The 243,793-nt window shown below is 47.6% G+C and overlaps 1 protein-coding gene and 1 long non-coding RNA gene across 11 annotated transcripts; one reads left to right on the top strand and one right to left on the bottom strand.

Moving 5' to 3' along the window:
* Positions 1 to 2,289: 2,289 nt before the first annotated feature.
* FAM135B (family with sequence similarity 135 member B) lies at positions 2,290 to 231,244 on the top strand. Of its 10 annotated transcripts, XM_072949760.1 has the most exons (21): positions 70,715 to 70,857; positions 71,045 to 71,171; positions 85,235 to 85,330; positions 120,734 to 120,813; positions 150,787 to 150,926; positions 154,195 to 154,265; positions 159,315 to 159,488; positions 162,742 to 162,868; positions 194,956 to 195,109; positions 197,158 to 197,207; positions 204,004 to 204,159; positions 204,932 to 205,005; positions 211,725 to 211,879; positions 215,725 to 217,738; positions 219,639 to 219,805; positions 224,041 to 224,132; positions 224,855 to 224,952; positions 225,982 to 226,133; positions 228,627 to 228,737; positions 230,284 to 230,397; positions 230,744 to 231,244. In XM_072949760.1, exons 3-21 carry the CDS (start codon positions 85,254 to 85,256, stop codon positions 230,947 to 230,949), a joined length of 4,212 nt encoding a protein of 1,403 aa, XP_072805861.1. In that variant the 5' UTR covers positions 70,715 to 70,857; positions 71,045 to 71,171; positions 85,235 to 85,253; the 3' UTR covers positions 230,950 to 231,244. The 10 variants fall into 10 exon arrangements, 9 of the variants coding, with proteins under 9 accessions (XP_072805862.1, XP_006211220.2, XP_072805860.1 ...); XM_072949761.1 differs by lacking the exons at positions 70,715 to 70,857; positions 71,045 to 71,171 and adding an exon at positions 2,290 to 2,371; XM_006211158.4 differs by lacking the exons at positions 70,715 to 70,857; positions 71,045 to 71,171 and adding an exon at positions 3,272 to 3,388.
* Positions 52,989 to 59,767, bottom strand: LOC140689178 (uncharacterized). The gene is made up of 2 exons (XR_012064065.1): positions 59,447 to 59,767; positions 52,989 to 53,271 (listed from the first exon to the last, which is right to left on the bottom strand). It is a non-coding gene; the product is annotated as an uncharacterized lncRNA (long non-coding RNA).
* Positions 231,245 to 243,793: the final 12,549 nt, after the last annotated feature.

Here is a 243,793-nt window from a genome sequence, read left to right as displayed (position 1 = left end):
TACAAAATAGATAAACAGCTCATACAATGTAATATTAAAAAAAAGAAGAAACTGGATTAAAATGAGCAGAAGACATGAATAGACATTTCTCCAAGGAAGACATACAGACGGGTAACTGGCATAAGAAAAGACAGTTGCTGCTTCTTACCACAGGATGTCACCATCGAAAACCTGCCGTCTGCAACAAAGTGATAAAAATGCTGGTCCACTTGGCTGTGATTCTTCACTCATTTTGAAGGGGCTTGAGCCTCTGTGGTCCTGTGAGAGAGGGTGACCTCACCCTCCCAGGCCCAAACTCAGCCAGGAGCACCCCACGCGTAGCTGTATCTCTCAGCGCTCAGCTCTACCATGTGAGGTGTCACCTTCCAACTGCATTAGAGCCCTGGGGCTGGATGGGGCTCTGCAGCTCTCCCAGAACCAAGGTCCTCCTGTCCTATCTGCAGCTGCTCACCTCAAAACATAAAGCGAAGATGACACCCATTTCTCTAGACACCATCACTCACAGCCTCCTGATGAAGGACTTTACAAAAATATCTCCCATGGGGCCCCTGCTATTGACAACCTTGAGAGCTGTTTACCTGGTGACATTGGCCAAAGCTTGTATTTAGTGAATGTGTGGGCGATGAGGGGGACACTGAGGAGGCGGAGAGGCCAGAAGCTTTGGATGATGTTGGGTTTCTGGCTGGTGTGATATGATGGATGGCGGGTCATTCCCTGGGAGGGAGGGTAACAGTGGAGGGTGGAGGGTCATCTGTGCTTTTCGGTTGGTCCCACTGGGCGGTGGCAAGGGCTTTCTGCAGCCCCCTGGCTGTTTAGAGCCTTACCCTGTCGGGCTGAGAATGCACCAGTTTGGTGCAGGGCTCCCAGTGCCTGTCCACAGGAGGGCACTGGGTGAGGGAACTTCCGGGCCCAGAGGATATCACTCCAGCTGCATGATTTTTGGGTGTCATGTTGGCCACTGCGGACCAGGGGCTGTTGTCCGGGGAAGGAGCCCTGGGTCCTGACGCATGACCACGTGTACACAGCTCTGCTGGCGCTGGTGCTCCTGGCGGGGCCTCAGTTCCTGTCTCCCTCCTCTCTCCTCACCTCTAGCTCACGAGCAGAGCAGGGACTGAAGATGAAGGCTTCACAGAAACGTCGTAATCCTCTTCTGCCACATAAGGAATTGGGGATGGGTGCGAAGAGTAGGTCTTGGAACACATTCATGTGGGACAAGCTGCATCTTACATTAAAGGTTATCTCAAGATTCATTAAGAATCTAGTCATGGATGTTAAACATGATATGGGTAAAGTGCATATATTTTATATACGTATATATGTCACACACACACACACAGGTGTGTGCGATTTATTTTGACTCAATACTCACAAAGTTTTATAAACGTGTGTTGAAAATCTCGTTCCTACTCAGATTTTATCCCCCCAGTTCTCCACCCAACTCCACCCCCATAGCGAATGTCCACTTCTACCAAGCTCCTTACACAGCCTTCCCGTATATTTTATGCCAAAATAATCAAATACAAATATACACTGGTGTCTCCCCCCCTCTTTTTTCCACAAGAGTTACATTGAACTCTATTCTGCGCTTTGCTCTTTCACTTCACAATAGATTCTGGGGCTCTTTTATCCCAGCAATGGAAACCCATCCCAGTACGAGCGAACCCTGTGCTCTGGGCACATTTGCACTGCTGAGGACTCAGAGGAAATGGTGGGGACTTGCATTGCTTTTCACAAACAAGTTTGCAGAAAAATGGAGTGTTAATAGCAAACGAGCTGGTCATGTGATTTTGACCACATTGTAAGAAACAAAATTGTGAAAGAAAGGCACACCATTTCTCTGTGGAGAAATAACTATCGATTTATTTGCCATTCACCAGACATTGACAGAGAACATGCACCGTCCAAGGCTTGGCTGGGTGCGGCGGGGCGGGCAAGCAAGGTGGAAGGACCTGGCCTTCCTCTGCCCTGGCCAGGCTGCAGCAACACCCTCCTCCTGATCCTCCTGGCAGCCTTAACGCCCTCTTTACCCATGAGACAGCCTGAGACCTGGGACCAGGACCCTTTGCTGCAGTGCCTGCACCTGGACAAACAGCATCCCATCAATAGATACAAAGAAACTATAAGAGACTAAAAATAACTGCATACATGCGCAGTGGGAGCAAATTATGTACAGTAAGATACAAAAAGAACAAAACCCCAATTGCCACGTCTGAAATGCTCCCTGCATACAACAGGGTGGGCCGACCTGCCTAAGCCGCCCATCTGGCCCCACCCCTGGACCTGACCCCACTCTCACCCCATTTAAGAGACCAGCTTACACATCTCTGAACCCTCAATGTCCAGCATGAAGTAGGGGACCAGCAAATGACGAGTGAGTTGGTTGGTTGACAGCTACTGCTGTTTAGAAGGTAGCGAATGCTCAGGGCTTTAACCTTTTCTCAGGCATCTAATGGGTTGCCCCGGGGCCCCTCTTCAAAGTCCACCACTATTCCCTCCCCTCCCGGGCCCCAGGCACCCATCCCCCTTCCCTGGGGGTCTGGAGAGAACCTTTTTTATTTCCCCTGCGTCCCAGTCTTCCAATTCGGGAGGGCATCTCCCGACGTGGAGACTGAGCATGCTCGCGGCCAGGCCGGGCTGGCGAGGGCGGGTGGGCGTCGGGTCCGGCTGCTTGCGCCCCCCACCGGCCGGGCGGGCGAGCGGGCGGAGTTTGGCTCCCGGGCGGCGGGCCCGGCCCCCAGGCTCCGAGCGCCGACTCGCCGCGGAGAGGGCCGAGGCTGGGGGAGCGGGCGCCGCGCCGCCCCGCCGGACGCGCAGCCTCTGGGCGGCGCGCAGGGCTGCGGGGAGCCGGGCCAGCCGGCGGCGGCAGGGCGGGCTCTCCGGGCCGCGAGGGCGCGCTGCGCGCGGCGCCGGGCTCTGGCCGCGTCCCGGCGAGCGAAGGAGAGGAGCAAGGGCGCGGAGGTGAGCGGAGCCCGGCGGGCGCGAGCCGAGGGGCGCGAGCGCAGGCACCCGCTCCTTTCTCTTCTGCCTCGGCGGCGGCGAGTCCTTTCACCGTGTTTGCAACCTTGCCTCCCGCCCGGTTCACTGGGGCTGCCCGGAGGCCGCGGCCGGGCAGCTGTTGCGCCGAGAGGGGGCAGCTGCGGAGTTCTATAACCATAGCAACCGCATCAGCACCACGGCAGCGGCGGCGGCGAGGGCAGCATCCTCTCGCTCCTCCTCCAGGCAGCCTTGCTGCGGGGACCCGAGACCCAGCTCGCAGGTGCTCGGACTCGGCGGGCCGCTTACTGCCGCCGCAAGTGTTGGCGGCCGGAGAACGCGAAAACTGCAGAGCGAGAGCCCCAGGAGCGGTGACCCAGGAGGCGAGAGAGGGGAGCCCTGCAGTGGGAGACAGGTAGGTGAGAGCTCTCCAGGGTCGGCAGCTGCAAAACTCTCCTCTGTGGCAGTGACGTTTCTGGAAGCGTGGTTGCTAGTTGGATGGCTTTCTATTACTTAACAGGGATTCCGCCGCGATTCCGCCGTGAAATGTAGTTTATCTCTTTCTGTCTCCCCCAGTCCCTTGTCCTCTAGTCTCAAGACACATCTGGGCACGTCTTGAGAGGGCAAGAGGGGAAATCTGATGTGATTGGTGGGGAGGTGCTGGGTTAATGATAACGAGGTGGTCCCTGCAGAAGTCCCAAATGGAGGCTGAGGGGGCACATCCAGACCCTTGCCGAGCAAGTCCTCTGAGCCCGTGAACCCCAGGCAGGTTGGGGAAAAGACCAGGTTGGGGTGAAAGGAGCAGTGGTGGCGAATCTCTGTGATCCAGGCTGACCCAAGGATCTGTTCTCTCTGTGGCTTGGCTGGGGACAGGGTTGGGGGGCACTGCAGCTCAAGTGTGACGTGGAAAGGGACCAGAGCACACCAGGTCTTGCTTTTGTAAGGTCAGCTTCAAACCCAGCAACTGGAGGGGAAATTTAGACGAAGGGAGTAGAAACTATTACCATTTTGGGATGCAGAGGTATCCCTGGAGTTTATCCTGTTGATTGCCTTTGGCTGAAAGGGGTGGAGTGAGGGTAGATATGGAATTATAAACCAACAGTTAGAAAATCTCCCCTCTTTTTACCTTCTCACTTCAGGCCAGTCCCCCCCAACTATTGCTAGCAAAACAAGACTTCCATGAAGTATAAAACAGCCTTTGTCCCCTTGGCCGAAGGGGACGCTAGCCATTGAAAAACTACCCCACTTCGAAAGAGCTAGAGGATTCTGCTTCCATTCTCTGTTTGAACCAAGGAGGCATTGTTTTCCATCAGGTTCCTGATTATAAGCGATGTGTCAGAGCTGAGAGGCACCGGCGCTATTCCCACAGAGTGATGGGCCGTTAACCTCATCTGCAGGCCAGAGAGAGGGGCAGAGGTTTGGGCATGACTTCAAACCCAGCTCTGCAAGGGCCAGGGCCCCTGAAGACCATAGAGGAGGGAGATAAAGTTAGGTGAACAATTTGGGTCTAAAGGCTCTTGCCTATGGGTATGTGGGTCTGGGTAATTTTCAAGATGGGCCATTGACTTTGATAGGCTTTTGCTTTATACCCTGGCCTCGGGGGACAGAGATAAGTCCCAGTTACAAGGCCATGTTCTTTAATTGGGCTTTTAATTTATGCTGTAGTTATGTTGCCCAAGGGGATGTGATTTGACCAGCATTTCATTTGGGATTTGGGTCATAATGAGGATGATATTACTGTATTCTGGGCAGATAGTAAGGTGTAGAGAAAAGAGGACACAGTTTGAGAGTCAGGAAACATGGATGTGAACTCTGACTTCATCATTCACTTGCTGTGTGACCTTGAGCTCCTGCACCTCTCTGAGACTCCTTTCTCCCGTCTGTAGAATGGGGATGCTAACGATTCTTGCAGCTTGACAGCCTCTTGTGACAATTGAGTAGCATGTTGGAGAGGATGGATGGCAAAGGACTTCTCCAAACCTAATGTCTTGGGCAAATAAAAGGAATTATCATTGTTTTATAGAGAAACTCTCTTCCTCCGGTCAGCAAAGCATTAAACAGACATCAGCTATGAGAAGGGAGTAGAAATATTGGTCAATGACTCACAGCTTAAGCACTGTAGTCTGGTCCAAGATACACTCAAGCAAATATGAAGGGGGCTTTGTCGGGGAAAGCACAGCATGTCACCCTTATTTACAAATGTTGAAGGTCAAGGGCTTTGGCATCAAATGCAGTGCTTATCTAGTTTGGGAACACTGAGGTCTGCTCGTGCAGAGTTGGACTAAGCGTTTAGTTTACAGTGTAAACAGGGATTTGCACACAGTGGGGACTCATTTAAATGTTGGTTAGATGGAGACGTTAGATACATTGTGAGCTCCTTTGGGCAAAATTCACCTTTATCCAGCTGTGCTCTGTAATGCCGAGTGTTTACCAAATGTTTGTCCAATTTTGACTAAATGCTTACAGCTTGATGGAATGGCTGGGCTGTCTTATACTAATCCCTCCTCTTTTCTACCCCTGTTTTTGCTCATATTCTCTCTGCCTGGAGTGAGCATTGCTCACTTCCTTTTCCCCTTCATGACCCAATTCAAATGCCCCTTCCTCCAGGAAGCCTTCCTGGGCTCTCCCCTGTGCTCTGGCAGTACTTTGAACCTGCTCTGGGACAGCCTGTGCTGTGTCATGTTGTTCTTGCTTGCACCCATGCCTGCTTTCTCTCTAGATGTCATGCTTCCTGAAGGCAGGAGCCTGGCCCTTCCTCCCACAAGTGAGGCTCTGCTTGTAGCTTAGCCACGATGGGTGATTATTGATCACGTGCATGAGCTGTACCTGTGACATGACCACCTGCACAGGAAGAGGCTGACACGAAGGCTGGCCTCACTGCCTTCCCCGTCTCAGAATGTGCAGGAAGCCTGAAGGATGCTTGCTGGGTTGTTGTGCATTATTTAGGGTCAACCCACTGAAGCAGAGTGAAGGAGAACAGAAACACATACTTTGCCTTAAAAATGCTCATTTTTTTTCAAGTGGGTACTTTAGAATAACTGTAATCTAGTGTTGAATGGCCTTCAATAGCATTGGCTGGCAACAGCTGAAGGAGAATTTTAACCTGAAAGTGTATTTCTCTCCCTTCAATTTCTTTCCTTGATTTCAGCTCCAGTGTAATGGAAAAGCCCATAGATCGGATCAAGAAAGCTTAGATTTGAATCCTGGTTCTAGGTGGACCAGGAGCTAGGATGCTTGGTCTCCTTGTGCCTCAGTTTTCTCATCTGTAAAATGTGGACGGTAACACCTGTCTCACAGAGATGCCAAGTACCTGGAGTGCGTGAAAAGCTATGCAGTAAAAGCAATTCCTAAATATAAAATAACTTACCCCATCAATGATTTCTTTCAGTTTTTTTTTTTGTCCTAGAAAATGAGCAAAACCTCTATGTCTGATTACACAGCATCAGAGGACGTGCTGGAAATCCTGGCTCGTTACCCTCTTACGAGCTTGGTGTGACCTTCAGTAAATCATTTTGCCCCCCTGCCCCCAGCCATTTGCCTTATCTGCATTCCATTATAATGACAGCTACTTTTCAAGATGGGCTGGGAAGGCATACATTAAGATAAGTGTCGTTCTGGCACATAATATGTGATATCTGTAATTTCCAAATGACAGATATAATTGCCAAAAATAGAAGGTTCTAACTTTTTTTTTGGAAATGTCCCAAAATGCATTGTTTCTGTCTATCCCCCCGTTTCACTTACCTTTTAGAGGGGGTCGGGGTGGAGAGAGAGTGAGGGAGGAACTACTAAGAAGAAGATAGTGGGACTATGAAAATGAACGTGTGTATGTGTACGTGTGACTGGGGCCTTGGGCTGCACACCAGAAATTGACACTGTAACTGATTGTACTTCAATTAAAAAAAAAGAAGTTAGTGGTAGTTTACAGAACCCTCTTTTCATGTGAGATACCATGAAAAAGTAGAATAAGCTAAAGGTTCAGACTGAGTCCTCTAGCTCCGAACCCAGCTGGCCACAGGACTGTAGACCTGACCTCCTCCCCTTTCTGGGCCTCTATTTCTTAATCTGAAAATAGCCTGGGTGATTTCAATGGCCCCATCTTTCTCTGTTTTCAGTGCTTCTGTCCACTAATTAATGCTTCTCCTCACCAAGGTTACCTCTGTGGACCTCAGGATGTCCTTTTGGTCAAAACTCACCACTTGTCCAAACCTTAGATTTTAACGCCCCTCCCCCATCCTCACCACCATGTTTCTCCTCTTTTAGAATGTCCCCAGTTTACAAGGTTAGAGTCCCTAATATAATCCTGGGACGTAGGGAGGTGTTGAATACACCATGCCTCCTCTCCTTGTTCCCACTTCATTTCTTATCTGACCTCAGGCAAGGCTTGGTCCATCCTGGAAGATCTCCATTCAAAATACGAGAAACTGTATGAAGTCCTGTCTTACCTGCTAGAGCTGGAGGGGATTCATGGTCATCTCTAATAATCTTCCCAGACCCTGGGCGCTCAGCAACGTCCAGTGTTTCTGTTCAAACATGAATCATTTCTAGATGGCTGCACACTGATCGCAGGAGCAATTCCTGGGGGAGGGTTTAGCATCGCTGGAAACTGGCTCTGTGAACCAGGGCTCTTTCCTGCGGCCCTCCACCTGTGATGTAAATGGAGAGGCCCTGTGTGTGCCCAGTATAGGAATTCTGAATCAGTAGCCTGTCGTGGGTCACTCATCACGCCAGATCCTGGGGGTCAACAAGCAAGGAGCCTGCCCTGTATAACTGGGGGCTCAGACTTGCAGACAGAAGAATGAACCAGGTAATCAATGCAGGGTTCCAGAGAGCAAAGAGAAGGGGCATTTGACACATTTCCTAGGAGGGTCTGTCCAGGAAGGCTTCACAGAAGAGAGTGAGCCTGAAGGAAATCTGCAGGCGTTTCTGTGTGGCCAAGGGGCGCTCAGCAGCAGGAAGTAACATGAAAGCCTGGAGGCAGGAGGTAGCAAAGGAGTGTGGTCCAAGGCTGGACCACGAGGGGTGAAGTGGGGTCTGTGGAGGCTGAGAAGGTAAATAGGGGCCACATCTTTGGGAGTCTTCTGAGCCAGACTAAGGAGCATGCCTTCTCACCTGAAGATCTTGGGAACCATGGAAAAGTTCAGAGTCGGGCAGACCACTTGACCCAGCTTCAGAGGAGATGCTGGATTTGAAAAGAAGGATCAAGTAAGAAATACGATGGCCTCCTAGGAGACTTTGCAGATAAGAGCCTTGAATTCAGGAATGAGAGTTGGGATGTAGAGAAGTGATGGGCAGGAAGCAGTAAGAGAAGGAATACTAAGGAGGGAGAATGGAGGAGGGTCAGATGAGTGAACAGACTATCATTTCCCAGAAAAATATCAGTGGAACACTCTAGGGATTTTGACCATGAAGGTAGGTCAGGAGGAGGGAAGGGATGCGGGTGACACCCAGGGGTTTCTTTCCATCTTTCCCACGATCACTCTGGTTTAAGCACCTTCACCCCTCACCTGGATGAATGTGCTAGGCTCTTAATGGACATCCCTGCCTCTGTCTCTGCTCCCCCAGTATCCTCTACACAAGGAAGCTAGAGTGATCTTTGTAAAACTGAAGCCGGGTGTGATGAGATCACTTAGGATCTACTCTCTTAGCAAATTGGAGTATATAATACAATTGTTACCTGCAGTCACCAGTGCGTGCATTAGGTCTCCAGAATGTGTTCATCTTGCGTAGCTGAAACTTTGTACCCTTGACTAGCATGTTTCCATTTGCCCGTCCCCCAGCCTCTGGCAATCACCATGCTGCTCCCTGCTTCTCTGAGTTGGACTCTCTTACACTCCACATTTGAGTGGGATCATACAGTGTTTGAGTTGCTGTGTCTGGCTTCTGTTACCTAGCATTCCAGCCTCCAGGTCCGTTTGTATCGTCAAAGGTGACAGGATATCCTAATTTTTTTTTAAAAGACCGAGTAGCAGTCCATTCTATGACTGCACCGCATTGCCTTATTCACTCATCCGCAGACGGGCACTCGGGTTGTTGCTGTACCGTGGCTACCGTGAATATGCGGCCGTGAACATGGCCTTGCAGGTATCTCTTTGAGAGCCTGATTTCACTTCTTTTGGACGCACACCCAGAGACGGGATTGCTGAGTCATATGGTAGTTCTATTTAAAATTTTTTTAGAAGCCTTCATGCTGTTTTCCATAATGGCTGTACTGATTTCCCTTCCCACCAACAGTGTGCCTCGTTCCCTTTCCTCCACATCTTCACCAACACTTTTTCTTTTTTTTTTATTGCTGTTGAGTTGTATGAGTTCTTTACATATTTTGGGTATTAACTCCTTATCAGGCAGATGGTTTCCAAATATTTTCTCCTTTTGTGTGGGTTGCTTTTTCACTCGGGGTGGTTTCCTGTGCTATGCAGAGCCTTCTAGTTTGACGTAGACCCACTTGTTTATTTTCACTTTTGTTGCCTGTGCTTTTGGTGTCATATCCAAAAAGTCACTGCCAAGGCTGATGTCAAAGAGCTTTTTCCCTGTGTATCCTTCCAGGAGGTTTTTGGTTTCAGATATTAAGTCCTTCCTTTTCCATTTTGAGTTGATTTTTGTGTGGGGGTGAGAGAAGAGCTCCGTTTTACACATTTGTATTCAGATACTCAGTTTTGCCAACACCATTTACTGAAGAGACTATCCTTTCCTCATTGTGTGTTCTTGACACCCTTGTCAAAGATGAGTTGACTGTACATGAGTGAGTTTATTTCTGTCCCATCGGTCTGTGCATGTGTTTTTATCCCAGTACCATACCGTTTTAATGACTGTAGGTTGGTCATAGAATTTGAAATCAGAAAATGTGTTGCCTCCAGCTTTGCTCAGCAGTGGGAGGACTTTGAAGTGGGAAGGACAGACACACATACACGTTTTGGATTCTGGCTGCAGTGGAGAGGATGCAATAGGAGAAGCATAAAATCTTGATGGGAAGCTATTGCAGGAAACCCAGGGTATGTGGAGGCAGTGGTGGGCCCAGCCAAGGTTAAGGTAATAGGGATGAAGAAAGGAGGAGAAACTTGAGAATGATCAAGGCAGTTGAATGTTGGGAAGTGGGGGTGACTCAACAGACAGTATCTAGAAGTGGAGGCATATCAAGGATGCCCCAGCTTCACACATTGGCCTGATGGCTTGGTGTCGCTGCTGTTCACTGGCCAGGGGACACAGATTTTGAGGGGGGGAACACTGACTTCTCTTTTGGGTAAGTAGATTTTTTTAGGTCTCTGGGGAAATCCATGTACATCTTAGGCAATATGAGATCTCAGTCAAGCTCAGAAAGGTGTTTTTGGCTGAATATGAAGACAGAGAATCCTCAGCGCATAGGTGCCCACTGGGAGCACGGAGGTAGCGGTGACCACTCAAGGGAAGCATCTAGAATGAAGACATAAAAATGTTCTTTTAGACTCACAAGGTCAATAGCACTGCCCATTCAACCCATTCAAAAAATAAAACAGAATAGACAAAGCACACGCTCTATAGCATCCTCTTTCTTTAAGGGCTTTTTACTTTGTTTCCAGTGCTGGCTAGGAAAGTCACCCCCTGATGTTTCCGTGACTTCCCCCCTCCATCCAAGTCTTCTCTTTACGGAGGTCTCCCTGGACCACCCATCAAACAGCCCCTTCTGGTCTCCAGCCTCGGAGCTTGCTTTATTTTTCTCCATAGCATTCATCACTATCTATCTGAATATGATTACAGATCTATTTGTTTACTTAAAAAATGATTTCTCTCCTTTGCAAGATGATAAGCTCCATGGGGCAGGGGCTTGGTCACGTTTACAGCTGCACCAAATACTTACAGAATCCCCTGACGCTCTGGGAGCCCTCAGCCAGTATTTATCAAAGCACATGGAGAAGAATTCGTACCAGGAATCCTCAGTAACGGAGCAACGCTTTTCCCACTGAAGAACCGATAGCCACAGCCCTGTGTAGGCACCACTTAGAGCTCCAGGCCAGCGGGTGGGCGTCCTGTTCAGGGACACCCTGAGCCATGCACCTGCCCCCGGAGCGGCCTGCCCTTCCTGTCTCCTCAGCCAGCCCGGACGCGTATCTTTCAAGTTTCAGTTGAAATTTGAAAAAAAAAAAAAGAAAAGAAAATTTCCTCCCAGGACTAGGGGCTGAGGTGGACGCCTTCCGCCGCCGTGCTCTGGTGAATGCAGAGCTGGGTGTTTGGCCCCTTAACTGGGAAACAGCTCTGCTTGAGACCAGTAAGTATGAGACGTAAGTGCAGCTCCCCCACTGCTCTGCTTAATCCAGAAAGAAAAGCAGCGTGTTCTTGGACAATTGTTCTTAACCTTAATTATGTCAAGGATCACTTTGAGCAGCTGATGGAATCTACAGTCATGTTCTCAGAAAAAAAGAAGTTAATAACTGTAACTGACGGGTTCTGTGTCCCGTGAAGTGCGCCCCTGGACCCCCGCTCAGGATGCGTGTCCTTGGAGAGGGATGGGCTGCCCTGAGCCTGCGACCATCCCTGCATCAGCGTCACACGGTCATGTATTCTCTGGTGGAAGCTGAGATGGCAGGTGCCCAGGTTATCCACGAGGCCACTCTCACGTAAATGCAGGAGCACCGTCTAGGGTGAGACACCATTTAGATGAGGCAGACCTGGGTTTGAATCCCGGTTCTGCCTAGACTGACCAGCTTGTCTCTCTTTTCCCCCTGCGACGGTTCCGGTTTGAGAAGGAAGTCTTGCAGCCAGGACCCCCCTCAGTCCCAGGCAGACCAGGCTAGTCCGTTCCCTTCATCCTGACGCTTACTAGCCAAGTGACCCCGGACAGCTGCTTGGCCTCGGTGGAGTGGTCCTACCTGTTTCCTGTCTCAGGTCCTGAGATGTGGACCTACATCTTCCATCCTGAGAGGCAGAACCTGAAAATGCTCTGGTCCAGGCGATTGATTGATGGGGTGCTCTTGGTGGAAACCTCAGAGGGAGCGAGGAAAGCAGAAGCGGACAGGGAAGAAGGTGGGCATAGGTGCAGGTGCAGCCTCCTCTGCCCTTCGCCCCGTCACACAGGGACCAGGATCCAGGAAGTCAGGGACGGGCACAGCAGCCTGCAGAGGGGAGCAGGGTGAAGCACCAGCAGCGCCCACTGCATTCTAATGGAAATTTCCACTTATTTCCACCAGACCCCCCCAAATCTTCCTCTAAGACAAACCAGTTTCCCCACAGCTGCTTCTCGGGGGCTCACGACATCCAACCATACACCCCTCTGATCCTCTTAGAATGTCTGTGCCCTAAAGGAATCATGAAAACATACTCTAAAAAGATCGCCTTAAACTTTGTAATGTTGGTACCCAAGGAGCCCTGCTGTAGACCCCCTTCCGCAGTTAGCCACGTCTCCTGGTCATCACTGGTCCAGGAGCATGGTGGTGGGATGCCAGCTACACTGGTACCTCCCAGCCCGATCATCCACGTGCTGGTCTTCTGCTCACACACTACTGCCCAGTCACTGGTCATCCTGGCACCTGGGGCTTACTTCCCTCACCACCTTGAGTCCTGCCATTATCTTTGATGCCTTCCAAGTCCAGCTCAATGAGCCCTAGAGCAGCTTGGCCCTCACCCTCTCAGCTTGGATAGCTTTTCCTCGACTTCACTCAGCCACAGTCATTCCTGCCCCATGCTTGTTATACGTACCAAATTACCTGTTGAACCCAGCCTCTGTCCTAGCTTGCTTGCTAGGTTTTTCCACTCATGCTCTTCTTTGACTTCGTGGAAATCTCTGGCCAGTGATCTGTCCTCTTTTCATTCATTAACCCTCCTTTTCTCCTTATTCCCCGTGGGGTCTGTGGTGTGCAGTTTCAGCAACACTCTTGATAAGCTCGTCATCATCTCAGCTTCTCTCTAGGCAACTGTGTGTTACTTTACCTGTATTGATCTCGGTTTCCTTGACTCTAAAACAATGGTCAGAGGCAACCCATAAGAAAATTTTAATGAAAATTAAATGCAAAAAAAATAGAAACAAACCAAATCCAACATAATCTATTATGATACTTGACACACACTCGGTGATTAATCAGTGTTTATTCTGATTAAAGACTCATCTGTGTACTTTAAGATCAACGAAGAGGATGGTGTGATTGACATTCCACCGTGAAAACGGGAGAACCTGAATGAGACTCTTCCTTGAGTGGAACCTCTCTGTGGGGTGGACCAAGGGGTATCCATTAGGCAGGACCTTTGGATCCTGAGTGAAGGAACTCGGCGATGTTCAGCCCTTAGGGGTCTTTGAGAGCATCAAGGCATACCAGCGCTAAGCAATAACTTACGTTTGGAAGTGTGACAATGAATCATCAAGGAAGAACTAAATTATGGTCTGTAAACTCTGCTGAAACAAGGCATGGGAGAATCATTTCTAAAATGAGTTATATCGGAAATTGCTGAGATTGAATATAAAAGTATCGGTATTGAAAGGATTTAGTATAAATTATCTGGAAAATTAATTTCTGGGTGCACATCATCATAGCTGGGGTATTCCTGCAGGGAAGGAGTGGATGATGGAACCATGGTTTCTGTGAAGCCTTATTGGTTTAAAATCAGAATATAAAATGCACTGAAGAATAAATTGCCTTTTTTAGTTTGCTGAAAGGAAATGTTTAAAGATAAGATTATCTTTGGAATCTGGCACCCAAGGTAGAATTCATCAAGCTCGGTATTTGAAATGTGCTGACTCGTGTTAGCCTTTTGGGAGAATCAAATGAATATTAATATAATTGCTTCTGAGTAACACAATGAGATTCCCTCGGTTTTTTCTTTTCCCTTTCTTTCCAAAACCACGTGTAAACAGGGGACAGAAAATGATCATAAATCACTGAATTAGGGAGTCGTGCAGATGAGAGGGAAGGGACGTGCTTTCTCAGTACCTACTATGTGCTGATGCTGTAGTAGTTTTATTCAGTCTTCACGCAGGAACTGTCTTTAAAGCTGTGGCGACGCAGGCACAGGGAGGGGAAATAATTTGCTCACAGTCGCACAGATACCCAGGCGGATGCCTGAACCTGACCCTCAGATTAGTCTAATCCCAGAGTTTATTCCTCCTCAGCCATCCTGTAGGTGTCCCTTGTAAAGGGCACCTAAAACTCAGCTGTAGATTATTTTTAAAATGACCCCCCCCCCAAAAAAAAGCCCTCAAAAACTCTTATTTGGTCAAAAACATTTAGCTTTTAAGCACTAAGCTGTTCAAATTTGGGAAATGTGATTAAGCTTCTGTTTTTGACTTAGAATATAAAGAGGGTTAGGGCAGGATTTATCTGATGACCCTTAATACCAGGTCTGCTTCTCAAATCTTTTGAATCTAGATTATGCATGACAAACTGCATGTGTTTACTTGCAAAGATGATTTATGGAATTAGGGGCCTGCTTAGGTTAACAAAAGAAAGAAAGAAGGAAAGAAGGAAGGAAAGGAAAAAAGAAATCAGGGCGGTGTGTGTGTCCCCCTGGTTGTTCAGGTAAAAGCAGTTGAAATTTTAAGTGTTTACTTTCCCACTTTGAACTTCATGGGCTGTCTCAAACCACAATGAAAGAAAGTACATGGACTAAAACTGCAAAACTGTCTCTTCTTTGTGTGGTTTAATTGCATGCCCCCCTGGGTGTTTGCATTTGAAGGTCCGTGATGAATGTATGTGTCAAAACTTCTGGGATGCTAATGTAATCTTCGTGTACATCTGAGCATAAAATCAGTATGTTCCTTGGAGATGCATCTCGTTTTAGTTAAAACTGAGGCCAAATTGGTGCCCAGCGGCATATGATGTGAGTTACGGCAGGAGTGAAGTGCTTGGTGCTTGAAGTTTCCTTTGCAGGAAATCTTGGGGTCCTGATTATGGCTGCCAGAGAGACGGGGAGTGAGGTGTCCCCAAAGAGGGGGTGGTGGATCCATTTGTAATTTTAGCACAATGTGTTATTTCCCCTTCCAGATACACCCCCCAGCCCCCCGCCCTCCCCCCGCCCCACACCGCACACCCTGCCGCACCTGCATCTGGGCAACTTCACCAATTCCGATTCACCCTTAGTTGTGAGGCCTTGATTCCTGGCGCTGGTTCTAGAGTGGTTCCGTGGAGTAGCCGCGAGAGGGCACTTGTGCAGACAGACGCTGGCTTGGATGGGACAGACACAGGAGCAAGGATTTGCAGTTACTACTATATATAAAGTAGATAAACAGCGAGGTCCTATTGTGGAGCACAGGGAACTACGTTCAGTAGCTTGTAATGACCTGTAATGAAAAAGAATCTGAAAAAGAATATATATGTAGTATAACTGGATCACTGTGCTGTGCACCAGAGACTAACACAGCATTGTAAATCAACCATACTTCAATAAAGCGCAAAAATAATAGAATGGAGGGGCTGCCATTAAAATTGGAGCACGGGGTCACCCAGGTATAGAGTCGCAGAGCCAGGTGGGCTGTGTGGAAGCAAGCCCCGAGGGGCTGGACTCCCACGGCTGTTCCCACAGCCAGTCTAAACGCTGGCCCCTCAGCAGAATGGAGAAAGCACCATTTCTGTCCCCAGAACCTGCCCTGCTGGTGTTTGCTCATGCCCACTCCCCGCCTGACCTACGAGAAAACTGATCTAGCCTCAATGTCCATCAACAGATGATCCGATAAAGAAGTTGTGGTGTGTGTATACAATGGAACGCCATTCAGCCACAAAAAGTAACGAAATAATGCCATTTGCAGCAACTAGGATGGACCTAGAGATGATCATACTAAGTGAAGTCAGTCAGACAGAGAAAGAAATACCATGTAATGTCACTTGTGTGTGGAATCTCAAAAAATGACAAAAACAAACTTATTTACAAAACAGAAAGAGATTCACAGACATAGAAAACAAACTATGGTTACCACAGGGGAAAGGGGATAAATTAGGAGTTTGGGATTAGCAGATACAAACTACTATATATAAACCAGATAAATAGCAAGATCCTACGGTATAGCACAGGGAACTACATTCAATATCTTATGAGAACTTATAATGAAAAAGAATAGGAAAAGGAATATATATATATATATTTATATATTTATATTTATATTTGTATAACCGAATCTCTGTGCTGTACACCAGAAACTAACACAAATCATAAATCAACTATACTGCAATAAAAACAAAAACAAAACCGAAACCAAACGAAAAAACTGATCTGAAGATTGCAAGGAAAGCATTTGGGTTCAGAAAGTCCTGGCCCTCTTCCAGCTTTGCCACTCACTAGCTCTGATTTGGAAAACTTACCACCAAATCTGTTCCTTCATCTGTGAATCAGAGGTAGCAACACCACTTTTCTCACAGGTGGCCTGGACTGTTAAATGACCTGCTGCCACATGCACAGGACTTAGACAAATGCATGACACAAAGCAAAAGGACTGAGAATGAATAACTACTTTATTAGTAAAAGGAGTTTAATGTCAAGTACGTGTGATCTGCCGAGCATCATGCTAAATGCTGGGACCCTGTGGAGAGCAAGACAGCCTTGGCCCTTCTCTCCTGGGATTTGCATCTTCCCAGTGGGCAGAGGAGGGAGAGGCCGGACACAGCAGGCAGTAAGTCGTTTCTTTCCTTCCGTCCTCCAGACGGGGCACTTAAACGCTCCCTCGTTCGTTCATGCACGCATGCGTTCACGTGTTTCATCAACAAATGCGTGAACACTGTCCCTGCACCAGTCAGTCCTCGTGGATTGTTCTTGTGGAACCGCCACGGCAGTTTTGGAGATGAAAGCATTCTTTCCAGTCCATTTTCACAAACTAAGATTCTGAAGCTCAGAGAGTCAGGTAACTTGCCCAAAATTACGCAGATGATCAGACTCAGCACCCAAATTCCAACTTAGGGTCCTCTGATTCCAAAGCTCTTTCCCGAGGGTAAGTTATAAAACAGGTGCAGGAAGAGTGCTCCCAGAGCAGCGTTAATGGGGAGAAGCTGACTTGCTTCTCCTGGGCTCACTTTCCTCGTTTTTAAAATAAGAAAGGATGAAGAAGTAATTCCTGGTGTTCTTTCTGCTGAACTTTCTTCCACTTAGAAATAATTTCAGATTTCCTTTGAATTGTCCCTTCTCTGAGCCTCTACTGTTTTTTTCCCCTTATGCTTTTCATATATGCTTCTTTTATTTTTTTTCCTTTTAGTAGAGGCATTTGCATACATAATTTTTCTTCCCTATTAGACTGTGGGCAATTTGAAGATGGAATCTATGTCACAGTCTGTAGGTATATACTAAATACTTATAATTGCTCCAGTAGGATTTTCTTGTTTAACTTAGTGCAACGACCCACGGAAATAGGGTAGTCCCACTACATCCAAGTGCAGATGCTTTGGAACTAGTTGGATCAGAATGACAAGCTCTGAGATTCCCTTGGAGTCACCAGCACAGGCTGAGAGCTGCTCACCAAGCCAGGCTCCCCAGGGCTGAGCACGGGTTGTGAACGGCCACTCACTTCTCTCCAGCCCTCACCTGTCCAGAGAGCCCTGGGGGAAGTTACACAGAAAGATGAAAATTTCAGAAATGGTTGATCCAGAGCTACACTCCCGCGGACAGCCAGTTCCAACGGACAGCCGCATTATTTAGCCTTGTTTTTGATGAGCCCAGTCCTGCCAACACAATTCATTCCACCAAGAACCTACCTCCTCGGAAAGTTCCTGCCCCAGGGTTGCACTGTGCCCGGAAACAGACTGTCTTAAGCAGGCATGGAGTCTGCCTGGCGGGGTCAGCCCCAGAGGCTAACCATCAGGAGCTATTTTGGTGGGAAAATTAGGCACCTGGGGGTAACACCAGAATTTTGTTATTATTTTAGGCTGGGACTTCAGAGTGCTTTATAATTTAGAATCAAGAGTAAAAGACCTGGATTTCGTTTTTTTTAAGAGCTACTTAAAAAAAATTGAGGTATAATTGATTTACAGTATTGTGTTAGTTTCTGGTGGACAGCATAGTGATTTGGTTACACATGTATGTGCCTTTTCATTATGAGTTATTGCAAAACATTGAGTATATAGTTCCCTGTGCGATGCAGTAGGACCATGTTGTTTCATTTTATTTCTGCATCCAGGAAGTACTGTGGAGCACTTACCTAGAGCCACGTCCACTGCTGAGGATACAAAAATACAATCATTAGCATCATTAGCATCCCAGTGACTAATATTTATTGAACTTATTTAGCAGGCTTTCCTGTGAGCACTTTTTATGCATTATCGTATTTAATATGTAAGTGCTCAACTCCCAGGATGCCAGTAGCATTTTACTCTGCACACATCCAAGGATGGGACACTGGTTAGAACACAGTACACTGTCCCTTGAAGTTGTGTTATATTGTAGCCCTAGGGTTATCTCAATTATATTTATCTCTATGTATTATTTTAATAAACAATTTAGAGAGGAAAAGGTCACAGCTACAGTAGGGAGAGGCAGTGGAGTTAGAGGCATCCTTACGCATGTGCTGAATGCCTGGTAACGTGAGCTCACTGCTCTCCAGGTTTCAAGTTATGAAGGAAGAGGCAGATGTTTAAACCAATAATTAGAAAGCAATTCATTCATGGCTGTAGCAAAAACAGCCACGAGGGCTCTCTGGAAGTTCCAGGAACGGAGGAACTATGGAATCAAGGAAGGCTTCCCAGAAGAGGTGATGTGCCCCCCCAGGCTTGCTAGGCCAGTTTTACTTCTCCAGGTGAAGCTGGTGGGGAGCAGTCGTTCTAAGTCAGAACATGTGCAAAGACAAGGACCTGTAGGAAAATGGGGTTTTGGGGAACTTGCTGAGAGACCAGTTAGGATGACTGGGACTCAGAGAGCATGTGGGGTGAGGAGGTGGTGGGAGGTGGGAGTGATGAGGTATCCAGGGATGGAGAACGGTTTCACGGCAGTGGGTTGAGAGTTAATCCTGTTGGAGAATGGGTCTCACATAGTTGTGTGTCAGCTGAAACTGGGGCTAGCTGTGGCAGTAGAAGCCTAACGAGAGTAGGTTGTCCAGATGGAGTTTTATTTCTCTCTGGTGGTGATGGGTCTGGCTTCTGCTGCTGGGTGTGGGACGTCATCACGATGGCGGGCGCCCCGGGCTCCCTGCTCCACCGTCTAGCGCGCGGCTTGCTTTCTCGGATTCCTGGTCGTGGGGTCTTTCCCCGACCATCAGGCGTTGTGTCCGTACTTCCGATGTATGGGAAGCAGGAAGAATGAACAGTGAAGGACTTACGTCCACCAAGTTGATCTCTATTGTTAAAAAAAATGATTGCTTTCTCATAATCCCATCCAATACACGTTCCCTAATATCTCCCTGTCCTGAAGGAGGTCTCATGACCACTACTGAGCTAAAGAATGGTCTGAAGACGTGCCTATTGTGGTAGGTGGCAGTGCCAGAGAAAGTCTGTGTTCCATGGAGAGAGAAAGGGGAGATGTTTTTTGGATAAGAAACCGAAACTGCCTGCCCTTGTGAGTGACATGGCCAGCCTATGTTTCCAAAAACGGCTTTGACAACCATGAAGTGGCAGACCTTGCAACCATGACCGTCAAGCAGGACTCTGAGTGAGAAAGCAGGTCAATAAACAGGTGATGATAATACAGAGTGAGGGAGATTAGTGGTGATGGGGAGTCAAATGAAGGAGGGCTTTGCCTGGCTTGGGGCATGGTCTGGGGAGGGGTCCCAGAGGAGGTGACTGTGGGGCAGAACTGAAGGAAGAACCCGGGTAGGAGGCAAAGAAGTAAGGACACACAAGGCAGCTGGGAGGAAAGAGATCACGTGATACTTGCTGGCAAATGTAAATAATGCTTTTCTTTCAGCGTAGGGCGGAAGGATGTGAAACTTGAAAGGAAGGCAAGGACCAACCAGAGTGTCTTCTTCATCTCACCCAGGCACTCAGATTCACGGGACAGCCACAGGCTACGTTTGGTACCGGCCTTCACAGAAACCACAGGTGTTCCCCTCGGCAGGAGCACTTGCGGGAGCCATTCAGCAGAAAGCTTGGGTGCAAAGAGGAACAACCCACTTTGGCTGATGGAGGTTCCACCCTGGCTGGAGAACCTCATGCCTTCCCGGAGCTGTTTATCTCTTGTAACAACTCCATAGGCATTGCTTCTAAGACCCCTGAAAGCATATGCTCCGTACAGGAGTCTTGAAATTCAGGGAAGTCCCAAACAAGGCACCCTCATCAAACATCCATAGTTCTCCCAGTCCAGAGATAATCTCCCCAACATGAGTCATTTTGCAATAAGTGGTGGTGTTTAGTGATACAGTTCACACACACAAAACATCATTATCTGTTTCCAGGGAAACAGGTTTATCCAGTGGTCAGATTCTTAATGTAGAAAGGGAAAGACATTTGCTAACTCTTTGCCCAGAGCCCTTTAATTTGTGAGCTACTGGAAAGACCGGAAGGGTTTTTTGAAAGTGGATACCTTGATCAGATTTCCTATTGAAAAGCCCTTCTAGGCTCTGTGGTGGATTGATCAGATAGAGCCACGATGAGTCCATGTGACTAGATAGGAGGCTATTTTTTGGTGGTTTATTTTTAATAGACTTTAGTTTTTTAGAGCAGTTGTAGGTTCACAGAAAAATTGAGTGGTGGGTGCAGAGTTCCCATATGTTACCCGCCCCCCCCATACAACCTCCCCCACTGTCAACATCCTTTACTACAGTGGTACCTCTGTTGCAATTGATAAACCTACACTGACACATCATTATCACTGAAAGTCCGTAATTTTACATCAAGGTTCACTCTTGGCATTGTGCATTCTGTGGGTTTGGAGAAATTTGTAATGACATGTATCAAATTTATTATGACATGACAAAACCATCTTACTATCATGAAGAGTAGTTCCACTGCCCCGATCTTCTGCGCTCTGTCTATCCATCTCTCACATATTCTTGGCAACCTCTGACCTTTTTACTGTTTCTGTAGTTTTGACTTCTCCTGTGTGTCATGCAGTTGGAATCACACAGTATGTAGCCTTCTCAGACTGGCTTAGTAATACGCTTTTAAGTTTCCTCCATGTCTTTTGATGACTTGATAGCACTTTTTTAGTGCTGAATAATATTCCATTGTCTGGATGTACCATACTTTATGAATTTTTTCACCTACTGAAGGACATCTTGGTTGATTATAAGTTTTGGTAATTATGAGTAAAGCAGCTAAAAACATCAGTGTGTAGGTTTTTGTGGGGGCATAAATTTTCAGCTCATTGGGTAAATACCAAGGAGCAGGGTTGCTGGATTGTATGCCAAGAGTATGTAGAGTTTCCTGAAATACTGCCAAAGTGTCTTCCAAAGTGGCTGTAGCAGTCTGCAGTCCCACCAGAATGATGAGAGTTCCTGTTGCTCCACATCCCCAACATCCTTTGGTGGTGCTGGTATTTTGTTTTCTGGGTAAGAAGTGATGGTGTCTGAACTAAGGCTGGTGCAGTCGGGATGGAGCAAGCAAATTCTAGAACTATTGTAGATTTCAGATTGACAGATCTTGGTGATGGATTGGCTTTGGGTGGTAAGGCAGCACGTTGAATCTTGGCTGACTCTGGGCTTCTAGTCCGGGTGACAGGATAAATAGTAATGCTGCTTGGAAACACAGAAGAAGAAAGGACCAAGACGAGTTTTCAGAGCTGCAATATGGTGTCTGGTTATGAGATATCCACAGAGTCTGTGGATGCTGGGAGAGATCTGAGTTGGAGATAGAAATACCAGTGTTACTGGCATGAAGACTGTAGTTGAATTCATGAGATTTGATTTGACTCCCCAGTTAGAGCATTTTGGATTCTTTCCCTTAGAAAGATAAAAGAAAAGGGCAGGAGAAAGAATTGTGGATGATGTGGGAACCAGCTTCAAAGGGGTCAGGAGAGAAAGGAGAGCTTGCAACAGACCACACAGCATCTTGCAGGAAGTTTGGAGCCTGAAAGAGCCGAACTGAATTACCCAGTTTCTGGCTGCCTGTTGTGTTAGGAAACAAGTTATGACTTCAAAAGGTTTTTTTTTTTTTTTTGGCTAATCTGGAAGCAAAAAGAGCAAATGTTACACAGTTTGGTAACAGCACAAGATGGTACCAGGTCTTGTCCCAAAGCGGGCATGTAAATTATTTTATTCATTTACTGCTGACAACTGTTTCTTATCACTTACTGTGGGATGGGTACTACTTAACACACTGGAAGGAGAGAGCAAACACACCAGACCCAGTCCTCAGTCTCCAGAGCCTCAGGTCTAGTGGCGGGAGTCAAACAATACGTAAGTTAAAGGAAAGAGAATGTGACAGGAAGTAATGCAGCAAAATGGAAGGTGAGAGGGCCGGCGGGGAGGCGCCGCTTTAGCTCGTGTGCTCAGCGCCGCTCTCCGGGATGAGGACATCTGAACGAAGACCCCCGTGAAGCAAGGGGCAGACTGTGTGCCTGTGGGAAGGACATTCCATGTGAAGGAATGAAGCCAGGGATGCTCAGGACCGCCTCTTCTGTGCTTCACCCAGAATCCCAGTGAACGTGCATCATTTCTAGCAGGAACAGGATAGGAATAAAGCTCACCTAAGCAGAGGGGGCAGGGATGGAGTCCCCACTGTACTTACCCCTTGACCTTTTCTCCTTTGTCCCTGTGGCCATGTGAGCAAGGTAATATGATTATGCACATTTAGCAGGAGAGAAGTTGAGGCTCAGAGAATGTATACTTTGCCCAAGACCACACAGTTAATGAACGAGAGACCCGAAATGTTACTTGGAGTCTGTCTGGCTTCGAAGTCCTCACTCCTCGGTCAGCCATCCGTATCATCCTGCACAGACAGCCCCAGCACAACGTCCACTGTGTATTCCATGGGGCAGTTTTCACCTCTCTCTGCCCTGGAAAGAAGGAACCAGGGCTGTCTTTGTTTTCTGTTGACTGGCTGACTTTTTAAAATGGTTTTGCCATCCTCAGATGGAATCACTGAATCTATTTAAAGTTTTACCCAAGTTGATAAAGTCAAACAAAACAGGAAATATGGATCTTTGTGTAATGTGCATAACAGGTCCATCCCATGGCACCCTTGGCAGTGTTGTGATCCCCAGGGATAGCTTGCGTTTGATGGAGCTCATTGTGTTTATAGTTTTATGCACATTTACACAGTGCTCAGACTGAATTAAAACAAGAAACGTGCAATCGAATAGAAAGGTTCTTAATCTTTCTCTCCTTATATTGGTACGTCGAAAAGGAATAACCCCAAAATAACTACCACTTGGTCAACAATTCTGTTCTTGTTCGTTTTTGCTGTCGTTTCGTAATGGCTCTGAAGATGGCTGATCCCCTGGTTGCGTGCTGTGAATTACCAGGGCATCATTCTCACTGGCAGCCGACAGCTGCCTTCAGTATCCAAAGAGTCTTTGGGAAATCGGTTTAAAAGATGTTAGGCTGAATCTGGTCGGAACAATGACTTTTCCTCCTTAGAGTGTGATTCCCATTTCAAGAATGACCACCTCTTAGCATTTAGGAAGGAAATGGTTATAAGAGTGTAGACCTCTCCGGGGTGTATATGTCCGTCGGGAATGTGGGGTCTGTGGTGGAAAGGAGCAGGACAGAAGCCTGGAGGATCAGCAGGGACTTTACCCTAGAGGGCGTGGAAGGCACGCCGAGCATGCTGTGCCTTGTTCTGTGTTCCTCACAGACACTTGAAAGATTTATAAGCAAAGAATGACATGAAAAGGGTTTAGAATATTTTTACAGATTGTTCAGTGGCAATGAGGGTGTGACTATAGGTTGAGTCAGGCTGGATGCATAGTAAGTACTTTTTAATTCTTTTTTTATAGTTTCCATTTTAAAATTAATATTTTTTAATTGAAGCAGAGTTGATCTACCATGTTGTGTTAGTTTCTGGTGTACAGCATAGTGATTCAGTCATATATACACATACCCTTTTTCATATTCTTTTTCATTATAGGCTATTAACAAGGTGTTGAATGTAGTTCCCTGTGCTGTACAGTAGAACTTTGTTGTTTATCTGTTTTATACATAGTTGATTGTATCTGCTAATCCCAGACTCCTAATTTATCTCTCCCCAAGTACTTTTTATTCCTAACGCTTAGTTTCAGATTCTCCTACCAGATGTTTCTGTCTCTCATTATTAATCCAAAGCCGTAAGTAGTCAGGAGACAAGCTGATCCCGTGATCAGTCTTAGGTGGAACAAAAGGTGAAAACATTTCAAGAAGAATTTAATTAATTTCAGTTTATTCTCATTTTTCCAAAATGTGATAATTTGTATTAACAGCTGTGCTTCTGACTAGAATCCCTGATGCCTATGTGCTCTGTGCTGGACTCACAGAGTCTCATGTCCTCTGGGTAGAAGGTGCACCCCACCCCGAGCTGTGGTCCGTTTGAAATTCCCAAAATGCAGATGGGGCGCTGCACCCCCCACCTTCCGCTGGGAACCCCTCGCAGGCTCTCAGGTGCCATTGAGCATGAACGCGGGCTTCAGTATGGCCTGTGCTTACGACAGTCTTTCCACCTCCCGAGCCCACATTGTCCCTTACCCTCTGCCCTTTATTTACCCAAGGCGGTGGTTTCCCCAGTGAGAGGCACACATGCCAGGGAATGCTTAAGAGAGTTCATGGGACCCCAGACAGAAAATGCTAGAAATTTTATTTATATTGGTTTTGTAATTATACAGTAAGAAATTGGGCTTTTGAATGGTCAGTATTCTGCGTGGTATTGGTACCCTCCCCTGTGCACATGTCAGGTGACAACCTGCAGGGTGAGTGTCCTGAGGGAGGGAGGGACGGACCCTAACAAGGCAGATGGGAGGAGTGTTTTTACTTGTCCTTTCACACTCAGTTTATTGTGACTGTCATTTATGGGGCCCAGTTATGTACATTTGTGGGTTACTGTATTCAGTTTTAATTAAACTGCCCTTGCAAAATGGACAGGTGACTTTAAAATATTCCCCCAAGGAAACCTCAGGGTGAAGACAATGTTGATCATTCAAATATGAATGAAAATCAAATAGAAGCTTTCTGTCTGGGGTCCAACCACAAGGTAAAAAAAATAGTTGACCTAATTAAATAATACATTGAAAATATTATCAAGAAGACCCTTCAAAATAGCAGTTGGCACTTACCACACCTCCAGTGAGCTCTGCCCTCTAGGCATACTGAGTCCTGAAACATTAGTGAGTGCATAAACACCAAGTGTGCATGGAATACGATATCCATGTGTGTGCTGCTGTGCGTGTGGACAGTCCTTGTTATCTGCTGGTCATGAACGTTCTGGAATATTTAGGAAGCACTGCATGAAAGCTGCATGTTTCCTCTTGCCTTAGGGCCTCTGCCTGAGGTACACCGGCTTTTTCCTATTTATATCTTTCTGATTTCAGCTCAAATATTGAATATCACTTGTGACAATTATCCTTCTGTTGCATTATTTATTTCTGTAGTGATTTCAGTAGCCTGCCTGCTCCAAGTGGAAGAGAACATGTCTGCTTTTGCAAACCGCTGAAACTGCAGCCCCTGGTGTGTGCCACCCCGTCCTAGGTGTTGAATTAATAACTGAAGGTGTCAGTGAACTCCTGTCAGGGGCTGTGCTGGGTGCCTTGCCGCAATTACTGTATTTTCTCAATTAATGCTGCCACTTGCAGAAGATGCGTGGAACTCTTTGTTAGAGACTGTCACCCAAGCCAGTGGATGCAAATCCTGCCCCTTCTTCCTCCAGTGCTATTAGGTAGCATTAGCATGAAGATTCAGAGAGATTATATCTGCCCAGTCTAACCCTGGGGTTTCCCTTCCGTGACATCGTGCCTCCAGGCACGGGAAGCTACCTGGTTAACTGGGGAGCCTCACACTTGAAGTTCTAGGGCAGAGGGCTCTGCATCCGCCTCTTGGTGTCAGGATGAGTCCACTGTCCGTTTGTAATGGGTAACACTTGTCTTCCGACTTACCTCCCTAAGATGTGAAGGGTCATGTAGAATCGCCTTCTCAGGGTGCCCAATTGGTACCCAGGTTTTGTATTAAATTAGCTGCCACCTAAGCTACTTGGGTCTGTTCTGAAAAGTGCCTAGTTACTAAATTGCCCTGTAAAAATGTCCTTGTCTTGCCTTTCCCATGTCTATTCATTGCCAGTTCCTTTTACCCTTTTATCACGGAGTTCCTTAATTGTAAGAACTTGGTAATTTTTTGTTTTCCTTGTCTCTTACTGACATGGGAAAACAATTCTAATTTAAATGAAAAAGTATGTATATTTAAATTTTAAAAAAGTTTGGATGTTTAAGAGGAGACTTTCTTGTTAAAGCTGGCTGAATCGAAAGCGAGTGGTGATACACGCAGGAGCAATGAAATGCCTGGTATTTAATGGGAAAGCTTAAATATTGCATGTAAACTTCAACACCCTGTTCACAAAGAGACAGGAAAAGTAAGAGGAGGAGGAGAATGGAGAAAATAATGGAAGCAAGGTCGTAATGAAATCAGTTCCTTTGCGATTGGGAGAAGTTTGTAGAACATTTCGTGTCAGTAAACTGTACAAGCTTTCTTCTGTCCATGGACACTGAGTCATCAAAAGCTAAAGGCTGATGAGTCACAAGGTACAATAAAGTTATTTCTCTCATTTGATCTCCTTGACACATGTAAATAAAACTGTTAGAAGAATGGAAGTCTTCCATTAGTAGGGAAGAAAAGAAAAAAGGGCTTTCAAATACAAACTGCCTTGGAGTTTTGACACATGTCAGGTTCTGTAAATTCCATAGGGATTCTGTATCACAAAAATTTTATTATGAAAATTTTCAGTCATCCAGAAAAAAATGAAGAAAGGCACAGTGATTACCTACATTTCCTACACCTAGATTTGGCAGTTGTTAACATACTGGAATACTTCCTTTACCTGCATATGAATATATGCATTTTTTCCTAAAGCACTTGGAAAGAAACTACAGATTTCAAGACAAAACAACTCAAATACTTCAGCATGCTTTACGCAGGAAAAATATTCTTCAGTGTGACTTGAATGACATCATCACGCTGAAGAAAATTAACACAGTTCCATGATGCCATTCCACGCATACTCCGCATTCATAATTTCCCAGTTCATAAAAGGCGCCTGTAGCTCTTTTCTGGATGTACCATTTTGCATTCCCACTAGGAGCGAAGGATAGTTCCTGTTGCTCCACACCGTCACCAGCATTTCGTGTCGTCTGTGTTCTCTGGTGTAATAGGGGTATAGTGGTGTCTCATGGTGGTTTCAATTTGTATGTGATACGGTTTCATGTGCTTATTTACCATTCGTATATTTTCTTTGGTGTGTTACCTGTTAAGCTCTTTGTCCGATTTTTAAATTAGGTTGCGTGTGTTCTTATTATTGAGTTTTAAGAGTTCTTTGTATGTTTTGGATATAAATCCTTTATCAGATGTGTCTTTTGCAGATATGTTCTCCTAGTCTGTGGCTTGTCTTTTCAGTCTCTTGACATGGTCTTTCACAGAGCAGAAGTTTTTTCATTTTAATGAAGACCTGCGTATCAGCGCTTCCTTTCATGGCTCGTGCCTGTGGGGCTGTATCTAAAAGGTCATCACCAAACCCAAGGTCACCTGGATTTTCTTCTATGTTGTCATCTAGGAGTTTCATAGTTTCGTATTTTACATCTATGTCTGTGATCAGTTTTGAGTTAATTTCCCCCCAAGTTTATCAAGTGAGATGTTAGCTATCGTTTCTCTCTTTTTTTTTTGTTTGTTTTTGTAGTTTTTTTTTGTCAAGTTGAGAAAATTCCTCTCTATCTTTAGTTTATGGAGGGATTTTTTTTTTATCATGAATGGGTGTTGAATTTTGTCAAATGCTTTTCCTGCATCTAAAAATACATTCATGTGACTTTTCTTCTTTAGCCTGGTGATATAATGGGTTACATTAATTGACTTTTTTAATGTTGAATCAACCTTGCATACCTGGATGAATCCAGGTTCATTGTGGTGTATAGTTCTTCTTATACGTTGTTGGACTTAATTTGCTAATACGTGTTGAGGATTTTTGCATCTATGTTGTGATTTTCTCTTGTTGTAATGGCTTCATTGGTTTTGGTTTTATAGTAAAGTGGGCTTCATGGAATGAATTAAGAAGTGTTCCATCTATTTCTAGCTTCTGAAAGATATTGTAGGAAACTGGTATAATTTCTTCCTTACATGTTTGTTAGAATTCGCCAGTGAACCCACCGGGCATGCTGCTTTCTGTATTGAAAGGTTATTAATTATCGATTCAGTTTCTTCCGTAGATAAAGGCCTATTCAGATCATCTGTTTCATCTTGTGTGTGTTTTGGAAGATCGTGTCTTTCAGAGAATTGGTTCATTTAATCTAAGTTATCAAATTTGTGGCAAGGAGTTGTTGACAGGAGTCCTTTATTATCCTTTTTGTGTCCATGGGATCTGTAGTGATGTCCCTGCTGTCATTTCTCTTAGTAATTTGCGCCCTTTTTCCTTTTTTTCTCAGTTACTCTGGCTAGAGGCTTATTGATTTTAATGATCTTTTCAGAGAATCAGCTTTTGGTTCCATTGATTTTTCTCTAATGATTTCTTGTTTTCAAATTTAATGATTTCACTTTATATAAGTTGTTTTTTAAGTGGACAGGTGAGAGGGTAAGTCTTGTCTTTTATTTCTCCTGACTAAGAGTCTGAAGAGAGCTGCGTTTCTATGAGGTGATGTATGTCTATGAAATTCTCTTGGGGATCAATGGAATATTTTATTGATATGGACTCTAAATTTATAACTTTCAAAAATCTCTCTATTTCCATGATTATGACACTTCACCTTTTGCCTGTGTAATCTTCAGCCATGTCTTATCAATACTTCCTAGGTTTTTAATTACAAAAATTTTTTTTAGAATTAAACATGTAACCAAACAGCTTACTTCCGATGTGCATTCAAACCAGACTGAAGAGGTTTTGTCTACTTCAGTCTCTCTTCCTCTTTGTCTTAAACTGCATTTCAGCTAATATTAGTATATTTAGTTTCTCCATTTTCCACTTATTTATTTTAAATAAAGCAGGAAAATATAATAAAGCTCCCAAATGGATCTGCAAATAAATATGGTTTTGATACACAGACGGTTGTTTTATGGAAAGTGAACAAATAGGACGGGTAGGCAGAGATGACCAGCGATGCTTGGCATTTAGTTGCTGGGTGAAGGTCTAAATTTGAAATAAGGAAAATGGTGTAAGATTAGCAGAGTAAAAGTTGAGGTCTCATAAGACAACGGATGTGTGCTAGAAATAGCCTAGCTGGTATTTTGGTTAAAGAATTAAGTCTTAAGTAGACTGGCTGTTGGAAAAAGAAAAATCACACGCACACATGTGCACACACACACGCCAGTTAAAGAGTTAGTTACAACGCTGAGGGATTGACATGCCTCACTGACACCAGCAAGCTCTACGCCACGTTGTCAGAGCCTGACCCTTCATGGCTATGTGATAGGTCCAGCGCAGGCCCTCCCGTTTCTCTTCTCAACCTTCTACTCACAACAGTGACTGAGAGGACAGGCCAGGTGCGCCATAAAAATTCCCACGTGCGGGAGTTGCCTATTTTCTCATAATGTCATCAACCTTGCTTCTCTGCCTCCTGTATTTCAGAAACACTGGAAGTCAGGTCTGAGGCAGTACCGTCAAGGCCAGCGTTGTGTGATGATGACAGTGCTCTGTGTGCCTCGTCCCGTGTGGCAACCACTGACCACAGATGTTCACTGGGCACTTGAAATGTGGCTGGTGGAACTAAGGCCATGAGTTTTTACTTGTATTTAATTAATTTAAATTTAGTTAATCACATGTGCCTGGTCCTGTGATGTTAGATACCACAGGTCTAGGGGCTTGATAAATTCTGGTTACATATTTCAGCAGTAATGCCTTAGGAATACTTTAAACATGTTCTGCAGTTTTAGAGGGTTTTGTTCTGTTCATCCTTGGGTGAACACTAGGGTTAAGCTGATCAGCCACTGATGTGAGGCAGTGAGGCAGGCTGTGTTTTTCAGTTCCTTCTGCAGGTTGACAGCATAAGCCGGATGGAATCTTCCAGTCAATATTTGGGGAAGACAAGGATTACATAGAAATTTAGTGACCGAAGACTTTGCCTTGGTCTTTTGTTTTATTTTGGAGTTCGCCTTTTGAGTGAGGAGATAGGTTTTTGGAAAACAGCCAGGAAGAATGCTCTTTAACCACCTTCAGCGCTGGGATCTGCTTCCGTTTGTCACATTCTGTCACACCTCCTTAATACTTATTCCATGTGAAAACAGGCAGCGTTTCACTGGTGACACAGCTTCCTGATCCTGAATCATCAAAGTGAGGCTTATATAAATTTGCCACACCGTCCTTAATAAGGAAGGAAAAAACGCAACAACAGGGATTGATGCAAAAATGACGTTCTCTCGTCTCCTGAACGAGATACAAAGTCAGTTAAACAGAACATCCCCACCTCACCTACCGTGAACGAGGAGCTTTAAAAATAGAAAGGTCTCCTAACCCAGGCTGGCGGCATGGGCGTCGATAGGTGAATCTGCTGCTGCCTCTTATCCTGTAAGGCGTAATTTCATTCTTGTTTTAGTTTTTACGTTCAGTTGGTCAGCCATTATTTCTCGAGCAAACACAAGTGAACAACTTCTAGTACCAGACACTGGCTCTTCCACGTAGGCGTCACCCAGGGGGCGTCCGGTGGCTCCGTCCGCGCTCTGGCTCTCGCGCAGACGCTGGACTCACCTGCCCGGCTGATCGCACTGCCCTTTGCTGTGTGCCAGTTCCTATTCTCGTCTGTTCGTGGTGAGCGTACTTCACTCGCAGCCTAGGACTGACCTAATTCCCACTCCTGACCGAGATTCTGACCCACTCTCTTTAACTGGGTCGCAGTGCAGCTCCCTGGCTTGCTTTGACTTGTCATAGTTTCAGTGCTAGAGAAGAGGTGTCAAGAGCAGGCACCGGTCCGTCTCCTGGACTTGGAGGCGCTGCATTTCTGCTGGCCAGGGCAACACGAGGGCTGCGCAGGGGGCCGGCTGCCAGGCCAGGCTCCGGTGCGGGCAGAGAGGCTTTGGTTGTTTGCAGAGCTGGGCTCCTGGAGTTTCCACCGGCTGCACGTGGCTTCGTTAAGTGAAGAGTGGGCTGGACAGAGGCACAGGGCTCGAGGGGCGACACCCACCCGAGCCCCGAAGAGTGGAGATTGCATTTGCTGGTGCTTAGACCAGACTCCTGAGCATGAAAGAGGAGTTCAGAGATGCAGCTCAGCAGAAAAAGAACGAGGTCCCGAGTGAAGAGAGCAGGGCATCTGGCATTGGATGGCCTTCAGTTCCTCCTGTCACCCGCCCCTCACTTCCCATGTGATCTTAAGGCAGAGTCTTTGACCTTGTGTAACTCCAGTTATTGCACCCGTAAATTGGAGATACAGTTAACCCCTCACAGGAAGGTGAAGATTACATGAGAGGATGTGTGTGGGGCCAGGCACAGAGCCGGAGTTTCACAAGCATCCCCTGGGAAAGGACCGTGAAGGTGGTTGACAGGCGGCGTGCGGGTGTCAAACACCTGATGGCCACACCTTCAGGAAGCGCAGCTCCCTTCCTTCCCCACGTCAGGACTCCCCACATGGCACCCCAGTGTTCACTTGGAAGGTGGGAGGCCTGGCTCGGTTTGTGCCTCCTTCTCCCGCATTCCACTTGACAGTTTGTCTCTGAAACTGCAGCCTCTAATTTTCTTAATTGCAAAATTGCCCTCAAGCCTATGATTCCAGATTGTTGCTGTTTCCTTATTAATTGTTCTTTAAACAATGCGTACAGGCAACAGTTTTCCCCCGACTTCCAAATGTATTTTCCCTCAGGAGCTACAGTGTTGTAATGGGGCTGGGTGAATGCTAAGCGCTCAGTTCAGGAAGAGACGGTTCCTGTCATTTTAACTGCCGTATCCCAGGGCCTAGAATGGGGTGGGAGGCAACCCAGGCACTTAATGCAGTGGTACAGAATGTTTGGATGCGTTTTCCATGAGAATATGCTCTGACTTGTTTTTCTAGCGTTCTGGGCAGCGGGCCCACTGCCATCCAGCCCCAGGGATCTCTGTTGGGGTGATGGCAGAATATCCTGAAATCCTTCCATTCTGTGTTTTTCCATCTCAGAACTGCAGTCCTGCAAACCTCCTGTCTCCCTTCCCTCCTTTCTCAGAGCGTTGCCCTCATCCTGAATTCTAAGGCTAACTCTTTATGTTTAGACTACACTGGGAGGGGCCCTTGCCCGTCCCTGAGGCCAGAGAGCTCAGAGATGTAAATGGGACTGTTGGTCCACGGGGTGCATCCTGTACCCTGTGTAGGGGGCAGTCTGTTGAGAAGTCCTTCTCTGAAGGTCTGGGTCTGAGCGGGGCCTATTTGATGTCATACTGGGAACTAAACACAGCAGGCCAAGGAGGTGGCCGCTCCCATCTCGGGAGGGAGTAGGAACCTCTCCTGCGCTTCCTGTCCTCGCTTCCACTCAGCTGCTCTTTGCTTGGTGACATCTTACCCATCTTACTGTCTTTCACTCTGTACTGCAACATTCTTGACATCGAGGATGGTGCCCACCTTATGTCTTCATTTACATTATCTAGTGATGCCTGGCACATGGTTTTGATGGTCAAATAGTACGTGATGAAGGCATGAGTGAATACAGCCGTGTGAGCTCTCTCGGTCTCCTTGTCTGTAAAAGTAGGTGGTGAGTACTTACTTCGTATAATTTTTGAGCAGGTTAAATGAGATCATACAATTTAAGGGTCTACAAATTAAATGAGATGATACAATTTAAGGGTCTAGCATAAAACTTGCTATTTTTAATTGCCCAATAAATGCTGATTATTGTTATTGTTAAAATCTCCCCTCAAAGAGTTGCTCCACCAATCTTAAAATCTTAACGTCTCCTTCCACGGGACTCTTCTCAGAACTGCGTGGGCTCAACACTCTAGTCCCCTGCCCCCAGATTTCCCTCGGTTGGGCTCCATCTCCGATTACCATCCTATGTCTCCTTCTCTTTGTTAACTCGCTCCTGGAGAGAGGTGCCCACGCCTGCCGCTTCCTCTCTCTCCTGATGCGCCTCCAGGAAGGCGGCTTGGTTCAAGGACCCCGGTGTTTTAGAGCCCCTGCTGTGTCCGTGCAGGACCGGTGTCGGGGGAACCTCGCCCCTGGATCCTCACCGCCACTTCCTGCGTAGGCCCTGAGGCACAGACTCCGTCTCCAGGAGCTGGTGGAACTGGGATTCTGTGCTTCCCCCATTTCACTTGGGCTTCCTAACTTGTGATCACGGATCTTTGCTCTGTCTGAGAATCCCTGCACCGCCTTCCCTCTTATAATCCTCTTTCATCCTCCTTGAGTCCCCTAAACAACTGTCGCCCCGTTTTCTAGCTCCTGGCTGGCCCGCCTCTCCTCTCTCACCATCCTTACCCCGTGGGTTCTGCCTTGAATCCTGATTGTTTGGTTGTTGGCCTTTTCACTTCCATTAGATTTTTAAATTTTTTTAAATTTATTTTTTTATTGAAGTGGAGTTGCTTTACAGTGTTGGGCTAGTTTCTTTCATTATAGGCCATCACAGGGCACTGAATGCAGGTCCCTGTGCTGTGCAGGAGAACCTGTTCATTTTATATATACTAGTTTGCATCTGCTAAGCCCGGACTCCCCGTTTATCCCCCCACCCTTTCCCCTTTGGTAACCCTGTTTCTTTTCTATGACTGTGAGTTTCTGTGTTGTAAGTTCATTTGTGTCACTTTTTAAAAAGATTCCACCTGTAAGTGATTTCATATGATATTTATCTTTCTCTGGCTTACTTCACTTAGAATGACACCTCCAAGTCCATCCATGTTGCTGCAAATGGCATAATTTCATTCTTTTTCATGGCTGAGTGGTATTCCATTGTGTGTGTGTATATATATATATATATATATATACACACACACATATATAAATATATATATACACACACACATATATAAATATATAAATATATATATATATATAATACCACATCTTTATCCAGTCATCTGTTGATGGACATTTAGGTTGCTTCCATGTCTTGGCTGTTGTAAATAATGGTGCTAGGAACATTCACTCCCATTAGATTTTAAGGAATTGGAAGGTAGTGACCCCCTCTTTTCTTTTTCTCTTTCCTCCGCCTGCTTAGCAACAGAACCCGGTGAGGCACTTACTCACCCCGTGCTTTGACCACACATGCAGGAGCAGAGCCTTCCTCTTCGGACTCTCAGTCTTCGACTTTGTTTTTTAACACAGAAGTGGTGCTTGTGGGCTTGGTCACAATTTATTGTCATTTCTTACTCTCTCAGTTATTCAAAAAATGTGTTGTAAATGGTCTACCAGTTGTCTACTAGTAATTTTTGGCTGGGTATGTAGAGCAGACTTCAGATCCTGACCACCTGGAACCACTGGAGAGGCTGTCGGTGAAACCCTCAGGCAGGCTGGGCTGGGTAGTGGCTCTGCCCAATCTGGGCCCACATCCAGATGTGCCCTGGATCTCCCCGACCTGTGTCAGCATCTTGACCCACCTTGCTTCTTCAAATCTCATGCTGGTCCTTGCTAGTGGATAACTACGCAGCATTTTCTAGGGAAAGTCACTAACTTATTTGTTAAAAGGCACCAACTCCCTGTTTTTCAAATGAAGTTGAATTAAAACCTTCCTGTAAAGCAGGTGGACAGAGGACAGAGCTGCTGGGGTTGCGTCACGAGTCGCCTCACTCAGTTGCCCTGGGTTTGACGCCGCCCACCTCTCCCCTGCGTCTCGGGGCCGCATTCTAGGCCCCACGGGCTCTCGGGAGGAGGACTAGAACCTCCCGGCTCTGTGGTTCTTCCCCGCCTCTCACTGCAAATATGTACCTAACAGTAAAACGGCCTCCTCTGGAGATGACTTAGATAAAAGCAGAACACTGGGGCCTTAATCCCCGCCCTCTTGAATCCTTGAAAGATCTTGCTCTACCAAATCGGCAAGCATTCTGCAAAGCTATAAAACCACGAATAAACGCAAAGGGAAGTAGAACAAACATGTTGTCCCCAAATGGCCTTTGGTATATGAGAAAGTAGGGGTCAGCAGAAAGGGGAGGAAAATAATTGTAGTAGTACATATATATATATATATATATATATATATATATATACATGTATTTTTCTTTGTTTCTGGAAATATTTGCATTGTATGGATATAGTTTATTGTTTCAATTATTGTGATTATTTGTATCTATCCAGCCAACCATGGAGAAGTAACTCAGCTGGCCGTGAAGGTGACTCAGGTTTCTGTGAGGAAACCAGCAGCTCTGTAAAGCTGTGTCATTTGAGCAGGATGATGGCCACATGACTCATGTTGCTCTAGGTGGGTGGCTATTAGCAACTCTCTCCCACCCTGGTGGCTGAATGCGATGGAGAGAAGCTCATTGGTTTTGAGTATGTGCGGGTTTTGGGAAGACTCAGGGAACAATGTCATTGTCGCCGTGACTTGCAGACAGTGTCAGGCTGGGACTTGGATGCCAGCACTGTCACAGTTGGGTGTGAGGTCCTGGACTGACTTAGATTTTTGAGGTCTGAGTTTTGTCTTTTGTTAAGTACCCCACTCATTTCATAGGCTTCTCATGAGGAGTCAGTGAGAACTGTGAATAGGTGGGGTGTTTGTTAATGTTTTGTTTACATCTCTTAACAGGAGTTCATGTTCCGTGGACTCCAAGAGCGAGTCAGTGTCAGTGCTGAGGCCCTCTGTAACTGATTTATCTGGTAATTCCTTGTAGGTATACACTGTCTTTAATGTGTCACACTACTGCTCAGAACTTTTCTTTGGTTCCTCATTGTAAAAAGTGAAAATCTTCAAAGTGAAATGGACGTTTTCTGATATTTGATTTCATTTCCTTTTTAAAAACAAATGAGGATTGATTCTCCAGAGAGTGAGTGTTCCTTGGAGAACAAGCACCTGTCCCCTGCATCTGGGCACTTGCTGGTTCATGGTGAGTGCCTAATACCCTGTAGATCTGAGCTGCCTTGCAGTGTCAGGCAGATTCCTGTCAGCTCTAAGTAACAGTACACTAGACCAAAGGTGGTGGCTTCAACTGTTGTTTAATTAACAAGCCTGGAGGTGATCAGTTCCTGACTTTTTTTTTCTTCATACTTATAAAAAGGGATCAACTCTCTGTTTTTCAAAGAAAGTTCTTTGCCATCCTTAGCTATGGTCTTGTTGCCTCATGTCACAACATGATGACCAAGGCTCCAGCCATCACATCTGTGTTCAAGGAAGAAGGAATGGGAAGGGCATCCCCAAGCATTCACCTCCCTTGTTTGTCCCTTTATGACAACAAAAACTCTTTCCAGAAGCCTCACAGAATACATTCCCTTTTATCTCATTAGCCAAAGTGGGGTCGCCTGGCTATTTAAACTAGAGGTTAAATCTGGGGAGGTGATGCTCTGTCTTCCTCTCCCTAGCCTTTATAGGCGGGTCAGGTGCCTATGGAGAAGACTGGGAGTGAATTGCTCTTGGGTGAGACAGTCAGTAGCATCTGCCATGCTGGGGTGAACTGGCTCCCAGACTTGTACTGTGTCTTTTTTCCCCTTCACTTCCAGAAGTGGGTGTGTCTCACCCTGGAGACGTGTCTCCTGGACTCAGAAGTCAGGCTTCCAGGGCGGTGGGCATCTTGGGCATCGCAGCGTGGCTCTGGGTTTCGTTCTCGTGGGCTTTAAAGCCACGTAGTCCACACAGTCGTCCACGTGGGCCCCGCTGCTCACTGCTGTGCACCTCTCAACGAAGTGTGTCCCTGACCTGTGAAGTTTCTGTGATGCCTTTGCCTCGTAGAGTGGCCGTGGGGAGTCACTGTGATAAGGAATGGAAGGTGCTTAGCTCAGGGTCCCACTCATGTGAGTGCTTCAACTTCGGTAAAGCCGAGGAACGATGGTTAACACTCCCAGGGTGCTTACTAAGAGCCCAGTCCCATCCAGAGTGTTTTTGCGACTGTTAAAGCAGCTAGTCCTCATAACAGACTCAGGAGGAAGGCTCCTCTGTGACATTCATTTTACAGCCAAGGGAACTGAGCACAGACATGAAGTAATGCCCTCGGGTCACCTGGGATTCAAATCAACCAGCGCAGTCCCGACCCAGCGCCCATTCTGCTCACAAAGTTAAAGAGACTCCTAGACTTCTGCAGGGAACCTTCTTACCTCTTCAGTTCCCATTGATCTCGGTTGGAAGAGGAGGCAGGAATACCTGAGCTCTCGGAATATAAATGCTTTGACTGCAGGATGCTGGGAAGCCCTCTGTGGCGGTGTCAGGCCCTACTGAGTTGGGATTTGCATCCGAGTCTGTGCAGAACTGAGGTTCAGGGTGCAGTTATCTCTGAAGAGGACGGAGACTGACCGTGCATCACTGTCCTCCACGTTTAAGTTCTGTATTTGCACACCCTGTGGCCCCCACGATCACTCTGGTCCTTGAGGAGATTGTTGATAAGGCGTTAAAGATCTCTGTGGTCGTCGATAATCTGAAAGCAGCCCTCTCTGGCTGCAGACTGGGCAAGAGGTTGGGAGGATTTTTTGAAGAGCCTTTTCAACTTTCTGATTTCATGACCTTGTGTTTCTGGGGGTTTACAACACTCCCTGACACTGAAGCCTTCCTTCCAGATCCCCACTGCTCTTTTGCCTTTATCTGACTTCTCCCCCTTGCAGCATTTTGGGAGAGGCAGTTCTGGAACAATACCAACCAGTTCCCTCCATGCCCGCAGGAAACGGGCTTTGGGAGCCCTGCTGCTGTTAATGACGAAACAGCTGTAAGTCCTGGAATGTCTTTTCTTTGATTGTTCAGTTACCACTTCTGCTGAGTCGCCGTCATTCTTCACCACAGAATTTCACAGCCACTGTGGTCATCACTTTCCCCCATTCCCTGTGCTCTGGGCAGACTTTTTTGGGGGTGGGGGTGGGTGGCTGTGTGAATTCAGAAGCCGTGACTTCGTTTATTTTGCTGGGCTTCTCTGGGTAAGGAATTCCCACACCCGGGCACTGTGTGGCCACCGGCACACGCTGGCAATTTTGCAAGTCAGCTATCCCACACGTCATTTTCCCTCTGCTTAAATTAGTCCTGTGCTGGCAGAAAATGCATCATCTGCCACTCTCTGTGAACTCAGTGTAACTCGAAAGACAGCAGAGAATGAAGCGAGCCCAAGAGCGGCGTCAGCACACAGCTTCTGTAAACGGCTAGACAGACGGTGAACCTTTTGGCTTGGGTCTCAGGCCACGTGCCTCTGTCACAGCTGGTCAGCACTGCTCCTGGAGTGGGAAAGCAGCCCTGGTTGGTATGGAAGTGAACGGCTGTGACTGTGTTCCAATAAAGCTTTATTTAAACAGACAGGCTGTGGGCATGAGATTCTCTGGGCACGTCTACTCACTCCCTTTTCCAGGAAATCCTTTCCAGAGTCTACTCCCCATAGTGACCTTTAACCATTATATCTTGAACCATAATCCTTTCATCTGGCTTACATAAGATTCTCCCATCATGCCTCAGAGCCCCGTCTTTTAATTGGTCATTTAGATTCCGGTCAGAGTGCATTCACTTTTTTTAAATTTGTTTTCTTGTTGAAGTAGAGTTGATATATAATATTATATAAGCTACGAGTGTACAATATAGTGATTCACAATTTTTAAAGGTTATACTTCATTTATACTTATAAAATATATGCTGTATTTCCCATGTAGTCCAGTATATCCTTATAGCTTATTTTATACCTAATCGTTTATACCTCTTAACCCCCTACCTCTGTGTTGCCCCTCTGCCTTCCCACTGGTAACCACTCATTTGTTCTCTGGATCTGAGTCTACTTCTTTTCTTGCTATTTTACTAATTTGTTGTATTTTTTAGATTCTATATATAAGTAATATCGTATGATACTTGTCTTTCTCTGTCTGACTTATTTCATGTAGAATAATGCTCTCTAGGTCCATCCATGTTGCCAAAAATGGCAAAAAATCCTTCTTTTTTAAGGCTGGGTAGTATTCCACTGTGTGTGTATGTGTGTGTGTATATATACATAGCATCTTCTTTATCCAGTCATCTGTTGATGTACGCTTAGGTACTTCCATATTCTGGCTATTGTAAATAACACTGCTATGAACTGTGGGGGGTGTGTATCTTTTTGAATTAGTGTTTTTATGTTTTCCGGACATATACCCAGGAGTGGAATTGCTGGGTCACATGGTAGTTCTATTTTTAGTTTTGAGAAACCAGAGTGCATTCATTTTTGAGTCTGTTCCTTTAGTCACTCAGTACATATTGAGCTCCTGCCATGTGAGGGGCTGCCATTGCGCCATTTTGTTTAGCGAGGAAACCTATAATGCGTAAGCCATTTTACGCTCATAGGAATATATAATTTATATGTAAAGTTGATGATTGTCTTAAATATTTTAAAGCAGAGAGATCCGTATAAAAGGAAATATGAATGTCAAATCCCTGCTCAGAACCCCCCAGCGCCCCCACCCCCCACCGTGCCATCAACTTCGCACAGACAGTAATCTCCTGGGACACTGGAAACACCGGAGCTGTTCACTGCCCTTCTTCCAAGTTGACTTGTTGAGCCTTGTTTATTACTTTGCTAGGCCTACCGTGACAAAATGCCACAGATCAGGTGGCTTAAATCACAGACATTTGTTTTCTCACAGTCTTGGAGGCTGAAGGTCCAAAATTAAGGTGTCAGCAGGGTTGGTATCTTCTGAGACCCCTCTCTGTAGCTTGCAGAGGGCTGCCTCCTCCCTGGGTCCTCAGAGTCTCTCCTCTGTGGGCCTTTGTCCCAGTATCTCTTGGCCGGCAGACTTGTTCTTAAAAGGACATGAGCCACATTGGATTAAGGCCCGCTCTAATGGCCGCATTTTAACGTAATCACCTCTTGGAAGGCCCCATCTCCAAATACAGTCACATTCTGAAGTCCTGGAGGTTGGGGCTTCGATACGGGATTTTTGATTGGAGGGATGTCTAAGTCAACCTGGGCTGTGCTAACAAAACACCATAAACTAGGGGCCATATCACTGTGGGAACTTGTTTTTCCCAGTTCTGGTGGTGGACGTCCAAGGTCATGGTGCCAGCATGGTCGGGATCTGGTGAGGGCCCTCTTCGGAGCTGCAGATGGCTGACTTCTCATGGCCCCCCACCTGGCAGAAAGGGAGAGCCCTGGGCTCTTCATTCTCTTATAAGGGCACTAATCCCCTCCTGGAGGCTCCACCCTCATGACCTCACTCAAACCTGATTATCTCCTGAAGGCTCCACCTCCAAACACCACCCCCCTGGGGATGAGGCTTCAGCATTGAAATTTTGAGGGGACACAGACATTCAGTGCATAGCCAGGGGGCACGACACAGACCATGGCTCCGTAGAAAGGCTCAGGATCTGAACTTCAATGCCCATCTCTGGGTGATGGTGGTTTGCGTATTACACACTGAGAGACTCTGGCCTAGACAGCACGCCGAGGAGGACCCCATGGGGCCTCCCGCGCTCTGTGCAGGTTCCTCATGGATGCAGCCATCAGGTGTGTCCGTCTTCCTGGTTCCCCATGTCTCTGGGCCCTTGCCACCCTCCTTACATCTGCGCACCCTTTTGTCTGGTTCCCAGTCACCTTCCAAGGTCTAACATGGACCTGGATGCAATCCCCTCTTCTTTCCAGAGACATCTTGGCTATTCTTTGATTACACTCTATTTTAAATTCTCCATGAAAGCTTACTTTGTATTCCTTTTATTTCTCCTTTTATATCTTCTTTGTGTCCCAGTTTTATTCTCCCCAAAGCTCTCTAGAAAGATTTTTCTGGCCCTTCAATTGTTTCATCTTTCCATGTCAGAGATGAGAGAAGTGGGTGAAGACTCAGGAAGGGGGTGTGGCTCATGTGTACACCCCCCAGTTTCCCTTTCATCTCCCTGAGTGCCGGTCTGTGCCGAGCAGGACTCTTAGAACATGAGTGTCCTTTCATTCTCTCTCTGATGGGGGAACGTGTGCTTCTAAAGAGCTTCAGAGGACTATGGGGAAACCGTCTTTTGGTGGATATTCCACTGAAGATGAAGGCTGGGAAGGCTTTGTAGTCATCTGGTTTTACCTGGGAGTTAGCGGAGCTGCTCATAGGAGACCCAGATAAACCCACTGCTCACAGGCGCCGTGACTAGGGCACAGGGGCTGCCCCTCTTAGGGCCAGATGATGCCGCCTCTCCAGGCTGGGAACCTGGGTTACACAGAAGTGGCTAACACCTCTTAACCTTGCCGTCCCTCAGTAGAATGCTTTCTCCCAACTCCCTTCACCATCTGTAGAAATGCACTTAGTTTTGGCAAAGTGCAAATCTGACAAAGGATTAAGAGGATTACCGTCTTTGTGGATCACAATTAGCAGTTAGTTCCTTCCGAGGAGCTGAATGTCTGCAAAGCCCGCGAGTTTCAGCTGCATGCCCAGTGACGGGCATGAAGGTTTAAAATCTAAATCTGGAGATTTTCTTTTTCTTTTTTCTTTTTGCTTTTGGGGGGTTTTGTTGCTAAAACAATAATGTAAGAGAGACCCGCTGAGCCCTGGCTTTCACTCAGGCCGCTTGCCCGCGTGGGTGCCGTTGTGTTGCTGACTCGCTTGCACGTCCTTTCAACATACATTTGCTGAGCGCCTACTATGTGCCAGGTCGTATTCGATCCTGATGCACTGTTTTGAGTCGATCCCCTATTTCCTCCATTTTATAGAGATTGAGGCTCAGAGAAGTCACACAAAAGGGCAAACCTTTCGTACGTTGTAGAGCTGGCATATGGGTGGATGTATCTGACTTCAGAGCCCGCATACATAGCCTCCATTCTTGGCCACCCCAGCAATCCAGCAATGACTCAGCCCACACAACAATGGTCCCCACTGGCAGTCATGGATTAGATTGGATACTTAGAGACGGTGTTTCCATAACAGTGACATTCCTTTAGTTGCTTCCTGTCTCTTTCCACTCTTTGACTCACCCATACATCTATCCACCCATCCACCCACCTCCTCATCTGTTCACGAGGACAGTGATGCCAGGCAAGAGGCAGAGTCAGCATTTAGATGTAGTTGGTCTGTTGGGTTTAAATATTTCTCCCTTCCTTAGCTGCCTCATCTGTAAAATGGGGATTATGATAAAAATAAGCATAAATGATAATAATAACCTACCTCTTACGTTTGTTGTGAGGATTAAATGAAGTTATATGCGTAAAACCTTTAGAACAGCGGCTGGCACTTTGTACTGCTTATTATGTCATTACATTTCTTATTGTTATTTCAACTGTATTATACCCAATTTCACATAGTTGGCTGAAACTTACTAAGAGAGTCTGTCAAACCAACTGCTTGGAACTTCTGGAATGTGAGACCCTGGTTACTTTGGATTTCCACGGCTGAGACCTGTGACAGTTGTGCAGGCAAGGTCCTGCTGTTTTTTTGTTTCTCTGTCTGTGGCCAAAGAATTTGCTGAGCAAATGGGCAGAACCAGCATAACTGCTTGCAGACGTGGTTAACGTCCGAAGTCCTTCAGAAGGACCCGTCTACCAACAACACTGTTTCTGTTGGATTTGAAGCAATCTTACTCCCACATTAAAATAGATCCCCCAAGGGCATCCTCTTTCTGAAGGTCACATGGTTAACTCCTAGTTCCCACATTTACTCCCGAATGGACTGGACAAATCACTCAATGAGGCTGAATCCCAGTTCTCTCCTTTTTACTCAGTGCTTGTTCGGTTTCTCAGATTTAAGTGAGATCATTCATTTACTCGACATGTTTGTTGAATGTCTGCTGTATGCCAAGCCCTGGGTGAGACTGATAATACAGGGTTAGGAATGGTGAGCAGAGTTCTTGTTTCTGAGGAGACGACACTCTTGTGGAGAACACAGGCTATGTATGGGGACCTGTAGCAGAGTACCTGGCACATAGTAGATCCACACCAATGAGTTGTTCTCATCCTTGCTGTTTCCAGGCTCAGTGATGCTCTCTGTCTGTGAAGGCACATGGCATCAGAGTGAAGCTTCTCCAGTGGACTTGATCTATGGGTACAAGGGTCCTTTTCTTTTTATTGTGAAGTGTTGAGTGATGGAGGAAGAAAGCAAGACCTGAGAACTTCTCCTGGTTCTGCACTGTTTGCTTGATAACATCAAGACAATTCTATAATATGTTTCTTCATCTGTTTGATGAGGTGGTTCAGATAAATATAAACGCCCTGGTCCCTTCCAGGGGAAGATGCTGGAATTTGGAAGCCCTGCCAGGGGAACTCACACTGTAAATCCCTCAGCATTCCAGGGAGGGCAGTTATTTTCCATTTGATGGATGGAGGAGAAAATGGGACACTGACACATGGCTGTGTTCCAGTCATCCACTTTCCTTCTGGCTTGGCCCATTTCTCGGCCGGGAGAATTGGCCTTGGAAGAAAACCTTGGCCAACTCACTGGCGTAAACACTTAGGCTGCTTGTCGCAAAGGGATTCTCGAAATCATTCTTTCCGTTTTTAAAAGAAGTGGACTTAAAAGGACCTATCCTGCAGGTACCTTTCCTTTCTCTTGCCCGAGTGGAACTGGTCTCCCCTTCTGCTGCCTGTCGGGACTAACGCGGCACCTGCCCGTTGAAGTCAGAACGCGTGACTCCTGGGCATAGCTCTCCCGTCTGTGTTACGGTGGGAAACACCACTCGGCCTCCCTGAGAATCAGAGTCTCCTTCAGGGACGTGAGGAGAGCGGAGAGTTGCCAAGACAGCAGTGAAGATCCTCCTGCTTTACGTAGTTTGTACCTCACCTGATGGAGGTGGTACTGTGGCAATCTCCATTGTGCAGATACTGAAACTGTGACCCATACAGTGTAAGTCATTTGGCAAAAGTCATGACACTAAGGTGTTCTGAGTGCTGGCAGCTGAACCCAGGCAGTTGGTCTCCAAACTCACTGTCCGAACCACCACACTCCACTGCTTCTAAGAAAGGTGCTCAGGGAGGCACATGGGAGTAACCTTGACTGTGAACCCTGACCTCTAGCTTAAGGGGCTCCCCTGCCTTCTGCTCCTTTTCTGAACTGACCTTTACTATTCTGCTAATCGAGCAAATACCAGACTTCAGGGAGGAGCTCCTTTGGTTTGTAGAGCTGAGGGGTCCTGGGCACATCGAGACTGAGGGGTAAGTGATGGGCAACATTTTGCCTGTTTTACTTTCATATTATTTTTTCCCTTGGACCTAAGCAGGAGAAAAGGGGCAGTAAAAGGCAAGAATTAATTAGGGAACCTACAATAAATACGCATTCGTAAGTGACAGGTGTTTCGCGGAGGGGATATTTGCTACTAACCTCTCAGCACTGTCCCAGAACAAGCTGTTCCTAACATGGCGTTTTCACATGAAGGATTCCAAATGTGGGTGAAGGAGGACCCTCCCCGGGTGGCTGTGGTGGCTGAGGCGTTATGGAGGTGGTGAAAGCAGCCCTGGGAGTTTCTGGTCCCCCTGTCTCGCAGACTTGCGTCTTCACTCTGTTTCATTTAGTTCTGAATCAAGTCCTTTTGGTAGATGGCTTCCAAGATGGCCCAGGGTTCCCACCTCCTGATACTCTACTAGTGTGTTTGTGTAGTCTTCTCCCAAACTGACCTGTGGAATCAGTGGGATGGGGCTGAACTTCTAAGGGTAGATCCTAAAAACGCTGTACCTGCCTCCTTTCTCTCCTGGACCATCTGCTCTGGGAAAAACCAACCACCATGTAATGAGGGCACTTGAGCTTTCCTGTGGGAAGGCACATGGGAAACTGAGGCCTCCACCCAACAGCCAGCACCGACTTTCCAGGTGTGTGAGTGAACCATCTTGGACAGGGGTACTCCAGCCCCAGTGAGCCTTGACATGACCACAGCCCTAACGGACATCTTGACTAGAACTTCAGGAGAGACCCTGACCAGAACATCTAGCTAAGCTACTCCCAAGTTCCAGGTCCACAGAAACTTAGAGAGTGTTGTTTTTAAGATGCTCAGTCTTGAGATAATGTGTCACACCACGTAGATGACCAGGACAGCCTCGTCCCGATGGTGTGCCTGGAGGATTTCTGTAAAGAGACAATGGCTACTGTCACCTTTCTGCCTCTTGTGGTCACATTCAGCCTTCCTGAGCTTCTCATTCTTCCTGTGGACCTGGTCACCTGTACTTTCAAAGGTAGATTGGGTGGATGAAATAAGAAATTTGGGGTTACATGATGATAGAATTCCTATTGTGTTTATGATGTTTGTATCTACAAAGAGGTCATTCCTTTTTCAAATAGCATTCCTTTTTTTTTCTGTTTAAATGCAATTTATATCTCAGCCTCAGTCCTGGTCAGCTCCATTCACGGCCCTTTAGGTCGGGTGGGTTTCCCCGGCACAGGCCTCTCTGTGGCCTGCGCTTGCCTTTCATTCCACTTAATACAACTAAGTGAATGAATTATTTGTGTGAAGAGCAGTTGGTGCCTTTCTTACCCATGAGACTGTGAGTTCTCGTTCAGCATACATCCTTAGTGCTTGGCACATACCTGATGCGCAGGTAGTAATTTTGTCTTGTGGGTAAACTGGGGCCTCCTGGGCCCTCAGCTTATTTACAGTTAATAGATTATTGTTGAAATGACAATGGGGCAATACCAACAACAAAATGGAAGACATTAAAATATAAGAAAAGCTGCCAATGGCCATCATTAAAAAGTCCACAAATAATAGATGCTGGAGAGGATGTGGAGAAAAGGGAGCCCTCCTACACTGCTGATGAGGATTTGGTGCAGCCACTATGGAAAACAGTATGAAGCTTCCTTAAAAACTAAAATATGTGATCCAGCAGTGCTTTTCCTGGGCAAATACTGGGAAACACCTTTAATTCAAAAAGAGGCATGCTGTGCCCCAGTGTCCATAGCAGCAGTATTTACAACAGCCAAGACATGGAAGCAACCTAAATGTCCATCGACAGATGATTGGCTCAAGAAGTTACAGTATACACACACACACACACACACACACACACACACACACCGTGGAATAGTACTCAACCATAAAAAGAATAAAATACTGTCATTTGTAGCCACGTGGAATGACCTAGAGATTGTCATTCTAAGTGAAGTAAGCTAGAAAGAGAAAGAAAAATACCATATGATATCAGTTATATGTGGAATAAAAAAATGATACAAATGAACTTATTTACAAAACAGAAAGAGACAGACATAGAAAACAAACTTATGGTTACCAAAGGGGCAGGTGGGGGAGGGATAAATTAGGAGTTTGGGGTTAGCAGATACAAAATACCGTATATAAAACAGATAAACAACAAGGTCCTACTGTATAGAACAGGGAACTGTATTCAGTAGCTTGTAATAACCTATAATGGAAAAGAATCTGAAAAAGAATATATATACTTATGTATTTAGTTATATATCTATACATACATACATCTCATATATATATGTATATGAATCACTGTGCTGTATACCAAAAGCCAGCACAACCTTGTAAATCAACTATACTTCTATTGAGAAAAAGAAAGAAAAGCTCCCAAAAGAAAACACAGATGGGTGAGTGAAAAGGGAATCCTCTTCAAAATACTCATGTTCTCTCTGCTCATCTCAGCCATCTCCGTGTGGACAGTCACTGTCTCCCAAGAACTTTCTCTCTGATTCCTATTTCTATTCTATGAACCATCCATACGCCCAACCCAAGTGGTTTTGACCTTCTCTGACCCCCCTCCCAAGCTTCTGTCCTTTGTGCTGTGGCTTCTGAGCTTTCTCATGTCTCCGTTGGATTTGTTCAGGACGCTGATTCAGCTCATTAAGTCAGGTCATAGGAGAAGACTCAACACGCAAGGCTTTTTCCCCCTCAGCGGAAGCAGGAAGCCGTGGGAGGGAGACTCAGGCTGCAGTTGCTTTAGCATAGACTGAGTCCTGTGAGTACTGATCTTCAGAAGGGCTCCCCAGCGCCCCACCCTCTGCTGTCTTCGTAGAACCTGGGTGTTACCTGACATGCAGCGTATTTCTTTGTCGTTATTTTGGTTACTGTCACTGTCTCTTCCCTCCACGTGTGTTCCGGGTTCCGTGTGTCAGTTGTATCCACGGCTGTATTCTCAGAGCCCAGAGCAGTGCTGGCCATAGTCAGTGCTGATTAAGCACTTTCTCAGTGAATTGATACAGTGAATGAGGATTTTGAAAATAAAGATGTCTTGGATTGACCAATTAGCACCTTTGTGTGAGTTTTGCCTTCTAGGTTTGATGGAAGATCTCAGAAGATCACACGGTGTCTCTTTTTGTTTGCTTTTTATTTCCTGTTTTTGTTCCCTGTAGTGAAAGGCTGAGACATCTCAGTGCACCTGATACAGCATTGACTCAGTGAATTGCGTTGGTATTTCCTGGCTCCTTTTTGGAGATCCTCTTTGGAACTGATATGACCGAGTAAGAGAAAAACATATATAGATAAGTAAGTTGTTTGTGTCAGATAAACTAGATTTCAGATTCTGTCTCAGACACTTAGTAGTTCTGGAACATTTGCTTCCTGTTCTACTGTTTGGGGTTAATACGGTCTGCCTCACCCAGATGCGATGAGGCACGAGGCTCTCACTGCCTGGAATTCCGGCAGCTCATGGACTGACTTCTTGACTTCACCCAGCGCAACGAACAGACAGTTCTGTCTGGATGGAGGACCTAGTGGAGTCATTAACGCAAGCCTTAGGAGGAGTCCTGACCCGTCATCGAGAGAAGCTGTCTTCCGACTGTGAGCCACTAACTCAATTACAGGTAAAGCAAACCGTGAGGTGACGCAGGCGTGTTCTCTCGAGGACCGTTGTCTAGTTCTTTCTGACTTGTCGGTGTCATTGCATTAAAATCGATCCATTTCCCAAACCTCATTGCTGTTTTTTTCATATCAAATTACAGACCCAGCTACAGTGCATCAGCCTTCCCCTGGGGAGTGGGAACCCCTCTGCATGGCAAGGCTCTTGGACATAATATGGTTCGCCTGGTATTCATTACTCAAGGGACTTGGCGAATTGAAGATCTGTTACTTCTTACATTTTGCTTTCTGTGGAGTGTCTGGCATAATGTTCTGGCTCCCCTCCAGAATCATTTTGATTGTTTTTGTCTCTGTCTCTCCTCCTCTCTTTCTGTATAAACACACACACACACACACACACATCTATATCTACACACACCATTTTAATTTTAATTTTTGGCTTTGTTTTATTTTTCCTTTGTGTTTGATGGTGGAGGTTAGGTGGAGACAATATACTGGAAAGGTACGTCGATTCTAGGCCTGGAAGACAGAACCTCAGTCCTAGCTGGACACAGTCATTGCATTTTAAAACCCACTGAAAGCGGATGATAATAGCATCTGTGTGAGGGATAGTGTGTGTACCTGGCCCGTAACAGGTGCTCTAAACAGGTGTAGAGCGAATGAAATACAAAACACAGGAACACACACAGTGACCTCTGAAAGGTGCTCAACTGTCAACAGTTATGATTTCCATCTTCCTCACATTAACCTGATTATTTAAAAGTGGAAAACACTAGGCTAAGACTACGAAAAGCTGGATTCTAGTCATGCTACTGTGTGAAAGCGTTGTTTTAGGTATTGAATAAAGCAGCAAACAAACAAAGTCCTTGGTCGCCTAGAGCATATTTGCTAGGCGGGCAAAGAATAAAAAATAATAAGCAAATAGCGTGTTACTAGGAAGCACCCCATCTACAGAACTGGAGTGTCTCGTGATGACCTCCGGTCCAAAGGAAGCCCCCCAAAGCTCCCTCCCCCAAGGCTACATCCTCCTCTAATGTTTTGTGGCTTTCTGTGAGACACTCCCTTTAGGCTTGAAGATGCGACTCGGGCACTGAGATCACACGGTGTCATGGAATGAGTGTGGGACTCGGGACCAAGCCGGCCTTGGTTCCCCCTTGATGGTGCCATGCGTGATGAGTTACTTAACTCAGAAACCTCTTTTATTGTTCTGTGTGCTGTCAGTTTCCCTTACACCGACCAGACAGGGCCTTTATGGGATGACAGTTGCCCATGCGTGCGAAGCTGCTTTGTAATCTGGAAGAACACCACCTTTGTGCTGGTTCTCCACAAAGATTTCCCTGGGTGCACGCGCTGGGACCTTTGCCTGGGGAAGCTCCCCGTGGATAAATGAAGGCCTTCAAGCGAGCAGGAAATAATCGAATTTCTCTGAAAATTAATTGAGATCTGTGTTTTCTAAAGGTTAATGGCGTGGTGAGAGATGTCCTGAGTCAAGCTAATGTGATGGCCCACTGGTTTTTTCAGATACTAGTTATCAAACAGGAGTCCCACCTGTCACTGTTCACCTGTTTGCACAGTGGCCTCTCCTGCTCCACCCACAATTGCCAAGTCTCCATGGCAATTACAGGGGAAGAAGATCATCCCATTTAAAGGCATGGAATGCTAACAAGTAAAATGCAGCCCCCAGGAAGCTGGGTTTTAGTCGCTGCTCCATTTCATTAAGCAGTAGGACCGGTATATGCGTGGGGCTGCTGTGTGCCAGGAACCAGGCTGGACACAGACTCCAGGGAAAGAAGCCTGGGCTGCCATGCTCAGAGGGCTGGCCTTTCTGTTGGGGGTGGGGGTCGGAAGAAGATTTAAAACCAAAAATCAGTGCATATTACAGGAGCAACAACAAGTCCATGAAAAGTAGGCATGAGGTGAGGATGGGCCACCGTTCAGGATACTGCTAGTGCCGCTTCAGTGTCTTTAATGATTCCTAACTGCCCAAGATAAGGTGTAAATCCATATCATAGACTCACGGAAGGAAGCAAAAAAATCACCCACTCTTTACCCTTGGCACACTTTCTTCTACGTTGTTTATTGTCTTCATATCACTTACCAGGATTCAAAATTACGTTATTCTCTCTCTTTACACACACACACACACACACACACACACAAACGGGGAGAGGCAATGTTTTGATCCTAGACTGATAAATGAGAGCTTTGAGGGAGACTGAGGACAGGGTGCATAAAATAAGGTTTGAGAAGACCCAGATATAATAGTTTCCACTGTCAGTTGTGTGATGTAGACTGATAATCTAACACAAAGCAGTGGTAATTTATGCTGAATGTGTAACAGCAGGTCCAGGAAAGCTGGTAACTGGTTTGGGTCAATTCTAGAACCATGCCTGCAATCTAGTATGTGTTCAATCATATTCTGATTAATTAATTGATTAATTAATGCTTATACTAAGTTCCCAGGCTCCTTTAGCTGGTCTCTTTAAATACTTTGCCAGCCCCCACCCCCAGTGTAAACTTCCCTAAAACCAGTATCTTTGTGAGATAAAAACTTCCCAACCTCATAGGAGTCTCTCATTATTTTTTTCCTTTGAAGTCTAAGGGGTGTGCGAGTGCTGCAGCTGATTTTCATTGATTCTGAGCATATTTCCCATTATGTCCTTGAGCACAGTTAGAATGGCTGCTGATTCCAATACTGGGTCATCTTGGGGTCAGTCTCCATTGACTGTTTTTTAAGAATTACGTTTTTACAGATTTTCGCGGACCGAACAGGTTTGGACTCTGCCTTGGGTATTTTGAGTGTTGTGTCATGAAGGCAGTCACATTCTTCCAGTGAGTGTTTTTTGTGAACGTTCTGGTCAATGTTTTTGTTCCTGTTTCTTGGCTTGCTTGTTTAGTGGGAAGTTAACTTGAACTCAGACTGTAGCCTCCACCTTTTGGGCAGCAGCTCACATCTCAGTTCAGTTACTGTAATCTTCGTCCAGCTGCGTGGAGCCTGACGCCTCCGGGCATGGTTTTGGGGTGAGCCGAGATTTGGACAGGACGTACACACAGGATGTGTGGTCCTTTCTCTGCTGCTTTGATGTCTAGGTTGCCGCTTCGCTTTACAGAGGCTGAAGTTGCTTTGATTTCTGTCTTCTGGTCCCTCTGGCCAAAATGTTAGAGTCTTTTATCGGAGCGGTACCCTGCCCTCATGCTAAAGCCGCATCGCTAGGAAACAGGAGTGCAATCATAGGGGTGCAGTTTGAGCTCGGTTGGTAGTTTTAAGAGGAATTGGAATTTAGCTGGTATTTGCATGCCTTCAAATTCTCCTTTCTTTCACTGCCTTTTACTATTACATTTCCACTGGACTCCACAGTTTTGCCAAGGAAGCAGAATTCCAAGAAATACTGGGAAGTCTGCAGAATCCTAGCCCTTAAGTACGTAACATAGCATAGTGTCTTCTCCTAGGTGAGAGCTGGAAATTGTAGGAGCTCCGTACTTGAGAGTCCCTTGAGTAATAATCATGAAAAGATGTTATAATAAAACTTTGCATTTAAATTGCCTCTTATTCTTCAGATGTCAGAGTGCTTTACAAACACAAATTGCTGGAAACCTTTTAGGTTAATTAAAACGAGCAGATTTCCAGACAAAGAAGGTGACTCTTTTTGTGATTTTGGGTGGCTTTCTTTTTTTTCACAGGTGAGTGAATCGAGGCACAAATAAGTTCTTTAACTAGTCAAACCATGATCTGAGAACGGGTGAGTTCGGCATGAGCGCACCAGCCAGGATGCCGAGTTCCATCGCTCTGCCGAACAGTGACGCTAGTAACAGGGATTCACGAGCGCTGGTGTTCACGTAAGAGCATCCGTGCCACCGTGGGCTGGACAGCTGCCGTCAGTTGCCCGTTAGGTTTACAGTCGCATGTTGTTTCCTCCCAGTGCCTCTGTAAGCGGGTCTTCCCTTCACTTTACGCTGCTGAAACGTGGGTCTTATCTTCATTTTACAGCCCAGGAAGCTGGGGCTCAAAGCACTGAAGCAGCTGGCCATGGGTCCTCTTTCTAGGAACTAGCAGAGCTGGGTGGGGGTTTAGCTCAAGTTTGGGTTTTATGACTATACTCTTTTTTCCCCTCCAATGTCATTACCAAATGCTGTTACCTCCTCCCCCCCATTCCTAAACTCCTGAGGAATGTAATATTCTCATCAGAAACAGCAGCTCATCACAGTCCTGCTGACCTGCAGTGGTGGGTCAGTATTGGGGGTTAAAGGTGATGAAAGGCTATTGGCAGAAGTCGGCACGTGGGGTCCTGGCAAAACAAACTAAGGCGTTTCGACCTCATTCTGTCTATGCATCATCCCGTCTGCCAAGGCTAATCAGGTCCCAGAGGCAAAGGGAAGGAGATTTCCATGATCCTGATTGTATGTTAAGGCAGACCCTGTGGGAGACCCATTCCTAAATGTTAGCCTCACAAACTGCACCAGGGAGATTCTTGTCTTCATTACACAGAGTAAGAAACTAAGACTTGGAGCAAGGAAAGGGTTTTCCCAAGGTCACATAGCCCTTAAATAACATCACCAGCTTGTTTAATTCCAAGACATTACAGTTCCAGTTTGCACACTGTTTACAGAGTCACATTCAAATCAGATCCGATGGCTAAATGGGTCTGAATCCAGCATGCCCACCTGTGTCCGCGTACTGCGTAAGGGTTTCTGTTCAAGGTGGACACATGGCTGCCAGGTTTGCATTTGGAGACGATTGTGATTTCCAGCTTAGTCACACCAGCAGAATCCAGGAGCACCCCCACGTTTCCATCACGCCCCCATACCAGCCTGGGCATGTTTGTATTACCCACAGCCTCGCCCAGACATCAGCCCCGTAGTGTCCCTTTGCTCTTCTAACTTACGTTTTGTTCATAGAATTGCTTATGAAGCCAAGATTCCTTCCTACGCCACAGTCTTTGATTTCACGAGAAGCAGGTTGATGTGATGGGAGCACAGACCAGACTGCCATGTGCATTTCACAGAAAGCTGTACTTAGGATGCAGTGGCCACTAGTGAAAACCAGCAGACACTTTGATCCTTGCTGTCCAACCCAAATAAATACATTTCAACATGTATTTCCGTAGAGTAAGCCGCTTCTCCACGCTGCATTCCCATCACTGTGCTTAGTCATGGTAACAACACATATAACATCAAAAACAGGGCAAGAGTGTTTTCCAGGGAAATTGAAGACATGCCCATTGTAAGTGGGATCTTTTCACCAGTTCAGATGTATTGGTCCTACTACGTCATGGCCAGTGAACTTCCCTTCTTGTGGTTCTCTCATCATTTTATCACCAAGGGCGTTGCTTGGTCCTGTGTTGTCACAGCTAAGGCAAGCATGAAATTACACGTTCCCTGTATGTCAGGTTGCGTGAAGGTCCTGGAGACCAGCCCCACCTCTTTAATGACACTGTTATTACAAAGTAGGATACACCAGCCCACCCAGTACAGCAGGGCGTGCAGACTGTCACAGATGGTGTAGCCCGAAGGGACAGGAGATGTGGTAGAAAGTTCAAACAGCCCTGGTCGACATGGCAGTGCTGACAAGGTGGTTCTGAAGTATCTGCGGAATCCAGACCGCAGCCTGCAGCTGTGCACTGGGGTAGCTTCCTGCAGTTCGGCGGGGGAAACAGATGAAGTCTCTCCTATAATTTTTAAACAAAAGGGCAACGTGACTAAAGCGGTGGTTTAGAAAGATCACTTGTAGAGCAGAGCAGGGGGCAGTGTGTGGCCTTCAAATATGTGTTTTGATCAGTTTATGTGGATTTATTTAGAAATGTTTATTGTGGACCTGATTCTTAGAGAAAATTGAGACAGGGTGAGATAATGTAGTTGAAAATACATAACTTTCAAAACTCTAATGCATAAGCTATTTCTAGATATTGTTACTGCATTTGATAATTAACGTTTAATGTAAGAATGTTATTCTTGCATTTTAGTAAGTAACAAACTAGTAGCATTACTGTCTTTGACTGCAGCAGCGACACTGCTCTTGAAGCTGGTAAAATGAAGGTGGCACCCTCGGTTCCCGCGTGATCAGGAGGCATCAGTGGGATGTCGGGATGGAGGCTGGAGCATGGCTTCAGCTGGACTTGGGAGAATGAAAGCTCTAAGAGCAAGGGAAGGGATTGTGGCTGGAGGGCCCTGTGGTCAGTGGCAGGTGGTGGGACTGCTCAGGGCGTGTCGTGGAGCTGGGAGGTTTCCATTCTGGCTGGAGCCACTGTTTGGTAGTTACGTGACAATGGCCTAGACCCCTCACCTACCTGAGCCATGCGTTTCATGTTAACTCTAAGATACCAGGCTTGGCTGGTATCTCCAACTCATATCCAGTTACAGGTTCAGAGATGACTAGCTTTCCAAGTGCTAATGCAGTGTCCTAAGAGGACGGTAGACAATAAATGTCATAGACCTGTCGGGGAGTGCTGTGAATGTCACTTTCAAAGGGAACCACACCATGGAGTCACCCCTTCTTGTGCTGTGACCTGGGGGGTGGGCAGGAGCATCAGGACCCTGGGATTTGGCGTCTGCGCACTGTAACAGTAGCCTCATCTGCTGCTGCTTACCAGGTGTGTGATCCTGGGCCAGTAAATTACTATAGAAGCTCCAAGTTCCTCACTCTTCCCCTTTCCTTTCCTTTTCTTTTCTTTTTCTTTTTTCCTTTCCTTTTTTTCCTTTAATTTAAGCTTTCCTGATCATTCTCCCTTCCAAAGAAAATGAAAGCTCAGAATTGAATAAATCCAAGAGCTGCAGAAACAACATTAGATTCCTATTTAGACAGCAATGGATTTTTTTCCCCTGGGTAAGAAAAATTATACATTTGCTTCTAAAATATGAAGAGTGGTGATTATGATTCATGCACGCATGATTCACAGAGAAGGCTGGAGCTAAAACACAGCTAAACTAATAATATTTCGCCCTTGTGACTAAAGCTCGTCTGAGCTTAGAATGCGTAGCCAGAGTCAGAGCAAAGAATCCCAAGGACAGTTTTGCTGAAGCTTTGCCTTCGTACCAGGGGCGCGGGCAGAGAAGGTTGCTTTCTCACAGCCCGCCTCCCCCAGGGGGTGCGTTGGGACCATGTGAAGCGGTTCCCTTCTCTTCCCCCGACTGAGTTTCCAAGTATGATTGATTCTGGTAACAAAGCCTAGAGCCAGACATCCTCCTCTGCTGTGAATTATTGCAGCAGCTCCTCACGGGTGCCCCGACCTGTTCTGTCTCCCCTTCCCCGGCAAACCTGTTCTCTCTCTTCTTCCTGAAGTGAATGCTTAAAGCATCGGTCAGCTGAGCGGCTGAGAAGAAAGCTCATAGACTGGGGCATTTGTCATTTTCTCACCATATGACCCTCAGCCCCCTAACCTTGCCGAGCCTGCGTTTCATCATCTATGAAATAGAAATGACATCCATTTAGCCGTCTCTTTATGAGGAGTCAATGCATATCAGAGAGCTTTCGCTGTTCCTGAGGCACAATAGGTAATCAGAAGCTGTGTGTTCAGTGGTTTTTTATTGTCAGAAAAAATCAGACCTAATTTGCTTGGGAGTTTTGAGGTCCTCCACGTGTGTCCTTCCCCTTTCACTGTCTGGATGCTGCCCACTGCTCCCCTGCCTCCGCCTCCCTGCTCTGACTTTGCACTTTCACCATCAGAGTCTTCCAGGAACTGATGCTTGAATGGGGCCCATTGTCTTTCCTTCTGTGTGCCTTTTGATTGGGTGCTTGGACTGTTGCCAGAAAATGAAGGCCTTCTGGGGCCACTTCAGCCCCAACAAATGAAACAAACAGCACCACTGCTGTGTCTAATTCAGTGCACGTTCCTCAGGGATGTGCTACGTGTTCATGCTGTTAGAGCTTATCACGGTAGCCCTGGGTCTGAATCAGATACGGCCTCTCGTCTCACACAGTGTACCTCCTGGGAGGAGAAGAGAAGGCAAAACTCACCCACCCCATGTGTATACCGAGGAGACTGAGGAAAGTACCAAGACCGGCCGGGGAAGAAGGTTTGCATGAGGCAGGGGGCACATCTGGTCTGGAGGACGTGACCAAAGACTTCCGGGAAGACCAAGACGTGAGAGACGTGCTGAAGAGCAGGTGTAATTTCAGCAGGCAGCTTGGAGTCGTGGGGGCCACACACAGGCTTTGGATCCAGAGAGAGGGCCTTTGAATACCGGCCCTGCTCCTCACCAGCAATTCGCTGTGCCCGCAAAGCCCCTTCACACCATGTTTTTAAGGCCGGCTCCTGTTCTGTCATTCAGGGCTGTGCTCAGATGTCACGTCCTCTGAGTCCTTGTCTGAACACTCTTTCTGAAGGAACAAAGGACCCTTTTGTCATCCATTATTTCTCTTCATATCAGACACTGTAGGTGTCTGGTTCTCTCCGATGTTGCCCCCCATTATTTTGGGTGAGTACCCCTCTGAAATGTGATTTGGGAGAGAGAGACCCTCCGCCCAGCTCCAGGGATGCTCCTGATTGGCATCCGTCCGTTTTGTTCGTCCCCTCCCTTTCCAGTGGCTGACTCAGGGACGGCTGTGTGACTCAGTCCTGGACAGTGGGGTGTGGGGCATTGTGGGGACCTCGGGAAGGATGGTTCTCCCTCCCAAGAGAGGCAGTCTCGAGGGGCTGTCTCTTCTTCTGTTGTTGTGTCAATACGTGGACTAGCTGGAGCCACCTTGCAGATCTAAAGGGACCAGTGTTGGATAAAACCATAACCCAAAAGCCACAGGATGAAAAGACGAATGAAGCCTGAGAAACGACCCAGGGCATGACGTCATCGTCCTCTGAATCTTGAGTTACTGTGTGTGTATGTGGAGGGGAGGGGACCCGGTAAAGACATTTGTTACATTTCTGTATTGTTTAAGCCAGAGATAGGAAATCTTTTATGATTTGCTAGCCTGTGACCTGTTACAAGTACTCAAGACTGTAATTGCATCATGAAAGCAACCAGAAGAATATGTAAACACGCGGGTGTTGGCTGTGCCCCAGCAATACATTTTCACAAAGCAGGCGTCAGGCCAGGCCCGTGGGCCAGCACTGGTTTAAGCCATTGACTGGGAATTATCTGTTTCTTTCAGCTGAAGCCTGACCCACTAACGCATTTTCTCTTCCTTCACCCAGGCCCATTTCCTTAAATGCCATATTACAGGAAACTAATTATTTCCTTGTTTGCCAATTTAGTCTGTCACTAGAAGGTATGTTCCACTGTGACAAGGGTGCGTTTCCTCTTCCCCAGCGCTTGGCATGGACGAGGAGTTCCAGGAGCGTGTGAGGGGTGTGCAGACCAGTGCATGAACCTGGGCAAGCTTACTCATCTCTTTGACTTTGAGTTTCCCCATTTTCAGTAATGATAACAAATTTGTTGGAGTTCGAGATTTGCAGATACTAACTACTCTGTATAAAATAGATACACAACAAGTTTCTTCTGTACAGCACAGGGAATGGTATTCAATATCTTGTAGTAACCTACAATGAAAAGGAACATGAAAAGGAATGCATGTATGTATATGGATGACTGAAGCATTATGCTGTGCACTGGAAACTGATGCAACGTTGTACATTGACGATACTTCAATAAAAAACAATTTTTAAAGGTTAATGGTAGTATTAGCTGGAGGCGAATATAAATCCCGGTGTATACCTGTTGTCTCCACATAGTTGCACAAAGCCGCCCCTCCCGCTTTCACTCTCAGAAGTCTCCCAAATTGGATAATAAATGAAACGGTCCCCCTAATAACAGCAACTGCCTGTGGAGCCTTGCTCTGCGTGGGGCAAGTGTTAAACTCATTTTGTGTGTTACTTTATTTACTCCCTTTGGAAATCTCATGGGATAGCTGCTGTTATCCACATTTCAGAAGTGAGGGACCTGAGGCCCAGAGAGGGAGATAACGTGTTCATGGACACACAGCTGATGGCAGAGCTGAAATGTCTGACTCTGAAGAATGTGGCTCTAACCATTATGCTCCAGAAGACTTCATTTCCATAGGTACGTGGAATGATATCTCCTGCCCTTTGCAAAGTGACCTCACCCGTCCCCTGTGGAGAGCCAGAACCTCTTCCTCCTCCCTTTAAAATCTGGGTCAGCCCTCTCACCTGGCTTGAAGAATCGGATGTAGCTGAAGGGCTGCCCTTTACCTTCCAAGCCTGGGCCTTAAGAGATCTGAGCTTCCACCGTCACCTTCTAGGGTGGTCCCTCTTGCCGACCAGCACCAACCTGGACTCTGACAGCCCCACTGGGCACCATTTTGTGCATTCCAGCCACGATGGAGAGCTCCCAGGCTGGGCACGGGGCCACATGGCTGAGATCTGTGCACTTTCCTGCTCCACGGAATTGGGAAGTATTATTTCAGGGATAAATTGGAATATAAGTTAACATATGTAAAGCATCTATCCCAGAGCCTGACGCACTGATGACAAACAATAAACAGCAACTGATTATGATGGTGATGCCATTATTGTTAGTGGAGGGACGGACAAAGCATGAGAGTTAAAAAGAGAAGCCTTTGAGGTGGTGGCACGTGGCACCATGGGCACTGAGAGATTAGGGGTGCTCTGGACAGGCTGATGAGGTGGGAATTCCAGGCAAACAGAACAATCTAGGCCAAAGCCAAGTGCAGAAACACACAGGGTGATTTTGGGATGAGTAGGGGGCTACTATAGCCAGAATGAAGGGTGCATCAAAGCAACACAAATTGACACATGGGGATTTATCAGGGCATGATATAAAAATCTCTTTAAAGACCGCATTCTGCAGCTAGGTTGGCATAGCTGTGTGATGGGATATGTAAAAATCTGATTGTAGTGGATGCTGCCATGTTGTTTTCCCCTCTGTGGGACACAGTGAAGGGACGGCATTGCTGAGGCTCACTCACTTACTGCAGGCATTTATTGTGCCAGTAAATTGTTGCAATCTGTTTTCCAATTTAGTTCTCACATCTACTTTGTGAAGGTAGATCTTGTGACTGTGTCTTACAGATCAAGGCTCAGAAATTTTAACTTCTGTCTTTGATAATGTGTTTTCATCTCAGGATAAAACATAAGGCTTTTGGAAAAATCAAGTTAAAAAGCATATCTCAATATGTTAGTGCCATGGAAGAAACTTTAAAAAAATAATTGAAATAATACACACTTGTATAATTTCAACGGATTTTTGTCAAAACTCAAAAAATCTGTTTAACCAGCACCTGAATCAAGAAACAGAACATCGTATGAGCTCCCCCAAATCCTCTTTGTGCTTTTCTGAAAATAACCCCAAGCCACTGCCGAGGGTAGTTACCATCCTGACTTCTGACACCTTAGGTTATCGTCTTTGACTGTTTTTGAACTTTGTAGAAATAGGATTATATGGTATGTATTCTTTTGCGTTTGCTTCTTTTGTTCAAACATGATTGTGCAATTCATGCATATTTCTGTGTATAGTAGTATTTTACCATTAAGTGTCCAAAGTATGAATATGCCAGAATTCATTTACCCATTCTGCTAAGATTTGTGTACTTCCCAACTGGAATATTACAAGACATGATAAGAACATTCTTCTACATGTCTTTTAACGCACATGTATAGGCATTTCTGTTGAGGGTGTTACTAAGGAAGACATAGCTATGGTATAGGGTATGTGCATATTTAGTTCTAGTGAATATTGCTACATAGTTTTCCAAAGGGGTCCTATCAGTTCACACTTGCTCCAGCCATCCATAGAAGTTGCATTTATTTCACATCCTCACACACTTGGCACTGTCTGCCTTTTTCAGTTTGACCATCTGGTCAGTATGAACTGATAACAACTTATGATTTTAATTTTCATTTGTGAGATTGTAAAGAAGTTTAAGCACCTTACCACATGATTCTTGGTCTCTTGGCACAGTGTTTTGATGTATGATTTGAGGCGTAGGTTCCTTTCTTGCTGTTCTTACCAGATTGTACAACAATTCTCCAGTTGCTGTGAACTCTTGGTTGCCGTGAACTAAGCCTCATTCCTTTGTGTGCCTTCAGCACCAAGGACAGTGCCTGCCAAACAGTTTTGTTTGACTCAAGCTCAAGGTCCACGTTGAATAAGAGAGGAAGGGAGGATGGAAAGCGGAGACTGGTGGATGCTGACCCTGGGTTCTGACGCTCTAAAGAGGGTGAATAAGGCTTAGCTGACTCTTCCGTCTCCATTGCGCCGGAGCCATTCCAAATGGAACGCTCAGTGAAGCCAATGAGTGAAGCCCTTCTGAACAATGGGCATTCTGTAAGGGAGCACCCCTGCAAGGGATACAGCTGCATTCCCTCTGACCAGTTTTTGGGGTGCAAGAATGGGCTCTGTCTCGCCTCCCTCTGCCATCATGTCTCGTGTATGTGGAACCTTACTCAGAGAAATGCTTGATCTTCCAGCTGCACTTGATGCTTCTGAGTAAGTGCTTGTGGCTGAAATACAGTGCCTAAAACATAGGCGCTTTGAGATCCAGTCCCACTTTTCATGTACTCTGAGTTTTCGTCAAGTTACTTTCCCTCTCTGAATCTTTTCCAGGTTTAATATCGGAGTGACCTCATGCACCTCAAAGGTCTTTATAAGGATCAAATAGTCCGTGAGTGTAAAATTACTCAGGAGAGCTCCTGGTAACTACTTATCGCTCACTCAAACCCAGATCTTATTATTAGTGGTAATACTTGCAGTGTGTGATTTTGAGATTCAGTGAAAGATAATAATGACCATGTTTGCCCAACCAGGCTTTGGGATGCATTTGTGATGGACATATTTTGAAGTAAGAGACAAATCAATGCAGTAGATTCTGGCTAACTGAGCATTGCAAAGCTTATGTAGTGCCAATGCATAGTAAGTATACTTTGAGAAGCTACCTGAGAAATAATATCCATAAAAAGGAACGTGATGCATGTCTCAGAAAATGTTGTGGCCAAGGGAAGGAAGAGGAGGTTGCCTGGAAGGCTGGCCTGAGAGATAAGGCTAAGGAAATGCATTGAAGCCAAGTCAGAGAGGGCCTTGGGTGCTATGCTGAAGAGATGGACTTCAGTTTATAGACGTTGTGAAGCCAGTGGAAATATTTAATAAAGGAGTAAGTAGATAAAGCCATTTTTCAGAGGATGGGCCTAAGGGGAGCTGAGGGGTTAGAGTTAAGTTACTGTATCACTGTCATTCATTCTTAGACTCTGGAGAGTAAAGGATTTCCCCTGGGACAATGTCCTCTTAATTAGCTCTTTGCACTAACGACCTCTAGACCTTCTGTCTTCAGCCACTTAAATCATTGATGATCTCCTGCAAAGTCATCTTCAGCTTTGCCCTTTAGGAAGCTTTATGGGAAATGGAAGGAGCTCTGGTGTGAATTAGAGACTTGGGTCCTGGCTTGCTCCCCGCTGCTGCCTTGCTGTGTCCTGGGGCATCTCTTCACCTCCCTGGGTTTCAGTTCCAAACTTTATATTAAGAGAGCTGGCCTGACATGTTCCCCACTGGGCAAAGATTCTGTGATGAAATCCTTTGTCACTGTCACCACAGAGAGCTAAACTGGGATCTGTGGTGCGTCGCAGGAAGTTCAGGGTCAGTTTGACATCGTAGGCAGGAAACTGCTACTTACTGCACACCTGCTCTGGACCAGATACTGTGCAAGGCCCTTAACTCATGGTGACATAGCTCACCGACACAGGCTTACAAGAAATACAGCTGATTTTTCTGAGATTGAATCTCATTTCTAGTCTAACCTCCAAGTCATAGATAACAACCATCACAGAATCCAGAATCTCTCCTCCCTCTTCTGTGCGGTTGAAGCCAAGTTCATGGGCCTGCATAAAGTCACAGAATTGGAGGTGGAGATGGAGGGTGGGAGACTGGCCATTTAACTCTTGATTATTACCTGCCCTCCCCAGCATGTTTGGAGTTTTATATCTTCCTGTAAGATCCTGAGTCATTAGCTTCTCACCCCCTATCCCAAGGACTCCTTCCACCTCTGTCTCAGTGGCTCCTTTGTAAGGTCCTTCTGATAGGGCACCAGCCAGCCTAGGAAACCTGGGGACTTGTGTCGACCCAGGGATGTTGACCCAAGCTTGACCCAAGGATGAGGACACAGATGCACTCTGCAGAGATTCCTCCGAGTCATCTGGGGGTTCTGATTCTCTCTTTAGAACAGGGATGCTCGGCCAGGTTTGAGGGTGGGGAAGGAGCATGGGGCCTCTTAGCAGGGAGTGCACCAGAGGCACAGCCATCTCCACTTCCTCTCCAAGTCTCTCTCAAATGGACCCATTCCAGTGAAACTTAAGTCGTTTCTAGGTTGGGGAGGGGGAAGAATAGGTTACAATATGATCTTCTAAAGTTACTATGTAGTCAAAATTCCTAGACTTTTGAAACTCCAAAATATTTGCCACCAGATTGCAATCTTTCCCCTTAGATTCAAAAGTGTTTTGAAACTTAAACTCAAGGACCAGCTTTGCTCTTTTTATGCCTGCAGTTCCGATGTGCGATCTCTCTCTGGAGGTGGGGGATGCAGGCTGCCCCGTGGCCCCCAGTGGCAGGGAGTGCAGGGACAGCAGTCCGTGTGGAAGAAAGCGTCTGTTTATATTTCAGAGTTTTACTCCACTCACATGATCGCCTGTAATCATCACTGCTACCTGTGATGTGTGGCCCTGCAGGCACATGATGGTTTTGATTTTATAGATGAGGAAACGGAGGATTGGTGGGTAGGTGATTTGTCACAGATCACAAAGACATGAGCATCTTCTGTATTCATTACTTAGGTGGAAACCGAATGAGCTCTTTTGGGTGGTACTGAGATTCCAGTTTTGTGGTGTGTGCATGCATGCGTGCACACTCACGTACGAATGTACGTGTTTGTACGTGTTCATGTGCACGTATATGTACATGAACTCTGTGTGTGTGTGCGCGCACGCGCGTGTGCGTGCACGGGCATAAGGGATTTTAAGTAGATTGAATTATTAAATTACATAGCAGTCCCTCAGTGTTTTAAAGTCTGATCCGTGGAGACATTTCTCGGGTTATAGAACTTTGGGTACTTTATGTTCTTGTTCTGGGGAGTAAAGCTAGCACGGGAGGCGGGGGGCTGGGAGGGGAGGACTGCTGGTTTAGGCAGGGTGAAGAGGGAGGTGAAAAATGCTTGTCGCCATCTCCCCAGATCTCCTCTGTGGTTTCACCCCGTCATCTCACAAGCTCTCCAAGGCATGAGGGCAGCCGGATCTTGGCCTTGCTGGGTAACACCGGTGACCGACCGGACGGTGGGCTCTGTGTGGAACTGGTTGAAAGAGTCGGTGCTTTTATTCCGTCTCCTCTTTTCCAGCACAGAAATGAGCAGCTTTCAGTTTCAGGTTGAACTTCTCAGTGCAATGTTCAAGAGAAAATTGTTTTTTTTTGCCATTACTTTCCTTATTCTGTTTATCATTTATTTAATAATGAGCAATGGCACGCTCTGGTGCCAGCCAAGAAAAAATCTTCACCCCGTCCCAGTTGCGTGTGCGGTGTTTTTTGAGAGCAATGAATCATTCAAGGTGGACAGATGCTAGAGGTGCTTCAGAGAGCTCAGACAAGGGATGTGTAGACCAGACGGGTCTTCGGGGAAGGTGCCCTAGGTTACTGGAGAGGATGACCCTTCAAGTGTGTCATTAAGAGTACTGAGGAATTAACCAGAAGGCCGGTGGCTAGAAGGCACAGATGAGAAAAGACTTGAGAGTGTGAAACAGATGGCGAGGTGGGGGAAACCCGAGCTGGGGAGTGTCAGCAAGGCAGGAAGGACAAGGGTGGGGGGCGGCGCAAGAAGGTATAGATTCCGGAGGAGAGCGTTAATTGGGAAACTCTTCGTCAGTGTGATCCAAAACCTGTCCATCGCACAGGTGCTTCATTATGTGCTGTGGGAAGGTGAGAGGCTGTGAGAACAAAATGAAAGGATATGGACTTGTAGAACTTTCAGAGTGAAAGGGACACAGTTGGGGTCACCCAGCCACAGAGAGAAGGGTAATAGTCCCCTTGACAGGACCGCTCTGCTGGGATACATACTGTCTATCTTAGCCTAGCTGGTCCAGGAAGCAGAGCTGGAGGCGAAGGCTTGTGTGCGTGCAGTGTTAGGGAGAGTGATTCTTGGTTGCAGGAGACGGGGAAGCAAAACAAGGCAGGAGAGAGAGCCAGTGCAGGCGATCCCCAGACGCTGTCTCTACGCTGTATTGCCTTCCCAGGGACGTGATCCTCTTCTGCTACTGAGGAAATCAGCTCAGAGGCCTTTCAGCCCTTCGGGGGCCTGGAGCCCTTCCTGATCGTATCAGCCCCACTGCTGTCTGCTTTCTCCAGGCCTGCCTTGTACACGTGGCAGCACCAGGTGACATCCCAGGGTGGTGTATCCTGGCCTTGGTTCTCCTGTGTGTGCCGCAGAGCTTTGCCACTGCTACCACCACAGTGAAATATGGACAGTGTCTTCTTCAACTGTGAACAGCAGTTTAGAGTGTGGGTCTTGAAGCTGGGCTTGCGGATCTGAATCTCGGTTCTGTGTTCCAGAGCAACTGCAGTCAACTCTCGGCTTCCGTGTCTTCCTCTGAAATCGAGTAGTATTTTACTGATCTCATGATGCTGTTTTGAAGGCTGGTTAATTTAATATATGAAAAGCACGCACACAGTGCAAGAATTTTGTGCCAGGTGTACAAGTTTCACTGTATACCCTCTGCCCAAGATTTCTCAGCCTCAACACGATTGTGTTGTGCTTAGCTGCACCTCTGACCTCTACTCACTAAATGCCGGTGACCCTCTCCGGTTGTGAAAACCAAAAACGCCTCCAGATATTGCCAGCTGAATTGAGGACCTCTGCCCTGTAGCAATCAGAAGTTCAAGTTTTGGGGGGTGGGGGAGGTAAGTTTGTTTGTTTGTTTATGTATTTATGTATTTAACATTTTTTTTGAGTTATAGTCATTTTACAATGTTGTGTCAAATTCCAGTGTAGAGCACAATTTTTCAGTTATACATGAACATGCATATATTCATTGTCACATTCTTTTCTGCTGTGAGCTACCACAAGATCCTGTATATATTTCCCTGTGCTACACAGTATAGTCTTGTTTATCTGTTCTGCATATGCCTGTTAGGTTTATTTATTTATAATGGAGGTACTGAGGATTGAACCCAGGACTTCGTGCATGCCAGGCACACCCTCTACCACTGAGCTATACCTTCCTCACCTTGTTTTTTTAAATGAATGGCTGGCTGGATGGGAGAGTGTGTCTTTGGAGAGGGGAATGGGCAGAGAGAGAACTGGAGAAGTGTGTAGAATGTGCTGAAGGGACTAAGCTTTCAATGTCACTGTGCCCTGAGCACAAGGTCAGGGTATAGCCTGGCTCTTCATTGGCACTGGGAAGCCAGTTCCAGTCTCTGGTGCTAAGATTTGTCACCTGTAAAATAGGATTAAAAAATCCTCTTTTTTTGGATTGCATGTGAACAGTATAAATATCTGTGGAAATCAGGGCTCACCCAGCCTAAGTTCCCAGAATGCTGGTACTTTTTGTGAAGACCCACTCAAGCCAGACGGTGTTCAAAAATGATGAGGTGAGTTTACTCTCAAAACTTTACCCTGAAATGTGTTACCTGGATGTGGTACTTCTTGTCCATCAGTCACCCTCATCACCAGCTCCTGAGAAAGGAAATGCAATTGGTCATTACCTCTGCAGGAAAATACTAGATTAAATAGAAAGTCTCTCATCCTTGGATTCCCCAGGTCCCAGTGCTGTGTAGCTGGAATTAAAAGGTCATTTTTCTTCCCTTTTGCTGAAGGCTGGGGAAATAGATGTGAAAACATCCCTGAGACCAACATTTGGCTCAGAGCCTGCGCAGGCAAACAGATGGGTTCCTTTAAGTCGATGGCTGTCAGTCTGGGAAGAGAGGCACCACGAGTGCCCCGTGCCCGCTGAGTCTTGCTTGTGGTTTTATAGTTACTCCACTTCTGTCTGTAGCTGTAGGGTGGGGAGTCCAAGGAGGCAAACAAAGTTCAGGAAGCTTCAGTGTTGTGCTGCAGGCTGCAGAGCTGGTAAATGAGAGCTTTTTTCGGGGATTTGATGATACTGGCTCTTCTCAAAGAGTGGATCCTAGTCCATCAGTGCAGGTGATAACCCACAAAATAAAACCTTCATAATCAAGGAAGGTAGAGACAGATCCTGTACTAGATTTGCTTGGAGAGTCTTAGAGGAAATAGTCATATCAAAGGCTCTGAGAAGTCCTGCAGCCTTGACACCTGCTTAACCCAGTTTCTCCTCAGATTGGTTGAGCATGGAAACCTCTTTTGATGTAACACCAACAAATATTTCATATAAAAGAGTGTCCAGGCTCATAATTTTGTAAAAACAATATGCTCAGTTAGATGATCCCCAAGGGGTCTTCCTTTGGAACTCAAACATATGATGCGTTTCCTGCATTCCCCAGCTGCTCGCTAAGCACGCTGCACTATGAAATCTCATCAGAGGTACTGACACGGTTGAGGCTTTAGTTTCTGCAAAGTCACCAAACTTTCAACAATAAACTGCAGCTAGTCTGCCAGGGTTTCGACTCTTCACCTAAGACAGTATTTCTCAAACATTATAGCTTCTTGGAACATGGACCCAGGACATATTATGGGATTATTGTGGGATATATGGGATTTGCAGGTGTCTAAAATTAGGGGAGGGACTGGGGGAGGTACAGCTCAGTGGTAGAGTGCCTGCTTAGTATGCACAAGGTCCTGGGCTCAATTCCCAGGATCTCCATAAAAAAAATAAACGTAATGACTGCCCCCCCAAAATAAAAAAATTTTTTTAAACTTTTAAAAAGTTTTAAAATATTATTAAGAAAACATAAGAAGTAAAATTAAGGGAAGGAGTCACCTTCCCGTAAGTGTGGAGCGAGGCTACGGGTTGCCCAAGGAGAAGATGGTTATGGCGGCCTTGGAAGTAGAAAATTCCCTGTCTTGTCTGGGTTTAAACAAAGGCTGAGCAGCAACCGGCAAGGAAAGAGGGGATTCCACCGGTTGCATCAGGCAGCTCCTTCCGCATTTGGGATGCTGCTGGGAGAGTAGGCGTCTGCCCTACTTTCCCCTGACTCATCTCCCGGTCCTCCTCCTCGCCTTCTTCCCTTCCTCCCACTTCCCTCCAAAGGTGGTGGGTGGCAGGTGAGACTGGGATAAACCAGGGAGGCACTGGGACACCAGCCTCGCGGAGATGCCTGGGCTTCAAGTCTCCTACCCGCTCTCGATCCCGGGAACGGCACCCTACGCCCTGGCCGCTCCGGAGCTGGTGTTGGGCAGCGTGCCAGTCTAGACGGGGCCCTGGATGAGTGGCTGCGTGATGTGCCCCGTGTCTCCCGCTTTGTGCCCTTGCCAGGGCACACTTTTTACCAACGAGGTCGGGGAGCTCCAGGATTCCTGTAATTAGGACTTTTTGTTGTATTTCCACGTGATGCGCTCTGAAGTTGGGGCTGGATGATTCTGACACGGTTATTTCCATGACTTTTGCCGTGACTGTAACTGGTCACCAGGAAGTCTGTGTCGGTCATGTTCAAAGTAGCCATCAGCCTGGGAAGATACTAGATGTTGATCATAGTTCACCCATTCATTTGATAAGTATTTATTGGGACCCAACGTGCCCAGCATTGTTTTAGGCACTGGTGATTAGGAATAAATAAAATAATTTTGTTCAATTTTTAAAATATTAGACCTTTTTTCCCAAGGAACTCTTGCAGAGACCTCCCCTCCCCCATCTATAAAAATAGAAAGAAAGGCTTGCTCTGCTGACAGCGGGGCTGTTAGAGCCTTCGAGCTGCACCCGCTTGGTTACCCTGAACGCCCTTGATGGAGTCTAAGAAATGTCTCTCCCCCCGCCCTGGGGTCTGAGGGGTACCACTCACACTGAGAGGAAATCATTGAGGGAGATTCGAGCTCAGCCTCTGTTTCAGGCAAACTGGGTTGAGTCCTGCTCTGACACTCAGCTGAAATAACTCATCGGTCTGGGCCTCATGCTTCATGTGTAAATGGGCAGCAGCAGTGAGGCATCTCTTAGAGGGCTGCTGTGGACACGGCACGTCTTGTTCACAAGCGGCCGCTTCTGAGCCTGAGTGAGGACCCGTTAATAATTCTGCTGGGGCACGACGTTAACTGGGACATTCCCCAGAAAGTAAGGGCACGTGGGTGACTTAAGATGGTGCTGTGCGGTGAGAGCCCTAAGTTGGTGTCTTTTAAAAAATACATTATTATTACTATTGATGGGGAGACTAAGACCAAGTAAGTAGGAGAGTGTTGCCGTGTAGTGAGCCGGTCCGGAGTCCTGGGGGATCGGGTTCGAGTTCTAGTCACAAACTGCCTGCTGTTCTCCTAGTCAATCTCCAAGCAAGAGTCTGTCGAAGAATTTACCAGACGGTGCATTAGGGAAACTAAAGGCTGGAGGCAGGCCAGGGAGGGGTGAGGACTGAGGACAAGAATGCTTATCACTTTCTCTTGGGGTCTGAGCGCTGTTCTCTCAATAGCATGTTTTCCATGGCTGCTTCACAAAGGTTCTCATCATAAGCTAATTGCATCAACACGCTGCCTTAAAGTGAAAAGATTCTCACTTTGGGGGAACGTCCTCCCATTCTCTGTTCCCCGCATCTCCCCTCTCCCACCCACCTGTGAGACCTTATAACGTCTGCGTTGTCCCCGAATCAGGCCTTCCTTCACTCCCACACTCTGGGGTCGTGTCTGCAGGTTGATGAGCCGGTTGCCTCCCCTCAGGGGTCTCTGAACTTGGCAGATTTCTAGTAAAACCCATGACTAACTTTTCCGTGCGCTGTGCACATCTGCTCCTCTCATCCGGGGCCTGCAGGGCTAGGGGTGGAAGGTAGCAAGGTTTCCACATGTAAACTGAGCAGATTTAATGTGAAATCACTCATAGAAGAGCTGCTATTTTTTTTAAATTGAAGTAGAGTCAGTTTACAATGTTGTGCTAATTTCTGGTGCACAGCATAGTGATTCAGTTATACATTATATATATTCCTTTTCATGTTCTTTTTCATTATGAGCTACTACAGGTATTGAATGTAGTTCCCTGTGCTGCACAGTAGGACCTTGCTGTCTCTGTTTTATATACAATAGTTAATATCTACAGATCCTGAGCTCCCTGTTTATCCCTCCATCCTCCCCCACTTCAGCATCCTTTGGGCTACACTGCATGCCCTTGAAAATCCAGTCCATGCCTCCTCTCTCCCCTGGGTGCTTTCCCCTGTGTGGACCCAGGGAGCCCGCACTCTGGAGTGTCTGTGCTGTGACTGCTTGCAGCTCCAGTGGGCGCTGGATGGTGGCACCGTCCCCTTTTACAGAAGGTGTGAAGCAGCTCCCCGGATGCCCCACAGTCCTTGAAGAGCGGAGGTGCAGAGCCGCCCTCTGAGTCTGCAGGGTCTGGGAGCTGAGGGAGGGCAGCAGACTCGGGTCCGGGAGAGCGCTGCCCCCAGGGCTAAGGGTGGGCAGAGGCAGCCGAGGCTGGTGTGTGCCTCCGTAGGCTGTGACAGTAGATGCAGCGTCCGGAGGGGAGGTGGCCATCCTGGCTGGTCCGGCTGCCCAAGAAGGGCTCCTTCCGGGCACCTTGGGGCTGCGGTGGGCGGGAGGAGACGGCGCCTCTCTCCTGTCTGGGCTGAAAGACCCAGCATGTGGCATCTTCAGAGAAAATATCCTGGGGACCCGCGTGCTGACGTCAGGCTCTCGGAGCTCTGGCCCCTGGGAGAAGGAGGCTTACCTGTGGGGTCGAAACAAGAAGTGGAACCAGGAGGAGCAGGCAGCCTTGAAGTCAGCTCAGACTTAAGAAAATCATAAGGTTATTCTCTTTTAGAATGAAGTGATTTTTACCGAGCTGTTGGATGTAATATAAACGTGTGATATTGGAGATTGCATTTTTTAACTTAACCTTGGCTTTTTAAAAAAATTATTTTTTATTGAAGTGTAGTTGATTTACAGTGTTAGTTTCAGGTGTACAGCAAAGCGATTCAGTTATACATATACACACACATACATACCTTCTTTTCAGGTTCTTTCTCATTTTGTGTTATTACAAGGAATTGAATATAGCTCCTTGTGCTGTACAGTAGGTCCTTGTTGTTCATTTGTTTTATATATAGTAATGTTAACCTTAACTTAAATTTTTTTTTCTGTTGAAGCATAATTGATTAACAATGTTGTGTTAGTTTCTGGTGTACAACATGTGATTCAGTCACACATACATTATTTTTCATGTTCTTTTTCATTACAGGTTTTTACCTGTACTGAATATAGTTCTCTGTGCTGTGTAGTAGGACCTTGTTGTCTTACCTGTTCTGTATATAGAGGTTTGTATCTGCTAATCTCAAACTCCCAGTTTATCCCTCCCCCACCGGTTTCTCTTTTGGTAACTATATGTTTATTTTCTGTGTCTGTGAGTCTGTTTCTATTTTGTAAATAAGTTCATTTGTGTCATTTTTTGAGATTGCACATATAAGTGGTATCATATATTTGTCTTTCTATGTCTAACTTACTTCACTTAATACGATAATCTCTAGGTCAGTCCTTGTTTTGCAAATGGCATTATTTCATTATTTTTTATGGCTGAGTAGTATTCCATTGTACTTATATATACCACATCTTCTTTATCTAGTCATCTATCAGTAGACATTTAGGTTGCTTCTGTGTCTTGGCTGTTGTAAGTAGTGCTGCTATGAACATCGGGGTGCATGTATCTTTTCGAATTGAAGATTTCTCTGCATATATGCCAGGAGTGGGATTTCTGAATCATATGGTAACTCTATTTTTAGCTTTTTAAGGAAGGAGATTGTATCTTTTAAATTGAGATGAAATTCACATAATACAAAATTTCAGCTTGAAACATACAATTCAGTGACATTTAGCACATTCACAGTGTTGTGCAACCATCCCCTTTATCTAGTTCCAAAACATTTCCATCACCCTAAAAGGACACCCCATTCTCAGTTAGCAACACTCACTGTTACTTCTCTCCACGTCCCTGGAAACCTCACAGTGCTGTCTCCGTGGATGTTCCTGTTCTGGAATTTCCTATGAATGGAATCATACAATACATGACATTCTGTATCTGGCTTCTTTCATGTAGAATAACACTTTTGTGATTCATCCCTGGTGTGGGGCTGGGCTTTGCATGCTGGCTGGCTGGCTCCAGACTTCTTGGAAACACTTCATCTGTCACAGAGCCGGGCCCCCTGCAAGATCACAAATGCCTGTGAAATCTGAGTGGACTGAAGCAGCTCGCTGATTCTCGGGCAGCTCAGGATCGGAGGTGATTCCCTGGTTGGGTGATGAGCCGCACTGCTTTGCAGGCTGGGGGACTGCATGTCCCAGCTGAGGCACAGGGTAGCTGAGGTCTGGGGCAAGGAGGTCAAGGGAATGTCTTTTTATGTGTTTAATATGTTTCCTTGAATCCTCCGGTTCTGTGATTGAATGAATGAGCCATGTCCATCTTACAGATAAATGCTAGAGGCACATGTGTCCTTTGGAGAAGTGAGTGCTGGCTGAAGGTGGGTCCAGGGAGAGGGCAACCAGACGGGCTCCTGCTCTGTGCAGCTACGGATGCTCTCAGGATGCGGAGGCAAGGTGAGCTGAGTCAGTGCACCTCACCTCGGGTAAGGATTTCCTGTGTGTGGGAAGAAGGGCAGATTGGAAGCTTGTGGTGGACAAAAATCTATGTTCCTATCTGCTCTGGACCTCAGTCTCCCCACCAAGATCACTGTTATGCACAGAGTCGCTGTGAGGTTAGAATCAGTCAGTGAAGGTATCCACAGATGAATACTTAGCGAGCCTTGACTGACAGTATCCAGGGGCTGGTGCTGGGTGCTGGGGAGGGAGGACCTGGTGAATCTGCTCCTGCTCCAGCCCCTCTTCATCCTCCCCGCCTCATTCCTGGATCCTGGCGGCTCCGTAGATCACATGGCGCCTGAACACAATCAAGAATGAGTGTCTGCTGGTTCATACGGTCTTTATAGCCAAGCTGGGAAGTGGCTGCCAGCCTCCTCATTCTGTGGTTTTCTTCCTTTGTTCAGTCTCAGTGACAGTGCGGCCTGTCACATGCTGGCCCCCTGCTCCTCTTGTAGACACGTGGTCAAGGGCACACAAAGGACTCAGAGTTCTGTGGGGGGGGGACGTCTGTGAAAGGAGCCCTCAGAGGTCCCCGGGCCAGAGGCCACAACGGGCAGAGCTGGCCTTCTGGTGCAAGTCTGACCCAGAGCCCACACTCTCTTTAGAAAGCCCACTTGGCCTTCGTTGCGCAGATGGGTAAATTGAGGTCCGTAAACGGAGAAAGGAAGTGATAATGAATTTTTGCCAGAGAGGCTGATACTGCAACCCCGATGCACTGAGTCCTGCTCGTGGGATGTCGGTCGAGTGACTGCCTGCCGTGGTTTGTTGAGCGCTGGCTGTGACCCGAAGGCCGCGATGGGGATTTTTCATGTATTGTTGTGATTGTCACAGACATGTGAAAAGGTAACTATTATTCTCAGTTTGCAGATAACAAAAACGAGGTGCCACAAAGTTAAATAGCTGGCCTAAACTTCTCTCCTTGTTAAGCAGCAGAGCGGTTAAAATCAAGGTCTTTATGAGTCAGAATTTTCTTGCTTTCTCCCCACAAAGCACAGGGACCAATGATGCTCTTTCAGGCTCGAATGCCCAGAGCCAAGCATGTGATTTGGCACGGAATATGCCCTCAGTAAATGTTTGCTGCACAAATGGGACCTGTGCCCAAGGAGTCTCACCTGGGACCTGGGAAGATGAGATCCATCCTCATAGGTGCCCAGATCCAGACCCTGTGATCTCATAGGACCGAACCTCGGAGAGATCAGGTGATAGCACCACGGCCACCCAGGTGGTAAGTGGCAGAGTCTGGATGCAAACTCAGGTTTGTCTCACCCTTGGATTTTTCCCCTCCCCTAGAGCTCCTTTGGCTTTCCCAGCTCTGGCTGGCTCCGAGTGGATCACATCTGTGATGCCAGCTGGAAGACCTTCCATGCTAACCTAGCAGGGGCGATGTCTCACCGCCAGGCTCCTTCTATTTTGGGGCTGGAAGTTCTGTGGGGAATTCCTTAGAGGACCCTGAGGCCGTGAGGGGGGCTTAAGAGCAGAGATCATGGCAGGGCTGTGCTGGCCAATTTATTGTACAAGTGGAGACATTTAAATATAATTTATGTCAGTGCAGTCTTACTAGAAAAATCGCACTTGGGATTCAGGGTGTGTTTCCCTGGAAGACACAGGTGCACAGAGGAAGGCAAAGACGTTACCTTACTGTATCAGGCGTGTCCTGCTGGATCAGTGGCGGGTGGAGAAGGGCGACGAAATAAAGAAAATGAAGGTCTTGAGAAGGGACACAGCGATCTAATTGTATCCACACTATTAAATGATTTGCTGAGGTGGCTTTATGTGACCCCCCGATCTTTCAGGGAGTTGCATGACACACCAGCTTCCCGGTGTGTGCCCAGCCAGCAGCCTTCCTCTGCACTACTGTTCTCAGTTGCACAGACCTGAGTTGGGACCTGTCTCCTCCAGTCATGGCACTGGGCCTCACTGAACCCAGTGAAATCATTGGTAAAATTGGAGGACTGACCCTCACGGAGATGCTGTGGGGTTGAGTGAGTACCAGGGAAAAGGAACGTGGCTGGGGTACCGTGGGAGTGTGCCAGTCACAGGAGGGTCTTCAAGGCCCCCAGCTGCATCTTGGTCCTCTGATGATGGGGACGTTGCTTAGCCTCCCTGAGCCTCTATCCCCTCATCTGTAAAGTGGGGATAATGGCTGTAACCACCCCTAGAACTGATGGGAGGTTGAGTGATGATGTGCTAGCACATAGCTGGCGTCCTGGCCCCTGGCGGCTGTTGAATGGATACTGGCTCACTCCCATCTGGTCCACAGCTCGAACTGGTGGCCCTTGGCATACACACACTCCACAGATGGGTTTTGTTTGGACTGAAGATGGTTTTGGAAATTACTAAATTCATTGCCAATAATCGAGATCAGGAGATTTCACCTAGTAAATAAGATGTCTGTCTTCTGTTAGAAAAATAGGTTGTGCAGCTCCAGGTCTGTTCTGCTCAAGGCTGCCATCACTAGGGCTCAGGGGTGCTGTGTTCTGGTTCATCACATGACCCCCAGTCTCCATTCACTGGTCACCTGCCTGGCCTGATCTGGCCTGCCTCCCCATTTCATAGATGAAGAGACTGAGGCCCAGAGGGGACTTGGCTACGTCACAAGCATATGGTGTGCCCGTGGAAGAGCTAGGTTCCAATATGGGTGGGCTGATTCCTTGATGAGAATTTTGGCTCTCATATCATTCCATCTGTCTCTCTGTCCATCCATGCATCCATGCATATATGCATACATGTGCATACATAAATCCATCCATCCATCCACCCATCCATCCATCCATGCATCTGTCCATCCATCTAGCCACCTGTTCCTCCCTCCATCCTTTCAATGGTCATTATGTGGATACACATTTTATGCCACACTCTACCTTGCTCCCCAGGACATCAGAGACTCCAACTCGAGAGGCATGCAAAGGGGTAATGCAGAGGGACAAGGATGGGGGTGAGTGAGAAGAGATGTCAGGCAAGTGCTCAGTGGGGGCGGGAAGGTACACTGCCGTTAAGGTTCCAGCCTGGGGCTACCTGTTGGGGTTCCTCTCCCCTGGAGAGGTCCCCACGCTGACATCACAGTAATTCTTTCAGGCAGTAGGGGATTTTCTGCTGGTAAATCTGCCCCTTCAGCCTGCAAACTAAGTTTCAAGAAGTATGTTCACTGTTCTTAGATAACATTGTTCAAGGCAGGGAGAACACTCTTATAATTATTATTATTATTATTATTATTATTATTATTATTATTATTATTATTATTATTTTAACAAATCAATGTCATAATCTTCCTGCCTTGAAGACTTGAAGTACCAGCATGTTGAAGACTTTGACAAGTCCTGCAGGGTCAAGGATTAACCTTGCTTAATTTGGTGATTCCCAAACTTATTTGACCAAGAGGTTCTTTGGAGAAGAAACACCTGTTAAAGAATATTTTCTGAACACATTCTGGGAGGTCGTTTCTAAATCCTTTCCAGAGACCTGCAGCAGGGAAGGGAGCGGGAGGGACGGGAGAGAAACCAGCGCTTAGCGCACCGTCCCCTGCTTGTGCTGGGGCTGTCTTGGGCTAATCTGATTTCCCCCAGACCCATTTTATTGATGAGAACCCAGAAGCCTGGAAGATACTATGTTACTTGCTCAAAGTCACAAAGTTAAAAAGTGGAGGGATTCAAATTCAGATCTAATTCCAAAACATTGTTCTGTCCCATTTTGGCTCAGAAGAGGCCCCACGCCGGTAGACAACAGAGTAGCTCAGCTCTGTGACTTTGAAGTGAAGGGACGAGATCGACAGGGTGGCTGGGAGTGTTCACTGAGTTCCAAAAAGATTACACGCTTGCAACGTACAGGGTTTATTCAGCTCCTGCTTTAAAGTGCATCCTCCCCTCTGCTCCCCTCCAACTGTTGGCTTCATTCACACTTTAGTGTGAATTACACTATTGAGCTAATGTCTTCACACATAGCAAAGTGCTACTTAGTCTTCTTGGCCTAGAGAGTTCCCCGAAGTAGGCCTGGAGGTTCGTGCAAGTTGGGAGTAGAAGCTAGAATGGGTGGGAGGGGTTCCTGGGCTCGGGCCAGAAGATGAAGGAGCAGTTTGCAAAGGCTGTTGCAAAGGCAGGAATGGCAAACATTTATTCAAATGAGATGCTTACGTTCCAGATTTTATCTGAATGTGTGACTGTGCAAGGTGTTTTCCACACGTGATCCAGGTCTTTTCAATTGACGAATTAATATCCCACGGAGCCTGAGGAGGCCCGAGCTCCCCGGCGTCTGTGCGGTGCTGGGAGTCGGGGCTGTGGGAGGCTGGAGGGAGGAACTGAGGCACAGACCCTATGGGATGTGGCCCTTTAGGGGCCGGACTGAGAGAGTCTGGCTCTGGGGATGCCCCTTTCCTCCCCCCTCGGCCAGCCCTGGATGCCCCCCTTGTCCGGCGGCCATAGTGAGCTGTTTACCCTTGTTCTCCATTCCTGAATGTCAGGTAACACTTCGTGTATGGTGTCCAGCTAAGTGGTGATGTTCACCTTAGCGATTCCATGTCACGCACGCGCAGGCTTCCAGGGGTGTGAGTCCTGTTAGGCAGCCTCCACCCACCCTGCCTCTTACACACACGCGGTCCTGATGTGCCACCTTCGTGGCCCAGGGACAGGCTTCCTGTATGCTCCCCCCCATAGTACTTGATGGGGAGCATGGTGGGCCGAGTGGGGCCAACTGACGTCCTTCCAAGTCCAGCGACCCCCACTCCGGGGCTCTCAGATGTCTGCCTGGGATCCCGCAGCAGATAAAGCACGTTCTTTCCTGGGTGTGTTTCCCCCACCAGCTGATAGCCCTGGGTGATGCCCAAGCGCAGATAGCTCCGGCCGGCTTGTTTCAGCCCACCTCTCCACCGAGCTGGCGTCGTAAACCCCACCGCCCCCACCGCCCCCACCCCCGCTTCATGGACCCTAAACCTCCTGTCTCACCTGCAGCCAGCCAGAGACTTGCGCACAAGCTGATCAGGCACCTTGTGACCGGGCCTTAGAAAAGACCCCCACAGCCAGCCCTCGGGGCTCAGATGGGCGCCTGTCGTCTGTGTGGCCACTGTTGGTTATGGCGGCTTCACCCAATAAACTCCTCTGCTCTTCTCCTCCTTCATCTCTGCTGAATTCTTTTACCAACCTGTGTGTCACTGTGTCACCAACCAGCCACCCTTGTGTCCCACAACAGGCCGGTGTTATGGGTGGTAAAAGAATTTACCAAAGACAAAGACTGGAAATAGTGAGGTGGGTGGTCTGCGTGGAAACGGAGACACACACACGCGCGCACACACACACACGCAGGCTAAGTCACAGCCGCCCTAGGGACGCTAACGACAGATGCAGCAAAATCAGGTCCCTCCCGAAGCTCCGCGACCAGGGCACAAACAGACCGCGCGTCTGAAATGCCAGCCTTGACTCAGGGGGCGGGAGCCTCGCGGCTTGCTTTCACCTCCTCTCCTGTTTACACTGTGGCTTCTGGAAGGATAAACAGTGTGTCCCCTGCAGTGGCGCTGCCGTCGGCTGCCACTGGCTCCTGCCTGGAATCCCCTCGGGCGGGATGGCTCTTCCGCCTCCCGCTCCCCCTCCGCGGACACCCACGCCAGGACGGAAGGAACTCAGGCTTGTGTTAAGGCTGGGAGTTATTTCAGTCTCGAAGGCCTAAGTTGGGGCTGGTGCCGAGTGCTCGGGGAAGCTGTGTCCTTGACTGGAAAGAAGAGTGATCAACTCATTCATTCACTTACCCATTTATATGTGCATTTTTTTGCATTTGTTTAGTCTTTCATTCGTTCTCTCTCACTTGTCCCGCACACGTTATTGCATTCTCTTCTCTACTGTGGTTTTTTTTTTTTAATTTGCTAAACTCGGAGGCTGTCCTTCCTTTAAGGAGCTCGCAGGGCAACCTGAAGATGGGTGTGCTCCCAGGACCTAAGCTGGTCAGGGCTGTAGAGGAGGGCTTGCGTCGGGAAGGTGGCGGCCTGGCGGCTCAGGAACGGCTCCCTGGAGGAGGTGTGTTGGACGTTCCAGCATAGGGAGCTGGTCACGTAGGGAGGGGAGAGGTGGACAGTCTCCTGGAGATTACGGATTGTGCAGAGGTGAGATGTGTTCAGAGGGCGTTGGGGCGCTTTGCGGAGGCTCCCTGCAGAGGTGCTGGTGAGGGTGAGTGACGGCGTGAGAGAAGGTGGGTTGGCAGTGCAGGAAGGTCCCAGATTTGAAGGGCATGGTTTTTCTGCTGGAGGTTTGGGCTGTGCTGAGGAGAAATGGGCGTCGGTCAGGAAGCCCCTGCAGCAGAGGCGGGTCTGTCTGTGCTACGTTGCACAGAGCATCCCACTCCAAGGGCCCGGACGGCCCAGGTCCTGCGTGGATCTCCTCTCAGGCGGCTCTGAGAGAAAGCCCCGAAGCCACACAGACGTCCTGTTTCCTCGGCCCCCGTATAAGGGGCTGAGCCAAGTCAGCCCTGAGTTTCCGGTGAGTCCGAAGCGCTGAGATGCTGAGGAGTCTTGTCCTGCCCACTTCCTTCCCCATCACCATGCAGACGTTGGGGGTGCCCTCCCTGCTCTTTTTCTCTCTTGGGGGCCACCTTCAATGATCAGAGGAGATCACGGAGGTAAAGACTTTGACCGATTGCTGTGATGAGTGAGAGTCAGAGACAAGAGACAAGGTGAATTCTGGCCTCTCTGCCCCCTGCCCCCTGGGAGACCCCGCCAGGGGGTCCAGTAAGTCACGGGTGGAAGGAGGTAATCGTTTCTTTCCTGCCGTGCCCACATCATGCTGGCTTGTACTTATTAAGCATTTATCAGATGCCAGGCTCCAAAGCAACTTCCATGTGGGGAAACTGAGGCACGGGGTGCTTACCGTCCTATAGCTGCTGAGGGGCTGAGCTCTGTGTGGTTGAGACTGGCCAGGCTCGGGCAGGCTGCCCTGCTGGGCTGTGGCCTTCTCCCTGGGCATCCTCGCTTTCTCTGCCATGGTACCTATCCCTGTAGACCTCAGTTCTGACCGTGGCTCCCCCGTGAGCTTGCTGGGTTGTGATCTGGCATCCCTTCTCTGTCCTCACTTTCTGCACCATGGCATCAGAAGGTCCTTTCCAGAACCTTCCCCACTTACCATGTTGTAATCCTATGACTTACAATCTTTTGAGCACAGCGACTTTGAATGCCCTTTCATAAAGTGAATGCTGATACGTATTAAGATCAACATGCTTTTTTTTTCATTTAATCTTCAAAGGCCACGCATTTCAAAGATTGATGTTTTAAAAGAAAAATTACGTTTGAAAGGAAGATGTATTTGTAGAAGGATTTGTTTCCAGGCACTATCTGATGAGGTATTGACATGGTATTTCTCCAAAATAGCCGTAATATTTTTAACAAATCTTGTCAGGGGCCACTGAGAATGTTCCAAAACATTTTTGAAAATGTAAATAACTGAGGAAACATTTTAGAAACACAATGAAAAGTACAAACATTATCCCGCTTTAATTGACACGGAAACCAGGCCTCTAGGGAGCCCAGAACCTCTAAAATACAGCAGAGAGGATTTGTGCTTTGGGTTTGGACTGCACCAGGGGCCGTTTGCATTTCTGCCAACAGTGTTGCAGGCAGAAATAAGAATACTAGCTGCTTCCACTGATGAGTGATTGACAGTTTGCGAGAGAATGACTGACGCTTTTTATCTTCATGATGATCTTTAACGCTCAGTGCCACCGTGATGCACTGACTCTCCCCTGTCCCTGTGGAGAGACCGGTCCTGGAAAGGTCACGTGGTGTAAGAGCCAAGGCACGTGGGTTTAGGCTCAGCTGTGACATGGAGTGGGGAGTAAAGCTTTGTGCCTGGAGGTGGGACTAGCCCAGGCAAGGGGATGATGGCCTGGACAATGAGGGAGATGACTTGGGAGATGGAGAGAAGGGGCTGGATTCAAGGAACTAAAGACAGTGAGAATTAACAACCACCCGTCTTCGGTGGGGTCTTGGTTCGTCCTGGCAGCTATAACAGAACACCACGGACTGAGGGCTTGTGAACCACAGACATTTACTTCTCACTGTTCTGGAGGCTCCGAGTCCAGGATCAGGGAACCAGCAGGGTTGAGGGCAGGTCCCCTTCCGGGTCGCATACTTCTCCTGGTGTCATCACGTGGCGAAGCGAGAAGGGAGCTCTCTGGCGGCTCTTTTGTAAGGGCATTAATCCCGTTCATGAGTTTCTACCCTCCCAACCTAATCATCTCCCAAAGGCTCCACCTTTTAGTAATTTCACTTTGGGGATTTTCGGCATGTGGATGTTGGGGGTCGTGTTCCGAGCGTAGCGGGAGCAGGGAGGAGAGAGGGCTGACGGTGATGCCCCGTTGACACTCGGGTAAGTGGGTAGATGGCAATGTTCTGCTGCACCTTTGGTGTCACTGGTGGTGCTTCCAGGGTAAGGAATGCACATCTGTCTTCTGGCCCTGTTTCTGGGGCAGAGAGCTGCAGGCCATGGTTTTAGGACAGAGAACAAGGATTCTCTCCCACCCCTGCGATGTTGGATCCAACAATTCCGCACCGCTTTGTGAACCTGTTCCGAGGGCCCGCCGCCGCGTTAGCCCTGGAGAACTCTGAAACCCGTAAATAGACCTGGCCCCTGTTTTCCAGAGACTTCGTTAGTATCTCCTACTCCTCTCTCCCCTCAAGGAAGAGTAAGGAACGTGCTTATGGTTCCCAAGTAATTTCTCCTCATACTTTACTAAGAGCCTGTTGGCAATGAGAACATTTTAGTACTTTGCAGAGATCTCTTTCATTAGTTACCATTTCAAATCACTCTCTTAGGTGGGTTTTCCCTTGAAGTACAGAGGCGGCAATCCAGGCTCAGAGAGGTGACATATGAAGTGGTGGGAGTCAGGGCTGAGCCGGGGTCCGGGACGTCACAGCCTGCTTCTCTCTTCCGCTCTCTGACTTAGGATTCATTCCTTGTCACAAAGGTCAACATGACCTGCCTGGGGATTATGGAGTCTTTGGTCCCTGGGGCTGAAAGGACATTCAGTTGTCACTTAAACACAAGGCAGGGGCCTGGGATCCCAGAAAACAGGGAAATAGGGACCCCAGTCTTTGCCTGGACACCCCAGTGATGGGAAGTTCACCGCATGATGCGATGACTCCATGTCCAGCTGGGTGGCCGTGATGGTTAGGAGGGAGCTGCCAGGACAGGGCAGGACCATGGGGGCCACTCAATAAAGAAATTTTTTTAAACAAACGCTGTTCCACTCTTTCTTCTGGTTCCGCCTTCTGTGATAAAATTAACTAGCATTCTTCTGGGGTTTGTTACATGCCAGACTCCATTCTAAGTGGCTTATGTACATTAACATTTTTTATTGTTATTTTTGTTTTATTTTTTTAATGGAAGTATAGTCAGTTCTAATGTGTCAATTTCTGGTGTACCGCACAGTGTCCCAATATGCATATATATATGTATGTATGTTCATTTTCATATTCTTTTTCATTAAAGGTTATTACAAGATATTGAATATAGTTCCCCGTGCTATACAGAAGGAATTTGCTTTTTACGTATTTTTATATATAGTGGTTAACACTTGCAAATCTCAAACTCCCATATATATCCCTTCCCACCCCTTTTCCCTGGTAACCATGAGAGTGTTTACTATGTCTGCAAGTCTGCTGCTTTTGTAGATGAGTTCATTAGTGTCCTCTTTTTTCTTTTTAATTTAATTTTTTTTTAGATTCCACATATGAGTGCTATCATATGGTATTCTTCTTTCCCTTTCTGTCTTACTTCACTTAGAATGATGGTCTCCAAGTCCATCCACGTTGCTGCAAATGATATTTATATTAACATTTTTCATTCTCACAAGAACCCTATGAAGAATGTATCATTATTATTATGCCCATTTTACAGAGAAGGAAGATGAGGCACAGGGAAGTTAGGAACAAGTCCAAGATCACCCAGTGTGAGGGGGACCCACCTCCTGGTTCTCAGCCTGTGTGTGCAGTGCGCCAGAGATAAAGCTGATTCTCCCATCAGCTAGGGAAGGGCTCTGAGGGTCGTTCATCTTCCCTGGAGGATGCTTCGGGGCCCCCCACTGCCCTCTCACCTTTCTCTCCAGGTGTGTTTGTCTGGAAAACGATACCCCAGGTGCAGGCTGCCCCCACACAGGTGCAGACTGGTGGTGATGCAGCCGAGTGAGGAGCAGGCCGGGGGCCGGGGGTCCAGGAGCCTTGCATGGAGTGCAGGGAAGTCCCAGGGCAGGCGTGCAGATGCCAGGTGAGCTGAGGCTGTGAAGACCCGCTGGAGGTGGGAGGGGAAACGATTCACTTTTTTAGAGGGAAGCTTGCATATGTGACCGTGGATCCATGCACGACCTGGTCAGTCAGAAACCAGCCTTCCCGGCCCCGGGCCCGTCACTCTCTCTGGGACGGCTGCTTGGTTGCCCTTCCCCAGTCTTTGAGCATCATGAGGGCAAGGCCAGCTTTTTTCTTTCTTTTTTTTAATTGAAGTAGGGTTGGTTTACAATGTTGTGTTAGTTTCTGGTGTACAGCATAGAGATTCAGTTATGTGTATATATACACACACATCATTTTTCATATTCTTTTTCATTATAGGTTATGATAAGATATTGAACATAGTTTTGTTCTGTTTATTCTGAATGTAGTTTTGAGCTCCGTCAGCACAGCACCTGGACACCCCACATCCCTGCAGGAGGTGCTTGTGTGACATAGCATCCCAGGAGCACACCACGTGTAGTAGAATGGTTGAAATCACTAGACTGTAGGTGGCTCTGGTTGTCGTAGGAAGTGAGTGCAGAGATGTCTGCGGTGTGTGGGGTGTGTGTGCATGGTGTGTGTTCGGTGGGTGGGGTGTGTTGTGTGTGTGGGTGTCAGGCGTGCGCTGGGTGAGCACCGTGGGCAGCTGTGGGTGTGTTGAGTACTGTGTGTGCCGTGTCATGTGTTGTGTGTGTGTGCCTGGGTCTGTATGGATGTGTGTGTGTGATGTGTGTGTGTCTGTTGGACGTGTGAAGCATGTGCCGCGTGTCTGTCCTGTGTGCGTATCGTGCCCATGTTGTGTGTGTGTGCTGATCGGGAAAACAATCTTATGGGGCAAGTACTCTTATTATTCCCAACTGCACAGGAGGGAACTGAGGAACAGAGAGGTTAAGTAAAGCCATGGGCTTGGAGTCACACAGCTCACAAGGAACCAAATGCACTTGGATCTGCTTAACTCTGCAACTCTAGTCTCTGCACCAGGGGTTCGCAGATTAGTGTTTGCATCAGAGTTCCCTGGAGGACCTGTGAAAACACAGATCCCTAAGTTCACTCCTGCAGTTTCTGATTTAGTAGGTCTGGGTAGGACCTGAAAATGAGAATTTGCTTTCAGAAACAAAGGGGTGCTGGTTCCGCCGGCTGTAGGACTGCACTTGTAAGCCGCCCCTGTAAGCGTGCTCCCTCTGTTCTGAAGAAGGGTTGGGGAGGGTTGGGACCAAGCCAGAGCTTTTGGATTCCTGCAGATTCCTGCGCTTCCTACAAATTGGCTGTGGCACGGTGACCAGCAAAATCAATGTGGAGCTCTCAACTGATATTCTGAACAGGAGCTCATCCTCATCACTGAATAACTGAATGTTTGGTTATAACGAATCACATGGTGTTCAAAAGGAAAAGGCAGTTTCCCGCCAAGAAGCTGCATTTGCAACTGCACGTTCCAGGATTATATCCTGCTAGTCCTGAGCCATAGGATGCTACAGTGCATCTTCCCATTAGAAAGCATTATTCCGTACGGTAGTCTCTATGCATTAAATCTGTTTTCTTCTAAACATTCATTTCCAAGACACACACACACACACAACATGTTGTCTCAACCATTCTGCAAGTAAGGAATGGAGCTAGAAGTTGTGGGCTCCTGGATCAGAGCTCTCCCCTCATGTGGCGTGGACACACCCCCTGTGTGAATCGGGGTCAGTCCCACCTGCTTCGGAGAGGTTTTGAGGCAGCAGGAAGTCATGGATGGGAATCTTGGAGCAGGATTTAGTGTGTGGTGGGCTGGGGTGTTGGCGTGTACTGTTCTTCTCCCTCTGTTCCTTTCTAATCTCCCCCCAGGATCAGAGAGCACAGAGGGTCCGGGTGTTGCTGAAACTGAGAACCACAAGCGCGGCTTTGCCAGTTCTGCTGTGTTTTGAGGACTGAGACTGATCGGGGTGATGAGAAGGTGGGGAAGATGCAGTGGTTGCTCTTTAAGGTGACAACAAGTTGAAGCACAGAGTGGCTTTCTCTGCTGGCCCCTCCACCACCAGGCTTTTACTGGAAATACCTTGAAATTGAAACTGAGGGGCAGTTCGGACCTTGACTGGCTGCGGTGCATGAGGCGGGACCAGGGCGCGCCTGGATGGCTCTCCCATTAGGGAAATGGGTTTTCAGTGCATTTTCTGAGTCAGGCCTTTGCAGGCTTATCATCCTGAAATTCCATCCTGCAGATTTTACAGAGGTTGGGTCCTTGGATCTGCTGCATTTTAAATTTGGTGTGCAGAATTCTGTGTCCTCAGAAATGTTTACCTGTGGGGCCTGGGAATGTGCTGTGGGGGCACTCTTGCCAGAGCTGAGATTCAGTGAAGGCCTGGTTAATCCTTTGTGCTCTTCTTCTTGGGTGCTGGCCTAGCATAACCCTGTCAGCTGCAGTGAGCTTGGGCTCTGAACCCCAGTAATGGTCTGATTCTTGAGGTGTCTTGCGGGCAGAAAGAAGAGGGGTTTTGAAAGGAGACTTAGGTGCCAGTCACCACTTGCCAGCTAGGAGAGACAAACCTCCACTTCCTTCTCCTCCTCCTCCCTCATTCTCCCCCTTCCCCAAGATCATGCCAGCTCCTACCTATTGAGAACCTTCTAGTTCCCCCAGAACCTGCTCAATTGCAAGTAATCACCTGATGTCTTCCCCCCAGGTAGCTTATATCATCCCCATTACACATGGTAGTAACTGAGGCTGCTTACCAAAGTAGACACCACCAGAACATTCTAGAGTCACAGAGGGGCTCCAGGTTAGAGATGTTCAGATCCTTTTTTAAATCTGCGACATGGGGCAAGATTCTTCTTGGACTCCATCAGACAACTGATGTAAAATACTTCATGCAGCACCAGGAATATAATTAATACTCACTAGAAGTCAGTTTCTTTTCCTTCTCCAAATGCCTGGTATCTAGATGAATTCATATCCTTTGAAAATCCAGCCTGTCTTGAGTCTCCCTGTCAGTTTATTTCTCTTTCTAGACTAGGAATATTTTAATTTTGGACCCTTTCGTCTTTCCTATCCAACCTTAGTATTGGCCATGGGTCTCCTGGCTTGGGAAGTTAACAACCTGTCAAGTTGGGTTTAGCATCTGCTTGGTGACTCCCTCTGCTTCCCCTGCTCAGTAGAAAACATATTTGTCCGTGCTACTCCAGACACCTTAGCTCTGTGGATGCTATATGCTAACAACGATAAAGCCATCTTCAGTTATTATCATTAATTATTATTAATGATAGCTACCGTTTGTGGACTGTTTACTACATACCTGGAACTGGGCAACGTGCTCTATGTCACAGATTTAATCTTCCCATCATCTGTCAGTTATATGCCGTTACCAGTCCTCATGTTACAGATGAGGAAGCTGCGGATGGGAGAAGTTGAGTGACTTACTCCAGGTCACACGAGCAGAAGGTGAAACAGCTGGGGTTCCTGCCCTGTCGGCCATGAAGCGGTGCTCCTAGCTGGGGGGTGGCACTCTCCATGGTGCTGACAGATGGGGAGAGGCAAAGGGACTAGCCTAGCTTTAGAATTAGGGTATCTGGGTCCGAGTCCCAGTTCTTGCAGGTGTGAGCTGTGTGACATCATGGAAGTCACTTCATCTCTCTGTGTCTTTTCCTACAAAAGGAACCCCTGAGTGATGACGTCCAGTGGACACGTCGTGGTCTCATGGGTCAGAGCCTCTTGTCTAAGTTAGTGCTGTTTGGGTTCCTGTTGCAGAAGCCCTAGCTCTCTGTGTCTGGCTGATGTGATCTCAAGCTTTTCATTTCCCTCTTGTTTTTTTTCTAGGTAATGAACCAAAAAGATCATGTCTGAAGTACAAGGAACGGTTGAGTTTTCTGTAGAGCTACATAAATTTTATAATGTGGATCTCTTTCAGAGGGGGTGAGTATGCTTCCTTATTTGTATTTGTTTATATGCCTGTTGTTTTGTTTTTTCTCTGGCAGGGTGTGATGGTGGTGAGCTCAGGTTATAAGACATTTTGGATTGGTGTGATTTTTCCTGCCAAGTAGAAAATCTAAACCTTTAGTGCATTTGAAAATAAGCCGTAGATTGACAAAGACTAGAAAATGCTAATTTCTCTCCTCCTCCTGCACCTCTTCCTACTTGCTCTTTCCATTAAACCTGTCAGTCAGTGTTAAAGGAAAGTGGATTTACTGGAAATGAAGCTTGCCTGTGTAGCTCTGATAAAAAGGTGTCTGTATGATTAATATTTCTAAGGGCCATCTCCCCAAACCTCATGTCATAAAACCTGTGCCCAGATCTCTCAAAAACGGAGAATTTACAATGTCCTCCTTAAATGAAAACTTAAAATATAGAGGCTTCCAGTTTTTTTGAGGATGTGCTCTGAATTTGGTGCTTTACACATATGATCGCAGAAAGTCCTCAGGATATACTTGCATCTCGGGGTCGCTGTCAACAATAGTGGTGTGAGATGGTTGTACAAAGCATCCAAACACGGACGAGAACTGCCTGCACTCGCAGAGGCTGCTGGTCCTGCCCCTGCGTTACAGATGAGGAAACCGAGTTCATAGAAACTGAATTTGAGATGTGCCTAAGGTAACAAACTTGTGTGCTAAACAATAGGTATCTGTTGGTTTGCATTTTTCTGTATAACAAGTGACCCTAAAACTTAGTGGCTTAAAACAACAATTGAGTTGAAGAGTGCAGCCACCTAGGCTCACACTTTGATGTGGGTGAGGGTGCAATCTCATGGTCAGACTTGCTTGAGGGTGGGTTTCATCTTAGCTGCATCCATAAAGAGGCCAGGGCAGCTTTTGGATGAAGGGGGATGGAGTGAGTTCTAGGACCTCTCAGGTCCCATCTGAGTAAGACCTTGACGTTAATAATCCCCAGCCCCCAGCTTCTGCCTGCGGGGAGCTGTGGACAGGCTGGGCATGGTGCCAGCCAGGATCCTGCAGCTGCTGGGGGAGTTCCTGTCGGGCATGATCCCTGATGCTCAAGTGCTAAGGACTTTCTTCTCTGAATCCCGCAGGAGCCATGAGTATGGTGAAGTGTAATTACTTTACCTTGCAAGCACTCCGTGGGGACATGATGGCTGCAGTCCAAACCCAGTCGGCAGGGTGGGGGCCTGGATGAAAAATGATCTCCTGATGTGATCAAAGAGAAGGAAGGTGGGATTTGGGGAAGCTGGCCCACTTTTGGGGTGTGAGGATGTATGATTATGTGCTCCACAGCGTCCCCAGGTGGTAGAAATCAGAGCGAGGGGTTGTGAGAGAAGGAGAGTGCCCTTCCTTGGACTGAGTAGGACTGTGGTCATCCAGGTTCTTCCGGGTTCCTCTGGTTAATGAGAGATGCCTCCTGTGCCTCCGTCCAGGCATGCCAGCTCACCCACCCCATCTGCCCAGATAGACACACACCCCTGACTTGCTGTGAGATGCTGTGTTGGAGCCACCTGGGTACAGAACTGAGAGTATCGCCTGAGGGTTTGCCCTGATCAAGGGGTTACTTGCTTATAGCACATTCATAAGTGTCAAGAGTTTTTGTAGTTCCTCAGTGCATACTGCCTTTGGTGATGTTTGCTGTGAACAAACAGGCCGCTTTCCTGTATCCAAAGTGTATATTGACTGAGGCGAATTCTCAGAGGAAAAGACTCTCTTCAAACTAGTCAACAAGCATCATGAATTGTCACCCCTGCACTTTTAAGCCTGACAAAGAGGCAGGGGCAGGGAGGCACTGGGGAGCCTGGCTTTGGGGTCAGACCTGACTTTCAAGCCGGGCGCTGCCACTCATAAGCTCTGAGAACATCAAAGTGTCCCTTTAAAGCCTGTTATCACTGTAAAGTGGGGAGGACAGAGCCCATCTCATGGGCTCATCTGAACGGTGAGGGTAGCCCATGAGACAGGTGCTGTTAGGGGCTATCACTTCCGCTGGTAAACCCTTGCCCCCACTCTGGCCTTAACCCTGTCAGTGGAGTTATTACCCCAAAGGGTTGATGTGACCATCTTGTTCCCCTGTTTAAAAATTCTCCTGCTTTCTTGGGCTCACACCTCAGCCTAGTGCTCAGAGCCCGAATGGTTTGACCTTCAGACTTCTATTGTATTGTCTGTCCTCTGAATACCTGCCTTGAAACTTCAGGCTCCAGCTCAGGCTCCCAGCTCAGATAGAACCTCCTCTCCAACCCATTTCTATACATTCATGTTCACCTCCTGTATTCAGCCCAGTTTTTATGATGCTTGCTTTTCTCTGTTTCTAAAGCATATCTTACATGTTTTATCCTGTCACCCGCTCGCACACGCGTGACTGTAAACACTAGTAAGCATATGTTATTGGATTAGGCTCTAGAAGCGTGAAGATGAAGGCTACTCTGCCTTAAAGTGTTTGCCAGCTGATGAGGGACATGGATACGTCTATAGGAAATGACCCTGATGTGTGATACATTCTCTAACAAAGACAGATTTGGGGTTCTGTGAAGTGAAACAGAAGTGGGGAGCCAGCCTGGGGGTGAGGTCAGAGAAGATGTCCAGAGAGGAGCTAAGCTGTCACTTGAAAGATGGGTGGTGGAGGGAGGGTAGAGCTCAGTGGTAGCGTGCGTGCGTAGTATGCACGAGGTCTTGGGTTCAATCCCCAGCATCTCCATTAAAAAATAATAAATACATAAATAAACCTAATTATCCCCAGCCTTGCAATAAATAAATAAGTAAATAAGTAAACAAATAAGTAAATAAATAAATAAGGAAGATGGATGGGAGTCTGCCATGCGGAGGACCCGGAAAGGCAGGAACAGAAGGGCTCGGCAGGGGGTGTCAGGAAGCAAAGGCCACCTGAAAGGCCCAAGTGGAGTGGTGAGGAAGCATGGCCAAGTGGCTGGGGGTGAGAAGGTAGCAGAATTTATTCCAGGCTGTCTTTTTCTTTTGCCAGTTGACGTACAGTGTGTCAGCCTCTGGTGTACAGCATAATGTCCCAGACTACCTTTTATTAGACTTGTGATTATAAGGATGCTAATGGGAACCACCACAAACTTTCTTAGATTGCAGTGGGGGTGGGGGGAGGGCTGGGTTGCAAAAGGAAATGATGGTGATGTCATGTGTGGCTTTACTTTCTGCTCAACTAGATTCAAGCTCCTTAAGGGTTAGGACGCCATTTTATATGACTGTATATGGCCAGTGCCCAGCATAGAGCCTGGTGCTCCCTCGCTGACCAATAACAGCTTAGGTGTGGGCCCACATGGGTCTTTATTAAATGATAGTCATGAAGATAAACGTTCCTAACTCCTAACATCCTATTTAAATCAGTCCAATCCCAAACGTGGCCAATGGACCAGGAGTATCATCGTTACCTGGGAGCTGATTAGAAACGCAAATTTTCGGGCCCCATCTCAGACCTGCTGGGTCACAATCTCTGGCTTCAGAAAACTTTTTTTCCTTCTTCTTCTTTTTATTGAGGTACAGGCAGTTTACAATGTTGTGTCAGTTTCTGGTGTGCAGCACAATGCTTCAGTCATACATGAATACACATATATTTGTTTTCATATTCTTTTTCACCATAAGCTACTACAAGATATCAAATATAGTTCCCTGTGCTCTACGGTATAAACTTACTTATCTATTTTATACGTACCAGTCAGTATCTGCAAATTTCAAACTCCCAGAGGAAACTTTTTTTTAACACCTTCTCCAGGTGATTCTGGTTGAAAGCAGAGGAACCACTGCCAGAAAAGTTTCTATGAAGATATCAACCTAGGCTGTGTACTCAAGTCCTCTGGAGAACTGAAAAATCCACCCTCCAGACAAATTAAGAAACGAAAAATTCTAGGGTGGGACCCAGGCATCCGCATGTTCTCAAGTTCCCCAGGTAACTCCAAGGTTGAGAATGACTGGATTAGGACGGAGTGCAGAGACACTTGCCAAGTAGCCTCAGCCTTGATAACCTCTTCGTCATAAAGGAAAGGAGACACTGATCTCTTCTTTCCTAATATGATCGTGACACCTCCTCTTCCCCAGTAGGAGACTGGATCTTAACTCTCTTTGTGATGCCTTCTGCTCAGAAACCTATAGAGAGATTCCATGTTAACTTTGTAGCATGGGTTCTGGGGGTCACAAAGCAGAAGAGAAGATCCTATTTCATCTACAATAATTTTCTCATAAGGAAATGCTTAAGTGAACAATTCATTATAAAACCCATCGCATGGATATTTGTAAGTCGTTAATATATTAATAACTCACTTATACCTATTTATGAGAGCATGAACCTTCATTTCTAATACTGTTGGTAGAAAGGGAGCTAACATTCGTCCTTGAAAAGGAATTCAAATTTCATTTTGAATCTTAATTCAGGCTGTCGCTGGAGAGCAGGTTCTTGGCTCACTCAGGGAGGAATTCAGGAGCGAGCCATAGTAAAGTGAAAGCAAGTTTATTTAGAGAGATACACATTCCATAGACCAGAATGTGGTCCATCTCAGAAGGGGTGGTTGGTTTTGATGGGCTGGATAATTTCATATTCTAACAAGTAGGAGGGTTATTCATATGGTTTTGGGGAAGAGGTGAGGATTTCCAGGAATAGGACCCCCTGCGCACTGTTTGGTCTTTTACGGTCAGCCTGGAAACTGTCACGGTGCCTGTGGGCATGTCACTCACCATGCTGCTGTATTGCAGTGATTGTATACTGAAGCTCAAGGTCTATTGGAAGTCAAATCTTGCACCATCTTGGGCCTCAAGGTCTACTGGGAATTGACTCTCCTGCCATCTTGGTCTGAGTTGGTTCTAACCAGTTTATCTTGTTTCCTCAAGGGCTATGTTGTGCCCTGCCCCCTTCCCTCCTTTCTCAAGACAAGGCTCTGAATCAAACTGATTTTTTTTTTTCTGAGTGAAGTTGTTCAGTATTTGATATTCAGATTCATCTCCTGTCTTTCCTCCACCTCCTTCTCTATCATGTCATTGAGAAGATTTTTCTGCCCAGAGGGGTTAGATGATTTTGCATATAAATTCTGTCCTGCCCACAGAACAGTTGCACCAAAAGGACCTACAATCAATGGTACACAATCCAATGTGAAAGGTCGAAGGCTCATAGAAACGTTAGGGTTGAAATCCTCTGTGAACAAACTCATCTGCCTTTTTAATATCAGAGTGAAAACTGTTAGGTCCTAAGTCAAGCGATTCCCAAAAGAAAATGCCATCTTGTGTTTGTGCCTTGACATTCCCCCTCGCGGCCTGATGCCCAGTGACAGCTCTTGCCCTGGGAAATCAGCTAACCAGCCCTGTTGTGTCTTAATAGACTCAGAAATACAATTATCTCTGCTTGCCAGAGATCAATTAATTGATTTGTCTGGTTCTGTCAGAGACCATCCCTTTTTTCCACTTCTCTTATTAAAATATGTTGAGATCCTTTCCGTTCATCCCCATGCTTTTGAAAGGGAGTGGGGATCACACACGGTTTGATTTGGGGTTTTTATCGCTTGTAGTCAAGGGTTCCACCTAGCAAGGAGAGGAGACAGGCTTGATGATCTTTAAGAGTCCGTGGAATTCCGTAATTATTAGTTTAATAAAAATCTTATCTTTTCCCCATAAAAGGGCATTTTAAAATAATTATTCCTATGGGGAATGAACAGACGTCCGCTACCCAAGGGCTATATAGATGGACCTTCTAGATTATTTTTCTAGCAAATCTGTATTCCTGTTAACATGACTTTGTCCCATTTTTTCCTTTCTTTTTTTTTTAAACTTCTGGATCTGTGACTTCATAGACCTGCTGCTTTAAGCCCTTTATCCCCTTAGCCCCTGGCTGAGGACGCGCTCAGCAGGTCTGTAGAGAAAAGGCCCTTCCCGGGGGCCGAAGCTCGCCCTGCAGAGATTACAATGTGCCTCTGATGGGCTCAGAGCCACCCGCAGGGTCTAGTAACCTCTTGGAGGAATAAGGGCAGAGCACAGAGCCCCTGGGTAGTGCGGGCCTTTCTAGTTTCGGGCTCACAGTGGTTCCCACTCAGGCCTCTCAAGGGCGACGAAAGGGCACGTGGCCGTGAACACAGTGCGGACGGAAAAGCAGGCACAGACCTGGTCTAAGGGACAGATCTTGGATCCAATCCCATGTCTTCAGTTACTAGCCGGGTACCTGGGGGCAAGTTACTAATTTTCTCCAGCCACCCCAGTTTCTTGACTTCTTTTGCAGCATCTCTGTTAGAAATCACGAGGTGATATTTGTAAAGCACCTAGTTAGAGAGCCAGCTTTGCCGTGCTGCTGGGCGAGACTCCGTCTATCCTTTTTACCCCAACGATTCCAGCAAAAACTGCCCCAGGCGGTCCTCTGCTGGTTAGTGCTGCGGCTGGAACAGGCTGCTGACCTGGCTGGACTCTGGAGTGAGGGTTCCTTTTTACATTTTTAGCAGGGGCTCAATGCTCACCCATAGTGGTCACCCAGGTCCCCTTGCTGGTGGGAAAGGGAATGGACTCCATGCTGATTTGTATTGGCTTCAGTGGGGGAAATCCTTCTTTCTGTTCTTGACCTCCTATTTGCAATCTACCAAGTACAAGTGTCACATTTCTTTTCTCTCCAGCTCTATGGAGATGCAATTGACATGTGACACGGTATAAGTTTAGGGTGTACATGTGATGATTTCATATACGTATATGTTGTTAAAGGATTGCAGTGGGGTTGACACATCCCTCAACTCAAATAGTTACTGGTGTGTGTGTGTACTCTCAGCGACTTTCAAGTACACAGTGCATTTCTAAAGAAATAGTAACTTTAAGGACACTACTGAAATACTGTAGTTCATAAAGATATTCTCGACTGCAGGATGTTTCTTTTCCAGAAGGTTCTTTGAGAGGATCTTGGGTCAGAGTAGGTGTAAGAGAATGAGGTTCTTGACGGCCTTGTACTTTTCCTTGTTCTTCACGATACACTTATCACTTTAGTCACCAGAACTCTGTGTGTATGTGTGTGTGTGTGTGTTTATATCTCTTTGTCTTTCTCTCCTCTTTCACTTAGCAAACAGCGCACCTCTGTTTCCTATGCACTAGTGTTTTCCTTTACGAAAATATAATGTATCAGTTTGTTCTGTATTTTTCTCTCTTCCCATGTTGTGAACATTTTTCATAACCCTGCATGTTCGTTCCTTCATAATATACTTACTAGCTGCAAAGACTCCCATCACAGGATCCCATCATAATTTATTTAACCAGTGCTCTATTTTTGGACATTTTGCTTCTTTTATTTCTTTAAATATGAAAATGCATTTCCTTATTTAGAACTCGTCATGACATTTTTGTTCTTGAATAGTTTGGAAACTATTACAGTTAGGAAACAGGACAGCCTGAAAATGGATAGCTTTTTTCATTTGTCTTGCTTCTAAGTCCATGGTAATGTTGACGGAGATTAATTCTCTGTTTGACCAAGCACTTCTATCCTCCAGGAAGGTGAGGGAGGAGATGACTGCCAGCCTAATGGTCCTTACTTTACTCCCAGCTCTGTTCTATCCACCTCTGCCTAAACTTCTGCAAAAGGCATTTTACAAGCTCAGAGGAGTTACACACTGATTAAGAATCTTGATGGCATCAGGCAGTGAATCTCTCCACCTTTTGAGTAGAGGAGCATTTGTGAACAGTGGAAATCTGAAAATCTCCCATGTAGCTGATGTCTGGGTCTCCGTGGCTCCACAGATCCCAGGAATTGACACTCGGGTCACTGACATGACTATTTGGGAACTTTGGGGAAAAGAAAAGACACCCCTGGAAGACTGAACCTCCGTCACACTTCCTAGAAGTGGGCAGAACATTGCTTTCATCAATGTGCTTCGTGTTCCCAGAAGAGGTGGAATTCTACACTTTCTCTGAAAAAAAACCGTCTCTTTAGTTTCACTGCATGAAACTGTCTTTTATGTCTTAACCCACTGAGGTCAACCAGAATTTATCTGGAGTAGAAAAAAATGTAAATTCTCTATAATGACAACCAACCTCATGTGACCTCATGATTCTACAAATAAGGTAGTGTCATTCCTAAATCGCAGAGGAAGCCGAGGCGAACACGGGTCGAAGTCTGGCTCAGTTTTGCACATTCTGCAAGTGGTGAGGTGGAGGGGGACCTCGGGGGGTGCCAGCACCCCGGATCCATGCATTTGCTTTCTACCCCCGAGGCGGGTGTGGTTTCCCTTGGGCTAGACAAGGGCGTTCAGATGTTGTGATGACTCCCCAGCCCATTCCGTAAGCACCACGCACTGCTGCAGACAACACAGCTGCAGAGCCCTGCTTCCCGGGGCGCCTCCTGCTCAGGCGTCCTCTCCTGGCTGCCTGGCACCTCCCTGATCTTCTCCTTGAATAATGAGAGGATGATGTACCGGGAGTTGAATCCTCCCAGCTAGTGACTGACAGACCCCAGAGGCATTTTCTTCACCAGATATATTCACACCCCCTTGACAAAAGTTCTTTCCTTAAATAGGACACTCAGAAATGATCTATCCTGCCCCCCACCCTCTTTACCCATTAAAGCTTTTTACAAGCTTCTGCACAGCAAAGGAAACCAGAAATAAAACAAGAAGAAAACCTACGGAATGGGAGAAAATTTTTGCAAGTGGAACCGACAAAGGCTTGATCTCCAAAATATATAAGCAGCTCATACGACTCAATAAGAAAAAAATAAACAACCCAATCCAAAAATGGGCAGAAGACCTAAACAAGCAATTCTCCAAGGAAGACATACAAATGATCAAAAAGCACATGAAAAAATGCTCAATATCACTAATTATCAGAGAAATGCAAATCAAAACTACAATGAGGTATCACCTCACACCAGTCAGAATGGCCGTCATTCAAAAATCCAAAAATGACAAATGCTGGAGAGGCTGTGGAGAAAGGGGAACCCTCCTATACTGCTGGTGGGAATGCAGTTTGGTGCAGCCACTATGGAAAACAGGGTGGAGATTCCTCAAAAGACTAGGAATAGACTTACCATATGACCCAGGAATCCCACTCCTGGGCTTGTATCCAGAAGGAAATCTACTTCAGGATGACACCTGCACCCCAATGTTCATAGCAGCACTATTTACAATAGCCAAGACATGGAAACAGCCTAAATGTCCATCAACAGATGACTGGATAAAGAAGATGTGGTATATTTATACAATGGAATACTACTCAGCCACAAAAACTGACAACATAACACCATTTGCAGCAACATGGATGCTCCTGGAGAATGTCATTCTAAGTGAGGTAAGCCAGAAAGAGAAAGAAAAATACCATATGAGATCGCTCATACGTGGAATCTAAAAAACAAACAAACAAACAAAAACAAAGCATAAATACAGGACAGAAATAGACTCATGGACAGAGAATACCGACTTGTGGTTACCAGGGGGGTGGAGGGTGGGAAGGGATAGACTGGGATTTTAAAATTGTAGAATAGATAAACGAGATTACACTGTATAGCACAGGGAAATATACACAAAATGTTATGATAAATCACAGAGAGAAAAATGTGACAATGAGTGTGTATATGTCCATGAATGACTGAAAAATTGTGATGAACACTGGAATTTGACACGACATTGTAAAATGATTATAAATCAATAAAAAATGTTAAAAAAAAAGCTTTTCCTGACGTCTTCCTCCTCAGGTGGGGATGTCTGCCATCTCTCCCATGGAACTCCTGTACAGATCACCCCATTGTGAAACAGACCTGGGGGCCTCTCTTGTTCACTTGTTTATTTACACATTAATTTACTCATTCAGGAGACATTGAGCTCTTGCTCTTGTTTGGCTGTGTCCTAGGATTTCTGGGCAGAACAGTGAGAAAGACAGTTGTGAACTCAAATTGTTTCCAAGGTACCATGAGAGACAGAGATGTAAGTCAGCAAGGTGATGTCAGAGATGGAAGAAGCAAGCATGGACAAGGTACCGAGGTGTGGAGGGAGGACAGGAATGCCCTCTCCTCACCCAGGAGGCTTCAGGGCAAATCACCTGGAAGAGGAAGATTCTACTAACGCTGGAAGGGAATCTCAGGCATTGAGAACAGCATGTGTGAAGTCCTGGAGATGAAAAAGATCCTGGTGCCCCCTGGGAAATGCCACGCTGCTCAGGCATGCTGCATGGAGATGGTGTTGTTGATGGAGTGGGCGGGTGGGGACTAGCCATGCTGCAGGGAGGCTGACCGTGGAAGGGTGGACTTGTTGTGTCCTGGAGCCCAGATTGCACCTGGTAGGTAAAGGAGGGCTATGAACAATTTAAGTAAGGGAATTACTTCATTACTTGCGTTGTGGAAATGACACTTGGGAAGCAAAGAGGAGGACAGGTGGAGTGGGGAAAATGATGGAGGTGGTGAGGATAGCTCAGAGGAAGAAGAGTTGGAAAAAGCTTGAAGCAATGGAATGGGAAGGATTGGTGCTTTTATGTAATGTTGAGGGTAAGAGAATTCACAGTGATAGCCAGCTGTCCCCCGGGGTGGATTAGTAGATAAAACCGAGGGGGAGGAGGACCAGACAGCCAGAGGAGATGATGTGGGTCCAGAGGTCCCTGGAGGCAGCAGGGTATCTGACTCCAGAGAGCAGGTAGGAGCCAGGGCTGTGGTCTGGCTGCTCATGGGCATGACTGTGCCTGGCAGAAATCGTTTGGTGACTTTGGCCACTTCGTGGGCTCAGACTGTGTGCCAGGCCCTCTGCTGAATCAACTCACTTGATGCTGTCGACAGCCCTATGAGCTAGGTGTTATGACTTTCATTTTACAGCTGGATAAACTGAGTACAAAGGTCACCTGGCTGTTCCATGCCAAAGTCAGGGTTTGAATTCGTGGTTGTTTGCCTCCAAAGCAGTGCTATCAACACTGTTCTTTATCCTGTTGGCAAGGCCAGACTTCAAGAGAGAAACCACTATTGGAAGGTGGAGAAACATGCCCAAGTGTCTGGTCTAGAGAGGTGGGGGAGGTGCCAAAAGCATCAGGGGAGAGAAGTCACAGGAAGAGAAGAGAGGGGACGGTCTGGAGGAGGGAGCATCGTCAGAGTCTGATGTCGCAGAGGGGTCAAAGGGTTTGGGGACCCTGAGGAATCTTGGATTTGGCCTCGGGTGGTCAATGCTGGCGTTTGTCAGAGCTGTTTCTGTGTTTGGTGAGAGCAAGGAGCCAGAGAGCTTGGTAGCACATACAGATGTGAACTGGTCCTGCAGAGGAAGAGCTCACCATGTACTGGGAGAGCTGACCTGTAAAATGGGTTTGCTATTCAGGATGCTTAAGCCAGAGCAGAGCGAATGGGCACAGGCATCTGCCACCTGATGCCCTGTCCGAGCTGAGGCTCCCGAGGAGGGGGAGAGACACAGAGCGGGTTCCCGGGGGAGGTGGGAGTGCACCTTGGGGAGTTTGAACTTTCTCCTCTAGGGATGATGCAGGAGGGGAGAGCATGGACCATTTTCAGTAGGGGAGGGTCAGATTGGTGTTAGCACATCGTTTGCCGAAGCATGGAGGATGCATTGCAGCAGGGAGAGAGTGTACCTGCCTGGAAGGTAGTTGTCACTCGCACATTTGAATTCTATTTCCTGAGTGAGGGTACTTACCTGAACTGGGTAGTGATGACGAAGGAGACGTTTCCTGAGCCGTGTGGCAAAGAGGTTTCTTCCTGCACTCCAAACCCTACCGATTGGTAGTGGCTGGGGTTGGTATAAAGCTCGAAGCCCACCACCGATTTCTCTCTCCGCATGACTTAGTGAGCCACAGAGCCTTGAGGAACAGCAATGAGATGGAACCAATGTCCTTTGCTTATAGCCGGGAAGGTTCCTAGTGCCCCCCTAGTGCAGGGCATTGAGAAAACAGATCGAGCAGTGAGGAACGGGCGTAGTCATGGACGGCATGCTGGGATTTCGTCCTGCCTCTGTCCACCCCAACTGAGATAAATCTTGAGAGTCAAGTGTTTAGGGACAGAGGAGGGAGGGGGGAGCAGAGAAGATGGATGGATGGATACCGGGGACTCAGGAGATGCCCAGGGTTCATAGGCTGAGCTGTGCTTGCGAACACGAGGAGTAAAGTGTGGCTGGAAGACTGTGCGTGGCTCTTGATGTTTAAGGCAGAGTAACCCTGTCTATTATTAAAACACTTCCCTTTCAGTACCTCAGGGATTCACCAATCACTTTGGCAGTGCTTCGCCACGTTCACTTCCTGGGTCACCCAGCCCCAAGGATTTAAATACCACCTGTGAGCCACTGGCTTCCCAATTTATGTATCGGCTTCTCCTCTCTTCCAGACTTCCGACCTGCCCCGCAGATGTTGACCACCCACTGCCATCTCACTGTCTAAAAGGCGTCTTAAACTTGATCTGTCCAGGCTGGAAACCTGCCCTCCTGCCCTCCCAAACCTCTTCCACCAAACAAGCCATCTTAGTTAACGGCAGCTCCATCCTTCTGGGTGTTGAAGCCAACATCTTAGAGCAATTCTTGACTCCTCTGTTCCTCACACCTCGTGTCCACTTTATCCAGAAGCCCTATTGGCTCTGTCTTCAACACAAATCCAGAGTAAGATGTTCCTCCCCTCTCTGGCTGGTATACTGGTTCTAGCCACCGTCCTGTCCCATCTGCATTTGCACAGTCGTCTCCCCTGTCTGGTCTCCCTGGTGCTTCCCTGGCTCATGTCTAGTTCCGTCACAGCACAGAAGCCGGATGGTCCTTCTAAAGCATGAGCCAGACCATGGAGCTCCTCTTTTCCTGCTCTCCAGTAGCTCTCCAGTCCACTGTGAAGCAAGCCAGCATCCCTGCGACAGATGGCTCACTCTTTCTCTCCTTTACACGTCTCCTGCTATGGTAGTTTCTTTGTGGTTCCTTGGTTATGCCGGGCATGACCCTGCCTGAGAGCCTTGGCACTGCCTGTTCCATTGCTTGGAATGCGCTCCCATCAACTCAAGTTTACTTAATATACAAATAAGGAACCTGGGTGCAGAGAAGGGATGCTTTGCTTTGCAATAGCCAGACATCTGGGTGGTGGAAGAATCCCGGACCTCAGGTTTCCCGATTCCTTGATTAAGCCCTTTCCTCTCGCAGCCAAAAACACCCCCAAGTGTGTTCATTGGAACATGAGTCCCTCAGCGGTGGCTGCCGTGGTCCTCTCTCGGGATTTCCCTGCAGCAGTCTCTCTCTGCTGGTCATGTCGGAGATGTGCCTCAGGCTCGCGTGTGTGCGCGTCCATGTGCATGGCACACTCACGGGTGTGTGCGCATGTGTGTGTGCACACAGGTGGAGTGGGCTGTGTGACTAGGTTCCAAAGAACATCTCTTGAATGTTGCTCCTTTTCCCCATGTTCTCATCCACCCATCGAAAGGGTAGATTTGCAAAATTGTCCAAAGTTGTGTTTAATTAGCGGGTGAGGATGGTACATTGCTTCATGTCCTTGTCGTCCTGCAGTCTTCCTTTCAATTACAAGGAGACAGGAATGTTGACTTAGGTGAAGGAGGTGAGTTAATGTGTAGTACCATCTGTTTATATTAAGAACGTCATGTGGGATTTGTAGTTTTCATCTTGGCGGATCATGTGAATGAGGAAGCTTCTTGGACAAGAACATGGGGGAGGTTCAGGGGTTCTGCTCAGTGGCTGGGACTTGGGCTCTGCTGTCAGAGTGTCTGAGTCTGAGTCCTGATCCCGAGGCCTCAGAGTGATGTGGTCCGGGACAAATCACTTCATCTCTCCATTTCTGAAAAAGAGATAATGGCAGTCTCTACCGCCTGTGGTTCTCGTGACCCCAAAATGACACGCGTGTGTATTGTTCTCAGTGACTTTTAGCTTTATATTTATTATTTACCATCATCATCATTATGATTATGACACAGCTCGCCCGAGAGAGCTCCACGGCTGGTGAGCATCAGTCCAGGGGTTAAGCTGGCCCCGGGCTCACTGCAAAGCTTACATAGTCTTGTCCGTGCTCTGCGTTGCTGGCTCCACTTTGCTCACCTGAGCCTGCAGGCAGGGATGCGTACAGGGCCACAAAACCAGCTCCAGTGAGAATTTGTCCGTCTGTCTGTTGACATACCTATTCGTTCATTCTCCCATTCATTCTTCCTCTCCTCATGAATACATCAAATATGTAACGTGTGGCCCAACCGATGCAAATACTGGGGAACTAAACGAACAAACACAAAAAGAAACCAAAATGTGCATGAGCCCGAGCCTAGTGCCTGCTGCGTCCGCGGGGTGGGCTAGGCACTTGATCTGCGTAATTCCAGTCAGTTATCCTGGAGAGGCGGGTGCTGCCTTCCCCGTCTGACACGTGAACAAACCACCCTCAGCCAACAACAGACCAACTGAAGCCACGTAGGCTGCTGGGTTCCATCCCCAGTCGGTCTCACTCCCATCCCACACGCTCAGAAGCCGCACTGCTTCCCTTCCGAAACCCACACCGTGGGCCCTCTGCCCCCAGATGTCTTACTGGGGACTCGAGAATTGAGGAGGGTCAGAAACGCACTGTTCGTTTTGTTGCAGTAGTGTCTCCAGCGGCACTGGGCCAGAGCGAGCTTGAGGGGGATCTGCCCGACTCAGATGTCTTGGCTCGGGTGGCTCATTCCTGGAGCCGTGGGGAGGCTGGGCACGGCTCGCTCCTCTCTGCTCTGGTCAGACCTCTGGGGCTTTGCATGTCCCATCCAGGTGTCAAATCCAGGACACCTGGCAGTGCGTTGACAAGTGAGTCCTCTCAGCCTGCAAAATTAAGCTCCAGCCGTGCCCGACAAGGAGGAGTTGAATGAACTGAAGAGGATTCAGAACCGTGATCCCCATTTCAGGAAAACCCACTGGATTCACACTTCGTTTCTTCAGAGGCCAGAACGAAGACCCTTGCGGTGAAAAGAAGATGCATTTTAAGTCCTTGGTATCAGGAGATGTTTCCCAAGGGTGTCGTCGTCAGTGGGCAGGGCTGCTTTGCGCATCAGGAGCGCCCTCGCTCTGAAGAAGGCGGGGTTAAACGGCTGAGAGTCTGAGGAAGCCACACGTTTGGTGGCAGGAAGATGATGCTGACTTAGGCTTCTGAAAAGCTTTGACGCCCTTTCTTCAGAGTGGACCTTAAAGAAAAGCCTGGCGTATTAAAGCAGAAGGTGGAACAGGTCTGGGCGACATTTCAAGGCTGGAACCTCCGAGGCTGCTCATTGGAACTTGGGGGCTCATTACACCTGTTTGAAAACTCCTGGAGCAATAACAGTAAAAGTAGCAGCCACCGCATTGGCTAGCATGCACTGAGCCCTGAGCCTGCAGCTCTCCTAGGCCTTGTATTTATTATCTCATTCAACTCTTAAACAACCCCGTGAAATCAGGGCCACGGTGGTGCTGTGTCACTGTTACGCTGGTGAAAGAACTGAGGGTCACCCGCGTGCTGTGACTCATGTGAAAGGACAGCGCTGGTCTGAGGCAGGGCTGGGCTGCGTGTTCCTGCATGGACTGGAGGATCTCTGATTCTCCCGGAACTGGTGTGCCTGGGTCCAGCCCCGACTAGCCAACCCCTGGAGACACTCGTGCAGAGCAGATGGTGGGTGACCGAAGGCTGCTTGCTACCTGGATTACCTACAAAGCAATTTAAAAATCTCAGAAGAATGCAGGAGGGCTGTTCACCACGGAAGCAGCAGGCTGCCCCTTCCCGTGGGCTCAGAAGTAGCTGGGCACCCCTTTCTTTTTGGTTTCTTCCTTGGGATCTTTCTCGGTGTGATCGTTCCTGCTGCTGGTGCCAAGGATCTGAGACTCCCTGGAAGCACTGTCATCCTTTTCATCCTCTCATGTTAAAACTAAGCCAGTCGTGGGGTTCTGGGTCGTTGATGCCACAGGAAGCGGTGGTTTGTGTTCTGAAAAGCTGAACCCTGCTTCCACTCTTATGTCTGGAAAACATATGGACACATGGTCTCGGAGGGTTAGGACTCGGTGCTGGTGGGATCCTGCTCTGAAAAATTCCATCTCCGGGTGAGCAGCCAGCTCCTCTTGGAGAAGACCTCTTCCTGCCGCAGACCTGCTGTCCCCACCCTCCATGGAGTCTTTCTTTTGCTCTTTTATGTATTCGCTCATCCAACTGCGATCAGTCCTTGCGTGCCAGTCGGGGGACGGTCTCTTAGGGACCCAGAGGTGATGAGTGCAAGACCTTTCCCTTGAGCTGCTGACTCCTAGAAACAGACCCACGTTGTGGTGCAGTGTGCCTGGGATGAGCATTAGGAGCCCCGGCTACGTGCCAGGCCCTCTGCTGAGTGCTTACCCAGTGTCACTTACCCTTCACAGAAACTCAGACAAGTCCTCTGCACACCCACCACCTGGGGGTGGAAACTGAGGCTGCAGAAGTCGTGCGAGGCAGTACGGGAGCTCTTCTGAGGCAGAATCCATTTTGCCCTTGAAGAGTCCAGGAAAGACTGAGAGTCCGAGATTGGGGTCCCCCCTCATTTTGAGATGTCAGATGCTTTATCTTGAGCACTGGGTGGTTTGGGGCGGGGAGCGGCTCCAGATAGAGCAGGGGGCAGGAAGCTGGGTTAATATCAGCAAGCCCTCAGAGGCCACGCCAAAGGGGTCTGGATGAATACATCAGGGGCACCACCTTGTTCAGCCAAGGATTATCTTGTGATTCCAGCAGCTCACTTGCTTCCCACCCACCCTGTCTGTTGGGAGCTAGCCAGGATTCTGTACATTCTGTTGCCTCCAAGCTTTGCACCTTCCCCTGCGATTGCTAGGAGCATTCTTTCCGTTGGCAACATTCTCCCTGCTGACTCCTGTTTATGATTTGTGTCTGTTCTCAGATGCCACCTGTTTCTTATGGCTAAGCCTGGGCCGGGAGCCTTTTCCAGGCTTTCCTTTGTTCTCCCTCTGTGTTAACACCTGCCCGCTACCTGCAAAGGCCTGGCATCCAGGGTCCATCAGTTCCTGGTCCCCAGTGTTGCCACTCAGGGCTGGCGCAGAGTGGAGTCAATTAAAGCTGGCTGACGAATGGATGATTTCTGCTGAAATATCTGGGCCCTCCTCATCTTTGTATTGAACAATAAAACAGTACTTACTGAGTGTCTCCCGTGGACTTGACACAGTTCTGGGTGCCATTTCCATGACCATGACCCAAGCCAAACAGTCCCTGCTCCCACAGAACATCGGTCCAGCGGGAGAGAGTCATTAAATCTGAACGCCCTTTTCTGAGCAGCCAGTTCAATGTGAAAAAATACGTGCCACGATGTAAAGTGCAGGTGGCGTAGGAACTATGACAGGAGATGCCTCATTTAGACCAAGGGCTCAGGAGAGGGCTCTTGGAGGAAGTAGCACTTAAAAGGAGACTTGGGAGTTAATTAAAAAATAGCCAAGTTTGAGTGGAAGGAAAGAGGCTGAAGGAAGGGCAGGCCCCAGGCAGGGACAGGGTCGTCCAGAAAATGAAGCGAGGACACTGTGGCTGCTGGAAAGGTGAGCTGATACCGGATTCTCGTAGGTGTCATTACTTGTGCTCAGTCTTAGCGAATAATATGTATATATCTATATATAAAGTTATTAATCACCTCTGTCTTTGAGGAAGTGTTGAATGAACTGAGTGTCTATTCCACTGCAATGTTTGATGGTACAGAGGTGCACTGTTCCATCAGCTAAAGAAAGAAAAAAGCTGTGTGGACACCACTGTATGTAAAGTAGACGGACAGCAAGGACCTACTGGGGAGTACAGGGAACAGCCTTCAATGCCCTGTAATGACCTATAATGGAAAAGAGTCTGAAAGAAATATGTATGTATGTTTATGTGTAACTGAATCGCTTTGCTGTGCTCCTGAAACTAGCACAGCATTATACATCAACTATACTTCAATTTAAAAAAAAGAGAAAGAGCAAGTTAGAGAAAAAGGCTGTGTGTAAGGTTTTGGTACAATGTCCCACCTCTGTTATCCTTCTAAAGTGGAGTATTCATGGACTTAAACAATATTCTGTTTAATTCTGTTTGATTTTTAAAAATACACGTGTATTATGTATTTTTTAAAAAGTACCAGGTTCTGCATGGCCTCAACGGGCCACTTGAGGATCTTCCATTATATCCCACTGGGCATCCTGCCTTTGAGAATTACAGGCAGACACGCACGATCGAATCTCAGCCTCATTCCTGACACTTCTTCTTATCCCCCAGGAATGCCTTTGTCTCTCATTCACGAGGTACCCCAGCCCCAGCCCCTCTTCTCACTGACTTCACTGCTGCTCCCCCAGCTCAAGCCGCTGTCCTCTCTCACCTGATGCCTTCCGCTGTCTCTGCCTGGTCTCTGCCTCCTCCCTGTCCCTGCGCTCCCCTCTGGGCTCAGCACAGCAGGCAGAGTTTCTTTTTAAGACCTCAGCCAGGGAGCACCACGTCTCTGCTCAGAACTTCCCAATGACTCGACTCCTCATTACTCAGGTCAGCAGCCCAGGCCCTCACGATAGCCCCCGAGACCCTTCCTGACACCCTGGCCACTCTGGACATCTGTCTGTTCCTCCAGTCTCGGTATTTGGGGCATCCTCGTCCATCTGGAACATTCCTCCCTAGCACGTCTGCAAAGCCCAATGTCTTGCTTCCTTTCAGTCTCTGTTCACATCACCTTCCTCATCACACTTTAAACCTGCAGCAGCAACCCCCTGACCTGCCCAGTGAGACCCTCTTTGCCCTCGTCTTCTTCCAACGTACCATGTCCGTAACTCAGGTGTCCTGTTTTTCTGTATTTGACCCTCCTGTTAAAGTGTCAGCTGACAGAGGCAGGGGTTTTGATTCATTCTTCTCACTGCTAGCTCTCAGCACGTGAGGCGCTACCCAACGGTGAGAACACGTAACGGTTTGTCTAAAAATGGGATGAATGATGTAGGGGAGAGACACGGCTCGGTTGCCTCTTTAAAGGAGCCCTCTGGCTGCTCTGTGGGGACCCTTTACCACTTCCGCACGTGAAGCAAACACATCCACCTTCTTTGGGACCCAACTACGCTCCGTCATGCTTTTCAAACAGAGGAGGGGTCTTGCTTCCATCTGAAGTCCACTGAGTAGGGACTGAGGATTCTGATGATGTCGGAGTGGCAGCTTATTGAGCAGGTGACCTGGAGGGAGAGGAGGTGATGGGCTGGGAATGAATGCAGGAATAGGTGATTTTGGATGTTGAGGAGTTTCTGTTATTAAAAGCGCCAGAGTGTGACAGAGAGATTTGTAGAGATGAGATGGAGGAGAGGGGGCTCTCTAGAGGTGGGGAACTCAGGGATCTGGGAGTATCTGATGATCTAACTCAAATTAGGATAATGGCAGCGTTTGGATCAGAGAGGAATATCACAGGTGACCCGCTGTCGCAGTTCCGGGAGGAGGTCAGTGGACGGTGGGGAGAAAAGGGGATGGGGTGATTTGGCCAAGCGGCACAAACTCAGAGATAAAGCTCGGACAAGAGGATGGGGTCCCGGTGGTCTGAAAGTGGCCATGAAGAGCACAGAATCCCTGAACTCCACCTCCCAACCTCGTGGTGTCTGGATAAGAGAAAAACAAAACCAGCACCTCCTCCAGAGGGCTTCGGGGCCAGAGCCCTTCAGGGACTCAGGATTTCACTGAGGACAAGGGGATGCAGGGAGTGTTTGGGCAGGTTTGCCGCTTACGAAGTAAGACTGCCGGAGACAGGGTGGGCGCAGTGGGAAGGTAGCCGAACGACTGGGGGCCCAGTCGAGGGAAAGGAAGAACAGAACATCACGGGACTCCTGTGTGGGGAGTGGAACTGGGCAGGTGGGAGCTCGCCGTTTGGACATTGGCTGATGGGAGCAGGGTACAGCTGAGTTCGTCTTTAGCGGAGGCTGGCCCTGGCGCTCGGGGTTCACCGTGCGTGCTGCGGTTCAGTGTAGGAGCTGGGGACGGTTCCTCAGCTTCTGTTCAACCACCTGTGGCCGTAAACAGAGACTAGAGGTGGGATGGAGCTGGCTTTGGAGCCTCGGAGAAACTCGGGGCCCTTCTGTGGTCCGTCTGCGGCTGGAAGTAGAGGTCTGTGGTTAAAAAGACTCATGCACCGCAGTGCTCGTAGCAGCACTGTTATAACAGCCAAGACGTGGAAACCACCTAAATGTCCATTGACAGATGACTGGGTAAAGAAGATGCATTATATTTATACCACGGAATACTGCTCAGCCACAAAAAGGAATGAGACAGTGTCATTTGCAGCAACATGGATGGACCTGGAGATGGTCATACTAAGTGAAGTAAGTCAGACAGAGAAAGACAAATATCACAGGACAACACTTATATGTGAAACCTAGAAGGTAATACAGATGAATCTATTTATGAAACAGACTCATAGACATAGAAAAAAAACTTACGGTTACTCGGGTCGGGGTGGGGAAAGGAGGTGGGAAAGGATAAATTGGGAATTTGGGATTGGCTGATACAAACTACTATATATAAAATAGATGAACAACAAGGCCCTGCTGTACAGCACAGGGAGCTTTATCCAGTGCCTTGTAGTAACCTATAAGGAAAAAGAACACATACATATACATCTATACACATATGTATGTATAACTGCATCTTTATGCGGGACACCAGAAACACAAAGTTGTAAAGCAAAGAAAAAAAAAAAAGAAGCTGGGATCAGTGGCGCCCTTGCCTTTTGTGTGGCTGCTTGTGGCAGCTGTAACGAGGGTGGCAGTGGCCGGGAGAAGCGAACAAGCGGAAACGTGCCGCTCGCTTCTTCCTGCTCCCACGTTTCTGGAGACGAAAACCCCAGGCTTGACGAGAGCCAGTGCCCCCCTCCCCGACAGCTCTGGTGCTCAGATGTCCTCCCCTCCCTCTGCCTTGAGCCCTCAGTCTTGGATTTTCCCTTGAGCTTCAAACGGACACTCCCAGTCTTTCAAGCCACAGGTGAAAGAGTCTCAGTGTCTTCACATGTTTTTCCTGGTGCAAACTTTTAAGGGGAAAAAAATGCGTGCACTTTTTTTCAAGAATCAGTGCATTTCACTGCCGCACGGAACTAAAGGAAGAAAAGCTGACTGGTCAGCGAACACGGAGACTTCCCTGCAGTCGGTTCTGACTCCGGTGCATGCATGCTGTGTGCAGGCGAGTGTGTGAGCATGTACGCTTCCATGTGCACATGCCTGTCGTCATGTGTGGTTCCATCTGAGGGCATGATGGTTGCGTGTGTGCTTGTTGTGGGCACCTGTGCATGCTTGTGTAAACAAAGGGACTAGCAGACATCTCTGAACCCTGTCAAAGAACTAGGGACTCTGGGCTTTGGGAAGGGACCCAGGTTCTGTTGCTTTCTCCTGTCCCTTCCCCCGCGTCATCCTTTAACTGTCCCCCTCGACGTGCTAAAAGTGAAAGCTCTGCTGAGCGTCAGTGCCGCCCTCTCAGACGTCCCCCTTCTCCCAGGGGTCTGCGTGGCTGTGTTCTCAGAACAGCGCGATTACCACCGGTCCTTTAAAGTCACCTGGAAGACTCTTTGTCACAAGCACAGTTTAAAGCACCATCCCCCTTCTCTGATCTGAAAGGAAGCTGTGCCTTTTGTGACCTTGCAGCTGGCTGCACTGACTTAGAGATCAAGCAGGGACGAATGGTCCTGCTGCCTGGGTGGGGAGGAGCTTCTGGGCAGGTCCTGCCTTGCTCGGTGGTCTCAGAGGAGTCCACGTGTGTGATGCAGGGACACAGGGCTGCCTTTGGAGAACAGGCAGGAACAAAAGATCCTCCAGGAGGGTGTGGTCATTTATGGTTGTCAAGAAAGTGAACCTTGAACCAACCCTTTGGAAGTGAGTGGTGTGGAAGGCATTGGGCCGGGGGAGCTTCCCGGCACGGGGCTGGCTCATCCCAGGGTGCAGCAGGGGAGGAGGTGACGCGTGTGGAAGTGCCGGCTGTCAGGAACGCTGTTCCAGGTGGAGGAACTTGGAGGCCACCCACTCGGGAGGGTCTCCAGAGGCGGGGCTGCCTGATGGTCAGGGACTCAATGCGGAGATGAGGACTAGTGGGCGGGGGCATGGGCCCTGGGATTCAGGCTGTCCTGGGTTCACTAGTGGGTAGGCTAGCTGTGGGACCAGGGCCTGCCCCCCACTTCCCAGTTGTGTCGTGTCCTGCTTGCAGGTGACAGTTTGGACAGTGACATGGACACAGGGATGTGGACATAGGGAGACAGTAGTGCCTCTGGGGACAGGGCTCTTGGGGGGCTTTTCTGAGACACCAAATAAGATGCTCGTCACACTGCTGGGGCCCAGGCAGGGGTTCAGTGACTGTCACCTGTTCTGTGCTTTGTACACTGTTCTTGTGGCATCACGGTTGTTTTAGAAGGAGCTCTGGCGGTGGCCGTGGGGGCTGTGAAGCAGGTGGTGCTGCCTGCAGAGGTGCCCTGGGTGGCAGTGCTGCACACACCCTCCCCGTCCGTCCCAGGCCTCCCCGTAGACAGCTCACTGGGGCCTCTGGGAAGGGCTGTGGTTCTCCACACGATAGGGAGTTCCTGCGCATCCTGGGATGGTTGAATTGGGCTCCCAGCAGGTCAGGTGCTAGGAAATCAGTTGGAGCATCACACCCACTGCAGGCTGGACTGGACGGTGGTGGGACAAGGTGCAAACTGCCCCCTCTCCATCCCCCACGTCTGCCCCCCTTAGGAGTCTGCTGGACAGGGTGCACTCAGCCACCTCTCCTTGGAGGCCGCCTTTCCTGCAGTTGGCACCCCGGGGGCCTAACAGAGGGGCCTGGGGCAGGAGGCGTGAACGGGCAAGACTCTTCGGTAACACGGAGCAGGGAGGGATTGCCTTTAGGTTTTAGAGCTGGGACTCTGCAGCTCTCAGCTGAAGGCCTGTCCTCGCCACCGTTTAGACACAGTTCACACCCCACGTTTGTCAAAGCTCATGGCAGCTTCCTGTCTCCACAATCCACCCTCCTTTGTCCTGCTGCCCTCGAAGTTTGCTCAATGTATTGGGTGCCCCTCTTCTCGAGTCTAATCCATTCTTGACCACCGCCCGCCCACCCGGTTTCATGTAGCAAGGAGGTGAATGCGCTGGGGTCGGGGGGAGCGGGTCGATACGGTTGATGTTTAAAATACAAGTTTGGCTGGTTTTTTTTAACGTGGTAACAGTCGACTTCTGGAGTGTGAATTCATGCCCCACCGCCAGCCAACATATGTATGATCCTCTGGGGTTTTAAAAATATGTGCAATGCATGGTGGGACTTTTCAAAGTTACATGAAGACCACAGTAGAAGGAGGAAGGGGGCGCTGGGTGAGCCAGCTGACACGTCATTTAAATACTGGCTGTGGCTCCCTCGTCTGTCACCTCACAAAGTCTTTGGTGCAAAGCCACCGAAGTCACAGTGAATGCACCTCGGTGAAGTTCTTCCTTCAGTCATCAGCGACTCCCAGGGCGCAGTGCTGGGTGATCCGATGGGCACCGACCTGACTTCTGTGACGTGTGAGGATGGCTCCCTGGGGCGGGTCGTTTTCATCATGAGGCCGCGGGTGCGGACAACAAAACTGGGGCCCAAAGACCACACTGAACTGGGGAGTCCTGTCTAGTGCTTTGCATGGGACTTCCCAAGGACCGTGTTATTTCTGAGGCATTTAATAACTACTGCACAAAATGTGCATTTATTTACACAAATTAGGAAATGCAGAATGACAAAAATCCTATTTCTCAAAATCTTTCTAAACTTTTAGAAAATGTACAGACTTCTTTTCTGCATATACATGTTCCCTGCATATATGTACACACACATGTATATATACAAATATGCACTGATGTAAGCATTTTAAACAAAGATAAGATTGTACACAGTGAACACATTTTTTTCTGCTGGTTTGCTGGCAGTTGAGTGGATGAATGTTTTCTGAGATCTACAGCCGTTTGCTGTAAGGCAAAGTCCGGGTGACATGAAAATGGAAAAACAGTGCCAGCACAGTATTGCTGGAGGTCAGCAGCAAGAACTCTGGTGGCCGTGCTCCGGCCACCGGAGAAGCCTTAGGGCTGTCACTCATTTCCCTGAATGAATAGGTTGGAGAAAGAGGCTGTAGGAATCAATAAGGCACAGGTTCCCCTAGCAAAGCGCTCGCAGGCTGGCTCTTGGGCTAAGCAGATAAAATCCAAGTGGGTTTTTGTTTGTTTGTTTGTTTTTTAGATTTCACATATGACTGAAACATTATGCTCTACACTGGGAATGGACACACTGTAATTGACTATACTTAGATGAAAAAAATTATTTAAGGCAATGTCCTATCAACAGGGACGAAAAAATCCAAGTGTTTATCGTTTCCCTCGTCCGTGCTCTGAGGGACGGCTGGACACCGGCACGGTGCTGGGGGTTTGGAGTGGACAGGAAGGGGCAGGAGATGGTTCTTGCGCCTCATGGTGCTGGGTTCCCCTAGGGCGAGCCCTCCCGGGAAGCATGCGGGAGACGCAGGGTCACCCGTCTGCAGCCGTGGGGCCCCGGGCACTCAGAGGACGGAGGATGGGTGACAGGTGGTACCCAACTCTTCACATGTTGGGGAGGGAGACTTTGAGTCGAGTCCTGACAAGTGAGGACAGTTCTGGAGATGTTTGAGACAGTCATCCCGAGGAAGGGGAATGGGCGTGCAGAGATGGGGACGTGGGGAGGCACAGGAGGCGTTCACGGGACAGCAGCACGTCACGCTAGGAGCAGAGGCCGACGCCTCGGGAGCATGAAGCAGGGGTGTCAGACGATGGGAAAAGAGACCCTGATGCAGAGAAGGAACTTGGTAAAAGGCAGATCCTGTGTGGAGGAAACCGGTCTAAGCGTTAGCTGTTTCCGTGCAGGTGTTGGAGATAGCTCATTCCATGGACTGGTCTGAGCCTAATTCCCAAAGGCCCCTGACTGACGGTTCCTTATCTCTTCACAGGTCACTGAGCCCCAGATCTCCTTTGAGTCAATAGCATCTTGCAGTGTTATTTTTTTTCTCAAGGTGCTTTAAGGCTTATTGAAGGACAATCATTCCTATTTTTTTTCCCCTAAAGGCCATGGGCAAACTTCCTGCTTCCCCAAGTCTTTTGGAGGCTGATTCCTTGCTTTCTACCCGAGGAGTTCTGCAGTGACAATTGGCCTCATGTAACGATCTTTTGATTTAACCCCCTCCCCCACTGTAATTACAGAGCACACCTCTTCGTCAGATGGCGCTAAGGGACTTCTTTGTTGATGTTCTGTCTGAATGGTTTTGTGGAGATAAAGATCTGATTGATGAAGAAATGGAGATTTTGACCCAGATCAGGAAACCCCTTGAAATCTCCAGAATGGCTTTGGGCCCCTGTTAGCTTTTATATCAAAAGGCAATTAAGAGACATGGCAGCTGAGGGAAGAAAATGAACCGTGGTGCAGTGGTGATAGTTTCTTCTCAGAAGAGGCACATTCTGATGGGAAGGGCTGGAAATTGGTCAGGGGTTCTTCCTCTGAGAGAACAGTTGGCATGTGTGTTGATTCATCTCTCTCTGTCAGTACGTCAATCATCGATCGAGCTGTTTTTAACACAGGTTTAGTAACTTGCTTTACCTGTCGTCACAGCCCATGCAGGAAATGTGACTCATGCTAGATTTCTTGTGCCTTTCAGAAAGGAAGCAGGGCAGAAGGTGACATCGTCCAAAACGATGCCTGAGGCATCTTGTGTTTTCTAAGTATATGGTGTGTAGATGCCTTTCACACATGATCACGCTTATTCCTACAACAGACCTACCGGTGGGTATGGCTGTCTCTGACTAACACAGAAAGGGAGGCTCAGAGAGCGGAAATGGTTTTCCTAATGTCACACACCTGGCAGGTGGGAGAGCCAGGATTCGAACCCAGGTTCGATTCCAAAGATCATTCATCCCCAGTGTGGCACAGTGCCTTCCACGAGGCTATCTTGATTAGAATAATGATGGTAATAACCACTTCAGCTAATGATTGTTGAGGGCTTACTTTGTGTAGAAAGTCTTATCACTTGATGTCAATATGTATCCTAGGGCCAAATTTCGTCCAGATGTATTGGTGCAGTAGACTGGGCAGTGAGCAAAGTGAGCAGTCTTGTGTTCTAGCGTGGATTCTGCAAGTTCGCTCGGTGGACTTGGCCAGCTCCTTCCCCCTTTCTGCATCTACTTCTGGATGGCAACATCTGGATAAGGCACGAAGACTTTAATCATTCCAGTTAGAGTTTTGAAAGGAATTGGTGCTGGCCATGTCTCATGCACTGTGCCAGGAGCTTTACTTGGAGTGTCCCGTTTGTCCTTTACAACCATTGGTTTTTAAGAGGAGGAAACCAGCGCTCAGAGAGGTCAGATGGGTTGCTCAAGGTCACGCACCCCTCGTAAGTGGTGAGTCCAGCGGTAAACACCTGGTCTGTGTGAGGTGCAGGCAGCCCCCTTGGGACCCACCGCCCGTCCTCCTTCCAAGCCTTTGATCCCTCTGCGTGAAAGACCTATGAGTCGTGTTTGCTACCCAGCCCTGACCCACCCTCTGAGGGCTTGGCCCTGGTTGCTGGGTTGGGTCTCACTCATTAGAAAAACTCTCTCTGCACAGACCCTGGTCCCAGTGTGATATCGCAGAGCAGATTTTTCTGGTCTGAGGCTTTAAATTTCCCATGTCATGTCAAGCTGTGTGAGAAGCTTGCAAGCCTGCTTCTACCTGATGTCATTAAATCAAGCAACACAAATGCAAAGAGAATCAAAATTGCCTCCAATCGAAAGGGAAGAGAACCTTCACCTCTTGGGTGTGCACTGGGTGCCAGGCATCTCTTGACGACATCCCATTCCACATTGGCTGTTGAGAAGGAACTTTCACTTTACCTGCCAATGTTGCTTTTCTGGGTGACGTGGAAACTGGCACCAGCAACTTTTCTGAGAGCAACATTGACACATGGCCACTCATGCAAATTGGAAACCCTATCTGGGTTGACGCAGTAGGTAGGAACAACAGGTCCACCAGCCAGAGCAACTACAAACAGCCAGAAGGTGCCAGGGGAGGCACCTTCCAGTTCAGCGGCTCTGCGACCTCATTTGTCCTCCAGAGCATCTCCACCAAGGCTGCTTGTGTTACTGATTTCAGTTCCTTAAGTGGCCTGCTTTTGTGAACATGAGCATTTGCTTGTGAACCTATTGGGGCTGATGTCTAAAAATGACAACAGCAAAGATAATACCCATTGTTTATAGAAGCCCAGGGTTGCTCTGCACATCGATTTTTATTTCTGTCTCTATCAACGCCAGGAGGTAACGGATATCCCCCTTTGCAAATGGGAAGACTGAAGTTCGGAGAGTTTTTGCATTGTCTTAAGTTGCACAGAAAACGTTGGTGTTACTTCTGCTGTAGTTTTGTTGTGGTTTTTAATGTGCATGAGAAGAGGTGAAAATGGGGGAACAATTATCGATGTTTTGTTCAGACTTGCAAGTCTGTAAGCCAAGGGCACACCTCTTGTGAAGGTCATTCTTTCTTCCATCTTACAGGAGAATTACCCCAGACGCCTAATTAGTACAGCTTTATTCAGTGAGGTGTCTGAGCAATCTAATATTCTTCCTAAAGGCTTAGCACTTGGAGTCCCACCCAGCAGTGACTTTCTTAGAATTGTTCCGAATTGCCCACTCTGGGTTTCAGATTCCCCTTGGTTAAAAGAACGGCGTGGTGCTAGTAACGAGAGGAGGGGGCAGCAGTGATGTGCTGATGAATGTTTAAAACTGGCTCTAAAGAAAAGGAAGAGTCATAACATTTCATGTTTCTATGATGCGTATACTCGCACCATGGCCAATTTCACGCTACCCACTTGAAGTCAAAGAACATGACGTTTTGCACCGTTGACACACCACCGCCTGGTAGCTGAAGTGCCAGTTAAAATGCAATAACTGTGAATGGGCTTCTGTAGACATTTGATTTAAAAACAATTTGATTGAATCCAACTGCAACTCAGTTTTGCCATTATTGTTGTGTGTGTGTGTGTGTGCGTGCATGTGTGTGTGTGTATGTGTGTGCATGTGTGTGTGTGTATAAGAGAGAGAGAAAGAGAGAGATTGATTTGCAGTTTTTGCTTTTGACCACTTACTTCCTGGAAGTCCTCAGGAAATATGCAGAGAGAGTTAAGCTGCAAGCAATTACTGTCACTTGGGACTTTGGCTCCAAACCCTGTTGGAGAATTCCAGTGAGTTAGGTTCAGCTACACAAAGAGATCCCTTTTCCTCCACGAAGTAGCTTTAAAGTCTGGTGAACTGAAAATACCTGATTTGTTTCAACTAAAAAGTCCAGCTTGGGATCTTAGATTTTAGTGGCTGACTGCAAGGAAAAGCTAGCTTTCCACTGCCAAAAGAAAAGTCAGTAAGAGGAGTCAGATTGCCTACAGCAGTTCTTCCGAGTTTTCCCCTACAGAAAATACAGCCCCAGGAGGGTCTGGAGTCAGATTCCTTCTGGAAGGATTGTATTTGGCTTCAGGCATATGACCAACCCTGGCTTAAATACCATGGGTGTCACAAGAAGTCCAGAAGCAGATGACGCCTCCATGCCACTGATGACATCAGGGACTCAGGCTGCTTCTGTCTTTCTGGTCTACCATCCTTTTCACACAGCTTTCGTCCTCACAGCTGAAAGGTGGCCGCTTTAATGTCCACTATTGGTTTCCATTTGTGTTAAGTCAGAAGACAAAGTCAGAGAGGGGACACACAGCCCAAGGGCCATGAAACTGAGTCTTCTCCTTCCAGACTTTCCTGTTTGCTCCACGTGGCAGTGTATGCTTTTCTCTCAATAGCCAGGGTAGGATACCAGGATCTCTCCTAGCTGCAAGGGAGTCGGGAAGGAGGGTACTTTCAGGGAGGTGCACCGCTTTCCCCAGCAAAGCCTGGGTTTCTTTTTTTTTTTTTTAAGGAAGGAGGGAATTGTGGACATTGAGCAGACAATTCACAGTGTGAGCCCCACACAGTCCCTTCTGGATCAGCAAGGAGATGGGGATAAAGGAATGAGGAGGGGTGTCAGAGCAAACCTCTGTGGAATCTGACTGAATGGCTACAATCATTGTTTTGACTATATTGAAGTATCCAGACAAGTTTGCTGAAATATCAGAGTGGACTTTTCTTAAAAAAGTATCTCATCATTACCAAGACCAATAAAATCCAACAGAATGGTTTTGTAGTCTTGTTGTGGTGGGTGGATACTGTCAGAACGGATGAATCAGTCTATGAGTGCATAGTAAAAATACGTTGGCCATTTCCTGAGTCTTTTTGTTGTTGTTAGTTTTCTGGAACACCAAGTCCTCTCTTACTGACAGGACTTCCCTGGCTTCCCTGCTAGGCCAGAGACTTCTGCCCTGGGATCAGCGTGTCTTCCACTGTCAGGCTGCACAGGGTTGCACGGCCAGCACCAGGCTGAGTTTCAGAGGTCACTCCTGACCACTGTGCTGCGTTGCCTAGGAGGGCTCAGAAACAGGTGACCTTTCCCTCAGCCGTGTGGGCAGAGCCGTGTCAGTGGAGCATTGCAGCTTGTGTCCGCCGTTTTGAACTATGAGGTGCTGGGCGCCACAGTCACCTCTGTGCCCTGTCCCGCCTGAGCGTCAACTTTGCCCTCGCTTCCCCCCAGCTGTGAGGCTGGAGGGTAGACTGGGCTCATGTCTGGGGGAGAAGGTGTCTATTTCACACTTGTCCTAGGTAACAGTGACACGAGTATTTTATCTTTGATGAAACGAGGGCTGAGCGTCCCCGCTAGGGCTCTACACACACCGTCCTGTTCCTTCCTTATGACAGTTCTGTGAGGCCCTGACAGGTGTCATCTTCCATGAGAAAACACCGGCTCAGAGAAGGCAAGTTATTAAGTTTGCCTTCTGGTTCTGGAACCCAGGCATTCTGACTCCTGAGAATCAGTTTTGACCTTTTCACAAACACAGTGATTCGTACTTTGGGTCATGTCAGATGTCCCCGGGTCACAGTGGTGGTTTCATTATCTGTCTGGTAGGAAAGTGGTTATGAGAACATGCCATGGCTCTCTGTCTTCCCATTACAGAATAATATTTCTGGCCTTATTAGTATTAAAAGAATTGCATGTGGATTCTGAGCCACTTACACACTAGTTGGTGTTGGGACTGGATTGTCTGTCCCTCTGGTTTATCGAGGGGGTCTCTGTGATTGGAGTTTTCATTCATTCATTTACTCACGCATCCCTCTGGCACTGAGCGCGTGTCAGCTACGTACCAGCGCCACGTTAGTTCCTGGAAGTACAGAAATGAATAGAACACGGTTCCTATAGCTGGTGGTAACAGGTATCTCTATAATCAACTGAGAACGAATGTTTATTAGATGCGTTTCTCCCTTTAGTACAGTGCTTTTAGTAACAGCTCCAAGGGACACTTAAAGAAGTAAAAAGCAGCGTTCTTATTCTTAATGTGTTTCTGAGAAAACAGAGGGAAGTACATCAGCGATCAGAATGGGTCGGCTTGGGCTTCTGGGGATAAAACGGTGATGAGGAAATTGAGGTGACCTTCTGCAGGGGAAAGCGCCAGGCTTTACCTCCCCCAAATAAGAGCTTGCATTTTAATCCCTAAACTTCCCGTTAACTAGCTGTGTGCCTGTGGGGAGATTCAATAACCTCTCTGAGCGATAGTTTGCATGTTGTTAACACAGGGGTGGTCATATGTAGGAGTTCTGTTACGAGGAGGAACTCTGAAAGCCTCTATGCATGCATTTACTATTGTTGATGCGACACACTGCAGTAAACTTAGTGGCTCAGCTTATGACGATGTATTCATTACCTAGTGATTTATTATCCAACAATCTAGGAGGTCAGAAGTCAGAGGTCTGACATGAGTCTCCCTGGGGTGAAATCAGAATGTTGGCAGGACTGCACGCCTCTGGGGAGGCTCTAGAGGAGAGTCTATTTCCTTATCTTTTCCAGCTCCTGTTGGCCACCCCCATGCCTTGACTGTGGTCCTTTCCCTCCTAACAGCCAGGGATGGCTGGTGGAGACTTTCTCACGTTGCATTCCTCTGTCCCTCTCTTCTCTGCCCCTCTCTTTCAGTTAGGAGAAGCCTGGTGACTACATTGGGCACCCCTGGGTAATCCAGAATCACCTCCTGATTTCACGGCCGGTTGATTAGCAACTGTAATTCCACCTGCTACCTGAATGCTTTTTCACAGGTTCTGAAGATTAGGGTGTAGATATCTTTGGAAGGGACAGTGTTCCACCTACCATGTTATGTAAAAGGCATAGTTCTGTGTTTCACTAACAGATGGGGGGCAATAAAGGATGACTGTTTTATTATTATTTCTTGAAAGGAGGCCTGTGCAGATCTAGACTATTCCAACGTGCCAGCACATTGTCTGAAGTTTTCCACTTCCTGGTCTCCGCTTCTCTGGTCCTTCTGGCTGGAACTCATTTGCCCATCTTCTCCTACCACTTGCTCACTCTCCAAGGATGTGAGCTGGCTCTTCCCTTCTTTATAGTGTCTTCCTTGAATCATCACAGCTGGAAGAAGGTGGCTCTAGGATGGTTAAAGGATATCTACTTATGGAAAAATAAGGTCATTGTAGGAGATGTGCTAACAGGATTTACTGAATATGAGACTTGGACAAATGCCTTCATCTCACGGGGTTAGTTTTCTCATCTTTAAGATGAACGTCGTGGTACGTTCATCAGAGATTTCCTGAAGGGACCGAACAGCATTGTGTGTGACGTGTGTGACTTGTTTATGAATTTATGACCTGGCAGAAACTTCATGTCAGACAAAAGAGAATTGCTAAAGGGGTTTAAACATTCTGTTTAATCAAGACAGAAGCCAAATGGGCCAACCTAATGGAAATATTTCTTTCAACATGTGCCTATAAAGCATCTGAAGTTGCAAGATGACTGGTTACTAGAAGTCAGGTTCAGTAACATCAAGTGCTTTTAAGGAGCACAAATTCAGACAGTGCTTTGAAGTTGGTTACACAAGAGTTACAATTTTTGCAACAAAACGCGACTCCTAGGAGATGTAGCAGGCAAAACCAAATTGCTGTTGTTTCTGGAGTTAGGACGCGGTTACCCCTTGCCAGCTTCGTTTGGCTAAGTACTGAGGTATCTCCAATGGCCCAGTGTCTTCTTTGCTTAACACTTGAGATACTACTTTCTTTACGGAGGCTTACTGGAGGAGCAACCGCAGTTGCATCTGCATCCATGGAAGTTCCTAGAAGTGGTCCTAGCACAGAGATGCTTACTAAATCTTGAGCGCAACTGTAACCACTCCAAGCACAATCTGATGGAAAACGGATGCGTAGCCTCTGGCAATGACCTTATTTTATGTTTGGAAAAGAAACCGTTAGACGATTACAACTGCTCGTGGTGGTGGTGGTGGTGGTGGTGGCGGGATTTGTGCCCGTTCCTGTGATGATGAAATTATTGAAATGCATCGGTCTTTTATTATAGAGATGCTGAAAGTGACATCTTGTATTTGTGTAAATCAGAGTTTGCCAGTTATTGGCCCATGGGGACTTAGCTTGCAAATATATTTTATCTTGTCAACACAGCGCTTTGTTGTTCACGCCGTGGCTGTGGTTGCTGCTGCTAATTGGTTTTGCTTTTGCTGTTGTCATTGTCATTGATTTATGAACCAACATATAAAAATGTAAAGATGTTTTATTAAAATTCCGAATTTCCATCTTCTCTTGAAAAACTGAACGATTGAGCGTTACGCAGCTAACATTTCTGCACAATGGTAATTAGCCACTGCGAATGGTGATTAGCTGTCTCCTGTAGACAGTGCAGGGAGCTTCCACTCTGCCTCAGTCTCCCTCACACAGATGGCAGTGCCTGTAGTTATTTGTTACAGTGTGTCTTCTGTGGAGTTCATGATGGTCGTGAGCTGTTGCTCCTAAGGGGACACACAGGGCTTTGTTCCTGGGAGCTTCCGGTCACAACATTTTCATCAACTTATCAATGCATAACCTTGTTTTAGGTGTGTTTCTGTTTAAAGGCATATATAATAAATGTATTTGGCTCATTAACGTCGCACTCATGGCTGGCAGCGGTATGGCTCAGACTGTGAGTCCACCTAACACACTATGTTCTGTGTAAGGCACATCACAGCCTTCCTGCTTTTAGAAGCACTCGGATAGCACTTTAGCTCTACACTCAGAGGCCGTTTTCAATATCAGTATCACCAACAAAAAGCAAAACAAATAGAAAAACAGAAAGTGGCAATGGGTCAAAGGCAAGGAGACACTTCTTTACAGTCTGAGAGCTGAGAAAAGACGTGTTGTCTTGTTCAGCTCAGATGAAAACCTGCACAAGGTGACTGGAACTTTTTGCCTTTCTGAGTGTGTTTCTGAATGACCACCAAGGAGCTGTAAGTATTGTATGTGAGGTTACAAATAAACTTCAGCAAGTAGGAAAATTTGCAAATATAGAATCTGCAAATAATGAGGATCCACTGCACGTGATTTGCAAATACTCTCTCTCTGCCAGTAGCTTATCTTTTAATCCTCTTTGTAGCACATTTTACAGAGCAAAAGTTTTAATTTTGAGGAAGCTGAATTTATCAGTTTTTTTATGGATCATGCTTTTGGTGTCAAATTTAAGAACTTCCTACTTAGCTCTAGACTGCAAAGCTTTCCTCTGTTTTTTTTTTTTCCCTAGAAGTTTTGTATTTTGCATTTAAGTCTATGATCCCCTTGGAGTGAATCTTTATATGAAGAGTGGAGATTTCAGTTGAATTTTTGTTTTGTTTTGTTTTGGCCTGCAGATGTCCGGTTGCTTCAAGCCTGCTTGTTGAAAAGGCTTTATAGAATTGCTTTTGAAACTTTGTCAAAGATCACTTGGGCATGTGTGTGCCCTTGTGCCTGCTGTGTGGGGATAGAAACCCAGGCTCCCCAAACGGTGTCCACTTAAACCAGGCTAGTGGGGCTCTCATTGCCATCTTCTCGTACTGAGAATCTAGCTCTCTATTCCAGACCTTCCCTCGCCAGGGTGGTGGGGGAAGGTGCCTGGTTACAGCTGGGCATTAGGGGACACCTAGGCTCCCACTGGCCTTTGCTAGTGTGGGTGGAGGCAAAGCCACCAGTGATTTCCGTGTTGCTCAACTAGGGAAGAACGACTGTCATCAAATTTTTCTGAGGTGGCTGCTTTCCTGGTCCTTTGTCTAGAGAAAGCAGAGTTTTGTTGTCTGTTTTTGTTTTTTTGTCTTCAGCCATTAGCACTTCTGGGTGGTTGGCCTCTCTCTGTGGTGTGTGAGGCAAAAAGAAATGCAGAAGACTCACCATCATGTCTTTCCTTGGAACTTGAGGTCCCTAGACGGCTTGCTTTTTTCTTCGCTGTTAAGAATCTTCTTTTGTGTGTTTTCTGTAGACTGTCTAGAGCCTTTAGTTGTACTTAGTGGAGGAATAGGGAAAAGTATGTGTGCTCCATCCTTCCTGGAAGCAGAAGGCATGACAGGCCCCTTCCTTCCTTCCTCCCTTCCTCCCTTCCTCCCTTCCTTCCTCCCTTCCTTCCTTCCTTCCTTCCTTCCTTTAATCCTCATTTTACAGATACAAAAATAAGTTCAGGGAAGTTGTGTGATGTTCTCAAAATCACACAGCTCCCACACGATGTCAGCCAGGCTACATGAACGCAGGGCCCGTGCTCTTCACTTGCATCTCCTTGGATCACCAGATACACATAAACACATCTACTCAGACACATTGTCTGTGTGCGTTCACAGTGCGACAGAGTCAACAGCGGAATAGCTCCCAGCTGCGAGCTCGGTGAGCCGTGAGAGACCGATGTGTTCCTGGTCTACTTTACTTCTGTCTCCCTTCTTTTTAATCACATTCTGTTAGGTCATGGGCTTGAAATCAGTGGAAGGGGAGAATGATCACGAGGCCAGGGATGCTCCCAAGTGCTTGCAGACAAGAGGGTCATGAATTGCAAGGCACAGAACCTCAAAAGGGGCTTCTGCGTGTGTGGCAAAAGGGGACAGAGGAGCGGGCTTCCTGATAGCATGAGAACGTGCTTGACGTTCTGAAATGACTGAGTCCGGACGTGGGGCAACATGATACAAAGAAGGGCCCATAAACACACTGGGAAGAGTGTTCGGCAGTAGCCACAGGATTAGCAACTCAGCCGCTGTGTTTCTAAAGGGAGACGTTTTGCTGCAGCATGATAGCAAGTCAGTTTACCTATGCACTGAAGCACCTGTTTTTCCTATAAAATGGATTTTTTTAACTAAAGATAAATCATACTCGTTAATGTACCTGTGCCTTAAGACCTGTTTTTCCCTTTTTTTTCACTCCATCGCTACCGACCTTTATGTATCTCTCATGATCTCGAATGAACTCAACTTCCTGTCTCCAGCTCGGCCCGTCTCACCCCGTTCTCCCTGTGCTGACAGCATGCATCTCTCTGCGATGCTGGGTGACCGTGTGTGCTGCCCAGACGCTTCCCTGGTTCCTTCCGACCTTTAGGGTTAAGTCTAGGCATTTTTAGAAGAAGCCGACAATAAGAAATCTGATACTCAGCAGCCTGTCCTCTGTTCTCTTCTTAGGTATTATCAGATCCGAGTGACCTTGAAGGTGTCCTCAAGGATCCCCCACAGACTGAGCGCCTCCATCGTTGGGCAGACAGGTGAGCAGGAGGAGGGTAGTGGGGCACCTGTACGCCAGGGCTTAGCAGAGTGCAAGGCAGAGAGAGGCACTCAGTAAATCATGGTTTATTGTTGAATGAGTGGACTTCGCAAATGGAGACCTACTGTGGTTTTGGCCATGTGCGTACGTTGTTGCAAGGGGAACCCAGCTGAAGGGAAAAAAGAACACTCTTCTAGGATCAGCTGGCATCTGAAGGTCAACCTGGCTATAGGGGCTTGGCTAACATCAAGTCAGGGAGGAAGAAGATGGGATATGTTTAGTTAATCAAGTATGAGATACTGAGAATGCTCTAGAAGGAGTCAAAACACTTGATGTCTTTGATAATTATTAGTGGAGTCATCTTGTGGGGACAAATTATTTAATTTGGCTTTTTTGGGTCACATTTATCTCAAAAACAGAAATAGAAAAATCGTGCTGTATCTAGAGAGGCAGAATTTAGTTGTGGGGAGGGCCTCCCTTTCTGAGAGTTCCAGGTTCAGATCCTACTCCTGGCGCTTCTCAGCCCTGGGGATTTAGAAAAGTCAGTTAACCAATTTGTTTTTCTGAGTTCTTCACTTATAAAGTAGGGCTGATAGGAAGTTTGTGTTAAGATCCGAATGACTTATGCGGGGAAATGACTGGAACGGTCCTGGCACATGGTCCACTCACCATAACCATTAGCAAGAGTAAGTGTTGCTATTATGCATTCAGTGGTTGTTCACTTGGCAGCATCTGCCCCATGCTTGCCCCAGGGACACAGCCCTGGGGAGGAGACGCTGCCTGCCTGCTCTGGAGGTGCCCGCAGTCTTCTGGGGGAGACAGAAGTGTCACAGTAATAAATACAGCAGAGGTGGAACCTGAGATGTGGTCTCAAAGGAGACTTGGAGGTGTGAGCAGACGTCGGCCCTGCGGGCAGAGGGAGGGAAGGCTACTCTGGGCAGAGGTGTCAGGTCCTGGTATCTCTGGGAGTGGACTGAGCCACGGTGTTTATGGGGTGATGAGGGAGCTGCTGAGGTGGGTGATCTGGACGGGGCCAAGGTGAGAAGAGAAACATCTATGGCCAGGTTTGGAGGCCACGTTGGGAGGGCTCGTTGAAGCCAGCAGATTGATTTCGTTTCAAGGCACAGCCAGAGAAATGACAGCAGTTGGGAGACACAAACCCTGTGCTGTTCAAACACAAGATGTTGCCTCGTACATCAAGGGGCAGAATTATCCGCTCTGGTCCTCTTTTTAGAGACATCCGTTCTCCGGTAGCTGTGTCACATGGAAATGCGTCTCAGTTACGGGGTGACTTAGACGTCACTTCTCTGAATGTGCAGTGCTTTCAAGGCAGGCGTTGTGTTTAGATTCTGTGGAATAAGTAGAAAGATCATCACTGCCCGGGCGACGTGCGGCCGTAACTTGTACCCTCTGGTGTTTTCTTTTTTCGGGGCTTTCTAAAAGGTGACTTAGGAAAGGTCTCTATGGAAAACTGGAGGTTCCTGCTTGTCTGAGTTAGTTCCATATCTCACAGGACAGACTGCGACAGACTCTGAGCTTGCAGCCGTCAGGAGCAATCCTCCCCTGGGCATTCTAGCCAGATCCCCGCCTTACGGAAGGGGCAGGTGTGTGAACTGGTGACCACATTACAGCCGTAACAGAGAGTCACAGCTGCTCAGAGAACTGGAGGCAGGGCACAGAGGGGACTATTTAAAACAAAAAACCAAGCAAAGCAGAAGGGAGCCTCTTCTCTGTGGATGTGGAATAGTGAGAGGTTCGGGCTAGCAGTCAGGATGACTCTGAAAGGCCACTGGGTCTAGGTCATCACCAAAAACAGAGAAGTATTAATTGGAGGTGATGCTCGAGCAATTCACTGAGGCCAGGACATCCCTGGGCTCTTCTGAAACTTTTCAGATTCCTCCTATGAGCCAAAGCCTTAAGCTTGAGAGGTAGAGGTGAATGATGGTCACTTAAAATATGATGGTTAAGGTATTCCAGAAAGAGAAACTGGACGTAAGGAATTTTTAAAAAACATGATGCTGCTTGCTTCAGAGGGCTGCCTGCATTTTCTGGGTCTCACAGTTGTGTTTTCTGTTTTCCTCTGAGTTCAGGGTTCCAGGTAATTGGCACGTTTGTGTCTGTGAATGAATGCTAACTATGCTCAGCCTTGGCTGTTTCTTTCCACCAAAATGACGCTTTGCAGTCTCTTCCTACCTGGAGACGTTAAAAAATATTATCTTCCCTTAGGGAGATGACCAATTAAGTCAGACATCGGAGAGGGCCGCCGTTCAAGCTTACTGAGGCTGTGCTAAGTGATTTGGTACAAAACAGCCATCTGCTAGTCACTGCTCATCAAAGCAGGAGACGGGATGGCACCTTGAATCATGGAAACGTGTGAAACTTGCCATGATTAGTTTTCTTAATGTTTTGAGAGGTAATTTCCATTTCCATTAAGTGGAAGCGTTTAAGAGTGTCACCATGTAGGGGGTGGGGAGAGACATTTATTCTTCAAATGAATCAAACAAATTTCTTTTTGAGTCCATTAAAGTGCACCTAAATATCAAATACGCCTGTTTGCATGGCGCATATCCAACAGGGAACACACTCCAGCCCCTAGGCTCCAAGTGCTCTCCTCGGGCTGGAGGAGAGCTCAGGCCTGTCAGGAAGGACCGGCCTGGGGGAGCCGAGACTGAGAGGATGCGCTCACCTCTGCCCCGCGCAGCAGTCAACTCAAAACACTGAAGCCAGGGCCCCGCACCTTTGACTCGCAAGTCTGCTCTGCCGGCTGGTCTGGTGACCCAGCTCCTCGAGTGGCCAGGCCAGCCTTGTGGCCTAGCCATTGTCCTTGAGATCAAATCTAAAGTGGGCTTGACCTCCAAAGCCCTCCTTTGGGAAGAGTCTTCAGCTGCTGGTCCCATGGTTTTGCGTCTCTGCCTCTGCTCCTGCTGTTCCTTCTGCTTTTAGTGCCTGTCCCCTCCTTCCTCACCCGTCCACCCCTCTAGTCCACGAGGCTGGCAGAAAGGATGTAGGCCTGTTCTCTAAGGGCAGTCCCCTGCCCCCGTCAGAATTCCTGATTCCTTGTCTCACTCCCTGCACACACGCAGCAGGTACCACCCCCCACCTGTGCCTCTCCTGCCCCTTTGCAGGTGCTCTCAGTGCCTGCACCCAGGACTGTGCTTCGGAGGACCCCCCCGCCAGGCCCCTGGAAGCACTCTCTCCTAGATTCGAACTTGCCTGGGAGTTGGAATCCCACAGCCCCTCACCCCCACCCCCTCCCCGAACCAGTGATTATTAGCGCAGGGATGTGGGCTGCCTGCTGTGTCTCAGGATGTGGCTCACATCCCGAGCCCCTGCAGGATCGGGCGGGCGCTCCCTTCTCGAGGACCTGTGTCAAAATGCGCCCAGGCCTGTCTTCCACCCGCCCGTTCCCTGCCCTGTGTCCCTACATCCCGTGTGGTCTCACTGAGCACATGGGAGCTGAGTCACCTGCCCACAGGCCCTCCTCTCTGGTCCACTCTCCATCATCTGTATCCAGAATCCACTAGAGGTAGGGTAGCAGCTCCTCATAATACAATAATAACAGGGTGTGAAGTTAGCCAGACCCGAGTTCACCTGGGTTCCCAGTGACCCCGTGCCCACGGCCTCTGTTTTCAGTCCCCTGTAGAAACGACCCTGGTGGGCTGTTTAGGAATCAGCTAAGGATCCGCATATGGGTACTGGCCGCATGCACACCCGCACCTCAGGCATGACCTCCTTGATCGCCCTCCTGCCACGTTTGTCAGGGGTAATGCTCTTATCTCCCTCACGTGTAATGCACTTTCTGCAGAGATACTGAAGCATCAAATCCCAGGTCCTAACTGGGCACAGTTGCTCAGAGCTTGATGGCTGACCCTACTCTCGTGGCTTAAAGGCTGGTGTGGGGAACAGAGGGACTGAGTGGCAATCAGGATGAGAGGACGAGGGCTCAGCAGGAGGGAGGCCTTGGGGGCTCCGGACCCAGGGAAGCCTCACTGGGAAGGCCCAAGTGCTGTCTTCTGAGTCTGTCTCCACTCCCCTGCCATCAGCACACCTGCGCTGGGGCTTCCCTCCACCCCGTGCAAGGCTCCTGGGCCCCCGCCCACTCCTCACTCCGGCTGCATCACCACCAGTCTGCACCTGTGTGGGGGCAGCCTGCACCTGGGGTACCGTGTTCCAGGCAAACACACCTGGAGAGAAAGGTGAGAGGGGAGTGTGGGGCCCTGAGGCATCCTCCAGAGAGGATGCATGAGCCGCAGAGCCCTTCCCTAGCTGATGGGAGAACCAGCTTTGTCTCTGGCACACTGCACACACAGGCTGAGAACCAGGCGGTGGGTCCCCCTCACCCTGGGTGACCTTGGACTTGTTCCTAACCCCCCTGTGCCTCATCTTCCTTCTCTGTAATATGGGCATCATCATCATCATCATCATCATCATCATCATCATCATCAAATATGTTGTTCATGGGCTTGTGAGAATTGAAAATGTGAATATACATCAGCACTTAGCCATCCTCAGCCTGAATAAATGCTGGATACGTTTAGTTTTATTACAGAAGCCAGAATCTGCAGCTGTGGGTGAAAGTCACATGGACGGAAATGTTAGTCCTGCTGGGTTTGGCTTATTCAGTACTTACTTCTCGAGTGTCTCCTGTGTGCCCAGCACTGTTTCTGGAGTGCTTGAGCCCCCACATGCCCCACTGCAAATGTTGTCTTCAGAGGCAGTGAGCTTCCCCATCGCTAGAGGTTCCAAGCAGAGGTTTCCACGTGGTATGAGACAGTGGCCGATGAAAAGAACTTTGTATGAGAGTATGGGTATATGCAGTCATTCTAATTTTTTTAAACTGAAGAGGCTTTATTATTATTATTTTGGTGGTTGTTGTTATTATTATTTTGGATAATATTAATCCTCAGTGTGGAAGCTGAGGATTACATTTCTACCTCAAAGTGCTGGTACCATGTTGCTTTATTCCCTTCTGGCCCCCTGTTGCCTGCTGGAGTACCTGGGGTGCAATCAGCATAACAGGTGTATTTATTGAATTAGTGAATGCAAGACCAGAGGGCAGAGCTTGGACCAAAGAATGAAAGGAAGAGGGAGGCTGAATTGCATGCCATTAAAAAAAAATAACGAGTTTTTGAATGCTCAGCAAAACAGGTTGCTTTTTGAGGGGAGGAAGCATTTCAGTGGGAAAGGAAGCTGTTTCGAGTTCTCAATAGTCATTAAACTCTTGTTAAAAAGAAAAAAAAATCCCTGATTATTATTTAGAAACAAAAAACCAAAGTATCCAAAAGAAGCAAGATAACATCTTCCTGATTTGGCTGCGTCATCACTGAGAGCCTGAGAATGCAGCCTGGTGTGTGGTATTTGGGGTACCCGTGGTGAAGGTGTCCGGGATGAGGTCCTTCTCAAACCTCAGCAGAGTTTCTCGCAATGTGGTCCAAGGACCTGTCCTCACAGGAGCCCCTAGGGACTTGCAAACAGTTCCTTAATTCTTCCTCCCCCGCCTCCTAAGTCAGACCCTTAAGAGTGAGACTAGGGGATACGTGGAGAAGAGACTGAAGAGGAAATTCACATGGGGACGCACGAGGTCCATTCCGCTCTGGGAGACCCTGGAATCCTGTGACTGCCGCTAGTAAGCTGACGCTAATGATGGGTAATTGGCTGATTTAGTCTTCTCCCCACAGTGACTTCCAGTTACAAGCAGAGATTCTGAAGTCTTAGCACCTTCACGTGAGAGACAGGTCCCTCCCGTACGACAGGAGGGTCTTTATGCCTCATCTGCTCACAGATGCATTTTTATCTGTGACAATGGCAAACAGTGTAATCATGCAGTGAAAACAAGTATTTCCTTCTGAGCTAGCTGAGGCTGATAGAAATAGTGACCACTGAACTGCAGAAAGCCTGCTTCTGTTTGGTCCAGACTCTCCTGGAGATGCATTCTGACTGGGGCATAAACTCTCTTTTCACTGTGAGGATGATAAAATCTGTTCTGTCCAGTGTCTCACATGTACAGTGAGGGAGTCTACACCTCCATTTACATATGGATTTTTTTTAATCCAAGGGAGCGCACAGTAGGAGGCACAGGTATCAGAACCCCTGGAACAGAGGGAGGAGGAACATTTTGAGGGTACAATTCCTGCTGTTTTACCAGGACAGAGGTCCTGCCCTCCGCATACTGGGTCCAAGAGCCATCTCAGAAACCCCCATCATGTCCCAAGCACTCTCATCCTTAGTGACCCCACCCGACTTCCTAGGAAATACATAAAAATGTATAATTTCCCATCCTGTGGAAATGGGGTTTTTGAAATGAATTAGTGCCAAATAACTCTTCATGCTTGAGAGTGGTGGTTTTCCTCATACTTAGGAAATGTTGCAAAGTGAAAAAAAGAAATTACCTATAAAGTCTTTGCAAGTGGAATGAAATTTCTCTGAAGACTAAATGTGATTGTGTCATATTATTTTGAGGAACTTCAAAAGAATAACATTATTAAACATTTATCAATTTTGACTTTGCAGTTTTATCTTCAAATTTGGATGCCATTTTTAAAAAAATGTTCATCATTTCTAGGCCCTTGGGCAACTTGTAGACCCCAGGCATCCTGCCAGTGGTGGCCACGGCCTTAAACAAGTCTCAGCTGATGGGACACACTGTACGCAGTGTGGAAAAAGGATGTCCTGTGTGTGAAGTAGAGCCCAGGACTACCCGACTGGTTGATATGCTGGTTCATTTGAATAATAAAAAGTGAAAATTTCAATTTCTCTGTTTTGTTTAAGAACCAACTTTGATCATGACCGTGGAATGAACTGGACTGCCTGCCAGAGACAGGATGGTTGGGGGCAGGGGCTACAAAGGCAGAGACAGCTGGACTCACATCTTGGCTCAGTCTTGTATGGGTCTTGTGCCTTTGGGACTTGATCTCACTGCACTTCAGGCCTCTTATCTGTAGGATAAGGATCAGCACACTTAAAGACTTAAATCGCATTTCCCACAACACGTTGTGAGCACCAATATTGGTTAATACTTGTATAGGATTGTAACAGAGACAAGACCTGTAGGGGCTTTAACCAGGTAAAAGGTGACTTTTCACTCACATTAAAGTCCAAGGTGAGCTGACCACATTGCATGGTGGTCCTATGTGGTCCCCATCAGGGACCCAAGTTGCTGCTGTCTTTCTATTCTTTCAGCTTCCACCTTCAAGGTCACCTTAGGGTCCAGGCTGACTTCTGAACCACAGGCCAGAGGGAGGAGGAAAAACGGAGTAAGAAGATACGCAACCTCTTCCTTTTGAAGGTCCTCCCGGGGGCTGCGTGCAGCTGTTCCGACATCTCATTTGTAGGATGTATTTATGTGGCCATGTCATATGACGTGTGGAAACAGGAACGCGGAGAACAGCAGCCTTTATTCTAGGATTGCCTCTTGGAAAGAAGAGCCTTTCCCTACTTCCCTTGGTGCTCCTGGGAGTAATCAAGATGGAGTCAGGGGACCTGTGAGATAATGCTCCTGAATATTAATTCCCATGGGAAAATTTCTTCTTCTTCAATGTTTTTTCAAGACGTCTGTTTAATTCAAGGGAAAAATGTGTTTTAGGCTAAAAAGTCTTTATCCTTGACTTTTACTAATCTTTCATTTTAGCAAACAGAGCAGGCAAAGATCAACCTCTCTTGCTGTCAAGAGTTCTTGGCTAAACTTTAATAATGTTGATTTCTTTTCACCAATATCTTCCATATCTATATATGGAAAGTAACTCTGGGTTAGTTTTTATTTAAGAGAAGGGCATCACATTTCCCTTTCAAATACATTTTAAAACAAAACAAAGAGAGAAATGCTAGGTAATGCTAGTAGACGTGCTTTGAGGGTACAGTGAAAGTCATGATAGTTTTATGTAAGGAACTGAAGTTGGGGAAACGGCAACATTAAATCTATTAATAGATATAAAGCTCCCAGCTCATGTTCCATTATACTTTTAGTCATTTTTATTTCCTAAAAGATCAGGAATCAAAGGCTCTCTTGCCTTTGCTGGAGTGCCTTTGATTCATTGTGCTGTAAATGTGTGCCCAATAAAAAAAAATTAGGAAAATATTACTTGAAGCTTCACTCAAAGCAAAATTCCCCAACAGGTGCAAAATGATTTGAATAAGATCCATTTTAAAGCAGAGTAGGGTTGCCCTGGAGAGCGGGGTTGCTGGGTCAGGCTTTCCCACAAATTGGCTTTCCACACACCTGTCAAATGACCCTTTCTTTCCAATGATAGCTCAACATAAGAGGATGGTTTTCGGTTAAAATTGCTCATGCAAGAAAATTAACAGAAAGTACCTGTCTTGACCTTTTCATATCTGTAGTGTTCTCGGACAGCTGCAGACACAGGATTCCCCGTTTTGTCTTGTGAGCTGATTGGGAAGAACCCAAGGAGAGGCTGTGAGGAACACATGATCTCTGAAGAGTATGGCTTTTACTCAGACTGTTCTTAAAGGAAAAGCATGAGAGTTTTCTTCCCCTTTATTCCATAGTTTTTTCCCTAATAATGCATCCACTTGAAGTAGGCAGTGATTTTTTAAATGCTTGACTTAGCTTGACCCAGTACACACATTTTCTCAGGGAAACTTGGAAATCTAGATGCCCAGAGCCATCCGGAAGTCAGGTTTTTCAGTCCATGTCCAATGCAGTGATCTCTCCACCATCCTCAGGACTCAATTCACTTGAGTCGCAATCACTGCCCAAGGCGAACCTGCATCACCTTCACACAGAAGCAGGGTCGTGTTTCTTACAGATAGTTTGGATTATGTTGGGCCCCTACTCAGCATCTTCTAATGATGATGATGACGATGATGACATAGAAGACTGACTGTGCACCAGGCACTGTTCTAAGTTCTTTGCATATATTGAATTTTCTCGCTTCTCACGTCTCTGTAGGGTAGGGGTTATTATTACCCTCACTTTATAGATGAAGATACTTGTGTGCACACCTGGGAAGAGGTGGGGTCAGGATCCCATCCAGGCAGCCTGGGTCTTAACTAAAACATCACATTGCTTCTTGTAGACCTTGAAACAAAATACAAAGTCCTTAGCAGGTCCTGGGTGGCACCTGCTATGACCTGTTCCTTGACCTTAAATGCATTTTTTTCCATCTCCCCTATCACTCTCCTCCTCCTTTTTTATTTTTTATTTTTATTTTTTCACTCTTCCTTGGATGCACCAAGCTTATTCCCAACTCAGAGCTTCTGAACTTGCGGCTCCCACCTCCTGGAAGTTGGCAGTTCCTCTCTTGCTCCTTCAGTGAATTCGGGTCAGGCCTCTGCTTAAATGTCACCTCCTCAGAGAAGCTTCTTGCCTAGTGTTTTAAAAATAGATTTCCTATTGTCACTCAATTTCTTATTCTACTTCCTTCTTCTGTAGACAACTACTTTTATTACATACTTATTTATTGTCTGTGTCTCCTCTAAAATTTAGGAATAATGCGAGTACCAGTAAATCATCACTGCATGTTTTCTGTGTGCCAGGAAAGAGACTATTTCAAATATTTTAGGTTTTTACGTGTATGAATGTACTTCATTGTCACACCTTCCCTAAGTGATAAGTTACATGAAAAGGTCCCTTTTTGTAGGAGAGGACATTTGGGCATGGAAAGTTCACAGACTTGCTCAAGGCCCCCAGGTAGTGATCATGGAGCCAGGATTCTAACCCAGTGCGTGTGGCTCCTGGGTCTGGCCGGCCTGGTGTGTTCCCTCCTCCACCCGCGGTGCTGAGCACAGAACTTGCGGTGAGCATGACTGGAAGGAATAAATCAGCTATGTTAATAAACGGTCCTGCTGCCCAGTTGGTCCAGCAAGATGGACCAGAACTGCTCCTTGAACGCCATCCACATCCCTAAAAACTTCCAGCCGTAACAGTTGGGACGTTCTCCTCCTCCTAAGGTCTTTCGGGTCCCTTCCATGCCCAGGGACGTCGCTCTGGTTCAGGCTCACAGTCTCTCTTCCTGGGCTCAGCCTCTCACCCGGCCCCCTTCCCTTCAAGCCTCCGCCCTCCTCAGTCCCCCCCACTGCTGTTGTCAGAGTCTTGGCAAAGTCTGACCCTCGGGGGCTGCCCAGCCAGGGTTCTGTGGATGTGCTCTTAGGGTCCTGCCTGTGTCTTTCCAATTTTACTGTTTAAGTATTTTTAATCTCTTCAAAAAGGTGCAATGAAGGAAATGTTTATGTTGTTATTTTCATGAATGTTTACACATGGAAGGTCTACAGACGAGCACAAGACAACTCCTGCAGTCTGTCTGGGTTCCCGTCCTCGCGCCACCTCTCTGAAGCAGTGAGGCAGGTGCCCGGTGCCTCGGCTCCCACAGGCGCAGAGCCTCTCTCCCAGGGTCGCCTTGACAACTTGGTTATAGTAATGAAATGTCAGTTGCTCTCTTCCTCCTCACCCCCTATCTGTCCTTATTTCAACTGTCTGCCATTGTGGGACTGACGTAGCAGGTCCAGCCACCTTTAACCCGCCGCGCACAGATCTGATCACGTGACACCGTACACACAGGCACCCCCTCTGCAGCACCCACGTGCGGGGTCCGGATGCAGGTCCGGCTGCCCCACCGCTCAGCACAGAGTCGTGCAATGACACGAGAGCCGATGGCGTGCCGGGTCATCGTGGTCTGGTTACCTGTGATTTCAGCACTCACTCCCGGCTCCCCGTGCTTCACATTTCACTTCAGTATGCATGAGGAGGAGCATTTGTTAGATATAATTAGAGATGGAGCTTAGAAACTAAACTCGATCCTGAGCTTTACTTATTGGGTCAGTTTTAGAATTCTTGAATAGTATCAAGGCAAATAGTGATCATGGGGGGATTAAAATGAAACAGAACCAAAACAGCGTGGGATGGGGACAGGAGTAATCAAGTGTTTGTCACGCAAATGCAAACAATGGTTCCTGGAAATGCTCAATGTATTGAGTCTTAAGCAATCAGGGAGAAAAAAAAAGTGTATCTATGGCTTTGTGGCTCCTGATTTCAACCTTGCATGTGAATCCTGGCCTCATGGTTTCATGGGTTTTCTTTAGCAAACGTTACACACTTGAAATACACAAGCTACATTACACTAATAAAATCACGCTTGCATGTTTTACTCATTAGCTTTGCATATAGGATTGAGTTGAGGGGATTGGGGCAGGGGGAGATGGGTCGCCACTGCCTTAAAATGATTCAGTGTGACAAGATGCACACATGGCCCAGCCACATGGAGGTCACAGCTGGTTCCAGGGAAGATCTGAGCTCAGGTTCATCTGTGCAGAATCAGCAGCAAATACCCAGAGATGAAAGCCAGCGCTGGGCAGAGGTTTACACGTGGAGGTTCTGTGCGTTTTGAAGAGAAGGCAGCCAAGGACTGCTGGGGCCATGTGGACATCTGGGGTGAGCGGATGAAAAGCATCCTGAAGATGCCTGAGGAGGAACAGCCGGAGAACTGAGAGAACAAGCAAGGACGAGGGCAGGATTGAATCTGAGAGAGCACGTCCCAGGCCACAGTGCCGAACGTTACAGAGAAGTTTCTGATATGGAGTAGAAAGCATCCCGTCGCCGAACATGTCTAAGCTTTCTCTTCAAGGCATTTGACATAAAACTCTTCAAGTTTCCCCTGACACATGCCCTGGCTCAGCCTGGATGACTTCTTGTTTCCCTCAGGAAGTGGCTACCTTTGTTTGTCCTGTGATACCTACCAGATACGCTCAACCTGCTCCTTTTTTCTCGTTTATGCCCTAGTATTGCCAGATCAGAACTGTCTCTAGCTCAGCTTCTTCCTCCTACTTACACAAAACTTTTCATCTTTTCACTTAAGAATCACCTTGCTTCTTATAATCTTCCCACAATATTTTATCCGAACATTCCTTATGATTCCTGCTGCTTCTTACCGTGTGCATTAGTATCGCCACTAACACGCAGGCACCTAGAAGGTGGGACATTTACGTACCTCCTTTGTCTTCCCTCCCCTTTGCCTCCTTGCTCCTACTCCTGCTTCAGTACTTTCCTGAAGTCGATTTCCCCCAGGAAGTGTCCCCCAGCTTGGCCACGTGCTGGTGCCTTTGTGCCTTTTTGCAGTCATCGCTGCGTGCGTGTATTTACGGAAAAGCCACCTGACCCCTCCCTTGGTCCCTGCACCTGGAAGGAAGGGACTGGGCTGTTATGACTCCTCTCCATCCTTAGCATAGATGACCCAGTACCCAGTGCCTGGTAGCCATCAGGGTCAGCACCCATGTTCTGTAGATAAGGAGACATTGTCTCTTTGAAAATTGTAGACACAAAGAATCAATGTCAAAACCCCCGTGGGAACCTGCGTGCCAGGTTCCTAGACCAGGGCCCTTCCTCTCGGACGAGACAGTTCCCACCCTAGGGGCGCAGTCTGAGAAGCCCACCCCCTGGGACCTTCGCTGCTTTTGGTGTCAGCCTTCCTTGGGCTTGTGCATTTGAGGAGTCTGGGCACAGGATTTCTAACCAAAGGGATGAACCAGCCATGGTAGGATTTTGGAATCGAATCAGGAGTTGTGAAGAACTATTAGGATCTGAAATCTCCTTTCTGGTAGTTAATTTTCATTGAGAAAAGACTCTCAATATCATTGCCTTGAAGTCATTGAAATAGGAACAAGAAAAAGGAGATTTAAATGCAAAATACATCACAGTTTTAGGACCAAAAGGGACTTGAAAGATTAACTGGAAACCTTGCAGACCCAGAGCCATTAAACGAATGGACCGAGGTCACTAGTCCATGGAAAAGTGGCTATTACAATTCAGGAACTTGAAACTTAATGAACATTTTTACCTTACATAATTGTTTTTGTTCCATTCTGAGAAAGGCCTTCCGTATGCAGTTTAAATAGTGGGAAATCCATTTAAAATTCCTGAGGTTTAATTTCCCTGGGGGAAGAAGAGGCCTCGTTTTTTTTTTTGTTGTTCAGCTAAATGGATCAAACAGCAGGAAGTTCCCAGCCTCGCACACGGCACTCTCGAGGAAGCTGACTTTCTGGATTCGGATTTTTCTACCAACATTAACCCAGTTCTCCTTCAGACGTGTGTGTCTTTCATGTGTTCAGCTCTGTGGCATATTGATTTCCAACTCCAGGCCTGGCTCTGATTGGCTGAGGGCAATCAACATATCCCTAGGTCCTGGGCCAAGACCTCAGAGGGACCTCAGAAGGAGGCACCAGTCCTCACTCTCTAGTCTCCTGGTTACTGGGATGTTAGGATGAGAGTTCTGAAACTGCTGTATCCATGGTCCTGTCGTGTGAAGAACAGTCAAAGGCAGCTGGAGAAAGGGAGAGAGAGAGGGCCTCAAGTTTCGGGTTCCATCCCCCTGCCAGTGAATCAAGTCACACCTGAAGCTGGAGCTACTGCTGGGTTAGGAAGTGTCCTTTCTTGTTGGAGACAGTTTGAACTTTCTGGCCCTTGGAACAGCTTTCCCATGAATACAGATGTTTGATAAATAAGAATTCCCTTAACTTCCTCTTAATTTTAAAGCCAACCTCTTTGAAGACTAGAATAGATAGTCTGATGGTTCAGAGTACACCTTACTTTAAAAACGAGTGATTTAGCAATCCTACTCCTGGGCGTATATCTGGGGAAAACTCTCTAATTCGAATAGACACATGCACCTCAATATTCATAGCAGCACTATTTACAATAGCCAAGATGTGGAAGCAACCTAAATGTGTACTGACAGATGACTGGATAAAGAAGTTGTGGTATATTTATACAATGGAATACTACTCAGCCATAAGAAAGAGTGCAATAATGCCATTTGCAGCAACATGGATGGACCTGGAGATTGTCCTTCTAAGTGAAGTAAGCCAGAAAGAGAAAGAAAAATACCATATGATATCATGTATACATGGAATATTAAAAGACACAAATGAACTTATCTACAGAATGGAAACAGACTCACAGACATAGAGAACAAAATTATGTTACCAGTGGGGAAAACAGTGGGAAGAGATAAAATGGGAGTTCGAGATTTGCAGACACTAACTACTATATGTAAAATAGATAAACAGCAAGTTTATACTGTATAGCACAGGGAACTATATTTAATACCTTATAATGGCCTATAATGAAAAAATAATGCATATATATGAATCACTATGCTGTACACCAGAAATTAACACAACATTGTAAATCAACTATGCTTCAATTAAAAAAAATAACATGAATGGAAGAAAAAAGCCATGCATTTAATGGATGAATGAACAACCCTGGTTTGCTTCCCCCAGACTGCACGAGGGCTGCTGACAGGAGGGAGAGTAACAGAGGAGGCAGCACTGAGTGGCCATCTCAGTAATTTTCTGCATAGGTGACACAGCTCTGTCATTCCAAAGATTTCACCCTTTTATGAGTGGGAGTACATCAGAGATCTATGACTAAAGCCACTTTGAGCATATGACAAATTAGGCCACAGACATTTCTGACCACCATCCAAAGGCAAGACCCCACCTGTCCCAAAGAAACCATGGCTAACTTGTTGGTGTATATTCTCTGCCTTTCTGCTAATGGGTTGCACCCCCAGGGTCCCACGTCAGCACCTCTGCACCACCTCCCTGCTGGCTCAGCCTGCGCTCGGTCTCCGTCTTGTAACCAGACTTATTTCTCTTCCATACTTTCCCTGTTGAGGTCTTCTTGTCACACCACGTGGTCCCATTTGACTGGCCTTAAAGTGGCACCAGGTCAACGCTCATCCCTACGGAACTTACACCCGGTCCATAAATAATGTCTCCTTTGCCTCAACAAATTCTGAATGTCTAAGAGCTTATCCCAGTGCGTTAGCCTCTGTCCTGCTGCAGGGGATGGCCTTGACTTACTGAGGAGGGAAACACGCACTGGTCCTCTGGTCCCCAGCCAGGAGGGTCTGTATCAGGCTGTTTGGGGAGGCGCTCCGTGCTGGGCTGAGAGGAAGCAACACCGCTTTTCTCTCCTCCACTGGAGGTGATGTAAATAGAGACGGACTTCATAGCAACAGCTTTCTCGAAACATCCGTGCATATGGCCTCTCCAGCTCCTTTCTTCCTTCTGCACCTGATGCCACGGGACTCCTCTAACCTAACGGAGAAGCTCAGAGCCGTGGTTCTCACCCACTCCCCATGTGGGCTCTGCTTGTAAGTCTAGCTTTTCACACTGGTTTGCAGGATCTGTTGTGGCCTTTGTCAAACTTCAACTTTAATGACCTGTCAGATGCCTGTTTTCATCTTTGCAAGCTCACGCGATCCTCCATCCAAGTCGTGTGCCGTACTTCCTTCAGTATCTATTCTTGTAGCATTTATGACACTGTAAGTGAGTGTTTCCCCTGAGTCCAGTGTAAGTCCTGTGAGGATGGAAACTCTTCCTCACGGCCACAGCTCGGGCACTGCGGTCACACCTTTGTCGCTCAGTGCCGATGTGCTGAGTCAGTGGGTGGATGGGTGGATGGGTGGATGAAAGGATGAGGAGATGAATGGTGAGAATTGCACGTCACTCCCAGACCTCACTGAAAGACACTTCCCTCTCACCTAAATCCTCTTTGAAAGCCTCGCCTGAGCCCACGTTCTCCAGGATTGATGGCTTTGGTTTAGAGCCGTTCTGGTCGATATTGTTAAAGTTTAAAGCACGATAAGAGTCAAGTCTCCTGAAAATGAACGTTCTTGTTTATCTTCATTGAAGTAAATGTACTTTGCCTCAACTTTCTGAAATAGGTGCCAATGAATGACCTGCATTTTCATGGACTGGTAGCAGTGGCACTAATAAATCTCTGTTGATTTTACAACAGAATAGACCAGGCACGGTGTTAGGTATTTTGTAAATCCTATTTTATAAATCCTCATAACGATCTTTGGAGAAAAGTACCTCTATTTCCATCTCAAAGGAGTGAACAATCTCAGAGAGTTTATACATCAGCAGCGTCAAGAGGTTGGGTGTTTTTGAATCATGGTCACAGTCTGATTATTGTTCCATCAAGTGGGTCATGTGACTTCTCTGTACTTTTATGATTTTTTTTGGGTCCTGATCAAATGAGAACGAAATGATTTCTTTAAAAAATATTAAAAAATCAATAGGTTAAAGTCTTGATATATATTTCTTCAAACCAAAAAATGTATATTTTTCAATTTCACATTCACCAAAGATCTATCAAGCAGATACCTGAGCAAAAAAGAACCCATCTTTCACAGAAGACATAGTCTAACGTAGGGGATGACTCCCATCAACCAGCTTCTTTCACACCAACTAATGTCACAACACCCAGAGAGATGCATGGTGTCACGACAGCCTGTGACCACGGGCTCGATGGTGTTAGGGAGATGCGAGAACATTTTCTGGGGAAAGGGGTGGATGAGCAGAAGTCAGCGTGGTCTACAGGGAAGGGGAGCACCACTCCAGGCAGAAGGAATACCTAGGGCAAAGGTGATGTGGTGACTCGGGGGGACGGCAGGCCCCTGTGGTTGTAAAACAGTAAACGAGGGAGCCCCGAGCAAGACGAAGATGAAAAGGGGCAAACTGGCTTCAAGGACTCTAGCAGGAGGAAAAAAAGGGATTTTTTCCTTTATCTTAAGAGGCATGGAAAGATACCGAAGGATTTTGAGCAGGGAAGCAGACTGATCCTATTTGCATATTGAAGACTCTCCTTTGGCAAGATTGTGGAGAGACAGAACCAGAGGCAGGTGGAGCAGAAGGAAGGCCATGGAGGTGCCCAGAGGAGAGGCCAGGCAAGCTGGGGCAGGTGCGTCAGTGGCTGAGATGGAGAGAAATGAGCACTGGGTGAGGGACCACACTCGGAAGGCAAGGGAGAAGGAGACGCTCAGATTTCTGGTTTACACGATAGGCTGGAACATAGAACCATTTACTAAAATAAGGAATGCTGGGAAAGAAACCAGAATCTTCGCTTTTCTCTCTCTCTCTCTAGTGGTGCTGTGGAGAATTTGGTTTTCAACATGTAAAGTAGGTGGTGTCTCTGAAAATCCCAACAGAAGATCTCAGGTAGGCAGCTGAACGTAGAGGTCTTGAACCTAGAGGAAAAGTCTGGGTAAGACACGTACATTTCATTGACTGGCTCTTGTGCCGTCTTCTGTTTCATGGCAGAACTTGGGGAATGCATGAAACAGGCAACTTCATTGCTCTCCTAGGGCTCACCTTCTGGGTGGAATAGAAGACAGACAATATGTCTCCAATAGTAATAGACACTACGAAGTCAGACGAACCTCCGTCAGGGAGATGGGGGGTGACACTGGGGCAGGGGGGTGCAGGCCTGCTAACTGTCAGAGAGGTGCCCCTGAGGAGGAGGCAGACAGAATCTACCAGAGCGTCAAGAGGAAAGGAGTGGAGCTTGACTTCACAGAGGCTGAGGGAAGAGGATGTTTCAAGGAGGAAGGATTGGCCAGCGTGGCGGAATGCTTCTGAGGATTCAAGCACAGTGTGCCCTAAAAGTTTCCTAGAAATCTTAGTGACATGTAGAGCACTAATCACCTTGATAGGAGCTCTTTGGGTGGTCATAAGGGGCCAGAAACCAGATTTTGGGGGGTCGAAGAGTGAATAAAATGATGAGAAGTGGCGATAGCCAGTAGGGACATTCTTTGAGTGAGTGTCACCGCTAAGGCAAGGAGGGAGAGAGTGGTGCCCAGAAAGGTGAGACTTTTGGCTTTGGTGTGTATTGTATTTTAATGAGAGCAAGTGGGCTTCACTAGGGGAAGATCTAGTTTAGGAGAAGTTAAAGATGTAAAATAAGGAAGCAAAAATAATTGAAACTCTCCAGTCGTGAAAAGTTTACTTTTTCTCGGGTCCAGCGCCCAGTCCTCTGGCTGCTGAGATGAGTTACAGCTTGAGCGAACCCCAGGGACCACATACAGACATGTACCTAAATAGCCAGCAGATGCTGTGTGCTCATGAGGGATGTAGTGCCCAGCACTGAGAGGGGCTGATTCTGCCGGGATGTCCAGGAGGACATCATCAGCTGTGCCCCCTCCCTGAGCCCAGTGACACCGGCTGGGGGATAGCGGCCATGGTTCACATCAGCAAATTTGCACAATCACCTCTGCACCAAGGTGGAGGCATGAAGGAAAATGAGCCTGAGAAAACAGGCCATCTGGTGATTGAATCTAAAGCTGCAATAATTGATTCTGAGGACGTAGGTCTGGGCGTGCATTGATTTTGGAGCCAACTGGCTAAGCCTTGGCCAACACCCAGGCAGGCGCTGCTGTGACTTTCAGATGCTCTTTATAGAATTTGCTCAGACACAAAGGCATTGAAACATCCTTGGAAACAGTCCTTCAGTGCCCTGGTGAGCATCAAGGAGGGGCCTGGACTTGGAGGTAGGATTCTGGATTCCACTGCGTGTTCTGCCCTTGGGCTGGATTCTTCATCTTCTTGAGACTCCCAGTTCCTATCTGTGAAATGGTTTTGTAGGACTACATGCTTTTCTTTTGGCTATTAGTCCCCATATTGATGTGTGGATTCTCAGACTTAGGATAGAGGCTCAGATGAAAAAAGAAAAGCTGCCTTCCTTAATGAGGACTCAGTCTTCCTTTGGGGATAGCCAGGCTAACACCCCACCTCGTACTTTGCCAAACTCCTGTTAAACATCTAGTTTATTGAGAGCACTTACCTAGGTCCCAGGGAAGAGACCATCCTGTTGTCTAAGGCTTCAGGTAGCTTACAAAACCATGAGAGGGGGCACGTGGGTGGGGATACAGTGATTCCAAGATAAATAAACAGAAGATGGACTATACACAACACAGGTGTGAGCACGGAAGGATGAGGTGAGAGCAGGTACGTGTTTTTAATAAAAGTAATGACACCCGTCATAGTCTTGTCTAACTTCCACAATGACCTTTAGAGGAAGAGGCTCTCATGATTAGTTTAATATGAAGACTATTAGGCCCAAAAAACATAAGTAATTTGCAAGGGGGTGTATATCGAGAAAAAACAAAAACACTAATTTGAAGAGATACATACACCGCAATGTTCACAGCAGCAGTATTTACAATAGCCAAGACATGGAAGCAACCCGAATGTCCATCAACAGGCAAATGGATAAAGAAGATGTGATCTGTATAGATGCATATATATAGATGTGTGTACACAAACACACACACACACACACATACACACACACACAATGGAATACTACTTAGCCACCAAAAAGAATGAAATTCTGCCATTTGCAGTAATATGCCTGGACCTAGAGATTATGTAAAATTAGACAGAGAAGGACAAATACTGTATGATATCACTTACGTATGTAATCTAAACAATAATACAAAGAAAGGCATATAGCAAAACAGAAACAGGCTCACAGGCGCAGAGACTTAGTGCTTACCGGAGGGGAGGGGCAGGGGAGGGGCAGGGGAGGAGTCTGGGATTAGTGGAGACCGACTACTGTATATAAAATAGATGAGAAACAAGCATCGCTCGAGGACTTACACCCACTATCTTGTGCTAAGTAACCTAGAATGGAGTCTGTACTGTATATTATATTTCAGTACAATTTGTTTTTGAAAGAATAAGTGAAAAAAATATTAAAAAAATCATAAATGAATGGAAAGCCTGAACTCAAATGCAGATGTGGTTTCAGGGCCTGGGCTGCTTGTAATAACGTAGTAACTACACTAAAAGGGAACATCTCCAGGAAGCGGTGACATTTGTGAGGAGACACAGGATTCTGAGATAAGGATGAGGCTATCGATTCATTAAAAAATATTAATCGTGTGCCTTTGATGCCAGAGTCCTGCTAGAAGCCAGGAAGGCACTGCTGAGGGATGTACTCTGCAGGCTCGGAGGCCGGTCGCACAGAACTGTAACTCTGTGTGGCAAGTGTTCTAAGTAAGTTGGTGCAAACTGCTCTGGGAACAGGCTGGAGCAGTCACCTCTGCCTGGGGCACTGGGACAATGTCTGAAGAAGGGACCGAGCCAGGGGGGTCTTGATGAATGAGAAGAAGAAAGCTTAGTGGGGAAAATGTCATAGGGAAAAGAATATTCAAAACTATTTATAGATTACTGACTTTAAGCAAGCTTTATGCTAGGACCTCTGAAATGAGCAATACATAACCAGGTCCAATCAGAAACAGACTTGTATTCAGCGTGGTAAAAGTTGCTGTCAATCTATACCCACTTCCAAATAATTAAGAAAGTAATTAGAAGGCTGAACTATAGTGTTCGTCTTAGTGAACCACAGGCATTTGTTTCCAGGATCTAATACTGACATGACAATACTGCGATTAAAGATGATGGCTCCATTTTACAGGAAGCAAAGGGACATCATGTCGTTGTCATGGGGAAAAATCGAGACACTAACCCAAGCCTCTTAGCACCACCCTGCGTCCCAGAGGCCTAAACCATCCTCTGACACTCCTCCCGCCATCCTGCATATTTCTATAATTGACTGAACTCGGTCATAAGTACCAGATTCAAAAGGTGAAACGGTGGAGGAAATGGTAATGTTTATTCGCGGGAAGAGAATGATTAACAGGCCTTCTTCAAGAGCAGGGACTGTCTTGTGTCTCTGGTGCCTGGAATCCTATATTTTTGATGGATGGGGTGTTAGTGTGTTGAGGGGGTACAGCCAAAGATGGCTGTGTCCTGGAGGAGAGGGTTGAGGAGTAAACGTGTAGGATCCAGACGAGGACCTTCTCTCCAAGCTGGGATGGTCAGAGACAGCTTGCTGAAAGGGCGAGTGTTTGAAGTAGGCCAGGAAGATGGGAAGTGCTCAGATCCCACCTCAGTCCCTGAGGCTTCCGCTCCTGCAAGTGTCAGCACCACAGTAGTGGGTGATGGGTGGTTACCATCCACGCCAGCTGTGCCAGATCTGGTCCAGTTTGTAGGCTGGAGCCGCGGAGTTCGGATCAACAAGTATCCCAGAGTTCAGTCAGGGTGTGCGGGAGACACCCTCTGTACTGCGTTTGTTGTGTGTGAAGTTGAAGGTCAGTTGCTAGGTTCAGCCAGTGCCAGGTCTGAGTCAGGCTGACCCATCGCAGTCCAGGACTCTAAGGTATGCTGAGCAACTTAGAGAGCCTGGGGGTATCTCGTGGTGGAGGTGGTTTGAGTTGGAGGGAGGAGAGCTGGCCCTGGGATGATTCCCAAGTCTGTGCACAGACGGCCTGTGTGTCTGTGGCACTTGGAGCAGATGTACGGCAGGAGGAAAAGGAGCTGGTGGAGGGAGGGGGAGATACACCTGCAAGGCCACCCATGCCCTGGGGGACAGGCTCGCAGCTTCCTCTGGGCTGACGCTGGAGTTTAGAGGGAGAATGAGTGAGGCGAAAACATGGGAATCTGGAGACAGCTCTCACTGCAGGGACGGGTCTCAGCAGGGAGGCTGGGCTGACCCGCGCATGGCAGGGACATGCCGTGTTCATTTTAACCAGGGGCGATGTTCAGCCAGTGCATCTGGCATGAACACTTGTCACATTTGCCACTGCACTCACATCTCTAAGCCGCCCCTCCACTGGCCAGCTAGCCTGGCCCCTCTCCCAGACCTTCACATTCCCTCTGGTCCATGAATAAAGGATATGTGCCTGCAGGACACAGCACATCACTGTGCCTGCGTGCATTCTGATTGGTTGGTACCTGTGCTAACCATGTGGAATATCCCGCCCCCTCTCCTGACTCCAGGCCCGGCCTAAATGCATGGCCTAATGGATGGAGGGAGCGGTCCTGATAGATGAAAGGTGAGGCATGGGAGGAGAGACCAGGTGAGAATGCCCCTAACTGGGGCGAGCACCGCTCGTTCATGGCTTGGGGAGGGGACAGTGCTGGGTTCAGCCCTTCGAGAGTTGGGGCCTGGGGGTGCTGATCTCCTTCTGGACTGGACAGTCTTAGCTCAGCCCTGGTAGTGGAGCTGGCCTTCTGGAGGGATCCTCCATCCTTGTTGGAAGAGAAAGGCAGAGCGACCACCTGGTCTGACCTCGTCGCTGTGCCTCTGGGGACTTCCTGACATTTTCATAGCAAATCACAACTGTCCCCTGCGTGCTGTGGTCTCCCACTAAGGCCAAGGTCACCGTGGGCTGGAGAAGAGCCCTGTGCTCCTTGGAACACACCAGGACAGCCGTGGGGCAGGGCCTGCAGGTATCTGATTAGCTGCAGTTGTGGCTGTACTTAGTTTTCCTGGGGAAGCATATGGTTGAGACAGATGGTTCAGGAAAGTCTGAATCACATAAACAGGGCTCTTTGCCTCCCGTTTGCTGGGGCTCCCAATGACTTCTTAACAGAATGGGTTTCAGGATTAGAAGGGGCAGCCTGGGTTCTACCTTTCTCAGAAAACCCCACGTTGTGTGTTTCAGGCAGACCTAGTCCCGTTTGCAAGGGAACGGGATAGCTGTGGCTCCAGGGTCATCGTGAGGACGTAGCAGGGAACAGCCTCGGGGAGCTAGCTGCCTGAGCCAAGACTCAGTTCACTTCCACAAATGCTTATTCAACACTGCTGCCAATTCTCTGTGATCCGGTCACTTGGAGCCTTGGTCAGTCATGCGTTTTATAAATATTTGCCGACCTGGACACCACGAAAAGAACTGGCTCTGTGCTAAGCCCTCACCTGGACTGCAGCTTCCCACCTGGTCGTTTAGGGCCAATTAAACTGCAGCAAATAAGTTCAGTTCTATTCTAAGAGCGACAGTGGGGGAGTGATGGAGACTGGTTGATATTTTATATTAATAGATTACAGAGCAGTAACAGGAGAAGTCAAAGTAAAGTTTTCCATATTCTGTATGGGGAGAAAATTAAGAAGTGATGCCGAAAGGATTAGATTAATCAGAGCTGGGTTTTAAATGTAAACCCTAGTATTTGGGGGGAATTTGAAGAGAGGGTGAGGGTGAAAGGGGAATCAAAGGTGGCCTGCGAATTCTTTCCTGCTTGTGGTTAGGAGACGGGGGAGGAGCATGTGTGGGAAATGCATCCGGAGGTCCTCTGTTGGATATACAAGTGCACGGTGCGTTTTGATGTCAGAGGAGTAATGTCACGAGGGTGAGGGACCTTGTCCACTCAGGAGGTGGAGCCACAGCCAGACATCTGAGAGTCTTCATCTTATCAGTGGCATATGAAGTCGTGGAACGCACAGAGGTGGGAGGTTCGGGAGGTGCCGTCCAGGGGAGGCAGCGAGGTGAAAGGGAACCATGAGCTTGGCTACCTGTCGTCAGCAGGCGGGGTGGGGGCTACGGAGTCCGCTTACTACTCTGTTGTCATATTGTCATTACTGCCATTTGGGGACGTGAAAGAACCAAGGCCGGCAGAGTCAGAGGCTCACCCAGTGACTCCCTGGCAGGGAGAGTCTGGATTCTCCATCTTTCCAGGCAGTGCCCACAGCCCTGGCCCAAGCCCGCCGTCTTCCCGACATCAAGAAACAGTTAAGGGTGGGCAGGGCGAAGCTCAGTGGAAAAGCGCGTGCTTAGCATGCATGAAGTCCCAGGTTTGAGCCTCAGTAGGTCCATTAAAAAAAAGAAACAATTGAGGGTTCCCTTCCGCCTCCCCTGAGGGTTCTGCTGGTAGCTGCTAGGGTTCGGTTGTGGATGTGTTGAAGAGTCACATCAGCTACGCACGCCCGCCCACCCAGAAGCGCGTTCGCTGCAGCTTCTCTGAGCGCCTGCTACACGTTAGCCTCTGTGCCTGGTACCTTCCCAGGTCACCCCGTCCAACCCTCCCAACCCTTGAACTCCCGTCCCCAGGTCACAGATAAGGAAACGGAAGTTCAGACCAGGTAAGTTCCTCTGTTCACAGGTGCATGGTGTATGGATGGCGGAGCCCAGAGCGAATCCATGTCTTTTCACTCCAGTCTATCCATTGTCCTTACAAAAGCGTGAGGTACAAGACCGGGCACTGGACTCTGTCATCGGCATACAGATGAGAACACCCGAGACTGGGCAGCGCTTAGGACTGACCCGAAGGATGCCCAGCAGGTGGACTGGAGCACGTTAAAGGCGACACGCCGGCCTTTTACTTTTGAGATTATATAGCAATGCACATTATTGGCTAATAAAGTGTTATCAAGTGCTGACCTTCCCGGGCTCACTCTAACAGGCAGGGCCCAGTGGCTTACAATTAAGTAATTGAGCCCATCAGTGTTGATGGCCGAATGCTTACTGCTGAGTTACATCAGCAGCCCTGGTTCATTTTCAGGAATTTAAATGGTATTTTTTTCCTGCGTTTTTTTGTTTGGTTGACCTCCTTCTGCAAACGTGAATCTCTGGCAGCCCACGGTATCAGCTGTGCAGATCAAGTTTTCTTGTGGAGTAAGTCAAGGAGTACCGCCAACGGAGGGAACCTTCCAGAAGTCACCCCTCCTCATCCCTGCACTCGTTAATGATTGATTGATTGATTCCGGGCATACTTGAGGAGTGTAATATAAAAAGCCAGCTGTCCCATCGTTCTATGACTTCAGCTCTTTTTCTGCAAAATAGAGGTGATGGCAAAAGCACGGGTGCTGTGAGGAGAGAACAAGTTGGGGAGTGTTGCACTGAACGTGGCAGACTGTTCCTTATCATTGTTGTACCATCACCAGTGACTGGCGTTGTGTCTAGTGTTCTGACTGGCATTACGCCTGTGTGGTCCTTTAGTTAAATAATAAACACACTGAGACGTGAAGGAATGCAAGTAAACCCATGCTTTGGAGCCACTGTTCTCCCATCTACGGCCCTTGCTGCTGAGGATGTCAACCGCCCAACCCTGAGTCCCCTCACGAGTAAGACAAAGACTCTCATGCCCATGGTCAAGTGAGATAAAGGACGTAAAGTGCCTGTAACTCAGGCCACCCGATCCCAGGCTCACTTCTGTAGAGCAATCTGAAGTGAGCAGAAGAGTTCTGTGTGTATGACATCTTACAGAGAAGTGGCTTTTTCAAATCATCGTTATAAATAACGACATGTAGGCAATTTTGTGCAGTGTGTGGTCCATAATCTGCCACCTCAATTAAAGTTGTCAAAGTGGCCTATGTAAGATGTTGCAAATAATGCGATGTATCTGGAGAGATGAGAAATTCGCTCAGACCAGGAGACGTCTGTGGAGATGAAAGACTGAGGGACTCCTCGTCCTTACTCCACGGACAGACATTGCAGACAGACACAGCCCCCCAGGAGCCCTGTGATTGCAGAGGACTGGGCCCCAGCTTTTTGCCTATGACCTGATGCATAGTAGGTGATTAATAAGAACTTAATGAATTAATTAATATATGTTATAGCAGAAACCACAGAAACATATTAATTTGGGATTGTGAATAAGACATACACTCATGTTTATGTGCATTAAAGTAGTCAATATTCCATGCATGGATGGGTACTTCGGTAGAAAGTAAGAAAGACATGTGACATCCTTTCAGATGGCAATCACCCGACAACTAAAATGCAGCTCTTTATGGATGTGTCATCAATCTGACATGCTTCGGAAGTGGAAGGTGCAAGTATATTGACATCTCTTCAGATGGTCCACAAAAGGGCTTGTGTCCCTAAATGCCCTGTGGACAGAAATGCCAACCTGCTTCCCCCACCTCATACTTTCCAGGAAGTTCTGGGATTCCACAGTGGAACGGGGTTTTTTTTCTGAATGCCAGGCTAGGAGAAAGCTGGGTCTGATCAGTCCTTGCTCTGGGGGCTTCTCGTGGCCACACAGATGCCCTCTCCATGGTGAACTTGCTTCTGCAGGCATCCGCACGGGGGCCTCGGGGGCACCAGCCTCAGAAACCCAGGTTGTTTCTCTTCAGGTGGAACTCACATACCCAGATGTGGCTCTTCAAAGCACAGCCTTTGCGCCAGGTTAGATGGGTCCACAGAACTTATCAGCTCACGGTGACACCATATCTGCCTTCTACCTGTAAACCCTTTGGTCGTGGGGAACGTCCAGTCATCATCTTGGACTCCAGCTTTCCTCAAGGTGCTTCTCTTTCCAGGAACAAGTTTTTCATGCCTGATCCACATGGTATGTTAATACCTCCTGCATCAAGAAAAAGTCTGTCACAGTCTAACAGTCTCCCCAACTTCCAAACTCCAGAAGTCACCGAGACCTTCGTCCCTGGGATCCCAGGATTTCCTGCTCTCTCGAAGCAGACTGTTCCACTTGAACTCCTGGGAAAAGGTCTCTGGGGAAGGTAGCAGCCTTGGTGGAATCACAGAAGGTCACTTCATGCCTCTCTACCCTGGCAGTGAGCATTCGCTGGTCTTTCCAGTCAGACACTGCTCATATGATCCTGGACATCATTGTGGTCCTGCTCTGTGAAAACTGAGCTTCAGGGGGCTTTTTCTTCTTCCTCTTCTTTGAAATGGTTAGAAACAACAATAAAGCTTGGCTTCAAGGTGACTTTCTGTCCTTCCTATTCCTCGAAATGGCCAGAAAATTATCTAGTGTAAAGAGTCATCATCCTTATCATTTTCATCCTACCAGGAAATCTGCTTGAGTTTTGAGAATTTCACATTGAACCCATACTTCTTTAGTCCTCATCTCATCGGAGCCTCACATTTATGTAACATAAGCAGGGCATGATTCTTGTCTCATTTAAGCCCAATTTACCGTCCTGCCCAAGGCCATACAGTGAAAAAGTGGTGGGGCAAGTTCTAGAACATACGTCTTTGCTTTATTAAACGAGGTCCTGTTCCTAAAAATATCCAAGGTCCGGACGTTGGGTTGCTCGTAATCTAACTTGGTTTTTTCCACTTCCATGAACTCTAATGTTTTGGAAGGTTCTCTCATGTGAATGTGGCCTGAGTTTGAAGAAATCCTGGGATAGCTTCTTAGCATCTTCATTTTCAAATAGCCCAGACTTTGCCCAGCTGTCCTCAGGCCTGGCGGGTTGGAGGGGCCCCCCAGAGTGTTGACTGCTTAGCACAAACCTGATCCTCTGGGGAGCTCCTGTGTGCAGACAGAGCCAAGGCTGTGTTCTTGGAATGGGAGTGGGTGCAATCCATAGCTCATGAAGGTGCTCTGGCGTGGGCTGTGAGGCAGGGGGTCCATGTCGCATGAATACCACCTGTGCTTCGTGATCTGTGCTCAGAGTCCTCTGGGGCTGGAGGAGAGTCTCAGCAGAGGGAAGGTCATTGCTTGAATTGTAAACACTGAGAGATGCATCAATATGCAAAGTACTGACCTCACACATTTTTGGGGAAAAGAAACAGCAGAACCTCAAAGTTTCTTTCCTCTTGCTCTCCGGCCTGAAATTCCAGATTAAACTGTTTGAAATGAACTCTTTGGACAGTGGGAGCCATTGAAGACTCCTCTCCCTCCTCAGCCCTGTTCTCTTTTCTCTCCTCCTCTTCCCCCCTCTTCCTTCCTGTCCCTTCTCGGGCTGCTCCCACCTTCTTTCCATTCGTCTTGTTTTCCCTCAAAGTTCTGACTCTCCTTTCAGATGATACTTACGCACGGTGTCAACCCTGATATATACAAAACCCTGATATATACAGATGTTGGGGAAGACTCTGATCTGCACCTTCCCATTGGACCACTTGGGTCCCATTGGACCAGGTAAAAACCTGGTCAACACGCAATGAGTAAAAACGGTCCAAAGAGAAGAGTTGCTTTTTACCCCCACACCCTGGAAAGGGTAACTTTTCAAAGTATGAACAAGATCCTTAAGGATGGAGAGAGTGGGTACTGCCCTCACCCCTGGGTGCCCAGCACCTGGTGCAGAGAGGAGGGTGAGGGTGCACACGATGTGAATGTGCGCCCTCTGTCGGCCAAGGACGGCTCTGCAGAATGAGCAGAGAGCCAGTCATAGAAAGTTCAGGAGGTGGCCTGGCCAAGGAGGAGAAAGGAACATTTCCTTCTGGGTGCCAGGAAGAGGGACCCAGGTTGATGAGGAAGGTGTCCAAGCATGGACTACTGTGTTGAAGAAGGGAGAATCCCAGTGGGGACAAAGCAGCCAGGTGCCGTCCCAGTGATGCCCTCAGGCCAGGAGGGTGTCTCCTGTTCAGTGAACCTTCCTTTGCAGAAGGCACAGTTCTTTTATGTCCTACTTAATAGTGATGAGGAAATACCACAGAAGGTCCCCTAGGGCATCAGAAATGCCTCATCCTGGGCTTCATGGGGCACCTTGGGTTGTGATGACCTTCTGCAAATACTGTTGAGTCCCGTGATGTAGGTTGTCAATCCGCTCAAAGTCAGAGGAGCTCAATCTCCCGTCGATAGGTGGCCCGCAGAAATGTACTCAACAGAAAGTGCTAAGACCTTTTTCTAAACACAATTCAAAAGTCATCCTACTGCATTTTGCATGCCTAGTACGTGCCTGGTCTTCAGATCTTGATTTATTTTATTTTCATGTCTCCCCTGATCCCAGGGAGTCAGTGTGGTCATACCCGTTTTTTTTTTCATGTGGAAAACTGCTGTTACAAGGCATGATGTCATTTGCCCAAGAAGACAAGTGATGGAACTGTTTGGCTGGCTGTCCCTCCAGGTACTAGATGGCTCAGTGTTGCTCTAACCTTCAGAGTATTTACCCCATCCATCCTCTGCCACGTCGTCAGTCTGGGTTATTTATCAACCAAGGCCTTGACAGTGACAGAGAAAGGGCTGGTGCAGCAAATAGAATAGGAAGGCATTTGCACACAAGGATCACTTCTGCTTAAAAGCCACATCAATTTGAAGCCAACAGATCTAAACAGGGCTGCATCCGGCCAGTCATTTTATTTCCTTCATGATGAAGTGCAAATTAGAGCAGGCACATCTGAGCAGCGTTGGAAACCACCTGGGATTTTGCACTTCTTTTCCCTTGCTCTGAAGCCGCCAGGCAGGTGGTGTTGAGGTGTCACTGTGCATCGGAAGGTGACAGCGACCCTCTGTCCCTGTGTCCAAGGGACTGTGTGAGCCGTCTGGGGACAGTGCACCAGGCACTTAAGCAGCTTCCCTTTGCTGGTAAGGCCGATTTTTCTTATTTTCTCAGCTCCCTTGGCAATCGTGCTATTTCAGGTTTTCGGAAGGGCTTTGTAGTTTCCTGCCTCTTGCTAGGAAATGGGTGCATTTCAGTTATTCACCTGAGACGTCCTTTCCAGTTGTTAGTTAGGTGGATGTGAGGGTGAAGCCACACAATGCCTCGTCACATAGCAGTCACATAGCAGTGATCATGACACCTGCCTCCTCTCCTTTTAGCTTTGGTCTCTTCATCTGCGGTAAAACTTACCCTAGCAATTTTCTAGGACGATTAAGGAAAGAAACACATTAGAAAAGCACTTAGGAAGTTGTGGAATACCACATCGTTGGCCATTATTATGAATAGGAAATCCTTGCCTTATATTATATAAATATTAGCATTATTTATTTTAGAATATTTCTATATTTTTTCCAGCTATACAATTTGTGTGTTAAGTGATTTGGAGGAATCTGCCCATTAACTCTCCACAGTAACCCTGGTCAGCGGATGCAGGAAGGTCTCAACCTCAGTGGGTAGATGCATCTTCCAAGTTCAACTCAACTTTAGGACAATGTTTAGGGGATTAGGGTACATTGAGAATGTATTGGAAAACGTGGAGCTGAACAAGTTGCTGAAAAACTTGGATCTCTGATATAATTAGAACAAGCACGTTTACCTAAAACTCAAGACAGAGTGTCCTTTGTCTCCTGTATGATATGCAGAAAACACTGTTCAGTAGAGAGAGGTTCTGTGGGCACTCGGACGTCCTTGTAGAAGAAAGACCAATTTCTGTCTTTACCTCTGTGCTTTTCTCATTATTTCCAGGAGGCGGGGGGTGGGGGTGGGGTGATGGAAGGCTTTGCACAGGGAGGGGAAGGTGTGAGCAGGTGAAGAATTAGCAGGTACTAATTTTCAGCCAAGGAGCGACGCCCTCTGCATATGAAGTGACTTAGCCATGATCCTATGATTTAGAAAGGATTGAACACGGTTCTTTCTGAGGGGCCAGCGCAATTCACTGAACATAAATCTTACATGATGGAATCTCATTCACCTGTGGGTTTTGAGCTTTGGAAATTGGGATGCACTTCGGGGCCACTGCTTTCCCTGAGCTGGGCTGACCCCCAAGCAGGCTGCCAGGTCCAGGGCAGCCCGGGAGTTCACGGGCTCCTGCTGGTCCTTGTTTTGCAGACGGCGGCAGCCTGCACTCAGCCTGCATCCACGAGAGCACCGTGCACAGCCGGGTCTTTCAGATCCTATACAGGAACGAGGAGGTGCCCGTAAATGATGCCGTGGTCTTCCGCGCTCACTTGCTCCTAGACGGTGAGAGGGTAAGTCGTGGCGTCGACCGCCAGCCCCGCCTCGCCGATCCCTCCTGGTGCCTTTTGCCTGGAAAACGGGAAGGGAAGGAGGAGCTGTAGATCGGCTCTGAGATCTGACAGGTCGGGACGTGATTTTAGAGCCATCCTGCACTTACACGTGAAATACAAAAAAAAAAAAAGACACAAATGAACTTATTTACAAAACAGAAACAGACTCAGACATAGAGAACAAACTTATAGTTACTGGGGGGGAAAGGGAGTGGGAAGGGATAAATTAGGCATTTGAGACTTGCAGATATTAACTACTATAAATAAATAGATAAACAACAAATTTTTACTGTACAGCACAGGGAGCTATATTCAATATCTTGTAGTAACCTGTCATGAAAAAGAATATGAAAAGGAATATATGTATGTATATGTATGACTGAAACATGATGCTGTACACCAGAAATTGACACATTGTAAACTGACTATACTTCAAAAATGATAATTAAAAAATAAAAAAATTAGAAGTGGCAGACCTTAAGGAACTGTGGAGTAGCTTGGGTATTTTATTTATATACACTTTGTGAGCCACCTCTCCCCACCAGAAGATTTGGGAAGGCTGATAAAATACATAGACTAGTACAAGAAAAAAAAATTGCAGTAGAATGAGCCAAAGTAGAGGAAAAACACAAAAGGGAACTAAAACCTGAGTTAAATGTAACATGAAGGCACAGGCGTAGCCCTGGACCTTTGCTGGTGGTGGCCTGCACGTTCAGTGCTGAGCTTCCTACAGCCCAGGCGGAGGAAATATGGTTGTTAGCAACAAGATGCTTACCGTACCGAGGAGGAGGAGGACCAGGTTACAGAAAATAACCCCGAACTTCCGGTTTACCCCTTCCCACCTGCTTTCGCCCCTGGTATCTGTAAGTTTGCTTCCTGTGGGACATTCTTTCTTAATTCACAGGCTTATCCACATTAAGTAAGATAGCGTAGGGACAGTGGTCACTGTCGTATGCAGCGTCCTACACTGGAACTCTTCCGTAAATACTAGCTACTCTTAGTATTTCCACTATTCTACAAAACTGATGCCTGGTGCTAAAAACCCACCCTTGAAAGGAAACAATCTCTTTAATCAAAACAAGGCAGGGCACTGGAAGGGCATGTGTGTGTGTGCGCGTGCGTGTACGTGTGTGTGTGCATGTGTATATGTGCATGTGTGAGTGTCTGCATGTGTGTGTGAATGTGTATATGTGCATGTGTGTGTGCATGTGTGAATGTGTGTATGTGCATGTGTGAGTGTGTGTGTGTGTGTATGGAGGGAGGGGTGGGTAACCAACAGCCAGCAGTGAAATAAGTGATTTGAGAAACCAGGGACCACATTCCGGAGCATCTTGCAATTCAAGATTTACTGAGACATCAATGAATTCGTAGCCAGGCTCAATCTAGCCACAGCTTGTCCCGGGCCTGGCTTTCTCTCCTTGTTCCAAAGAAATTGCAGCAAGTTGAAAATGGGAGCCTACCGTGGATGTTTGTTAACGAGGCAAATGCATGCTCCGAGGTGGCTAGGAGGGCTGGCTTTGCTAGTCTCACTGCCCAGAAACTGGTGTCAGGAGTCTGTGTTGCTTGGGTGGTGTGTATGAAGCTGGGTTCATGATTATGCAAAACAAAGCTCGGGGAGGAAGTTATTCATAGCACTTGGATTCAGCAAAATGTTAACTTTCAAATGCTTAAAAATTTTTTAAACAAATTTTAAAACCCTGGGGAGCTAAAGATAAATTCCATCCATATGTCTCTGCCTGAATTATGCTTCACTAGGAACATGTTTCCAAAGAGGCCTTTGGCTAAGAGATTTCCATCCCTCCAGAATGAGGATATTCTTGCAAAGAAACAGAAACCAACCAAGAGGTGGGCGTGGAGAGGAGCCTTATTTATTCTTCAAGACACAGGAATACTTTCTATGTGGCAGGTGCTATTCCTGGCGCTGGGGGACCGGAGTGGTTAAGACTAGTCTCTCCTTAATGACACCAGATTGCAGGGACACTAGGCAGGAGAGGGCCAGGGGGATTTAGCCACAGGCCGGATGGGTATTGTCACTGAGTCTCATGAGCCCGATTCAAATGCAGCTTTGGAATGCCAGTACAGCATGGCCAGATGCAGGGCCTGTTTTTTCAGAAGCTGGAAACCTGCAGTAGGAATGTGAAATTGCCTGATTTTCACATGTTTGCTCCTTGTTTAAAACATTAAAAAAAATACTATGAGGACTAAACGAAACATGGCTGCAGATCATATTTATCTCATGGGCTGTCAGGTTATAAACCTGAAACAATTTTATAGGAAGCATCGAATGTTAAGATGGACGAAACAGCGTTTTGTGTATTACATAGGAGAAGAGGTGCGTCCAGCCTGGGAGTGGGGAGGAGACGATGTCCTGTCACAGGGGGGCAGTTACTTACCTGGGTTTCCGGAGTTAGGGGCAGAAGCGAGTTCTGGAATTTAGCAAGTGCCTCCCCTGGAGGTGGCGGTGATGTGTTTAGTGCAGGAAGGAAGACTGGGGGCTACCGTCTTTTAGATGCACGTGAGAAGCTGGCAGGTGGAACAATAAATTCCCGTGCTAATGAATGAAAACAGATTTTTTTAAAAAAGCTAAAAATGGAAATAGCCATGGGTAGGACATGAAATGCTGAAGATCTTGAAGCATAAATGGTTAAAGGCAATGGATCTCAGGACAGAAATGAAGGACAAGCTTTCTTTGTGCAGCTGAGCCATCTTGGGAAATGACTTCACTTCCCTGAGCATAAAGCTTTCTCCTCGGTGAACCTGAAGGAGAGGAGGTGAAGGTGCCTGAAGTAACCTCACCTGCACCGTTATCCCATCTCTGGCGATGTGGGGTTTCCTCTATGCAGATTCGCTGCTCCACCCTTTCCAAAGCCGGTGCCATGGAACGCTTCACTCCTGCTTAAAAGGATTCCAGATCAAACCTGTATGGGAAATAAGGTCCTCAAAAGTCCTACGAAATAGAAAACTTGCTTAACTTTTTTTTTTTTTTTGCAAATTGGCTTTTCCCCAAATTTCACTACGGAAATCCCTTCCTTCTAATTTGCATGTAATACGGATACCCTCTTCAACCGGAATTCCATAGAACACGCGCCGGAATTCCGCTTTACACGTAAATGCCATTCATTTGGTGGTGAGATTCTTTTTCTAAACTTAGGGAAATAGACCAGCTATTTTTTGTTTCATTTGGACTAGGTTTGACGTCTGCAATCCTTACACTGTGCTTCTCCTCTAGGTGGAAGAGGCGCTAAGTGAAGTTGATTTCCAGCTCAAGGTGGACTTGCACTTCACGGACAGCGAGCAGCAGTGAGTGGCCCTGGAGCCCTCGGGTGGTGATAGTGCACCTTCTTCTGCTCAGCCCTTCCCCAGACCTGGGGTATCCCCCTGGCCACGAACATTCCTCAGAAGCCCAGGTCCTGATCAGCTGCAGTGTCCCTCCAGTGCTCAGATATGTGGGCAAGGAATACGCGGTCATTTCAAGCTGCATGCATGTTTAGGCGGGTAGCTCGAATGCGGCTTGCACAGAAAACCCCTGACCTCCTGAATGTGTTACCTGGTAACTTCTCCTGTCTGACCCCTCCATTGCAGTACTCATTAGGTCTTTAGATTAATGACCTTATGTGGCTGCAAACCTCAAGACCCCTTCAGAATCAAGGAGATTCTGCCAGAATCCTCATCCTTCTACTAAATATCCGCTATTGTATTTCAACTCTCTGAAAATTGGAAATCCATTTAGGGTGTAACCTGCTGATTAAATCAGCCGGAAGCAGCGCTCTTTTTTCTCGTAACTGCTTCCTTTAAACTTGTTCTGAGGCCTCCTCCTCCTCCTCCCCCGGGGTAAACCATCAGGTCATGGAGCCTTCCTGTGTTATTTCGTGTAATAAATAGATGGTCATGTTTTTTTTTCAGGTATTAAAAAGTTCAGTCGAATGTATTGCCCAAACCCCAAACTCTCATCCGATTTATAACTTCTTCTCATTCGCACTGCCCCCTTTCTCTGCTGCACCCCACCTCCTGGCCCCAGAGTAGGGAACCCCCAGTGCAGCAACAGGGTATGTTGAGTGGCTTTGTAGAGCTTCGTGCCTCCTTCCCCCTGGGGCATGTGGGCCTTGCAGGGTCAGGCGCAAGGAGGAGGGAGGAGCTTGCAGAAGAGGCAAAGAGCTGTAAGCGATGGGTTCAGCTGCCAGCACGACTCCTCGCAGGGCAGGTGCAGAATCCTGCTTTCTCTGCTCTTGGGGTGTTCTTGTGCATTCCTTGCAGATACACCCCTGTGGCAGTCCCCCTCTCCCTCAGCCCCTGCAGCTCTCTGATACAGTGATGCCTCCTACGGTTGAGTCCTTCACTCCTCGCAGGAAGCTCTTTGGGCTGATTCTTCTCCAAGGAACACATATCTGGCCCTTGGATATTGGACAAAAGCACTTTTTACCCTCATGTTGCACTGGTGAGGTGCTCTAGCCCAAGCTGCTCGCTCTTCCTTCAGCCAACCCAGCCACCCTCACCCTCTCTCCTGAGGACCTTTGCAGGACGGGCACCAGGACCTGTGTTCTGGGGCACATGGGGTAGGCTCATGTAAAGACTCCCCTCATTGGGCTTAAAGTGAAGATGGAGGCACTTTTCATCTGTTCTGTTAGCAGAATCTCAGCACATGCCGACCACTTTCTGCAAGTTAATCCTCACTTCTGATCTCTATAAACAACCTCTTCAGCAAGTGCTCCATGTTCTCCAGTGGAGAATGGGAGATGAGGTGGCCAGTCGGCTAATGCGGGTGGAAAGGTTCCCCAGCCCCTTCAAATTTCAGAGTCCCTGTTAGCACTTTCATTTCCCTCTCAAGGACTGTCCCAGCCCTGAGATGTGTCTGATTGCTGTGGGAGTTTTCATAACATGGGAAGTTGAATCAGAGGGGATCTGAACCACTGATGGACTGAAATGTCAGAGACCTGATTGTGTCTGTGCTTTGAGAACAGACATCTGCTGTTGTGTATGTGAATGGTCACGCCTCATCTCTGGGTGGGCAGGGGGATCTGTCCATGGTCCTGCCACTGTGTCTGGGGCTCAACACCGCAGATTACTCACTCTTGTGTTTATCTGGACTCCAAGCCCCTCTGCCCACCTACTTCTCTCATCACTTCTGCTTTCCTCTTGGTGGGATGGTGGATGCTTGAGAAACCCTATCTTCCTCACACCATCCCCAAGACTTGATGTTCTAGCACCATATTGGACTCAGAAGCCCCTCAAGAGGCTGAGCTTCTTTCTAACCTATAAACTCAGAAGTGAAGTCCCTGCCTCTGTGGTTCTCATATTTCCCCTCAACCATCTGAGATTTCTATTGCTCACTCATTTTATTAATTTTATTAACACCTCCTGTCCTATCTCCCTATGCCCACTTCCCTCAGAGGCGTTCATCCATAGCTCCACAATAGACATTTCCATTTGCTCACAGAACCCTGCCATTAATCCCAAACAGCCTAGAAGTCACTCCCCACCCAGCCCTCCAGGCAGCCTCAGTGATAAGTTATGGTGGACACAAGGAATGTGACCTTCTTACCATCAAAACAGTGGTCAGTGGAGGAGCTGGATCCAAGAGATTGGCCCAGACAAAGTGTACAAAATTCAGCAACAGGCCTGTGATCCTTGACTGTGAGACGCTGGGCCCATCCCTGCACTTTTCTACATCTCAGCAGCCTTATTTATAACTGGACATTGTTTCAGATCCTGTACCTCCTAGGTCTGTTATGAAGATTAAAGAGAGGTGATGCCAGGTCAGGGGCCTGGCCTTATGGGATCGATGTCTTCTTCCTCTTCGTGGCTTCCTAGATGCACGGGGGGCCAGGCTTCTTTGTGTCACTTCCTACGGTGCAAAGCATTTAATAACAATCAGAGCTGTGCGTTTTCATGCAGTATGAGATTAGCTAACAGGAACAGGAAGCCAGAGGCTGGGGAGGAATTGAAAACATCATATTTTTTCATTTTCATAAATTGGGTTTAAGGATGACAAGGCATCTGTAGCAGATCCTGGGGGTAAACTTTGGGCTTTGGAACATGACCCAAGCGGTCAGCTTCTTTGGAGCCGTGTAATCCTGAGCGGGATCAAAATAGAGAATGTGGATCTAGTATCGCGGTGAAAAGGCTCTTCATGTCCATCTCGTCCAGTGGCTCTCGATGTGGCTGGGACGACCCTGTTCCCCAGGGAAATGTGGCCATTTCTGGAGACAGTTTTGACTGTTACACTGAGGGGTGGGTGCTACTGGCATCTCGTGGATAGAGTCCACAGATGCTGCGGAATATCCCACGATGCACAGGACTGCACCCCACCCAACAAACTTATTTGGTCCGCAAGGTCAGTATCACTGAGGGTGAGGAACCCTGCTCGAGCCTTCCCTCACATGTGAACCTGCTGCTCTGCAAAGCCCCATGAGCGTGTGTTTACACAGGGACGGGGGCTCACACCTCCCCATCATCTTTGTTCTGTGCCTGGACAGGTCTGCCTGTCCGGAAATTCCTCTTTACTTCAAGGAACAAGTCATGCTTGTGTGCCTTTCTTCAGTTGCCCTCAGCTCCTTGCAGCCACTCATAGATTCTCAGTCTGGATGGTGATTCAGATAAACAAGATGCTTTAAGCCATCTTTTCATCTCCATTTAAACACTGAGACTCTCCTCGTATTTTGTGTTTTTTGTTAGTTTGATTTGTTTGTTTGTTTGTTTTAGTTCCTTTTCTAGAAACCCAGACATTCTCCTCTCAATGCTGTCTGGTTTCTCTCTCTCTTTTTTTTTTCTAATTGAGACCTCCTCCCCCAAACTGAGTTTCATCTCCATTTATTAGCTCTATTCATTCCTGAGCAACAAAGAGCTATCACCTCCCTCATTCTGAATTCTTCACTCCTATTAAAGTGGCTTAAATTCTTGTTAACATTTTGGACATCTTTGCTACCCTGACACGTGTTTCACCCCCTGTTGCTCAAGCAACAACCCCTGAGGCTGTTCCTAGGATTCACAGGAGCCTGCGTCTGATGGGTTTGAAGCAGAACAAACTGTGCGGCCAGACAGACCTGGGCCGAGCGTTTCGGTTTTGCCTCCTGACTTTGAACAAGTCAATTAACTGCTGTTGGCTTTGCTTCCCGTCTAGAAATGAGTAACAGCAGTTAATACCTCTGTGATTGTCATTTGCATTAAGGGCAAAAGCACCATGTTCGGTTCATAGGAAGGCCTCAGTAATGGTTGTCAGAACTGAAGTGAGTGCTAATGTCAAGGACTCGCTGAAACTCGGGTACACCCCACGGTCCCTCTTCATCACGTTTCTTCCCGGAAAGAGAGGCGGCCATTGTCTGTGGGCTGTTTGTGGAATCACACCGGGCTCCCCCGACGTAATCGGCTCTTTCATCTGCCATTCATTTGTATCCAGGCTCTAAGCAACAAGGGCTTCTAGGAAAAAAACCCCTTAGGAGGGCTCTTGGGGGCTTGCCCCCCTTTCCTTCTTCTTGCTGTGTCTCTTTTCTCATCTGTGGGAGGACGAGGAAGTTTCTGCCCTGAACGTCTTCTCAGCTCTCCTCTCTGCTCACGGAAGATGCTCCGTCCGGGTTTCTCCAGTGCTCTGGTTGAGGGACACCCAGGCCACCTGAGTGATGGGTGTGCAGAGCTGGACATGAGCACTGGATGGCTTTTATTTAGAGAAAATTAACCCCATTTTTATAACCAAAGATTCTGGTCGACTTTGTCTGCCATTTGGCGTCTCTCTCAGGAATCAGACACACACGCTAGGGCGGGGGGGGTCTTGATGAAACCGTTCCCACTTTAAGCATTCCTCTTTGAGGGGGAGGGGCGCTCATTTGTTCGTTCAGTCAGTTCTTCCTTGTAATAAGCAAGTACTTGACTGATTTCTACAGCCTGCCTCATTCTGTGCTTGGAGTTAGGGGTACAAAAATGAATTAGTCACAGTTCTTGCCCTTGAGAGGTAGGAGTCTAGCAGGAAACACAGAGAGACAAGGGAAGTGCTGTGCGGTTGTCTGGGGGAAATACAAGAGCAAGCGGGGAGCTGGGGCCCAGGAGGGCTTCCCTGTTGAGCCTGGGAGAGCGTCCTGGCATCTCTCCATCACTGACAGTTGAGTTTGGTGTTGGTGATCACAGAGTGTGTGTCCCAACTCGGTGTAAGGTCCTGTGAGTTCTTTTTCCCTCTCTGAGCCTCCATTTCGTCATTTGCCAATCACGGGAAAGCGATGTCTACCTGGCAGAGTATCTGCAGGGGTTGAACAGGCTGATGTGGGCATGGGGGTTGTGCCTGAGCAAGGCTGCGATGGCCCTGCCGGGTGACAGCCAGGCCCGCCCGCCCCCACTCACTGAGCTCACTCGCTTGCCTTCCAGGCTGAGGGACGTGGCCGGGGTGCCCGTGATCAGCAGCCGTGCGCTCCGGCTGCACTTCCACCCCCGGAGGGGTCTGCACCACCAGGTCCCCGTCATGTTCGACTATTTCCACCTGTCTGTGATCTCGGTGACTGTCCACGCTGCCCTGGTGGCTCTGCAGCAGCCCCTGATCAGGTATGAGGCGACAGGCCCTGCAGTGTGGGAGCAGCTTTAGTTTCTCGTTATGCTTTAGTCTTGGGTGTGGCTGAGGTGCTGAGAGCTGGTGGGGAGAGTTCAGGACAGACCAGGGGAGCTTCTCCCAGGCGCAAGATGTCAGCTCTGAGCCTCGAGCCGGGCAGGGCCGAGGTGGGCAGGGACGTGGGGAGGGCGCCTGGGGTTAAGAGGACATGGGTAGGGAACCTCGGGGCTGAAAACCTGCAAACTGCTGATGAGACCTGGAGACTGTACGTGGCCTGGCTTTTATTCCAGCTGCGCCTTATTTAAGGACTCACTTAACATCCCTGAGATACAGTCTTCATCTCTAAAACAGGAGCACAAAGGGTTCTGTGCACATAAGGTTTTAGTGACTCTCACTTGTGGACAGTGCCAGGCATGCGGTTTGCTCCCCCCTCCTCCAGTGGCTGTTTGTTCGAGTGCAGGACCACCTGAGTGGCCCCGTGCTCTCCCTTTCAGTGAATGGTCCCAGAGCGTCTCCACGGCCCCATGAAGCCCTGACGTCTTAGGAATTCTGCAGCTGGGGGCACAGAGCTGACAACAGTTAGCACATTGTCCTGTGCTCAGATGTCTTCACATACGTACCTGGCACGGCCAGATGTGTGCATCAGCTCACTTCAGAACCGTCCACATGCACGTGGGCTCACGTGTGCAAAGGGGTATTTTGGGATGGAATCTTGCAGCACTGAGCTCTGGAAGGGAACTCTCCCAGTGTCCCTTTACAGGACGCTTCTCAGTGCGGGGGGCTGAAGTGCCTGTGGGGAGACTCCAGTCCCCACTCACTGTTGGGCAGGGGTCACTGTCCCCGTCCTCTGCAGAGGTCAGCGAGAAGGAGATGAGATGCGGGCCAGGAGACGTGACAGGAGGTGCTGGTCCTGGAGGCCCTCGCCAGCCACGGTGCCCGTCTGCTGGATTCCGTCCTGGGCTCCGCTTGCTAATGGGGCCGTTTCAGATCCTCTCCGTAGAAAGTTTAACCTTCTGACAGAAACAGTCCTTTGCAAGTCTATCTGTGGCAACCTTGCCGGAGAGGAGCTCAGTTAGTAATTCACCATCAGAGTTTCGGCTTCTCCAGGGATGGGGGTAAAAATAGACCTGTCTTCTGTTCTCTGGATTCTGCAGGAAGGATTTCTATTAATTCACTCGCAGTGGCTGGGAACAAAGGGAACCTTTAAGGTTATGGGAAATACCTGTCAGATAGGGCCAGCTCCAGTTTTTTCCAGAAAAGCAGTTTCAGCAGCCTCTGTTAAGCCCAGTCAAGAAGCAGCAGGTGTGAAATTGAAGTTTAACCTCCAAAGATCCTTCGCCTCCCCTGAAACAGGCTCATGTCTGTCTAACCTTCAGTGCTTAACCCTCACGTGGGGCCTACGGACTTCGCTTGAGGGATTCAGCTAGTCAAGGCCACACTTGAGTCAAATAACGAGTTCTTTTAGCTACCAGTTTGCAGTCTGCCCCTGCCCGCGCGCCGAGCGTCGCCGCTCACACACGTGGTCTGCGTTTCTCCTGCCGGTTCCTTTTCTCCACCTTCGAGCTAAGCTGCAGACTTCCTTCAAATCTCAGTGCTAAACAAATCCGAGTATTGATTCTGTTCTACCAGACTGTGTTTGTGGTGTTATCAACAGCAACTATATAAATCTAACAATGGCTAGATTCGGTTGTATTGTTTTGTGGTATTATTGACAATAACTACCCGCGTTTATTGAATTGTTACTGTTTGCCAGACACTGCGCTGGAAGGCGCACTTGGCCCAGCTCAGGGAATCTTCACAGCAAAGCCGCTGTTCAGGTGCTGGTATCAAGCCTTCCGACTTACGAGAAGACAGGCACTGGGAGGTTTAAAACTTTCCCCACGGAGCTTAAGGACACTGCGCTGAAATTTCAACCCTGGCAGCCCAGCTCCGTCGGCTGCCTCTTAAACCCTGGGCCAAACATGCTCTGATTATGTGTCATCTTTAACTGTTCATCCCTTTCACTCAGTCTGGTTTATAAACTGCCCTCCTGCGCTCCCTGGCCTGAGTTTACTCCACCCCCCTCTCTAGACCCAAATGCCTTTACAATAAGGACCATACCTTAACCGCCTTGCCCCCGTATCGCCTAACATGCTGCCTGACACACGGCATCAGCCTGATAAGTATTTGAATAAGTGGGTTAAACCAGAATGTAATGGGAGCTTTATTTCCCTGTCCGTATTTTAATCTGGAATGTGGGTCTCTTGAATTAAGTCCTTCCACAGGTATTTCCTGGGCACCTCTGATGGAGACAGTGCCCTCTGAGGCTGTGTGTTAATCAGGACCCTCCTTGCCATCAGAGGCTGTGACTCTCCCTGGAGGAATAACACAGGCCTGTCAAATAGCATTCACAGTATAAGGCAGTTAACCACCAGGGTGTTTTATAGAGGGGTCTGAAAGAAAGGGAAAAACGAGTTCAAGTAGACTTTGCCGACATGTCAGTTGGTGAAAATCAGAAAGATTAAAGGAGAGGGAGATTATCATAAACCCAGGTGGGATGAGTTCAGATCACACGGCTTTTCTGACATCCTCTGATCCTACAGAGGATGGTTGCCCTCACACCACGCCAGGGGGTCCTGTGAGGGCGTGCAGAGCTGGGCAGGGTCCGAGTTTCTGTCTGTGGGACAGATTACAGTATTTGCAGCCAGCACCGGCACAGCAAGTGCCTCGTCCATCATGACAGCCTTTGAGTCCACGATCCCTCTAGACTCTCGCGAGGGTCATGGCCGTGGACGCTGGTTTACGTTCTCCTGCAGAACGGAGGTTCGCGGAGGGGACAGAGGTTAGAGTCTCACTCCAGGTTGTGCCAAAGAAAGGAGCAGAGGCGGGACTGGGACGTCCCCTTGCCCGCCTGGACGGAAGCCCAGGCCGTCCGCCCGTGTGGTTACGTGACCTTGGAGCTCTGCCTCGCTGTGTCTCAGCAGGCATGCCGTTGGCATTAGGAGTATTTCCTGGCACACACAGTGGGATGTGTGTCATCCTTGGCCCCCGGGTTCACATGCCAATTGCACCCACGTGTGTGTCATGGTGGCATCCAAAACTGTCCCACCCGGCACCCCTGAGGGGTGAGCTACGCCTTCTAAATGACTTGTCTCATGGGCTCCCCAATAACGCCGTCCAGGGGGCTGACTGCACGGCCCCATCATTTTCTTAATGTCCTTTTAGAAAAATTATATACATTTTCAGTTCTTTCAATTCCCTTCTTTTCAGCTTTACTCGTCCAGGAAGAGGCTCCTGGCTGGGTAGAGGCGGCCCAGACACGGGACCAGAACAGTCTAGCCTTTCCCTGGAAAACCTGGTCTTTGGAGCCGGATACTGCAAGCCGACTTCCTCAGAGGTAATGTCTGTGCTGGGGCGGTGGCCCCGAGACTCGCAAATCTCACTTTCCAGGCTGTGTATGTTCTATGAGATTTCCGCTCCTTTCAAATGTCCCATGGAGAGAATCTGTCCATCCATTCCTTCTTTTAGTTATGGTTACATTTATCAAATGTATGCCTAATGCCAGGCCCCTGGGTAGATGCGGGGCATAGCGTCTTCACACGACACCTCTTCTGTATGGTCCCTTGAAGAATATGGTTCCATGGAGGTCATGGGACATGATGTAAAGGGCGTCCTCTGGACTGTGTGTCACCTCAGAAGCCCATCTGCACTGAGCTCATTTAAAAACACAGCTCCACCCTTCATTTGCTCACTTCTCAGAGCCTCAGTTTTCCCACCTGTAGAGTGGGGTTGCTAATGCTTACAACCTCCCCCGGTAACATGCGTATCCATTGCTGTAATGGCTGTAAAGTCCCCAGACTAGTACTGGGTACTCAGTAGGCGCTCAGTGAATATGCATATCCTGTTCCTCCCCTCGATCCTTCTTCCCAAGAAACACCTGTTGTCACTCTTCTGTGATGCTCGGGGCTTTGGCACACATAGCATTACTCTGTCCATGTTTCTCCTGAGCTGGTACATAATTGTTATTGTTAGGAGCCTGCTCAGAAAGAACCAGACTCCATTTGTTTGGATTCTCCAGTGAAACAGAATCAATAAGAGATAGATAGATAGAAGATACGTGTGTGTGTGTTTCCCTTATATCTGTATTAAATCTTTTAAGATAAATTTAAATGATTTATCTACACTAAAAATGTGTTACAAGAAGTTGGCCGATACGATGATGGTGGCTGAGAGGTTCTACACCGTGTCTGCTCCCCTGGAGACCTGGGCAAGACAGTGGTGTAAGCGTCTATCTGAGTCTGAGTTTTAAGGCTGGAGAAAACTGACGTCTCAGTGCAAAGAAGGACAGAAAGGAAACCCTTTTTCACTCAGCCTTTTTGTTCTACTCAGACCTCCGGTGGATTGGGAGTGCCCGCCACACAGGGGAGGGCAGTTTGCTTCACTCATTCCACTATTTCAAAGGTTAATCTCATCCATAAACACCCTCCCAGGCACACCCAGAATAATGTTTAACCAAATACCAAGTTGGCGCACACAGCTAACCATCATGCAGCAGGTGTCGTAAGTGGGAAAGGCCGTCCACTCAGCCAGCCCCCCACCGAGGTGCTGCATCTCCCTGTGCAGCCATGTCCCGTCCCCAGACCCTCCAGCGTGGCGGGTCCTCTGCTCGGCTTGCTCTCCTGGGACATCACCTGTGAGACCCAGCCAGGAGGTCTGGTGGAAAAAGCTGTCCCAGTCAAGTGTCCCTCCACCTGGTCCATGCTGCTGTGTCACATGTTCTCACTGCGGGGGCTAAGGAGAAGGCTGCCAAGTTCCTCCCGAGGAGCAGGAGACCTGAACTCGGGGCGGGGCTCTGTGCCCAGGAAGCAACAGACTATGAGCGAAGAGCACTGCTTTGAGGTGGACTCCTGTGGATGCAGGACCCTGGGCCACCACAGAGCATCTAGGAACCAGTGTCCTCAGCTTCGATAAAGGGCCTGGCGACAGAAACAGGGAGTGGACTACAGCCGGCAGGGGTGGTGGTTTCCATGTCACCTCCAGAGCACAGATGGCTTCAGGGCTCCGGGGTGGGTGTGGGGAGGGATAGAAGCCAGGGACTTCCTGCTCCTCTGCATCCCCAGGGCCAAGCATCCTCCTCCATCATCGGGGGATGCTGTGTGCGTCTTCTCCGTCACCCCTGACCCCTGCAGGTTCATCCCTGTTCCAGACTTCCCAGGGGTTGACCGAAGCCTTTGTTGTGACCACGTCCCAGCTCAGCCTCTCCCCCTACCCAGTCTTGCTTCTTATTCCCTGACATGTGCTGGCCCCAGAGCATCCCCAGACCCCCAGATCCACGTGGAAACCTCCAGGTCAGTGTGTTTTCCCAACGTGGCATGAAACATTACGGGACGTCAGAGGCCGTAAATCAATTCAGAGCATCCAAGACGAGGGCCTTTGCTGGGGCCACACGAGCATGTGAGGATGTTAATATGGTGTCTTCCTAGAGGGGACTGTCACGCATGCCTTTCTGACCATCCTCCAATGCTTCATTCAGGTGCCACTGCCTCTGGGGAGCCCTCTCTGATTCCCTAGGAAGAAGTGCTCTCTCCCAAATGCTTTCTGCACAGTCAGCTCTAGGCATCTCTGTCTCTCCTCCATTGGGCTCCGAGCAGCGAGGGACAGAGGCTGTTGTCTTCAGCACCACATGCCCAGGGCCCAGCACCGTGCTTGGTACACAGACTTAGTGCTCAAGAAATGTGTGTTGGATAAATGGCTGATACAATTGCACGATCGTGTTCATGCAGAACTCTGAGCAGTGAGAGATCTGAGCCGCCCAGGCATTCCTTGCCTTACAGGGCGGCAGACCGGAAGTGGGGAGGGCAGGAGAGTGAGGGCATCTCCGTAGACACGTGGGTGCCCAGAGGGGCTGCCTTTGGAGACTGGGGTGGGGTGGGGTGGGGAACCTTGTAGGTCATTCTGGCTCATCAGTTCTGTTCCATCTGAGGATGCTGAACACGACCCAGCCAGACCTCTACCTTTGATGAGTCAGAGAGAAGATTCTGGCTTCAGACACCTGCTCTGCTCCATACGCTGTGACATGGGGGACTCTCTCCACCCTGTGGAAATTCAGGCTCCTCCACTCTAAAATGGGATAATGCCTATATTTTAGAGAGGATTTCAGGAGTTAACGTATGTAAAAGCAGTGCAGAGATGGACTCACAGCAGGAGCATGAGACAGTATAGTTTTGCCCCCCATTCTCTTCTTGGCTATTTTGGAGGAAAAAGGTGCATATCAAAGAAACATCCCTGTCTTTCACAAGAGTCAGATAAAAGAGCTCATTTGTGGGTGCTCCGCAGTGAACTTGCTTCCTGAGCTCAGCTCAGTGGGTTATTTTCAGGACCTGATTCCTTTCCGGTGCGTTTTCCATTTGGGTCCCATCCAGTTACGCTGGCACAGAGCCCTGTGCCCACCCTGTGCCCTCCCACCAGGCCAGGGCTGCCAAGCGAAGGATGAAATCCACTCCCCTGCCTCCCATGGGAGCCGTGCATCCAAATCCCCCAAGAAGCCCAGAGCATTAAGCAAATAACCTCGGAATCCGTGCAGATTGTAGCGTCAGCCGGAAGGCTGAGAGAACAGGTGTTCCTTCAAAATAAGCCTTTCGGTGCAGAGACATTTGCAGAAATGAGAGATTCACAGCAAAATGAGCTGAGTGGGTGCACAGTCCCGGGGAGGGGAGGGTCGCCCTTTCCCACGGACCCAGGCCCCTCTGGCCCTGCCGCCCCGCTCTTTCTTGCAGCCCGTTAGGCAGGCAGAGCTTCAGATTCAGGGTAGGAGCAGGAGCTTCTCCCCCCGCCCCGCCCCCTCCCCGCAAGCCAGCAGCTGTGCCCTAGGCGAACTGTTTTTCCTCTCCGCTCTTGACTTATCTGTCAAAGAGGATTCTGATGCCTGCCTCCCAGGGTGGCTGAGAAGATTAAATGAAATAAGCGTATAAAAGCCTCGAGCGTAGAGCTTGGCACCAAAGTGCTCGATAAAACCCTCTTCTGGTATTATTTTTCTTTGAGTTCATGCACATAATTAAATTGAATGTTACAGTGTTGTCTTGTGGGTCGGACATTGAATGGAGGGTCTTAGATGTTTCCCGTTCTTAGCTTCTGCTCCACCTGCTGTGTGACCCTGAACCAGATACTTGCCCTCTCTGGGTCTCAGTTCCTCCATGTTTAGACAGAGGATTGGATGGCCTCCTTCAGTCTTTGCTCTGCTGTTTTATACTGTGACACCTCTGACACTGCTTGGTACAATTGGAGACACTTGGCACACGCTTGATGTATTAGTTTAGATTCTCAAGAGAATACAGAATCAATGGGGTAATAAGAAATAGGATCATAAATGTACATATGTGTGTGTGTGTGTGATTGATTCATTTTTTAAACATTTTTTATTGATTTATAATCATTTTACAATGTTGTGTCAAATTCCAGTGTAGAGCACAATTTTTCAGTTATACACGAACATATATATATTCATTGTCACATTCCTTTCTCTGTGAGCTGCCATAAGATCGTGTGTATATTTCCCTGTGCTCTACAGCATAATCTTGTTTATCTGTTCTACAATTTTGAAATCCCGTCTATCCCTTCCCACCCCCCACCCCCTTGGCAACCACAAGTTTGTATTCTATGTCTGTGAGTCTATTTCTGTTTTGTATTTACGCTTTTTTTGTTGTTGTTGTTGTTTCAAGGAATTCTCTCACGTGAATGTGGAGTCTGGCAAGTCTAAAATCTGCAGGTCAGACTGACAGCCTAGGGGCCCAGGGAAGAGTTACAGCTTGAGTCCCAAGGCGGTCTGCTGACCAAATGGCCGAAGTCCTTCTAGAGCGGGGAGGGCAGCCAGTGCTGCGGGTCAGTCTTTATCTTCTACGACCTTCAGCTGATCGGGGGAGGCCCACCCCTATTTCGGAGGGTAATCTGCTTTACCCGGAGTCTAATGATGTACATGTTAATCTCATCTGAAACATACCTTCACAGAAACTTCTAGAATAATGTTTGACCGGGATCTGGGTACCGTGGATTGGCCAAATTGACACATAAAAGTAACCGTCATCCTTATCAGTGCTCAGGATCTGGCAGATTTTTCACTGAAGATCAGGAATCCAGTGACTCAAAATCCAGAGAATCCCTTTCTCCCTGCAGGGACACCCCACACCCTCTTTCTTCTCCCTGAGAGGAGTGGGGCTGTTCCACTGCCTGGGGCAGGAATGGCCACGTGGCAGAGAGATGCCGCCTTTAGGAGTCCCCTGTGTCCAGAGCTCCGCCTCCTCAGGTAAGGGCATCAGTGTTTATTTATCCATCTGCCAGTCATTTATTTAGCCCCTCCCGCATGCTGGCCTCTGTGGGCTGCGGTGGCTAAAATGCGCACAACTCAGTCCCCACCCTCAGTGGGCTATGGGACCGAGTGTGGGAGGAAAAGGTGTAAGTAGAATTTGTAAATCCCACAACAGTGTGGAAAGGGTGCTGCTGGTCACTTGAAGTCACATTTTGGAACACGTGCTCTGCACCAAGGTGCTCTGTGAAGCCGTGAATGCACCTGGACTCTGTCAGTTCCCACCACTGCTTCCCACTTCCTTTTAAGCTGAAGAAACTGAGACAGAGAGAGGTTAAGTTATGTCTCTAAAGTCACACAGCTGGGCAGAGACCAAGCTGGAGTTTTAACTCGATCAAGCCCGATGCCAGCTCCGCCCCCGGTCATTAGCCACTAGGCTGATGGTTAACCAGAGAAGGGGGACTTCAGCTTGTCTGCTCTGCCAGGGCAGGCGTGCTTCTGACCAACTCACCTGGGTGTGCCCGGTGCAGTGCACCTGCCTGGGAAGCCTTTGTTGGGTGTCTGAAACCATGGAATCTGAGAACATCTGAATGCAAGAGAACAAAAGCCCTTGCAAGTAGACTGTTAGGCATTTAACTTTCCAACAAATCTTTCCCCAGCCGGGGCGCTCAGCCTCCCTGGTCCTCTGCCCAGCTGCGGAGATCACGGATGCCGTGCATTGTGCCAGGGCAGATGACTGTGCCTGCAATGAACACGTGGGTCACCAGAGCGGATTCCCTCCACCCTCTGCTTCACTTAGAAGGCGGTTTCCCAGACAGAGGAACACGTGTCGTTGAGAGGATGCGCCAGCTCCCTTTTAAGTCCAATTACTGAGGATTGCAGGATAGCATCTTCCTTGAAGGAAATAAGGCTCACGTGACACACAGGCGCACACAGTGCATAGGTTACAGCATCCCTCTGTGCCGAGCCTTGTGGCAGGACAGCCCCTCCCTCACTGATGGGAGGTGTGTGTCTGGCAGGGTGGGATGGGGAGGGAAACTGAGGCACGGATCTGACTTCTAGTCAGACATCTCCCCTCTCTCGGGCGTGCTCTTGTTTTTTTCTCCTTTTGCTCCATTTTTATTGGGCTCTTTTTCTCTTTACCCTTTACTTGAAATGCACCCTTGCTTGATATTGTCACCCTCAGGCCCCTTTCACGAGGGTGTGGAGTCACGCAGGGAAGACACAGACTCACTATTACTGTTAAGGCTTCATTATTTTGCCTCTGGACAGTGACGTCTTCAGTAGCAGAGATGCTGCCATTGGTCTGTTCACTCATCAAATACTGAAGAAGCATCTACTGCGTGTCAGGCTCTGTGCGAGGAGTTAGGGATGTGACGTGCGCTAGTGAACACAGCAGCCTCCACCCCCGCCTGCTGGGGCACCTTCATTTCTGTCGCCCACGGTGGCCATTCGAATGGCTGGCACATCGTAGGTGCTCAGTTAACACTGGAGGCACACAGCGGGTGCGATGATACCTCCCTCGGTTCTTGATTACACAAGAGAAGTGACCGGGCTGACTTAGCCATCAGTCACAGTGGGCCCATTACCGAGGGACCGCGGTACTTTCAGGGGCCAATGAAATGTTTTAATTTCTTTTTGAATCAGAACAACACCAACAAAAGGATATAATACAGTCTGGGTTGAAAAATGGACATCATACAACCTGGGTTATTTTCATCTTTATATCAATGCAATTACACAAATTTAATTTTAAATCTATTTTTTTAATGGGTGAAAATGCCTAGGGCCCACAATAGTCATAATTTGGCCCTGGGAAGAATGATTCTTCCTTGGCTTTTATTTGCTGATTAGAGATGTGAGAAAGCACGGCCAGGTGAACCTGGGTCTCAGCTCTGTTTGGCCCTGTTCTCTGTAGAAACGCATTTCACCAGCACGATACCTACACACAGAGTGTGTTACACAAATAGTCGCGTGTGAATGAGTTGCTGAGTGCAGGACAACTGTTTGAAACTTGTGAGTAATGTACCCTGAGGTTAACCACCTGGGGAAGGGTGAGAAGTTACGAGGGAAACAGTAATTATTTAATGGGAAGCATGTTTTACAGTTAAGAAAAAATGTATGTAATGCCTTTCACTGTTTTGAGAATTAAGATGGCAAATCCTGTTGCGTTCACCCTGTCCATTAAAATTAAATAGTTTTACATTTCTCATTTAAATGATGATCTGATTTACTAAAATCCTTTGAAATAAACAGCAGGTTGCTAAACGCTGCATGGGCTCGGGTGGGCTCTCAGTATGTGGTTCATTACATCAATCCACATACGCATCCAACATAATTCCAGGTCGTTTCTGAAGGAGGGTATAAACAGTGGAAATGGGCTTTTCAGGCTAAAGTCTACAGTATCACTTATTTATCCGCCATCCTTTTCCTTAGTGAAAATTCCCGTTAGTCCACATTGGCGGCTTTCAGATGCCTTGCTCCTCTCCAAAGTTCCTAGGCGTGATGGGTGATGTCACGTAGCAGAGATGAGGTAGATGCGCCCCTTCCCAGACTGCCAGGTGTCCCCCCTACTCTGTCTTCAGTGTCCTGTGCCGCAGACGCTCTGTAAACACATACTGAGCCAGTGCACGATGAGGGAGCAGCGGGACATGTAGGCAAGAACAACACCAGATTTGGAGGGCTAAGGCCGGGTTCTTCCATGGATGGGCCGTGAGAACTTGGGCAAGTCGCTTTCCCCCTCTGAGCCTGTTTCTTCTTGTCTTCATGGGGAGGAGGAAACCTGGACTCTGTAAATCTTGCCTGGGATTGCAGATGGGAAAGGTAGTTCGATCTTAGAGCATCCCGGTCTCCCCGCTGTCTTCTCTCCTCTCCTGTTCCCACCCCAGGGATGGCGTGATGACGACACCACAAATCACATTTACCTTCTAATGTGATTATATCAGCTACTGCAGCGAACACGGACTCATGGTAGGCTCTGGGCTGGGTATTTTTAATCTGCTTTCTCACATGACGTAGTTGAGGAAACAAAAGGTCCGATGACTTCAGCGCGTGGTCCCTGCAGGGCTGGGTCTGACCCCTGCCTTCCGCCCACTTGGAGCCATGGCTCACCTGCTCATCTCCTGTAATCCTCCAGTGAGTGTGGAGGCGTGTCTGCCACACAGCACCAAGCGCTGAGCCTTCAGCACAGGTCTGTCCTTACTCAGTAGCTACATTAATGTTTGCTCCTTCTTGCCGTTGAGGACCTCGAGTCTAAGCTGTTCCTTGTGCACTTTTTCAGACCGTGGTTATCGTTAACCTTCCAGCGTGAGGAGGAGTGAAGTCACCATGAACAAACTAGCCCCATTCCTGCTCTTGTGGAGTTTGCAATTTTGCCAGGAAAAAGAAATTTTTTAAAAGTAATTTCATGTGAGATAAACAGAAAGAATCATCTCTGCTAGAACATGTAATGAGGGGGGGTTCAAGAATACTGGGGTGACTGAGGGAAGGTTTCTCTGCAAGAGGAAATTTAAGTCGACTTTTCAGCTCGTAGGTAACAACACAAGAGGAGAGTGGCAGCGGGGAAAATGCGTGATCTCTAGTGCCAGATGCCTGTGCCAAGGCTGGATGTGCACATTTGTATTTGATCCTTTGTTTTACATTCATTGCAGATCTGACATGCCCTGCGTACCGGAGTCTGGGGATTTAGATCAGAGCAAGATGTACACGTTGTTTCCTGTTGTCAGGGAGGAAGAAAGAGACAACACACAAATTCTTGCTTAATATTGTCACAGATACCAAGAGGCTGCTGTTATGGGGGACCTGACCTGGTCTGAGGTACAGGGGAGCTTCCCTGAGCAAGGGGAAGTTGGGGGGAAGTAGGGTTGCCACATAGAGTTGCGTGAGTTGTACACTGTACAGAAATGCCCAGTGGAGCAGGCAAATTGGGTCTGAAATCCTACCCACTTTCCACTTGCCAAGCTATGCATTGATAGGATTGTGTCCACCCAGATGAGCGACTTCTCCCGCACCCTGCCCCGATTTACCACCTAGGAGGGAGATCTCTTTCTGATAGTACGAAGGCGTCATCTGGGCTGACAGTGGTCCTGGAGGAGGAAGAATGAGTTAGAAGATTGCTGTGGCAAAGGCCTTGAGGTGAAAAAGTGGTGTGATGAAGGATGCTATGGTCAGTGGGGCTGAGACCTAGAGACCAAGAGGGTTAGGGTTAAGAGTGAGGTTGAGGGGCTAGCTGGGATCCTGCAGACGGTGTACAAAGGGTAACAGGGCTGATCGCTCAGGGTGACTTAAGATCAAGTGTGGCAAGGATCTGAAGCTCCCCGACAGTGGCTGACCGAGAGCCTCGGCTCCGTGACCCAACAGCCCAATCCTCCAGCATCACCTCCACGCAGCTTCGCTGGTCTCCACTCACCATCCCATATGCAGTTATTCTAACAAGATAAATTGTTATTTAAGAAAAATAGCTTCATGAGGAAAGTCAATGATGGGAGGCCAGATGCAGAGGAAGGAGGCTGCCTAAGGATCTAAAGGTTCTTTACCAGAACATAGGTGTGGGGGTGACTTGAGACTAGAGTGTTGGCCTGACTGGGGCTTTGACCTGTGAGCGGGTCCACCACGTGGAATCTGGGAGCTGGTTTCGTTTTCCAAGCTCTTTGACCAGTGCAGATCCGGGTGACCCAGTGAGGGAAGGGGGCACAGTTACAGCCACGAGGGAGCTGGCTGCATGATTGCTCCAGCTCTGCCGAGATATGGTCAGTGTTGCATGAATTTGAAAGCGAGCTCTGAACAGAAGGCGTTCCACCTCAGTAGGTGTGTGGGGCCCAGCTTCTCCGCCCGCTCTTCGTGGGTCAATAGCAGGAGCCTGTGATTGACTTTGCCCAGAGTAGCGGTTACTAGTTTGGTTCTTTCTGGACATCTAATTGGAGCACGTTCCCCAGTGAAAGTCTTGATGCCGAAGAAAAGGCCTTTTCTGTTTACTGTGATCTTCTTAGTGGAAGGGACATTGATGTGGGAGGATTTGGAGATTCTAGAATTGATGTCCCCCGAATCCATGCTGTGTGACCACGGCAGAGACCACCCCATGCAAATGGGCTAAATCAGGAAATGCAAACCTTGGGCAGGGTGGGTGTGGAAGGGAGAGGCTGTGGCAACGGTCCCGAAGCCCCTCTGCTCTTCTTAGGTTCCCCTGAGGACCACGGTTCCCAAATGCACCTCCAGTTGCCTGTGACCTTGAGACTAGGTTCTGGCCAATTAAACGGGAATGAAACCTCATCCCCTCACTCTTCAAACATCTGGCTTGATCCTCTGGCCTCTCTTTCCTTTCTGTGGTGACATCAAGAGTCCTGTGTCGCAGATGGCTGTGACACAAAACCGAAGAACTGGATCTCGAGACCGCGTGTGGAGAGCCACTGACCTGTCTCAGACTTTGGGAAAAAACAGAAAAGACAAATGACATTAAGAAAGTGAGATTTATCGCTGGCTTATTAAGCAGTTAAAATTAATTAAGAAAAATGTGTTTCTTTCTGGGAGCCAGGCACAACAAAAACCTGAAATGCATGGCCCTGACCTTAGCAATGAGGAATCGAGAACTGGGGCTTTGATATCAGGAAATGGATGTACCAGGATTGTTGTTCCTGGGTGGCAGAATATTTGGTAAACTGTCACGTCTGAGAACTTGGATGGCAGATCAGAGGCCTGCTGAGCTGTGTCTCTCAGGGGAGGGTTCTGAAGCTCAGCACTATCGACATTTGGGGACATTTGGGGACACTTTGGGGTAATTCTTTGCTGTGGGGGCTGCTCTGGGCATTGCAGGGTGTTTAGCAACAACCCTGGTCTTTACCCATGAGACGCCAATAGCACCTGCTTTTCAGCTGTGACAACCACAGATATCTCCCGACGCTGGCAGATGTCCCCTGGGAGCCACAATCATCCTGGGCTGAGAACCTCTGCTCTGGGGAAAGAGGTTGGAAAACAGAACGTTAGCATTGTGTCTGCATTATGTGTTTGGTGACGTGTCACAAGCAACAGGTGAGCTCAGGGAAGAATTAGCTGTCTTTCAAACAGGCATGGAAAGGAACAGAGAAAGTCTGCGCAGAAGTTTGGGGGTGGCAAAGTTGGAAAAGCCTGTTACTTTTTGAACATACACATTAAGATGACTACTTCTTAAAAAATCAAAAGGAAAAACAAACAAACACTGATTGACAGAGCCTAGGAAAACTCAGTTAAATAAAGTGATAGTGACTCAGGGCAAAAATCAGATTAATGCCCCAGCTGTCCCACATATCGACCCAGAAGGCTTCAAGTCAGCTTCCATTTGGTCCCTCAGAGAGACCGGGAGGCAGAAAATCAAAGAAATGAAGCAGATTTAAGAGCATGTAAAAGATCTTCCGCCCGTTTTTTTTTTTTGACTGAGTTGCTTGTGTTTTGTTACTGTTGGGGTGTATGGACTGTTTGTGTATTTTGGGAATTAAGCCCTTATCGGTTGCATCGTTTGCAAATAATTTCTCCCAGTCTGTAAGTTGTCTTTCTGTTTTGTTTATGGGCCTTCGTTTTTTCTGTGCAAAAGCTTGAAAGTTTGATTAGGTCCTATTTGTTTATTTTTGCTTTTATTTTATTTTTTGCCTTGGGAGACTGACCTAAGTAAAACATTGTTACATTTAGGTCAGAGAATGTTTTGCATGTATTCTATTATAGGAGTTTTGTGGTGTCCTGTCTTTATGGTCCTGTCTTACATTTAAGTCTTCAAGCATTTTGAGTGTATTTTTGTGTGTGGTGTGAAGGAGTGTTTTAACTTCATTGATTTACATGCAGGTTTCCAGTTTTCCCAACACCACTTGCCAAAGAGACTGTCATTACTTCCTTTGACAAAGATTAATTGTCTGGAGGTGTGTGGGCTTATTTCTGGGCTCTTTATTCTATTCTGTTGATCCATATGTGTGATTTTGTGCCAGTACCACACTGTTCTGATTACTGTAGCTCTGTAGTATTGTCTGAAGTCTGGGAGGGTTATTCCTCTAGCTTCGTTCTTTTTCTTCAGTGTTGCTTTGGCAATAGACAGTTGGTGATCAGAATGACGGTGGCAGAGATTGGCTATATTCTCACCAGTCCCATTTCCCTTTAATATGCACATTTGAAATGATCTTTCCAAGCTTCCCTTGCAGTTGGTCTGGGGCTAGATACCTGGATTCCCACCAGTGGAATACATAAGGCATATACCTTAAAAATGTTTCGCGTGGTGCTCCAGGCTTTCCACTCATTCTGTGGAACTTTTGGAGAGTGCGTGTTAAAGGTGGGAGTGTGGGAAGATGAGGGGACCCTGGATCCCTGAGTCCCTGCTTTTAGGCGGACTGCTTGCAACATCCACAGTAGCTTTTGCATTAGTGATAACTCAGCTTCCATAGTGTTACACACTAAGAGTTCAGGGTTTTTTGTTACTTCAGCACTGTCTGACCTACCCTGAGTGTAACTGTGGGTCTCTGGAGAAAGGAGTCCACATCTATCAGACTAGAAGTCTGATGTACAAAACCTGTTTAGAGACTGCAGTGTGGTCTGAGATCTAGGGTGCGTGGTGGGGTTTTGTAGAAGATGGGCCAGACCATGGTCTCCAATGTCAGGACCAGGCATCCTGGGTGGTGACAATTTTTGACTCGATTTATTGCAGGCCCCATGCCAGGGGTATCAGAAAGGAAGACACAGCAGATATATTGCTGGGAGAGAACAAGTAGGGATATGAACCCGGTGACCCTTCTTGAAATGACTTCCTCCAATAACGAAAACACACATCAAAGGGCCAATTGACTTTCTGGTGATGCTCTGGCCAGTGTTAGTGTGGTGTGTGCAGACACACACATGTGAGTGCTTACATAGGCACATGTGGTTATGTTTGCCAGAAAGATGAAGCAGTCCTCACAAAGGAGCTGTGTTCTGCTTGGAGCCCAGTCAGCAGACTAGCAGGACCAGTGCACACTCATTTCCCCGAGGTCCCAGCTTCTGTCTTTGGTCTAAGATGTTAGCTGGTCCGGGAAGAGCAGATGCTGTAGCAGGTGGCTGGAGAGAACCCTGGGGGCCAGGGGGTGGGCAGGGCCTCTTGCTGCAGTGCAGGCAGCACTTGCAAGCCTAGCCCTGCTCTCCCCTCCTTCCTCCTTGTCCCAGATCTCACCCTGGACTAAAGGTACACGTGCACTTAAAAGGAAGAAGGGGGAACTAAGATAGGCAGCCCAACGCCTGGCATGTGTACCGTTTACCCCCAGTAAGCTGACTTGGGAGAGTCTGTTGTTCAGCTCAACCTGTCAAAACTACCTTGTCAGACACAGGTCTCCCCACCGCGAACATATGCCTGTCAAGCTTCATGGCTTCTTAGCTCTCTGTGTCTGTTGCCATGAGTATAACCATCAGCAGTCCAACACATTTGCGCTTCTTAGTTTCTTACTGACAGTAGACAGTCTTGAAGATGAACCTGGCCCCAGGCAGAAAGAGCCTTTGCTTGGGGCTGCCCCTGCTGTTGGGGATCGTGCAATAGTTACTAACCAATGGTGCACATCAGAACCTCCCGGGGAGCTTTTTTTTAAGATGATGCATGTCTGAGCCCTATTTCCAGAGATTGTGATTCAGCCCAGCTAGAGTGAGGCTTTGAGAGCAGTAATTTAAAAAATCTCCCGGGTAATTCTGACTTACCCTTCAGTGGAGGTCTCCTGGAATGAACCAAAAAGGTATGGACTTCGGAGTTGGACACACGTGGGTGCAAACCCAGAATTGGTCACTTTAGTCCTTGAGTTTGTACCTCACTGAGCTTGGGGTGACGCACACATACCAGTGCTCAGTTTGGAGGCAGAGCTTAGTAACATTCCTGTCTCGGCGGGGATTTGTTCCACGTCTGTGAGGAAGGCAACTGAAGCTTTAAAATAAATGACTCTGAATATTCTAATTAGGCGCTGTTGACTGCAGCATTTTTCTGTCCAATTCCCACCCTCTTCTCTTTCCCCAGAGGCCCTTCTTGGGATCCCAGATACCTTCTTGCTCATCCTTATCACTGCAACCTTTGTATTGCATGGTCATTGCTTGTTTTCTAGCCAGTATCTTACTAGACTTTGAGCTCCTAGATTGCAAGTATTGGGGGCAGTTACTATTCCTCGTGTGCAGTTCCAGACCAACAAGTACCTTCAACATGGACCCTAGGGGAGCAGCCATTGTCACTGGGCTCTGGAAGCTTTTTATGCTTTATCCTATTTAATGCCCATGGTAACCCTCTCAGTTAACTGTCATCACTTGCAGTTTGGCACAAGGAAACTGAGGCTCAGAGAGGTAAACTAACTTGCCTTCCTCCAGTCATGCAAGTAGAAAGCTGCAGAAGAGAATCCAGCGTGGCAGACTATGTCTAATACTTGTGTGCCTGACCTTGGAATCTGCATCTGGGGGAACCTAGTCCATCGTGTGAAGAACATCATGTTCTTAGCAGCACCCTCCCACACTGCCACGCCCTGTCCATCCCATTGCCTCACCCTCACCTGCACCTTGCACAGAATGTTTCTCTCTCCTAAATGTAGCAGAAATGCTCCCTGGGCCTCTCTGTACTCATAGCTGCTCCAGCTGAGGAAATGAAAACTATAATTTGGACATAACTATTCATTGAGGAGTTAAAGACTTGGCACTGGGTACTGAAAAGAATCATTTTATGTTCTGGCTCTTAGGCATGCCTTAGACTTGGAGTAAAGACACCCATATTTAAATTGGACTCTGCCCTTTACTAGCTTTTGTCCTTGAGGAAGTCAGTGGACCTTCTGAGACTCAGAGCCCCTGGTCAGTAAAGTAACAGTGATACTTACTCCTTTTCTTCTTTAACACATTCAGTATCTTGGACACCTCCCTGTATCCTTGTACATGTTCCTCTTTGGTGAGAAAGACAGGTGTCCTGCTGTCACGGGCGAGCAGGATACTGGTAGGGGGAGATTGATGGGGGTTCTATATACTAAATAAATAATTATATCAATAAATCATACAGTACAATTGTGATTACTATTCTACTGTCTCGCTGTCATTGCATTTATGTCTCTTTTTGTCACTTCCTGTTCCTGCCCCTAAATCTGTCTTGTCCTCTTGCCAGGCATCTCTTTTCTCATTTCTCTCTTACTCAGATGGCTTACTTTGTTTATCCCCTTTGCTCTGTGTTCCTCCTGCTTCAGCCTCTTCTCAACTCCTTCTCTCCCTCCCTCTCCATCTCCTCTTGCCTCTCCTCCAGGTCTCCACCTCCCACTCTCCACCTCACCGACTCTCTTTGCTGAGAACTTTTTTTCTTAAATCATTGTCAATCTGTGTCATTTTTGGATCCATTTCTATTGCTTGATTTTTTCCCTCATTATGTGTTGTGTTTTCCTGATTCTTTATATGCCTGGTAATTTTTGATTCAATGTCAGGCATTGTCAGTTCACTTTTTTCATTTTCAGTGCTCTATCATATTACATATCTTTTATATATTTAGAGCTTTGTTATGGGAGGCATTTAAGTTATTTGGAGTCAGTGTGATCCTCTCAAGACTTGCTTTTGAAGCTTGTTTGGAAGTACCAGTGAGGTCTTTACTCTGGGACAATGCCCTTCTGAGCTCTCTACCTGTCTTGTGATGAATAGTGAGGTTTTCCGATCTGATTTGTTGATACACCAGTTATTCTCAGTTGTGCGTGAACTCTGGGAATTGTTTGCTCTGCTCCCCTCTCTGGTATTCTGTGCTGTAAGCCCCAGGGCCCTTGCTCTCAGCTCAGTGTCCTCAATTCAGGGAGTCTTCCAGGATTTGCTGAATTTCCACTTTCCTGTGCCATGCCCTAGGAGCTCCCTGCAGGCAGCCTGTTAGGACAATGGTAGGAATCGCTTTGTTTGTAGTCTCTGCAGCCTGATGCCCAATATCTGAGTACTGTTGTTTCATATGTTTTATCAGGATTTTCAGTTACTTCCAGTGGGAAAGTAAACTTGGTCTCTACTGCTCGTTGTTGGCTGGAGCAGTTGTGCCTGCCCCACCATCCACCCCCACTTTTGGCGGGACCTTTACACAGTGATATGTGTGCAAGTTCTTCTTGTTGTTATACTATTTTCTATTTCCTTGTAGAGCATGAGCTGAAATCTACACCAGCTATTTGAATAAAAAGCTTGACAATGAGTTTCCTCAGAAGCCTTCTGTGGGTAAAGACACAGCTTGTAATCCTCAGCACCACAGCCATCACCACCACCACTGCCACCGTCAGCATCACTGATGTGCCAGATATACTGCATAGCTCTTTATATTTATTTACTCATTCAATTGTAATGACAGTCTATGAGCCAGGTTATTCTTAGGGTCGTTTTTAAGTTAAGGTAACTGAAACACAGAAAGCTCAAGGAACCAGCTGGTGAGCAGAGGTCTAGAGTCCGCACCTAGGCAGTGTTGCTTCAGAGTCTCCAGAAGAGGTGATTTGTTTCTCACCATCAGCTGAACACGGTAGGGCCTTTCCAGGGTGCCCCAGAGGAAGGGTAACAGTTTAGCCGCTGGTTGAAGTGATGTTGGAGCTACATTTGCAAGAATGCAGGTCTGGATGAAACAGCAGGTCGTCTCCAGATTCCAAGCTAAAAGGACCCAACCACATGTCAGAGGGCTCTGACTGTAATAGTGGCATCTTTGGGGAGCCCAAGCGTTTCAGATCATACACTGCTTAGTGCCTGTGGTATCTGCTGTGAACCCTGGACTCTGGATCCAGGTTGGCCATGTGCCATTCTTGACTCTGTCCTTTCTGTGCGTGAGTGAGTGTGTGTGTGTGTGTGTGTGTGTGTGTGTGTGTGATTTTAAGTAAGTTACTTATTCTCTGTATACCTGAGTTAAAGTCATCTGTAAATTATAAATAATATTAATATGGAAAATTTAGAGGTTTGGAGTGAGATGTAAATGTGTTAATACATTAAAACATGTGACACAGCTTCCATAAGCTGTTATACGTGTACTAGTTTCTATTAGCAGCTTATCACCAGCACATGCACACTGTGTGTCTGCTACCCGGATAGTTCCTACAAAGGAGGAGTGGACGAGGCAGAGGGGGGCTTGCAGTAATCCAGGGAAGAACGTGCCTCCAGGTAATGATAATAGGAAATGGGAGGAGGAGTATAAAGAGTAAGAGGCATTTGAGGGGAGAATAAATAGATCTGGGTGAGGGAGAGAAAATTCAGGGATGACTCTGTTTTTTTTCTGTTTTTGGCTAATGGAGGATGGTATGGCCTTTCCCACTTGTTACCCTAAACTGTTCTTTTGATATTTCCTCAGTCTCCATCTCAAATATTTAACCAGATTCAATGCTCTTTAGTGTGTAATTGCTGAGCATTTTCTCCTGCGTTTACCAGGGCTCTGGTACCTGGGGGGCTCTTGTTAAATGACTGAAGGCAGGAAGTCAATCCATAATGAAAGCTGCCAGGGGCAGATTCTGGGCTTAGCAATTCTAGAAGTTACAGGAAAACTGGATATTGTGATCTTTTCCTCATAATATCAGCCTGTTCTCCCAATCACTGCCCTTTTTTTCTCACTGAAAAATGAGCAGGACCAATGGAATATTCCAAAACCCCACACTCTCTATCTCCAATGTTATGCATAATAGAATATATTTGATAGTTTCTATCATCTTGAAAAATCACTTTTCAAATATTGAAATAATAAAAGATCCATCAGAGAACAGTAGTGGAATATTACCTTCTGTTCCCATGGAGACCAAATCACTAGGGTTCGGCTGTGTGATTATTAATGGCATCTGCCCATAAAGCGCATGTTGAGTTAGCTTGGTAAGTAAGCACATGATATTTATCATTGCCTGCGCTGTGTTCAACTCATTTCAACTTATGTTTGTTGTTGGGATTTTATAAACGTTTTTATTTTTCCACTTTGGTTCAATTTTATTTTTTGAAGGGCACATTGCCAGGGTCTGGTAAGAAATTTCTTGGCTGTGTTGCTTTATCTGATGGGGAACATTTTATTCGTGTGTGTTATGTGTGTGTGGGTGTTTGTGTGTGTGGGGGAGGCAGGTCATTGAACAGGATCTCTGGAGTGTAGACTCAGCAGCTGTAGCACACTTAAAAGAGGCGAGAAATCCAGTTCCTGGAAAAAAATAAAGAGGGATATTTATTGAGCTACTACTGGGAGTTGTTCACAGTGCTCAGTTTTTGCAAACAGGGTCTCTTCTGAGCCTTCTGATATCCATGAGTATTTCTCATTATGAGACACATTTTATAGATGAAGAATCTAAGGATCTGAGATGCCAAGTATTTTCCCCAAGGGCAGTTATTTGAACCAAAATTCTAACCCATCTCTATATAACATTTTTTAAAAATTTTTATTTATTTATTATTTTAAAATACTTTTTTGGGGGGAGGAAGTAATTAGGTTTTTATTTGTTTGTTTTTAATGGAGGTACTGGGGATTGAACTCAGAACCTTGTGAGTGCTAAGCACGTGCTCTACCACTGAGCTATACCCTCCCCCTGTCTATATAATTCTAAAGCTCTCTTTTGTATATTGCACTAAATTACGTTGTGCTTCTGAGCAAAATATAACGTTAGCCCTATGGACTGTTCTCGTGGCTAATGTATCTAAAGTGATGGGCACTTGGCCAATATCGAATACATGGTAAGTCTCTTCTCTGATTTTCATTCTATTGTTTTAATTTTTCTCATCGTTTTTAGTACCACTACAACTGTAAATAAGGGAGATTGAATTATTGCTCTTTTGCTCATGTACATGAAAGAATTTTAACTCAAGAACTTCATTTACGTGGATTCCTTTTTGTTTTTCCCCAAAGTCTCATTGCTCATGCATTTGGAAGTTATCATGTGTCCCTGAAACACTACATTTGCAGCCATTAGCATCTGTCAGTTATACTTAATATAAAGAGGTGGAGGTTAAGTATGTTGTCCATAAGTAGTCTCACTATTACTTGGAAGAGAGAGATAAATAATTTTTTGTTACAGAAATGAGAATTCCCTGAACTTGGAAGCCTGCCTAGAAAGAACACTTGAGATTCCTGTCTTCACCTGGTGGCTGTTCCATAGTAACAATCTACTTCTTAAGTTTTATTCCCATTCTGTCCCCATCACTACAAAAGCTGTGAGGAAGGAACCGTGTCTTTCTTGAATGTTGCTGCGTCCAGCGCCTTATTAGCTATTGCCGTGAGAAGGAATGGTGAGTGAGCAATAAATAACTCGTGGGACGTCCAGAGGCAAGGCTTGTTTTCCACATTTTGCAGAGGAGGCTTTTAGAATTCCCAAATCCATTCTTCCAATGCGTAAGCTACAAAGAGATAGGAGCATATGGAGATAGATAGCTAATTCTAGCTACAAAGCATATTTTTTAATCGCATTACCCTTTATGTGTACATAGATTGTGGATTGATCTTTCCGAACTCTTGACCTACGTGGGCATCTTTGTCAGGTGCTGATTTTGATAATGTTGACGACAGGCAACACTTACATAGACTAGCTCATGTGACCCTTACAACAGCTATGAGGCTACCATTCTTATAACTATGCTGTGCATCAGGAAACCGAAGCACAGAGAGGTGGAAGAAGCTGGTAGACTCTGTAGCCAAGAGCCTGTATCAGCGCTACAGCCCGCTGGTTACAGGGTCCCAGCGCCCAGCTTTTAAAAAATGGTTAGTGTTGGGACAGCCATGTTTTCCAAGTAGCGTTTGTCAGCAAACGTAGCAGGGGACTGAGCATTTTTTTTCAAATGAGTGAGAAAGGCAGCACATTAGGATTTTTCCTTTCTTTTTTTTTAGATTTCTTCTGGTGCATCTTTCAGGATCCAGGATGAATGTTACTTGCCCAAGGAGGGTTTACCTGACAACCTAGACAGGTTGTACACCCCAGTGATCTCTCTCTGCCCTTTTCTCCCTGTGCACTGCCCATCTTGCTGGAAACGGCTGTGTCTTCCCTACTAGACGGAAAGCCCAGTGAGGGCAGCCCACACCTTCCTTGACGCTATAACCCTCCTCATCTGTGTGAGCACCTGGCACTCAATAAATATCACATGTATGGATGTGGATGTTACTAGAATTGATTCTGAAAAGTCCTACCCCTGAATCGATCAGGCATGCCCTCTCTTATTTAACTACACCCCCCCATAGTTATACATCGTTGTAAATCTTGGTCGTGACCTCATAGAAAGTTCTATTATGGTCATTTATATTTTTATTGGCAACTCCCTGCCAGCATTCCCTCTGGACCTCCTATTCCAGGAGTAGACATGACGAAGAAACCCTCTTGGAATGAGTTATGTCTTTAGACTGTTCCAGGTGTAGACCAGCTCCCTGTCTGCTGGCCTGTGCCATGTGGATGGCACCTCTCACTTTAACACAGTCTGCTCTACTATTAATTAGTGAAACTGAATCTCATTCCTCACTGGCTTTGGCCGTCCTCTCTGCCTCATTGGCTGCTTTCTCTGGGTAGCACAGAGTCTTGTTTCATATTGATTTCATTCTCTTTCCCAAGAGGACTTTCAGTGAAAATGATGTCTGCTCCTGGCTGCCAGGATATCTTTGGGGGCTTTGGGGAATGCTCTGACCTTGGCTCAGCCTTGCCTATAGGATCCGAGCCATTCCTGCAGAGGATAGGGTTGGATAGCCGAGGGCCCCTGAACGCTTCCCAAGGTGCCTTAGTTCAACTTTTTGAGAATCAGCATTGATGCTTTGAGTGATGGTGACGCCATCCCTGAGTCCCACAGTGCACTCCCTTTCACCCTGTTTCATTTCATAGTCGTAACACCTCTGTGATTTGTTAACTCCTTTCATAGAGGGGGTGCCTGAGGGCCTGAGAGTGGAAGTGACTTACCTAGGACTGTCCCCATGACAAATTTTGGATCCTGGTTTTAAGATTCTACGTTTGCTATGTAACAGTTGTCTTGGTGATGATGGCAGTGAATTCAGAGATATAGGAGGTGTGTTTCCATAGATAATATTTGGGTAAGACTCCATGCTTCCAATGAATTAATAGAATAGTCTTAGCTAAAATGTATTGAGTCCTGACTTTTCTCCAGCCCCTATCTTAAGCCATTGCACACGTCATCTGATGTACCTACGCTAGTGCCCTATGAAGAAGCTGTTCAGTGTTCCCCTCGTTTTAAGGTAAGGAAACAGCTAAGGAAGCCACACAGAGGTAAGCAAGTGGCCCGAGAGCAAGTAGACTGTGAAGGATGGGATTTTAACCCAAGCTGTTGGACTCCGGAGATTGAATCTTAACCATCACATCTGTTCATCTGGTCGTCTTCCTGGGACCTAAGCTTTCTTTTTTCCCCTACGTTGCTTATTTGAGTGAGTCACCAGGAACCTCAGAACTTCCTTTGATCCCTTCTGTCTTATGTCCACATCAGTGACTGATCCCTTCAGACTCCATTTAAGGCATCCTGGGTCGGTGCCCCTCCTTTCCCCTCTTCCACTGCCTAACCAGATGCCCCTCTGCCTGGAAGATGGACCGCTTCCCGGTTCACCTCCTGTCTTCTGACCCTCTTGCCTCTGCTCCGTCTCACCTAGGCTGCTCTGAGATGGTGAGCCTTAAATGTATCATCGTGACAAACCGGAGAGGTCTTCCTGCTGCCTCATCTCCTGCCTCTAAATCTAAACACAGCTTCAGCTTTATCCCCACATGTGTGCTATTGCTATGCTGACACCAAACTAAGTTTTTTCACTTCGGCAAAAGGATTTTCCTCAACATAAGCCTTCACATATGTGCCTGGAATTTTCATCCTCCTTTTTAAAATCTATTTTTTAAAAATTACAGGGTCATTTCTTATGTGACATCTTTCTTGACTGGCCCAAGAATGATACAGGTGTGTGTGTGTGTGTGTGTTTGTGTGTACGTGTTACAGTAGCATTTGTGTATACATTTATCATAGCACTCACCAAGCTGCACTGAAACCATTCATCTGCCTGCTGATTTACAGGCTAAACTATGAAGGGCTGGAACCGAGAAATCATGGACCAAAAAAATTTCCTAACAGCATTCCACTTAGTACCTAGCCCTGAAACAACACCCAATAAGTGATTCTTGAAGAAATGTAAACATGGTTGACTTGGGCACGAGGCTGAACATTGTATGTATGTATATTCGACTTCTCTCTACGATGTGGCTGTTTGTATTAACATCAACCATAACTAGAGTCAGACCCCCCAGGACTCCTCCTGAAGGAGGTCTGTCTTGCCTCGGTGTAGAAGTATTGTTAAAGGTAACATCTGAGTAAAGGAAATGACAGAGTAGTTCCCAAGAAGAGCGACATTCTCGTCCTAGGATCTCTGTTGAGAAACAAGCACTCTCTCGTGTTTTTAAAATATCACACGTAGCAACTGTCTGGTAATTTTTAAGAAACTTATATATATCCGATTGAATCGAAGAATAGTAATTTATTTCTTTAAGTCAGAGCCTTCCTTCAAACTAGACTTTAAAAATAAAGACATTCACAGAAAGGTGTTTGGGGTTTTATGAGGATCTGACAACTAAATTGCTTGTTCAGTTTGAGTTGTGTGATGTTGCTCTCAATTAGATTAAATATTAAGAATCCAGTGTGCCAACTGCTAACAAAATTGCTGAACATTGCAAACAGTTTGGAGAAATGCTTTTAATGAAGAACAAATGTAGGTAAAATACTCAAAAATGAAAATGTCAAAGTTATAAACGTTTTAACAGAGATTCAGCATTTTTGAATGTAGAGTGTTTTTAAGCATTTTCTACGTTGTAATGATGTATTGACTCTGGTCACCTTAATTAGGGAATCTACTGTCTGCAGAGTTCTCGTTGGTCGACACAATTTTCAAATGGTCTGTTCATCTCGTTGAAAGGCTCTGTCTATAATACTGAAATTCAGAAGCCCAGAGGATCACTTATATTTGGAAGACTGCAGAGAAATAGGATTCTGGTTCTCCCTTACCTCCACTTTCTATGCCTTGACCTCTTTCGCTCAGAGGAAAGGGAGGCAGTGTCTGTACAGTGTGGTGGCCAGTGCGATGGCCAACAGCATCACCCTCCCTGCTGGGCCCTCTGACCTCGCCTCTCTTTGCATGTTAGACTCTGTCATCTCTTCTGTTCCCGTAATACAAATACCTATTCTTTGCCAGATATTCTTCTAAGTCCCCTACTTCTATTTCGTGTCTTAGGAAACATGCTCCCCACCATGCTTCTTGGAGTTAATTGCTCTTATTATTACTATTTTATAGATGAGGTGATAATCACAACTATGAACTAGGCTGTGTGTCATGCAGAAGATGCTCACCATACTTAACAAAATACTAGCCAATAATAAGCAGCCAGTAACTGCAGACCAGCACTAAAAACAAGTCAAATTCCTGATCCTCATGCAAGAAATACTGCAGTGCAACACCACCGCTGTCACTTCAGGGGCCTTACTGTTAACGAGTTGGTCCTGAACCCTGAGGCAGCTACAGCTGCTAAAACTGCATAGCAGTGTTTGATTGCAGCATGGTCAGGGACACAATCCAAATTTTACTTAAAATAGGTTCAGATTATTATTAGTCTGTTAATTTTGATAATATTTTTATAGAAAACTCTCAACTCCTGACACTGTGTCTAGGAGATCCACCTGTCTCTTGTTCCATAAAATGAGGACAATAATGACACATACTTACAGGGTTGATTTAAAAGCTCTAGATATACTATGATTTATTATGCAGATAGTCTTGCTTTGGTTTTTACAGTTGCTATGATCATTCCAAAAGAACAAAAAAACAAAAAAACCCCAGACATACTCCGAGCTGATTTCTAATGAAAGTAAACATTCAGGTAGGACAATATTCATGTGGTGGCCTCCCATTTGCCTTAATAATCTCTCATAACAGCCTGATCTGTTTTCTGCAGGGGCTAAGAGGGAGCCAGGAATTGTCAGTAGTTAGGAGTGTGGGCTCCGGGATCAGGCACACCTCATTCAAGTCATAGCCATGCCCTGTAGGCACCGTCTGACATGGAGATGGACAGCCATCCCCCACCTCACACTTAGAAGTGATTCTGAGTTCTCTGTGTGTCTCGATAAGAAGGTTTGTAAGGAGCCACATGGATGTTTGCAAGTTTGCAGTCAGAACGTAGAGTCTGTTTTCATTCGTGGTCTGCTCTGGCCGCCTTTCCAGGTTCCCTACAGAATGAACTATATATAGAAAACCCACCAGAAGGACTAGGGGGAGAGATAAGGACCCAATTCACACAAGAGACCTCAAAGCTTAAAGTAGGAGAGTAATTATGGATGTTGACTCTCTGTCTGTCCCAGGTGTCAGCTAAAGGAAGTTAGTACCTTTCATAATTAAAATCACAAAAGCGTAGAATTTGACCTCTTTAGGAGACCATAGTGAACCTCTACAGCTTCCAAAGTAGAAGCACTTAGGGTGCTCACGATATCCCAGGGCACTGAGACTGACAGCTCACTTACTCTGCAGAGAGATCTGAGTTGATGATCTTGGAGCCGGCCCCTGGGGGATGGGAGTATTAATCGGTTGACCCTTCACACGCTGCATAATTAATCCAGTGTATCTGATAGCCACGTCACCTTACTCCTGCTGTTTTTATGGTCCCTATTCTCACTGTCTTGCCCTCAGTTGAGAAGATGTGGATTCTGATGAATTCAGAACAGCACCCTGTGGGAGAACAGAGCAAGGCTGGGCTGTTTTGGAATCCTGGCCTTGTCGCTCAGTAATTAGGGGACCAAGGGCCATTTACTTAACCTCTCTAGGACCATTCCACTTTCCATTCCACTTTTGTAAATTTACATCATGTGTTTAATTTCCCTGAATGTTTGGAGGGCAGATGCAATGACTAGTGAGAGGCCAGAGTTGAGGAAAGGGGGCCCCAACATGTCCCCCCATCCCCCACTGATGGGCACACCAGCACATTTTGTCCATATCTTATGTGTCTCTGGGTGTCTGGAAATTGATTTTTGATCAACATGATATGCCTGGTCCTCTGTGACCAGACGCCAGGCTATTTGTCTAGCATCATCTCCTCCTTCTCTCTCTTGGATTCATTTACCTTAGCAGTATACTATTGATTATATTTCCCTGTACTTTATTAATTTGTTCACTCCATGTCTTTGTCTGTGATGGTTCCTGTGCTTGGCACAGTCTCTCTCATCTGTGCTCTACCTGCCTAGCCTTTCAGGATTCAACTGCAGCACCACCTCTTCCAGGAAGCCTTCCCTACCACAGCTCTCCACACACTCACAGCATCCTAAGGTTTATTCTAGTGTGACATGTAGCACATTGCACTACAATTTCGCTCTGGTGTCCCTGGTTCCTCTAACTTAAGAACATTTTCCTCCAGGTGGGGGCAGTGTGTGTTAACATCTGGAGCTCAAGTGTTTAGCACAATGATAGACAGATAGGAAGCACCAAATATAGAGTAATTAGGATCATGATGATAAACAGAATTGGACTAACCCTACTGACGGGCTGAAGAACATAGAGAAACCCAAAGGGACTCCCAATCATAATACCTCTAACATAAAAATGCAGTTCTCTAAAGTCAAATGGATCAATAGCAACAAAATATGCATTCACCCAAATTACATCATAGGCATTAAGGTAACTTAGAAGATGGTTATGAATTATTCAGAGTCAATATGTCAGTTTATGCAATTACTACTGAAATATTACTTTTAAAGTTGTAAGTAGGTCAGAATCTCTTGGTGATACAGGAATAGACCAATTTACTAAAGAAAATGCCATCACTTAAGTACATCAGTAGAAGGATTCATATTGAGTTCTTACTGATAATAATTATAAGACTCATTGACTGTGCGTTTGCTGTGCTTTATGGAAGGCAAAGAACATCTCCCCTTTAGCCTCATCCTTGCCCGATGAGGACAATTAAGTGTACTGTCCAAGGTGCTGAAGCTGGTGGGCAGCAAAACCCCTTGACCCCAGGACATTTCCATAATCCCTTGTCCACTGAATTTTTGTGGAACTCTGTTGCTTTGCCCCACAAAATGAAAGCAAAACAAACAAACAAACAAACCCAAAAAACCTCACTGTCATTTTGGATCAATTTGAATCAAAAAGTATCTTTCAAAAACTGCTGTTTAAAACAGCCTTATAAACAGAGAGGGAAAAAAAAAAAAAGCAACAGTAACTGGGAATCAGGAATGAAAACAATGAATGCCAGGGCTTGCTGAGGTCTGATTTTCAGCCACACAGTTTGCACTTGTCTTCAGGACCACAGCAGAACAGCTGAGCACTCAAGGGGCATTAGCTTAGCCCAGAGATTTTCAAAATTTATTTATTTATTAAACAAGGACTTCTTTTTCAAAGGAATGTCTATGCAGAACCCATCATTAGAACTACTGGGAACAGAAAAGGTCTGATGAAGTGGGGACGTTACCCACCTTGTCCCTTTCTTGCTGCTTATTGCACCCCCATGATTTCTTAAAATAGTGGTTGAAATCCACTGATCTATTCTAACCCTCCACCAACACTGGCCAACTCTCCTTGTTTGCTCCATTTTGTCCTGAGCACCCCAAGTAGCCAAATAATATGACACAGGGATACAGTAACGTCAGTTCCTTCATCATCAAAGGAGATCAAATCTGCTGGGAGTGACGGGGAACTGATACACAATACCTTCTTCTCCCTAACTGAGTGTTGAACCAACTGGAAAGTGAGACAAAATAATAAGACAAACTTGGGTTCAAACTAAGGTGTGAGATCATTTGGTTTATATCTTTGATCAAGGGGGTTCCCAGATGTTGAACTCGAGAATTACCTACTTAATGAGGTACAGCTGTGCTAGACAAATGTGGGTCTCCCTTGCAGACCACCTCATCTACCAGGCTCCTGCCGGGGCTGAGGAAGACAGAGATAAATGCATCTGAGGGAGGACTTGCTGCCAAGAGGAAGACAGGGAAATCTAGTTTCTTATCCCAAACTCACCATCTGCACAATAAACGGAGAGAGGAGCGGGGAGTATGATGGTAATGAGTGTCCCTCCGTGTTGAAAACACACCGAGAGTGAAGAAGTAGTGTTCTCATCCACAACGTGTGCCTTCCTAGAATGGCCATACATTGGCTCTCGCTCCACTTGGTGGGACCTTATGCAGTAGCTCCCCTATGGTGGCCCCCATCAGCCACTGATGAGGGATTGCCCACTGTGTGAAAGGAGATGGGAACAGAAGATGAAGAATATTCCGTTCCTGATTTCCAGGAGGGGAGGTGGGAGCACAACAAACATATAAAGGGAAAGAAACACAAAACCAGTTTACTTCTTTTATGGCTGGAGCCTCGTAGTGTTGTCTGTGATCACTCAGGAGTCATTGTATGAACCTCCAATGATGTAGCCACGTGTGGGTGGAGGGCAGCATGCATATACATGTAGAATGGAGCGGATGCCTGGGCGGGAATATGACGCAGACCTGGGCTATTAACCACCTCCCCCACCCCGCGCCCACCCGTCTGTCCAAGCCTGTAACTCTCATTCTCTCTTTCTTCTGCCTAAGGAAGCTCTGTGGGGTGCCAGTAATCAGGCAGTAGGGACAGCTTTGCATGAAGTCATATTAATGTGAAATCATTTGTGATTTCTACATTTTAACCATTTTTGGAAAGACATACTTGTAGTTCAACTCACAGCTAGTCACCAGTGCGTTGTGGGGCACAGAACTTGGGAACCCCGGACTCAGATAGCAGCAATGTGTTGCTGGCAATGAAAAGGCCAGAATGTTAAGATTGTTTTCCTGGAATCACAGCTAGTTACAAAGCTGAGGCTAGCCCAGGCGGTTTTGAGTCCCTTTGTAACTTATAAAGCTGGTTTCCTTTATAAACCAAGGCTTTTTAATATGGATTGGAAGCTCAACTTTTCTGCTTCCTAGTTGTATGAACACAGGCTCTTTCATCTTCCTGAAGCTGAATTCGAAGAGTAAGCTCAGCATTAAGGCTAAGAGTGTGTCTGACTTATTGATTCATCTCCTGAATGTCGTGAGACCTGCAAACAAGCTATTTTCCACTCTGGGGTTTAGTTTTCAAGTCTGTAAAATGGAGATAAATAATTGTGCTTATTTCATAGGATTGGAATAAGAAACAGTATATATAAACACTGTAGCAATTCCTAGCATTTAATAGGGTCAAACAATAAATGTTATTTACTAATGCTGTTGAGTTATTTTCTTACTGGTAAAAAATAAAGATAATAATGAGAAACTCACTGCATCATCAAGAAGAGGAATTCAGGGATCAAAAACAAAAAACAAAAAACAACAGTACCAGCCACACAGCAGGCATACAATGAACAACAGCAGCTACTATTAATAGGATTTAGATTTCGAGGTCTGATCGAGCTTTCATTCCTTTTCCAAATAAACATCCAGAATGTTGCAGACCCATTCCGTTTGTACATTCTCCCATACTCGTAATACAGAAGATGGATGGATATTTTTACACAAAAATGTGTTTTGCCTTTATGGAGGGTGTGTTGAACTAAACGAAAAGTGATCAGTGTTACCACATACGAAATAAGAATGAGGTTGTGTACATGTGTCATATAAAGTGTACATGTGCAAAGAACGTAAATATCCATAGCATGATTGTTATGGCGGCCTAGCAAACCCAGATCCCAGAATCGTGTGGAACCTTTGAGGTCTGAGCTGCACAATCCATAGCCGTGTTTCCCGAGGCCATCAGTGGGTGTGTCCCAGTCAAAACAAGTTCCCTTTAGTGCACCCCGATATTACACTGAAGCATCACGCAAGTCCGCAGCTAGTCCTTAACAGCAACCCTAAAGGCCATATTGGAATGATCCCCTTTTTACAGATGTTGAGCAGATGACGACATGGGTTGGTGGGGTCTCCCACCGTGAGTTCACACACAGCCCAATATCCTGCTTGCCCTGCATAGACCCTGCTGTATTATTTAGGGTTTCCACTCCAGACTGTTGAAAAGGAGGGACACTGAAGTGGTCTTTCTTTGTGCTGGGGAGACTGGACAAGGCTTTTCAGTCCGCTTCATGCAAGTCTGATGGGGGTGCGCTGTATTTCCGCGCTGGCTCTGCAGGCCTGGAGGGCCGGCTACTGGGATTTTCTGCGGCAAATCATTCACTTTCAAAAAGTCATGCTGTTGAGTATCTATGTAAAACAGCATTTGTTTGTTTATAATGATCTCCAGTCATATTTTTTTTTAGGATTTCTCTTTGGGTTAACATTTTGACTTCATTCTATCTCAATAATCATATTGAATCAGCCTTATGAAGATTGCCCAATATTTTCTTTATCTCTCTCTCTCAAAAAATCCATATATATTGGCGTCCAGTCTTAAAAGTGAAACTGAATAACATACTTTCTAGATTCCTTGCCATTGACAATGGGTCTGGGAGCACTTTCAAAAGGAGGCATCGGTGATAAGAAAATGCAGTTGTGAGCAGATGGCAGGACCAGAAAATGGGAAGTTCAGGGATGTTTGAAGCCAGCAGACTGGAGACTCGTAGCTACCAGATCTAATGCCTTTGTTAATCTCCTGTCTGCTTCCCCTTCTGCTTAGTCACAGCTAATGGATGCACGGCAGGACTTAAATTAATGCCTCTGTCAAAGTAAGCAGACCTGGTCGACCAGCTGTCCTCTGCCAGCCGTGGTGACCGGAGGCACACATGGCATATGAGACAGGACTGCCTTCATTTAGCACTTGAACTGGAGAATCCTTTCTGCTGTGGACAAAGCCAAGTGACCTTGCGCAACACCCTAGATTCTTGGAGCCGCAGTCTTTGATCTGGGAAATGGGCACTGGCGTTCCTATCACTTATTTGGTCCAATAAGAAAGAACTTTAAGGCATAAGTGATCAGAAGAAGTAAGAGACATACTCAGAGCATTTCCCAACATGTGAGTGTGTCTGGATGTGTTTTTTAGGACAAATATGCATGTAAGTGCACATATATGCACATATGCAATATCCATATGGAAATACTGTAGGAAGATACATAAGAAATGATTGGATTCTGCGCAGTAGGGAACTTTATATGGTGTTTCCTTTGGTAATACTGAGATTTTTACCTTATCTGTATTCTAGTTTGAAAATCAAAATTAAGAGTATCTGCTTTATAAGGTGCTTGTGAGAGATCAAATGAGATGAAGTATGTGGGAATATCTAGATGCTTCAGAAACAGTGGATTCCTTCTGGCTCCACAGACTTGGGGAGTTCAACACCCCCCCCCCTTGTTGTGCACAAGCTCTGCCGGTCTTCCTACAACTGCACTGTCTTCTGATCTTACTATAATAGGAGAGATGAGAAATGGGAATGTATAGATTACCCTGCGTGTCTGGTGAACACAGATGTCCCCACCAACTGAATGTTCTGCTTGTGAAATGGGACGGTCTTTTGATGCCAGAGCTTGTTGACAGTTTCTCTTAAGTTCAGATCAGAAGGGACTTAACCATGCAAAGCCAGGTTCAAGTTGAGGCACTGGGGGAGGGGAGGGAGCTGCTAAGGGTTTCTCCAGTCAGCTCTGTGGGCCCAGTTTCCATCTTTAGGACTGATTAACTCACTGATTTGTCACACTGTCGAGGATGTTGGCAGCCAACAGCATACAGCCAAGTCCTTCTCAGGAGGTGACCCTCTCTGAGAGAACTGCTGACCAAGGTCACACCTCCTCCCTGGGGTGACCCACACCCAGTGACAGTCAGTGCCCGGGTGCAAAGACCTGGCCGTTGTCTCTGCAGGTCCAGAGTTCCTGTGAGACCGACTGAGGTCTCTGTGTGCCTACGTGACAGTGCAGTGTGGCTCTTCCCTCTGCCCCATCCCCCTCTCCCATGGGTGTTACTCCTGGGAGCACACCCCATGACCTTTCTGCAGGCCAGTCTTTGTCTTGCAGCCTTTTCCCCAGGGAACTGACCTAAGGCCACCTCAGGGCTCGGTGACAGCAGACCATCCAGGTTTCCTCATCTGTACCACTTTGCATCACGTGACCCAGTCATCACAATGCAATGATTCGTGTGTATGTATTACACCCATCATAGCCTTCCTTCCTGGCATGCTAGGAGCCCTGATGACATTCAGATGACAGCTGACCCCTGCCCCACTGGACCAGTTCAGTCCTCTTAGGTGTCAGCAAGGGATGAGAAAGGAAATGAACGAGGCAGGAGGCTGCCACATCAGCAGCTCCACAAGTCAACTCACAGACGCCAAGAGGATGGAGTGACACCAACATGCCACCTGGAGTTTCTTCTGCAGGACAGGCCTGGAAGCACGAGATTGTGAAGGGACATTTGCTTCCTCCTGTCACAGCCACATGAGCAGTTGGTTCCTGCATCCAGGGTTTCTCCAGCTCACCACTCAGTACCTCCCTTTTTCTGCCCAAGCCTATCCCTGTGAGGGTCCTTTTTTGGCTCTTCAAACAAATGCTTCCTGAAATTTACCCCCAAGACATCCTTCTCTATTGGGCTTGAAAGAAAGTCATGACTGCCCTGGTCCTACTCCATCATGTCTGAGTCTCCAAATAAACTGTGGACTTAGGTATCTCCTCCTCATCAGACAAATTACATCTGTGTAATTCTGCTGGTGTAATGTGTCCTACAGCTACAAACAGAATACAATGACACTGCACCTTCACATTCACAGCCTCTTACAAATGCACTTTCAATATTGATTGTTTAAGCTCATAGCATCAGTCCTATTTTACAGCAAAGCGTTTTTCTCCTTCTCAGCACTATCCATCCACCAATACAAGAGTCTTCCTAAATTCCTCATTTCTCTGTGAAAAGCAGTCCACCTCTGTCTGTCCCATGGCCTCTTCTTATAGTGGCAGGAGAAAGAGGCTTGTAAGTAGGCTATGTTCAGTTGTCCCAAACCTGTGAGGTCAGAGCCTTCTTCATCATCATCACCATCATCATCACCACCACCATCATCATCACCATCACTACCATCATCACCTTCATCTTCATCCCCATCATCATCACCTTCATCTTCATCGCCGTCATCATCTTTATCGTCATCATTGTCATCACCATCTTAATTATCTTCATCATCATTGTCCTCATTGTTACTGCTGTTAATATTATTTTAATTTTGACAGGATAAGACAGAGGCTTGGCCAATTGCAGTGGTTTTCCCATACAGAGGGATAAAGAAGAGATTCAAATTTGCTCTTTTATTGGAATCTTGAACCCCTTCCCAGCTGTCCTCAGGGCCGGGCCACATGTGGCAGCCCTGAGCTTTTGTTTCTGTCTCTGCACACAGGGGAGCTTCTACGTGCCCTCGGAGCACTGCATGCAGCACGCCTACAAGTGGCACCGGGAGCTGTGCTTCCTGCTCTTGCATGCCTACCGGGGGCTCCGCGCCTACTTCCTGACCATCATGAGGGACGTCCCGGAGCTGCCACACATGGAGCTGGGTAAGGGGCCGGGCACGGGGGTACTCACCCAGCTGCTGACCTTCTGCTTTCGGACTGGGGCTCAAGAAGAGTTGCCGTGCTTTTGTACATGTCACAGCAAGCCCCGTTCCCGGTAGGTTTTTTGGTCTTCTGTCTCCATCGTTCTCACAGGAGGAAAACGTGGACGTGCGACTGCAGAAGGAAAAGACACGGCGCCTCACGTCAGGTGTTTTTACTCATTCATTCATCCATCGAGCATTAACGAAACACCTACCGGCCACCTGGCGCTGTTGGTACATAGCCTTAAGCTGCTTTCTAAGGGCAGATGTGTCCATCGCTTTTCCTTCATTAGGCTGTGGTTGTGGGATTGCAGCTTACAAGAGTGTAAAGCAGTCCTAAGAGATGTGGACGTACGTAGTTTTCAACCTGGATGATTCTCGGAAGCTCTTAGTGGTCATCGTACTTGGTTTCCTGGGGATCAGTTGCTTCCTGTACATCACTGGACTTGGGCGTCTTGATCATTGGGCCTGGGTCCCTCCTGATCGACAGATGGTGGAACTGAAGTGCAGAGAGGTGAATGGACTGTGCAGGGTCACATGGCGATGTGAGGCAGGACAAGACAGGAACACAGATGCCTGGGACAGGGGTGGGGTCAGGGTTTCGATTGTGTCACACTCATTTAATGAGGCCCTTTGCCCCAGAACAGAGGCCCGGCCCTTGGCCTGGTATTCAGGGGTCATGGCAGCCTTGCCGGGTACCTTCCCTCCCTGCACCATGCGACCTTGCCTGCGGAGATAATCGTGGCTTCGGCAGTGTTGGCGGCCTCGTGTGTTGTCTGTTACTACACTGAACACGCCATGTAGTCATTTATTCTCATGTTTCTCTTCCCCGCAAGGCTCTGGGTCTTTGGGAGCAGGCACCCCAGCTCCCTCACACACAGCATGTGGCATGTCGGGTGGGTCAGTAGGCGCAGCCCTGTTGTGGCTTCAACTTCTGCTGCCGTCCTAGTGGCTGACTCAGCTCTGATGCCCTAGACAAGTCAGGCCCTGCTCTTTGAATCACGGGATCTTGGAGTTGAAACTTTTGCAGGTCAGTTTTGTGCACTCAGTGGAGACATGCACAGATCAGGACCAGCTTAGCTCAGAGGAAAACTGGAGACTGGGCACTAACAGCTGGCTTCTTGCTTCAGCATTTTTTTTGTTTTACCAAAGGAACTGAATGTATTCGTTCCTTTACTCACTCACCCTGTTTTTATTGAGCAGCTACTATGTGCCGGGATCAAGGGCGTGGTCGGTGACGAAAGTCCATTGTACCTGGTGGGGCTCGCAGACCTGGGGACAGTTGCAGGGCAGGCAGTGTGTGCTCATCTCTGAGGGCTGTACCGAGCTCAAAGCTTGCTGCTCTCACCTTGGCAACAATTCTTTAATTAAAGCCCAGGCTGTGGCCCCGTGCAAGGCCTGGCCACAGCGTCGTGGAACTAGGGGAGGGTTCGAACATGGGCAAAATGGCAAATGTGAAACCAGGAAGGGCCAGAGTCCACCCAGTGTCTGCTGAGAAGATGGCCAGGTTGCAGACTCCCTTTGCCAGTGCGAATGGTTGAGATGATCAATATGAGGGTCGGTGGTGCTGGGCAGTAGGCTTGGCTCTGCCTCTGCGCTTCCCTGGACTTCCGAGCATTCACCTGCAGGAAGGAGACAGACAGCGACGTCCCAGGTGTGCCACGTGGACGTGTGTGCTCACACACCTGCAAAAGCACGACAGGATGTGGAATCGCATCGAACCCCACAATGTGCATACTGGATCGTCTCTTTCTCAGAAATGCATCTCTGGAACAGTGTTGACCTTCATTCGGTGCAAAGTCACATGGCTGCAAATCAGGGCCACCCTCTTTATAAACATGACTCTTTAGACAGAACAGAGAGAAGGAGAGTTCGCGGGAGCTGCTTTTTTATTTTTCCTGGAACTTCACTGCCAGCTTGAAATCTATGCTGCTTTTGTTCCATTAGCAGCTGCTGCATTTCCGTGCGGGTCCATTTACTTGTGTTTTTCTTTTTCTTTTTTCTTCCTAGAGTCACTTGCTGTTGAAGAAACCCTCTCCCAGCTGTGCTCAGAGCTGCAGGTAATTAGGGAACTGACTTCTTGCTTCTGAATGGCAGTCGTTACACTGGGGTGAACAGGGTTGCTTGCTTGGTATAGAAATCCGAGAGGAAAAGACACAGCTTGTAACCTCACGTTAGTTGTTAAACTGAAGAAATACTCTTCCATCCCGTTACCCTAAATCATCGCATCTATTAGACACCTTTTGTGTGCCTAGCCCTGAGCTAGATATTTTAAAAAAAACAAACAAGCTAACAGGTCTTGGCTTCCCTGAAATTCACACTTTTTACTTGTCCATTACCCATCATTTAACAAACATTTATTGAGGACTGGCTACGTGTTTCTCACAGAGGGTGACAGAAACCTTGCCCCTATGCTCAGGCGGCTCCCAGATGGCAGGAGGCTAGCTTCCATGACAGGGATGATGTTGTAAACAGGAGTGTGCCTTTGCCAAAAGTTCATCAAGCATATGTTAAGAATATGTGCTTAATACGTCTGTGGCCAGTGCACACTGTTGTTGCTTACAAGCTCTGGACCGCTTTCACATCCCGTGCTGCTGGGTGGTCTCGACGAGCACTGTTACCCTCGAATAGAGAGAGGCAGATACAGATGGAAGGAGTGTGGAACTCAGGGTTGGTGGCACAGCTAATCAGTGCTACAGGCAGGACTCAACAGACTGCCTCACTGCAAACTGTTATTTCTGTCTGTTAAGCCAGTATTTCTCAGCCCTGATCTCTCAGTAGAGACACATTTGGGTCTCAGATATGCACCTCTCCTGGGTCCCATCTCAAAGGATTGAAACAGTATATTGTCGTGGAGCTCAGGTATTTGAATTTTCATTAAAAGCTCCCCGGATGAATCAAAGCCATGGTGAGATATCACCTCACACTTGTTAGAATGACTGTCATGAAAGGCAAGGGACAGGTGTTGGTGAGGATGTGGAGAGAAGGGGGCTCTGTGCACTGGTGGTGGGCATGTGAATTGGTGCAGCCACTATGGAAAACAGTATGGCGAGCCCTCCGAAAAGTTAAGAATAGAACTACCATATGATCCAGCAGTGCTGCTTCTGGGTATTTACTGGAAGGAAACGAAGTCCCGATCTGGAAGAGGTATCTGCACGCCCACATTCATTGCAGCATTATCTACAATAGCCAAGACGTGGAAACCTGAGTGTCTTTCCAAATCCATAAAGAGAGCGTGGTGTGTGTGTATACAGTGGGATACTATACGGCCCTAAACAGGAGGGGATCTTGTCATTTGTGACAACATGGATGAACCTTGAAGGCATTATGCTAAGTGAAATAAGCCATTCCGAGAAAAACAGATACTGTATTATCTCACTTATGTGTGGAATCTGAAAAAAAAAAAAAAAGCTCCTAGAAACAGAGACCAGATTGGTGGTTGCTGGGGGGATGGGTGGGGGTGGGAGAAACGGGTGAAGTGACTGAAAGTACAAACTTCCAGTTATGAGTAAGTTCTGGGAATGTAAATTACTGCCTCCTTTGGCACTGGGCCCCACGTTGCAGGGTAACAGCCCCTGGTTTTGAGTGACAGTGTTGCCTCAGGGTTCACACAAACCCACCATATTTGCTGACTATGCAGGGATGCAGCTGGGTGACGGAGGGAGAGGCGGAGTCGGGTGTGCACAGCCCGCTCTGGGGTTTGATAAAAGGCTGGTCCGCTGCTGGGGGCGAAAGAAACAAAGCTTCCTCCCGGGCACCCCCAAAAGGCACGTTCACAGCCCAGAGTGTTTAGAGGGAGGACATTGCCACCTATTGGCCAGCCGTGCACATGGACACAAGTGCATCCGTCTCAAGGACGGATGGGGCCATGGAAACTGTTACAAGTGATTTAAGACAATTTGAAACCATAGAGTGCATGGAGCAATTCGTATGCACCTTTAACTCCACGCGACTGTTACAAATGTTTCTTAAGCACCTACGGTGTGCCAGCTTCTCTGCTGTTTGTTGGGATTGCACAGATGGCAGAGACCGTACCAGGACGAACAGCCTGGTGTGAAATAGACTTGTTCATGCCTGAGGCAGGCGTTGTCCATAGTGTTGGTGCTGGACCAGCAAGCGTAAGTCAAGGGGACTGGGGGAGCCCAGGGGGGGTGCAGCAGGCTCTGTGTGAGGTCAACCAGGAAGGAGTGAGGCAGGGAGGGGGCAGCCGTGGAATGACAGGGCAGACTGTCCCTGACGGGAGCACTGTGGGTGCCCGGGGCCCAGGAAGGTGGAGTGGGCACCTGGGGCCGGCTGCAGGGGGCTGGGCTGGAAAGGTGAGTTGGAGCTGAGGATAGGGAGCCCTGGTGTGCAGCCTGATGAGAAAAGGGATGAATCGTGCCCTCCAGGAAGGGTGGGAAAGGCCCTAATGGAACTCAGCCACATGCTTCGGTCCAGCAGACGGGTTCAAAACATGCTGAGTATCTACCAGAAAGCAGCTGCTGAGTTTCAAAAGAAATTCAGCAGGGTAAGGCCTTCTTCCACACACAAGAGTATTGCCTGGCTGTCACCATACACTTTCAGAAGATCCCAGGTTACCCTATGGTCTTTCCTTGAGGTGCATCCTCCGAGAAGGAAATATTACAAATTACTTATTAGGCGTCAGTGAATGAGTCCTGATCGGGCAGCTGGGGCTTTGCTCCTTTGGTTTACTTAGTGGGTTTTAGGCAATCAGTCCCCTTTCCAGGGGGTTTTTGAATTATTTCATCTAAGCCTGAGAACACCTTTGGAGGTGGCTTAAGAGGAGGAGCCCACTGGTCAGGGCGCCCTTGCACCGAATTCTTGTTTTGATTCTGAGGATGCAGGCTTTCCCAGCAGAGGAAGGTGCAGATTTAGACGGTGACTGCCCGCCGTGGTCGTGGCGACCTCCTCCTGCCTGGCCCGCCACGGTCCGCAGCACTGTGGCTTTTCAGCACAGATTCTAGAGGGCGACACACAGCTGGGACTGTTTTGAGCCCCTACCCCCCGCCCCCGGAAAGATTTAGTTCCTTTCTTCCATGTCACCCTTGGTCCTGAGTCGTGTGAGTAGATGGCCTTGTGGAGTTGTTCTGGGACACTGCCGGGTAAGAGGCCCTGAGCATCCAGAGGGGAAAACGGCCGATGAAGAAGGTCTGCGTCCCAAGCCAGAGCCTCTGGCTACAGCCGGGAGCTTGCAAGGCTTCTGTGTCGGTGGGAGGGTTGGACAGACACGTGGCATGCTGCGGGGTAGGAGCCGCCACGCCGGTCTACGCGGCGGGTGGTGGGATTCACGCAGCCTAGAGCGCGTGGTGGGTCCGGGAGCCGGACTTCCTGGGTCCAGGCACTGGCTCCCACGTGATGACTGTGTCTGTAACCTCAGTCATGTCACTTAGCCTCCTGGTGACTTGGTCACCCCAGCCATCAGATGGGGGTGGTGATAACAGTGTCTACTTATAGGATTGGTACGAGGACTAAGCAGATGCATTCCTGTAAAGCACTTAGCCCAGCACCTAGCAAGGCTCGGTTGTCATCCTTGCCACCGCTATTATTAGACACCCTCTTGTGTGATCAGAAACAGCTGCCACGGTAAGCAGCACTGAGCTGAGATCTGAAACAGGAGCGGACACAGCAGGGCCCTTGTGTGCGCGTGATTCCAGACAAAGGGGAAGACAGGTGCATGGCAGGGGCTGTGATCCAGAAGGGATGTGCAGCCCTGACTGCATGCTCAGGTCACTTGGGAAACAGCTGAAAAATCCTGATGCCTGGGTCCTACCTTCAGAGATGGGCCCAGACACCTTGTGGTCTCCCAGTGATTCCATGTGCAGCCGGGACAGAGGGCCACGCTGAGAGAACACGGCTAGTTCGGGGGATGTGCGGCAGGCTTTTCTCAACCTGGCACCGGGTTACTTGAAGACGCAATGCAGGTGTCACCTCCTCCAGGAAACCTTCCATGACCATTTTACAGCACTCAGGACCTATCTCTTAGTACATCATAGATATAACTTTACTGATGTAAAGAGCTGTCACTGGACCACCTGCCTCTTCCAGGACTGGACGTATTTATCTTTGGCTCTCCAGAGCTCAGCATGCTCCACGCACATAACAGACATCAGTAAACAGAGCAAAGGGGGTGAGTGGGGAGTGAGTGTGCAAAGGAGCAGGGCTAGACCCAGCTGAAAGGCGTGGGAGGAGTGATAATGTCTGTGGCTGCACATTTTTCAGGCAGCTTCACCTGAAATGGCGTTGGGTCCAGATTGCCTCCTTGTTAGCATGAAGGGCCTCTCCTTGACTCCCCTGATAAACCCTTCCACGCCCATCATCTGTAGCTGAACAGGCCCAGGCATCCGTGAGAGTAGGGAAGTCCTCCTGTGGCTTAATTAGAAGCTTCCTTAATCTTATCTGGAACAATTTGTGTAATCAACTCGGGGGAAAAAATAATTCTCTGAAAGACACATTTAATGAATGGCTTTTCCTTCCCTCTCTGGTGGCTGAGCTCAGAGCTCACGCTGTGCTGGCCGGTTCTGCCGGAGTGGAGGGGACAGGGCTGTGGGCGATGGGGTGTGAAGCTCAGGAAGGGAGGCCCAGTTACTGAGGGCCATTCACTGTCGCGGTCCCTGGTGTAGTCAACCAAGAGCTCCCAGCGTCCGACAGCCGCAGTGCAGGCACCGAGAACGTCAAGGAGGCTGAAGCTCCGAGTGAAGGCAGAGGAGGGCAGGGCCCGGACAGCAGTGGGAGCAAGGTCAAGTTGACTTCAAGGAGGGGGAGGCTCCTCTTACACGTGGAGCACAGTAGATGTTCCCCCTCAAAATTCATCAGAAACAAGGGGACTGCGCTGGCTCCTTAAACAGTTACCTGCTGGAGAGCAGGCATGTCCGAAGTGGTGAAGGGAGGGAGAAAGGAGATTGGAGGATGCGAGGAGAAGGTGCAGCCTGGTGCTTGGAAAGAGCTGTGTGTTCAAGCAGGTTGGTGTGGCCGGAGCAATGGGTGTGCACCGGGCCAGAGAGGAGGTAGCCAGAGGGAAGGCAAGGAACTTGGGGGCTGAAAGGTGCCCAGTGCTGATGCAGGAACTCAGCATAAGAGTAACTAGTTGGAGAATAAAGGTAAGCCAATGATACTCCATCTAAAAGCCTCACTCCCCAGCATGGAGGCTTTTCCAGTGGCTGACCACGTCCCCCACTTTCCCCAACCCAATCCTTCCTTTCCTGCCTCTAAGTACTTCGGGCCATGCATTATGGGGCTGAACCAGGAGTGGACGTTCCCTGTTCATTCCCTGCCTCCCAGCAGAGCCAGGGATGGAAATGATGCTTCCGTCAGAAGAAAGGAAGGATCATTCTCTCACCTGGGAGTTTTGTAGCTTGCGAAGTCACCAGGGATGGATCTTTCCTCTTGGAGGAAGCAGTTTAGGGATGCTGCAGTTGAATGATACCTTGTATCCGGAAGCTGGCCATTCATTACAAAGCAGCAATAACCAACAATTAAAGAGTCTTGCTGGGTGTCGAATTCCTCTGCATCTGCTTGTCTCACTCTTAGATACTTCACCCAGCGTGCCTTATTCTAGCCTTTAATCCAAGAGTAGCAAAGGGAGCTTTCAGTGTGTCAAGCTAGGCTTTGAGCTTAATCTCCCAGTGCATTATGACGTCCAATAAACAGTTACTTGCTTTGCGTACTCGTTTTGCAGATGAAGAAGCGGGGACACGAGGCAAAGACGGAATGTTTGAAATGGCTATGGTTGTGTGTCTCGGCTGCATCAGAGACAGACAGCTCCCCACCACTCTTTTTTATCCCGTGTTCTTATTTTTAAATGTATCTTAGGGGTAGGGATAGTCTAAACATGTTTTCAGTGAGGTATAGTTGACAGCCAATGTTATGTTAGTTCCAGGTGTGCAGCATAGTTTTGGATGTTTTTACAGATTATACTAAATTTAAACTTGTTCTGAAGTATTGGCTGTAGTCTTAATTGTTAACCCACCTTCCACTGCGGGCGTACCCTCCCCTGAATGCGGCTCTCTGCAGGCAGAGACTGGCTCTTACTCATCTGTGTGATCCATTAACTCTAAACAGGAGCCTGGGGCCTGGGAGATGCACTTTGAATTCTCGTTGAATAAATGGTGAAGGCTCGGACTCCTTGCTGGGCTTCGCCCGCTGGTTCTCGGGCTGACCTCGGAGGCACGCTCTCTCTTCTCACCTCTCCAGAATTAGAGTTGCCCCGAGTAGGTGGCTCTCCTCGTTGTAAACTGAAGGTAGCCAGAGGTTCCCCGGAAGGCTCCAGGCCCCCTGTGGGCTGGATCCTTCAGGCTTTACTTAAGGCAATCTGGGATCCGCTTAAGAAATTTGGAATGACGAGAGGAAGGTGCTGACGGTACTGCTGAGCACGGCCAGGTGGAAAGCACCTCGCTGGGCAGGTGCTGTGAGGGTGCAGCTTCACTGCTCCTTGGGAGATGGTTTACAGCACCTACTGCGTGCAGGCCGCATGGCGCTCCGGCTTTGCAGTTGGACAGTCTTACAGCTTTGTGTGACCAGGGGTGTGCTACTTAATCCTTTTTCTCATTTTATTTTGGTATAAAATGATGGTTACAACAACGATGGTTACCAGAGGTTAATTGTAGGGATTCCATAGGAAAGGGCGTCTGTTAAAAAGCCTGGTGTTCTGCCTGCCAGGTAGCGGGTATTAACAGGTGGCAGGTGTCACGGTCACGCCTGCAGAGTACTGAGTTCAGGCTGTGCCGGGATGTAGAGGAGGGTCCAGAGGAGGGAGAGGGATCCTTTGAAAGCTGAGAAGCCCAGTCAAGACTTCAGGAGGAAGACTGCTGTGGCTTCACGGAGCAGAGGTCCTTCACCACCACCGTTTTGCCTCCCCAGATGCTGAATAATCCAGAGAAGATAGCTGAGCAGATAAGTAAGGATCTCGCCTGGCTGGCCTCCCACCTGATGGCTCTGTGGACCCAGTTCCTAGACACAGTGACGCTACACTCCCAAGTGACCACTTACCTCACCCAGGAGCATCACACCTTGAGGGTAAGGTGTCAAATGGTTTCAGTTCTCTAAGCACGTGCCAGTCATCTCCCGAGGAAGCTGTACAACCGTTGGTTCATTGGGCAGAAAAAAAATGGGGACCGACCTGAGCGCTGGTCCTGGCTCTCCTGTGAACTCCCTTAGGCTCTCAAACCTGTGCTCTGCGTTCATAAAATACCTGCCTTGGCTCCCAGGTGACAGCAGGCCAATCTCAAGCACTATGCCAGGTGCTTTGAAAGTGTTTTGAAGAAGTGTTTTCAAATGCAGTCCGTTGTTGTGAGTGCACTTGGCCATCGCTTGAGTGTGCGTGGCGGGGAGCGGGGTATTCATGCATCGTAAGAGACGCCGGTCTTCTCATTTACTGCCAGAGGAGCACATAACCGAGTCTACAGAGTGCTTAGGGGACGTGCTTACAGGACTGGCTTTGCAAATTCCATTTCATCTGCATTTATTTATGGTCTGTATTTTCAAGTGTCTTACATTCTAGTGGAAGAAATAAGACCTAAATATAAAAACAATGGGAAGCCATGCAAGAATGGATGCGTAAACGTGCATGAAATTGTGTCCGTAAATCAAGTTTGTGCTAAGAGCTAGAAATGAGAGAGGGTAGCCGTGGAGGGGTGGAAAGGCTCCTGTTTCAGAACCAGCCTCTGGGCACTGGGCTCTCTTGCTATTAATGTATGTCACGTCCCTCCTCGAACCTCAATTTCGTTTTATGAAAGTCAAGGCAACACCCACCAGTGAGGTAAATTGCTAATGCCGTCTTACTCCTTAGGTCCGAAGGTTTTCCGAGGCCTTCTTTTATATGGAGCACCAAAAACTTGCAGTCCTGACCTTTCAGGAAAACCTGTAAGTAACCTCTCGCATGTCCCCATCACACCCAAAAGTGAGCACCAAGGACATTCTTGTACAAAGTTACTTCTTCCCTTCATGTCTGACCTTGAAGGAGAGAAGTCTGCCCACCTCTGCACGTCCAGGTGCATCTTCTCTGAAGGCAGAAGAGTTAGACAAATTGCAGAGCTGGCAGGTGGCAGAGAAGGTCAATAGCCAGAGATTTTTATTGTTCATGTTGAGCATCATTATGGTTCTATGGACAGAATCAAGCCTTCCGAGGTCCCTGAAGACATCTATGCTGAGTCTTCTTTGCAAGATGAATTAGAAGCAGGTGGTGTGGCCACAAGCTATGTCAGAAAAAAGAAAAGCCCAGAATTCACCTGAGACTTTGCAGTAGTTATGAAATGCATTTAGCATAAGAATTCAGATTGAACTACCTAATTAGGAGGATGGATGGATATCTAAGTTTGACTTCCTCCGGAAAAACACACTTAGGAGAGTCAGCGGGCTGACAAAAGATGAGATCATTGTCTCCCATCGCGGCTTTCCCTGGGGGTCAGAAGCAGTGCCTCCTCCAAGATGTTTGGTCTTGCTGACACATGTCTGAGGGTTTCTTTTTGTTCTAAAGAGTATGTTTACCTCTGAAATAAATGTGGTTGGAATATGTTTGAAATCCCAGTCAGTCCAGCAGGACAAACCCTTGAAATTCATCCATCACTTGAGACAGACCTGAAGATCTTTCCCCCCTCATCTTTATAACCTTACTTTCTCCCCACTCTTCATTCTCTTTGGAAAGTGCAGCAACATTTAAAGTTGGCCTCATGGACTCTGCAATGGAGAGGGGCACCAAGGAAAAGTTATCTGCACCTTAAAATGGCTTTTCTAGAAATCTAGAGTCTTTCACTCACTCATGCGTTCATTCATTCAGTCCAGCCCCCTGCTGGGACCGACAATGTATTTTCTGAAACTAAAATTGGAAGAGTTAACTTGACAAATATAAACTCACTTTGAGGGCCACTGAGCAAAGTCCTGCACATCAGGGCTACTGCAAGAAATCCGCTTCCTGGGTCATCACAATAATAGGCAAACCTTAGACTCCCCGGCCCTGGCTGGGTCCTGAGGAGTGTGGACACACGTGGAGGTGACAGCCATACAGGCAGGTAGTGTCCTGGAAGGCAACAGCTTGTACAAAGTCCAGGTGGTACGTATTCCTCAGACCTGGCTTCAAAATCCTGCTCCTCCACTGATTTGCAGCCGATCCTTGAGAAAGTTCGTTTCTGTTTATTTGCTTTCTCCCTTAAGCTCACCCAGTCTTTGTTTTCTTAAAACGAGCAGGATGATAGTGTGAGGACCGAAGGAGAACCTCCACGCACTTGGCCCGCCCTGTGCGAGCCACAGGCTCTGCTCAGACGATGTTAGGTGTGGACGCTGACTTGCACACGGACGCTGGGGACCCAGCAGGGAGCGGAGTAAAGATGCTGTCCTCATGGGTCACTGATTCTAGTGCAGAAACAGGCAAGAAGTACCTTACAGCATTTCAGACAGTGATAAGTAAAGACAAATAAATCAAGGCAAGGAAAAGGAGGAGCAGGAGTGTGGCCAGCATCCTCATAAATGTTTGACAGGTAGTTCTCAGAAAAGCAAAAACAGACAAACAAAAACTCTGGTCTGTGGTGTTTGCCGAATCCCGTGTGTCCATGCTCCCACCAGGGTCAGGGGTGAGCTCCTGGTATGTTACCACTGAACGTGGATTTGGGGAGAGGTGTATACAGTTGGTTCCTGGAAGCCAATATAAGTTGGCTCCAACACAACATGGGGTGTGGGATAAAGAGTGTTTTAGCCAAAGCGATGAAAGAACATCTTTCTGAGGATGTGGCATCTGAGCAGAGGCTGGGGTTACAACAAGCCATACCCTGACGTGGGAGACTGTTTAATCAGAGGGAGAGGCTGGTGTAGAGGTTCTTGTATGGGAGCACAGAGTCTTTGAAAGCATCAAGGAGCAAGTGTGACTAGAATGGAAGGAGCAAGTAGGAGAAGGTGGGGGGGTGGGCAGCTAGGTAGGTCGGGGGCCTACGTGGGACCTTGTGGACTAGGATGAAGAGTTCAGACTTTGTGCAGTGATGATTACAACGGATGCCTTGAAAAAAAAATTGACAAGTGACTATGGTGGAAAGACCTTGGATTTCAAATCTCATATCCGTGCTTTGAAACCTTGCTCCTGTAACAGAAGACTCGTGACATCAAACTAGTGACTGAACCTCACACAGCTTGTTCTTAGATGTAAAAAGGAGATTTGAAGGAATGTCTACAATATCTGTTTTGTGTTGATTATGTGCCAGACACCATTTTGGATATTGGATATCCAGCAGTGAGCAAAACAGACAAATTGCCTGTCTCACAGCGCTCACGTTTTAGTAGCTGAAAGCATACGTATAGGTAGGTAAGTATATAGGACATGTCAAATGTAGTATGTGCTGTAGAGAGATGTAACAGCGTGGCAGGTACAGAGGTGTTATTTCACAGAGTTGTCAGAGACGGGCTCCCTAAGAAGACATCTGAGCGGAGCTCTGAGCCCTGCCGATAACAGGAGATGATAATTTTTGCTGCACGGTGTCGATTCAGAGATCAGATACACTTGTTACTACTCAGTTCATCGTAGACATTAACCTGTAATAGGAGGCATACACCAGGACAGCAGGGAGGCTGGTTCGGAGGAGGAGGGAAACCTTTAACCGGGTCACTAGGACCTGTGAAGCAGAGAGGGAGATTTCATTTCAGATCGAGATACTTACGAGCGGAAGACAGATACAGAGCGCTGGGGAGAGCGTGCCACCTCAGACTGAGACAGCGCCGGGCTCTCTGGCAGGCTAGCCGCTGGGCCTGGGCGCGGCGTGCTCGTCTGGCGCAGAGCGGGGGAGAGGGTGCCGCTGCGGGGAGGGCCTCCTGTGTGCTGGGAAGCGGAGCCCTCCTCCCGCATCAGGGTGGGCAAGTGAGACTCGCCCGTCAGGACCTATCTTGTTCAGGCACACGCGTTGCTCAAACAATAGGTCGCAGCCACTTAGTGGACTGTGAAATCGTCTGAGTGGATTTGGAGCAGCACGTCTTAAATGAAATAGGATCAGATAGGATAGGTAGTAATAGAAACTTTTGAGACTTTTGTTTTCAGTGTGTGTGTGTGTGTGGTGTGTGACGGTCCGGGTTGCCATGTAAAATTAAAACTCTTTCTGGTGTGGGTTGCAATATTTAAAAAGCGTTTAAAAAATGATTTAGAACTGGCTAGTAGCAAGGGGGCGCTTTCCTGTCCCCCTTTCTGTTTTACCATGTCAGCCAGTGCTTTTCGCCCAGTAAGGAAGTGTTCAATGAAGGTTCGTTGACTGAATGACCGTGAAAATGTTGATGCATTTGAAGACCTGTACTGATGACTCAATTCCTGTAAAATGATAGTTGAGGTGTCCTTCTTTTATGTTGTCTGTAGTAATCACTGTAACACGGTTTCATTTTTTAAAATCATTCATTCTACAAGATGCTATCTGCATAGGGTTGAACACAGTAGGCACTTCCCCACCTTCCTGGTGCTGATGAGTCTAGGGAGATGCTTCTGGCAAGAAGCTGTGCTAAGGACTGAGTTCTTAGCTCATTTAATGTTCACACTAACCCCATGAGCTAAGAACTGTCATTGTCCCCACTTTACAGAAGATACGAGGGAAACCTGGGCTCAGAGGGGTTAAGGATAGAAGTTACAGACCACACAGCCAGCATGTGGTGCAAACACGGATTTGTCAGAGTCCAGATGCCAGGCTCCCAGCCTCCTTGCTGTGGCTCTCCTGTATAGTGCTTAGCTGTCATCCCAGAGGATACACCAGAAAAATAAAATGTAGAGTTTTCTCAGCCTGTGAAACAGAAGTATCTGTATGCTGCTGGGCTGCACTCCTGGAGTCAAGGTCAACCTGACATTGAGGTAACAGTGAAATGAACCGGGCCCCCTACGCTCTACTAGAACAGCAGGTCTCTGGAACTTACTCATTCACGTCACTGAGACATATGCCCAGTGATTAGCAGTTCTCCGCTTCCCCCTCTCCCCAGCCCTTGGCAACTGCCATGCCCCTCTTTGACTCTATGAAGTGGACCATTTTTGATACCTCATGTATAATGGAATCATGTAGTATTTGTCTTTCTGTGACTGGCTTATTTCGTTTAGCAGAATATCCTTAAGGCCCATCCACATTGCCGCATACTGCAGAACCTCCTTTCTTATGGCTGAATAATACTTCATTGTGCCACATTGCCTTTATCCATTCACCTGTCCGTGGGGATTTAGCTTGTTTCTGTGTCTTGGTTGTTATGAATAGTGTTACCATGCACACGGGAGCACTAATATCTCTTAAATATCTCGATTTCAATTATTTTGGATAAATGCTCTAAAGTGGGACTGCCAGATGATACGGTATTTCTGTTTCTCATTTTTTGAGGCACTTCCATACTGTTTTCCACAGTGGCTGCACCATTTTGCATTCCCACCAACAGTGTACAAGGATTCCAACTTCTCCACATCCTCGCCAACACTTGTTTGTTTGTTTGTTTGAATCGTAGCCATCCTAACAGGTGCGCGGTGCTCTCTCATGGTGTATATGCCCTGGAATTTGTAGTTGTTTTTTTTTTAACACATGGTAAGCATTGTTTTAGGCATGTGGTCACATTCACAATGTCTCCAGGCTCAAGAAGCTACATTCCAACAGAAGATCACTCCCTGCATAAAATAACTTAGCTCTGACTCTCCTGTCCCATTGATTTATCACCTGACTTAGTCATGAGCCTGTTAGCTCTTTAGGTCCAAAATCAAGTTTCATTCTTCTAGGTGTACCCCCTAGCCTGCCTGCACAGTCCTATACACATTGGTGTTCAATCAATATACTGTTTTAATAAACCAAAAACTGGACCAAAACTTCCAGGTTCAGGTGATGGCTGAAAATTTTGTTGCAGCATTGCTTGCAATAAAATTCCATTTAAATATTCAGACACAGGGTCAAAGAATGATGAAGTGGCAGCAGCCTTCATGACTTTGAGGGCGGGAATAAATTGCTTATCTTTTTCTTTCATTGGTTATAGCCCAGTTGAGAAATAAGAAAATAAAATGTACACGTTCCATATTTATATTAAATGTACATGTATAAAATATCAGATAGGCAGACATGTTCGTCTTCATCATGTTTGCTCCAGGGGATGCTGAATTGCAGAAGTCACTCTGGTTTGTGCCAGGTTGCACAGCTACAGGCCTGTGTGGTTGGGGCCTCCAGAGTCTAGCTGCTCAGAAAAAGCTGCAGCTGGACAGAGAGACAGAGAGGCCGCCAGACAGTGGCTGTGCGTGCTTAATTCTCCTCCCAAACTCACCGACCTGATAAAAGCACCATCTTCCCTCGGGCAAGAGTGACTGAGTTGGCATGGAGAAAAATGGAATTGTTTTGTAGTTGCAGATTTTTTTAATTTAAAAATTTTTAATTTTTAAAAATTGAAGTATAGTTGGTTTACAATGTTGTGTTAATTTCTGATGTACAGGATAATGATTCTGTTATATATATATATATACACACACATATACACACACACAGATGTTCCTTTTCATATTCTTTTTCATTATAGGCTATTAGAAGATACTGAATGTAGTTCCCTGCTCTGTACAGTAGGACCTTGCTGTTTATTTTATATATAGTAGTTAGTATCTGCAAATTCCGAACTCCCAGTTTATCCCTCCACCCGCCCCCTTCCCCTTTGGTAATCACAAGTTTATTTTCTCTGTCTGTGAGTCTGTTTCTGTTTTGTGAACAAGTTAATTGTCTCAAAAAATGATGGAATGTTAATATTTTCCTGGAATGGGGGAATAAGAACTATTTTCTTTGTTGTAAGGACTTGAGGATAAGGGAGGAATTATTTTCCACCAGCCAAACCTCTGAATTAGGGATACTGATAATTTCACACTCTGGAATCACACCCTCCTTGTGGAGTGGTACTTGGGCTGTGGAGGAACAACATGGGGGCATTTTAAAGTCTTACGTGGAGGAACCGAAAACCACAATTCCTGAGCTCGGGGAACTTATGCCCTGATCAGGGGTGCTGGTGTCCACAGAGCAAGCAGTGAAAAAAGAGATTTCAGATGGTTCTGAATTCAAATGCATGAAATGTGATTCAGACCCTAAATGCAACAGGTGGTTCGAGAAATAAGAATAAAATATATATAGATTTAAGTTTTTCCTTCAAAATACTAATTTAGGATTCCTAGCCATTTAGAAACTCAGCCCACACTCCACTGGAATAGTATTTATTCCTTTCTACTAATTGGCATGTGGTCAGTGCCCTGGTGTTTTGCTTAATCATACAATCCATGTCCTTTAACCTTGGCACCCAGAGCAGTCCTGAGGCAAAGCAGACCAGGGCTGTGGGAGCTGGGTAGGGAGCTGGGAGGAAAGAAAAGGTAGACAGACAGATGGAGAGTGTCAGTGTCTGCCGAACATTTTCCGAATGCTGCCTTGGGGTAAGGGGGTAGGGGGCAGCAAGTTTAAAACATTTAAATCTTCCTTAGGTGCGCGAGGAGGGTATAGCTCAGTGGTAGAGTGTGTGCTTAGCATGTTCAAGGTCCTGGGTTCAATCCCTAGTACCTCCGTTACATAAATACTACCCCCCCCAAAAAAAAATTTAAAAAAATATCTTCCTTGGATGCTCACCTGTTTCATGTTTCCCAGAATACAGACCCACAGCCAGATGTCTCTGGACATCCGGAACTCGGAGTACCTCACCACCATGCCCCCGCTGCCCGCAGAGTGCCTGGACATTGACGGTGACTGGAACACCCTGCCTGTCATCTTCGAGGACAGATACGTGGACTGCCCTGTGACAGGTGTGTCTTCTTTGTTTTGGAAAGACTCACGAGTGGGGCTTCCCACTGCCTTCCTGTCGGTGGCTCTGTTTGGATCCCGACAGCAGTGGGAACACATATGGGCTATTTTGCCTGTTCCCAGAGGGGAACAAGAACTCAGGGTAAGTTAGTTATTTGGAATGGCTTCATGGTCGTGAATTGACAACCAATGGGAGATGAGACTGGAGACTCCTGGGGTGGGGTTGCACTTAGTGTCTCGCCTGTGAAGTGGGAACCAGCTTGTACCCCTCACAGGAGCCCCTTGAGAGTCAGACGGGGCTCCTTTCTTATCTCCAACGTGCAATTCAAATATGAAGTTATTTCTGGCTGAACTCTAATCGCTGGTGTGAACCAGGCAGAGTATTGCAGAAAGTGGGCTGCATAAGTGTATGGAGGAATGAATGAAGAGCTCATTTCAGGGAGAAGAGATGACATGTCTGTGTGTACATACGCAGATTACAGTCTGTTTCGCTGGTGCTGTGCAGAGTTTGTTTGTGAACTGATCGATCAGCTGGAGACAGCCTAGTGCACACCGGGCACACAGTGATGTCAGTGTCTGTCCCCTGCACAGCCCTGCTCATGAAAACCCAGCAAGCTTTCACAGAGGACAGAGCCAGACAGACCCATGATCCCTTAAAGCAACAACAACAACAAAAACAACAAAAAAGAGAAACACGCCAGCCTCTATGCTGGAGGTTTTCTATGCCTTACGTTTTTAATCCTATAGACACCCTCAGAAGCTCGGTGTAACAGAGAAGAACCGAGGCAGCAAGAGGATCAGTGTTAATCTGAGATCCCCCAGCCTGTAAAAGGCACCATGCAAAGCCAATTCGCTTCAGCTCCAAAGCCAGCGTCTGCCTTGTCCTCTGTTTGCAAAGTGTTTTCAAGCCATTATTACTGGGGTGCCCATAATTTAAATGACGAGCCATTTAAATTTCAGAGTTTCTGCAATCTGAGGTTCTTGGGATGTTTGAAAAGTCTAGGTGACGTCCAAGGACAATGCGACCTTGCCAACAAACGATTTTTTGGTTCTCAGTTGTGCCCTGACATCTAGTGTTGACAGTGTGTATGATGGCTCAAATGTGTGCTAGTAATACAGATGCTAGCCTGCCCAGCGGGTCCAAAAAGCTTAAATATTGGATTGAGACTGTGTGTGTGTGTATGTGTGTGTGTGTGTGTGTGTTGATCTTCATTATAGTTATATGATTGAACTACAGAAAATTGAACAGAAAAGATATTTAAAATAAGCGCCCACTCTCAGACCCCCTACTTTTATCTTAGACTGTTGCAGATTACTTCCTAGGTGTTTTTTAACATACGTATTAATAGACCACTCTTGTGGATATAAATCTCATTCCCCCAACTCATGTGTGCTCTGACACTGCACATCTTTATTTTTATAAATCAACCTCACCTCAGCTGAGCCCCATCCATCCTGCAGCATTAGCTGGAAGGTCAACCTCCGTCTTCCTGGGGCTCCCCTCCCTAACCTAACCCCTGCCCGCCGCGTCAACACCTGGCGTCCCGGACAGCGGCAGGACGTGGTCGGGGGAGGTCTCCTAGGGCCAGCTGCCCGTTGCAGGTTCCTGTAAGCCACGCATTGTCCATAACTACAGTGTTTTAGGACCCGTGTCTCTCTGCAGCCGCTGTTCGGCCCTGGGGGCATGGGGCTCGGCTGAGGCCGGGACCCCGACACTGATGGTCACATCTCTCTAGAATAACCTCAAGGCAGTTGCTGGCTCTCCCCCCAAGGCTGCTTTCTCTCCCGGGCCTCTGACCTGATCCATCTCCATCCCCCAGACTACATTTCCAGAGGCACCTGTGTCCGTGCTCAATCCCAGAGCCAGGCTCGACCTTCCTGTTCTTTTACAGTGTGCTTTGGTGGTTCTCGAATCCCAGAGCGAAAGCGTTAGCAGATAAAGAGCTATTTCCTTTGTCCTCAAGGGCTTGGTGGCCTTAATTTCTATGATTTACAGGGAGGTTACCAGATTTGTGTTGCTTTTTTTCCTGTTTTGGTGTAATGCAAAAAGGGAAGTAAAGGAATTCTGTTTCCATGTGAAAATAGTGATGTTTGTTCGTGGCCTGCAGTAGAATCATGGCTAGAACACCCCCTGTGTACCAGGAACTCGCATGTTCTGTCTCTGTGCTCTGTAACCCCTTCTCCCACCCACCTTTCCCCCTCCTGTCCCAAGGCGACCGGGCCATTTTCCTGCGGTCTTAACAGTTGGCCAGATGGCCTGGATCTGCATCTCTTTCCCCCTGACAGTTAGCAACTGTGTGAAATGGGCAGCAGGCGCCGTGGGTTCTGGTCCGCAGGGCTGCTGCACGTGGTGGACGGTTTTGTCCACCGAACACTTAGGGGCAACTGTGCAAGTTAGGACACACGTCGATGGTGTCATTAGCATCTGAGTCTAAATCCATTCTCTGTGAATCAGATCCTTCGCTGCCCTCGTTTTTCTGTAGTTGCAGTAGTGAGACTAAAATTTCTGTTTGGACAGTCTCCTTCCTCGCTGGGCTGCCTCTGTCCCATCTCAGCTGTCTGTGATAATTCTGGTTAATGCTTTCATTTTGGTTTCAAGAACCCACCAATCTACCTGTTACCTATAATATAAAGACCCGAGTCCCTATTCATCTGGGGCATTCGAGCTCCTCTGTGTTGCCCACAATGGATTTCTCTCTACCTGTACCACCTGTGCCCTCCCCCACTTTCTCTGTTCACTCTGGTGATCCCCCAGTGCCCGACCAGACTGCACCTCCCAGACTTCTGGGCCTCTGCCCACACTGTCCTCCCTGCCTGGTATGACCCGCATCTCGCCATAGTCTCCAGGATACAACCCATATGCTTTGCTGGGAGAACCAGCTGTCCTGTACCCATGTTTGTTTTCCAATATTTTGACACAAATTACCCTGAATTTGGTCAAACTTCACAGATGGTCTCTCTCATTCTCTCCTCTAGTCTCTGTTCTCTTCTCTCTTGTTCCCCTCCTCCTCCTTCCTTTTCTTTCTTTATTTCCTTTCTCTCTCTCCCCGCCCCCCCAATAATGCATAATTGGAATAAAATACGTGCACCACAGATCTCTTGAGAAAGCCATCTGATATGTTATTCAATTTCCATATACACCAAACAAGCAAACACAAAGAAGACTGGCCTTTTTCTTCAGAAAGTTTTAATCTTTCATGTGCTTTGATTTAAGTTATATTGCTATCATAATCATTAACATTATCATGAAGCAAACTGTTGAGACACTTAAAAACGACATGGAGCTTTGAGACATCATTATCTCATACCTTTGAGTGAGCTTTGATTGGGTCAAGAATTAGCACAAACATTGTGAAGAATGAATCTTTTTTACCTGGACGTGTGCTTTGCATCTTGAGAGACTGAGCAAACTTCCCTTCCTCTGGGCAGCTTACTCAAGGGTTCCATAATGCAGGCATGATTGATCAGTCTGTGGGCCACACGGTGGACCTCAGTCCCCAGCCCACTTCTCCTTCCGAGATGTACCGATGTCACCTGACTCAAAGTCCCCGTCAACTTAACACGTGGTTGGTCTTCCTGGCGTGGCCAGTCCCTGTCCTGAGTCACCTCCTTCGCATAGGCTGTCAAAGGGCTCACTGTGAGCCACCGGGTCAGCATTAGTGCTCAGGGCCCACCATGAAGAGCAGACAGTCCAATCACTTGAGAAATTCCAGGAACTTAGAGGTTATCTCCCAGGAACCAGAAGTCCAGACAAATTATTTATTGTAGAATCAGGTATTTGGATAATTTGTGAACATAGATTCTTAAACTATAACACATTTTTCTTTCTTTTTTTTCCTTTTTGTAGGGCATAATTTGAGTGTTTACCCTAATTTTGATGCTCCGGCAACAAGTCCTGCAATAATGAATGTAAAAGACAGAGAGGAGAGCCATGTGGTAAACCGAACATCCCCTCTGACGGAAGACCTTGTCTTGCCCACCATGAAACCACCCCAGATGGACTCTGACGAAGAGGTTATTCGGTGTCCAGAGCCAGATGAGAATGCCGCCACCCCGAAATGCCTGGGTACGCGCTCTGAGTCTCAGGTGTACCTGACAGTCGGTGAATTCCACAGCAAGGCAGATCTGCCCGAAGACGAAAGTTGGAGTGGCCGAAGGCCTGACGTTGGGGCGCGCCCCCTGGCAGACGAGGACCTGCCCAGGAGGAGTCCCAGCCCAGAGGATGGCCAGGCCCCAGCACTGACCTACATCGACGTGACGTCCAGCAATAAGGAGCCCCGCGGAGCCGAGCCCATGGTGGTCCTCAGTGCTCAGCACGAGAGTGGGGCCTCTCAGGAAAACTGTGAACTGGGCAGAACTGAGTTAAGCAAAGGGGTAGCCGGCGGAAGTCCTCAAAATGCCATCTCTTTGGAGAAGACCACACTCCATGAGTTAAGTGCTCTGGGGAAGGGAGCAGACCAAGGGGGCGGGGTGGCGCTGCTAAGTCTGAGGCTCATCCCCTCGGAGCCCTGTGACCCACTGAGCGCTTCTTTGAGGGATCCCTTGGACTTCAGGGCTTCCCCGAAGGACCCTCGCACGGAGGAGGAAGTGTCAGTGCTATCTGGGGTCATCAAGAGATCCTCTTCCCTCATCTCTGATTCAGGCATTGAGAGTGAGCCGAGCTCCGTCGCCTGGTCCGAGGCGCGAAGCAGAGCCCTGGAGTTACCCAGTGACCGGGACGTCTTGCACCAGCTAGTTCGAAGACATGCCCTCCACAGGAACTCCCTGGAGGGTGGACACACCGAGAGCAACACGAGTTTGCCAAGCGGGATCCAGGCTTCTCTCACTTCCATCAGCTCTCTGCCTTTTGAGGAGGAGGAGCGGGAACTGGCGCTCACCAAACTGACCAAGTCGGTGTCTGCGCCCCAGATCAGTAGCCCAGAGGGGACCAATGACGATGCGGACTCGGTGCAGCAAAGCGGAGGTCTTGCTGAACCTTCAGCTGCGCACACTGAGGGCATGGATGCCCCAGGACACTGCCTTCAACTCAGTGGTGGCTCCAGAATTCAGGACGCTGGGGTTGACCACTCCCTTGTGGAGGTAGTTACAGATGCTGACAGCCAGCAGGGCCCTGGTTACATAGATATCCCCAAAGGTAAAGAGAGTCGGTTTGATCCTCAAGGACCCTGTTGTCTTGATGGCAGGACTGATAACCCTCCAGGTGTTGAAACCAAAGGTCTTAGTTTAAAAATACCACGCATCATAGCACTTGAAAACCCTAGAAACAGACCTTTTCCTAGAGCACCCACGGAGACCCCAAAGGGCATGCCTGAAGACACTAATGTGGGAGGAAGAGCTCTTTCTAACAGAAGCATCTTGGATGCTGAGAATCTCACTCACCATAAGGTGCCTGAAGTGAGCTGTCCATCGGCTGCCAACACCGTGGACCTGGATTCAACAGGTGAGCAGAGCAGCTCACCTTGCGTCATTGATGGCCCAGCGCTGAGCAGAGGGGCTGACACCTTCCTGGAGGATGGACCTGAAGAAGGCACCGTGTGCTCCACTGTGACTCACTCCACGCACTCCCAAGTTTTGGGAACCCAAGAGCCAAGGGCAGGCACCTCCATCATGGTGTCCCACCTGAGCCCTGCAGAGACCTTCTCTCTGGACAGCCTGAAAGCTGTCGAGGTTGTCAACTTATCTGTGTCTTGCACTGCCACGTGCCTCCCTTTCTCATCTGTGCCCAAGGAGACCCCTGCCAGGGCTGGATTCTCATCCAAACAGACCCTGTTTCCCATCACTCATCAACCTTTGGGCTCCTTTGGAGTTGTTCCTACTCATTCTGGCAAGCTGGAGGAAGAAGTCAGTGAGAGGATGTTCAGGTAAGCTTGCTGACGGCTAACTCACCCAGCAGTCTTTGAGATTTTTTTTCCTACGTATTTCTCAATTTCATGCATCCTGCTTCAACATTGAGATAGCAGTTATTTTCTGATTTATATAAAATAATATGTTCGTATAACCCAAGTCAGAAATGCAGAATAGCATATGGAAGTAAAAATGATCAATAAACCCATCTCTCAAATACAGCCACTGGGTAAGTCTTCCATACGTTTTCCTGTGTGCACCTAAATGTATATATTATTATTATGCAAAATTAGGATAATTCTTTAAAACTCTTTAAGTTTTTCCCCAACTTAATATATTAGAAACATCTTTCTGTGTTTATCAATCTATCCCTGCATTATCATTTTAATGTTTAAATACTATTCCATTGTGTAAATGTACCATGACTTATTAATCCTTTAGAGATAGACATTTAAGATTTTCTTTTTCAGTTTTTGTTATGATCAACAACTATCATATACATGTTGTTGTAGCTCCATCTTTGCAGATTTTGAGGGGGCAGTTCTCTAAGAGCCTCTGGAAATAGGACTACTTCATCAGATTTTCTTCCTATTCTCCTTTTGGGTGGTTCTTAAGTTTATCATTTCTTTTAAAATGGGAATCCATCCACTTATCCTTGTGTTGGGTTGGCATTCACATTACTCCCTCACCTTTAAACTATCGATCTGATTAATTCCAGTATAGAATGATTTTATCAAAATATCTCATCTCATCTACTTGTTTGAAGAATGCTGAACAGTTACACATGAATGATATCCCCAAGAGGTATCGCACAGGCAGGTCAACTTGGGGGCCCGTGTTTTATAAAGAGTATTAAATACCTGTCGTATGCCCATGCCATCCACTGAGCCAGTGCGCAGCAGGCGCTGTCCAATGTCCTGGTTGTTTCTGTGTTCTCAGTCTTGCGAGGAGACAGAGACAGACACGAATGAGGGCAGCTGAGTAAATGGGGTGGTTCCTGTGTGCACAGCTGAGCCAGAAAGAGAGGGACCTGATTTGGCTGGGGACAGTGAGTGTGAATAGAGGTGGTGACCCGGAGAAGCTGTTCAGAGAGGACACCTAAGCTGAGGACAAAGTATGAAACATCATGTTGATGATGATGATGGTGACGATGGTGTTGCTGGTAATAGACATTTTTTTCAGTACTTAATCTGGTTTTAAGTGTCACTCTAAGCATTTTGCATAGCTTATGTCACTTAATGCACAAAACAAGATGACTTTTTGAGTCGGAGAAGGGTGTTATTCCCCTTTTACAAATGAGGAAACTCAATGCAGAGAGGTTAAGCAGTCGGCCCACAGCTAGCAAGTGTCAAAACTGAGATTCTGACCTCGGAAGTCTCACTCCTGAGTCTGAGCGCTTAACCACCACGTGTCAGATAGCCAGGTGCAGGACATGGTGACCAGGCGGGGTTTCAGACAGGTAGACCCAAATGCGCAAAGGCATGGAAGTCAAGACAAGAGATGCGATTCAGGCAGAGAATTATGAGAAATGTGTTCTTTTTGGAGGCTGGGAGATGATGCTGGAGAAGTAGGTGGAGGCCAGGTTAGTAAAATTTCACTCCCAGGAGATGTCTTAAAGATTGTGTGGATCCTTGAAGCTGGACGGAACCTTAGAAGTTCTGTTCCCTGCAGGAACCACATGGAAAACCACAGAACTCACGTACTTACAGCCCTTGGTTTTCCTGGGGTGTGTTCCTGCCTCCTTGTTCAGAACAAAGTTCCTTCACTAGCGGCTCCCCTGACATCTCACACTCAGCCTTTGCCACGTGGCCGATGCCTCCCTGTAGGTGTTCATCTCTCCCACATCCCAGCTCGACTCATCACCTGTTCAACATGGAATCCACAGCTTGGCTTGTGATTAATTAGTGTATTCTCCAGTTTTTATCAGGCCAAAGAAAAATTTAAAAAAGAGCTGAAGATTGATGGATTTCTGTACAGTGACTTATCTGTACTAGCTTCTGATATGCCGTATTTCCCACCAGAGGAAGAGGAAGAAAACTTGGAAGATGGGATTCACCTGGTAGTCTGTGTCCATGGCCTGGATGGTGAGTTCTGAAAAGGTTTCCTCCTCAACATTTTGTGCTATAAAAAATGAGAGTATTTATGAATTAATTTAGATCAGGTGCAGATGTTCAGTTAGCAGGTGTGGAACAGTAGCAGTGTGCAGGGTCTGGGACAGCGGCGCGGCCTTGCTCCCAAAGGGAGGATTGCTCTGGTGCTAAAGTATGTTGAGTTAATGAAGTGCAGAAATGAATGAATGAATGAATGAATACCATCAAGGAATGAATGGGATAAATCAACCACGTCTACTTTACATGGACTACGGGAGGTAACTGAGGGTCAGAGAAGTGGAAGGACTTCTCTAGGGCGTCACTGGTGATGAGGAGCAAAACCTGTTGTGAAAGAAAAGTCGTGTTTTATGGCAAGACAAGAAACATTTAAACAAAAAAACTCCTCCGCCCTTTGGCCTGCTGTCTCCCCTCACCTGGGTACCTGCATTACGCATCGGCCAAACCTTCTCCATTGGCAGAAATGCCCAGTCATATAGGGCAGTATTCTTCTAGCATCAGCAAGACAACTCCCTGAAGATAACACTCCTTCCTGACCTTGGGAGAGGTCACATGACGCACCACGAAGATGCTCAGATCTGTGCACTGTCAATTATACATCGTTTAATGTACAGCTCTCTCTGTCTCGAAAAACTTACATGCCTTGACTTCTAACGGGAGGAACAGTTCTCGAGGCTTTCTGGGATGCTCTTCTTGCGTTATAATCCTCAAATTGGGCTCAGAGAACATGCCCCATCTCTTTCTTAGATTGACTGATTAATATTTGATCCACACTGTGGTCACATTCTTCTTATGATAATCAACTAGGGAACGGGGATGCGTTTACTTGCATGATACACTCTTCTCGGTATCCTGAATTTTTCTCTCTCTTGGGGCTAATGCATGTAATTGTCTGCATCAGCTTCTGGCTACGTGCATCGCAGAGCAGGATGCTAAGTCAGCAGGTCTGTTTGGTGGAGTGATAAGGAATCCCGTGGTGGGTCACTCTAGATGGTGATGATAATGGAGACCGGAAAGTATATGTCACTCCTCCAGGACCAGGAGCCATTCTAGATGCCGGGCACACATCAGTGCTGTTGATCCTGACAACAGCCCCGCAGAGGAGCTGCTATTGCTACCCCATTCACAAGTGGGGAACTGAGTAGGAGGGCAGCTGCGTCCCGCATACAGGGTCCCACGGCTGATGCGATTGAGCCAGGATTACAGCCCAGCTCTCAGACTCCAGAGCCCACGTTTCATTTTGGACTTTGCAAACAAGCTCATCTTTTCCCTACCCAGACCTTCACCCACACCCCCAAGTCATCTTCTTAAAATCTTACTAGATTTGGTCATGCTGTTCCATTACCGAAAACCTTTCTCTGTAGCTCTCAGAAAACAAAATAAAATAAACTCCTATCTTAGAAAGCTTAGAAAACTCCTGGCATAAGATGTTCTTTATGTCTGACCCCTGGACCCGCCCCCTATTCTCATCTCCTGTTCTTTTCCTCATTCAGTTGCACTAATTCACTCCCATCTCCAGGGACAGAGGCCATTTCACACCACGGTGTCTGTCTGTCTTTCTGGTGAGCTGTCCTCTCTCTGCTTTGACTCTTATGCCCCCCAAGTCTCAGCCATTCACACATTCCCTTCCCCATATTTACTCTATCTATGTACCTCATACTATTAATTTCAAAATTTGTGTTCAAACAGGCATATTTTTTGAATATATTTATTAAAAAAATAAACTTCAAGGGGTTGGGTATAGCTCTGTGGTAGAGCACATACTTAGCATGTGTGAGGTCCTGGGTTCAGTCTCCAGTACCCCCATCAAAAATAAAATAAAATAAAATAAAACTTCAAATCACTACCACAAATTAAATACTAGAATCACATGCAACACACAAAGTCACACTGAAAATACTTATAAAGGAAATAACTGTGCTGAAGTCTGACTTGTCCCACTGCCAGGAGACTTTGAGCTTGAGATTCACTTTCTCTTTAAAAAGTATTAAGGTGTTGAAGACAGGCTTGTTTTTAACTGGGATTTGCAATCAGAAGGATTTCAAGAAAGACAAAGAACAACTTTCTCACTCACCCTGTGAGTTTTTAAACACAGGATCTGTGGACAACTTAGCTTCATGCCTTGCATGACGAGTGTCCACCTCTTACCTGATATTAAATTAAAATGAGATGTGCCTCTCAATCTCTTTGTTAAAATAAGAAATCTGGTCAGGCCACAGACTTTTATCTTTTTCCCATCACGCAGGTGGGAGAAGAGGAATGTTGTAGAGAAAGAGCAGCTTCATCAGTGTCTGTGTCAGAAAAGTGAGCTGTCAGCCCTAGCATTATCCCTCGGGCATAAAGCCATCCAAAAGGCAGCCAGCAATCAAGCACCCATTTCTCTTGAAGGTGACGCCTCTAGTTCAAGGTGCATGTGCCGAAACTGCAGAGTTTCACAGGATCCATTTGTTCGAATTCCACTTCCAAGGGTGTATTTACATGAACAGAGGACTGAAGACGTTGGTAATGGTCATGAATATTTCCACAACTCTTCATGTGCAAAAAGCCCAAGAGGTACATTCTTGTAAACGTCCTCAATTGAACACATTGTCAAATCATATTTTCTGAAAAAGTTTTAAGTTGCAGAAAGTTCTTTCTTGCTCAGTAGCTGAAGAAGAGGGGCCCATTGTCATCTCCTTTTTAGACTCCTTACACTAATATAGACACTTGAGATATCTATCTATCTACATATATATAGTAAGGCCAGATCTTAGAATGTTGTTTGGTAGCTTTAAACAAGAACAAAAGGACCAAAGAGCCTACTTTCATTGTCTGGAATGGAAGGAATGAATAAACTTAACTTACTACAACACCGAAACACTTCCTAGAAGCACCTAAGTGTCCGATAGCTCTGCCCTGCATCCGTGGCCTTGTGCTCAGATGGGCCACCGTCGCGGGGTGGGTGTTTATTTATACTGGGTCATCCTTAAAGATGAGAGAGATTCTATCAAGTATCTTTAAGTCTCCCATATCCTGTGTGGCATTTTCACCATTCTTTGAATCGCGTGGTAGTTTCCTAAAGAACAACATAAAATTGATTGTAAATGGTATCATTTATAGTTTACAAGCTGCGCGGAAGCTACAGTGACGTAAAGTGGGTCACCTATTTGGCCACATAAGCAACTTCTGACTTTCAACTCTGCAGGGATCCCTTTGAGGAACAGATTAAAAAATTCATGAAGCTACAACTGAATTCTGGCCCCGGGGTGGAAGAGGGTGGGTGGAGGGGTAAACTGGGAGTGCTGGTTTGCAGATACTGACTCCTATATATAGAACAGAGAATACAGCAAGGTCCTGCTGTGCAGCACAGGGAACTATATTCAATACCTTGTAACAGCCTATAATGAAAAAGAATATGAAAAGGGACATACATGTATAATGTATCACTGAACCTCTCTGCCGTGCGCCAGCAATTAACACAACATTTTAAACCGACTCTACTTCAATTAAAAAGCAAAAGCTACAGCCGAACCCCGTGGCCTGCATGACGTTTACTGCTTAACGAAACTTGAATACGGAGTTTGTTCTGTTGTATCAGAATCACTTCCCACCTGATTTTTACTTCGGGGATGCGTTCTCCATCCTCTGCACTTAGCAGCAGCCTCAAGTTCTTAAGCTCCTGCCCCTCAGCCCCTGCTGGTCACTGGAAGATGGTACCCATGAAGTTTGCACTTACCTGACTCGGGTTCACAAGGGTGACCCTTGCTCTGCTGTGGCTAACTATGTCCCTGCTGGCCTGTGTGAGGGACTTGCTGGCTACATGTAAGTGGCAGAACTAGACAGTCTTTGTACTGAGGAGCAGATTTGAGAGGGGACTTGTCGATGGCACACTGGGCCTTGTCAGCCGCAAGGGCCACCGCTCTGTTTATCCTGAGTGAACAGAACTGACTTGGAAGAAAAGGGGGGTGGCGTGTCTGCAGCCGTTGCTGTGTCAGAATGTTCACAAGCCACATGTTTATAGATGGAGGAATACTTCCATGGAGGGGGGACCGCCAGGAGGGGCCTGACCCGTGTGGGCAGGGGGAGGGGGCAGCACAGGACCAGTTCTTATTACCAGCTTAATAAAAAAATGGGAAGTGGGGGGATGGGAGAAGAGTGAGAAGTAAATCCTTGTGCGTCAGCTTTTATGTGATTAATTGTGGGTCCCTGGTGGGGTTGCCTGTCGTTTTTAGGGAACAGTGCAGACCTCCGGCTGGTAAAGACTTTCATAGAACTGGGGCTCCCGGGAGGAAAACTGGACTTCCTCATGTCTGAAAAGAATCAGGTATGACAACAGGAACTTCAGAACTGAGACAACCCCTGATTCAGGTCTTAGACGGGCTCCTGAAGTCGCCATGAGAGTCTGTGGCCACACAGGTGGGAGGGGACCTTGTCAGAGAACACTGACCAGACACGTGGAAGGTCTGGGGACAAGGGACTCCCTTCCTTCTGGGAGGAGGAAACAGGAAGAAGTGTGAACGTGTAGTCAGGTGTCTTCTGGCTCCTTCTCAAAGCCGACGCCCGCCTTCGGGACGCGGCGGGGCAGTGCGGTCTGAGGTCTGCGCTGGGGAAGGGGCCTGGGCTCGCCTCTCGGGCCTGTCCCCTCCGCTGTGAAGCGGGGCAGCGGTACCCGTGCGCCCGCGTGAGCCCCGGCCCGTGGCGTGGCAGCCGGCGCGGCACGCCCGCTCCTCTTCTCCGTCTCTTCCTCCTGTCGCTTTACTTCCCACCCTCCCGACTGAAAGTTCTCCAGGGTCCCCAAGGCTCCTCACTAGAGCCCCGCTCTGATGCCGCCTCCTCACCGGTAACCCTCCCATCGGGCCTGGGCGCCCTCCGTGAGGCGCCCTGACGGTTAATGGGGAAGCCGGGCCTGTGCCCAGAGCCCGGCCCCGCCCAGCGTCCGGCCCCGCCCAGCGCCCCGGCCCCGCCCCGCGCCCGGCCCCGCCCAGCGCCCCGGCCCCGCCCCGCGCCCGGCCCCGCCCAGCGCCCGTCTCCTCCCTCTCCTTCCAGACGGACACATTTGCGGATTTTGACACCATGACGGATCGGTTACTGGATGAAATCATTCAGCACATTCAGCTGTACAACCTCTCCATATCGCGAATTAGGTAAAAGGAAACCACAGGTAGTTAATGCCGGGGGGAGGGGTGCCATGTTTGAGTGTTCTCTGTGTACAAGTTCAGCGTGATGCCTTTTGTGTACGAGTCTGGGACAAGTTCACTTGTGACTCTTGATGGAGTGGTTTAGTTTCAGGGCAGAAATGAGGTCAGGGCTGCTTGACACGCCCATGCTTGTGTGCAGGACTATAACATTTTGTAGCTCAGTAGAAAGAGAATTGGACTTAAACAGCCATCTCTAGGTTTTAAATGTGTTCTGCCAACACTTACAAGCTTGTGTCCCAGCTCCACTGTGTAACCTTTTACAAGCTTCCTACATCGCTGAGCCTTTGTCTTCCCATTGACTAAGTGGGACCAGCGCTGAGAGATGTATTGCCTGCCCAATAAAAGGATTTCAGCCAGTGCTAAGTGGGTCCTTCCACTGTGACAACTCGGGGTCACTGTTGACATGGTTGAGGTGATAGTCAACAGCTTGTGTGTTGTGTTCTCTAACAAATTTACTTAACATTGACTGAAAGTAGTGATGTGTGGAACCCATAGACCTGTGTCAGCAGTCCCGCCGGAGCAGAGCTGTTGTGGGCTGAGAGCGGGCAGCTCAGAGCTGTGTCCTGAGTAAAGCCAGAGAATGCAGGCGGAGGTCAGGTCAGGAATAACCTCATAAGCCAAGCTCAGGAGCTGGATTTTACCCTGTGAGTGACTGGGATGTCAGTGCTGAGATGCGTATGTCAGAGAGGACCCCCCGGTGCACCGAGGGAGACATGGAGACCAGAGTGGGGGCTGCTCTACTAACACAAAACCGGGAAGATGCCCACACTCCTCCTCCAGCCACTGTGGGCCGGAGCTTCCATCTCAGGCTTCACGTGGCCAGCATCCGGAAACCCTGTGGGGATGGACTGGCGGTTTCCCTAAGTGCCGTGGGAGGCGGAGGGCGGTCACCCCTTGGTGTTCCCAGTGCAGCGCGTTCCGGGCAGCTGGCCTCCTGCTGTCGCACTCACGTGGACCGCTTCTGCCTCTCAACAGCTTCATTGGCCATTCTCTTGGCAACATCATCATCCGATCGGTCCTCACGCGGCCCCGGTTCCGGTATTACCTCAACAAACTCCACACCTTCCTGTCGCTGTCCGGGCCTCACCTGGGGACCCTGTACAACAACAGTACCCTGGTCAGTACAGGTGAGACTCTCCCCACCCCCTCGGTTCCTTCAGGGCAGAGGGGAGGTGACAGCCGAGACAGGCGCTCTCTCTGCCTGATGGAATCTCCTTGGGACTTTGGAGCCCCTGCAGAGCGTGAGGTGGCAGGAGACCCGGCTTAGAAAGGCGTTCTTCTGGTCGTGAGCTGGGTGAGGTTAGATGAGATGTTTCCCCGGGTCTCTTCTGCTTCAACTTTCTGTGAATAAAAAGGTGATGGCCCTGGGGTTTTGGCTGGAAAAAACTGAAGAGGTGTAATGATGTGGGAGAGAGAGCATGGGTGTCTCAGTTTGCAACAAATCACCATAAACTGGAGTGGGGGCCTTATAAGCAACAAACATCTATTTCTAACACTTCTGGAGGCCGGAAAGCCCCAGATCAATGCATCGGCAGATACGGAGTCTGGTGAGGCCTCACATTCTGATTCACACACAGCCGTCTTCACACTGTGTCCGCACGTGGAGGAAGAGTCTCTCTTATAAGGGAACTAACCTCGCTCTGGACGGCTCCACCCTCATCACCTAATCACCCCCCAGAGACCCCACCTTCAAACACCATCACACTGAGGGTTTAGTTTTCAGCGTACGGATTTTGGGGAAACAAACAGTCTATCAAAACGGGCTTTGAATCAAGTCACTTCCATGACAGGCCTACCGGTAACTTCTAACCCAGACGTTCAGGGCCTCCTCTGGCCAAGACGTTTAATCTCCATACTACTTAGTTTCCTTATTTGCCAAATGAGGCCAATGTGTATATATATGTGTATGTGTAAGTGTGGATACACGTGTGGTATATGCTTGTATGTGTATATATGCCTGTGTGTAAACATGCATATTATATATGTGTGTGCATATTTATAAGCATATGTATTTTATATGTATATGTGTATATACATGTCTATAAATGTGTGTTATATACACACACATAACATACATGTTTACACACACACACACATATATAGTATGTGCTTGTGTGAATGTGTATATTACAGAATTACTGAAGATTAAACAGGAGAAGGAAAAAAGAAGTTAACTGACATGTATGGGAGGTCGTCTTTAGCCAGCTTCTAAACTTCTTACTGCAGCCTGAGGCTCTCGTGGTTTCCTCTGTGTTGTAAGGGAGGGACATCATGGAGGGTGAAGAAGTGAGGCTCAGTGAATCTTGGAAGATGAGTAGAATTTCCAAGACAGTGGACGGTAGAAGAGTTTTCTGTGTGGAAGAAATAGTGTGTTTAGTAACTGAGAGCATGGTGTCATCAGCAAACTGCAGGTGGCTCTCTGTGACAGGAGCACAGGATGGCAGTGACACTGTCAGGAGGAACCTGATGGTGATGAAGGACCTCGTGTGATGTGACGGGGGTTAGACTGACCCTCTAGACTGTATGGATGCTACTGATGGGGTGGTAACTGGGAGGTGACGAGATCTGGTGTTGGCAGCCCATGTGGGTCATTGGGGTTTGTACGATAGTGAATAGTTTATTAAGTCATTCCTAACAAAGACTTCAGTGGTCCCCAGTCGCCCAAATCCATTACGTGTTATCCGGGGGTCACCCCAGTAAGCTCCAGCGCCCTGCCCAGCTCCCGGCTCTCTGCCCCGGCTGCCCTGTACCTGCCCCGCACCCAGGCCAGACCGGGCTGCTTGCTGCCCTCACATGAGGTGGGGCCGATGTGTTTGCTTTTACATTATTGTAGGACATCATTTGTGACCCCGAGCTCTTTGACACATTGATACGTAACAAATGAGATTCTTTTCCCTCTGTCACGCTGTCTGTCCTCCCAAACCAGGGAAGCTCCTTTAGGCAGAAACAAATGATTTCAACCACCTTTGACTTTTTCCCACAATGATGAAATAACCTTGCAACACTACCAAGAGTTGAAAAATGAGTCATTACCAAGAATGCTTGCAGTGCAGCGTGTCCAGAGTGATCTCGCGTGGTTCCCTGTGCTTGTCTTCATGTGCAGACACGTTTATGTGGCGGGCACCGTGATATATACACACCCTTGTTTATTTCCTTGCATTTTTATCAAATTCAGTTTTTGGAGGTGGTGACATATGCTCACACTCCTCAGTGTTAATGTCAGTGTAGCCACTGTAATGGGTGGACTCAGAAATGGATGGTTGCTTTTCCCTCTTCCATTTCCTAAATAGATCTTTAAGGAACATTCTTACTTTTTTTTTTTCAATTTTATTTAGGAGTGTTCCCTTAAGCTAGATTTATGGAAAGGGATTGAAAAATCAAACGATTTGGGTAGTTTCATGACCCCCGAAGCCTGTCCCATATGATTTTCTGTCACTGCCACCAGGACATGAGAAGTTGGACGTCCCTCTGACTCCACAAGTATTTGCTAAATTGCCCAGTGTGCTCTCATTTTTAAGTTAACTAAAAACCACAGTTTAATGTTAATGATTCCCTGTTTCTTTTTTTGCCCTTTGTTTGATGTGTTTGATTTTTGCTTTGTTTTGTTTCTGTCTTTCTAGGCTTGTGGCTCATGCAGAAATTGAAGAAATCCGGGTCCCTTTTGCAGCTGACCTTCAGGGATAACACAGATCTGCGCAAATGCTTCCTCTACCAACTAAGCCAAAAAACAGGTGCGCGGCCCCCTCCGCAGCCCCGAGAGGCAGCAATGCGTGTGAACTGGAGATCCCACCCCCCAGACCCGGATTAGCGTCAGCGCTAGTTCACTGGCTCCTGGAAGGGCGGAGTCAGGAGGCGCGGAGAGGCCCGCGGCCCCTCGGGAGCGCGGCTGCCCCTGGGCCGTCTGCCCCTGGCCGTGAGCGGCGTCGCCAGGGGAGCTGGTGCGCCGTGCCCTCTCTGCAGCCGAGCTGTAGCCCCCACGTCCTGCCAGGCTTTCAATGTCCCAATGGCACAAGCCCTGAGGTCTGTGCGCAGCTCACAGCTCCTTCACCCAGGTGCAGAGCCACCACAACAAGGGGCAGGGAGACACTGTGCATTTCTGTTGACAGTGCTGGGGGAGATGGGGCTTCCTCCCGCAGGCCTGGTGTCACACCTCCTCCCACATTCTGGGGTGAGGACGTGCACACGGCTGTTGAAGACCCTTCCTGCCCTGGGGACGAGCAGGTCACGCACAGCATGACCTCCCTGTCCACAGAAGGGGCAGAGGGGCTGACCCATTGTCCTGCCCCATCCTGCTGAGGAAGCTTTCCTGGCCCAGGGTCTTGTCTCGTGGTCCACATCTTCCATCAGTTTATAGACACTGACTCTGATGGTACCTCTGCCTCCCTGAATGTGAGCTCGGCATAGCCCTGGGCTGATGATAACTGTGGCCAGGCTTCTTACTCACTTCTGTCTTTGTGTGCTATGCTGAGCCCGCAGGGTATCCCTCCACGGGGAGGCAGGCTTGGGCAGGGCGGGCAGTTGGACCACAACGTGGTCACCTTGGAGATGTCAGTGGGCCCCACCCACTGGGAGCTCGGGACCTGGGGCCGCCCTGCAGTTATCCTGAGTAAGGGCAAAGGGCTAGTGTTTATACCCCTGCCCTGCACCTGCGGGTCACTGAGGCCAGCCAGCTAGCCCCCAGCACAGGGTCTGGGGTTGTGATCCTGGATGAGAAGACTCAATTCAGTGGAGGCAGCCCCGCAGGGTCACTGAGTCCAGGTGGAGGACCGGGGTGGAGCGCTGCCAGGCCTGGAGATCCCTGGTGGGCTCTGGAGGCAGAAGGAATAGGCTGGGAGGCTCTGTCTCAGTGCAAGAGACTGATTGCAGGGAGGCAAGGCTACACGCAGGGGATGAGGTCAGAGACTTTTCCTGAAGCAGGTGACACGATCGGGGCTGGAATGAAGGGCGCTGTGGGGCTGAGAAGGAGAAGCCCCACACTACATTGACTTCCTTGTGGACCCCGTGGCATTCCCTGCCCAGAAAGGCTTTCTTGCCACTTACGTGTTACTCAGTGTTCACAGTAGCGAGCTGTGTGTCTCCCTAGCTTCCAAGGCCGATGAGGACAAAGCCATCATCTTTCAGCCTCCCAGAGCGGGAGGTCCTCCGCAGCGGCTCAGCCGCCCTGCCTGGTGTCTTCCCCCTTTCCCTCTCTCGGGGGCAAGTTTGTACAAAGTGTGCAAAGCTGAGACTGTAAGTTGAAACAACCTGGATAAAAAGTGCCCACCTGGCTTGTTGCAGGTCTGCAGTATTTTAAAAACGTCGTGCTGGTTGCTTCTCCCCAAGACCGCTACGTGCCATTTCACTCAGCCAGAATCGAAATGTGTAAAACTGCCCTCAAAGACAGACACACAGGTGAGCCGTGTTGCTTTTATTTTTTTTTCTTTTCATTTCATTTCACTTCACTTCACTTCATTTCATTTCTTTTTCTTTCCCTTTTCATCTTCCTTCTTCTCTTCTCCTCCTTCTTTTTCTTCTTCATTTTCGTTTTGTGTTTGTCTTCATCTTCGTCTTTGTCTTTTTCCTTTTTTAGTGACTTCCCAATTTGAAAAAGCCAAAGGGACCCGTGAAAATGACTATGCCTATGAGGCACATCTGATGTTCTGCCCAGGGATAGGAGAAAACCCATCTGGTGTTTTTTTTCTCTAGATTCTGCTGCTGAATTCTGCCCCGACCTCCTGTCTGTCTTCCCTCCTTGCAGGACCCGTTTATGCGGAAATGATCAACAACCTTCTCCGCCCGCTGGTGGAAGCCAAGGGCTGCACTTTAGTCCGACACAACGTGTTCCATGCCTTGCCCAACACTGCCAACACCCTGATTGGCCGAGCCGCTCACATCGCTGTGCTGGACTCTGAACTCTTCCTCGAGAAATTCTTCTTGGTGGCGGGACTCAATTACTTCAAGTAGTGGCTTTGGGGGGGGCTCTGCTGGAAACATTTAAGACCCGTGAGAGCTCTGGCTGAGACATCCTTTTACAGACCTCCGTCATTCCAGGGTGGCGCTCAGAGAGGGAAGCACTGAGGGCTGGAGGGTGGGGATAGGACCGGACAGCCGAGGTGCTTTCATTTGGGAGACTGGGGAAAGCTGAACCCACAGTGTAACAGACAACAGACTTTGCCCGAACCTGGCTAGCCACCTGGAGTCTCATTCAAGAAGCTTTCTAGGAAAATTTTGGGAAAAATAAAGAAACAGAATACTTGGAGTTGGTGAGCCCACCTTCCTTGCCACCACTGGCTCACAGGGAGGTCACTCCCATTTAACTAGATTTGTCCAGTCTATTACCAGTCCATAGCTTTATCATGTTTGATGCACACAAGCATTTCAGAACTCAGGTTAACCTCTGTGCAGAAGTGGAACATATTTGTGTAAATATAATCCTCATAGATTCAAATGTGCCACTGGTTCAAGGCAGTGTGTTGCCCACTCTCTCATTTTCTCCTCATGTTTTCTCAACGAGGGACAAAGCGAGGCTTTAGAAACTCCAACTTGATTTCATAACAGCAGTGGGCGGGGTAATTTAAGGTATTGGGGGAGATATAGGCAATGCTACCGGTAAATGCAAGTTTGTTACAAAGAACAGTAACTGGAGGGGAACATGGTAAACTAGCTGCTCCACCTTCTTCTCCAGACTCTTTCTATGCATAGCCCTGGTCCACAGGTTATTTTTGTGATTGCTTGAATCTTTGTCTGCAATAGAGAAGATTGACTGAGCTAAAACTAGCAGAAGGAGGCACTGAGATTAATGCACACATGTGTGAAGCTCCTGCTGATAAACTTCCAAAGACATGCTATGTTAGCATTTGACGCACTTGCAAAAAACTAAGACCATTATTACCATGGCCAGCTCTCCTCTCCGTGCAAGGGGAAAGACATCTCGTTGGAGGAGTGCTGGGTTTCAAACCTCAGGGGAGCTCTCAGAAGGGTGCTGGTTATCTTGCACTGGAAATGTCTTCTTGCCTTAGGAAAATAAAAGGGCTAGGAAAGGTCACCATTGATTAAAAACCAATAGACAATGGGGACAAACGTGAGAGCAGAGAGTAGAAGCAGTCAGATCAAGGACTCAGCCCCAGTTGTTATTGGTCGGTGACTTAAGGGGAAGTTTGGAGTTACCAGGATGTTTAATACGGTCCCAAAGGCTGAGTGCATTTTGTGGGCTAAAGGAAGCCTGCAGAAGTATCATTAGTCGTACTGCAGGGACACATGAGCGAGGACCGTAGGGATAGCTGACCTGGGAGACCCGTCGTCTGGAGGCAAAAGCTCCTGCTGCAAAATTCCCTCCTGAAAGTGTGGAAACTCGTCTGGGACCAGGTTCCTGGGCCGTAAGCTTGGTGATGGTCATGAGTGCCGTGGTGAGAAGCCAAGTGATTCTTGACTCATCTGAGAATTTTAGTTTCTCGTATGTTAAACAATGTGACTTTGGAAAGCAAAGTAGACCATGGGAAACAAGTCCAGGCAGACGACTTTGCAGGAGAGCAGACTTAGGAATTTCTTAAGAAAGGAAAAGGTGGGGAGGGAGCTGACAGACAGACTTCCACGCAGGAGACTGTGGGTTTCTGTGTGTCTTCTTAGAACTCTCAGTGAATCCTAGTCTTGACATGTGTAGAGTCCGTAAGTCCCCTGGTCACTCTGCCACTGGGCATTTTTCCAGTTCCTGGTGGGCATAGCCTGGTTACCTGTGACCCAGGAAGACTTTGAGTCCTGTAGAGCAGCCCATGATGTTGTGTTTCCCGGCCCAGACAAGTGCCCACGGACCGTATGTTTGTAGCAACTTCTGCTTTTTGGCCAGATGAGGAGCTCTGCCCCTCTGGTGAGCATTTCATCTTTGTGTTTCCAGTGCCCATCAGCAAAGTTTGTCATTCCCTGGTCATTTGAAAGACCATGCAGCCAGCGGTTATGGAGCCAGGGTGAATCAATGACCATCGTCTTCTCCAATAACCAGATGCCATTTTTAACGTCAATATGCTGTCTGGACATAGAACTAATGGCAATAAACGTCCAGTCGCATGGTGCACCTCTTTTTTACAGGGGTGCTCTGCTGTCTTTGTAAACCCTCTCTGGCCTCTGAGCATCTATTATAATTGTGTAGAAAGTACATCTCTATATTATAAATAAGAGTGTCCAGTGTTGCGTGTCATGCCTCATTTGAAAAGGCTTTTTTATGTCTCTTTCTATCGAAGTATAGATATATAATATATAGATACACAGAAAAAATATATATGTAATGTAAAACAGGGACATTGTCTAATTGATTATAAAATTATAAACAAAATGCCTGCCAAGAAAATAGTCTAGTATGTCTTCATTCTCAACGTAAATTTTGGATTTTTTGTGGCTTTTTTTAATGAGTTGTTAAGTTTCTCCTTACTATTTAGAAGTAAAAATGACTGATGTTGAGATGAATTGGAATTTGTTGTTCATGAGCCAAATATCCCCAGAGAAGTTGATGCAAATCTAAAGTCATGTTGGGGCAAAATAAATACCTCCATGGCAGGTTGAGATCAGCTGGAGTGCTACGCACCCGGGGAGAAGAGGGGGCACGGACAGACTCTGTTAATTTCTAGAGTCCACAGATACTTACTGAGCAACTCCCACCTGTGCCAGGTGGGGGCCCAGGGATAGAATGCAGAGTCCCTGCCCTTGAAGAACACAAGGAAGATCTGGCCGTGTTATTACCACATGATGTAGTGAGGGCTTTGGTGGGGCACGTGCTGGTGCAAGATGATTCTAGAGGTCCAGTCTTCATTGCCTGGAGGAGGCTGAAAAGGGGGCTTTGAAAGTGAGACTTGAAAAATGAGATACTTCCGTTGCACAGTCTGTTACCACCAAGTGCACTTGCTCATCAATTCATTTATTCATTCAATCATTCATTCATTCAACAAATACGTAATGGGGGCCTGCTGGGTGCTGGGGATGTATTGGTAAGAATTAGGAGTTCACAGTTTAGGAAAGGACACAGTCAATGGGAAATTAGAGCAAGAAGGCCCCAGGGAGGTGGTAGGGATCTGACGGGGCTCATACGGGGGACAGCCAACCTGCACTGGGGATGTGGGGTGGTGTGTGGTCAGGAAGGGCCTTGTGGAAGACAAGACTTGATGTCCAAACGCAGACACAAGGCTGGAGAAGAGTTGGCTGGGGGAAGGTGGGTTGTGGGGGCCTTCAGGGAAGGAACGGAATGAGTGAAAGGTTTAAGATGAGAGAGAGCTGGGAGCCTTGGGTGCCCTGGACAGGCAGATGGAGAATCAATTTGGGTACAAGAGTGACAAAAAGGAATGAGAAGTCAGCCGCCATGCGGGATTTTCTTCTTACGTCAGGAGGAAATCTCCATGGTTGACACTAGTAGGAAAATTTCTGCTCGGTAATGAGGGTCCTGCCGGAGAGCAAGGTCCACCCCCTGCCATCACTTCACTCTCCAGGGTTGTTGAATTGGAAGCATACCCTTGGGTACTTGCAAAGCCCCAAATGGAACTGACACTTTTTCTGCCACGCTGTTCTCTGACTTCACAGTGTTTACTTCTGAGCGTTGGCAATCACAGGGCTGCCGTGTACAGGTGCACAGGTTGTGTAAAAAAGAAGAGTGGTCGTGGCAGTGAACACACAGAAGAAGAAAGCTGTGCTTTCTTACTTCGTTCTTACCAGGTGTCCATCCCAATATCCTTAGGAAGAGTGGATGGTGTTCTTTAATAAGCCAAGCACCACGTCCTGGCGTCTGGATCAGTTTTTTTCCCCTGATTTTTTTCTCCTTTAATTTTTCTTTCCATGTTTTATTGAAAATCCATTTTATGCTGGGTGTTATAGGAGGCTGTAGAGACATTAAGATACATCGTATAATCCTAAACACTGAAAGGGTCCGGAGCAACGACACAACGTAGTGTTTTATTCTTAGCCGTGAGTTTTTAAATTAAAACCGTGGAATCTCAGAATTGGAAGAGAAACAATGGGTCATTTAATCCAGACTCTGTCTGACCTTTAGCGTCCTGAGCTGTGCTCTTCCAACCTCCGCTGACCCCAGGGGTCTTCATCCAAGTGTGACAAAGTGCGAGTGGTGACATTACTGACAATAGTACATGCATGCGTGCTTTTTTTTTTTTAGATGAAGAGCTGTCCCCATGAAGACTTTTCTATACATTCAGGGTGCCTTCTGAAGTCTTTCTGAGTCCCTTCCTCTTTTACCTTTTTTTTTAATGCTTTATTTTCCATGATACCTCTTTATCGTTACACATCATGCCAGAGATACCCCAATAGAAAGCTCTGTGGAACATCTAGAGAAGCTGGACTCTTCCCAGAGATTCTTCTCATGTCAACTGGTAGCAACGCACCTCACTACTCAGTGGACCAAGTTCTGCAAACCGGTTTTAATTTTAGGGAAAAGTGACCCAGTCACACAAAGGGATGTCCTCACCATAGAGAGCGGGGCTGCTAGACCAGATGTAAACGTAAGGATGTGCGGGTTTGTATCTAAACCAGGCTATTTCCCTACAGCTGATCTTTTCACAACCAGATTGTCAAGCGGAGAACGTCTGTGCCTTCATTTCATAGATGTGGCTATGATTATATGACTGTAAGACCCAGTCCTCAAACCCAAAACTTCATGACTCAACACAGATTTCAGAGATTTTTAGAGGTAAGACACACATGGGCTCTCATTTACCTTTTTAGAAACCTTTTTATTGAAGTACAATGTTGTGTCAATTTCTGGTGCACAGCATAATGCTTCAGTCATGTGTATGCATACATACTTTCCTTTTCATATTCTTTTTCATCATAAGTTACAACAAGATATTATATATAGTTCCCTGTGCTTTACAGTAGAAACTTGTATCATTTACCTTATTTTTAACAAATGAAGGAGCAAAGGAATGGAAGAAACATCCAGTGCTCAACTTTGATTTGCTAGGTCGTGTGCCTGTATGATTTCATGTATCCTTTAAAACTCACACAAAATACAGAGGATGTTGGGAGAAGTCAAGTAACTTGATGAAAGTCAGTGGCAGAGTCAAAGTTGGAGCCATGAGCCTCCATTTCCCTCCATTTTATCCTTTGTGCTACAATTCCTCCAACACATAGAAGGTAATAAATTGTGAGAGTCTCACATCTGTTAAAATCAATACTGGAATTCAAGCCTTCATCTCCTCAACCGTAATCTTACAAGTTTTTTTCTTGTCACATAGTCCTGTACAAGGCACCCACATAACCAATAACTTAGGCAGCAGAGGGGAACATAAGTCAGTGGCAAAGGTGGTTTTATGAAGCCCTGTCCATGAGCACGATGGGGTGGCTGGCTGGCCTGTTTGGCTCTGGGTTAATCATCTATGTTTCTCAATCACTGTTTCAAATCCTCTTTCTCCTGCAGCCCAAGGCCGCCCCTCCCTAGGCCCTTCCATAGCTGCCCCAGACCGTGCTCTTCCATCTGCTCTCCCCACATGGGAGTGGCTGGTCAGGCCCACCTGGGGATCAGTCCCTTGTACGATCGGTTTGGAACCTGCCCTCGATGGTCCATGAACCATAGATTCCTGCATCAGGATGAGTCTCAGCTCCATGTCTTGCCATCAGACCTTGGCTTTCTCATGGTTCCGTTAGCCCATTCCCCTTCATTCTTGTGTTCGTGTAGGTCTCCCGCACGTGTCCTCCTCAGAGCAGGAACCACGTCTTGGTTGTCAGCGCCTCCCTGCCGCTCTCCCCAGCGCCGGGCGCAGAGCCGGGGTTCAGCCAGGCAGTGCTGAAGAGGCCGTGCCTCTGGAACGCGGTGTTGTCTTCTTGAGCCTCTCATCCAATGCACAGCACCGGGCTCCCGTGCAGGAGGGGTCTGGCCTCGGCTCATGTTTACCCTCTGACTTCTGTGTTTGCGAGAGAAAAGCAGTTTGATGAGCGAGGACATCATGGTGGTATTTTTCCGTAATGGCAACAGCCACTATATCTCTGGGGCATACAGAGGGGGATAAGGTCGAGTTTCCTCATCTATAGAACAGGTTTAAAAATGTCTATTTTGAAAGGCAGTTGGAGGGTCTGGATGAGAAAAGGAGAAACAGAGCATCTGGAGCAGTGCCCGTGCCGAGGAAACATCTTAACATTTGGTGGAGGGGGTGGCGGGGCTCAGCCCTATAAGGGGTTTTCTTTGTAATCAATCAGTACGTTTTCACATGGCCTCAGAGTGATTCATTAAGTTACCTTGTTTGAAACATTAGGCGTAAGCTTCCAGAAGTCAGAACTTTCTGTTGTGGTTCCAAGAGCTTCCGCGCGGAGTCTCCCAGCTCTGTTCGGCGCGTGAAGGTGTGACCTGTGCAGCAGAACGATTTTCCTGCTCAGGGTGTAAGGGAAGCCGTTGTGGAGGGGAAGGGCTGAGACCTGACACACAGCTGAGAACAACTTTGTATCAAAGTTAAGGAGTTTGGAAGAGTTAATTCTGTGAATGTCACTCAGAATATTTTTAATGCATCAAACTGAAAAGACTTGAACCCTTGGGCTGAAATGTCTTTTCTCCCAAGGTTAAGCTTACTGCATTTGGCAAAATTCCCTATTTCACCTTTTTTGCTCCAAGGAAATTTACTAATAACCCAGGTAGATCTGACCGCCTGTGTGTATGTCTCTTACTTGTTTTTTTTTTCAATTTTTTTCTTAAAAGAGTGCACCGCACTGTCCCAACTGCCGTCTTGTTTGTACGGAACAAAATCAAAGTCTGTGGCTTCAATTTCATTCCCAATTTCCCTGTAACTTTCACTTGGATGCACTTCTTTTTAAACAGAGTTTATTTAGTCTCTGCCTGGCTCTGTGCGGAGCCCTGGTGGCTACAGAAATGAATCAGATGGGACCCTGCCATGTAAGAATTTAGAGTCTAGTGGGGGCACTGGACACCCACAGAAGTAGACGAATGTTCACGGAGAGAGAGTAATATGGCCAGAGAACAGATGGGAAACACTGAGAACATTGCCTTAGAAGAGGTCCATCTCCTGATGCTGGCATTCCAGCATCCCAGCAGGGTCTGGATGGAGGAAACCAGCCCAGGGGAGATGCCACAGTGATCTCCGCAGTGCTGCTCGAGCAGGACGTAGAGCTTCCTGGGGCTGCCGACCCCCAGTCCGTGTCAACAGGAAATTAGCAGAAGGAGCTCAGTGGTGCAGATGGCAGCTCAGCCTGTCACGAAGCACCCCGTCCTGCGTCTGTAGTGCAGAGTCTTTGGATGCTCTGTGAATAATCTTTCTACTTATTTTCAAATTAAGAGACAAAAATAGATTATCAGCTATAAAATGGCCCACCAGCGGTGTCCATCAATAGGCTCACACTCGGGCTGGACCGAGGGAGCTAGCCTGCGGCTTTTGTGTATTGATCTTGCAACACAGGGCTCTGGGGTTTCTTCTGTTTTACTCTATTTTCGTTGAGTTTTCCGGTGTGACCTCCTACCTTATAGGAGGTAAAGAGAGGCAGGGTCTTCAGCACGGTCCCTTTCTCTGAAAAAGAACCTGACCGTGTAGCTTGACGCCACTGTGAATTCCTAATGCGTGTTTATTCTGGGGACGATGTCCATATACAGTAATTGCAACCTCCCACACACCCTTGGAAATTGTAAAATCGAGACGATGGGAATAAGTCGTCAGAACCAATGCAATTCTACTATTTTTCTACATCTGCTCTTTGGTTGGCATTTTGTGCAGCTCGTGATGTGTATCAATGATAAACAATAATAAAAAATCCTTTGACTTTCTTTTGTCAAGACTCCGTGTTTCTGGAATGTACAGCAGCCGCTCTTTTGGGATGCATTTACGGCTGAAGAAGTCGTTTCTATATTCAGTCGGAGGACATGTGACCGCAGTAACAGTGTTATTTCTGGGATGCACACTAGGGCCCCTGGTACCCTGGGATGGCTGGGCAGAGCAGTGAGGAGACTCCGAACCGGACCTTAGGAGGATCAGGACAGGAGAGGATGAGGCCCAGGTCTTCATCCCCATGTTCAGTGCACCTTGATTACTTGAACAATTTAACAGTCAGAGATGTTCATTCAAAATGCCCCTGGAGGGACACATTCTTGGTCTCTGGCTGGGGGTTTGGCTGAGCATGCCTAGGGGATCGGAAGCGGCTTGTCCTGGGAAGGAGAGCCCATGGTTTCCTATTACACGGAGAGGTTCTTCATGAGAAGTACTGGTACCCACTGCCCCTTCCAGAAGAAACTGCCCATGAAGACAGCCCCTGCTGGAAAAGGGCCCCCGGGCAGTTCTGTAATCTGTGCGGTGTGGTGTCTACACCACCTGACCCTATTCCCACTGGCCACAGCTCATAGGATCAGGGATGAACAGCTGAGCCAAGGACAGGGCTGCTGTAGACTGGCCAGTGACCTGTAACAGACAGACAGGCAGAACACGGGTGGGGAGAATTAGCCAAACCAGTAAGGATATCTCTATATTTCTAGAAGCTAGACTAGAGAATATAGTAGGGGCCAGGTCTTTGTAGTAGGAAGAGCCTGACCAGATGGCGGAGTCATTGCCAAGGGGGGCGCTAGTGAGCAGAGGCTCTGATCACAGAGGAGATGGCAAGGTAACCAGCCTGGAGCTGCCTGGATGCCTACTGCCAGTCTCCGTGGGATCCCGAGAACCCGGTCCTGGGTCTCCCAGCATGGATTCTGCATCTGAGTGATGTCCAGGAGCCCCGGACAAGGAGAGTTCAAAGGTAAACAAATTGGAGTAAAAAGCATTGGCTTAAGCTGCCAGTTTAAACACATTCTTCCCAGTTTAATAGTCTATGTTCTTTTTTTTTTTAAGATCCTTAACACGTTGTTCCAAGTCAAGTCTGAAATGTGAAAAGCAGGAAATAGTATTTTCCCTGACTTAGATGGAAAGAAACTGAGACTCTAAGAGGCTTAAGAAATTAATCATCTATTTCCAAGACAATTAGTGGCAAAGTCAAGACTTTAATCCAGCTCTAATTTTATGCAAACACTGTAAGAGTCTCTGGAACCTGAAACTGATGTGGATGGTGTCAGGTGGTGTCAGGTAAAGACACACCACAGCCATCACAGGTTACAAATGGCGCTCACGTCCATTACCCTACTGGGCCCTTGCCAAGCTCTATCAGACGGGACTGTCTGGTGGGTGAGGAGTCCAAGGTACAGGAGTTTAAGTATTCGACCAAAAGTATGTCTCCAATAAATGAAAAAAATAAAGCACTCCATCCTTATTTCCTCCTTCCAGGTCTAGCTGTACTTTCTGCTAAAATGTTAGTGGAGATGCAGTTGAAGATGCCCTACGATGGCTGGTGTCTCAGAACAGCACCCCAGGGAGAGACAGTGACCTTGACCGGGAAGCGGGAGGTCACCCAGGAGCAGAACAAATGGAGGGCAGGACTGGTTTCACTACCCGCCACGGGCTTCTGTTTCAGAGATGCGAAATCACTGAGCAGGTGTGATAGGAGGGGCTGTGCACGGGCTCTGAGGGTCAGCAGTGTTCCCTGGACCCCCCTGCAGTGTTGGACAGTGGCCAGGCACTCTTTTTTAATGAAGGCCCTGGGGATCGAACCCAGGACCTCACAAATGCTAAGACAAGCTCCACCACTGAGCTATACCCCCACCCCTAGAGACACTTTCTTAATCCTGTGAGCCAGTGTCATTTCCAATGCCATTTGTCTCAGAAGGCTGGTTCAGCAATGTGCCTCAGTTCACACTGAAGTGTACCTTGGTCTCTGAGGCTCATCTCCTCCTGATAACGACTTACAAGACCTTGCTTCACCTGCCCCTTGTCACTTCTGCCGTCCAATCTGCTTCCCTCCTTGTTGGCTCCCGCCCAGACACATGGGCTTCTCGGCTGTTCCTTAAACATATGGCACACCACTGCCTTTGCACTGGCTGTTCCCTCTTCCCGATGCCCTTTTTGCAGCCTCTGCTTCTTTCTCCTGCTCCTTCCCTTCCTTCTGGTCTTCACTGCAAAGTCGCCAGCCCTCTTTGGGTTCCGAGAACGTCTAGTCTAAAATCTCCCTGCTCTCCACCCCTCCCCCACCACTCTTTGGACCTGTGGGCCTTCCCTGTCCTTCATTTTTCTCTCTTGTGCTTCTGCTGACCTGACCCATGAGATCCCGGACGAAGTGGTAAGGTTGCCCAACTTCGCTGCATCCCAGGGGGAAGTGCAGGGGCGGGACAGTGGGAGGGGTTCCTCCCCAAGCACTCAGCCAGGCTCAGAAGACAAACGTCCCATGTGATGCAGCTCACTCATGGGCCCTAATTCCTGGACCTCAGCTCCCACAAGCAACTTGCAAAGAAGCAAGGGTGAAAAATTCTTCATGGGAAAAATCAATTCGGTTAATACAATTGTGTCCCGTTCAATCTAACCCCTTTAGTCCTCCTATTTTTTCTCCATGAAAAATATTAGAAGAAGCATCATTTAAATCTCAGAGGCAGCTGTGGGTCCAGCAACCAAAGCAGTGGCCGGGCCAGATCTCCTGGTCTAGTTTTCTGTTTCCCCCGAGGGGTGAGAACCAGCTTTACGCTTGTAGATGTTGTAAAAGAAGGACGTTCTGTAACTGTTGCCGGAGAATGGGAGAACAGGTTCTTGCCTTGTGCAGGAAAGAATTCAACAGCAAGGCGTAGTAAAGGGAAAGCAAGCTGATTTAGAGAGAGGCACGCTCCGCAGACAGAATGGGGTCCGTCTTGTACAGAAGGCAGAGCAGCGTAGGAGATGCACACTCCATAAGCAGCGTGCAGGCCTTCTCAAAAGGCGAGAGGGAGAGAGGCCAAGAGGTGTGGGGTGTTCAGTTTAAAGTAGAAGCAGACACACACTCCACGGACAGAGCGCGGGCCGTCTCAGAAAGCAAGAGAGAGCGACCACGAGGGGCGGCATTACTAGTTTTTATAGGCTTGGTGATTTCATATGATAATGAGTAGAAATGTTATTCCAACTATGTTGGGGAAGGGGCAGGGATTTCCAGGAATTGGGCCCCTGCCCTTCTGGACCTTTTATGGTCAGCCTAGGCACTGTCATGGCACCTGTGGGTGGGCCATGATGCTCAAGGTCTACTGGAAGTTGAGTCTTCCGCCATCTTGGTTCTAGCCAGGAGGTCCTGTCCTCAGTGGCTGTGTCATCCCTTCAGTGCTTGTGCCCTGCCTCCCTCCCTCCTGTCTCATAGCCGTTCCCTGACTTTGTTCCCCTGTCTCTCACCCCAAGGGAACTGGAGTCTCCGTCCATCCCCAAGGCTAGGACTGCAGTGCCTTACAAGGACACTTTCCAGAGCCCCTCCCAATGCCATTCCCTACTCCTGCATGTTTCTAAAATCTTTGCCCATGTAAAGCACTGGTGACATTCTTGCCTCTTGAAGGACCCTGTTTTTATTAAAGCTTTCTGCTCCAAGTTTCCTTTGCTCTATCCTGTCCCTTAAAAAAAGAATGTACTCCTGACTGAAAGGCAGAGAGTGGCTTTTATTCTTATATGAATCAGGAAGGATCTCTAAGCCCTTTTAATGGGAGACCAGGAGTCAGATGGGTTCTCATAAAGTCCTGGGTTTGTAGGTTGAACACTGACATTTGCTTTTTGGTGTCATATCATTATTAATCCTGCCAATAATATATTTTCCAATAAATTAAATGAAGTTTTCTCATACAATCAATAGAAATAACTTTTGGCCATGTTTTCCATGTCCTTTCCATAGTCACCCTTATCAACAGGGCTATGGTGGCCTCTCCTCTTGTCTTGAGGATGATAATTATAAACGAATCAGTGTAATTAATGAACATCGGACTCAGAACACCATGGGGGGGATATTCAGCCCTTATATTTGTAAAATCTCATTTCACAAATTCATCTTTAAAAATGCAAATGTGATATGTTGCTTCTTGTTTGAAACGCTTCCATGAGTGTCCATTGCTCTTAGGACAAAAACTAAATTTCTTGTAAGATCTGACCTGATCCAGCCACCTATAAGCTCTGTCTCATGCTTATCCGTACAGCTCTAGAACCTAGCACAGAGCACAGGCCACGGGGCTTTGTAACTGTTCACTATTATCCAGTCACTCACCATTTACTATGAACCTACTTTGTGACTGGCATCAAGAACACACATGGCAGGAGATGGTACAGCTCAGTGGTAGAGTGCGTGCTTAGCATGTGTGAGGTCCTGGGTTCAATCCCCAGTCCCTCCATTAAAAATAAATGAATAAATAAATAAAATAAACAATTTAGAAAAAAAGAATGCACGTGGTGGGGGAAGGCATAGCTCAGTGGTAAAGTGCGTGCTTAGCATGCATTAAGTCCTGAGTTCAATCCCCAGTACCTCCATTAAATAAATAAATAAATAAATAAATAAATAAACAAACAAACAAACCTATTTACCCCCAAAAAATTAAAAAAAAGAAAAAATCCATTAAAAAAAGAATGCACGTGGGGATAAGTAAACCTGGGGATTGCCTCAGCCTAGGGTGAAACATCGTGCACAAGGAGTTGAGACTTCTGGAACAGTGGAATCTGCAGCGAAGCGGACACCTTCCCCAGCAATTTAATTGGTAAAAAGTATATAGAAAACAATCACTCAGAGTGTCACAGCAATGGCACTGGACCAAGTTAAAGACAAAGAATATTTTCTGCAGGGCTACTGCAACAGGGGAGATAAACCCGAACTTGGGTTGAGCTGAGGTTGGGCAAGAGGGAGCTCATGGGCCACCTGCTTGCTAACTGGCTTTATCCAAAGGGAAGGAGGGTTTGTCCTCATTTATGGCAGGAGGGAGTTTTACAGCTTGGAGTGGGGCACCCCCCACGCTGGGCTCCTAAACCTTCACGGAGACCGG

This window comes from Vicugna pacos, chromosome 25, assembly GCF_048564905.1.
Source record: "Vicugna pacos chromosome 25, VicPac4, whole genome shotgun sequence".
Classification (NCBI taxonomy): Eukaryota; Metazoa; Chordata; class Mammalia; order Artiodactyla; family Camelidae; genus Vicugna; species Vicugna pacos.
Note: the sequence above shows the minus strand (reverse complement) of the source record. Positions and strands in the feature narration are given on the sequence as shown.

Excerpts from the sequence above, each read along its gene's own strand:
- FAM135B (XM_072949761.1), top strand. The coding sequence starts at position 85,254 with ATGTCTGAAGTACAAGGAACGGTTGAGTTTTCTGTAGAGCTACATAAA. Across the intron at positions 205,006-211,724 it reads CTGACCTTTCAGGAAAACCT|AATACAGACCCACAGCCAGA; the intron begins GTAAGTAACCTC and ends CATGTTTCCCAG. Across the intron at positions 224,133-224,854 it reads TCATGTCTGAAAAGAATCAG|ACGGACACATTTGCGGATTT; the intron begins GTATGACAACAG and ends CTCTCCTTCCAG.